The 288,358-nt window shown below is 39.4% G+C and overlaps 12 protein-coding genes and 2 long non-coding RNA genes across 23 annotated transcripts; 5 read left to right on the top strand and 9 right to left on the bottom strand.

Moving 5' to 3' along the window:
- Positions 1–5,931: 5,931 nt before the first annotated feature.
- Positions 5,932–30,836, bottom strand: LOC120435291 (protein NLRC3-like). Its single transcript, XM_039604588.1, has 11 exons — positions 30,516–30,836; positions 19,412–19,516; positions 17,941–18,045; positions 17,041–17,139; positions 12,974–13,026; positions 12,012–12,725; positions 9,992–11,786; positions 8,548–8,724; positions 7,705–7,881; positions 7,391–7,437; positions 5,932–7,179 (listed from the first exon to the last, which is right to left on the bottom strand). The coding sequence occupies exons 1-11, from the start codon at positions 30,551–30,553 to the stop codon at positions 6,656–6,658; spliced, it is 3,834 nt and encodes a 1,277-aa protein (XP_039460522.1). The 5' UTR covers positions 30,554–30,836; the 3' UTR covers positions 5,932–6,655.
- A 12,149-nt stretch (positions 30,837–42,985) lies between these two features.
- On the bottom strand, positions 42,986–75,831 carry LOC116325072. Its single transcript, XM_031745882.2, has 16 exons — positions 75,794–75,831; positions 75,434–75,538; positions 74,874–74,978; positions 72,987–73,091; positions 72,739–72,837; positions 63,785–63,868; positions 61,479–61,495; positions 59,884–60,489; positions 59,040–59,759; positions 58,086–58,697; positions 57,243–57,959; positions 54,650–56,444; positions 50,985–51,161; positions 47,213–47,398; positions 46,265–46,311; positions 42,986–44,356 (listed from the first exon to the last, which is right to left on the bottom strand). Exons 1-16 carry the CDS (start codon positions 75,829–75,831, stop codon positions 43,833–43,835), a joined length of 5,937 nt encoding a protein of 1,978 aa, XP_031601742.2. The 3' UTR covers positions 42,986–43,832.
- Positions 75,832–89,002: 13,171 nt separating this feature from the next.
- On the bottom strand, positions 89,003–95,325 carry LOC120435406 (stonustoxin subunit beta-like). Its single transcript, XM_039604954.1, has 4 exons — positions 95,165–95,325; positions 92,290–92,466; positions 91,612–91,658; positions 89,003–90,383 (listed from the first exon to the last, which is right to left on the bottom strand). The coding sequence occupies exons 1-4, from the start codon at positions 95,248–95,250 to the stop codon at positions 89,860–89,862; spliced, it is 834 nt and encodes a 277-aa protein (XP_039460888.1). The 5' UTR covers positions 95,251–95,325; the 3' UTR covers positions 89,003–89,859.
- A 12,908-nt stretch (positions 95,326–108,233) lies between these two features.
- Positions 108,234–114,055, top strand: LOC120435422. 4 transcript variants are annotated; one of them, XR_005609718.1, is made up of 4 exons: positions 108,234–108,380; positions 109,297–110,568; positions 110,968–112,292; positions 113,777–114,055. It is a non-coding gene; the product is annotated as an uncharacterized LOC120435422 (long non-coding RNA). The 4 variants fall into 4 exon arrangements; XR_005609721.1 differs by having other exon boundaries at positions 110,968–112,430; XR_005609719.1 differs by having other exon boundaries at positions 110,968–112,822.
- A 1,798-nt stretch (positions 114,056–115,853) lies between these two features.
- selenok (selenoprotein K) lies at positions 115,854–118,299 on the top strand. Its single transcript, XM_031745373.2, has 5 exons — positions 115,854–115,964; positions 116,464–116,554; positions 116,933–117,007; positions 117,376–117,471; positions 117,976–118,299. The coding sequence occupies exons 1-4, from the start codon at positions 115,946–115,948 to the stop codon at positions 117,464–117,466; spliced, it is 276 nt and encodes a 91-aa protein (XP_031601233.1). The 5' UTR covers positions 115,854–115,945; the 3' UTR covers positions 117,467–117,471; positions 117,976–118,299.
- A 226-nt stretch (positions 118,300–118,525) lies between these two features.
- On the bottom strand, positions 118,526–123,434 carry actr8 (actin related protein 8). Its single transcript, XM_031745372.2, has 13 exons — positions 123,145–123,434; positions 122,280–122,450; positions 122,053–122,163; positions 121,719–121,823; positions 121,421–121,594; positions 121,103–121,196; positions 120,885–121,017; positions 120,491–120,644; positions 120,238–120,333; positions 120,024–120,164; positions 119,619–119,928; positions 119,247–119,410; positions 118,526–119,119 (listed from the first exon to the last, which is right to left on the bottom strand). The coding sequence occupies exons 1-13, from the start codon at positions 123,277–123,279 to the stop codon at positions 118,976–118,978; spliced, it is 1,932 nt and encodes a 643-aa protein (XP_031601232.1). The 5' UTR covers positions 123,280–123,434; the 3' UTR covers positions 118,526–118,975.
- Positions 123,435–125,120: 1,686 nt separating this feature from the next.
- On the bottom strand, positions 125,121–126,251 carry LOC120435150. The gene is made up of 2 exons (XR_005609553.1): positions 126,221–126,251; positions 125,121–125,956 (listed from the first exon to the last, which is right to left on the bottom strand). It is a non-coding gene; the product is annotated as an uncharacterized LOC120435150 (long non-coding RNA).
- A 1,870-nt stretch (positions 126,252–128,121) lies between these two features.
- LOC116324682 lies at positions 128,122–134,289 on the bottom strand. The gene is made up of 10 exons (XM_031745383.2): positions 134,099–134,289; positions 133,955–133,979; positions 131,189–131,305; positions 130,771–130,877; positions 130,512–130,647; positions 130,339–130,374; positions 130,103–130,132; positions 129,935–130,015; positions 129,275–129,540; positions 128,122–129,074 (listed from the first exon to the last, which is right to left on the bottom strand). The coding sequence occupies exons 1-10, from the start codon at positions 134,159–134,161 to the stop codon at positions 128,655–128,657; spliced, it is 1,281 nt and encodes a 426-aa protein (XP_031601243.1). The 5' UTR covers positions 134,162–134,289; the 3' UTR covers positions 128,122–128,654.
- A 21-nt stretch (positions 134,290–134,310) lies between these two features.
- chdh (choline dehydrogenase) lies at positions 134,311–144,464 on the top strand. 5 transcript variants are annotated; one of them, XM_031745374.2, is made up of 10 exons: positions 134,311–134,356; positions 135,675–136,128; positions 136,482–136,712; positions 137,648–137,814; positions 138,301–138,452; positions 138,576–138,705; positions 138,859–138,993; positions 139,588–139,730; positions 141,537–141,639; positions 141,883–144,464. In XM_031745374.2, the coding sequence occupies exons 2-10, from the start codon at positions 135,692–135,694 to the stop codon at positions 142,299–142,301; spliced, it is 1,917 nt and encodes a 638-aa protein (XP_031601234.1). In that variant the 5' UTR covers positions 134,311–134,356; positions 135,675–135,691; the 3' UTR covers positions 142,302–144,464. The 5 variants fall into 5 exon arrangements, with proteins under 5 accessions (XP_031601234.1, XP_039460953.1, XP_039460954.1 ...); XM_039605019.1 differs by lacking the exon at positions 134,311–134,356 and adding an exon at positions 134,369–134,550; XM_039605020.1 differs by lacking the exon at positions 134,311–134,356 and adding an exon at positions 134,763–134,999.
- cacna1db (calcium channel, voltage-dependent, L type, alpha 1D subunit, b) lies at positions 144,298–235,121 on the bottom strand. Its single transcript, XM_039605022.1, has 48 exons — positions 234,943–235,121; positions 230,453–230,924; positions 229,857–229,962; positions 201,801–201,940; positions 201,007–201,149; positions 196,444–196,596; positions 194,801–194,997; positions 191,977–192,080; positions 191,471–191,640; positions 185,232–185,319; positions 185,028–185,054; positions 184,558–184,718; positions 184,247–184,472; positions 183,031–183,238; positions 182,703–182,823; positions 182,483–182,597; positions 182,299–182,359; positions 182,134–182,194; positions 179,047–179,191; positions 178,816–178,945; positions 176,665–176,724; positions 174,046–174,152; positions 173,365–173,452; positions 173,119–173,226; positions 172,894–172,946; positions 172,662–172,808; positions 172,328–172,529; positions 172,029–172,187; positions 170,766–170,876; positions 169,710–169,787; positions 166,679–166,807; positions 165,899–165,964; positions 165,682–165,773; positions 165,428–165,587; positions 165,182–165,309; positions 164,863–164,959; positions 164,575–164,677; positions 162,717–162,818; positions 159,749–159,885; positions 159,095–159,211; positions 158,360–158,802; positions 156,590–156,616; positions 154,217–154,357; positions 153,755–153,912; positions 150,575–150,687; positions 150,327–150,461; positions 150,046–150,231; positions 144,298–147,696 (listed from the first exon to the last, which is right to left on the bottom strand). Exons 1-48 carry the CDS (start codon positions 234,968–234,970, stop codon positions 147,391–147,393), a joined length of 6,609 nt encoding a protein of 2,202 aa, XP_039460956.1. The 5' UTR covers positions 234,971–235,121; the 3' UTR covers positions 144,298–147,390.
- A 1,609-nt stretch (positions 235,122–236,730) lies between these two features.
- Positions 236,731–247,609, top strand: dcp1a (decapping mRNA 1A). Of its 2 annotated transcripts, none has more exons than XM_031745413.2 (9): positions 236,731–236,905; positions 237,231–237,271; positions 238,818–238,945; positions 241,215–241,281; positions 241,961–242,099; positions 242,368–242,460; positions 243,324–243,917; positions 244,010–244,231; positions 245,232–247,609. In XM_031745413.2, the coding sequence occupies exons 1-9, from the start codon at positions 236,774–236,776 to the stop codon at positions 245,310–245,312; spliced, it is 1,497 nt and encodes a 498-aa protein (XP_031601273.1). In that variant the 5' UTR covers positions 236,731–236,773; the 3' UTR covers positions 245,313–247,609. The 2 variants fall into 2 exon arrangements, with proteins under 2 accessions (XP_031601273.1, XP_031601271.1); XM_031745411.2 differs by having other exon boundaries at positions 243,321–243,917.
- Positions 247,610–248,975: 1,366 nt separating this feature from the next.
- On the top strand, positions 248,976–261,201 carry LOC116324689 (transketolase). Its single transcript, XM_031745392.2, has 14 exons — positions 248,976–249,264; positions 250,723–250,840; positions 251,201–251,314; positions 251,907–252,004; positions 254,223–254,414; positions 254,647–254,765; positions 256,136–256,332; positions 256,505–256,669; positions 257,310–257,466; positions 257,587–257,717; positions 257,829–257,912; positions 258,044–258,137; positions 258,233–258,355; positions 260,389–261,201. Exons 1-14 carry the CDS (start codon positions 249,158–249,160, stop codon positions 260,574–260,576), a joined length of 1,887 nt encoding a protein of 628 aa, XP_031601252.1. The 5' UTR covers positions 248,976–249,157; the 3' UTR covers positions 260,577–261,201.
- Positions 261,202–263,323: 2,122 nt separating this feature from the next.
- On the bottom strand, positions 263,324–268,563 carry LOC116324667 (uncharacterized oxidoreductase At1g06690, chloroplastic-like). 2 transcript variants are annotated; one of them, XM_031745361.2, is made up of 8 exons: positions 268,415–268,563; positions 268,134–268,295; positions 267,670–267,770; positions 266,396–266,482; positions 265,975–266,122; positions 265,307–265,386; positions 265,121–265,214; positions 263,324–264,678 (listed from the first exon to the last, which is right to left on the bottom strand). In XM_031745361.2, exons 2-8 carry the CDS (start codon positions 268,243–268,245, stop codon positions 264,269–264,271), a joined length of 1,032 nt encoding a protein of 343 aa, XP_031601221.1. In that variant the 5' UTR covers positions 268,246–268,295; positions 268,415–268,563; the 3' UTR covers positions 263,324–264,268. The 2 variants fall into 2 exon arrangements, with proteins under 2 accessions (XP_031601221.1, XP_039460080.1); XM_039604146.1 differs by having other exon boundaries at positions 268,134–268,291.
- A 146-nt stretch (positions 268,564–268,709) lies between these two features.
- nsun5 (NOP2/Sun RNA methyltransferase 5) lies at positions 268,710–283,332 on the bottom strand. Its single transcript, XM_039604145.1, has 9 exons — positions 283,192–283,332; positions 282,633–282,797; positions 282,057–282,257; positions 272,718–272,852; positions 272,578–272,607; positions 270,680–271,965; positions 270,077–270,284; positions 269,393–269,557; positions 268,710–268,997 (listed from the first exon to the last, which is right to left on the bottom strand). Exons 6-9 carry the CDS (start codon positions 271,602–271,604, stop codon positions 268,808–268,810), a joined length of 1,488 nt encoding a protein of 495 aa, XP_039460079.1. The 5' UTR covers positions 271,605–271,965; positions 272,578–272,607; positions 272,718–272,852; positions 282,057–282,257; positions 282,633–282,797; positions 283,192–283,332; the 3' UTR covers positions 268,710–268,807.
- Between the last annotated feature and the right edge of the window lie 5,026 nt (positions 283,333–288,358).

Here is a 288,358-nt window from a genome sequence, read left to right as displayed (position 1 = left end):
GTGAATGAAATGCAGAAAATCTGGAAAAATTAGGATATTTTAAGCAACATTTACCTTGGTAAGGAGATGGTTTTATGGTTAAGAACAAATAATGTTCATTTTAAAGGTATAACAGGAAACATTGAAACATTATTTCTTAGTCGCCTTTCAGTTATTTCCTATTCCTCTTCTTGTTGATATACTGTACCACGAAACTGGGAAAGTTTACACTCAATGACATCCTCAGAAAGATATTTTATTATTATTAATATTAGTAGTACACTGTAAAAAAAAATCCTAATATAAAAGTATTTTACTGTGTATTTTACAGTTTTGTTCTGTTCTTCTAGAATATCATTAAATTTACATAAATAAACTGTGATTTCACATTTCAAATGTAAATTAACGTAAAATCGCTGTAATGTAATAAAACATAATTGTCTTGTTTTTTAAATGTATCTGTCTGTACATATGCATATTTAGATTGTTAAAATACATTCACAAATGTATCATGATTTCACAAATATGTGTCCGTTATTTGAAAGATTGAACTGTTAAATTCAAATGTAATGCTATGGAAAAATATATAAAATGATTCTCATAAACTTTTTTTACATCAAATTATTATTATTATTATTGCTATTTAGGGCGATCGTGGCTGAAGAGTTGGCAGTTAGCCTTGTAATCAGAAGGTTGCCGGTTCGAGCCCCGGCTCGGACACTCTCGGTCGTTGTGTCCTTGGTCAAGACACTTCACCTACCGCCTGCTGGTGATGGCCGATGGTGCGATATGGCAGCCTCACCTCTGTCAGTCTGTCCCAGGGCATGCAATCCATTATTATTTAAACCAACTGTTAACTGTATATTTCTGTACATTTAAGTGTACAGTTAACCTTGTTTATAGGTAATTTCATTGTTTAATCACATTAACATGTTCCTAATTTAATGTTAAAAAGCACTTGAAAAAGGCAAAATCCCATGTAAAATTAGGGCAACAAACTGTATTGTCATTACTGAAAATAACCGTATTTTTATGAGAAAGTTATTTTCTGTTATTTTCTGGTATTATTTTGGCGCCCCAGCTGCCGGAATATTACTGTTTTTCTAGGATTTTTTTTTTTAACAGTGTAGTATTGTTGCTGTTTTTGCTTTGATGAAGCCATATAGGTCAACTCATCTAATCATAGGTTAGCAATTGCCATGTATGAGCTAGCATTACTTGTGGCTGTTTAATCAGAATCATTCAATCATTCAAATATAAATCTAGCATGAATTAAACTAAAACCTTCTGCCTGACTTACCACAGACAGGTTTTCATCTGTAATCGTGGTTAAGACGGCAGCTCTCGAGGTTCTATGTTGTTTCAAGAGGTCTTGAAATTATGGCATTGTTTTGATTTAAAGACCCTTAATAGCAGAAGTGGTTAAGATAAGGATTTGAGGTTCAACCAGCACTTTAAGTATTTTAGGGGGAAAAAAAGTTCCTACTGTAGTGGGTATAAAAAGTCATTTTAATATTTTCCTGTATGGTTTGTTCTCTCATATGTTTCAACAACATATAGCTTGCATGTTTAATAACAAAACAGGTAACAAGTATATAAATGTGACATAATTAATAAGTAACCCAAAGATGTGCAAAACAGTTCAGCTTTGCATTCTTTAAATCAACTAAATCAGCAAAATTCAACTTACACATAAATGCACTGGTTATAAAAATATGAGTATTTTTTAGAAAGATTCTTTTAATAAAAGCAGCATAAAACTTTAAATTTAGCTCTTTAAATGAGCAATGTACAGCATGGTAATGTGGTCAGTATCCACAGGAGGAGTAGAAGTATTAATGAAAAATTAATTCTTCACAATGGAAGTGGTGGAGGAACACCCTGTTCAACTTGCCTGTTTTATTAAACTGAGGTTGTCAAGAGTTCTTCTTTCCAGCATCAAGGCTTTCCTCGCTAACATGCTAAAATTAGTTTGTTAGCAAGTTCTCACAAACTTCTTCAGACTACCCCACTCCTCCTCTGCATCATCATATGTCAGCCTGTGGTTAGAAAACAAAAACTAAGGATTCCAGAGTTTCCCAACACATCAGGTCAGGAGTGGAACCAGGATGTGTTCCTTGTTTTAACATTCACATCATGAGTTGTCCTCCAGGGTCAGACTGTCAGTGGAGATGTAATCTGTGAGAACTTTCAGTCAGAAATGACCTAAAATGCTGTGAGTGCCAACACGCCTGCACACAGTGCATTAACAAAGCAGGGGCTTTTTGGCCACAACACCACTTTTTCACTCACAACCTGCTTCACTTTCCAAATCTATCTTCTTCTCAGTTCTTTCTCTTCCACAAAATTGCCGTAGGATCCCAACAAAGTAAAACAAGGGTTGTGTTCTGCACTTTGGTTCTTTTCACTTCTAGTTTGCTTTTATTAACCTGCTTTTTACTTTCACTTCCTGGTATTTTTATACAGTGGTTATTTCTTGATTCACTTTAGTTATCACAGTCTAATTGGTTAAATTTAGGAAAATAGAGTGGTCTGGGTTAAAAAGTTTCCCTTTGCAATAGTAACCTGCTCATTGACAAATGAGGAACTGGAACTGGCAGATGCCTCTCACTAACACCACAGACCGCGGTGTTGTTGTGGCTCATCTATGGGGGGCAGAAGTGGGCTGGAGGGTTCAGGGAGAGGCTGGTTGGCACACCTGTCTTGCATTTTGTATTTCTGTCTCTGCTATGTAGTAGTGTGCTGGGGCCAGGAGGGTTGAGCAGAGTGCAGGGCAGCTGCAGCAGTCTGCAGAAACACAGAGGGTACTGTGAAAAAGTAATTTTCCTCTTCCTGACTTCTTTTCTTGCATTTTTGTCACACATATGTTTCAGATCTTCATACAAATTTTGAATTAACAAATTAATCCCCTAAAAATACATGGGGGTGGATTTTCAGTTTTTGGAAGCCACTATATTCCCCATCATATTTAAATACATTGTCCTGGGAAAGACATCCCTTTTCTGACTAATTGTGTTTTATGCATGTGGCTAGGCAGAGAAGGCTTCTTGGGGGATATTTCAGTTTGTATCTGCACCATCAGCCTCATGATACAAAGGATCATACCTATGTTTTATAGTCAGATAAGGAGGCCCTTCACTGAAAAAATGAAAACAAAAGAAAAGACACAACGCCATCTTCATCTTCACGTCATCTTCTTCTTTCTCATCTAAAGTGTCATCTCCAACACATGAACATGTGTTTAAACGTGCTTATTAACTCCAGGTATTGTCACAATTACTTCTTCTCATCAGGTTAGACCAGTGTTTCCCAACCTTCTGGAGCCACGCCACATATTTCACATTAGAAAAATCACATGGCACACCACCAAACAAAAATGTCACAAAAAGCATAATGATCGTTTTTCCCCGCGCACCAGGCATAAGGGAATTGGCTCAGTTTGTCCCCAGTATACCTTTGTTGCTTTTTTCTGACCACTACTCATGCTAGGGCCTTTATTTGGGTCAGAATTTCCTCCAGGACCCAGGTCAGATTGACTACTTTTTTCTTTTCAAACATTTATCTATTGTTATTACGCTCTGCGTTGTCTCACTCACAGCATGACTACTATGTAATTTCTTTTTTGTCTTCTTCTGTTTTACTGGCAGTTTGCAACCAATTTAATTAGAGCAGGTAGTACTGCCCTCTAGTGAAACAGAATGTAATTGATCGTTTAGATCGCTTAGAGTACTAACCAGGTGGAACCAGATAATCTTCCACAGCACAACTGATCATTTCTCACGGCACAGCATAGTGGTTGGAAAACACTGAATTAGAAATGCGACCTTCCTGTCTCCAGACAGCTGACAGCTAAACAACAACAGCTGTTTTAAGCTAACATGCTAGCTAATGTTAGGCTTCTCTCTTTCTCTCTGATATAGAGTTTAATTACATTCTCGCACCATATGAGAGTTTATTCACTAATCATCAGTCTAAACACTTCAAAGAAAGTTTCAATAACAGCAGCTACCAACAGCCAGCTAACAGCAGCTAACAAAGGTTACAAGCAGCAAAAACAACAGTTTTACCAAAGCAAAAGTTCCGCGTATCCTCAACAACACAACTCATTATTGCTGCCATGACTAGATTACCCATTGCCTGATGAGTTTAAAAACTTTTACTTCTGGAAATCAACCAAAATCAATTACATGTTCTATTAGTCAGTGGATGCACATAAACTATTAAAAAGGTCAACATAATCATTTAACAGGGCCTGTGGGGTTTTAAAAGGTTTTTTGATCATTGCAAAAGGAATGTACATTTTCCAGTTCAAAAGCAGTGACGTTCACACATTTCTCACAAAGTCTGTTGTAAACCCACACAAACCATTCATTCATTCAACTCAAAGCGTGCTCAGGCAGCTCTCTAATCAAAACAAATCTTAAGAGACTGATGCAGAGTGAGACAGAAAGAGCGCGAGGGGCCCTAAATGTGTTGTCAATTAGCTGCAGCAGATCAATGGTATGGAGTGAAAAAAGCAGAAACAGGAGAGATCCTAAGCGAATCAAACAGCTCTGTTGCCTTTATAAGGCCCGTGACGTGAGAACTGGAACTAAAATTTTTATTGTGATTTTCTTTAAGGCTCTTCACAGACTCAGTCAAAAATTAGGTTTATGGAAACAATGAATTGGATTGTGGTGCAAAAAGGCCTTCAGTTTGCTCGTTGCCACAATGTCCCAGATGTTTCCTTTCTCTTCTACTTCCATCCCTTCCTTTGTAACTGCTTTCACTCTAGCCACCATCCACTCCTATATTATGTGTGTAATTCATTGCCTCCTACATTAAAATGCCCAAACATGCCAGCTTGGATGTGAATTTTGGTAAGAAAGAGGGATGCATACAATAATATAATGATAAAATGCACATTTGTTTCTTTCCTCTTTGCTTAACCAGAAAGGCTCAAACTGGTCACAAACTAAAAAGGAAATAAATCACAGGTTATGCTCTGTAACTTTAAGCAAAGGTTAGGGAGGAAAGGTTGAAATAAAGTAGTCAGCTTTAAACATTAAGAAAGTTTAGACAATTTTGGACATGGAAGCTGCTAAGCTTACCTTACTGTAAATGCAAAAGGTCTTTATTTCAGTTTTTCTCTTCTCTTCTTACAATCTGGAGGACATCGATGGAAAAATTCACTCCCAACAGACTCAATCGCCATGAATATAACTGTATGTGTCAGGGAAATAGGATGTTTTAACATCACATTATTGTACTGTAAATGTCTATGATTGTGCATGTGTTTGAGACCTGGATACCAAGACTGAACACTGCAGCTGCCATTACTCCCCTAATTATTCCTATAAGTCAACCAGGCTTCTTCACAGTGTAACACAGTAAAGTTTGATCAGGATCCAGATGGAAGGGAAGGGAAATAAATTGTGTCTGACAGCCGCTCGACTGAAATTATGTTAGAAAGAGTGAATGAAAAAAGAAATTTGGACAGAGACAAAGACAGACGTGGATGTAGGAACATACCACCTGGACAAGCGATCAACTAACACATAATCAGGAAGATAAAGACTAAGGCAGTAGATACAGTCCAACCACAACACTCATCGGGTGACATTCAGAAGTGTTTTTGTGTTCAGGTTTCCAGATGTATCAGTTAAGAAACACACCTGATAAAATCCTAATCCTGTGATGTGAGCCAAAGTCAAATGTGAGTAATTTGTCTTTAACAAATCACAGTCTGTGAGGTGTGACATTTTGATATTTTTTGGCATACATTTATTTGACTTTAGGTTCAACACTCCATAAATTTTTACTAGTGAAGCCTCTCGCTTTCCTTATCTTTCTCTCTCTCTCTCTTTCAAACTTGGTAAAACAAAATTATTTTTTTAGCAATTTCTCAAGCACAGTCTGACTTTAATCAGTGGATTTATTTTTTAATATCTATATATATCAAAAAGTCGGGTTTCTGTATGTACAGTTATTTATGATCATCAGTCTTCACTGCTGATGATACTGACAATAAAACGATCCATCCATAATGTCTGATTTTTACCCCACTGTTAATTTAAATGTTAGCTATCTTTTTATTAGAAAGTGAAAACAAAACAAAAAAAATGTCAATGTTCAAGAGGAAATGTAGTATTATTCGACAGGGATACAGTTATGTATTCTTTCTTGTACATGTTCTGCTTTATTGTCATTTATAAAATATAAAATTAAAGTAATAAAAACAAGAACAAGGCAGAACTGAAGTAAAAAAAAAACATACTTGAAACTCTTATATTCATCATCGTTATCAGGATATCAGGATATCTTACACTTAGAAAAATATAAATGATTAAACAAGGAAACACAAACAAGTTTTAGAAAGAAATGAGTGAAATCAGCAACTGTCCCTTATCTGGACATACAGAGCTGCCTGTATCATAGCAGATCTACAACTGCCATGGGTTAGTGCGTTTTAAGGACCTCTGGATGTTGTGCAAATGTAACTTTATGATATTACAAAAGCTTAGTTTTCTTTTTACATTGTTCTTTTTTTCTTTAGTATCATTTATAAACAAGTCACATCTAAAAGAGAAAAAAACAAAGTAATTTTTCACATTAAGGAACTGAAATGTTAATAGAACAAAATACGAGAACATCTGTGGTGATCAGTTTATCAAACCTGTTTTAACCACGGAGTGATTTAATCAATGTCACATAAGGTCACAGAGCCCGTTTTAAACCAGAACGCTGGGAAGAGCAGCTCTGTGAATTTTGCATGGAAGGTGTGTATGAGGCTCAGCTTTTCTGATGAAACACTGTAATAACTCAGAGTTCCACCTTCCCAATCCAAGAGCACTGCTATTTTTTTACTGGAAGGTAATTTCAATGGCTTTGACGTCTTCCCATGCATGGCAGTGCATTCAGTACTGGAGCAGTACAGACCCCAGGACATCTCATTGCATCCTAGGCCACCAGTACTATCCCAATTTCTACCCACTCTTTTGTATGCTGCAGCAATGCAGACTGTCCCACTCCATTCCACTTCCCAGTAACAGAGACCTTTCAGTCCCTCGACGCAAAACACCTGAGACCTCTTGAACCTGTCCTCATTTTCAGGTCGTGCAGGTTTCTCCTCTACCTTCTTTACAGTTTTCACTTTCCTGTCTTCTTCTAGGATAAGCCTTTTGCTTGCCGTAGTTTCGTCAAACTTCAGTTCTACACCATCTGAGAAAGACAACACGAATTTGATATCTTTGTGTACTGGAGTGACAACACAATATAAATAAATTAAAAAGATACAAGCAAAGCAACAAATCAAAACAACATTAGCAAGTATAGCACATAATAATTGGTGATTTTGATTTTAAAAATAAGCAACTGGAGCTTTAACTTGGTGACTACATGACAAAACACTGAAAATCAGAGACCAACTTACACTTCTTCATCCCCGGCTTTAACCGATGTGCTCCACCATGGTCCAAACTGTACAAGATTTTATTTTATATATAGGATTAGGTATAGTAAGGTAGGGTGAGGAAGTAGTGCAGCAATAATTTTCAAACAGAGTGGAAAAAAATATGACTTTAAATTTAATTTATGCTATAAATGAAACATTGACTTGTTATTTCAGGTTCTATTATAATTTTGCTTTAAAGCTGATGTAGGATCAGAAAACGATCCTTCTATATTATTAGAAATAAATGCCTTTTATTTATATATACTATATAGACAATTATATTTATAACTTACAGCAGTGTCTTCAGCTTCATATCTGGATCTTCCTTTCTATCAGTGAGTTGTCTGGTCCCAAGGTCTCCTGGGTGATTATAACTCAGATCCAGATGTTTCAGGAGGGAGGCTGCATTGAATATGAGAGATGAGGCCAAGAAAGAGCAGCCTGTCTCTGATACCTGACAACCAGACAATCTGCAGAACACACAGAGAGAAATTATTTTGATGGTCTTTCTGACTTTTTGATAACAGATTTGAAACACTCAAAAAAAACGATTCAGTAAACACATGAAACATTAATGTCTTTAATAAGATGATCACCTTCTCTTTAACATCACGTTTGCTGCAGTGAATGTATTTACATAAGACATTTGAATGCTGTGAATGTTTTTCCTGCTTGGGTAAACTTGACAAAATTTTCACAGAAATTTCATGTCCTATTTATATAAAGTATGAGGCCAGGTAGACCATTTAATTGGTTTCTATATTCAGAAACCCTGGACTTGCCCAAGATAATGCAAACAATTGGCTGTTAAAAGTCAGAGGCAGGTAGAGGCAGTTAGGATTAGATGACTGTTAGAAGAAACCTGTTATTTGCTTTCATCCCCCTTTAGCCTGGGGTTAGGGTATAATGGTAATGGAAAGCAATGATCTATTATGAACAATGTGTTAAGGTACAGCTTTTCTGCACACTTTGACTAAAGTGTAAAAAGTATCTGTCTCTAATAAAATTCATATGTGGCTAAAAACAGTCTAGCGTCTAACAGTCTCTTATACTTTGTACCATGTGGAAACTTTTTAATTTTCTAACAAGAAAAGACAACAAAAACCTCTTTGGCAGTGTGATTTATGCACACTTACTTCAGAATCTCCAGTTTGCAGTGTGAACTCTTCAGGCCATCTGCAAGATGCTGCACACCCACATCAAGCAAATCATTATGGCTAAAGTTCAACTCCGAAAGGTTTGAGAATGCAGAGCTTAGGACTGAGGATGTCAGACCACTGCAGGCTTTTTCAGAGAGCTCACACCAAGTCAGCCTGTGAAAATGAGACATACAGCAAAGTGCTATGACCTGTTACTTTGCACTAGTATGTTCAAGTTACTGAAAGACCAGTGTATACAGTTATATAAATTATTTGTTGGACAGAGACATAATTTTTATAGCTCTACCTCTGTGCACCACCACATTGGAATTTAAATAGAACAATTAAGACGATGAGGGTTTCCACTTTGATTCAAGAAGATCTACAAAAATTTTGCATTTACTTTAGAAATTACAGACACTTTTAAACATAGTTCACCATTTTCAGAAGCTTTGAATTAATATCACAAAAGTACATAATTTTAAATCCAAATAAATAATCCTTTAAATAAAGATTTATTTGTAATATTTCGATGGAAACCATTTGTTAGTCATAGCTTTAAGTCTAGAGCCCGCATGGATGTCACCAGATGCTGCATTTCCTCCCTTAAGATGCTCTGTCAGGCCTTTACTGCAGCCACCTTCAGTTGCTGTTTGTCTGTGAGTCTTTCTGTATTCAGTTTCATATTTAATGAAAAACTAGGTTTAGATAAGTTGACACTCAAGAATATCCCATTTCTTTGTCTTAAAAAAATCTAGCATATCAGCACTCTGGAACACCGTCTGATCAGTTTACCGGTGTTTGGCTGCAAACTTCCGAATTCATCCTGTGACTTACATCAGCAATCACATACTAATAATAATAATGATAATAATAATGATAATGTATACTTTATTGATCCCCGTGGGGAAATTACTCTCTCTGCATTTGACCCATTCACTCAGTGAAGCAGTGGGCAGCCAGTAAGCAGGCGCACCAGGGAGCAGTGTGTAGGGATGGCACCTTGCTCAGGGGTACCTCAGGGTAGCCGTTCATTGGATTTGAACCCCCGACCTTCGGCGACCACTCTACCTACTGAGCTATCCCTGCCCACATCATCAATAAATGCCAGTGGCACATTTCCACTGTTATGAAGTAACAAAGGAACATGACTCACCTGACCATGAAACTGCTTGTCAGTCAATTATCCAATTACTTTTAAGTTTCTGAAAATAGGTGACTTTCCACAAAGTTATCTGTAACTACTGAATAGTGAATGTCAAGTTGTTCTTAAACCCTCTGAATTAAAGCTGAAAGTTTGAAATTCAAACTTGATAAATGACACTGAATTGATTGAATCTCCCACTAAACTCACTGGAGTTCTACTTCTCTGTGAAACCCGTTTAGATAGTTAAACTTTGTGTACACTGAATTACAAAAGTAATTATTCAAAAGTACTTACAAGGTAATTTTTGAGACTTTGACCACTGGCAACATTCCCAGAAGAACTTTCTCTGATTTCCGATACTTTTTCAGATCAAACACATCGAGTTTCTCATCTGACGTCAACAGCACAAACGTCAGAGCAGACCACTGAGCAGCAGAGTAATCTTCAAAATTCTGTTCTCCTGATCGCAGTTGCTCTTTGATGTCTTCCACAAGAGAGTGATCATTAAGCTCATTCAAACAGTAAAAAAGATTGAGGTTTTTATCTTCATCACTGATGTCTTCGTTGATCTTCTTTTTGATGTACTCAGCTGTCTCCTTGTTGGTCTCCTTGTTATTTTTGTTGTTGTCTCTCAGCAGCTCTTTCAGATGTTTCTGATTGGTCTCCAGTGAGAGGCCGAGCAGGAAGCGGAGAAACAGATCCCAGTCTCCATGTTTACTATCTAAAGCCTTGTCCACTGCTTTCTTGTAAAACTCGGATGCAGGCAAGTGTGAAACCACTGAAGGAGGTGTGGTAAGCAGATTTTCACTTTTGTTACTAAAGACGTAAAACGCATAGAAAGCTGCCAGGAACTGCTGAATGCTCAAATGGACAAAGCAAAACAGTTTCTGTGGGTACACTGAAGGACCTTCTCTTTCGATCTGAGTCAATATCCCAGAAAAAACAGCAGCTTTTGTGATGTCAGTACCGCACTCTGTCAGGTTTTCTTCAGTAAAGAGAAAGTTTCCTTTCACAAGCTCCTCAAAAGCTAGTTTTCCTAAAGATATAATGGTTTCCTTGTTTCTTTTATTCCAGCATTTATCTATCTCACAGCTTTCACTTGTCTTATCTTCATTATACTTTCTGTTAGCCTGTCTGCACTCGATCAAAAGAAAGTATGTGTAAATGTCAGTTAGAGTCTTGGGCATTTCATCGTCTTGGTTTGTGGTCACATATTCCTCCAGGACCTTTGCAGTGATCCAACAGAAAACTGGTATGTGACACATGATATAAAGGCTTCTTGATTTCTTCACATGGGTGAGGATTTTTTCAGCCAGATCCACATTAAACCTCTTCCTGAAATACTCTTCCTTTTGCTCATCGTTGAATCCTCGCACCTCTGTGACCCGGTCAACTTTATCAGCAGGAATACGGTTGGACGCTGCAGGTCGGGAGGTGATCCAGATCTGAGCTTTAGGAAGCAGATTTCCTTGGATGAGGTTGGTCAGCAGAAGATTCACTGATGTTTGCTCTCTCACATCGATGCATTTATTACTTTCACTGAAGTCAAGATCAAGACGACATTCATCAAAGCCATCCAGAACAACCAGAATGTTGTAATCGTCATAGTCAGATATTTCTGAGGTCTTCATAGCTGGTACAAACTGATGAAGAAGATCCTCAAAACTGAGTTGTTCCTCTCTTCTCAGATTAAGCTCCCGGAAAGGAAGTGGAAACATGAAATAAATGTTTTGAACCGCGTTACCCTCAGCCCAGTCCAGCATGTACTTCATTGATGCGATAGTTTTTCCTATGCCTGCCACTCCAATTGTCATCACAGTTTTAATATGTTTATTTTCAACAGATGTGAAGATCTCATTATATTTAATTACTGTTTCTTGTTTAACTGGTTTGAACTTTGCATTTTGAACCTGTCTGGTCTCTTGCTGCTCATTGACTTCTCCACTCTGCCCCTCTATGATGTAGAGCTCTGTGTAGATCTCATTCAGGACAGCAGAGGGTTTTTGCCTGTCGATGCCCTCAGACACACGAGTAAACTGCTCCTTCAGCTGAGACTTGAGTTTGCGTTGGCTTGTAGTATCAGGCTTCTCTGTAAGAAAACATTAGAAACAGAAATTACAAAAGTATACACTGTGCACATTTATCTTGTTTTTAGCAATAACAAATTATTTATCATATAAATATTTACTATATTTGTCTTTTATGAAAGTTTTTTTTTAAATATTTTGACTCTTTTTTGGTGTAATAGACTAGCATAAGTACTACAAAAATGCTCAACTATATCTAATTGCAGTTGCTGCAATGATAATCTTACCTCGTATTTCTGTCACCCTGTCAACAACTTTTTCAACATTCAGCCGATTAGCAGCTGAAGGTCGGGACGTTATCCACACTAGAGCTGAAGGAAGCAGGTTCCCTTTGATGAGGTTGGTCAACAGCACGTCCACTGAGGCTGGTTCACTGATATCAAACAAGGTGGTGTCGTTGTCAAAGTCGAGCAGGAACTGAAATTCGTTAAGTCCATCCAATACAAACAAAACTGGGAAGTGTGTAAATTCAGTGATTGCAAAGTCTTGGGTTTCCTTGTAGAAATGTTTGAGAAGACCCACCAAGCTAATTTTATCTTTAATTTGGTTAAGTTCAGAGACTTTCAGTGGAAATATCCCTAGTTCTTTCTCTTTTTGTATACCAACCAAATACTTTGTTGTGTCTAGAAACCGAGTGAAAAATGAAGGGTTATTTTCTGCCCACTCTTTGATAAATTTCTGCACGTGGAAGGATTTTCCGATATCAGCCTCTCCAACAGTCAGCACAGTTCTGACTTTTTTCCCTTTCTTATCTTTAAAGATATCAGATGTTGCATCCACTTTCACCACAGTTTTATTATTATTGTCTGCAGTGTTGTCTTCTCTCATGATGTGTTCTGTGTTGTTCTGGTTAGGATGATTAGTTTCTTCTTTCAAAGTGTTTTCTGCAAGAAGTCTTCCACGCAGATGTGTCACCAGCGTTGTCCATCGCTTTGAGGTCTCTGATAAACAGAACAAAATAAAAAGATAAATGTACCATGATCTGTTGTATTAATATGTATAAATATGACTGTTGTAAATAAATGCAATGACACGTCATTCTTTCTTAGTGTGATACCTTTTTGGAGGAGAGAAAATATAATAGTATGTTGAATTAAGTACAAATATCCTGTTCTAAAATATTCTTTTATTAATAGCTCTGACTTAAGAAGGATTTCTGTGCTAATGATGTTGTAAGAGTCAGCCTCACCACTGCGATCACTCTTCACAGAAGCATTGCTGTTGTCAGTTGATGTAGTTGAGCTTCAAAGCAAAGAAGACATTTCTAATTATTATTTTGTTTGTCAGCACAGCAAGATAAATAAACTGTGATAAAATGTATCACTGACATTTCACTTTGGCAATTTATCTTATTGTCTCCATTTCCTTTTATTCTTTTACAGTTATAACAGTGGGCCCACCCATACTTTCCCTGCTTTTACTCAACATTTAAATTCAGAAGGAACGTTGCATTCCTGTTCAGCCTTATGGTGAACTTGAATGTTCGATTTATAAATATCGAAACTTCTAGCTACCTCTGAAGCTTTTTATATGTTTCTGTCCAGTATCCTCTGTTCTGATTGAATGTCTAACCTTCTAGGACCTGGTGTCCACATACATGGACATCACATTTTGGGTTCTCTAGATCAAAATACTAAATTTTGATCTACAAGGCCCTGCTATCCACTTACAAGGACATTATACTGCCACTGTCCTATCGAAAGTTAAAGCGAATATCCTCATGGGATCTCATTTTTCTCAGAAACAAAAATCAGGTAAAAAAAAAAAAAAAAAAAAAAAAAGATCACATAATACTTTGTTTTTACATTCATCAGGTATAAATAACTAATAATAACTGTGATTTCATGACTGGGGTGGGAAATTAGATTTTCTAAAAAATAAAAAAATAAAAATAATAATCCACCATCAAGTTAAGCTGTTAGACATATAATTATTATAGGCCATTTTTTAAAGAAGGCGTGATCCAAAGGGCACCTGAGAGAATCACCCTACTTAAAAGTATCCAAAATTACAACAAAATTAGATCTTCTAATTAGAATTAGAAGAACGTCATACTTTAGTAAATATCTTACCTGGCTGATTCTCTGAATTTGGTGCCCTGTAAGTTCCTCAAACTAACATCAAAGATTCTCGGTTAAAGGAAACCTCAAAATTACATTTTAAAGTCATTAATTAATCAAACCAAATGCCCTCTCATTATGATGAAAAAAAAATATATAATTTAAAAACAAGACCTATCTAACTAATATAGAACATACATGTTTTCATGTCTCCACTGATCATTACTACAATTTAAATGAATATCAAATATATACAAAATATAATTGGTATCAAACTTGCCAATATATTAATATAATGTATATCACACTGTGCAGAGGTCCAACTTTGACTATAGTGTGTGTTAGGCATGCCTGAGCTGGGCTTTGCTCAACAACTGTTATTATCTAGAAGTCATAGAAAACAAGAGCAGAGCGCAGTCAATGCCGCATCCAATGTTAAACTTCCTTAATAGGAATGACTTCAGTTTCAGCTGTCTGCGTCCACAACGAAGTATAGTGAAGACTTTTCAGGTATCTTTACTTTATTTGACTATTTATTTCTCTGAAACCTTTTTAGTTTTATTCCCCACATCTATACACAAAGATCTGTATTTTCTACCAAGTTCCTTTTCAAAACAGGCTTGTTAATTCAGGTTTAACACATTTGGGGGAAGATTTTTTTTTTTTTTTTTTTACGCCTTCACAGTACTCCTTCACACTGATTTGAGCCTGAATGGAGGGAACAATAACACATAAAACACAACCCTAACGGTGTATCAATCACCAGACCTTATTGAGTATAAAGAGATGAAAGAGGTAAAAAACATATATATAATTTCTACTCTCCAAAAGTTGAATCTGTTCATCTGGACGTAGCGTTTTGTGGGAGAAACGTTTCATCACTCATCCAAGTGACTTCTTCAGTCTCAGCTGACTGCAGGTTTCCCCAAACCTTATAAACAGTACATTTGCATAATGACTGAAACCAGCCCACTGAAGGAACAATGGGCTGTGAGGTCAAATAATTTCTACTGTTATACTCAAGGGTTAATGTGAGTGGGTGCCGTCCAAAACAGTGAATGCTGATTTTTATGTGTTTTTTTTTATGCTTGTATTGATGAGTTGACTGCAGTCAGTGGGGTTTATGAATGGGGTTCGTACAAAACACAGAAATTAACTGTTTCACAAGTGTCTATATGACTCTGTGTGATTACACCTCCTCTGTGTTCTATTTTCTAATTAATCCAGTTCTTTTTCACCACTTCAAAGATCTTTATAGAAATATGATGTAATATTTGCTGCAATTTCTGCTGCCCTCTCTCTCTCAAATCTCTCTCGAAAAAGATTTTTTCAATGTCAGTGACAGATTTAGCCTAGCTAAATAAAGGATGTATAAAGTCACCTTGCCAAAAACTGGTTTCACCTTCTAACTACAGGAATGTTTTTCTGGATCAATATTTCTAAGATTATAGAGGAACAAGGCATTTATTAAAACCAAGCAATCATTTTTTGGCAAATACTGAAAATCACTTTTTGCCAGACACATTCCAGCACACCGTTTTTTGTGCAGAGCTACATAAGTTGTGGTCACGGTACTTGAGCGTGTGACCTGTTGTGGCAGGAATTTTCAAATGCAAAATTTCTAACATCTGAACAAATATCAGCAAGCACGCAAAATGTTTCTGTTTAATTTGTTGTGTGGCTGATAGCTAAAGGTATACCTGCTGTTCCCATGGAGAGAAAAGTGTGAGATAACTTCACTCATAGTTGGAGAAAGATGGAGAAAGAAAGGACAGAAGAAGAAGAAGAGGGGTTAGGTAAGGACTGCTCAGTGACATTTAATGAGCTGAAAATATAACGCTTGCATGTAATATCCTCATAAGTTAAATCAGATATTGGAACTGTATGTAATGTGAAGTTATTTTTCTTTATGTTGTGAAATACATTCAAAGTTTACATCAAAATATGTCAGTTTAGTACAAGATTCACAGGCTAGCCTGCAGTATGCTGGTGAATTCACAGTAAAGCACTGTGTCTGACTGGTGTATCGTGGTTGTGCTGTTCATGGTCAGAGTTAGCTTGTATCAAAGCCAGCAGAGATTAATTTGAATTCAATCTGATAATTCTTAGGTTCATTTACCGAATTCAACCCTTAGAGCAATTGTATTTTGTCTAGTAAAAAGATATTATGAACAGTATACTGTCATATACTGTCAGAGGGGATGAAAATCAGCTAAGATATATTAGATTATGTGATTTTTTTCCCCATGCTGAGCCTGCACAACTGACTTTAGGGTTCACTCAACTGCCGATTCCCAACTAAACCCTGACTGTATTTATTTTCATGTTGAAATGTTGAGGGAGAGTGGTCCTCTACAATGTAGGTTGAATAGAGTTTTTTAAGTTCTCTTTTTTTCTCTGCTCATGTTCTGCATAACAGTGCTCAACCTACAATACATTCATTAGAACCACAATTTATATTGAAATATGGTTTGTATTCCCATGTGCTAATATTGTTTTATTGTTACTTACACTTGTTATTATTACTAAGTAATAATAATATTATTATTACTTAGTATAGTACAGGGTTCAAAGCTTTACACAAAAATACCTGATAGAAATGTCCACCAAAAAGCTACTTTTTTCTTTCTTATTTTGAGTACAGGTACAGGCCTGTACTTTTTCCACTTTCACTTGAGTAAAGAAGTTGAATCAGTACTTCAAAGTCTACCAAAAAGTTTTTAATACAAACACCTGTACATCTACATCTACTCTGCAACTGTTATTCAAAAAGTCACAATCAAAAAACTTCCAAATATATAAGGGAGACCGTTGAATTGTTGAGCTACACACACACACAAAAGAAACACACACATGAATCAAATGTCAACTTTTAAATCATCTATCCTGTTCTCCATATTCTTCTTGCTGAAAAAAAGAATATGTACAAATCCTGCAGACTACACCGTGTGAAAATGCTGTATTGCTTTTCTCGTAGAAGCCACAACAGACCTCCAGATACCTCTATTATTCTACACTTCTTTTCTACTGACAACAGTGTAACATGCTTTTGTAAATACTCCAAACGTGTGAAATAACAGTGATCTACTGTTAAGACTTCTAAAACACTATATTTAGAACTTACTCTAATGGCAGTGGAATTTAAAATTAGGTTTTCTTAATTGTTTGATAGAAATTTATTTCCAATGTGTCTTACCTTGGTTGATTATTACTGAAGAGTTGTGGTTTCGCTTTGGACATGTCACTATTCACAGTATTCTCTGCAGAAGACTCTGGCCGTTGACCCTCAAGTGAACTTTAGCACAAATCAGGAAATACTTTTATCAGACAATGCATGTCACTTTTCATGGAAGCATAACTCTCTGCAGGAGACACTGGTCTTCGGCCCTTATCTGGTCTTTAACACAATTTAGAAAATGTCTTCATTAGACAACGTTTAAAAGTGCAATGTGTGAGATTTTCTGTTTAACTGATTCAATGATTTAACTGATTCATTACAACCAGCTGCAACAATTTTAATGTTAGGTCACAGAATTATATTTACTGTGTTTTGCTGAACATGATGCTGAACTCAGCATGCTAACCAGTTGACCCGGCCCCATTAATATCACTATTCATTTCAAGACCTGACTGATAACTGATGTAGTGTTCACTCTACCCTCAACATCTTCCATGTCCAGATACTCCTATAACAGAAAAATAATTAACACTGAATGACAGTCCTCATGATAACTGACACAATTTGATGTTATGATCAGGCCTCAGCATCATCTGAGTCCAGTAACAGAATACTTTAAATCATGTGTGAAGATATGGAAATGTGGCCAAACGCCAATGCTCCCTATTAGACTTTCAAAAAAGATTCCAGCTCTCAAGCCATGTTTCATGTTCTCCACTTTCTTTTCACTACACAGTAAATTGGGTAACTCCTGCTGACTACACAGAGAGACTGCTGTATCTGTGTTTCCACAGACTCACAGCTTAGCTACAAAGATCCACACACCACATTTAAACTACACTTGCTTTGTGCTGATAATAATACTATATAATGTACTGGTGAAAAAATGTCATTAAAATTATTTCCAAAATATCTTACCTCAGCACTTCATCACTGAAGTTTAGCGGCTCCCCTTTGGACATGTCACTTTTCATGGAAACATAACTCTCTGCAGGAGACACTGGTCTTCGGCCCTCACGTGGTCTTTAACAGAATATAGAAAATGTCTTCATTGCACAATGTTGAAAAGTGCAGTGTGAGATTTTTTGTTTTTATTCTTTCAAGCGACATTTCCTTATTAAATTTCTAGGTTAATAATTATATGGCATTAAAACCTCAAACATACACACACATACACACTTTATACACCTATCCTGTTCTCCATGTTCTTCTTCAGAAACAACTCCTGAAGACTACAGAGTGCAGCTTAGAAAATACTCACTGTTGTCATAGAATCACAGGTTAGCAACACATTTACAGATGTTTCTATTCAGCTACACTTAATTTGTGCTGACAACAGTATTATCCAGCTTATCCAGAAAGCTAAAATCTAAAATATCAATATACATACTTTAACAGCAATGTGCTGTTGGGAATGGGGTTTTTTTTCCTTTTAATTCATGCCTCTTTCAAACAATCTGTCCTCTCCCGTTAATACGGCAGGTAAATAATCAACTAACATTACATATTATGTCAGCACGATCTGCCTTATTACAAAACCTATTACTGTGCGTTGCATTTAGGTGACCATGATGAGAGAGACAGAGTCTGGCTGGCTCAGATGCTGGCAGTTCTCACTGCAGTCTACCGTTAGCGTCTCCTTTCAGGCCAGGATAGACGAATGTCACCGAGCAGTGACTAAGTTTGTGGTCAAAGGCTTGCACCCATTTGCCACAGCAGATGCCCCCGATTTTCAGTAAGTGAATGTGTTTAATTGTAGGCAGGGACATTACTGGATATTCTTGTGTAATTGCTACAGAATAATTTATGTTATACTTTGTTATTGCTACAGAAGAATATTGATTTTATTAATATTTTACATTTACAATTTTTTTTTCTCTGGGGACCCTGTGACACCCCATCGAAGAGCCATAGGCTATGGAATTCTTAAAATCTCACTGTTGCTTTGTAAGGCCATGTTACTCCTAAATTTCTATCTTTTTCAAAGAGAAGATATAAAACAAAGTTCTAAGCTAACACCTGTGTGTTCTCCTTTCTTAAAAATAAGAATCGATAGGAGAATTGATAAGGAATCGAATTGTTAAACAGAATCGAAAATGGAATTGGAATCATGAAAGTCTTATCAGTTCCCATCCCTACTTGTGACAGAAGTCACTGCTACATGAATGTGGATTGTTCCTTGGCTTCCTAGTAAGATCCAGATCTTACTTGCTCCTTCTGATTTTAAAATGCTTAGGCAATGACCAAAATGCTCAACATTTAACCTGAGCAACACCGTTTCTGGACACCGTTATTCAGTTTTACATTATCTCCCAAAAAGCTACAATCCTAAATATTCCATATGAACTGACATTAACAGGCTGTTGAGAAAGAGCATTTCATGCCTTACCTCTGTACTCCATTGTCGAAGCTTGGAGGTTCCTCCTTGAACGTGTCACTTTTCATGGAAACATTACTTTTTGCAGAAGAATCTGGTCTTTGGTTCTCAGGTGAGCTTCAACACATCACAAACTTTCATTAGAAAAAAAACTTTAAGGTGCAATATGTGAGGGTTTTATTTTAACCTGAAATATCTGAGATATCTAATCAAGTTAGAATGCTAACCAGCTACCCATGTGGCTGTAATATCATTGTATGTGTATTTGTGTATGTATGTGTGTGTATTTCAAGAGAAAATAGTAAAATGTTACTGTATCCAGCCAGCCTTCAGTTTGCACTACTATCAGACACAACTATTGTTCTGTTTTCAATATGTTCATATGCTAATGAGACAAATAAGTGTAAAGTGTATTTCTATTGTTATACATCAAAAAATTGTGAATCTTTTATTTTGACATCTGTATAGACAGGAAGGCTTTTATTTTGACATGTGCATAGACAAGAAGCAGGAAGTGCAGAGAACAGTGGGAAAAGCATAGCTACACCTTTGTAATCATTCGTGTGGAATCCTAAACAATCCTTCAAAGGAGTCCTTCAGAAAGCAATGGTCGTAAGTTCTGTCAGTTCTTTGTACATTAAGCAATTAATAATAGGGTGTTTTGAGACATTATTTTGTACCTTCTTTGAAGTGCAGTTATAGGTTGTAGCTTCTGAGCTAATGATACAAGTGTACACTCACCCACTACCTGCTCTTTTTCTTTGTAGTAATATCAGTTTGTATATCTACAGTATACTTATTTTGTAGTCTCCTGTGTAAGTGCCTGAATATATTTACCTGCTGATTATATGACAATCCATTAAGAGTTTTGTTTTATGTGTTTTTCTAGTTTCACTCCAGTTCAATGATGTCAGTTCAAGATGATTGCTATGTTTGGAGTCATTAAAGGAGCAAGTACGCTCACCTTCCTGGCTCTTGAAAATGAGTTTGGCTGGCTGTTTATCTATGTTCACACTCAGGGAGTTTAACACATAGAGAGAACAGTACATACATGAATAATCTACAAAGGCTCAGGTTTCCATGGGAAATTGTGGTCCTGGTTCACCAGATTTAAGTAACAAATATTTTATATTGTAAAAAGGACCCGCCATAGGAATTCACCACAGGAATCCACCATATATAAAATGTGGACATTGGTTCTACTAAAAACCAATATGAAAACTAAAAATTATGGTACCTCTAGTTGCAAAAGGAAAAAATTGTGGTTATATAGAATCCTGTGGAAAAACAACCTTACCCTTCTGTGAATTCATAATAATAACAATAATAATATGTAGCGAGTAAAAGCCACCAAGTAACTGCTAAGGGCCTCTATACTACTTGTGCAAACTTTCAGGCCCAGAGCTCTTACAGGAACGAGCCCAGGAAAAATGGGACAAGAGGGTCGATATCAGTCAGATACGTTAAAATTTATTATTTTAAAAGAAAACAAAGGGTTTGCAAAAGGCCTAAAACATCAAAATGGAAAAGGTCACTAACGACCACAATAGTCTTATTGGTGCAACCTGCCAGCAATGCAATTATCACCTGAGGGCTTGCTCTACCCCGGTGGTCCCAGATGCTCGTTGCTTTAAAAGAAACAAATCCACCCCAAATAAATACAAGCCCAACAGAACACTTATCGCATGCACTAAGTGTTTTAGTTCAGGCAATAATCGGTGGCACTAAAATCACTTTTAATAAAACTTATTCACTGCAAATCCACACGGAGCCCCTCTAAAAGACCTAATTCCCCTAAGGTAAGAGCCCAGCTCAGGGATTGCACATTGCCCGACTAATATTGCACCAGCCCAGTAGAAATAAAAACAAACCCGGCATAAAAAAACAGTTTTAAAAGGTGACCCTACTCTAAAACCAACTTGGGAGAAAAACGCAACAAAAGGAGGAGGAAAAAACAGTGACAAATTCACATGTGCAGCCTGTCCTGCAGGAGGCAATACAATATAAATTAGATTGTAGTGCATAAATATACTTTTTTTTTTTTTAATGTCAAATATATTAAGTTAACATACCTCCAGCAGACAACTGTGTTTGCTGCACACCTGGCTTATCTTCTAAAATCACTACTAAAAACATAAAATACAATAAACATCAAATACATTTCAACGAATTTTTTTTTAAAAAAGCACTAAAAGAAAAACAGCCTGCACCTCGAACCTCTGCTGTAGAGGTTTAAAACAACCGTTTGTGTAGAAGACAATTAAAACTTCTCAGGCTCTTCACCTACTCACACAACCATTGTTCACAGCAGCTCGTCAGTGCAAATGACAGAAGAAGAGCACCTGCTGCTACTTCCTCTTTTATACCCTCCCTGGGGTCCCCTGGGTCCTAAAGCCTTCCCCATTACAATTGCCCCTGTTTTGAAAGGTCACCGTCCCGGTGACCACTTACTGCCAGGGCCTAAATACATTTTGGGGCAAAACATTATGGACAAGAGAACAGCAGCAGTCTGATTTACTGACCGTGGGAGATTAAAGGGGTTAGAATGCTTTCCTGCTGTACTTCTTTTAGGCCTCCCCTGAACTCTTCCTGAGTCCTGTGCTAAAACATTCTCCCTATTATCAATCCCACTTTCCTCTGCCTGTTCTGGATCTATGGACACAGGGTTTATGTTACTGGATTCTATGCTCCTAGTTTCCCTATCGGGCTCTGGAACAGATACCGAGGGTGGCTGATCTTGGGGTGGGTTTGGAACAAGGGCGAGCACAACTCCATCAACCTCACTGTCATCATCTGGTGTGTCTAATGTTGACTGCCAGGGTGACTCAACTACCAGCCCTGGGTCAAAGAGAGGATATTCTTCTGGAGCAGGTGCTACAATACCTGAGGGTATTACTCTCAACTCTGCCCGATTTAAGTTCTTTTCTGGACCTGAACGATCTCTAGGGCGTATTTTGTAAATCCTGCCTTCTTTGTCCATACTCTACACAACAACATACACCACAGGATCCCAGGCATCATGGATCTTATGGCGGCTTAAAGGATGACTTTTCCGATAAACCAGAGTACCTGGGGAGAGAAGGGAAGTAACTGTTGGCTGAAAATGTTTATTTCTCCTCTCTGCAGCTTGTTGGAGTTGTTCTTTCACATGCACATAAACTGAACTTAGACGTTGTTGATGCTCCTCAACCCACTCCTGTGCAGATCTAGACAGGTTCCGACTGGGAGGCCACCAATAAGAAGTCAACGGGCAACTGGGGCTTCTGACCAAACATCAGCTCGTAAGGTGAAAAGCCGGTGGACTGATGTTCTGTGGTATTGTAAGCATACAATACCTGTGGCAAGTATTGCGGCCATTTTCTTATCAGGAGGGAGGGTGCGCAACAAATCATGGAATGTTCTGTTAAATCTCTCGCATTGTCCATTGCCCTCAGGATGATATGGCGTGGTCCTGCTTTTGTCTATGCCATACAGGTGGCACAGACGTTTCAGCAAGTCTCCCTCAAAGCTCTTTCCCTGACCACTATGGATACGCTTAGGGACCCAATAGATATAACACCATTTTTCAGTTAATAACCGGGCCACTGTACTCGCCCTTTGATCTACTGTAGGGTATGCTTGAGAGAACTTTGAAAATACGTCGGTAACCACAAGTACATTCTCCCGCCCATCACTAGATTTGTCCAAAACACTGAAATCAATAGCAATGACTTCCAGGGGTTTAGAAGCCACCAGTCCCCCCCTGAATGTGTGAACTTTTGGTTTCACAGCCTTTGCCAAGACACAACGATCGCACTCCTGACAATATTTCTTAATGTCACGTGCCATAAAGGGCCAAAAACACCTTTCTCTCACCAGGCTGGTAGTGCGTCCAATGCCTTGATGCCCATGATCATCATGTAAACTTCTCAGGACCTCTGTTTGCAAGCACTGGGGTAGCAACAGTTGAAACAGAACTTGGCCATCACCAGGTGTCTGAACTTGACGATACAATACACCTTCCTTCAACTTGATTCTGGGCCACTGTTGCACCAACTTTCTCACTCCCTTACTTACATTACCCATTTCCTGTTTGGTAGGCAGCCTCCCCCTTTCCCAATACTGTGAAAAGGGGCCAATTACTGGGTCAGCAGCTTGAAGGGATATTAGATCAGCTTTAGGTCGGGATGGAAATGCAGCTATGGCTCTACACGTAGCGGCAACAGCATTTCCCAGTTGACCTACATCTGTCTGATCTTGCACTTCCTGTGGAACCTTCAACCCTGGAAGCAGGCCAGATGGACTCTGTGGATGCAGTTGCCGTGACAATGCATCAGCGTTGCGATTGCTGGGACCTGGCCTATATTTAATCTCAAAGTTGAACACAGCTAGTTCTGAAGCCCATCGCTGCTCTACGGCTCCCAATTTAGCAGTCTGGAAATAGCTAAGGGGATTGTTATCTGTGAACACAACAAACTTATTTCCCAACAAATATTCACGGAATTTTTGAGTGACAGCCCATTTTAGTGCCAAGAATTCCAACTTTCTAGAGCTATAATTGGACATATTCCTTTCACTAGGTCGCAGGTCCCGGCTAGCAAAAGCAACTGGCCACCTCTTTCCTTCTTGCTCCTGAGATAAAACTGCCCCTAAACCTGCCTGGCTAGCATCTATCTCAAGGACAAAAGGTTTAGCAAAATCTGCATATGCCAATACTGGGGCACTAACCAGCAGCCTTTTTAGTGTTTGGAATGCATTCTCACATTCCTCACTCCAAAGGTGACACATTGCCCCACTGGCACCACTTCTACGTTTCTTCTTGGTACCTCCCAACTCGCCCACCAGCCAGTGGAGCGGGGCAACATACTTGGCAAAACCTTTAACAAAACGCCGATAGTATGAGGCAAATCCCAAAAATGACTGTAGCTCTGTACAAGTAGTTGGCCGTGCCCACTCAGCCACTGCACTAATCTTAGAAGGGTCAGTCGCCACCCCAGAAGCAGATATCACATGCCTGAGGTATTGAACCTCCAGCTGGAAAAAGTGACACTTCTCCAGCTTCAACTTTAGATTGTGCTCTTTGAGGCGCGTTAAGACCAAGTCAGGACACTCCAGATGCTGCTCAAAGGAGGATGAAAACACAGCAATATCATCCAGGTACAATAAAAGGCACTGGAAACTTTGATCCCCAAAAATCCGCTCCATTAGCCTCTGAAAGGTGCTAGGGGCAATACAGAGCCCAAATGGCATTCGATTAAATTCGAAAAGACCAAAAGGGGTACAGAAAGCAGTCTTTGCTTTGTCCTTCTCGGCCACTGGTACTTGATTATACCTACTTGCAAGGTCCAAGGTAGAGGACCACTATGCTCCCGTCAGGGCATCTAATGACTCCTCAATACGGGGTAATGGATAAGCATCTTTCCGTGTCTTGGCATTAAGCAAACGGTAATCAACACACAGCCTAATCTCTCCGTTTTTCTTGAAAACCACCACAATCGGAGAAGAATAAGGGCTACTGCTTGGACGCACTACCCCCTGATCCAACAAATCTTTAATATGGGCTTTCACTTGTTCATACTGAGAGGGTGGAAGTCGGCGATACCACTGTCGCACTGGGGCATCATCCATTAAAGGGATCTCATGTTCCACCAGTGTGGTACATCCTAAATCTCCCTCCCCATGGCTGAAAACTGAGCAATGCTTCTGCAAAAGTGACACTCCCTGTTGTGACTGTTCATTGGACAAGTTAGGCCATGAGAGCTCGGAAAAATCAAGGGGCAGATGTGCCTGTACAGTCACTTTGTGCATCATTATCTGCATCGTGGGATCATCAGACTCTTCAATGATGACAGAGTCCCCAGATGATGGAGGGTCAACCACATGCAATTCACCTAATTGTGTACAGGGCAGTAACCAAACATCCTCAATCCCCACATTAACCACCGGAATGTCAACAACACCCTGTTCAACAGAAAGGAGGGCCGGGGAAACCAAGATGCCCCCTGGAAGGGGATTACCTGTCGCTATGGGCTCCAGGAGCACTGATGGAAGGTTAATGTTAGCAGCAGAGGGGCAGCTAGTACGTATCCATTTCAACGAACCAGCAGGGACACAAACAACTCGACCGTGGACTTTTGCTTTACCTAAATACCCGGATGTATGCAAAGCCTCAATGCGCTGACACTTGTGAAGTGTCTCTTTCCACGTCTTACTGGCATTTTCAAGGGCAGGAGATTCAAACAGACGAGGGCCAAACTGCTCAAAGAGTAGATGGTAACAACGGCTGATATTCATCCCCAAGAGGCCAGGCACACTCTGTGGCTGCTGAACGCTCCCATCTGGAGGGTCCTCCACCACTAACATGCCCATTTTTGTCAGGGTGCCACCAAAAACAGTCACATCAAGCTCCATGTAGCCTATATAAGGGATTTTCAATCCATTAGCTGCCCTAAGGCGTAACCATTGACATTTCTTTAAATGCCCCACCCCCTGTGACCTGAAGTGCTTCTCAAAGAAACTCTCTCGAATAGTGGTGACCATGGACCCCGTATCCAAAAGGCAGGGAACTATAACACCCCCCATTTCTATTTCCACCACTGGACAATTCCCAATTAATCGAGAGGGATCTTCCATAACAACTTCAGCTGAGCCTGTAAACCCTGTTTCTGATGCCTGGCTCTCTGCACCAGAGGGACCTAGTTTCCCGATGGCTGAGACTCAGGCCCTTGTTCCACAACCTGACTTTGTACATGTGCATCAGCATGAGACCCACCACTATTCTTTATAGCTGGATGTTTTACCCTACAGAACCTGGCAATATGACCAGCCCTACCACACCAATGGCAAATTGGCTTTCCATCTGCCTGGAAACGAAAAGGCCTAGTTGTGGGAGGGGTTGGGATTAGTCCAGTCTGAGAGGGCTGTGAAAAATGGACAGACATTTGCTTCATGAGCGTATCCAACTGAATCTGTTGTTTACGAAAGCACTCTTATCTGTAGAATGTCATCATTAGGCCTAGCGGTGACTGCATGCATCTCTGCATTAACTCCCTCTACTACCTGACAGTTCGTATCACAAGAATAGGCTCGGGACCTAGTTTTCCCTCCCTGCCTACCTACATCAGCCCACTTAAGGGCCATACTGCATAGGGCAAGAAAGGACATGTCTGGTGTTTGATGGACCTGCTGTTTCAACTCTCTGCGCAGCATATCATCATGGACATGTTCAGAAAACTGGTCCCTTAGCAATATATCAGAATTTGGAATACCACCTGGTGTCTTACAGATTACAGTGTCCATTAAAGATTTAAGGGCATGAGAGTAATCTCGCAGAGATTCCCCTTCTCGTGGGGGGTGCTGGAAGAACTGTAGCTGGGCAGCTACATATGACTGAGTGCAGCTATAGTTCTCAACTAAAATATCAAAAATCTTGTCAGGAGTGTCTCTACTGGTACTCGAATGAAAACAGACCTCAGATTTAGCACTGCCATCAAGATGGCCCATCACAAACATCACTTGTGCTGCTCTTGACATAGGACGAATGTCCAGGCATCTACGTACTTCTTCAACCCACTGGTCAACAGTTAACAAGTCTACTGACAATTTACCAGTAAATCTTGGGCATTTACGCTCCCGAGGTGCATAAACGTAACACACATTTGTAGCTTCATTTATTGGGTTCATATTTGATGGCACAGTAGATGGACCCGGCACTGGATCTGGCACTGGACCACTCACAGGAGAACGTTCCTGTAATTGGTCTCTCAACTGTTCATTTGCTGCTTTTAGCTGCTCCAAGAGGGCCTGTACGTCGTCCATAGGGTCGGCGAAGGAGGTTTATTATCCCCGCGGGCAGCCCAACCATTGGCTTCCCCTCCATAGAAGATGTCACTGTTTTTCCTCCTCTCCTCTAACACTCTTACTAAAATAGACAGGGCCACACCAAAATAAAAACCAAACACTAACTGATATGACCTGGCACCTGTCGACGACACCAAATTATGTAGCGAGTAAAAGCCACCAAGTAACTGCTAAGGGTCTCTATACTACTTGTGCAAACTTTCAGGCCCAGAGCTCTTACAGGAACGAGCCCAGAATAAACGGGACAAGAGGGTCGATATTAGTCAGATACGTTAAAATTTATTATTTTAAAAGAAAACAAAGGGTTTGCAAAAGGCCTAAAACATCAAAATGGAAAAGGTCACTAACGACCACAATATAGTCTTATTGGTGCAACCTGCCAGCAATGCAATTATCACCTGAGGGCTTGCTCTACCCCGGTGGTCCCAGATGCTCGTTGCTTTAAAAGAAACAAATCCACCCCAAATAAATACGAGCCCAACAGAACACTTATCGCATGCACTAAGTGTTTTAGTTCAGGCAATAATCGGTGGCACTAAAATCACTCTTAATAAAACTTATTCACTGCAAATCCACACAGAGCCCCTCTAAAAGACCTAATTCCCCTAAGGTAAGAGCCCAGCTCAGGGATTGCACATTGCCCGACTAATATTGCACCAGCCCAGTAGAAATAAAAACAAACCCAGCATAAAAAAAACAGTTTTAAAAGGTGACCCTACTCTAAAACCAACTTGGGAGAAAAACGCAACAAAAGGAGGAGGAAAAAACAGTGACAAATTCACATGTGCAGCCTCTCCTCCAGCAGACAACTGTGTTTGCTGCACACCTGGCTTGTCTTCTAAAATCACTACTCGAACCTCTGCTGTAGAGGTTTAAAACAACCGTTTGTGTAGAAGACAATTAAAACTTCTCAGGCTCTTCACCTACTCACACAACCATTGTTCACAGCCGCTCGTCAGTGCAAATGACAGAAGAAGAGCACCTGCTGCTACTTCCTCTTTTATACCCTCCCTTGGGTCCCCTGGGTCCTAAAGCCTTCCCCATTACAAATATAATAATACATTTTATTTATAGGCACCTTGCAGACCCTCAAGGTCACCTTACAATAACACTAATATATTATTGGGGTCAGGATTTACTTGTGATTGACAACATTCTACTTGCATCTATGTGAAGTTTCCTTGGTTTCTCAGTATTTCTCACTTTGTCTTTGATAGACACAAAGACAAGTAGGGTGATATAGTACTATGAGGTCTTAATTGGATGCTGTGTGGTCAAGTGTTTGTGTTGGAGATATTTTACCTCTTTGTTCTGTTTTGAGGTCATTACTCCAAACAATTATGTATCATTTTACACAGAAAACTTTTTTTTAAGTAATACAGTATAATTACTTAACCATTCTCAGGAGAAAGTAATTTGTTACACAACTCATCGCATTAATAAACTGGTAACAGACTGTTGAAGGCTAGGTCCTGGGCTGAGGTCGGCATTCACTCAGCTTTAACATTACTCTGGGTTCATGGCTAACTTTGCATTAACATGCTGTCTGTCCAGATGTTTGCAAACACCCAAAGTACTGTTAGCAGCATAATGCAGTTGTTTCAGCTTTAAAGCAATGCATGATGAGTGAAACCCTTTCAGCATGGACATACTTCTACAGTGATTTAATTCTCATTTGAGCTAGTCATCTGTAACAAACACAAAAGCTTACACCCTGAACAGGCTGACTGTTCATCACAAACAGAAGGACAACCATACATGTAGGGGTGGGTTTAAAAAATTTATTCAAATCAATTTTAGTTTGAATATTGCGATATTATTAAATCCTTAATCGATGTTTAAATACAAATGTATTTTGCCAAAAACGCCAGAATCTTTGCTTAAAGTTCACAAAACTATTTCAACAACCACCAAACAGTTAATTCCAGAAAATGGTGTGAACAAAGCTTGGCTGGTTCACCTGACAGTATCTACGCAGACACACCATCAGGTGCTGAAAGCTGCAGGTTTCATCACTCTCTGACTAAAATTTACTGAATCAGCAGCGAAAAATGATCAAAACTACACTTCGCATTTAAAAAACATTCTCATGAATTCCCTCTACTTTTCCTGTTTTACTTCCAAGCCAGGACAGGAAAGTCTCCTTCATGTTGTTTTGTGTTTTATCCTCAGTTACTTTGACAAAAAGGCATCTGCACAAGTGTCAGCTTTGTTTTTACAGAGATATAAAAATGTGGATATGTACTGATAAATGATCACAATTATAATATTTCTGACTGTCTGAGTCAAGATTGAATTGAATCAGACTGGGGATTGAATTGAGTTGGGACCTTAAAAATCAGAATTGATTTAGTAAGAGAAATCAGTGACAATACCCTGCCCTACATACATTCACATCCACAGGCAATTCTGAGTCACAATTTAACCTAACAAGCTTGCCTTTGGACCAAGGGAAAAACCAGAGTACCTAGAGAAAACCCACAAAGCCACAAGAAAACATAGAAATTATTAAGGAAACCCCACAGGACCAGAATGTTCAAACCAGGAACCTTATCGGAACTCTAGTGCTTTCCCTTGGACATGGTCTTTGAGTCTCAAACAACACGTTTTACAAAGCTACTGTTACGAAATAAATATATATTCTTAGTGCTTATTTTCTGTTTATATTGTTTTATAGAGGCCAGTGTAGGAAAACGCTCCTGTGAGTTAGAATGTGCGCCAAAAGTCACAGAGTATTGACAGGAGACTGCACGCTTTGTGCAGAGAACAGGAAGCGTGGCAGACAGAAAGTGCACTCCAGCTCGAAACTGTGTGTGGCGTATAGCAGAACTATATATACGCATTTTGGCTTGCAATGCTTATAGAACTGTGGGTGCGTGCTTGTGTCTACGGTTCTCCGTTTCCGGAAATGTACAATAAAGATGATTTTTTGAGCTTGACCACTCTGAGTCGGAAGTCTTTCTCAGTCGGTAAAAGAATTCAAAAGAACCTAATTTGATACTACATAATGATTTTAATGTTTTTTTCACAACTTTATTATTAAAATTATAATTTGCTTTAGCTTTCAAAGCTTTACCATTTAAACCTATGGTTAGCAGATCTGTTAGCATAGAGAAAAGAAGTCCAGTGACAGACAGTGACATAAAATACAAATTGCATCAACACCTGTACATTAATCTTCACATTCATGTGTGAAACATCAAGTACAATAATATTTAGCAAAATATTTAAAAGTTTAGTTTGCATAATACCACTGATATCAAAAATGTTAACTCACTTGGCAGTCGATGTGGCCATATCTTGTTCCTCAGACATGTTTGTTTAAAACACAGCATTAGCAGTTTTCTGCTTTCCGGTGGTCCTGCATTTGTTTTTATCTAATTGTGGTGTTACTTTAAATTAAATGATTTCCCAATCCATGCAGAAGTTTATACGAACACAAAAGCTGCCACTCTTTCAGTCACACTTGGCTTGAAAGCAGTCTTGATCCATAGTATCCATTTGGAACAGTCTTCTTTCTAAACAAACTTAAAGCACTGAATTAAGTCTGGTTTTGACCTGACTTAGAAGTGGTCATATGACAAAAAGAAAAACCCGAATCTCTTCAGTGCATGTGACTTACATGAATTAAGAAACTGATCAAAGTCCATTACAACACTTCCTGGTTAATTTATAACAGAAACAACTGTAGTGACCTTGACATTCCAACTGCCACAAAATAAAGACTATTATCATCAAGATTTGTCCACAATGTCATGTTCTAAGTGAATTAAGGATGGCTAACTTTAGCAGAAATATCTTAATAACATATTATCATGGAAGGATTTCCATTACATTTTGTACACTTCAGTAGTGTCTAAGCATATTTGTTTCTTAATTCCACTGACATTTGCATTTTTCATCTGTAGCTGTTGAACAGATATCAACACCAGCACTGACTCCTGTGTCCAGGTACAACCTCAGAGCCTCTAGGTCAGCATGCAGTCCTCATAAAGACTGTGATCCACAGTGTTTTCACAAAGATAATACACAAACCCATATTACTGAATAACATAAAACACATCAGATTTCTGTATTAAATAAGTTGCTCTTTTATTGATTATTACTTTTGGTAATTAATTCTCTATTGCCAAATTATTACTCTTCCTTTTCCACTTAATTACCCCAATTACCATATTATTAGCAGCTATAATAGTGCTACCCTGATTTCTGTTTACAGTGCTGCTTTCTAGGATTATTCAACATCACTCATTCAAAATTAAAGATCCATATGACTCCAAAACTCATATGTGTGCATTTCTATACCTGATGGCGCTCGTGTGTGAACACGTGTGTGAACACGTGTGCATGCATGTCAGGTATTTTGAAACCTTATGTATATATTTTAAAATAAAAGCAAAAGGCGTGGAAGGTAAATAATTAAGGACCCCACCCCCCCACCCCCCCAATGGAAATTCATAGAACCTCTTCAATCTTTCAATCTCACTCTGTCATGCACTGACACTCCTGAGGTCCACATGCACACAATGCAAGCACATGAAATGAGAGACATGACCCTACAAACCTGTCATGTGCTTAGTAAAACCTCCTGTGTATGGGGGAGGCTTAGTCAGTGTGTGTGAGTCTACTGCCTTTATTACCGTGTACACATGGTCAGCACCTGTTCACTGTTCTCCTCCATGTCGTTTCATTACCCGTGTAGCTCAATGAAAACTCATCACCCTTAAACTCTGACTCACCCATCCCCACTGTTTGGTCTGTCTTCCCATCTCTGTACATTGTTCCCTAATTTGTGGCTGTCAGCCATAAAAAATAACTTTATTTTTTATGGAAGTGAAATACAAAGTGTTTAATGATAAAAGGTCAATGACTGCTTAAAACATTCTTATTATATAAGCATATTGTGAGAAAAACATAATGTGGCTGAGAAGTATTAATAAATTAAATGGTGGTTTCTACTTAAGTAATAATGTTACTTCTATTGTCCATACCCACTCCACCCATGTCTGCTTCTTTTCCATGTGACTCTCACTGGTGCCATGTATAACTGGAATGCAATATAGTTCATCAGAAACAAAAATCATAAAGTTTTACACTGGACAATGATGTAGTGTAATGACAGTTGATTACACTGCAGAGCTTTCGTTGATGATTTACAGGAAGTAAGTGCCTCCATATTATAGTGTTTTAATTCTAAACCCCAGTCACCACTCACAACACTCAGTGTGCTTCTGAAAAGCTTTTATTATCATTAACAGAGTTGAGTTTATACTCTGATGTCTCATCTTTTGACCAGACAGTTTTCCAGCTGTCACCACATCACCCTGCTTCCCCCTGGAACCGGCGGCACTGAAAAGGGAAAAGCGCGATTTCCCGATAGGCGAGTTCCTGCTTAGTGCCAGTGCTTCCTGGTTCTTGATTAATGTTAACACTGCTATTAATGCCACATTTAAATCTTATTCCACCATAGCAGCAGTCAAATTCTGTAGTTTAGATATGTCTCATCAAAAAATGTGGTGTATCATACCAGACATTTATTTTCATTGTGATCTTTATTGCCTTCTGTGTAGTTTGGTCATTCTTCAGTGTTTTTCTACTCTAGTGAAGTTTATAATCATGTTCATTAGTTAAAAGGGTTCACAGAAATGTCTGAGAAATTTCTTTGTATAGGTAGGCCTCCAGGGTTTGGTTGGCTAGCTTTCAGAATGGCCTTCCCACATCCGAAGTTCAAATCTATTTATAATTTGTGGACTACACTTCAATGTTGTGTCTGTTACAGGGAAACAACCAATTTAAAAGAACTTTACCATTTCTCCCAAGAAGAGTGATCAAAAATACAGACAAAATTATGCTTGAAGCTTAATAATGGCTACCAGACGAATCTGGTCGAGATGCAACTTGCTAAGGAACATTTAACCAAATAATAATGGGGTTGTATGTATATATTTGAGATTATAGGTCTACAGGATTAGAGAAAATCCAAGATAAATTCAAACTTGATCTCCCAATTCTTGCTTGTTAAAGTCATTAAAGATGTATTTGGTACAATCAAATGATAAAACTGATTCAGATAAAATGAATCATAAAAAGTCCCAAAGTACCATGACATTCAAGCCTATGATGAGTTCTCTCATGCCTCTCTACTTTCTCTCTTACCAGCCATCTCTGTCTGTTTTTTTCCACTTGTTAATAATTGTCCCTTCTTGTCCCTCTTTCATCACCGGTTACAAAAACTCTCCATACTCATCACCTTTCTCATCCCATCTCCAGCACTGAAAGATGACCTGGCAGCTGGAGTGATAGGCAGGCTGTTCTAATCTCTTAGGCAACTATTGGTCTGGTGCGTGTGTGTGTGTGTGTGTGTGTGTGTGTGTGTGTTTTAAGGTAGCCATACCTGTTTGTTGAATGGTCACTGACAGCGAACTAAATTTAACTACACTGACTACCGTATTTTTCAGACCATAAGGCCCACCGGATTATAAAGAGCATTAAGCACAAAACAAACAGTCAGATAAGTCAAACTTTACTCTGCTTTGATTTTAGAATTAAAACCTAGATTAAAATAAACTTCGGATTCTTATCTACTAATATCATTTTATTATTACATTAATGTAGCAGAAGACTCGATTAGCTTTCCACAAACATAGCTGGTAGAAAGAGCTGCTTTTGGCTTTCTTGCTTTGAGTGCATTTCAGTTGAGTAAAGAAGTTGAATCAGTACTACAACTGATTATTTTCTGAGTATTTTTTAGCACTAGTTGTATCTGTATCTGTGTGTGAACAGATTATTTTGTGATAACCTTTTGAATAATTTATTGTGTCATATTTGGCCATTTCTGCTTCCCTGATTTTCTATCAGAACTTTAAGCTTCTCCCTTTTTCTGATCATATCTGTGGAACAGCATTCCTTAACGATTCAGCCAGTGTCTCCTGACAGTTATTCTTGCAAAACGCATAGCGATTAGTGGATCACTGGACCCTGTAGTCCCATAATGTGTGATATGGAGCAGTTCTGAATGGACACTTGTGGATACTTGTCCAAGAAGTGTGAGTGTGTGTGTGTCTATAGTGCAGCGGGTGTTCCCAGGTGCCTCACAGAGATTTTGGGTGTCTAAATTTCTCCAGAGGAAGAATTTAACCTCTGAACTCCAAAGGAAAGAGCGTTTCATCTACCAGTGAGAACGTGGGTTCACACTCACGACACACACAGTCACCAAAAAACACAGTAATAAGCACTTATGGGAATACAATAGAGACATACTCTTAGTCCTAAGCTGCTATAATGATTCATGAGGACATGGTTTGCATCATTTCCCCCAAGGCCTGATCTTTGACACTTGCAACTGCAAAACACAGCCTAGTCCTCCCTCTGAGCGATCACATCTGTACAGATGTGTGAGCGCTCGCTTCTTCCTTCACCTTACTGTGTTGCATCCCCTGAACCTCCCCTCCTACTCACCTTTACTCTTTGCTTTCTCTACATTTATTCATGACATTTTCTTCTAGCCTTTGCCCCGTTGCAGAGAAAATGAACACACAGCAAAAGTTTGGAAAAAGAATAATGAGCTGCTTGAATGTTTTTAATTTTGTTGTTGAGAACTTCACACCTAATCATTTTCATATCTTATTTCCAGCAGCTGCTGTTGTTGTTTTGTTTTTTATGATGTTGTCTAATTTGATGGATGAACTGAATGTAAACATGCAGCCAGCAATAAGTGCTGACATATATATGACCATATAATATATGTGGACAGACAGAACAATTACATATCCATATATATGTATATTATGTATATGAAGTGGATGTTTAAAATTACAATCAATCCAGGGTCAACTCATAATACAATAACATATTTTTTCAATTTAGTATTTTTTTTAGTATTTCCAATTTTTGTCACATTATAGCACTTCACTAAAATAATTAATTAGTTAATTTGCTTTGCAGATTAAAGTGCTTAATAGAGTTTTCCATAATCATTACTTCAACAATAATGTAGTACCACTGAGGTGAAGCTCAAAAAGTTGGAGTATTTTTTATCATTTTACTAATTCCATCCTAAAACTCCAATGTTATAATATTAATTCATATAAATAAATATAAGGATGTTTCGTTAAGGTCACTTTTCCATAATCTTTCTGAGCTTTCAGGTTTCAGGAGTGACTGAAAAGACACCCAAAATGCGGTGTTTTCAGTCACCACCATTTACAATATATTAATGATGCGTTCCTTGTCTGGAGTAGCCCTGAGATGTAAAACAAATGATAAACATTAAATGTAATTTTCTGACTCTGTATAAGCTTTGATTGACCTCTTTACTTTCAGCAGCTGACATGTTCCTGTGGTTTTCTCTCCTTTTCTCTCTCATTCCCTTTCCTGTGATTGTCAGTCTGCTTCTAGCTGTCTCTCCTCCTAATCTTCTCCTTATTTGTTATTAGGCAATTTGTCCAGCATTTCCTACAGGCTATCATTATCCACTCTTAGACATATACACCCCAAGCAGTCCCAATCCTTCCTGCCAATTTCCTTTCTTTTTCTTATCAGCTAAAGCCAAATACTGAGAGTAGATACACAGATCGCCAGCCAGGCACCATCTCTTATCTAATCTCCAATAACCATCAACAGCTGAAGCACATAGCTGCAGTTATTAGAGAGGGCAGAAAGGGAAATGGAGCAGGATAAAGAAGGAAGAACCAAAACAAAGAAAGTTGAGCCTGCTAATATTCCACCATGCTCGTCCTTTATTTTCACCCTGTTTCTCAGTTGTTGTTTTTCTTTTTTCTAACACCTCTGTCCACATGACTCCAGCAGGACTGAAAGCCCTTCAATTAAATACAGACAAAAGACAAATAATCTTATCTGTTCACAGCTACATTCATTCTAAAACCTGAACTGTGCAAACTCTCACCTAGATGTGTCCCACCTAAAGGCACACATGAGGGGGTTACAGGTGTGCCACTGACTCTTATTGAACACTCAGGTGTTTCAGATGTTGAAAGGAAATGTCATTTCTCTGTGGGAGGAAATACTGCCACCTATTTTTCTTACAAAGTAGTATTTTAAAATTATCTTTGAACTGTGCTGTATTTACCTGTTGTTGTTTTTAATTAGGTTGCGTGTAGTAACTATGTATGTTCATGACTTTTTCACATGAAAGTATAAAATTACCAGTATAACTAAGAAATAAATAAAGACAAGAGAGAGGAACAGACAGCATGTGAACCTTGATGTATTTCATCAGGTAAAGTGATGGTAGTGTTGAAAGTTCTTATTGTGAGAGGGTGAGCCCACGTTTGGCTCAGGGAAGGTGTGAAAAATAGCCAAACCCCCCATTTAACACTAATGGACTCAGCCATTACAGTCTTGTGAAAACAGTCTAAGTGGAGGAGCATTAGTATCAGTCTAGCTTGTGTATGTATGAGAGCCTGACCTGCAACTAAGTGTCAAGATGATAAATGAGTGTTTGCGTAGCTTTCTGTATGTGTGTGTATCCACAAGACTCCACGTCTGTGCTCACAGGTTAAGTGTGTGTGTGCATATTGTTATTTGAGCTGTTACAAATAGATTCATTTGACTGCATTGACTCTTTTTTCCAATTTAATTATGCAAACCAACAATGGATATGCAAGCACAGCAACAGTTACTCCACTCACTTGTAAATATACTATAGAACATAGCTGAGGAACACTTTTCTGACTTAACTTTAAAATCCACTCAGGAAAACACACACATAAATTCACTGCCAGTTTTTGAGCCACATGCCTTAATCCGTCACACACACAAGCATCTGAAATGATGCAGCAGGGTGAACAAACCAACCTCCATTTGCATTTTACCTCCTCATTTCTTTAAGATCTCGCACAACACCAATTTTCTGTAATTAAGGGTGTGTATTGGCAAGAATCTGGTGATACAATATGTATCATAATACAGGGTAGACGATACGATACATTGCGATACTAAAAGCCAGACGATATTTGTGTTTAGTAGGACTGAATTTAATTTAAAAAAAACTCACAGTAAACAGTCCAAACTGTTAAATGCTTGACATGAAACATCTGAAACAAAAACACTCTCTCTAAGTTCAAAATGAATGGAGAAATTAACATCTGCCTTATTAGAAGTCATGTCAAATAAACAAACAAAAACTACTTTACTGAAATATCAAGTATTTTTTTTAACATGAAAAAAGTAAACATGTAACACTGAGGTCTTTCTAAGTACTATGATTGTAAAATACTTATCCAAAACTGCTCTATGGAGCATCAAAACAAAGCACTTTTATGTGACCTTAACATAAACAAATATAAATCAAAAATGAAATTGCTTGAAGAATCCATCCAAGTAAACATTAACAAACAATGTAAAGTGCTATTAAAATAAAGTACAGCTCTGCAGTGTCCATCAATGGAACACTTTTAGTACAACCTGAAAAAAGGAATTTACTCATCTAAATAAAAGTGCTTATGAGACTCAACCAAAATGTCAAACATTCTCATATCAGAGATTTTACATGTTTAGTGTTTTCTCAGTGGTTATTGTTCAATTTCCAGATTTTTGTGCAGGAATACAAGATCGACTCTGGTCAGCTCTCAGGACACTTCTCTGTGCATTTACTATGTCTCCTGCAGAGGAGAAAACTCTCTCTGCAGAGACACTTGTTCCAGGAATGTATAGGAAACTCCTTGCTACTTTGGATAGGTGAGGGTATTCCTGTTCATGGTCCTTCCATCAACTGAGAGGATTTCCTGTGAGAGGCAAAGGGGTCTCATCTCTATACCTCTTGATCTCAGCTGCAGCAACATCATGTTCTGATTTTGGTGCAGTATTGTCACTAGTAGAGGCAAACGTAGCTCCGAGCAAGTCCACCAATGCACATGAGGTCCTCTGTCTCTTTAGGGGTGGCCGAGGGATGGAGTCAAAGCTGTCTTTGATATGTGGGTGATGAGCCTCCTCTGTGACATTCTCTTCCTCCACCTGTTTGTCAGTCTCCTTATTCTCTTGCTGCTGAAAAATGTCAGAAAGTCAAAATTCAAATCCAAGATTCACCCTGTTTTTCACTAACATTTAATGACAAATGTCATCAATATGCGTTTTTTTTTTTTTTTTTTAACTTTATTCACTTGCTTATAACTTCAGTTGAATTTTTCCAAATAAATTCATTTATTTACTTACATTTTTTTCCTTCTTTATCACAGTCACCACAGTGTCTAACAGTCTGGAATAGGTCTCACTGGTCTCTGCTTCAGACAGGAAGGGCAGGTCCTTAAACCGAGGAGCAACTGTTGATGCCATCCATAGTGTCTCCCTCTCATTTACATATCTCTTTCCCAGATCTTCTGCTATGGCAGTCTTAATGTCCCTTACTGTCGGTGTATCATCAACACTTTCTTGTGCACCCATCACAAGCTTGGCATGAAGAGGAGCAATGATGGACAGGGTTGGCATGCTCTCCTCTGACATCACCAGGGTGGCGTCCTTCATAGGCTTGAGTGCCCTGACAACTTCTTCTGCACATGTGATGTCAGACTCACTTAATGTGAAAATTTCTTTTTCACTCTTCCTAACTTCTGCAGAAAGCAGAGCTGCACAGATGGCTGGTTGCTGTTCTAAAATCGTTCTATCATATCATAGGAGCTGTTCCATCTTGTAATTATGTCCGTGATCAATCTGGTGAGCTGGTAGCTGAAGGAGGCACTGTTTCTGCTTCAACTGATTGCTGGCTGTGGTGCTGCGCCTGAAAAAGGCTGTTACACGTCGGATCCTCCCGAGTCGTCGCACCACGGATTGTATTTTCAGTGCTTTCTGTGAGACGAGATTCAGACTGTGTGCAAAACATTGTATGTGCGTCATGCCTGCAAGTCTAGCTGCGAGAGCCATGTTTGGTGCATTATCGGTAACAACAACAAGGTCCTTTGTGTTCAATCCCCATTCAGCCACAGCGTCAGTTAGTAACGCTGCAATGTGCTCACCTGTGTGACTGTCATGCATGGCTCGGGTTTGTAGTACATGAGACTGAAGGTTCCACTGGTCCGTTATGTGATGTGCTGTAACAATTACGTACGATTCAGTGGCTCTCGAAGTCCAAGCGTCGCATGTCAAAGCAACTGTCTCTGCCGAGCTGAGGGAGTCCAGCACTGTCGCTTTGACTTCTTGGTACAACTTTGGCAAAGCGATATCCGTGATGTGTTGTCGGGAAGGAACGGTGTAACGGGGCTCCAGCGTTTTAATCATATTACGAAATCCTTTATTCTCCACAACACTCAGAGGGCGCATGTCTTTGCAAATAAAAACAAGTACTGACTGCGTTATTTTTGTTGCACGAGTTGAAGTTGCTGGTAGTTTCAAAAGTTAACTTCTTCAATTGTCCGTTGAGCGGGTCACCTCGTTTCGCTTTTAAAATTAGCATTTGATGCTACGTCGCTATGGTGTCTAGACACGTGTGTTCGTAAATTTGTTGTGTTACCGGAATATTTGACTCTGGCGGTGCAGATTTTACAGACTGCATAGCTCTTGTCATAGTCTTTACCGCCTTCTTTTGTCCTAAATCCAAAATAAGTCCACACATCAGCTTTGAAAGCTGCGGGGGCCGGCTGTATCCTCTCCTCTTCAGTCATAAGTTAGCTAGCACAATTGGCCACACATCCACTGTTCTACTTCGTTGGTTTTGGCAAACTAGATGCTTCTACAGTTATCGCGAGACCTTGTTTTTACGTCAAAGTAAAGGCGGTAAAAACTGCAAACCAGTGGCCAGAGTTTGAATTGCAACATACAAAAGTAAAAACAGTAAATGCATGTAATTTTTCATTTAAAAAAAAATCGATAACACTGATTTTGAATATCGATTCAGTATCATTGCACGAAATATCGCGATATTTCGTTGTATTGATATTTTCTTACATCCCTATCTGTAATGATTTCCAGAAAGTTTTTTTCTGTGTTTGTAAGAACCACATCAACAGAAAGTTGATTGCTATCTTTTAACTTTCATCCTTTTTATTTTTAATTTTCCCTCTTCTCCCAGATCATCTCTCCTTTTTTCCTCTCCCCTTTCATCTTCGACCTCCAGTGGCCACTTCATTAGGTATACATTACAAGTATCTAATAAACTTTTTTAATTCTCCACACACCTCAAGGTGGTGGATTTGGTGACTGTGGAGACCACTTGAGTGCAGTTAACTCATTATCAAGGTGAAGAAACCAGTTTGAGATGATTCAGTCTTTGTGTGCATTATCCTGCTGAAAGCAGCCATCAGAAGATGAGTGAGGTTATGAAGGGATTGACGTGGTCAGCAACAATACTTAGTAGGACTGGAGTTTAAATGATGCTCAGTCCTTACTAAATTCTATAAAATGTGCTTGTGTAAAAAAAAAACCACAATATCAACCAGACCCATTGATAAACGGCAGAATGGATCCATGCATTCATGTTTACAGCAAACATACAGACCGTACCATCTGCAGTAGAAACTAAGGGTCATTATTGGTAATTTATTGTTCAAATTTGGTGAGCTCTTGTGAACTATGGCTTCAGTTTCCTGTTCTTTGCTGACAGCAGTGCCATCCAGTGGGTTGTTCTGCTGCTGTAGTCCATCTTCTTCAAGGTTTAACATGTTGTGTGTTCAGAGATGCTCTTCCACATGCCTTTGTAATCAATGGTAATTTAAAGCACCAACTTCCTATCAGGTGGAAGCAGTCTGGCAATTCTCATTCACACTATTGAGTTCCTGTTTCTCTTTATTATTGTGTGAATACCGTGATGAATCGAATCCCGCTTATGGCAACATTTTCATTTTAACATTTCCAGTTAACAGTTCAACTTTTTCAAATGTTTTCAACGCAAATACCAGCTTTTTCACCACTTTTCAGCTGAATTTTCAGTTTTTTCACCCCTTTTCAGCAAAAATCTGATTCACTTCTTTTCCTATTCTAGTTGCCACTTTCTCTTCTGCTCTTTTCAGTAGAATTTTTTCAGCTTTTTCACCTCTTTTCGGCACAAATTCCAGATTCTTCAGCTGTTTTGAGCACAAACTTCAGCTTCTTTACCTCTTTTCACTTTCTTCAGCTCTTTTAAGCAGAATTGTCAGTTTCTTGAGCTCCTTTCAGCAGAAACTTTAGATTTTCAACTCTTTTCAGCACAAATTTCAGCCTCTTCTTCTCTTTTCAGCAGTTTTCAGCTTCTTCACCTTTTCTCAGCAGAAATTTCATCTTCAGCGTTTTTCAGCAGAAAGTTCAGCTTTTTCACCTCTTTTCAGCACAAATTTAAGTTTCTTCACCTCTTTTCAGCACAAGGTTCTTCTTCTTCATGTCTTTTCAGCACAATTCAGCTTCTTCTGCACAGTGCACAATTTTTCTATCATCATATCTTTGATTTGAGACAAGAACTGGTTTGGCTCAGCGGGATGGGCAGCCGCTGTGAGGTCCAGTGGCAAAGGTTCAAATCCTACCTGTAGCTTTTGCTGCATGTCTTCCCTGCTTGCATGTACTCTGCTTTATTGACATTGTTCAGCGTACCCTTTCAAATACAGCAGTTTACAGCAAAGACTTCAGCTTCTACCCAGTGTTTTCAGCAGAGAGTTTTCCTTCTTCTGCTGTTTTCAGATTCGCTACACGGCATTCACACTGCATTTTCGCAGGAAATGCAACTTTTTCTAGTTAACATTGCATTTTCACCACTAAACTTTTTTTTTTTCAGAACATTCAGACCATTCTCTGTAACCTTTGCATCCCTTTATGAGTTTAGTTTATGTGTTCAAAGACTGAGAATTCATTTTACTCTGTTTACCATATTACTGAAAGATCACTTCTTAATGAAATATAATCATTTCACCTGGGTCAAACAGCAGAAGTAGAGCAATGTTTTATCAATACTTTTGACCTCTGGCCTCCTAGGTGGTGTCAGGGCAAACCGCAGGAAAACACCAGTGTTGTTACAAGTTGCTTCAAAGTCAGGCAGCCTCCAAGATGGAGTCATTTCTTTCCGTTTTTCCCAGAGAGATTCTTGGGAACTAAAAGAGGCTTTAATGGGTCAGAAAGGCCTGAACCAATAAGAAAAATATAGTATAATTGTTTGTTAATAAGAAGTTAGAGAAAGCAGACAGTGGTAAACACTTCATGAGCACTGATTTCTATTCCACTGTCTCTGCTGCCCTCTAGTGGGCATAAAATTGAACTTTCATTTATTAGTTATTGACAAATTCTAAAGTAAATGCTTATTCACTTTGTGAAATAAATGGCATGTTTTGGTACAGAAGATAATACAATCTGCACTTCAGTCTTACAAAGACACATCATGATTATATCATTCTGAATTATCTGCACATGCACTCCAAGTCAGTGAGTGTAAAGATCTCCATGAATCAAGACACCAAGACAACCTAGACCTTAATAGAGTTTTCAAATACAATGTAAAAACACTTGTTTTTCACAAAATCATATTTTGAAACATATCTTCAGTGATAATATAATGCTGTTATGTCAATATGGACCCAAATCTCTAAGGAATGTTTCCAGAATTTTTTTTAAATATGTGCCACAAAGAATTAAGGCAATAAGAAGGCAAGGGGATAACCAACCCAGTAAGTGCACCACATAACTAATGAAGTGGTCAGTGAGTGTATACTATATGTAATGGTTGCATTCTCTTAAAGTGTTAATTGTGTGTAGTTCTTGGAAATTAATTAACATGGTTCATTATGCCTTCTCAGTTCAATTTGAGTACTTTCTGAACAGCTTGTCTTTTCATTGTCTCTTCTTTCTCAAGCACAGCCTGAGCTTAACAAACAGATTCCTTTTTTTAAGTCTGTATCATAGTGTACATATGCAAAAGTGAATATTCTGTACAAACACCAGTTTTTCCTTGTCATTATTCTCACTGTTGATACAAAAAATTAGAAAACTGTCCTCTTTATTTGATTGGATGTCAAGTTTGTGTCCTTGTACTTAATTACATTCAAATTAGAGATCCTTTATTGGCCCTTTATATTAAATATGACAAGGAGTATTCATTACAGCCACCAAAAATCATTTTATTGTAGAAAATTAAAAGAAATAAAACTAGGACAAGGTAGTAAAAAAAAGACAAAACAAACAAACAAAAAACATTATCAGTAGTGTGAAATGAAGCAAATAAAATCATACTTAAAATTGTTAATAATATTCATCATTGTTATCAGTATATCTTTCATCAGAATATTTTACACATATAAAAGTAAAAACAAATTAAATGAATGAATAAACAGAGATGACTGGAATCACCAACCAATGTGTTTTATCTTTACATAATAATCTAACTAATTCAAATTTTATTGGTGTAATTTAAAGTGTGTTTAGTACAAAGGTACATTCACACAACTTGCAGTCTTTTAAAAATGCAGTAATTTAATGGCAGTAGTAGAGTGGTTGTCCTCTAAAATAGTTGGAACACAGACAGCTTCTTTATGACACTAGTTCATTTTTTCAGTATTAATATGGATTCAAAAATAAATAAACTAACAACTTATATTTTTTTAAAAAGTAATGTTTCATATTACGGGACTGAAATGTTAATGACAGAAGAGAATTGTAAGTGGTCACTACAGTGCTGTTTTACAGTGATTTAATCAATGTCACATAAGGTCACAGAGCCCGTTTTAAACCAGAAGCCTGGGAAGAGCGGCTCTGTGAATTTTGCATGAAAGGTGTGTATGAGGCTCAGCTTTTCTGATGAAACACTGTAATAACTCAGAGTTCCTCCTCTCCAATCCAAGAGCACTGCTATTTTTTTACTAGAGGGTAATCTCAAACGCTTTCGAAATTTCCCATGCATGGCAGTGTAGTCAGTACCAGAGCAGTGCAGACCCCAGGACATCTCATTGCATCCTAGGCCACCACTGCTATCCCATTTTCTACCCACTCTTTTGTATGCTGCAGCAATGCAGACCGTCCCACTCCATTCCACTTCCCAGTAACAGAGATCTTCCAGTCCCTCGACACAAAACACCTGAGACCTCTTGAACCTGTTCTCATTTTCAGTTCGTGCAGGTTTCTCCTCGACCTTCTTCACAGTTCTTACTTTTCTGTCTCCTTCTAGGAGGAGTCTTTTGCCTGCTGTATTTTCATCAAACTTCAGTTCTACACCATCTGAAAAAAAAAAAAAACCATTAAATCAATGTCTTTGTGTACATGGACCAGTGAATATAAAAAACTATATAGAAAAGACACAAGAAAAGCAACAAATCAAAATGACATCAAAAGAAAGGCACATATGATTATTTTACTTTAAAAATTAATTTAGCAACAATGGGTTTTTTAAAATCTTTTATGTAGGCTTCCCAGAGGTTGGTGGGACTGGGGCTGCCGTAGGCAGAATCTGGACTCATGACTGAATGTAAAGTTGGTCCAAATATTCAAGTTTCTGTACACATGTTGCCAACACCAGCACCCACTTTGCAGCCTGTCTTGAGAAAGATAACATGGACTTTGGCTTTAAATTGGGAGATTGTACTAGCACTCATTCCTAGTAATCCTGCAACTTGGATTTGTGCAACTCCGCGTTGAAGATGCCCTATGGCACAGGTCCCATCCACACCAACTGACCACTTTAGTAGGGTTCATGCTTACAGGTGGTGTAAACAGGCACCTGTTTGTCAGCACAACCCAAATTACTCAACTGTGCTGCTCAACCTGCAAATACATCTTCTTTACAAATGTGGCACCATTTAAAGGGAAATAAACAGGATTTCTAACACTATAAGACTTATTACCTGAAGCATTGATTGATAATTTCTTTGTTCTAACAAACACAAATTTTCTTACTTTTTGTGCTAAGCTTAGCAAGACATTTTATGTCTACTATGCTTTGGGAGGGGAGGTGCAGATGAGCACTGGTAAACAGCAGCTGCATGACTATTACATCTGTCCCTTTAAATTTTAATTTAGTTTTTTACACAGTCACACTCCTCATACATTACACATTTTACACCTCATCCACTTGCATACAGCAACACATGCACCTATCAGGTCACCTTTAACACTGACTTAAACACTGACTTAAATGTTTTCAATATTTGTTCAATTCTCTTCCAAACACCAGCTGTCTATTGTGTCTATTGTAAGTTTTTGGTGTCTACTAAAATAACAATAAAAGCAATCTGACATTCGACCTGTTTGTTTTTATTCAATAAGCAGCGTGAGCTGTCTGTACATGTATAATATTTTTATTAATTGAGATGAAGTTTGTGTTTCAGTCACGTGTGACTGTTGGTGTTAACTGCATTAAATTTATTAGACATTATGATTATGAAACAGTCTTTTTATCTTTTTATAGCCAGGAATTTTGACAAAGTGCTTAATACTTGTTTTAAATAATTACTCACAGTTAAATTAAGAAAGGATGGCAGTGAAAACACTGAGATGAGTGTTGAGCTAAGATGAGTTATGATGTCATCAAGTACACTGTCATTGAATGATTCTGCTGTGTTATGTTTTTGCAAAGTCCGCACTCCCGTGTGAACTTGCAAAAACTACATAGCAAGAGTACTGAGAAATGGCCAGTCATAATCTGTTTCTCTTTCATTTGAACACACACCAACCACAGTTACATTGTATTGATTGTTTGTTTCTGTATCTGCCTCTGCAGCTCTGTTGGGTTATTTCGTATTTTGTCTTTCAGGTGCTGTTTGTCTTTTGAGAGTGTTTTGTTACAGATGCAGCAGTTGGAGACAGAGTGTGTCTTATGTATCGTGCATCCTCGATTCTTGTCCCCTCCTTTGTAATCTCTCTCTTTTTGTCCCTTTTATTTTTCTATTCCTCCTCCCTCCTGTCTTTATATTATGATCTCTTCTGTCTTTGCCAACCTAGCCCTCATCCCCTGTCAGTTCCAGCATAATACCCACATACCCACTCCACTCAAAGTAGACAGCATCACGTTTTTTAAAACCTATCACTGATGTTTGATGAAGATAGTTTATTGAATACTTGTAGTATTTCTAGTGCAACGATCATCTTGTGAAAAAGTAACAAAGCATTTCAAATTAGAAGACGACTTACATTTCTTAAACCCTGGTTTTAACCGATGTGCTCCGCCGTGGTCCAAACTGACAAAGAAAAACAGATTCTTTAAATTCAGTACAACAGTTGACATTTTCCAACTAAAATCCAGTTTCATAATTTCTTTATAAACTGCTATTGTGGATAACTTTTCAAAGAAATTTTGGCCAAATCACTGGTACAACAGCAGCAATTTTGTGTATGTAAAAGAATACTTCAAATGTACTTGTACATAATTAAAAGACCTGCATAAAAAATACATAATAAATTGTATATTTACATAATATTTAGCAAAACTGCACTAATTAGTGTTGTAAGTCAGAAAAATGATTTGTCATTTGAGCTTCTATTACATTTTGCTTTAAAGCTGATTTTGGCTCAGTAAATCAGTGTTAATATTGTTGGCCAATAATTTTTGTCAACAAATATTTTTTGAGGAAAACAACAGATAAACATGGGATGAAGACGTTCTGGAAAAACAAAATCCAATCAGAACTAATGACGTTGTGTAAAAAGGCCAAACAAGTTTGGAAGTGATCTAATCAGAATAAATCTCCCTGTGCAGGTTAGATAAGCACATTTGATTTACTCCCTACAAAAGAGAAAGCTCCAATGTCCTCAATTTCTCATGAAAACATGACAAAATGTAAAGAAGAGAAGAGCAGATTTATGGACATATTTCACATTTGCTGTCAAGAAAAATAAAATGCTTTGTAATCCATGTGGAGCGACTTCCACCAGTACAAACATGACAAATTTTTACACTTTGCATTTTACTCAACTGAATCAGCTTTAGATTTATTCTACGATAATCTTATATTTAGTCAACTAAAATTAGTAAAAATAAAAGTATTTAGATGCCTAAATTATGGCTAAAACTAAATCAAAAATTGCTGTCAAAAATAACACTGATATAAATGCCATATACCATATACAGACTTAACTTACAGCACTGTCTTCAGCTTCCTGTTTGGGTAAGATTCCTCTCTAACTTTATCCATTAGTCTCTTTGTCCCATTGTCTCCTGGATGATTGTACCTCAGATCCAAATGTTCCAAAAGGGATGCTGTGTTGGACTCAAGAGACAAGGCAAGGAAAGAGCAACCTGTCTCTGTTACCTGACAACCAGACAACCTGCAGAAAAAGCAAACAGAGAATTTCTTTTGTTTGTCCTTCAGAGTTTTGATGATGAAGAAATTTCCTTCTTAATTACTGAAGGTTGATTTTTAACATTCTTAACTCCAGTCAGTTGTAGAACCAGGCATTAATCTTAAATAAGTGCCTTGTCCCCAAAGATTTTACATTACAATCCACCAATTATTCATATGCCCCAGGTGATGGACTTCAAGTGGATGTCAAAAACTTTAAATAATATCTCTTCATCTCTATTTTGAGTCTCAGTCTGAGTCTGAGAAACATTTGATTTTAATTTAAAAAAAAACATTAAAAAAAGGAATCTTGCCTAGCACTGTTAATGCTACACTTGTATTAGGGAAAATAGTTGTTGGAGACCAAAGTACAACCAAAATAATTGCAGACATTAAAAATAAACTTGCAATCTCACTGCCTCTGAAACTGTTGCTTCAAAGACAGGGAACAGGTCAGCGAACAGTTGCCGCCTTCAAAGTGGCGAGTCAACATGGTAAAAAGATCGATTCAGTCTGTTATCAGTCTGCTTAAGTGGGCAACTTTTGCCCTCTATAAACACAGAAATTCATATTTACATTCAGTCCAGATATAACCTCACAGATTTGAAACAGTAATTCAGAGACTCCACCAATAACATAGTTGCTGCAGGACAGCAATCCGGTCTTTAAGTCTGTCGTCATTAGTCATGTCCGAGTCCAAACTCCGCTGCAGGTCCCAAAGTTAAACGATCACTGCAGCATTACTGAGAGTTGAAAAACTGTTTAAATTCCTTCATCTTTAATAGAATGATCAGCGTTGCTGCTTTATCAGGTGTAACGGTTAAGTTTAACATCCAGGCATGGATGGAAAACAGAATTTCTTAAATTTAACGGAGTTAGAAGTTAGCAGGAAGTTAGCTCGCTAGTTTCTATCTAAATATAATATACTATGTTCTGACTGAGAGATTTCTGAAAAAAATTTAAACGTACAGCTCTGCTATCACTTCCAACATAAATGAATACAGAAAACTAAACAGCAGTGACCTTTTTAGGTATACTGAAGTTGGACTAGCTGGTATATAACGATGTGCTACATGATCGCTAGCGACACAGCTATGTTAGCATAACATTAGCACAGTGAAGCTGGTGGATAAACAAACTTTTTTTTCCACTCGATAAAAGTTAACGTGAGGGTTCTCAATGGTTAGGAACAAATGTAATCGCATGGCAGGATGCTGTAAACGGACTAAACTTCAGTCAGGAGAACAACTGAGATAATCCATCCACAACACGAAGTTAGTCATTAATATACTGCTGAATGGGTTGAGCAGTAGTTACATCATAAGGTTTTAAAAACTGAGCTTTAAAATTATTATTAATAAAGACCGAGAGAGGCACAATAGCCCTATTAAACGCAGAGTACTTTGGGTCCGGAAGCAGGATTTATCACGTCATCACTTAAAAACCAGACTGAACTGCAAAATGACACACAACGAACTGGTTCTAGATTACTATCCCTAAACATGACAACATCGCTCCTATGTTAGTCAATGATAAGAGTCTCTTGAAGACACTAGAAGACACTAGAAGAAAGTCTATAAAGAAGGCTGCAATACTTGGGTTGCCCTAATACCTTTTTTAGTCACCTTGAAAACACTTTTCCAATAACTGACCTCATGCCTTAAAGCGTCTTTCAACCCTTTAGGAAACTCTAGACAAAAAAATCGTAAATCAGGAGGCAGTTCACTGATTTCGTGCAAAGGCTGTTAAACGAAATACAAGCAGAGCCAGCACCGCTATTAAAGAAAGGTGAGGAAAGTCGGTATCCAACGCCCACAATAGTCTGGCCAGATAAGGGTGGTGTTCGATTCAAGTGTCAAACATGAAGGAATTTCCTTCAACGACATACTTATGAGTGGACTCGACAAAAACAACACTCTTCTTGGAGTTCTGATCTGCTTCTGCGGAGAACCAATAGCATTTACAGCAGATGTGCAGCAAATCAGATGTTTTACAGTTTCAAAGTCTGCAAGCATCAAATCTTTCTAAGTTTCTTGTGGTATGAAAAAAATAATCCACAAAAACAGTGAAAGGCTTTCAAATGACAGTAAATGTATCTGGCAACAGTCTGTCACCAGTGGTTGCCATCTACTGCCTCGGGCAAGCTGCCCTGGAAGCAGAAGAGAGTTCATCACATACAATTTTTGCATGATCGACTGCATCTTTTCCTAGTGGCGCAGAACCCATTTGTGTCCTGCAGACTTTCTGAGAGATGCTAGCTAAATCAAATATTGAGCTATACAAAATTGCATTCAACAGCAGCATGAAGGCATTCCTTTACGAAAATCTAGCCAAAAGTTTGAAAGACCTGGATTTAGGAGTGGAATCACCATCTCTTCAGAGGAGTCTTGGTCTAATTTTGAATCTTGAGGCAGACAAATTGTTTTAAATTAAGGAGAAGCCTTTGACCAAAATGGGCATTTTTTTTCTCAAGTGAACAGTTTGCTTGACCCTTTAGGTTTTGTAGTGCCAATCACAGTGGGATGAAGAAACTTAGTGAGGAACCTCGGATGAACAGTACGACTGTGACACACCACTGCCAGCATTGAGGAAGAACACTGGAAAATCTGGTGAGACTCTATGAAAGAATTAGAACAATTCCATATTCCGAGACCTTATGTTCCAGCTTATTTGTCCTCACAGACTCGCTACAGAGAGTTGGTGTGTTTTTTTTCAGATTTGTCAGTCATCACGATAGCTTCTGTGGCCTACTTGAAGACTGTTTCTACAACAGGACAGTTTCATGTGGGATTTGTTATGGCAAAGACAAACCTGGCCCCACACCCAGCTCATACTGTGCTTTGCACAGCTGTCTTGGGAACTGAGACTTTGTCCATTAATGGAACATTGAAGTTGAAATTGACATTCATTCTGTGGCTTGCTACTCCGACAGTAAAATAATATTGTTTTGCATATTTAACACCTCACACAGATTTTATGTCGATGTGTCAAACAGGATAACAAGAATCACAAAGTCTTCTCGCCCAGACCAGTGGCATCACATCAGCACTGAAGAAAATTCAGCAGACCCTGACCAACAACTCCTACAACTTTCAAAAGCACCAAATGATTTACTGGAAAATAATTTCCATCAAAACTTCAACAAGGGCACATTGCATAGATTAATGTGTTTGAGCTGGTACATCCAGACATGGATCAGAAGTTCACCCTGAAGAAACACAATGGTTAAAGAAAACTTCAGTGTCATGCCAAGGAAGACCAAATCCCAAAACATTCCACATCGAATGTTGACATAATTTCTGGACAAAGATGGACTACTGAAGGTCAGTGTCCATATGGCCACAACTCACATGTCCTTTGATAACAAACATCCTCTCATTATTCCCAAGACACACTTGCTACAAGACTCAAAAATAATGAGCAAATATAAGGGCAATTTGAGACTGATCTCCGATCATTTCTGATTTCTTCATATGATCAACTTGGCTTGAAAGTTTTAGCAACACTGCTAACAAAGAGACAAACAAACAAAACAAAAAACTCCCCAGTAGTGATCATTTTTGCACACTTACTTGAGAATCTTCAGTTTGCAGTGTGGACTCTTCAGGCCTTCGGCAAGATGTTCCACACCTAAATCCAGCAGGTCATTATGGCTCATGTCCAACTCTGACAGGTTTGAGAATGCAGAGCTTAGGACTAAATCTGTGAGACCACTGCAGGATTGTTCGGTGAGATCGCACCAACTCAACCTGTGAAAATAACTGTAGTCAGAAATCCTGTTGGACATTCTGAAGTACTTGTAGAGTAACAATGTGGTCCAAAGTAAAGATTGATACCCTTGTCACACCACAACACTGGATTTGAAATTTAACCCTCAAGATGTGACTAAACTGTTCAGAAATGATATAAATTTTTAGCATGAAAAGATCACATCAGATTTGTTTCGTTTTTCGGCATAATTATCCATTTGCACAGTCCAATCATTTTCGAAGTTGGGTTAATCTGAGTAGAGAATATAGCCCTGTATACGTCATAATTCATCTTGCTACTTGTGCTACCATTCATTATCAATAAACACTAGACCCCAAAATAGCACCTGCAAATAAACATGCTTACGAAACGGATTTCAAACACCGGGCAATCAGTCACACAGTAGAACATGGAAATAGAGCAGCTGAGAGACAATTCAGCATTAACCTCCTAGGACCAGCCGTCCACATATGTGGACATCACATTTTGGGTTGTCTAAACCAAAATACTGAATTTTGCTCTACAAGGGCCTGATATCCACTTACGAGGACATTATACTGCCTCTGTTTTATCAAAATTTAAAATGAATATCCTCATTTGTGGCTCTCATTTTTCTTAGAAACAAAAATCGGGTAAAAAAAATCTGGTGATTCTTTGTTTTTACATTCATCAGATCCCAATATGCCCAAATATCAAAGAGAAATTAAAAATGCATGCCATGGAATAGTTTGAGTCTTAGGAGGTTAATGAATCGATGGTGCGCAAGTGGAGGAAGCAAGAAGATGACCTGCATGGAAATTGAATGTACAGAAAAAGTAAGTGTATTCTTCAATATTTAATGTGTTACAACTTAACAATGTTTAAAGCTATTGTGAATGAGTTTAATAAAGTTCAATTTATCTGACTGTTTTGTTTGGCTTAATGCGCTTTATAATCCGGTGTGCCTTATGTATGAAAACAGAGCAGGTCATTTACAGTGCGCCTTATGGTCCGAAAAATACACTACCTTGACAATGATATACCAGGGGTCGGCAACCCTGGGCACTAATGCCACAGCTGGCATGCGAAGGGTTAACTGATGGCACAACAACTGCGTGTTGTGCCATCAGCATTGTCTGTGTTTGTTTTATGCAATCAACACATCTGTTTATGTTAATTCAGTTGTGCCGGGGCCCTGCTGCGATTAGTGCGTGGATATACAGCTCCGGAGTGACTGGTTCCAGCTGGAGGACCCGCCCATTAAATGGAAGCTGGAGCGCTGTGGCGGGAGAGGTTCTCGTGTTACGACCCAGCAGTATACCTGTGACAGCCGCTAGCTGCAGACCTGTTTTGGCAGTTGAGGAAGTGGAGTGGATAGGGGTGAGCTGCCGTTTCTTCTGATCACCAGTTTTCTCCTGTTTTGAGTTAGTTAAGGAGGTCAGACTCTGTCTTTATTTTTGGCTTTTGTTTTGTTAAGGTCAGGTGTGTGGGAATCAGTTTAGATTCGTTTTGTTTATTATTTTGGCCTTGGCTCACCCTGAAGTGTGATACTCCCGTTTTTTTGTCCCTCTTTTTATCACTTTGTAAATAAATCACATTATAAAGAACAGATTTGTTTCCTGTCGCTGCTTGGGTCATGGGGGGAAGCAAGTGCCTTACTCATGCTATTGCCTGGCTCTAGGCGGGTCGTAACACAGTGAATTGATCTTAGAAGGTGCATTAAACAATAAATATTGTGGCTGGGCCACAAGTGCACATCGCAAATTAGCTCGCATAGACACATTAGTTGTGCCGCTTCTTAATGACGGTATCTTAGCTAACAACCCCAACTACCAGATTCAATTTGTAATTGGCTAAAAATAACTAAGCCTACCGGTGAGAGAGATGTTGCTAGCTGGCAGTTTTTTCAAGCGATGTAGAAATTTCCACATTCCGACACTTCAAATGCTTCAGGAGCTTTCTGCTCAGCGCAGCATCAGCACCACGGAAATACACGGATACATCCGTAGACTCGAGACAGAATTCACAATGCGTTTTCTGGACTTTCAAGTGTACTGACCAGTGTTTTCTTTTCTGATCAAACCAGAAAGCTTTAATGACCACCTGGATTTGTCTCTCTTTAACTGGCTGGACACAGAGGACATCGAAATGCAGCTGATTGAACTGAAATGCTCGACTACCTGACAAGTTCAACTGCCTTGAGAACATTGCACAGTCATTATTGACAGTATTTGGCTCTACATGTCTGTGTGAGCAGATTTTCTCTCACACGAAAAGTGTCTCCTCAGCGCCTCCCGTAGCCTTCTGACTGCTGGACACTCGGAGACCTGTGTCTCTGAGTGGGAGACCAGAGATCACATTAGCATGTGTATCACAGTATTAAGAAACATGCTATATTGGCTGTTTATTTTTTCTTATCATTGTTCTGAGGAGACCATAAATAGCATTTGCATTTTCTGTTGTACAGTTCATTTGTTGTTATGGTGTTCTTATTATGGATAAGAAGTGTTTTGTGGTTTTTTTTGTTTTTTTCAAAATAATTATCTGCACTTTGCCAACATCTGCGAACAAATATAGTTCTATAAAGTTGTTCTATATAGTGTGTAACTGTTGATGTAGAGTGTTATTAAATTTATTTCTAATGCAATGGTTGATATGGCACATTGAAGAAATTTTAGATGGCACTCATCATCAGAAAGGTTGCCGACCCCTGTTCTAGAGAGTGTTGTTGACTTGATGTTGTGAAGTTATTTTTCTTAATTATTAAAATAATAATTCAGCCTAATGATTGCCTCACTCACGTGAACCAACTTCACATTTAAAATTCAAGTGAAAAGTTACAAGATAATAATGCAACACTCCAACATCAATTCCAGATATTATGTCTGCTTCATTTCAATTAATAAGGGAACAGGCCTGACCTGGCCATGAAACTGCTTGGTAGTAAATTATCCAATTAATTGTGAGCCTTTTAAATAACATGTGGGATTCTGACTCATTTAATGCAGTACTTTCATAAAAACACTTTGAACAATAGCTGAAAGGGTGCACTTCAATCAGATATTGATTTGATGACTGACAGCCTACTTTGGCGGTGTGCAGAGATGAAACTACAAAAAATGTTTCTTTGTACCATAAATTATGACACAGTGTACTGTGTATAATTCAATATCAGTATAATGAACGCAATGTTGACTTGAACATCGCCAAACTGCCAAAATGCTGCATAGCCAAAACTGACCCAAAATGCTGCGTAATCCAACTCCATCTTGTTAAATTCTAAGTTTACATGATTAATTACTGGCGTAACTTAATGGTGTTCGACATTATATGTGAGTTTATGGAAGTTCTCTAAGCTCAATCTAAAAAAATGAAACATAAAAATGGCAGATTTTTAACCAGACCCAAACTGTAAATGCCATGTTATTGTGAGCCTGTTTAGATGGACATCATGTCAACTGCACTGCTTTATAACAAAATCATGTCTGTAATTTTCAAATGTACTTACAAAGTACGTTTGGAGACTTTGACCACTGGCAACATTCCCAGAAGAACTTTCTCTGACTTCCGATACTTTTTCAGATCAAACACATCGAGTTTTTCATCTGACGTCAACAGCACAAACGTCAGAGCAGACCACTGAGCAGCAGAGTAATCTTCAAAATTCTGTTTTCCTGATCGCAGTTGCTCTTTGATGTCTTTCACAAGAGAGTGATCATTAAGCTCATTCAAACAGTAAAAAAGATTGAGGTTTTTTTCTGCATCACTGATGTCTTCATTGATCTTCTTTTTGATGTACTCAGCTGTCTCCTTGTTGGTCACCTTGTTATTTTTTTTGTTGTCTATCAGCAGCTCTTTCAGATGTTTCTGATTGGTCTCCAGTGAGAGGCCGAGCAGGAAGCGGAGAAACATATCCCAGTCTCCATGTTTACTATCTAAAGCTTTGTCCACTGCTTTCTTGTAGAAGTCGGATGCAGGCAAGTGTGAAACCACTGAAGGAGGTGTGGTAAGCAGATTTTCACTTTTGTTATTGAAGATGTAAAACACATAGAAAGCTGCCAGGAACTCCTGAATGCTCAAATGGACAAAGCAAAACAGTTTCTGTGGGTACATTGAAGGACCTTCTCTTTCGATCTGAGTCAATATCCCAGAAAAAACAGCAGCTTTCGTGATGTCAGTACCGCACTCTGTCAGGTTTTCCTCAGTAAAGAGAAAGTTTCCTTTCACAAGCTCCTCAAAAGCTAGTTTGCCTAAAGATATAATGGTTTCCTTGTTTCTTTCATTCCAGCATTTATCTATCTCACAGCTTTCACTTGTCTTATCTTCATTATACTTTCTGTTGGCCTGTCTGCACTCGATCAAAAGAAAGTATGTGTACATGTCAGTCAGCGTCTTGGGCATTTCATCTTCTTGGTTCGTGGTCACATATTCCTCCAGGACCTTTGCAGTGATCCAACAGAAAACTGGTATGTGACACATGATATAAAGGCTTCTTGATTTCTTCACATGGGTGAGGATTTTTTCAGATAGATCCTCATTAAACCTCTTCCTGAAGTACTCTTCTTTTTGCTCTTCATTGAATCCTCGCACCTCTGTGACCCGGGCAACTTTATCAGCAGGAATACGGTTGGAGGCTGCAGGTCGGGAGGTGATCCAGATCTGAGCTTCAGGAAGCAGATTTCCTTGGATGAGGTTGGTCAGCAGAATATTCACTGATGTTTGCTCTCTCACATCGATGCATTTATTACTTTCACTGAAGTCAAGATCAAGGCGACATTCATCAAAGCCATCCAGAACAACCAGAATTTTGTAATTGTCATAGTCAGATATTTCTGAGGTCTTCATAGCTGGAAAGAACTGATGAAGAAGGTTTTCAAAACTGAGTTGTTCCTCTCTTCTCAAATTAAGCTCTCGGAAAGGAAGTGGAAACATGAAAAAAATGTTTTGAACCGCGTTACCCTCAGCCCAGTCCAGCATGTACTTCATTGATGCGATAGTTTTTCCTATGCCTGCCACTCCAATTGTCATCACAGTTTTAATATGTTTATTTTCAACAGAGGTGAAAATCTCATTATATTTAATTGCTGTTTCTTGTTTAACTGGTTTGAACTTTGCATTTTGAACCTGTCTGATCTCTTGCTGCTCATTGACTTCTCCACTCTGCCCCTCTATGATGTAGAGCTCTGTGTAGATCTCATTCAGGACAGCAGAGGTTTGTTGCCTGTCGATGCCCTCAGACACACGAGTAAACTGCTCCTTCAGTTGAGACTTGAGTTTACGTTGGCTTGTAATTTCCGGCTTCTCTGTAAGAAAACCATTTAAAGTTATTTTTAACAGAAACTGCAGTGGTATGCACTATGCAGGTTTTCTTTTCAACAAAAACAAGATATTTTAAAGTGATCTTAATCAATAGTTCTCCAGTCTCTTCCTAAGGTCTTTTAAAGTTTTTTTCTTTGGGCATCAGTTGCTTTTTTACCCTTTTTTAATCTAGTCTTTGTACCTGGTCTTTTTCAGACCAATGTCTGCTTGTTTGTTTGATAGATAGAAAAAGAAAGAATAGAACACTATCATTTGTGGATTGGCCTCCAAAGAGCATGGACCTAAACATTATGGAATCTTGCCAGAGAACAACAAAAAAAAAAGCCTTGCACATCCTTGTCATTCCAAGAAGCCTGGATGACTATTCCCAAGAAACTAAATAGCAAGATAGCCTAATATAGCTCAGGTTGCTTTGAAAAATTAAAGTGGTCATGTCAAATTTTGAATTATAGGATCATTGAAATTGAACAATCTATGTTTTTGTCTCAAGTGTATTTCCGTGTACATTCGTAGATGTCTTAATAAAATGTTGCATCTATTTCCCATTTTTGTAGAAATATATTTTAAAAAATGGGATGGAAACCTGCAGTAATGTGTTGATTAAGTACTAATATCTTTTACATGTTTCACTAAATCGTTACACCTGTTTCCCATTTTGATAGAAGTAAATAAGGAAATATAAAGAAATGGGCTGCAACTCAAGACCTTTGGATAATAATATACTATAGAGGCCCTTGGCTGCATTTAATTTTAAGGTACAGTCTTTGTAACAATAATCTTACCTCGTATTTCTGTCCTCCTGTAAACTAATTTCTCATCATTCAGCCAATTATCAGCTGAAGGTCGGGACGTTATCCACACTAGAGCTGAAGGAAGCAGGTTCCCTTTGATGAGGTTGGTCAACAGCACGTCCACTGAGGCTGGTTCACTGATATCAGTCAAGGTGGTGTTGTTGTCAAAGTCGAGCAGGAGCTGAAATTGGTCAAGTCCATCCAAGATAAAACAAACTGGGAAGTGTGAAAATTCAGTGATTACAAAGTCTTTGGTTTCCTTCAAGCAATGGTTGAGAAGACCAACCAAGCTAATTTCCTTAGCTTTCATCTGATTAAGTTCAGAGACTTTGAGTGGAAATATTCCTAGTTCATCTTTCTTTTTTTGCGAAGATGAAGCATTTTTATTTTCTTCAACCCGCTGTTTATTATCTGCCCACTCTTTTATGTATTTTTGTACATGGAAGGATTTTCCGATATCAGCCTCTCCAACAGTCAGCACAGTTCTGATTTTTTCCCCTTTCTTCTCGTTAAAGATTTCAGATGTTGTCTTCAATTTCTCCACAGTCTGTTTCTTTTTCTGTTCATCAGTGCCCTCTGCAGTGCTGTCTTCTCTTATGATGTGTTCTGTGTTTTTCTGGTTAGGATGATCGGCGTCTTCAATCAGAGGCATTTCTCTAAGTCTTGTGCACAGATGTGTCACCAGCTTTGTCCATCTCTTTGACGTCTCTGAAAAGACAGAACAAAATAAAAGATAAATGTAACATGAACAACATTAATAATTAAGTATTTTTTAAGTCTGTTTAAATAATGAAACCAATGTGTTGTCTTTTAAAAGTCAATTTTGTTCAGTACCTTGACATTTTGTAACTTTCTGGATATAATCAGATGGAATCTTATCAACTCCTGAGGGTTGTGAGATGATCCAGAGATGAGCAGAAGGAAGAAGAGTCCCTTTGATTAGGTTTGTCAGCAGCTCATCCATCGTGGCCTGTGCCTCCATGTCAGTCAGGTCCGTGTTGTTTTTGAAATCCAGAGGAAGTGTACATTTTTCCAGGCCATCAAGAATAAAAAGTATTTTAAACTTGTCATAGGAGAGATGGCCTTGTTTTTTGAATGTGCTGAAATAATCATTCAACAGTTCTTCCATACTCTGATTTTTTACTTTTCTTTCATTCAGCTTACTGAACTGAAATGCAACTATAAAGTCTATGTTTTTGTTGGTCTTCTCTTTTGCCCAGTTAAACATGAACATCCTTGATTGAAATGTTTTACCAACCCCAGCAATTCCTGTTGTTAGCACTGTTCGCACATTAAACATGTCTTTGTAGTCGGGTTGCACTAATTCTTCTTTTTCTTCCTTTTGTACACAGAGTTCTGTGTCAGTCTCTTCATCACTCTTTTCCTTATAATCTGTACAAATTGCCATCTTCAGATTTTCTTTCAGTTTGTCTTCAACAGATTTCTCTACAGTAAAAATACACAGCCAAAAATCATGTGAACAATTTAGTATTCATTAATCGCAACAATTTAATTAACAATAAAACTGGCAGCAATATGACTGTTGTAAAGAAATACAATTGCATGCTATTCTTTCTTAGTGTGACACCTTCTTTGAGGAGCTAAGGTAGGAATAATATGTTGGACTAAGTACAACTATCTAGTTTTTACATATTTCAATTAAATCTTTGCATCTATTTCCCATTTAAAGAAATGGGCTGCAACTCAAGACCTTTGGATAATAATATACTATAGAGGCCCTTGGCTGCATTTAATTTTAAGATACAGTCTTTGTAAGAATAATCTTACCTCGTATTTCTGTCACCCTGTCAACACATTTCTCATCATTCTGCCAATTATCAGCTGAAGGGCGGGACGTTATCCACACTAGAGCTGAAGGAAGCAGGTTCCCTTTGATGAGGTTGGTCAACAGCACGTCCACTGAGGCTGGTTCACTGATATCAGTCAATATGTTGTTGTTGTCAAAGTTGAGAGGGAGCTGAAATTGGTCAAGTCCATCCAAGATAAAACAAACTGGGAAGTTTGAAATCTCAGTGATGACAAAGTCTTTGGTTTCCTTGAAGCAATGGTTGAGAAGACCCACCAAGCTAATTTTATCTTTCATCTGATTAAGTTCAGAGACTTCAAGTGGAAATATTCCTAATTCATTGTCTTTTCCTTTACCAAAAACAGATGTTTTAAGCCTAGTTAAAAGTGAAGGGCTTGTATTATCTGCCCACTCTTTTATGTATTTTTGTACATGGAAGGATTTCCCGATACCAGCCTCTCCGACAGTCAGCACAGTTCTGATTTTTTCCCCTTTCTTCTCGTTAAAGATTTCAGATGTTGTCTTCAATTTCTCCACAGTCTGTTTCTTTTTCAGTTCATCAGTGCCCTCTGCAGTGTTGTCTTCTCTTATGATGTGTTCTGTGTTTTTCTGGTGAGTATGATTGTTGTTTTTAACCAGAGGCATTTCTCTAAGTCTGTTGCGCAGATGTGTCACCAGCTTTGTCCATCTCTTTGAGGTCTCTGAAAAGACAAAAAAATATTTTTAAAAATGTACCAAAAACAACATTAATTATCAAATATTTTTAAGTCTGTTTAAATAAGGAAACCAGTGTGTTGTCTTTTAAAGCTTAATTTTGTTCAGTACCTTGACATTTTGTAACTTTTTGGATATAACGAGTAGGAATCTTATCAACTCCTGAGGGTTGTGAGATGATCCAGAGATGAGCAGAAGGAAGAAGAGTCCCTTTGATTAGGTTTGTCAGCAGCTCATCCATTGAGGCCTGTGCCTTCATGTCAGTCAGTATCTTATTGTTTTTGAAATCCAGAGGAAGTTCACATTCTTCCAGGCCATCCAGAATAAAAAGTATTTTAAACTTGTCATAGGAGAGATGTCCTTGTGGTTTAATTTCGCTGAAATAATCATTCAGCAGTTCTTCCATACTCTGAACTTGGTCTCCTCTTTCATTCAGCTCACTGAACTGGAATGAAACTATTAAGTCAATTTCTTTGTTAGCCTTCCCTTTTGCCCACTTAATTGTGAACATCTTTGTTTGAAATGTTTTCCCAACACCAGCCATTCCAGTTGTCAGCACTGTTCGCACATTGAACATGTCTTTGTAGTCAGGTTGCACTTTTTTTTCTTCCTTTTGTACACAGAGTTCTGTATCGATCTCTTCCTTACTCTGTTCTTTATACTTTTCATTCAATTCCTTCTTCAGAATTTCCTTCATTTTTTTTACAGCATCTTTCTCTACAATAAAAAGATACAGCAAAAAAATCACATGAACAACACTGTATTCATCGATTATAGCAATTTACTTAGTAATAATAGTAGCAATATGACTGCTGTAAAAAGAAAAATAAAACTGCATGTCATTCTTCTTTGGTGTGACACATTCTCGGAAGAAAAAAACTAGTAGTAATAGAAACTACTAGTAGTACTGCTAGTAGTAGAAACTAGTAGTATTTTTGATTACATAAAAATATCCTGTGTTCTGAAATATTTTTTGTTAACAGTGCTGACTTAAGAAGAATTAACTGTGTTAATGATGTTGGAAGAGTCAGCCTCACCACTGCGCTCACTTTTCTTGGTAGCCAGAGGTGGGTAGAGGAGCTAAAAATGTTACTCAAGTAAGAGCAGCACTACCTCAACATAGTTTTATTCAAGTAAAAGTAAATAATAGCTGTCCAAAAGATTACACAAGTAAGAGTAAAAAAGTATTTAGAAAAAAAGGCTACTTGATTACCGAGTAACTGTTCTGATTTAATGTTTAAAAATGACATAATTAGACAGACAAAAAGAAAAAGTTTAGTGCAAATTTTGGCATTTGAAAGAAAAATGAAAGAAGAAAAAAAAATACTACACATTAATAACATGATTAGAAAGTAAAAAATCAGAAGAAACTCTTTTCCAAATCATTTTTCTTTCAATATAAAACACACACACACACACACACATAAATTATTATTATATATATATGTATATATATATATATACATATATATATTAACTGTCTCTCATGCATTTTTGGTTAAAACATGTTTCTTATTCATTCAGTAAAGTTACACAAACTGAGTAAAGCAGCCAGACATTTTTCTCAGGTAAGAGTAACAATATTTCATAATAATATTACTCAAGTAAAAGTAAAAAGTACAGTGTAGTAAAACTACTAAAAGTATTTCTTCCAAAAAGTTACTCAAGTAAATGTAAAACGGTAAATGTAATTAGTTACGACCCACCTCTGTTGGTAGAACTGCTGTGGTCAGATCATGTGGTTGAGTATTAAGAGAGAGTAGACATTTATAATTAGTATAGCACGATAAAAAGGCTGTGACATCATTATCTTCATTCTAGCAAAGTGTATCACTGACACTTCACTTTGGTATTTTCTCATATTATCTCCTTTTCCTTTTATTCTTTTACAGTTACAACAGTAGCCCCACCCATATTGTCTCCTGCTTTCACTCAACATTAAGGTTCACAGGTTTAATAATATCAAAAGTATAACATTGCTGTTCATATTTATGGTTAAGTTAAATGCTAAACATTTGTAAATATCTCATCTTCTAGTTACCTCTGAAACTCTATGGAGGTTACTGTACAGCAGGGGTGTCCAAAGTCCGGCCATTTTTAATTGGCCCTCAAGTAATTTTATAAATAGAATAGAATATGGCCCGCACTTCAACTTTTGCTTGAGTGTAATCCACTTCTTAGTTTTAACACTAGGGGGAGCTACTGTTGATCAAGGCAGTTGGTCTACCAAAAAGGACAATCACAGAAGAAATTTACCCCAAGTTACTAAACATGGCAGAACCAAAGAAGCGAAAGGTAGAAAGTGAATGCAGAAAATTTCAGACACGGTGGGAGAGTGAATATTTCTTCAAAGAATTCAAGGGGACGTGTGTCTGTTTGATCTGCACTGAAACTGTGGCAGTTATGAAAGAGTGTAATGTACGACGTCATTATGAAACCAAACATCAGGCCTATGCATCCTACACTGGTGCTGAGCGAGAGCAGAAATTAAAGCAAAGGGTAGCTCTCCTGCGGGGTCAGCAACAGTATTTTTTTCATGCTCAAATTGTCCAGGAAAAGGCTCCAATAGCAGCTATGAGGTCGCCCAACTCATCGCAAGACATGGCAAGCCTTTTTCAGATGGAGACCTCATAAAACACTGCCTCGTTAAAGTCACCGAAATAATGTGCCCGAAAAAAGTGCAGGACTTCAACAACGTCAGCATGTCCAGAAATCCAGTTGTGCGACGCACTGAAGACTCGCCAGCAAACATTAAACTGCAACTGTCTGATAAAGCTGTGCTTTTGATTTTTACTCCATCGCATGCGATGAGACACCGATGCCACAGACACCGCACAGCTGCTAATTTTTTTTGCGGGGAGTGGACGAGAGCACGAGCGCTTTAGGTGAGTAAAAATATATTCCACAGTACACGTGTGTTAATAAGCATGCATGTGCAGGTACACATGCTTCAAATATCAATAATGCGCATCAATTCTGTCACTGCCCTGCTTTTGCGCACCACTTTCTTATATGCATTTTTCTTGTTAACACACAGAGTACACACCGCTGTGCACAGCGCACGCACACGCAAAGTCAGCTGATCTCCTCTGATGCAGATCTGCTCCTTGATCAAGTGACATTTGTCCGGATTTTTGGCACGAGTGGCGTACGATCAGCACCGCAGCTGGATGGCCCGATTTACATACCCAGCGCAGCTGATACTCACCAGAATAATTTACTAAAATTATATGGACTCATGTTATTAAGTCCAGTTCAGTCTGTTAATGCTGATAATCGTTTCAAACGAACGTTAATAGGTGTGTTGCTAAGCCTAATAACTTAAATAACAAACTTGAAATGTACCCGTCCCATTTTCCCCTTTATTGTTTTTTCTCTGTGCTGTAAATCTTCTGTCCAAGAGGAAATCTGCTGCTGTTCTGAGAATGAGCTACCAAAGCTTTTTCTGAATAAATCAATAAAGATTCATTTATGGAAAGCTGTGATGAAGGCAGTTTTGTCTTTAATTATATTCAACAATATAACACATTTGACCACTTTTAAATGATTTTTTTAACTTTAATACGCTACAGTTAAGGTTATATACCTAATTTCTAGTAAGTGGCCCAGCCCCTCCTATATTTTTATGTATGTGGCCCTCAGTGAAAAAAGTTTGGACACCCCTGCTGTACCGCATCAAAGAGATGGGGACCATACCGTCAAATCTTGGGTGAGAACCTCCTTCCCTAAACAGTTACTGTTACTTGACATGACTCCACCACAAGAAAGAGACTGGCCAACTCTACATAACTGTGCAGTAACTCTACATGGCACATTAGCCATAATCACTTCCAAAAAGCTAACACCCTAAAAATTCCACAAATATAACCTGACATTGATGTACTGTCGGAAAACACTATTCCAAGGGTGTAATTGTCATTTTTTAATATATTTACTAACGTCAGTGGGATTTTAAATTAGGTGTTATTGGTGATAGAACAGAAACTGTAAAATTATTTCAAAAATATCTTACCTTGCTGCTGTATTCTTGGAGCCTGGAGGGTCCTCGCTGTTACTTTCTGTGCTTTTTGTGGCAGAAGAGTCTGTTTTTTGTTCGCTTTAACACAGATCACAAAATACTTTCATCAGACAAAACAATATGGTGCAATATGTGAGATTCTTTTGTTCAGAACATGAAACGTATATCTACTCAAGCTAGCATGCTAACCAGGTGCCCATGTTTTCGTAATGTCACTCTGTATTTCAAGAGGCAAAAGTGAATCACTTTGGCATTCGAGCCAGCCTTCAGTTTGTACCACTACCAGACACAGCTACATACTAGAAATGATCAAACCAGCATGACAATCTGTTGAATTAAATACAAACACGCTTTAAAATGATCAATACTTACAACTAATTTTACAAATATTAGAACATCGTTGTTCATTAAGGAGGACTTTGAATGTAACACTTTAGTAAATATCTTAACTGGGTGAGTCTATGAATCTAGCGCAGTTTTAAATTCAATTACTAACAAACTTTTAGTGCCAGTGTATTAAGATAAGTATCTAATTAAAGCAGAAATCAATTTCTCAAAAAAATTGTTGAACTATGAAATTCAAGTATTAACACACATCCTCCAATTTGCTTTCAACGCTATAATGCCATAAAAAATAACTTTTGATATCAGCACCAAAGAAATTATCACCCAAATCTCTTGAAGAATAAACTACAAAGAAAGGTAAATGTCACTATACTACCTTACCTATTATCTACCTATAGTTACATTTTTTAAAATTTTCAGATTGAGCCTGACAAGCTCAATGCTTCATATGTATGACATGATGATGATGATGATGAATAAATGACAGTTCATAATTGTTTAAGAAAAGAAATTGTGCTGAAGAAAGTGCTGAAAATATTACAATTAAATAGATAATACAGAGTTGAAAACTAAGTACAATCTTTACTGCTTTCATAACAAGCAAGAGAGTAAATAACAGCCACGTGCAGCTACACAAATACACCTGATTATCCTATCATCAGGAAGTGTGACCACCTCTATAAAAGCAAAGGTTTTTGCAGTTTGCTGGTCTGGAGCATTCAGGTGTTTGTTAATACAATGCCAAGATGGAAAGATATCAGCCATGATCTGCAGTGGTCAGAGAAACTGCAAAAAACTCAGACTCTATAGGCCTCAATTAGCATTTTAAATGTTAAAGTTCATGAAAGTACATTTTGAGTGAATGAGTGAAAGAGAAAGCCTCTTCTCTGCAAAGAGAACACAGAGACTTCTGGGACCATGTCCTTTGAACTGACAAGTGTAGATGGGTAACACCACATTTGAAGAAAACCAAACACCACATCAACCTGAACACATCATACCAAACTGTCAAGCACAGTGTTAGAGAAAAAAAAATACTTGTAACCATCGCAAAGACATAACATTATGTACAGCTACTTTCAATACCATTGCTGTTTATGTAGACTTTTTCTCCAATTGAGCTTTCTGAATTAACTTTAATAATTTCCTTCTCCAAATCATCAATATGCCTTTCAGACCCAATTCCTGCCAGATTGCTCAAAGAATTCCAACCATTAATTAATGCTTCAATCTTAAATATGATTAACATATTAATCGGCTACATACCATAGGCCTTTAAGCTGGCAGTAGTTAAAATGTTACTTAAAAAGCCATTACTTAACCAATCTCCAACCTTCCTTTTATCTCAAAAGTTCTTGAAAAAAAACTGCTAACTGATCACCTGCAGATGACTCGTTTATTTAAAGAGTTTCAGAGCCCATCACAGTACAAAAACAGTTTTTATGTAGTTCAATTTAGTGAAGGTTATAAATGATCTTCTTATGGCCTCTGAAAGGGCACTCATCTCTATGCTGTTTTTCTATCTCAGCTTTTATGAAGCCATGTACACATTCAATTTTTATGTTTGGAGAATATCCAAGATGCTATTGAGGCAGAAGCACTCCAAAGTATGGTTGTATTTTACAAAAAAGGAGGCACTAGGGCCAGTTGCAACACGTGCAGAGCTTTGATCACAGGAAAGGGGGGAAATAACTCCAATATGGTCAAACATTTGACCACACAGCATCCAATTAATTTGCACGAATGTAACATCTTTGACACGCAGAAACGGTGGTGACGAGGAGGAGCTTATAGCACAGCGTCTTTTGTCTTAAATGTCCCAGGTAACGTAAAACTCCTCCAGGTCCTGTTGATTGTAAAAACCCATTTGTGCTATATTTTCTTCCCTAACTCAATGAGAATCGAAGTGATATTGATAATGGAATTCCAATCCATATATATATATATCAGATATTTATAGAAAATAAAGGAAGTCTAACTACTCTAAACCACATTGCAACACACACAGACACACAAAAACATACATGCCATGGGTCACAGAGAATGACCAATATCTTTAATTACTACCTCTACTACCCACAGTGCCAGCACCTACCTAATAACAAGCAGTTTCTAACTGGATAGAGGAACATTATTCCTTTTTCCCATTCCGCATTATCAGTCAAGGCTAATGCTAAGGTGGTCCTAAGTCTAATCGCCAAGTCGGGCGGCACCTCAACATCTTTACTATAACACTAAAAGCAACTTATTAAAGGAGGGTTCTCCTGTAGCGCATGAAAACTGGTCATCTGGATGGTGTGGACATCATCTACATATATGATCAATTGAGGTGTTGAAGTTTACCATGTAAGTTACTTGTGTAAGAAACTATTAATTTTATAAACTACATTTATAAGAATCAGAATCAGAATCAGCGTACTTTATTCATCCACAGGGAAATTATGTATACTATATACCAAGCAGATATACCAATACATACCAACATACATTTTATTACATGTATTATGGGTCAAATCACTAATGAGGATAATTTATTTGTTCCTCTCTTCCAGGTATTTCTGGATTAAGTATTGATAATCTAAGTACAAAACTATGATTTGTACCTCTTTCACCAATCTAGCAGCAGCCCCCATCACCCTTTAATAAGGAACTATGGCTTTGTAAATTACTAGCTGTAAACATACACGGCAGACCCAGTGGCATTTTGATCATTTTTATTAATACTTTGACGGTTGCTGTCCACAATACACACAGAGCTGCAGCTCTCCCGCTGCCAGCTCAACATAACAACCACAACAACAACACCAACCACAGGACGCAGTACAATATTTAATTCGGCGGGGCGTGATTGCGGATGCCGTGCAGGTGCGTCCGCCTTCTCTGCATGGCACCGCAGCCCACACCCCGCCACATACCCCCATCGCCCGACTGAGGCCGGGGAGCCATCCGGCCGAACCTACTCCCCCCACTGCGAGCGGGACAGGGGATCAGCCCGGACCGTCAGCGCCCCCGGGCCCTGGCCAAGCGACAGGGAGGTGTCTGTTCTGGTGGCCGCCCATGCATCCAGCGGCGCCGGTGATGAGGTGGGTCCGGGGTTCGCCCACGTATCCAATGGCAGCCCCGGAGCTGGACCAGGGCCCACCCATGTGGCAAGCAGCGGCGCAGCCGGTGTGGCATTGAGCTGGGGCTCACGGACGGCTGGGCAGGTGTCCACCATGCCGGACCCCACCACGCGCCGGCCTCTGGTGGAGGTGAGGCCGCTCTGCTCAGCCGCCGACCTCGGGCTTCGGTGGCGCGGACTCCCCTAGCACGGGCACCTCCGACTTATCCCGCGGCTTCTTCGCCCCCTCCCGGCTGGAGCGGCTCCCCATTAAACAACTCCTTGGTGGCAGAGCCCCTGGTGTGGATGAGGTCCGCCCCGAGTTCCTGAAGGCTCTGGACGTTGTAGGGCTGTCCTGGTTGACACGCCTCTACAATGTTGCATGGAGATCAGGGGCAGTACCCCTGGACTGGCAGACCGGGGTGGTGGTCCCCATCTTTAAGAAGGGGGACCGGAGGGTGTGTTCCAACTACAGGGGGATCACACTCCTCAGCCTCCCTGGGAAAGTCTATGCCAGGGTGCTGGAAAGGAGAGTTCGTCCGCTAGTCGAACCTCAGATACAGGAGGAACAATGCGGTTTTCGTCCTGGTCGCGGAACACTGGACCAGCTCTTTATCCTCTCAAGGATACCTGAGGGTGCATGGGAGTTTGCCCAACCAGTCTACATGTGTTTTGTGGACTTGGAGAAGGCATTCGACCGTGTCCCTCAGGGTGTCCTGTAGGAGGTCCTGCGGGAGTATGGGGTGTCTGGCCCATTGCTACGGGCCATTCGATCCCTGTACAACCGTTCCAAGAGCTTGGTTTGCATTGCCGGCAATAAGTCGGACTTGTTCCTGGTGGGTGATGGGCTCCGCCAGGGCTGCCCTTTGTCACCGATTCTGTTCATAATTTTTATGGACAGGATTTCTAGGCGCAGCCAAGTGGCGGAGGGCTTTCACTTCGGTGGTCTCAGAATCTCATCTCTGTTTTTTGTGGATGATGTGGTTCTGTTGGCTTCATCGAGTGATGGCCTCCAACTCGCACTGGAACGGTTCGCAGCCGAGTGTGAAGCAGCGGGAATGAGGATCAGCACCTCCAAATCTGAGGCCATGGTTCTCAGCCAGAAAAGGGTGGAGTGCCCACTCCGGGTCGGGGATGAGTTCCTGCCCCAAGTGGAGGAGTTCAAGTATCTCGGGGTCTTGTTCGCGAGTGATGGGAGGAGGGAGCCAGAAATCGACAGACGGATTGGTGCTGAGGCCGCAGTGATGCGGACGCTGCACCGGTCCGTCGTGGTGAAGAGGGAGCTGAGTGTAAAAGCGAAGCTCTCAATTTACCGGTCGATCTATGTCCCTACCCTCACCTATGGCCACGAGCTGTGGGTAGTGACCAAAAGAACGAGATCGCGGATACAAGCGGCGGAAATGAGCTTCCTCCGAAGGGTGGCTGGCCTCTCCCTTAGAGATAGGGTGAGAAGTTCAGCCATCCGGGAGGGGCTCAGAGTAGAGCCGCTGCTCCTCTACATCGAAAGGAGCCAGCTGAGGTGGTTCGGGCATCTGACAAGGATGCCTCCTGGGTGAGGTGTTCCGGGCATGTCCCACCGGGAGGAGGCCCCGGGGCAGACCCAGGACATGCTGGAGAGATTATATCTCTCGGCTGGCCTGGGAACGCCTTGGTGTTCCCCCGGATAAGCTGGAGGAGGTGGCTTGGGAGAGGGAGGTCTGGGCTTCTCTGCTTAGGCTGCTGCTCCCGCGACCCGGCCCCGGATAAAGCGGAAGAAGATGGATGGATGGATGGATGGATGGATGGATGGATGGATGGATGGACAGCAGCCAGAAAGACACATATACAAACAAACAGTACACTGGACACAGAACAGAAACATACACAATTTTTTTTTCTTACATATTTACATTAAGGACAATGGTTACTATAAACAGAGTACTGTACACTTATTAAATTAAATATAATTAACTACAGATAACAGGCAAACCCAGGTTGTAGTGCAAATCGGTTGATTAAATTATTGCAGTTACAGCGCAGATGTAAACATCTGTGATTGTTGGGAGCAGTTTTGATTGTACAGTCTGACAGCTGCAGGGAGGAAGGCCCTGCGGAAACGCTCCTTCATGCATCTAAGATGCAGCAGTCTGTCACTGAAGGAGCTCTGCAGTTCAGCAACATTTACATGCATGGGGTGGGAGACTCTGTCCATCAGAGATGTTATTTTGGCCAGAATCCTTCTGTCTCCCACCACCTGCACTGGGTCCAGGGTGCATCCCAGAACAGAGCTGGCCTTCCTGATGAGTTTATCCAACCTCTTCCTCTCAGCTGCCCATAAACTGCTGCTCCAACATACAACACTGTAAAAAATGACAGATGCCACCACAGAGTCATAGAAGGTCTTTAAAAGCACTCCCTGGACTCCAAATGATGTTCTGTGAGGTAGTCCGGTATCCACTGGGACATGTGGTGGTCCACTCCCGATAGCTCCAGCTTGTCTCTCAGAAGTCGTGGCTGGATGGTGTTGAAAGCACTGGAGAAATCAAAGAACATGATCCTCACAGTGCTTCCAGGCTTCTCCAGGTGAGTCAGAGCTCGGTGCAGGAGGTAGATGATGGCGTCCTCCACCCCAGTGCCAGGCTGGTAAGCAAACTGCAGCAGATCCAATGAAGACCTCACCAGGGGGCGCAGATGGTTTAGAACCAACCTCTCGAGGGTCTTCATCAGATGTGATGTCAAGGCTACCGGCCTTTAGCTGCTGAGGTCCTTGGGATGGGAGGTATTTGGTACCGGTACCACACAGGATGTCTTCCACAGCTGTGGTACTTTCCCCAGTAAAAAATCCTGTCACAACTTCACCTGCTTCCAAGGTGCATGGAGAAGATGAAAGAATTAAAAAAAGCCGGAACTCCAGCAACACTTGAGGAAAGAAGAACAACTTTAATAATTGACCAACGCGTTTCGGCTTGTGGCCTTCTGACCCTGTTGAAGGCTGTATGTATATAGAATATATATATATATATATAGTCTTATGCGTGCTGGGTGTTTTATATAAAAACAAAAAACACCCAGCACGCCCCTGCGGGCGGTTTATCCTTCAAGCTCGGGTCCTCTACCAGAGGCCTGGGAGCTTGAGGGTCCTGCACAGTATCTTAGCTGTTCCCAGGACTGCGCTCTTCTGGACAGAGATCTCCGATGTTGTTCCCGGGATCTGCTGGAGCCACTCGCCTAGCTTGGGAGTCACCGCACCTAGTGCTCCGATTACCACGGGGACCACCGTTACCTTCACCCTCCACATCCTCTCGAGCTCTTCTCTGAGCCCTTGGTATTTCTCCAGCTTCTCGTGTTCCTTCTTCCTGATATTGCTGTCATTCGAACCGCTACATCGATCACTACAGCCGTCTTCTTCTGTTTGTCTACCACCACTATGTCCGGTTGGTTAGCCACCACCATTTTGTCCGTCTGCATCTGGAAGTCCCACAGGATCTTAGCTCGGTCATTCTCCATCACCCTTGGGGCATCTCCCATTTTGACCTCGGGACTTCCAGGTTATACTCGGCACAGATGTTCCTGTACACTATGCCGGCCACTTGGTTATGGCGTTCCATGTATGCCTTGCCTGCTAGCATCTTGCACCCTGCTGTTATGTGCTGGATTGTCTCTGGGGCATCTTTACACAGCCTGCACCTGGGGTCTTGCCTGGTGTGATAGACCCCAGCCTCTATGGATCTTGTACTCAGAGCTTGTTCTTGTGCTGCCATGATTAGTGCCTCTGTGCTGTCTTTCAGTCCAGCTTTGTCCAGCCACTGGTAGGATTTCTGGATATCAGCCACCTCCTCTATCTGCCGGTGGTACATACCGTGCAGGGGCCTGTCCTTCCATGATGGTTCCTCGCCTTCCTCCTCTTTCTTGGGTTTCTGCTGCCTGAGGTATTCACTGAGCACGCTGTCAGTTGGGGCCATCTTCGTGATGTATTCGTGGATGTTTCTTGTCTCATCCTGGACTGTGGTGCTGACACTCACCAGTCCCCGCCCCTTCCTTCCGCTTAGCGTACAGCCTCAGGGTGCTGGACTTGGGGTGAAACCCTCCATGCATGGTAAGGAGCTTTCTTGTCTTTATGTCAGTGGCTTCTATCTCCTCCTATGGATATATATATATATATATATATATATATATATATATATTTCTTTAAATATATATATATATATATATATATATTTAAAGAACATATATATATATATATATATATATATATATATATATATATATATATATATATTTTTCTGTTTGTTACACAGTGCGTCTGATAATTAAGGGTACAACTCCTATGTTTCCCATGTAGAGGGAAATAGTGTGACACTGTGTTGGGCTGGTGCATAGTGGCTGTGCTGTTCATTGTGAGAGTATGGTTACATCAAAGCCAGCAGAGATGAATTTAAATTTAAGCTAATGATCCTTAGATTCATTCACTGAATTCCACCTTTAGAGCAACTGTGTGCTGTCTAGTATAAGACAGTGTGAACATTATATTGTCAGTGTGGGGGATGGAAATCAGCTAAGATATATTAGATTATGTGAGTTGTGATTTTTCCCCATGCTGAGCCTGCACAACTGACTTTAGGGTTCACCCAACTGCCGATTCCCAACTAAACCCTGACTGTATTTATTTTCATGTTGAAATGTTGAGGGAGAGTGGTCCTCTACAATGTAGGTTGAATAGAGTTTTTTAAGTTCTCGTTTTTCTCTGCTCATGTTCTACATAACAGTGCTCAACCTACAATAGATTTATTAGAATTACAATATATATTGAAATATGGTTTGTATTCCCATGTACTAATATTGTTTTACTATTACTTACACTTATTATTATAGTACAGGGTTTAAATCTTTACACAAAAATACCTGATAGAAATGTCCACCAAAGAGCTACTTTTTTCTTTCTTATTTTGAGTACAGGTACAGGCCTGTACTTTTTCCACTTTCACTTGAGTAAAGAAGTTGAATCAGTACTTCAAAGTCTACCACAAAGTTTTTAATACAAGCGCCTGTACATCTACATGTACTCTGCAACTGTTATTCAAAAAGTCACAATCAAAAATATTCTAAACATATAAGGGAGACCGTTGAATTGTTGAGCTACACACACACACAAACATTAACATAAATCAAAGAAACACACACATGAATCAAATGTCAACTTTTAAATCATCTATCCTGTTCTCCATATTCTTCTTGCTGAAAAAAAGAATATGTACAAATCCTGCAGACTACACCGTGTGAAAATGCTGTATTGCTTTTCTCGTAGAAGCCACAACAGACCTCCAGATACCTCTATTATTCTACACTTCTTTTCTACTGACAACAGTGTGACATGCTTTCGTAAACACTCCAAACATGTGAAATAACAGTGATCTACTGTTAAGAGTTCTAAAACACTATATTTAGAACTTACTCTAATGGCAGTGGGATTTAAAATTAGGTTTTCTTACTTGCTGAATAGAAATTTATTTCCAACGTGTCTTACCTTGGTTGATTATTACTGAAGAGTTGTGGTTTCGCTTTGGACATGTCACTATTCACAGTATTCTCTGCAGAAGACTCTGGCCGTTGACCCTCAAGTAAACTTTAGCATAAACCAGGAAATACTTTTATCAGACAATGCAATTTCCTTATTACATTTATCACCATGATACACTTGGTTTGTGTTGATAATAATATTACTTGACTTGCTGGTGAAAAAATGTCATTCAAATTATTTCCAAAATATCTTACCTCAGCACTTCGTTACTGAAGTTTACCAGTTCCCCTTTGGGCATGCCACTGTCCATGGGAACAGAACTCTTTCTAGTAGACACTGGTCTTTGCAGCTCAAGTGAACTTCAACACAGATCAGGAAGTGCTTTCATTAGACACAGCTTAAAAGTGAAATATGTAAGATTTGTTGTTTTCATTCTTCCAGACGACATTTCCTTATTAGATTTGTAGGTTAACCATTACATGGCATTAGAATTATTGCGGTAATTAAGAGTAATGTGAGATTAGGTTAGTTGTAGCATACACCTTACACTTATTTGCTGGTCTAATAAATGTGTTAAGCACATTATTTCAAGTGGAAAAAGTAAATCACTTTACCATCCTACTGGGCAGGGATAGCTGAGTGGTGGCCCCGTGATCGGAAGGTCGGGGATTCGAATCCACTAAACGGCTACCCTGAGCAAGGTACCGTCCCTACACACTGCTGCCCACTACCTCACTGAGTGAATAGGTTAAATGCAGAGAAGAATTTCCCCACGGGGATCACTAAAGTATACATTATATCATCCAGCCAGGCTTCTGTTTCTACTATTACCAGAAGCGTGGATATGGACATTACTTTTATTTTTATTGCACAAAGGATGAGAGTGCAATGGTAAAGTGGAGACTGCTCCGACACAGAAACAACTGAATTTTACACTTAACCCAACTTCAGCAGCATGCTAACACTAAGCTAACAAGAAATAAGGGTGATGTTAAAGCTGAGTGAAAGCTGACCCCAGCCCACCACCGTCATAAAGTGAGCCGTCAACTGCGCTGAAGCCGCTGCTGAACTTAAACAAATAACAAACTGGTGAGCAGTCAGCCTGCAGCCTCCGTTTCTACCTGCTCATGTGTTCAAAGTAGAATCACTGTGACAATCACTTTAAAGTCTCTTTGTGTTGGTTTTCATCTTTGCTTTGTGCTGTCCTCATTAGGATAGGGATTTGTGATGGTGTGTGGGGCTGTAGCCTCAGGTTTGAATTGCTAATTATGAGACAGTGTTTCAGATTATTTTACAGAGTAACATGAGAATAACGTTACAAGCAGTATAACAAATGTCTTTCTCCTGGGTGTAATTAAGTAAGGTAATGCATTACTTTTAAGAAAAGTGTTTTGTGTAATAGGCCCAATAATGACTTTTTCGAGTAATGACCCCAACATTCATCACAGCGAAGAGGGGAAACACCTCCAACATGCACAAACATTTCACCTCTCAGCATGTAATCAATTTGCATGAATGTAATGTCTTTGATATGCTGCTTAGAGATGGTGGTGACTCTCAAAGTGGACCTAATGAGAATCGATAAAGGAATCAACAAAGACTCGAATCGATAAGTGATATCGATAATAGAATCGGAATTTTTAAATTCTTATCAATTCCCATCCCTAATTACCAGACACAGCTAGAGCATAAAAATCATCAGACCTGCATGATCATTTGTTAAATATTCTACAAAGGCTCAATTTCCATGGGAAAAACTAAGATGGCAATGATTTAATTGTTCAGCTACACACACACACACCCACACACACACACACACACACACTAATAAGCTTTCAAACATCGATCCTATTCTCTATGTTCTTCTTCAGGAACTAATCCTGCAGACACAGTGCAGCTTTGAGAATGCTATATCACTGTTGTCATAGAAACACAGGTTAGCAACACATTTATCATTTATCCACATTTGTTTCCTATTCAGCTACACTTATTTTGTGCTGACAGCCTGCTTCGATGCCTATCCCAAGAGCTACAATCCAAAATATCTAAAGATATATCAATTAACAGCAATGTGCTGATAATAATATTACAAGATGTACTAACGAAAAAATGTCATTCAAATTACTTCCCAAATATCTTACCTCAGCACTTCATCACTGAAGTTTGGCACCTCCCCTTTGGACATCTCACTGTTCATGGAAGCATAACTCTCTGCAGGAGACACTGGTCTTCGGCCCTCACGTGATCTTTAACACAATTTAGAAAATGTCTTCATTAGACAACGTTTAAAAGTGCAATGTGTGAGATTTTCTGTTTAACTGATTCGACGATTTAACTGATTCATGACAACCAGCTGTAACAATTTTAATGTTAGGTCACAGAATTATATTTACTGTGTTTTGCTGAACATGATGCTGAACTCAGCATGCTAACCAGTTGACCCGGCCCCATTAATATCACTATTCATTTCAAGACCTGACTGATAACTGATGTAGTGTTCACTCTACCCTCAACATCTTCCATGTCCAGATACTCCTATAGCAGAAAAATAATCAACACTGAATGACCGTCCTCATGACAACTGACACAATTTGGTGTTATGTCCATTTATCACCATGATACACTTGCTTTGTGCTGATAATAATATTATATGATTTGCTGGTGAAAAAATGTCATTCAAATTATTTCCAAAATATCTTACGTCAGCACTTCATCACTGAAGTTTAGCGGTTCCGCTTTGGACATGTCACTTTTCATGGAAACATAACTCTCTGCAGGAGAGTCTGGCCCTAGCAGCTCAAGTGAACTTCAACACAGATCAGGAAGTGCTTTCATTAGACACAGCTTAAAAGTGAAATATGTAAGATTTGTTGTTTTCATTCTTCCAGACGACATTTCCTTATTAGATTTGTAGGTTAACCATTACATGGCATTAAAATTATTGTGGTAATTAAGAGTAATGTGAGATTAGGTTAGTTGTAGCATACACCTTACACTTATTTGCTGGTCTAATAAATGTGTTAAGCACATTATTTCAAGTGGAAAAAGTAAATCACTTTACCATCCTACTGGGCAGGGATAGCTGAGTGGTGGCCCCATGATCGGAAGGTCGGGGATTCGAATCCACTAAACGGCTACCCTGAGCAAGGTACCGTCCCTACACACTGCTGCCCACTACCTCACTGAGTGAATAGGTTAAATGCAGAGAAGAATTTCCCCACGGGGATCACTAAAGTATACATTATATCATCCAGCCAGGCTTCTGTTTCTACTATTACCAGAAGCGTGGATATGGACATTACTTTTATTTTTATTGCACAAAGGATGAGAGTGCAATGGTAAAGTGGAGACTGCTCCGACACAGAAACAACTGAATTTTACACTTAACCCAACTTCAGCAGCATGCTAACACTAAGCTAACAAGAAATAAGGGTGATGTTAAAGCTGAGTGAAAGCTGACCCCAGCCCACCACCGTCATAAAGTGAGCCGTCAACTGCGCTGAAGCCGCTGCTGAACTTAAACAAATAACAAACTGGTGAGCAGTCAGCCTGCAGCCTCCGTTTCTACCTGCTCATGTGTTCAAAGTAGAATCACTGTGACAATCACTTTAAAGTCTCTTTGTGTTGGTTTTCATCTTTGCTTTGTGCTGTCCTCATTAGGATAGGGATTTGTGATGGTGTGTGGGGCTGTAGCCTCAGGTTTGAATTGCTAATTATGAGACAATGTGTTTCAGATTATTTTACAGAGTAACATGAGAATAACGTTACAAGCAGTATAACAAATGTCTTTCTCCTGGGTGTAATTAAGTAAGGTAATGCATTACTTTTAAGAAAAGTGTTTTGTGTAATAGGCCCAATAATGACTTTTTCGAGTAATGACCCCTACATTCATCACAGCGAAGAGGGAAACACCTCCAACATGCACAAACATTTCACCTCTCAGCATGTAATCAATTTGCATGAATGTAATGTCTTTGATATGCTGCTTAGAGATGGTGGTGACTCTCAAAGTGGACCTAATGAGAATCGATAAAGGAATCAACAAAGACTCGAATCAATAAGTGATATCGATAATAGAATCGAATTTTTAAATTCTTATCAATTCCCATCCCTAATTACCAGACACAGCTAGAGCATAAAATCATCAGACCTGCATGATCATTTGTTAAATATTCTACAAAGGCTCAATTTCCATGGGAAAAACTAAGATGGCAATGATTTAATTGTTCAGCTACACACACACACACACACACACACACTAATAAGCTTTCAAACATCGATCCTATTCTCTATGTTCTTCTTCAGGAACTAATCCTGCAGACACAGTGCAGCTTTGAGAATGCTATATCACTGTTGTCATAGAAACACAGGTTAGCAACACATTTATCATTTATCCACATTTGTTTCCTATTCAGCTACACTTATTTTGTGCTGACAGCCTGCTTCGATGCCTATCCCAAGAGCTACAATCCAAAATATCTAAAGATATATCAATTAACAGCAATGTGCTGATAATAATATTACAAGATGTACTAACGAAAAATGTCATTCAAATTACTTCCCAAATATCTTACCTCAGCACTTCATCACTGAAGTTTGGCACCTCCCTTTGGACATCTCACTGTTCATGGAAGCATAACTCTCTGCAGGAGACACTGGTCTTCGGCCTCACGTGATCTTTAACACAATTTAGAAAATGTCTTCATTAGACAACGTTTAAAAAGTGCAATGTGTGAGATTTTCTGTTTAACTGATTCGACGATTTAACTGATTCATGACAACCAGCTGTAACAATTTTAATGTTAGGTCACAGAATTATATTTACTGTGTTTTGCTGAACATGATGCTGAACTCAGCATGCTAACCAGCTGACCCGGCCCCATTAATATCACTATTCATTTCAAGACCTGACTGATAACTGATGTAGTGTTCACTCTACCCTCAACATCTTCCATGTCCAGATACTCCTATAGCAGAAAAATAATCAACACTGAATGACAGTCCTCATGACAACTGACACAATTTGGTGTTATGTCCATTTATCACCATGATACACTTGCTTTGTGCTGATAATAATATTATATGATTTGCTGGTGAAAAAATGTCATTCAAATTATTTCCAAAATATCTTACGTCAGCACTTCATCACTGAAGTTTAGCAGTTCCGCTTTGGACATGTCACTTTTCATGGAAACATAACTCTCTGGAGGAGAGTCTGGTCTTAGCAGCTCAAGTGAACTTCAACACAGATCAGGAAGTGCTTTCATTAGACACAGCTTAAAAGTGAAATATGTAAGATTTGTTGTTTTCATTCTTCCAGACGACATTTCCTTATTACATTTCTAAATTAATAATTATATGGCATTAAAACCTCACACATACACACACACACTTTATACACCTATCCTGTTCTCCGTGTTCTTCTTCAGAAACAACTCCTGAAGACTACAGAGGGCAGCTTAGAAAATGCTCACTGTTGTCATAGAATCACAGGTTAGCAACACATTTACAGATGTTTCTATTCAGCTACACTTATTATTTGTGATCACAACAGTATTATGTTTATCCAGAAAGCTAAAATCCAAAATATCCATATACATAACTTAACAGCAATGTGCTGTTGGGATTTTTTTTTCCTTTTAATTCATGCCTCTTTCAAACCATCTGTTTTCTTGAAAGAGGAGTGAAAGAACCCATGTATGGCCACTGTGAATGACCATCCTTGAACAGAAGTGGTGACTTAGACACCAACTGTCTGCCACCTACAATCCAGTTTTAAGATCCTTTCCAAGGCATCTTAATGCCCGCTCATATCTTGCATCAGTTGATCTCAATAGGTCACATGATAGGGTGAGGCAAGGTCCCTATAACATGATTTTTTTGTTTCAAACAACATACATTTCAAGATGCTTTTACAATGCCACACAGTGAAAAAATCCCCATCCCGACAACATTAAAACAATAAGATAAGAAGAACTTTATTTATCCTGACAAAAATTCTTGTCATACACATGCTCAATGCAGAAAGAGAGAGAAAGGAACAGAGGAATAAGATATACAATATATACAATAAGAATAGTAGTATACAGTAATATACAGTAGGATAAAGCAAAATATAATATCAAATAACTCTAATGAAGTAACAATATAACTATGATAGATATTAGAAAAATCCATGTTGTATCAAAGTCTTTACCTAATCCTACAAACTATTTTTAAAATAGTGAGTGAAGTATTATTAAGCAAAAGATATTTCTGCGTGGAGGCGCCGCTTTAGTTTGCATATACTTCACTATACTCCCTGTAAAGTGAGAAATAAAGAGAGTAAGCTGACTTACTGGATAGTATCTCTTTCCATAGCCAGTTCCTCAGTTGGTTGTAAAGGCAGGTGTATCCATTTTCTTCTTGGAAGCAGACTAAAATCGAAAGCCGAAGGAGAGTGGTCCGCTAGGTCAGACTTTCAACTCGGAACATTGGAGCAGTCACTCCAACCCCGATTTAAAAAAAAAACTAGATGGTAGTAGTGCCTGTAAACAATATTTTAAATAAGCTATAACCAGGGTACTGACCAGGCTCTATTCACGAACGCGGTGGTTTTCAAATGTAATTTATCTGTATTGTTAACGATGCATGAAAGGCCCTACCTTGTTAAGGAGAAAAACAAATTGTGTTTTTCTTTGCTTTTCCAACTTTACTGCGGAGACACATTTAACTCCAGAATGACGCCACACCCAGCTCCGAAATCCGAGGTAAATGGAAAATTTACATTTTGATATACCAATTATGTATGCGCACCAGGAACCAGATCTAGCTTCTGACTGCTAGGCCATGCTTCGCAGTCAGAACCTAGCCATGTTTCAGACTATCCATGTGCGCAAGAGTATATTAAATTATAAATAGTAAGTTAAAGCTCCCACTCTCCAGAAAACACGGTAAGCTGTGAAACAGTCTTTTCTTTCCTGCTTCAAGAAAAATTGACGAGCTTACAACGCCCCAGAAATAAAGCCAGAACACCAGTTTTTTTAATATGCGCAATTGTTTTTACTTTCGTTTTCGCGTGTACTTTGATTCTCGTGGACTTGTGATACGCTCAAAATGCTCGGATATGTTCTCGCTCCGCCCATTCTATCGAGCATGTATTAGTGCTGACTAATTCTCTGATTAAGCTTTAGCTTAATAACTAGATCTAGTAGCGGTTTTTCAATATGGGCGACATGTGCGGTGCCCAGTGTGGCATCGTGGTGGAGGCGGCATCACGGACATCGACAATAGAAAAGTTGCGCGTACTCATGCTGCCCCGACATCATGCCAGCGCATAGGCTCCGATCTGTTTTCTATCGCCCATTTGCTGGGAGTAAGGGCGCCCTCCGTTTGCGAGGTGCACCTGCTGCTTGCGGCACAGGGAGGAGAGGGCGGGGCGGCGGGGGATTCTCTGGCTGGCTGGAGCAGCAGCTAATAACCAACTCGCAAAATAAAACAAAATAAAAACAAACCAACAAACACGAAAACACCGGACATTATGATACAGACTTATAATTTGCACCGATGTTTTTTCGAAATTCTATACGCGAAAAGTGAGCGCGAGAGCCGTCGGTGCGCCTGCTCGCTGCTGAAGTCAAAGTAAACTTTATTGTCCTCTCCGCTACATACAGTCCAGTATATAGAGAGACGAGACGACGAGGCTCCAGTTACAGCAGTGCAAGTAAACAAACAATAAATATAAGAGTAAGAGTAAGAAAATAAATATAGACTTTAGGACTAGGGGTAAAGGGATCAATAACAATTTAAAATTTATAATTTACAGTTTGATGATTTAAAGTCTCACACAACCTGTCGAAAGGGGAGGGGGCGGCTGCTTCCAAATAGAGCACATTTCATTCATAATGTTGTAAATCCAAGCCTATTATGTATTCATGATTTGAATCCTGGGTTGTGCGAAATCCCAGAAATAAACCCCAGACAAAGCAAATATGTAAACTAAAGTGTAGGTCTATTATGTTGTGGTGATCATACTGGAGTGCAAAATTAAAACCAATGGAAGATGGACAAGAAAAGTTCAAAGCCATCAGATGCAAAAGATACAGGTAAGCAGACGTGTCATTGGATAATGGCAGGTCATGTATCCTGAAACAATCAGAATCAGAATCAGAATACTTTATTAATCCCTAAGGAAATTATGTGGGTTACAGTTGCTCCAAGAAGAAATTGTAAAAATAGTAACAGTAACAGACTAAACTCCAAACAATAAATTATGTTACAGATTTTACACATTTAAGAAATAGCACTAATATATACAGATCACTTAATTATAACTATCAAGGATTAACAGAGGTGATTATACATAAATATCAAGAAAATTGACAAGAATATTACAGAGTAGAAAAGAGCGTGTGTAAAAAGGGTGTAACTATTGCAGTGTTTACAGTATGTTAGATGGAGGTGTTGTACAGAGAGATGGCCACAGGCAGGAATGATTTCCTGTGTCGTTCAGTGGTGCTTTTTGGTAATCTCAGTCTCTCACTGAATGTGCTCCCGTGAGTAGCCAGGACGTCATGGAGTGGGTGGGAGGTATTATCCATGATTGGCCTTATCTTGGACAACATCTGCTGCTCAGACACCCTAACGGAGTCCAGCTCCATCCCCACAACATTACTGGCCTTGTGGATCAGTTTATTTAGTCTGTTGGCATCTGTGACCCTCAACCTGCTGCCCCAGCATGCAACAGCATATAGAATAGCACTGACCACAACAGAGATACAACAAGATAACATCAATTAGTAGGGAGAGTGAAAACTTCTGTTTACGTTTCCTAGCCACTTGGCTATGATAATAAACAGTAGACACTGATGTAGCTTACTGAATCTTTTGGACTGTGTTCAGCACAATATTAATTAGTCATTGTCAATTGTTGTCCTATTCTCATTGTATGACGAACTATGATGGCTGTTTGTTAGCCGTTTGCTATGCATACTCTCTCTCTCTTCATATATATATGTGTGTGTGTTTGTGTGTGTTCATGTTTATTTGGTTAAATTCAGTATGGTTCCCACAACAGTTTTTACAATAAAATATGTTTTCTATTGGGGGGGGCTCCAGAAAAGATCAAATATATTTTTAAAATATGTGTTATCTTCCAAACACCAACTGTCTGCCTTTATTACCGTGTACACATGGTCAGCACCTGTTCACTGCTCTCCTCCATGTCGTTTCATTACCCGCGTAGCTCAATGAAAACTCATCACCCTTAAACTCTGACTCACCCATCCCCACTGTTTTGTCTGTCTTCCCATCTCTGTACATTGTTCCCTAATTTGTGCCTGTCAGCCATAAGTGAAATACAAAGTGTTTAATATAAAAAGTCAATGACTGCTTAAAACATTCTGTCACGTCCGGTGTGGCAGACGTGTGGAGTTTAGATAAGGACCCAAGATGCAGACGGCTTAAGTTGTGAGCGAGCTTTATTAACCAAAGGGTGACATAAACAGGGACGAGGTGGACAAAAACCGAAACCTAAGAGTAACCTAAACTGGGAACAACTAAGCAAAAACAAACCTGAAACCTTGAAACCTAGAGACATGAAACAGAGATGCAGGGAGAACAACACGGGAGAATGCACAGGAAAGTGGAGGGGAACAACACAGACGAACCAGCAATGAGGACGGGTGAACACACACTATAAATACACACCAGTAATCAGGGGATGGGAAACACACCTGGGAGACATAACAGCTGACGAGGCAGGGGAAACGTAAACAGAACACGCTGACATAAGACAGAGACCTTCAAAGTAAAACAGGAAACACATATGCAAGGACACAGACTAGGAAACGCGGACTTAACACAGGAATAGATGGGCAGAACAGAATAAACACTAAACAGGAGGAACAGAACCAAAATCACAATAATAGAAAACACAAAACGCTGGGTCAAAAGGACCCAGGATCATGACACATTCTTATCATATAAGCATATTGTGAGAAAAACATAATGTAGCTGAGAAGTATTAATAAATTAAATGGTGGTTTCTATTTAAGTAATAATGTTACTTCTATTGTCCATACCCACTCCACCCATGTCTGCATTTTTTCCATGTGACTCTCACTGGTGCCATGTATAACTGGAATGCAATATAGTTAATCAGAAACAAAAATCATAAAGTTTTACACTAGACAATGATGTAGTGTAATGACAGTTGATTACACTGCAGAGCTTTTGTTGATGATTTACAGGAAGTAAGTGCCTCCATATTATAGTGTTTTAATTCTAAACCCCAGTCACCACTCGCAACACTCAGCTTGCTTCTGAAAAGCTTTTATTATCATTAACAGAGCTGAGTTTATACTCTGATGTCTCATCTTTTGACCAGACAGTTTTCCAGCTGTCACCACATCACCCTGCTTCCCCCTGGAACCGGCGGCACTGAAAAGGGAAAAGCACGATTTCCTGATAGGCAAGTTCCTGCTTAGTGCCAGTGCTTCCTGGTTTTTGATTAATGTTAACACTGCTAATAATGTCACATTTAAATCTTATTCCACCATAGCAGCAGTCAAATTCTGTAATTTAGATGTCTCATCAAAAAATGTGGTGTATCATACCAGATATTAATTTCATTGTGATCTTTATTGCCTTCTGTGTAGCTTGGTCATTCTTCAGTGTTTTTCTACTCTAGTGAAGTTTATAACCATGTTCATTAGTTAAAAGGGTTCACAGAAATGTCTGAGAAATTTCTTTGTATAGGTAGGCCTCCAGGGTTTGGTTGGATAGCTTTCAGAATGGCCTTCCCACATCCGAAGGTCAAAACTATTTAAAATTTGTGGACTACACTTTAAAGTCGTGTCTGTTACAGGGGAACAACCAATTTAAAAGAACTTTACCATTTCTCTCAAGAAGAGTGATCAAAAATCCAGACAAAATTATGCTTGAAGCTTAATAATGGCTACCAGACGAATCTGGTCAAGATGCAACTTGCTAAGAATAGAATAGAATAGAATAGAATAGAATAGAATAGAATAGAACGCCTTTATTGTCACTATACAGTTGTACAATGAGATACAGAGCATCTCCTACTCAGTGCAAACATGCTGGGGGGGGGTATAGTTCTGCAGCGCTATATACATATGGACAGTATTAACATATGGAAGAAGATGTGTATATATATATAAAATGTACAATTTACAAGCCGTAAGTGATATGTAATAAATAGTGTTATGTATGTACAGTTGAGTTATTGCACATGGAATTGGTATAAATAGTGGTGGTCCATAGAGGAAGTGGGAAGAAAAAAATTGGGGGGGGGGCTGTGTTATCGGTGCATGTGTGAGTTCAGGGTGGTTATCGCTTTGGGGAAGAAACTGTTTTTGAGTCTGTGGGTTTTTGTGCTGATGCACCTGTAGCGCTTCCCTGAGGGAAGCAGGCTGAACATGTTGAAGCCAGGGTGGCTTCAACATGAGGAACATAAGGAACATTTAACCAAATAATAATGGGGTTGTATATATATATTTGAGATTATAGGTCTAGAGGATTAGAGAAAATCCAAGATAAATGCAAACATGTGCTCCCAATTCTTGCTTGTTAAAGTCATTAAAGATGTATTCGGTATAATCAAATGATAAAACTGATTCAGATCAAATGAATCATTAAAAGTCTCAAAGTACCATGACATTCAAGCGTGTGTTTTAAGGTAGCCATACCTGTTTGTTGAATGGTCACTGACAGCGAACTAAATTTAACTACACTGACTACCGTATTTTTCAGACCATAAGGCGCACCGGATTATAAAGAGCATTAAGCACACAAAAAAAGTCAGATAAGTCAAACTTTACTCTGCTTTGATTTTAGAATTAAAACCTAGATTAAAATAAACTTTGGATTCTTATCTACTAATATCATTTTATTGTTACATTAATGTAGCAGAAGACTCAGCTTTTCACAAACATAGCTGGTAGAAAGCGCTCCTTTTTGCTTTCTTGCTTTGAGTGCTTTTCGGTTGAGTAAAAAAGTTGAATCAGTACTTCAACTGATTATTTTTTGAGTATTTTTTAGCACTAGTTGTATCTGTATCTGTGTGTGAACAGATTATGTTGTGATAACCTTTTGAATAATTTATTGTGTCATATTTGGCCATTTCTGCTTCCCTGATTTTCTATCAGAACTTTAAGCTTCTCCCTTTTTCTGATCATATCTGTGGAACAGCATTCCTTAACGATTCAGCCAGTGTCTCCTGACAGTTATTCTTGCAAAACGCATAGCGATTAGTGGATCACTGGACCCTGTAGTCCCATAATGTGTGATATGGAGCAGTTCTGAATGGACACTTGTGGATACTTGTCCAAGAAGTGTGTGTGTGTGTGTGTGTGTGTCTATAGTGCAGCGGGTGTTCCCAGGTGCCTCACACAGATTTTGGGTGTCTAAATTTCTCCAGTGGAAGAATTTAACCTCTGAACTCCAAAGGAAAGAGCGTTTCATCTACCAGTGAGAACGTGGGTTCACACTCACGACACACACAGTCACCAAAAAACACACTAATAAGCACTTATGGGAATACAATAGAGACATACTCTTAGTTCTAAGCTGCTATAATGATTCATGAGGACATGGTTTGCATCATTTCCCCAAAGGCCTGATCTTTGACACTTGCAACTGCAAAACACAGCCTAGTCCTCCCTCTGAGCGATCACATCTGTACAGATGTGTGAGCGCTCGCTTCTTCCTTCACCTTACTGTGTTGCATCCCCTGAACCTCCCCTCCTACTCACCTTTACTCTTTGCTTTCTTTACATTTATTCATGACATTTTCTTCCAGCCTTTGCCCCGTTGCAGAGAAAATGAACACACAGCAAAAGTTTGGAAAAAGAATAATGAGCTGCTTGAATGTTTTTAATTTTGTTGTTGAGAACTTCACACCTAATCATTTTCATATCTTATTTCCAGCAGCTGCTGTTGTTGTTTTGTTTTTTATGATGTTGTTTTTATGATGTTGTCCAATTTGATGGATGAACTGAATATAAACATGCAGCCAGCAATAAGTGCTGACATATATATCACCATATAATATATGTGGACAGACAGAACAATTACATATCCATATATATGTATATTATGTATATGAAGTGGATGTTTAAAATTACAATCAATCCAGGGTCAAGTCACAATAACATATTTTTTCAATTTTGTATTTTTTTAGTATTTCCAATTTTTGTCACATTATAGCACTACACTAAAATAATTAATTAGTTAATTTGCTTTGCAGATTAAAGTGCTTAATAGAGTTTGCCATAATCATTACTTCAACAATAATGTAGCACCACTGAGGTGAAGCTCAAAAAGTTGGAGTATTTTTATCATTTTACTGATTCAATCTTAAAACTCCAATGTTATAATATTAATTCATATAAATAAATATAAGGATGTTTCGTTAAGGTCACTTTTCCATAATCTTTCTGAGCTTTCAGGGTTCAGGAGTGACTGAAAAGACACCAAAAATGTGGTGTTTCCAGTCCCCACCATTTACAATATATTAATGATGCGTTCCTTGTCTGGAGTAGCCCTGAGATGCAAAACAAATGATGAACATTAAATGTAATTTTCTGACTCTGTATAAGCTTTGATTGACCTCTTTACTTTCAGCAGCTGACATGTTCCTGTGGTTTTCTCTCTCATTCCCTTTCCTGTGATTGTCAGTCTGCTTCTAGCTGTCTCTCCTCCTAATCTTCTCCTTATTTGTTATTAGGCAATTTGTCCAGCATTTCCTATAGGCTATCATTATCCACTCTTAGACAAATACACCCCAAGCAGTCCCAATCCTTCCTGCCAATTTCCTTTCTTTTTCTTATCAGCTAAAGCCAAATACTGAGAGTAGATACACAGATCACCAGCCAGGCACCATCTCTTATCTAATCTCCAATAACCATCAACAGCTGAAGCACATAGCTGCAGTTATTACAGAGGGCAGAAAGGGAAATGGAGCAGGATAAAGAAGGAAGAACCAAAACAAAGAAAGCTGAGCCTGCTAATATTCCACCATGCTCGTCCTTTATTTTCACCCTGTTTCTCAGTTGTTGTTTTTCTTTTTTCTAACACCTCTGTCCACATAACTCCAGCAGGACTGAAAGCCCTTCAATTAAATATAGACAAAAGACAAAAAATCTTATCTGTTCACAGCTACATTCATTCCAAAACCCTGAACTGTGCAAACTCTCACCTAGATGTGTCCCACCTAAATGGACACATGGCTGAGTAACAGTTTTGCCACTGACTCTTATTGAACACTCAGGTGTTTCCGATGTTGAAAGGAAATGTCATTTCTCTGTGGGAGGAAATACTGCCACCTATTTTTCTTACAAAGTAGTATTTTAAAATTATCTCTGAACTGTGCTGTATTTACCTGTTGTTGCTTTTAATTAGGTTGTGTGTAGTAACTATGTATGTTCATGACTTTTTCACAAGTGTAAAATTACCAGTATAACTAAGAAATAAAACAAAGACAAAAGAGAGGAACAGACAGCATGTGAACCTTGATGTATTTCATCAGGTAAAGTGATGGTAGTGTTGAAAGTTCTTCATATTGTGAGAGGGCGAGCCCACGTTTGGCTCGGGGAAGGTGTGAAAAATAGCCAAACCCCTCATTTAACACTAATGGACTCAGCCATTACAGTCTTGTGAAAACAGTCTAAGTGGAGGAGCATTAGTATCAGTCTAGCTTGTGTATGTATGAGAGCCTGACCTGCAACTGAGAGTCAAGATGATAAATGAGTGTTTGCGTAGCTTTCTGTATGTGTGTGTATCCACAAGACTCCACGTCTGTGCTCACAGGTTAAGTGTGTGTGTGCATATTGTTATTTAAGCTGTTACAAATAGATTCATTTGACTGCAGTGACTCTTTTTTCCATATTAATTATGCAAACCAACAACAGATATGCAAGCACATCAACAGTTCCTCCACTCACTTGTAAATATACTGTAGAACATAGCTGAGAAACACTTTTCTGACTTCAAAATCCACTCAGAAAAACAGACAAATAAATTCACTGCCATTTTATGAGCCACATGCCTTAATCTGTCACACACACAAGCATCTGAAATGACCGCAGCAGTTGCCAAACAGCAGAAGTAGAGCAATATTTAATCTAAACATTTGACCTCTGGCCTCCAAGCTGGTGTCAGGGCCAACCACAGAGCAACACCAGTGCAGTGTCATTATAAGTTGCTTCAAAGTCAGGCAGCCTTCAAGATGGAGTAATTTTTGTCCGTTTTTCCCAGAGAGATTCCTGGGAACTAAAAGAGGCTTTAATGGGTCAGAAAGGTATGAAACAATAAAGAAAAGTACAGTATAATTGTTTGTTAATGATAAGTTAGAGCAAGCAGACAGTGGTAAACGCTTCATGAGCACTCATTTCTATTCGACTGTCTCTGCTGCCCTCTAGTGGTCTAGTGGGAGATCTACAGGAATCAAGACACCAAGGCAACCTAGACCTTAACAGAGTTTTCAAGTACAGTATAAGAACAATTGTTTTTCACTTATACAACTTTAATTATATGTTGCAATGCATTTAATTTAATAAGGAAAATCATCAGCATCATCTGCTAAAATGTCCAACAAATCTTCAGCAATAAAATAATGCTGTTATGTCACTATGGACCCAAGAAATGTTTCAAGCACAAGCCACAAAATAAGGCAACAAGAAGGAAAAGGGCATAACCAACCCACTAAGTGCACCAGATAACTAATGAAGTGGTCAGTGAGTGTATGGTATATGTAAGGGCTACATTGTAAGAATGTAAGAATAAACATCAGGTTCATGTTTGCCGTGCTGCTTCCAGGTCCTCTGGGTTCCACCCTTCCCTACTACTGGCTCCCCGTGCTTTGCATGTCATTGGCTGTAGTCTGAATCCTGCAATCAATGGATGCTCTCCAGGGCCTATATAAGCCACCTGAAATTACACTTCATGGCCTTGGGCCCTGTTTTGATTGTTTGAGGACTATGGGCTATAGAGTGTGTGCTGTTAGTTGTAGTTTGCTTGCCTGTTTTCTTAGGTTTCTTATATTTCCGGCTAGTGGTGACGGCCAAGTGAAGCTTTTGAAGCATTGAAGCTTGTTTTGAAAAAGGGATCATTACTCGAGGCTTCTCAACACAGTCCTCTTTGGTGGCATCCGATGGCCAAAATTTGAAGAGCAGCTTGGTTTTTGAGGGGTGTAAAAAATAGTGTTATGTCAATGTGAGTAACAAATAATTTTAATGAATAAACTTTCCTTGTTTAAACAGGTGGTCTACATTTGGATGTGATTTATTGACATTTTTTAAACATAAGAGATTAAAACAAATCATATATAATAATTTACAACACAGTCATATAACATGTTGGGAGTATGCTTGTGCTGTGATTACACTGCCCCCAAATTCTCATGTAATTAAACAGTGGACAGGTTTGTTTATATATAAATAAAGATTTAACTCAATATTCATGTTACTGGGACTCAGGTCCTCTATATTAATTATGAAAAGAAGTATTCATTGCAGCCACCAAAAATGTTTATTGTAGAAAATTTTAAAAAGTAGTTAAACTGTTACAAGGTCTTTAAAAAAAAAAAAAAATGTACCAGTAATATGAGATGAAGCCAAGAAAAAAAAACATACTTGAAATTGTTAATAATATTCATCATTGTTATCAGTATATCTTTCCTCAGAATATTTTACTTGTATAAAAATAAAAATAAACGAAATGAATGAACAAACAGAAATGAGTGAAATAAACAAAATGTGTTTAATCTTTCCATAATAATCTCACTAATTCAAATTTTATTGATTAGTCCATTTAAAGTATGTTTAGTTATGTTTCCGTTTTGCTAATAAATCTCACGTAGACACAGTCAATATGCAGTCTTTTAAAAAATGCAGTAACTTATAGCAGTAGTAGAGTGGTTGTCTGCTAAGAGGGTTGGAATACAGAAAGCTTCTTAATGACAGTTTTTCATTTTTTCAGTTTTGATATGGATTCAGAAGTAAGTAAAGTCACAACTTACATTAAAAAAAGAAAAGGTAATGTTTCACATTACAGCATTGAAATGTTAATAAAAGAGTATTGTTAGTATTCCCTACAGTACATTAAAGCTGTTTTAACCACAGTGATTTAGTTTATGTCACATAAGGTCACAGAGCCCGTTTTAAACCAGAAGGCTGGGAAGAGCGGCTCTGTGAATTTTGCATGGAAGGTGTGTATGAGGCTCAGCTTTTCTGATGAAACACTGTAATAACTCAGAGTTCCACCTTCCCAATCCAAGAGCACTGCTATTTTTTGACTAGAAGGTAATTTCAATGGCTTTGATGTCTTCCCATGCATGGCAGTGCATTTACTCCTAGAGCAGTTCAGACTCCAGGACATCTCATTGCATCCTAGGCCACCACTACTATCCAATTTTCTACCCACTCTTTTGTATGCCACAGCAATGCCGACCATCCCACTCCATTCCACTTCCCAGTAACAGAGACCTTTCAGTCCCTCAGCACAAAGCACCTGAGACCTCTTGAACCTGTCCTCATTTTCAGGTCGTGCAGGTTTCTCCTCTACCTTCTTTACAGTTCTTACTTTTCTGTCTCCTTCTAGGATAAGCCTTTTGCTTGCAGTATTTTCATCAAGCTTCAGCTCTCTGCCATCTGAAAAAGAACCATGAATTCAATGTCTTTGTGTACATGGACCACAGAAAATATAAAAACTATATCAAAAAGACACAACCCAAGCAACAAATGAAAATGACATCAAAAGAAAGGCACATATGATAATTAGATTTTAAAAATTAAACAAAAATACTGTTTTCGAAATCTTTTGGGTGTGCTACCCAAAAGTTGGTGGCTGGGGCTGCTCAGGAGGTCCCAATCACCTCTTCAAAGTTGTCTGCCTCTCAATTTTACCTGCACCTTAGACACTGACGGTTTTGGGAGGGAGGTGTTAAAGAGCACTGTCACCAAGCAGTTGCTCTTATGTCATATCGCTCCCCTTAATGTTAATAGCCTTTTAGTTTTTACACAGTCACACTCATAATTTACACTTCATACACTCACATACACCAACACATGCACCTATCAGGTCACCTTTAACACTGACAGGCAGGCAGATGAACAGACAGGTTTTCCTACACTACTGCTTTCTGCACCCTGTCCAGGGGTGGGGTTGGCTGGTGGTTTGGGGCCAGGCTTACTGTGTTTGCCTCTGGGGGACATCTGTTTGTCTGCACATCGAAGGGTGGAGTCTGTGTGTGTGTGTGTGTGTGTGTGTGTGTGTGTGTGTGTGTGTGTGTGTGTGTGTGTGTGTGTGTGTGTGTGTGTGTGTGTGTGTGTACACTCGCACACATGGCTAGGCTTGAGTCTGGGGCTTGCTGAGCAATGGTCTGTGAGATATTGTTATGGAGGGTGGGGAAGGAATTTCCCCTCTGCTGCTCCCTACTGGTCATTGGCTGTGCTCCATCTGGCGGCTCCCTCGTTCCTCCGCTGGGCAAGACATGTGGTTGTCATCGAGATGTGTGACATCAGGTTTTCAGTACTCATGGGGGGCTCTGGATGGCCCTGGTCATCTGCATCTTTGTCCCTCCACCTCTGGCTCTTGGGGGTTCATTGTTGCACCTCTCACCCTCACCATCAAGTAAGTCTCATGACAAACACTTGAACACATGACTGTCATGTTCTCTCTCCTTCTCTCACATGCATTCACCAACCATAGCAAAATTGTGTTTTTGTATACTTACCGCCGTTGTGTTTTGTTTGGGTTTTTTTGTCTTTGTGGTGGTGTTTGTTTTTTAAATGTGCTTTGTTACAGATACAGCAGCTGAAGACCCAGTGTACCTCTGGACAAAAGTAACGAAACATTTCAAATAAGAAGACGACTTACATTTTTTAATCCCTGGTTTTAACCGGTATGCTCCGCAGTGGTCCAAACTGAAAAAGAAGCATCGATTCTTTAAATTTACTACAACAGTTGACATTTTCCATGCAACTAAAGGTCTGTTTCAGAATTTCTGATCAACTGCCATATGGTGGATTACTTTTAAATGAAAGGTTGGAAAATTCACTGGCACAGCAGCAAATGTGCGTGTGTGAAAAAAATACTTCTTGTACTTTCTGTACTTGTTTGATATACACAATTAATGGAGCTACTAATGACATAATATTTGGCAAAACCACACTGTTATAAATCAGAAAATTGATTTGTTATTTCAGCTTCTGTCACATTTTGCTCGGAAAACAAAAAAAGAGGGGGAAAAACGCCTGTCATATTATTTCAAACAAATCAGTTTTAATTTTGTTGGCCAATAATTTTTGTCAACATTTTTTTTGATGAAAACAAGACAATAACTAAACAAATACTAATGCATGAGAACAAAACACTATGAAAAGCTGCATTGACACTTTTGACACACAATCAGAACTAATGAAGTTAGATTATACTAAAACTATCTAAAATATCATCTAAACTAATTTAAATAGCTAAAATATGGCAAAAACGAAATCAAAATTTGCTGTCAAAATTAACATTGAAATAAATGCCATATTATATATACACACTTACAGCACTGCCCTCAGCTTTATTTCTGGAGCTTCAACTATATCTGTTAGTCTTTTTGTCCCAATGTCTCCTGGATGATTGTAACTCAGGTCCAGATGTTCCAGACGGGAGGCTGTGTTGGACAAAAGAGATGAGGCCAAGAAAGAGCAGCCTTTCTCTGTTACCTGACAACCAGACAACCTGCAGAACAAACAAATGCAGAGAAAAATTATTGTTTGTCATTTAGATTTTTGGTGGAAACGTTTCCTTCTTAATTATTGAAACTGGATTCTTAACATTCTTAACTTAAGTCCGTTGTGGAACCAGACAACCCTAAACAAGTTCCTCATCCTCAGAGGATTTACATTACAATGGACCAACTACGTGAAGTGAATCATGCCTACCATTGTTAATATTACACTCACACTAGGGAAAATAGTTATTAGAGACCACAGCACAACCAAAATTATTGTGACCATGAAAAAGGAAGTTACAATTTCACTGCTTTTTAAACAGTTACTTCAAAGACCAGAAACAGGTCAGCGACCACTTGCAGTGTTGCTGTCTTCAAAGTGCCAGTAAACATGGTAATAAGACTAATTCAGTCTGCTCAAGCAGGCAACTACATACTGCTACATTTGTGACAGAGTGATTAACTGTGATAATAATTGCAAACTTTGCCCTCTAAAAACACAGAAATTCGTATTAACTACTTATTCAGTCCAGAGATAACCTCATACATTTGAAACAGAAATGTCTTGACAAACAACGTAGCTGCTGCAGGACAGCAATTTAAATACTAAATTGCCCTGGCACTCAGAAAGCTTGCTTTTCTACAGGTAAATAGCAGAATACAACTTACTGGTTCCAGATGAGTCGCAGTCGCTGGCACAGACTAACTCAGATTGATTGCAATCTGATGGCAAATCTTTTTCAATCTTTACAAATGCATCTGAGAGTGATTCCAGTCAGTTAGAGTCACATTGTTTGGAGTCTTGTTGTCTTGAACCTGGTACCTGTGTCTTTCAAATGAAAGTGGTGCAACCTTTGTGTGCACATCTGTTTCTGCACACTTTTTCACAAAATGTGTTTGATAAGTAATGTATCTTTAGTTTATTTACAATGAAAGGGGGGGAAATGTTAAAGTGTGACACTCAGAGACTGACAAACAAATAAAAATGCTTTGTAAAGCATTTTGCAAAACAAGTTGAACTATACTGATTTTGTGTTATTCAAAGCTTGCATAAAAATATTGTACTAGACATTTTGATACAGTTCAGTGCAGGTGGTTAGTTTGCAGTACTGTGGTAAAGTTTGATAGTAATGCACTTTGTTGGACTGGTGCAGACCAGGTTGTGATGTCTATGGTCAATGTTAAGCAACTGCCCTTGATGGAACCTAACTTTCAACGGTAGCAAACATCAATTTATATTTTAAGATGATGCTGAGATTCACTAACCAATTTCAACATTTTATACTAGCTGGGGTGCAGTAGCTACAACAGTCCACAAGGGGGAGGATGTGGGCTTGTTTAACCCAAGTTTCTATAAAAGTTACTGGTGTCTTATTAGACTGTAGCAGCACACAAATGCATAGTTCCAAAGTTATTTCTCTGTAGTATGAGAAATGTACGCACCTTTTTACAGTGCCTTCATTAAAGAGACATTTAGCCCTTTTCCACTAGCATCCTCTGATAGTCAAAATAATCACACAATCGACATTAGAATTGCACCTTTAATGGTGGAAGGGTAGCAATGCAGCCTGAAGTCCTCTGAGATCATTTGTATGTGAAACAAACAAAACAATGAAAGACATCAAGGTGATGGTATACCTGTTGCTCAGTCTATGGCTTTTTCTCAGACTCTGGGCCCACTGTGTCATTTCCCCCTTGCTGGGTTTCAATAGGAAAACAGGAAGGGTGCAAACACTTTTTCACACCACCGCCTTAAGCTTTGCACAGCTGTCTTGGCAACAGAGATGTCAGACTTCGACCAGAATTGGAATATTGAAACTGAAACTGACAGTCATTCTGTGGCATACTATACAGACAGTAAAAAATAATAATAATAATGAGTTACATATTTAACACCTCACACAGATTTTCTCTATGTGTCAAACAGGATAACATGAATCAGGAAGTCTTCTCGCCCACACCAGTGGCATTACATCAGTACTGAAGAAAATTCAGCAGACCCTGGAACTCGACCAACAACTGCCACAACTTTCAAAAGCACCAACTGATTTACTGATCAATCATTTCTATCAAAACCTCAAAAAGGGCACATCTCTCAGATTTATGTCTTTGAGCTGGTACATCCAGATATGGATCTAGAAGTTTGTTCTGAAGTAGCAACTATTAGCACAACAGTGAAAGAAAAATGGAGTTCAAAGAGTTCACAGATTTGATTCATGCAGTGTCTACACTGATCATGAGGGCGGAAAGTGTTGCAAATATACATGGTGGAAACAAAGGAAATTAAGTTGCAGAAGCTGTATCAGTAAACATTAAAACTGTAAAACAAGATGCTTTTACAAAGGACCTTCAGTGTCATGCCAAGAGAGACCAAATCCTAAAACAAAGCCCACTTCGAATGTTGACATCATTTTGAACAAAGAACTGAAGGTTAGTGGCCATATGGCACAACTGAATGTCCTTTGGTGATTAACATCCTCTGATCATTCCCAAGACACGCACTGTAGCACACTGAACAAGACTCAAAAGTAACAGCCTTTGAGTAAATAATTAGAGCAATTTTAGACTGGTATCTGTTCATTTCTGATTTCTCCTTATGAACAGCTTGGCTTAAAAGTTTGTTGTAAGCAATTTTGTTTTTAGCAACCCTGCTAAAGAGACAAAAACAACAGAACTCCCCAGCAGTGATCATTTTTGCACACTTACTTGAGAATCTTCAGTTTGCAGTGTGGACTCTCCAGGCCTTCACCAAGATGTTTCACACCTAAATCCAGCAGGTCATTATGGCTCATGTCCAACTCTGACAGGTTTGAGAATGCAGAGCTCAGGACTGATGATGTCAGAGCACTGCAAGATTGTTCAGTTAGCTCGCAATAACTCAACCTGTGAAAATAACAGCAGTCAGAAATCCTATTGGACATCCTGAGGCTGAAGCAATTGTTAAGGTAAATTTTGTGAGCATATTCACAAAATCCTCAGTGTTACTTGTGAAAAAACAAAACACACAAACAAAAAGAAAACTGTGGCTGTGGATTTGAAATTAACAGTCAAGATGTGACTAAAGTGCAGATTTTAATCTGTAAGATTTAACAAAAGAAAATTGCTTAGAAATTATATACATTTTTATATAGATTCCTCCTATTTTCAGAGACTCAAAATTAATTGGACAAACGAACACAATTTTATATAAAAGTATTGCTCTTAATACTTGGATGAAAACATTTTCCACCCAATCCCCAAATGCTGTTTCTTCCCTTGGGATGCTCTGTCAGACCTTTACTATATTGTCTTCAACTGCTGCTTGTTTGTGGCTGCTCTGCATTCAGTTTGTATTCAGTGAAAAACACTGGCAGCCCACACTGCTACCCCTCAGCCTCCTAGCAGATGCACATATCATATAAATTTGATAATCCTGCATCACCTATTCTTCAACATAACAAGAAAACTTGACTTCTGCCCTTGACCTCTACATCAAGGTCACTGAAATACAAACTTTTACTAATTGTACCTATGTCATAATTTATAAAATCCTACATCACCTCCTTCTCAAGTTATGGCTGTGGTTAAAAAAGAAAAAAGCATGAAAAGACTGATCTGTTAGCTTGAGATCAAGTCACTGACTCTGCCACTGAAGAATATCATAGTTCTTTCCTTTTTCAATTTACTTTGGCTTATTATCAATTAGCACCATGAAGCACTATCCAATCATTTTAGCAGTTGGATCTGAGCAGAGAATATAGCCCTGTCCACTTTATAATTCATCATACTACTTCTATCGACATTCATCATCAATAAACACTAGAGGCCCAATTCTGCTGGCAGCCATCCATGCCCATATCATAACATTTCCTACACTACATTTGATAAGGAATCAGAATCAGAATACTTTATTAATCCCCAAGGAAATTATGGTAATACTGTTTCCTTTGGATCACATGCTGATTCTTTCTCTTCCTATCATTCAGGTTCAAATTAATGTTGGTTCCACTTATCAATTTTTTTTTTAATTTAATTTTATTTAATTTTATTTTCCTGAATGGTGCAGGCTCTTTTTTCTCTGATTTCCAGTACTTTTTTAGATCAAACACATCGAGTTTCTCATCTGACGTCAACAACATAAACAATGTCTGCTCTGACCACTGAGCAGCAGAGTAATCTTCAAAATTCTGTTTTCCTGATCGCAGTTGCTCTTTGATGTCTTTCACAAGAGAGTGATCATTAAGCTCATTCAAACAGTAAAAAAGATTGAGGTTTTTATCTTCATCACAGATGTCTTCATTGATCTTCTTTTTGATGAACTCTGCTATCTCCTTGTTGGTCTCTTTGTTGGTCTTCTTGTTATTTTTTGTTGTTGTCTATTAGCAGTTCTTTCAGATGTTTCTGATTGGTCTCCGGTTTACTATCTAAAGCCTTGTCCACTGCCTTCTTGTAAAACTCGGATGCAGGCAAGTCTGAAACCACTGAAGGAGGTGTGGTAAGCAGATTTTCACTTTTGTTACTGAAGACATAAAACACATAGAAAGCTGCCAGGAACTCCTGAATGCTCAAATGGACAAAGCAAAACAGTTTCTGTGGGTACATTGAAGGACCTTCTCTTTCGATCTGAGTCAATATCCCAGAAAAAACAGCAGCTTTCATGATGTCAGTACCGCACTCTGTCAGGTTTTCTTCAGTAAAGAGAAAGTTTCCTTTCACAAGCTCCTCAAAAGCTAGTTTTCCTAAAGATATAATGGTTTCCTTGTTTCTTTTATTCCAGCATTTATCCATCTCACAGCTTTCACCTGTCTTATCTTCATTATACTTTCTGTTAGCCTGTCTGCACTCGATCAAAAGAAAGTATGTGTACATGTCAGTTAGAGTCTTGGGCATTTCATCTTCTTGGTTTGTGGTCACATATTCCTCCAGGACCTTTGCAGTGATCCAACAGAAAACTGGTATGTGACACATGATATAAAGGCTCCTTGATTTCTTCACATGGGTGAGGATTTTTTCAGCCAGATCCACATTAAACCTCTTCCTGAAGTACTCTTCCTTTTGCTCATCGTTGAATCCTCGCACCTCTGTGACCCGGTCAACTTTATCAGCAGGAATACGGTTGGACGCTGCAGGTCGGGAGGTGATCCAGATCTGAGCTTTAGGAAGCAGATTTCCATGGATGAGGTTGGTCAGCAGAAGATTCACTGATGTTTGCTCTCTCACATCGATGCATTTATTACTTTCACTGAAGTCAAGATCAAGGCGGCATTCATCAAAGCCATCCAGAACAACCAGAATGTTGTACTCGTTATAGTCAGATATTTCTGAGGTCTTCATAGCTGGAAAGAACTGATGAAGAAGATCCTCAAAACTGAGTTGTTCCTCTTTTCTCAGATTAAGCTCTCGGAAAGGAAATGGAAACATGTAATAAATGTCTTGAACCATGTTACCCTCAGCCCAGTCCAGCATGTACTTCATTGATGCGATAGTTTTTCCTATGCCTGCCACTCCAATTGTCATCACAGTTTTAATATGTTTATTTTCAACAGATGTGAAGATCTCATTATATTTAATTGCTGTTTCTTGTTTAACTGGTTTGAACTTTGCATTTTGAACCTGTCTGATCTCTTGCTGCTCGTTGACTTCTCCACTCTGCCCCTCTATGATGTAGAGCTCTGTGTAGATCTCATTCAGGACAGCAGAGGTTTTTTGCCTGTTGATGCCCTCAGACACACGAGTAAACTGCTCCTTCAGTTGAGACTTGAGTTTGTGTTGGCTTGTAATATCAGGCTTCTCTGTAAGAAAACATTAGAAACAGAAATTACAAAAGTATACACTGTGCACATTTATCTTGTTTTCAGCAATAAAAAAACTATTTATTATAGAAATATTTGCTATATTTGTCTTTTAGTAAAAAGAATTTAATATTTTGGTTCTTTTTTGGTCTAGTATACGATCATAAGTACTACAAAGATGCTCAGTGATATCTAATTGCGGTTGCTGCAATGATAGTCGTACCTCGTATTTCTGTCACCCTGTCAACAAGTTTTTCAACATTCAGCCGATCACCAGCTGAAGGTCGGGACGTTATCCACACTAGAGCTGAAGGAAGCAGGTTCCCTTTGATGAGGTTGGTCAACAGCACGTCCACTGAGGCTGGTTCACTGATATCAGTCAGGATGTTGTTGTTGTCAAAGTCAAGTGGAAGCTGAGATTTGTCAAGTCCATCCAAGATAATTAAAATTGGGAATTGTGAAAAGTTAGTAATAACAAATTCTTTGGTTTTCTTGAAGAAATTATTAAGAAGACCCACTAAGCTAAAGTTCATATCTTTAATCTGGTTAAGCTCACTGAGTGGAAATATTCCTAGTTCATTTTCCTTTGTTTTACCAAAAGAAGCTTTTGTTTTGTCTGCAACCCAAGTGAAAAATGAAGGGTTTTTCTTTTCCCCCCACTGTTTTATAAATTTCTGTACGTGGAAGGATTTTCCAATATCAGCCTCTCCAACAGTCAGCACAGTTCTGATTTTCTTCTCTTTCTTATCTTTAAAGACATCAAATGTTGCATTCACTTTCACCCTAGTCTGTTCATTATTCTCTGCAGTGATTTTTTCTCTTATGATGTGCTCTGTGTTTCTCTTGTTAGGATGATTGGTGTCTTCAATCAGAGTGTTTTCTGCAAGAAGTCTTCCACGCAGATGTGTCACCAGCTCCTTCCATCGCTTTGAGGTCTCTGAAAAAACAGAACAAAATAAAAAGATAAATGTACCATGATCTGTTGTATTAATATGTACAAATATGAGTGTTGTAAATAAATACAAGATGTCATTCTTTTTAAGTGTGATACCTTCTCAGAGGAGAGAAAATATAATAGTATGTTGAATTAAGTACAAATATCCTGTCCTAAAATATTCTTTTGTTAATAGCTCTGAATTAAGAAGGATTTCTGTGTTAATGATGTTGTAAGAGTCAGCCTCACCACTGCGATCACTCTTCACAGAAGCATTGCTGTTGTCAGTTGATGTGGTTGAGCTTCAAGGCAGAGAAGACATTTCTAATCAATATTTTGTTTGTCACCACAGCAAGATAAATAAACTGTGATATCATTATCTCCATTATAGTAAAATGCCTTCTCATTATGATGAAAAAAGTATTATTTAAAAACAAGTCCTATTTAAACTGATATAGAACAGGAATAGGTTAATTGGTGATTCTAAATTACCCGTAAGTTTGAATGTGAGTGCGAATGGTTGTTTGTCTCTGTGTGCTAGCCCTGTGATAGACTGGCTGTAAATGCTGTGAACCAATGTTCTATGTAGAGATCATGATGTGGATGATTTCTTTATAATGGATTACATAATTTCATGACTATATAATTTAGGGTTAAAAAAAATTCTTCATTTGAAATGTACATGTGTAATATGTAAGAGCTAAGCTTAGCGAGAGTATGAGACTTTTCATGGACTGGGGGTGAGCAGATGTTTCTCATGAAGCGCTGCTAAGCTAAAGGTTTATTGAAAGCAAAGCAACATAAAGACTTAAAGACTTCCTTTCAGGGCAAGCAGTCAATGAGTTCTCACGACATATTGACGACAGTGTGCCTAAGGAGGAAAGAAAGCTCAAGTAATAAACACCCGTTCCAAAGAATCAACCTGTGACCGTGCTGTTGTGAAGAGAGCTACCCTGCCTCTTACCCTGTCACATCTGGGATAGGCCCCAGCCCCCCTGCAACCCTGATAAAGATAAGAGGATGGATGGAGTTGAATTTGTTGTAAATCCACTAAAATTTTATGTTAAGCAAACTCTAGACTTTGTTAAACATTATGTGATTTGAAGACAACATGTAGAATTTAAGTGACCAAGTAGTATCGGGGTAAAAGTTGTTCTGTTGACTTAACTTTGTTGTTTAAGTTGCTGCCAAAGCAAAACATTTGTGTGCAACCAATGTACACAATTAAATTAGGACACCCAACATGTTATTTTTTTTCAGTGTACCTTGGCACAACACCGGCATTCGGTCAAGAATCCACCAGGTATCTGTCATGGTCCTGTCAGTAATGATGTGGCCATTTTAAGTTGCTGTATCTGTATAATTAATGTTTCATTAGATTGCCCCCTTTATCTTAAACTAATTTTAAAAAAAAAGGTAGGGATCACCTGTTACAACTAATCCTGTGGTACCGGAAGTGATCATTTCCTTGGATGCAGAGAAAGCGTTCGACAGAGTTGAGTGGGAATATCTGTACTATATGCTGTCAAGATTTGGTTTTAGCTCAGATTTTATTGCCCAACCCCCCACCCCCCAGGTTTTAAATAAGATTTTTTAAATTTTTTAATAGAAATGTATTTCCAAAGTATCTTATCTTGGTGTATTATTACTGAAGTGTAGCGGTTCCCCTTTGGACATGTCACTATTCACAGTAGGGGAGACCGGGGATAGTTGTAACACTTCCAATTTCTCCAGTCAGGGCTAAGTTTCAAATGATGTGATTCATCCTGTACATGCCCAATTCAGTTCTTCTATCACATGTGAAAAATCAGCACATTTTGTCAAACACAGACAATTTAACATGAAAAAATAGTAATTTGTATGCCAAAAAGTAAGTTTTTCTACTTTATTTCAATTTCTAATAGCATTATCTGCTTTGCAGTTAAACTCATCAAACTTAAATTATGTTATTTGTATGTCTATGGGGATATATTCTGTGTAGGTCTTTAGTGCTAATGTTTTAGCCGTTGGCTGTAATCTTAGCTAGTTCATGGCTATATGAGTCTGGGTCAGTTGTAACAGCAACAGTCTGGGTTAGTTGTAACAATAATGCAGATGTTACAACTTACTACACTATTACTTTAACTTATATTAAACAAGTTGGGGCAACAACATCAGCAGAGAGGTTCACTGGTCGCCTTTGTATATGCGGTTAATGCCATTGGCAACACAATTCCTCCACTGTTTGTGTTCCCACACATACATTATGCAGACCACTGTGTCAGAGGTGGACCAGTAGGAAGTATTGGTAGTGGAAATAAATCAGGATGGGTGCAAGAAACAGATTTCCTCATCTTTCTGAAGCACTTTGCAAACCACACCAAGGTCAGCCATGATAAAAAGTAATGGAATTGCGATGCTGGTGCACAACTACATTTTTTCAGCTTCATTGTTATGTTCAAAAGTTGGTGCAAGAGTTGTAGGTTATAATGCCCACTGAGCCAATGAGGCCAAACTCAAGGAAGACCAACCAAAATTAATGAAATATTCATTTGCAGAAAATTCCATCATTTGTCTTTTTTGGGGGGTTGGAATATGTTCAAAAGCTAGATTTCTGCATTCTGTCACACACACAAAGCTACATAAATGGCTCTAAGTGCATTCATGTGTTGAATAAAAAAGATTACATGTTAATGTTTTGTCAGTACCCTTATTTCATTGTGTTACATTTCACCCCAGGATATGTTACAACTAACCCAGACTATGGGGTTAATTGTAACATTTCACTCTTTGTGTTTGAGACCATACCATGCAATGGGTAATTGTGCTACAGAGAAAATAGCTGCACTATTTAATAGCAGAGACATGTAAATACTTTGCATTAAATTTTCAATCCACTACCTTAAAAGAGCTCCAATTTACAGACAGAAATGTCAAAAATGTTACAACTATCCCCGGTCTCCCCTACTCTCTGCAGTAGACTCTGGCCTTTGGCACTCAAGTAAACTTTAGCACAGATCAGGAAACACTTTCATCATACAATGCAACCTCCTTATTAAATTAGTGAACTCATTACAAAAAATTAAAAATTCTTTTGTACTTTTCAGTACTGTTAATTTATGGCAGCTGTGGCTTAAACCATACACACTGTAAAATGCAATTTAGTGTTATGACCAGGCCTCAGCATCTCCTGAGTCCAGTAACAGAATGCTTTAAATTGTGTGTGAGGACATGCAAATGCGGCAAACACCAAGGCTACATATTAGGCTTTGAAAAAGATCAGCTATGTTTCATGTTTTTCACTGTCTTTTTACTGGACAGTAAATTGGGTAACTTCTGCTGACTACACAGAGAGTCTGCTGAATCTGCGCTTCCACATACACGTGGCTTAGCAACAAACGACGATAATATTATATGATTTACCAAAAATAAATACTGAATAACGTCATCATTTAACTGACAACCATATACTGGTGATAAATTATCTACTTCAATGCTGTATTTCAGTTACTTATGTATTTACAGCAACGTTGCATGAACTTAAATACTGCTCATTGTCACTTCTGCATTCATGGATAGATTCCACGGCACATATTACAACTATTAATGTCACATTAACATTCTTAGTGTTAGATGCCCCTATGCAGCTAGATTTGTTTTGTGTTGGCAACAGTATTTCATGCCTATCAAAAAGTTACAATCCAAAATATTCAAAACATGAATTAGCAGCAATCTACCTTCGAGTAAGACTACAATGCTGTACTTACAGTTTTAACATATTTGATAATCACAGTGGGATTTTAAATGAGGTTTTCTTAACTGTTAAATAGAACTGTATTTCCACAGTATCTTACCTTGGCTGATTATTACTAAAGTGTAGCGGTTCCCCTTTGGACATGTCACTGTTCATGGAAACATAACTCTCTGCAGGAGACTCTGGTCTTTGCAGCTTAAGTGGGCTTTAACACAGATCAGGAAATAATTTCATTAGACACATCTTAAAAGTGAAACATGAGATTTTTGGTTTTGATTCTTCCAAACTATATCTTATTAAATTTGTGAATTAACCATTGCATGGCATTAAAAACTAGTACAGTAATTCACAATATTAATTTAGCTCCGAAATCACTCCCTCCTCAATACACAGGACGAGCCCCCAAAATGTTGCGAGTTCAAATATTGAGGGAGGGCACAAAAACAACACTGGTCCAGAAGAGTTAAGTCAAACAATGATTTATTGAGCACACAGGTGGGAAGATGTATACTGCAACCCCAGCATCGATCTTCCCCGAACAGCTCAATTCAGAATGGTTTCATTCATCAGGGTTACGCCCCCTCATGCGTCACAATTGAACATAATATGCATCAGTTACAGTAAATGGTCAATCTTAAACCCCTAAAATTAGACAGAGAAGTTCCTCTTTCTATCACACCTTCCATACAAGGCAATAATCTTCAAGCCCTAAGGGTCTCTGAGGGCTGGTTGTTTACTCCGGTCATCTGTCACCAAGCAGGGTAAAGTGCAACAGGTTGCAACAGGAAGCTGAATACATTTGGGCCTCTTGCTCAGGCCTGTTCCTAGATTATATGTATTATATGTGTTTTGTAAGCGTGTATGCAATTATCCTTCTATGCTTTAGTCCTCAACACAATAGATTGTGAAGACTCGCGCTTCACAAAGCTTAAGACCCTCTGTAGACTAAGCCACAACTCTGAATAAGCACAAATACTATGCAATGTGTAAGAAATACTTCTGGCCATACCTGTAATAAAAGTTAACATAATGGAAGGATCCTTAAATGAACATCTTCAATAAACAACTTTAATGCAATATCAATACTGTAAGAAATATTATTAAATGGAATAATGCTGTAAAGAATGTTATTAATGCAATTATAATAATGCAGGTTATATTGTAGCAGTAAAATAATTTCCTCTATTTCCACAGCAGTTTTAGCATAAACCTTGGATGCTGGTCTAATAAATATGTTAAGCACTGTACTCCACGTGGAAAAAGTAGATCACTTTGCATCCGGCCAGCCTTCAGTTTCAACCATTACCAGACACAACTAGCATACCTATAATTAGACCTGCATGATCATCTGTTAAATAATCTACAAAGGCTCAATTTTAAATGGAAAAAACTAAGATGGCAATGGTTCAGTCGTTCAGCTACACACATACACACAGCACCTCACACAAACTATGATCAAAAATTTCCCAAACATATGAAGTAACTGCAGTGTACGGTTTAAAAAATTTTGCAAGAACTTTGTAACGAATTAACCTAACAAGCATCTCTTTTGTGGCATGAAACTAGAGTACCCAAGAATCTTTTCCTATAACCACTGCAACACCAACCTGCTCTTGAAGCAACCAACATCTTCAAATTATGTTTTCACTCAACTTTGTTGCTGAAGTTGAGCAGCTTACCTTATGACAATCTTTTTTCATTTCAAGCAAGACGCATTTTAAGATGCTTTTAGAATGTCGCACAATGAAAAAAAAATCCAATTCAATGTTAAAACTATGAAAAGATATTTTTTAAAATCTAAGATGCATTCTTGAGCGCACCTGTTTGGTTTGCATGATACTACTTCACAACGGTTCACTATGCTAGCGGTAAAATGATAAACAAGGAGAAAGCTAAAAAAGTCTGACTTACTGGATAGTATCTATTTCCATGGACCGTTCCTCATTTGGTTCTAGGTTTTAAAGGTTTTGTATCCATTTTCTTCTTTGGGCGCTCCAGTCTGGAATGTTTGTTCAAGTCGGAAAATTGGAGGAGTCCCATTTTGCTGATCACTTTATCACTTTTGATTCCTTTCAGATTCGTTTTAGTTTAATGGCAGTTAAACTAAAACGAATTGACAAGCAAGAACAGCGTGTCCTATCCTGAGAAAGGTAATCATCATTTCTTCCATCTGCTTCTACCCACTCTCTTCCTGTGACCATCAAGTTTCTAAATGTTGTATAAATGCCTTACTGTATCACTGATATCTCAGTGCTCCTGCTACATCCCCTAGATTCCACTATTTATAATACTTTTTAATTTTGGTTTTGCTTAAGAGCTCGTCTGAAAAAAAAAAAGATTTCTAGTGTTTCTTGTTTTTTATGTGTAATGATGTTACTTATATTGGGAAATAAACTCTAGTAAACAGGATTTAGGGCCTATATATCAAATTTGAAAATTACATATTTTTCAGGTATCTTTATAACTGTCTTGTACTTACATTATAACTAATCTGGTCCTTTTTTGCCATAAAATATGTTTACAGAACGTTATATTTGTTGCAATTATCGCTATCCTCCTGTCAAGATTACCAAGAAGAAGGAAAAAAACTAACATTTTTAATGTTAGCAAGATTTTTTTTTAACTGGAAAAATAAAGGATATATAAAAGTCACTGCCAAAAAATGATTGCGGCTTCTACCTTGTGACAGGAATGTTGTTTGTGGCTCAAGATGACTTGATATCATTCATGAGGGATACATCCCAGCTGTCTCAGGGCAAGAGACGGGGTCGCCAGTCTGTCGCAGGGCTAACACATAGAGACAGATAACCGTTCACACCTGTGGGCATTTTACAGTTACCAATTTACCTAATCCCATTAGCTCCCCTAGAGAACTAATGGCTGCTTTAATGCAGAGGTGACTATGTGACTTATACCAATTCTTTGCTCTTTCTATACAGTATACTGTATTCTAAATTGTAATTACCATGAATAATACACTTTGGCTAACTCAGACATCCATGTTTGCTTGTTTAAAGCATCTTGTCAAACATACTAAAGCTTTCAGAAAATAATGAGGACTTAGATGTTGATGTGAAAAAAAAGCTTCTGGCCTCTCAGCTTGTCCAGCTCTGAACTGAGCAATGGAGACTGAAACAGCGAAAATAACTGACTGCAGCCGCAAGAGGGCAGTAATGTAAAGGCTGGATGCACATATTAACAGGCGAGGAGATTATGACAGCGACATGAAAGGAGAGAGATCGCTTTACTTTGGTACGTTTTAAATTATCTCTGTTTTTAGATTTCACTACGTGTTTGCATAGTTTCTTGGCACATTCATAACATTTATATGTCGGCGCTCCATAATAGAACATTCAAGTACATGTTCAAGTACAGGATGCTCGTGTTTCATTTCTGCTATGTTTTACTATTTTAACTTTTATCTTACATTTTTGCTTCTTAGTTGCTTTTCACAGTAAATTTAATAGCTTTAAGAGCATTTATCATTTCAGTCACAACAAATAAGACTCCAGCAACACTTAAAACAGTGGTTCCCAAACTTTTTTTGCCAGGCCCCCCTTTTTTTACAAGAAAAATGTCCCCCCACCACCACCTTTTTTTTCCCTGTGTAATAATATTCAACATTGCTATCAATACATTGTTCAAAAAATGTCTGTCTGTGCAAAATGGATTTAAACACATAAACAGCTGTGGGATACTGTTTGTCCGTGATTTGAACAGGGGGAACAAATTACGGCAGGATCAGCCTGATATTATTTGTATCCCACTGTAACTTTACTGCATAAAGAGCTAACATGTCCAAAATATCAGGAGTAGTTAGTTATTACAAGAAGTGTTTGTGAACTAAAAATCAAGAATGTGGGATACTGTTTGTCCGTGATTTGGAGAGCCCAGCGCTGCTCCCGACGCAGGGAAACTAATTTTGCAGGGGAGACCTACCTTGGCACTTGTGCAGGTGAAGCCAAAGGGAAGATATGCTTCACCATATTTTCTAGTCTTTGGCTTGGAAGGAAGTTGGTTTGGAAACATATTTGGCGATGCTTCATCTCCTGCTTTGCGTTTATGTGGGAGCCCCGTCAAAAACCTGTCCACAGTGTCCAAGCGCTCTTTTTTTCTTTTTTTTTCATACCGCACCCCCTCTGCAATGGCTCTGCGCCCCCTAGGGGCGGGCCCCACACTTTGGGAACCTCTGACTTAAAGTAACATGAAACAACTTTATTAAGTGGCCAACTCTAGTCACTTAATAAAGTTGTTGGGAGATTCCATTTATTCATGTAAATTATGTTTAGTACTGTCCAAATATCTTGAGTCAGATTTTAATTCTTGATGTGTTTTGTTAAGTAAATTGGAATTAGTGCAGTGATTTATTTATTTAGGCATCTTTCTTGTTATTTCTTTAAGTAGTTTCAGGAATAATCCAGATCTCTTCTTTGGGTGTTGGCTGTCTCCAGTTGTGTTTTTATTGCACCAGGAATGTGTTGGGGACATTGTCATGCTGAAAAATGAAGCTGTTGCCAGTCAGATGTTTTTCAGATGGTATTGCAAAATCAAATGTATTCAAAATCTGACAGTATTTTTTGTGTTCATATTTCCTTCTTCTTTGAGACCCTTTCTGATGAGGCTGCGGTGAACAGTAGATGGATCAACTTCAGGACCAGATGTAACTTTTAGATCCTGTTTCAGGTCTTTGCTGAACTTTTTTTCTGTTTCTTAAGAACATGACATTGGGAACAAATGCTGTGTTTGTGTGACCCGCTGCTAGTAAGAAAGGGCTTAAAGATAATATTTGAAAATGGGTTATTTACAAATTTGGCTGTAAAAAACATAAAATATTGAAATACTTTCAAAAGCCCTGAGAACTATTGCTCTCAGCTCCCTGGAAGTGAAATTGAAAGAAACGAGGGTTGACTCAAGAGTTCTGCACAGTACAGTGTGTAGTGCAAGGGGATTATTTATTTATTTATTTATTGTGAATCAAATTATCATTAATATTCTGAGAAGTTATTTATGGAGCTTTTGTGTTTTATAGGATGTTGACAGAAGGACGAGCTTAATCTGTGTTACTTCAGAAACCTTGTGATAATCTGTATAGGAACTAGTTTCATAGTTTCTGGATGTTTTTGTTATTGTTGTTTGTTTGGTGGGGGGGAATTAATATAGTATTTTTTTTTTTTTTTTTAATATATTAAAATCACATAAATATATTTTTCTATCTTTAACCAGTAGGACCATCTGTTGGGTGACTGTTACCAACAAAAATAGAAAACAAAAGCACTTTCTTACTCAGCTATTTCATGAACACGGTATGAATAAAATTCTAACGTCTGCCTTGGATCTTTGACTTTATCAATAATACAGTTTTTTCACAAATTGAGAGTTTTATTGTGAAAAACCCCGCCGGACGTATTTTGTTCTCCTTGGCGAAACGCGTGACGCACAGAAGAGTAGCAGTGGACACAAACACAGACTTGTTCAGCTTTAGTTGTAAGTACAGTGCATAATAGTTAGTACAAATTCTTTTATGTTTAATTTGAATATAAATTGTGTTGCAATGATGAAGGCGTGCTCGGAATATGCAGTTTGTTGAGGGCAGATATGTTGCGGTTTGCTACCTGGCTAGCAAAACTGAACGTTACAGCAAGACTGATTATCATCGGTTTGGTTGGAAAAAAGCACCAACGAGCTTCTGTAAGTGTGCTTGAGCTGCTGCATGGTGACGCAAAGTGTTCGGGTGATGTTATCTGGATCCTAAAACAGTTACTTTAACGTATCAGGTGATGTTGGCTCACCTTTAGTGGTTTTGTGATTCCTGATGCTGGAATCAGCTTCACTCAGGACGCGTTTGTTTGATCCTGTAGAGCAGCAGATACCTGAACATTACACGGAAATGGTTCACAAGAGGATACACGCACCAAAACTGGCACACATGCTGTTTTTATGTTTACTTGTTTGATAAAGCTCATCAGCCACCCACCAGCCAAACTCAAGATGGTGGCCATTTTCAACATGGCTGTTAACAAAGGCTTGAAAAAATATTGTTTTTATTTATTTTTTCTGATAAAGCCAACTAGCATCATATTATTGGGCCATAATAACTGATAGTTGCAGCTTTAGATGACTTTAGCATGTTATTTTATTATAATAATATAATGACGCATTAGTATATCTATATTAAACCTGCAAAATGATAAGCAGCTCAATATTTAAAATGAAGTGCACTGAGTCTAAAATGTAATTGAATAGAAGTGGAAGTACCTAAAGTACAAATATATTGAACGTGTTTGTTAGTAAAGCAATTCCGGAAGTGCACTTTTTTGCACCACTAGTCTATGAGCTTCTCCAATAGTGTCAGTTAGATTTGAAATTTTACTTTCTGATGTTTCTTATGTTTTGCATTCAGGCCACAGAGCATCACCAATCATCCCTCTCAGAGTATACACAGCACTGCAGTGGACAAACCAAGGAACACCGCATGGAAACAATTCAGCTTTGATGTGAATGAGTCCAAGCTACAGAGGCAGTTGCACAGCTATTAGCTTGACTGATCGTTGGGGTTGTCTGTCCAGTCTACAAGCAGTAGTCGAAACCTCTCCACCTCCAGCATGAGTGAGCTAACAGACTTTGAAAAAGGCAAAATAGTCGGCGCGCGTATTGGAGGCATGTCTGTGAGCGAAACTGCCGAGCTGTGTAACGTTTCAGCCCGAACAGTGATGAAAGTCATGAGTGCTTATAAGAACTACGGATTTACTGCATCAGCACAGAAAAAAAAAACACGCAAGCCACAGAAAAATACAGTTGCTAATGGAAAAGCGGCCAGGGCGAAAGTGGTTCCTGAGTCTGAGGTCGAAACACAAAATCCTGATGAAGACATGGACACGCCTGAACCCAAGACCCAAGAAGATGAATAACTTGGTCTGATGAGCTGTACTTTGATCCTTATGTTACATTTACACTTTTTCTGTTTTCAGAAAGCCACAGTATGCCTTTTTTTTAACCAACACTTTTCCTGTCTGCTGAGAGATTATCTGTTAAAAAAAAAAAAAGAAAAAAAAAAAGAATATCAATTACTTTATTTATAGTAAACTAATTTTACTGTTTAGTTTAAAGAAATTCGAAATAGGAGTGGCCAAAAATGATCTTAAACTGTTTGCTGATGTGGACTGGCTGTGTTGCAAACTCATACTTTATTTTTATTTTTATTTTTTTGAGCAATATTGCATATTTTTAACAAATAAATCTTAAATTTAAATCTTTTTGTGTATTTTCTTTCTGTGTTAATGACACTATTTCATTTCTCAAATTGCACATACTCTCTGAGAGGAGGCAACAGGCAGTTAGAAAATTAGACGTCCTTCAAAGTTGTCGATTAAATATCATGGAGGAACATTGTACATAAATTTTGTTAAAGCATAACTGCTGACAACCTTCAGCATGCTGTACTGAGATTAATTTGTGGGTCACCGGCAGGAGAGTGGAGGACAGAGGAGCAGACATGAATAGAACAAATTACTTAATTTGTTCTTGCTGAGGTGTCTCGGTCGTTCCTCTCCTAGCAGTATTAGAATGTGCACCCCATGGTCCTGGCGCTTTTATTCTGAAAATCTATGAGCGGAACTAGTTCCTTGCTTCCTTGTAAAACAACTGTACTCTGTACTCGTCGTACAGTGACAGAGTAAGTACAATTTTATCTGTAATTATTGTCAGTAAGGACCCAAATGTGTACTGTGAATACGCGCCTTGCGTTTACTTTAGCCGTGCTTGCTACCTGCTAGCCGTAATTACCATTATACCATCCAGAAGTAGCACTGATTTAGCTGTTAACGAGAATGAGTTTTATTTAATAGTTTTTGACTGATAGAGTCTGATAGAGTTGTTGTTTTGCCTAGCTCCTTTAGTCATTTAGTAATGCTTCAGCTGCTGTGGGTTTCCCCTCAGTGGTTGTGTGAGTCCTTGATTAATCCACAGCATTTTTATTAGTGTAAAATTAATATATTTAAATAAATAAAACTGTTGTTTTTTGTTTGTTTGTTTGTTTGTTTGTTTAGACTTACTGCTTTCTCCATCTATTTAGAGAGCAAGGAGGACACTACATTTGACAGCTTGTCAGCAGCTGATTGGTCCACTAACCAGGACATCACTGCTTCAGCATTCAAAATCATGGAAGCGCCATGTGACAGTGGACGTTGGGGTACCTAAGTGACAGTGCTCCAACACAGTGGCTGGGTTTCCTGCTTGTTTGTCAGGTGACAGTGTCCAAACGAGATATTCACCACTTTAAAAGCAGTGTTCAAATCAGTATGAGTGACTTGACAGAGTTTGAAAGGTGCCAGATTGTTGCTGCACGGCTGTCGGGTGCATCTGTCACAAAAACGGCACAGCTGTTTAACGTGGCAAGGGGAACAGTGTCAAGAGTCATGACTGTGTACATCAAACATGGACGAACAGCATCAGCAAAAAAGAACAGCGGGCGCAAGTCAAAGCTCACTGAAAAGGACAGACAGACACTTCTCCAGATAGTCGATGAACACCCCGAGTACACCGCCTGTAAGATAACCTCAGAGCTAAATAGACACCTCTCTCATACAGTCTCTGTAAAGACTGTACGGCGTGAGCTCCATAAAGCTGGTGTCTTTCGAGGTGCAACAAATCAGAAACCAGAGATAGAAACTGATTCCCCAAAGTTCAATGGAAAGAACAGTGAGCCTTACAAAGAATGTGATGCACAGACTATATCTGAACCCCAGGGTGCTGTGCAAAGGTACAGCACAGAAGAAGCTGAACCCCAAATCTGAACGTGAAAACGATCACTACTCTCAAAGGTTTCATGACAGGAATAAAGAACCTGAACCTCAGACTAATTAAAAGGAATTACCTCATCTGGTGGTAGATTTCAGCCTTTTTTATTATGTCCAGACTGGTTCACTAGTAACTGTCCTCACTGTGTTACCTGTTGTTTTTCTGTAGGAATTTGTTCTCATGCAGCTTTTGTTCCTTTCCCAAGCCTTTATTTCCCGAGTTTACCAGCAAACATGGAACTTTGGTTTGGTTTGCTAATAGGATTCTCAGGTATCCAGACATCATAACACTGTTTTAATCAAATGGTAAAACAGTAAAACTCTGAAATAACATAACCAAGGCAAAGCTAATAGAATACGTCATACATATATATTGAAAAAGCAAGAGGCTTAATGATTAATATTTAAAAAGAATCTCATGTGTTGAAAATTACAGTACTAATGTAACTGCAGTGATTTAGCTTGTTCTCTTCACGGCTGTGCGTGCGCTTTACACGGTGACGCAACAACAGACCCGGAAGTGCAGCGCCAACCACAAACACACCTGTGACAGCGCCGCTGTTACTCTGTGGAAGAGGGTTCACGTGTCCAACCGCGAGAGGTTTGACCTGTGTTTTCATCCGTTTTCTCGGCGTCAGAGCGAATATGTTTGCAGTGTTTATGTTTTTTATGCAAAGAACATTTTACACCTCAACATGAACGTGTTGCGGTAGAAAGGTGTAAGGCTACATTTAGCCAGGTTAGCTTTGCTTTCTTAGCTTTTGTAACTGAAGCTGTGCAATAATGACTGATTGTTTTATTTTTAAGGTGGACAGCATTAGGCGGTTCAGTAAAACTCACTCGTTTTCCCGAGAAGAGCACATGACTGATTAAACCATTTTTAGCTGTCCTGTTGCGTTTGTGTCCTGACTGATTAGCTGTTAACCTGTTTCTTTTCGGGGGGGTTCTGGAAGTGCTGGAGGTGAACTGGTGTAGAGAACACTGGGGATGATTTTCAGGGGCCTGTACTACGAAGCAGATTTTCGTCTAATGCGGGTTTTCTGTACTGCCAAGGTGGTTCACTTCTCACGGAGGTACATCACCATGGTAACTGATGTTGCAGACGATGGACATTACATTAGTGATCAACAGGTATAAGGTCACCGCCCACTGACCAGTCTCTCTGAAAAATAGCGTCACCATGGCAGATCCCTCGGGTCTCTGTGCAGCTGTAGAAAACAGCTCATCAGAGCAGACATAACTTTTCTGCAGATAGCAGGAGAGTAAAGTTTTGCAATGGCGTCTTTGTGCTTCCCTGATGAGCATCAGTAATAATTAAAATTCATTTAAATTTTTCAATAAATTTACTTAGGTAATGTATTATATATATATATATATATATATATATATATATATATATATATATATTAGTGTATTATATATGTTAGTGTAGTATATTATCCTAAAGTAGGGCATCCATTTACATCCAGTACCTATAGACCTTATATCAAATTTCCATAGAATTCTGTTTTTATATTTTTTCTTCCCTCTTCCTGTTCTCATCCCATTAAACACCACCAGGGCAGCAGCTAGAATAAAAACTAAAACTTTTTTAAATGTATGTTTTGGGCTTTTAATCCTTTATTTGATTAGACAGTGGAAAGAAGACAGTAAAGCTGGAGAAAGACACCAAGTAAATAGCCTTAGGACAGATTCACACCAAGGCCTCTGCACGATCTATATAGCATGGATCACCCGCTCATCCAGTTGTCCTATATATAATACGTACTTTACTTGAGTCAGAGTCATAATACTTTTTAAGGAGCCTGATAGTACAGAACTGTTAGCATCAAAATATGCTTAACAAACTTGAAGTAAACGTTCTCATGATACAGAAAAGACTGTATCATATTAAGAGTATGTGGTTGGTAGGGTACTGGGGGCGCCAGTTATGATTCGTCCCTATAATTTGTCCCTCCATGTCTCCCTCAGGATGCACACTGGTTGCCAATCAACACAAAGAGAAAGACAACTGTGTATTGTTGTTTCATTGTGTTTGAAATTTTAACTTCTGGTATTTTCTTCTTTCATGTTTTTTGCATTCAGGGCCAAGAAGTAAAACCAGCCATCTCCATCTACAGTGCTGTGCAAAAGATTTGACCCACCTTTTGTTTCTCTATATTTCGCTTCCCAAAGAGCCAGACTTGCTTGTAATTTTTAAAGTTGTCTTGAGCATCAAATATCCAGGCTTTCTGAAGGTCTTTCAAAGTTTTTCCTTTGGACATTGGCTTCATTGGAGCATTCAAAAGACATTTAACTCAAGGAATGAAGCAGTGTTATGTTAACATGTAATGGAAATCATAGCAAAGAACCAGTTTGAAATGATATATTTTGGCAGTTTGTTCATTTGTTCCCATTTCTTTAGTTGCATCTTTAGTTAAATCTACAAAAAATGCCGAAGATAACACGGTTTGACAGGCATAAAATAGTACTTTTGCACCAACAAGGTGAACCCCAAAGAACTATTAGCCGAAAACTTGGCATATCTCGGCATGGTGTGCAGTGTGTCCTTAAAAAATTTCAGCAAACTGGACAAGTGGAGGACAAAAGAAGAAGTGGCCGACCTAAAAAACTATCTACAGCAGATGAACAATATCTGAAAGTCATGTCCTTAAGAAATCGGAAAAGATCCAGCAAAGACCTGACACAGGACCTGAGAGATGCATCTGGCCCTTCAGTTGATCCAGCTACTGTTCGCCGTAGCCTCATCAGAAATGGTCTCAAATCATTCTTAAAGAAGGGAAATGGGGAAGAAAGGCTGACGTACAGTATACTCAGCACTGGAACGGATAAAAGTAGAGAAGCAGTTGACACTACCCCGTCCAGTATGAGTGAGTTAACAGACTTTGAAAAGGGCCACATAGTCGGTGCGCGGATTGCAGGACTGTCAGTGAGCGAAACTGCCGACTTATGTAACGTATCAAGCCAAACAGTGGAGAAAGTAATAAATGCTTATAATGAACACGGATTTACTCCATCAGCAATGAATAAAAAATATAAGCCACAGAAACATGCGGGTGCTACTGAATCCAATGCAAGACCAGTTCCTGACTCTAAGACTGAAAAACGAAATTCTGATGAAGACGTAAACACATATGTATCCAAGATCAAAGATCATGAGTAACTTGGTCTGATGTGTTATATTTTGAGCTTTCGGTTGCATTTGGACTGTTTCTGTGTTGATAAAGCAACAGTATGCCTTTATTTAACCGACAGTTTCCATCTGTGCTGAACTTTTTCATTTATTCACATTTTCATTTTTATTTTTTTTTTAAAGTAAAGCGTTCAAAACGCTTTACTTTTTGTTTAGTTGAAATAGACTTCCACAAATTGCCTTCACAAACCTTCATTCCTTGTCCAAGCTGGATATGAGCAAACATGGGTCTCTGTGCAGACTGACAAATATTCATAAAAGTAGATCAACTTGAAAATATTTAACAGTATTTCATTATAATGTTATAATATATTGCTCCTTATTTATAGTATTATATTGTAAGGCAAAGCTTTTTTATTTTGCATGCATCATGAAGAGCTCTTATTAAAAATTAATATGGAACAAGATCCCCAGAAAATAAAGACTTGTGCTTCTACTATTTCCTCTGAATTACTAAGTTTTTCTTTTAAAATGTCATACTAGTGACTGGAGAATATCAGTCCATCCATTTTTTTAACTGTTTATTTAGTTCAGGGTCGTGGTAGTGGAAAATGTGTAATGCTTTTCACCCATTCACACATACGTTCATACAAGCAATTCATTTTTATCACTATTACTGTAATATTGAAGCTTTTAGGGAAATGCTGTATGGCCCTATTATATACAGACAACAGCAGTTACTCATGGGGTCTCCCACCTTCTAGAGAGTGAGTTGTAGATTAATGAGTTCCAAGAAGTAATAACTTGAGCAACCTCAGACACTCCCCTTTCTTTGTAATACATAGATATATCTATTATTCACATAAAAAATAAAAGTTTCTATGTGGGTAGATTTTTTTGCCCCCATAAGCCCTGTACTGGACAGAGTATATAAAAAAATGTATAAACAAACCCCAATGTGTCAGAAGTTGAAATGTTTTTCTATTATGAGTGTAAGGTGAGGTGGTTGTAGCTGTTGTGTGATGCCGGTGCGCATGCGTGTCACATAGCAGCAACAGACCCGGAAATGCGAAGCCAACCGTAAACACAGCTGTGGCAGCGCTGCTGTTACTTTCTGGAAGATGGTGTACGTGTCCAACGGTGAGTGGTTTCCCTGCTTTAACGGTTTCTTTGTTTGTTTGATATTTATTGGGTGTTTTTATACATTTTAGAACATAAGCACAGCATGAATGTGTGAAAAGTGTTAGGTTACATTTAGCCATGTAGGATGTTAGTAGGATGTTAGCTAGCCTGGTTGAATCTGCGTAGCAGAAAGAAGTGCTGAGCTGATGAACCTTAGGTGGTGTTTTAAAACTTCGTCGCTTTTCCAGAATGCGATATGTGACTGCGATTTCGTTTGGACTTCAACTTCATAGTGGAACGAAATTTATCTTTCCTTAAAACTGTTTTGAAATGTGCTGCAACTCGTTTATGCCCTGATTAGCTGTTAGCCTTTGTGTACTGAAGGCCAGCTAAAGAGTAAATCCGGGTTAACGACTGGCTGGTGCACTGATGATTATTATACATGTATTCCCGTCTTGCAATGTGAACAGCATCACAGATCCCTGCTGTCTGACCCACCTCTGTGTTTCTCCATCAGGCCAGGTCCTGGACAGCAGGGCACAGTCTCCATGGCGCCTGTCCTTACTGGTTGATCTTTTCTGGGGAGCAGTGGACTTTATCGGCCTCTTGTAAGTCAAATGAGAATTAAATGAAACAAAATAGCCATCTTTATTTAACATAATGGATGAGTGACCTTTTGAATAATCATTAATATTCTCATTGCCTGTATTTAAGGTTCGTTAAGAGTTGTGTGATTGTATTTACTGTTGTATTTTCACATTTGTTTTTCTACCTTAAAAAGATGCTGAGAATCTCTTTCTTCCGCTAAAGATAGATGACTTACAGTTTCTCTAATACTGCTAACCTGTTGCCTGTAAAACTGGTTTGAATATGGTGTAGTAAACTTACAATATAGTGAGTAAGCAAGAGGCTTTTCTTAGAGCCTTCATTATGGTTTATTCTGAATTAAGCACAAGCCCCCACTCTTTTTTTTTTTCTTTTACCAGTTTTAAAACCATGTTTCACCCCGACATGTCAAAGAATGGAAGCTCTGTTTCATCACGCTTCACTGACGGCAGAGGGTAAGTCCCTGAAACACCATTATTTGTGTCACACACACATACACACACTGAACACCAATTCTACACTACCCTTTATGTTAAACACTGAAAATTACATAATCCGATGTAGGAGCAAGCTGGCTTATTAGGAATTGTGTGTCATGTGTAACACAAAGCTAATAAGATGCATGTGATGTTATTTCTTTTTCAGTTGTATCTAAAAAAAATTGTCATAATCCAGAGAATGACAAATGCAGTTTAACAAAGCTGTTGCCCGTTTCAGCACTTGAATTAATTTATATTTATGCTAGGGCTGTTTAACGCGTTAACGCTGACAGCCCTAATTTATACCACTTGTTCCTCACATTCTTGTCTACTGTTGCTTTTAGTCCTCCAGGTCCACCTGGTGGCAGAAGGAGGATGGGAAGAATAAACCATGGTGCAGGGCCCAGTCCTCCACCAATGGGTGGAGGAGGATGAGGAAGGTGAGAATTTTTTGTCTTTTTTTATTAAACACTCCATTTTAGTATCAGCTCATATGTAAAGTGAAATTAATTTCAAAGGATGAATGACACAGAAACAAAACTTGCATGTCAGTTTGCTGTGTATGTGCTGCTTTTGTGTAATAACTGTTAGGGTTATCATGATCTGATCACTTGATCCTAATGAGATCAATAACAAAAAATACTGAGGGGTGGCCAGTGGTACTCTTCAGCCTCCTAGTACATGGACCTATGGCATCACCATCACCCTACTGGAAAGTAGCCCTCAGCCTTTTATAGCTGAAGAGTAAACAATTAACTCCTTTTTTATGCAGTTCAAAATTACTCATTATTACTCATGAATGCATTTAGGTTATTACCTGGGGGGACCTAGCCAAACAAAGAAACACAGATGTTCTTGAGAGCATCTGTACTTTTAAGCTGATTATATACGGCTGTGATATGAAAACATTGCCTGACTGTTATATTACCCGCTCCTCTCTCTAGGTAAACGCCTACACATGCAGTGTAGGCGTGGGGCCTTGCACAGTGTCTTAGAAGCCAAGGAAAGATGATAAAGTCACAGTGCTAAGGCCCTTCCTCATCAGCTGCCACTGCCACAAGCAGTTTCTTGACGCCTTTCTGGGAATTCCTACACGTAGGGGCCAGAACGGCTGATACCGCAGCTATCCACATCACTTCTTCCCTCATTTTCTGCGTCGGTTTTTCCAACTTGCAGTATCACCGGTTTTTTAGATATGGGTCATGATTCCTGGGAGTCATCAGCTAATGTGTTTTTGTATCCTTCTGTTGAATAAAAAATACCACTGAGTGTGTCTCCTGCTATTATTGCCGCATTTGGTAATGACACAGCTTGGTTCCACAAAGAGTCGGTCGGTACTAATAGCAGTATCACACCTTTGGCTCAGCACTAATTGTTAGGATATCTAAAATCAATGGATAATTTGGTAATGGCACAGGTATACATTGTCTTTTTTTTTTTAACTCAAATTGCAAAAGTTGTTTAAGACTTGATTATATCAGAGTCTTGTGTGTGAATATGATATAATTCCAAGGAGTACACTTAATCACTTAATGTTTTTATCAATTCCAAATATCTTGTACCAGGTATCATGGGTTTACTGTATTTAGAATTCCAGACATTCATGAACATTCAGAGCATTGTGATACAACTGCAGTACATGACATAAAACTGTCAAACTTATTTAATACTGTTCAGAAGTAACAGAAATATCTGCATTGTCTTAAACAGCCAGGAAAAACCACTGAAAAAACACTGGTGACTGTGCTAGAATTGTCAGAATTTACCGTCACACTATGTATAGAGTTTATTTAAGGGATTAAATCTTTTTTCTGGAAAAACAGTTCTCACTCTTCCTTTATTTACTGTAGAAATGTACTTGACAGTTTGCCAATTTCATCCTTCTGCAGTCCACTGAACAGCGGGACAGTTTGAGTCACCGTTTCAAGTAAGAAGAGCCTGTTTTCACCACACAAAGGCAGCTCTTTCACGGAGCATTCGGACACCAAAGCGGTGCCATTCCCTCTGGTGGATCCACATTTCTTGCGTGGTGTCCAAACATGCCAGCACTGCTCCACCTTTCCATGATATCAGCCGAGGATCCATGTCCTAGAGCACATACGTGTCATATAAAATACATTACAGGATCAGTCTGCAGTATAAAGTTACCTGCCTTTTGAAGACAGATGCAGGTCTGTAACCTTTTCTGAGACAAAATAAGGTAATTTTGGGGTACCTTTGGACGTGTGATAACTTCCACATTGTCTACCAGCCTTCTGAAGGACGGTGGCATCTTGTTGATGATGCGGTGAAGAAGGAATTCCTGAACTCCATGAAACATGAGCCCCCCTCCCACAACCAGGATGGAGCTGTACATCTTTCGTTTAGTTTCATCTGATGCTGTAAATGAAATGAGTACAGAGGCTCAAACAGGATATCCCATGGAAGTTTTTATTCTCATTGCTGGATCTCTGAATATTAAAAAAACATTAACTTAATCACTTATAAATAAATAAACTTTTATTTATATAGAACCTTTCTAGACAGAATCACAAAGTGCTGCACATAAGATAACAAATAATAAAAAGGTAAAACAGACAACACTTACCACAGCAGTCGATGCTATGCAGGACTGCCTTATCTAATCCTAATGCTTTGCTCTCAAATTGGCTCATGATGGCCGTCTTTCTGGACAGATGAGCAGACACAGGCTCTTCCACCTCTCCTGCTCCCATCAGGGACTCTCCATGGGCAGCCCCAAGCTCTGTTTCCCCCTGCGTCCCTCCTCCTCCTCCACCACCCCCACAGCTCCTGGGTAGATCTGACAGCTCCCCAGTCCCTCCCTGACTGCTCATCTCCCCTTCCAAACATCCACTTGGTCTGGAAATAGCTTTCCTGTCTGCCGCTGATTTGGAGGACTATTGGAGAAAATAATTGAGTAAGTAAAAAAATAGCTGAGAACCATGTGGTTTGATTGGTTTCGGTCTATGAAACCTGTATGTGTGTGTTTTACCTGATCCTGTTTGCTCTGTGTAGCAAGGAGGTAGTGTTCATCATGAGGGTCTTCTGAGTCGCCTTGGGAACGGAACTGAAGCGATGACATCTTCTGACCTACAATCCCAAACGTCGTCGGGTAAAAAAGGCCCATGGGTGCCTATAAAGAAGACAGAAAAGTATTTCAACACCAGTATCAAAACAGCATCGTCTTTACCTTCTGATATAATTACCTGTAGTTTCTCATCCCCAAGTCGAACCTGGTACAGAAGAGCCGGGGCCTCTGGAAAACGAGTCTGAAATTCATGATCTTGTAGCCCTGATATGTCCTGTTAAGAGAAAACAGAAAAAAGATTTTGTAGTTAATATGTACTTAAAACTGCTCCATCAACTATTTAGAAGCGAGTACGGCTAAATACTCAAAGATGCTAACAAATCATTGTAATGCACAGACACTAACACCCTCCCACCCTGACCAACACACACTTGATCTAGATGGCAGAAGGTCTCTTTCAGATGTTGCAGGAGCTGACAGTCTAGTCTGTTAGACAGCTGACAATCTCTGTAGGGAAATCCTGCCCTCTGCAGGAGCCAGAAGAAAGTGCGGGTCACATCTGAGCCACCGTATGCTAAACACAACCTGCAAAGTCCCACAAATACAAGATACCATGTAACACATTTGCTAAATAATGCAATAAAAGCAGGAAGTGAAACTAACATGAGTTTTAAAATTAAATATTCAACTTATGTCACTGTTCTGTGTTTGTTGTCTGTGACAACCGGGTCAAATAATTAAATATTAAATATATTTAATATTAAATAATGTTTAATATTAAATGGATTTAATTTAATTAAACATAAACGTCGGTTTCGGCCCCACCTGGAGTTTCGATGTGACACTCCGTCCTCCACACAGCAGATACTGGTCTTCTGGTCGCCTACATCCACAACACAAGCGCTACTCAACCCACTGCCAAATGTAGCACACACCGACTCCTGGTGCACAATGATAGCTACACGCAAAGAGAACAGGAAGTAAGTTGATGGAAACAAAGAAATTTCCACTTAGTTACGTGTGCAGATTTACATGTGTGATACCTGAGAACCCCATATTGAGCAGCAGCATGTTCACAACCTCTTTGATGTGCTGTCTGTTGTAGATGTCAGGGACCAACAGGATACATCTGTAATACTAAAAGAAATAATGCGAAATGAGCAACTGATGATTAACGTGGATGATCATCTATTTGAAAGTTTATGGAGCACAAAGCCTGTAGAAAGCCTCAATTACAGAAGCAAGATAGATAGATAGATAGATAGATAGATAGGGTCTTATTTTTTTATACTAATATAAAGAAATGAGGGATGTCTCAAGACTATTGCATGCTGCTATAGAACTGAGAAGTTTTCTCCTACCTTTAAATCTTTGAGAGGGATCTCCAGATGCTTCTGAATGACATGACTCCAAATTGTCTCAAGGTCAGCCAGGACAGCAGTCAGTGAGCCTCCAGGACCAGCATGCACATTGAGCTGACCTCTGACTACAGGCCAGTGGATGTTGTAACAGTCTGTTGGATTCACATAAAGAGCCTGTGCAATAGCAGAAATGGGGGAGGGGGATAAAAATTAATCAATCAAGGCTTTAGGTAATGAAAATGGCTTAATAAGTCATATTTCACAGAAGTTACAAGCTTGCTCAAATACATTCACCGACCTCCTCTCCGACCAAATAAGGAGGATGGTGGGTTGTGTTTGTCCACTTCACTCTGGAGCTGCTGTCTAGCACCGCAGGACGGATCTGACAGTTATATGCTCTGGCCTAAAAACAAACACACAAAACCGAACCACTGCTATAAGAAAATACTTTTATGGATTCACGTCATAATCAATTAATGAAAAGAGTTATTTTCTATATTGTATATCAGTCATTCAAACCTTACTAAGTTGCTATAGGACCTTAAAGTCTTTATTTCTTTATTGTATAAGTTAGAAGAGAATCACACTGCATTATGTTGCTTTCTTCCCTAATTTCTCTTTTATAACCATACCTGATCAGCAGACACAGGAGTCCTCCGCACTCCGTTTGACATCTTCTTGGACCATATAGCCTGATCAACCATTTTAAGGCCATTCTGCCTCTGCTCGTTGCTTTCTGGTTTCTGTTGGACATTAAGACAAAACAATAAGGATAAACACTTAAAAATGACACCACCACGAACTTAATTTGACAACAGTGAAGTTGTATTATGGGTGCACCTGGTTTTGAGTCACATACATTTAGACCTTCTCTCAACAGCCATGCATCTTCATAGCGGGGCTGGCCACTTTGCTTGTGCCTGCGTGCTATTACATGTGGGACCGTCACTGGAAGGGTGTCCGTTGCTCGGCCAATGCGGAGCATCCTCGATCCAGGGTGGATGACAACTACAAAATTGCTCTGTATTTGCTGTGAAAAAGAAAAGAAATTTCAAGTTTCACCCAACAACAGAACAACTGTGGACACCTGCGCAGCCTCCACTCTTATGGAAAGACTGGCCACTAGTTTTTGGAAACTGGCTGCATGGATTTGTTTCCATCCAAGGGCTCTGGTGAGGTCAGAGCTCTGTGCAGGATAGATACTACACTGGAGCTGTTGTCATAATGTTAGACGTGCATTAATGCCAGCACAAAAACTAAAACACTGCATGCTGTATCATTAAGTTTAAGCCTTTAAAAACAGCCCAAAACCCGTCATGCTTGCAGGCAGTCTTAACCCAAAACAAAGATACTGACTGTTAAACCTAGTTTCCTAAGTTCTACCACATCTAAGCTCCTGAAACTTTAAAAATGAGCTTAAATCGGAAGGGTTAACACGTGTTTTCATCCGTGTTGGGAAAAACAAAAAGAGGTCAACAATCCAGAGCTGAAATATTTCAATATCAGTTTTAACTCAACAACTCTGAGCTTTAAACCTTGTTGTAACATGTAGCAGGCTGTCGACCCATTTAGCAACAGTGTACTAATACGATAGTAAACGCACTATCACAGTAGTGTAGCATGTGTCAAGCGAGAACAAACTGTTCATGAAAAATACAAATGCTGCATTATATACGGTTATAGTTCATGTATACAACAGCTGGGTACTTCATTTTCCGTCTCACCTCTTGAGGAGGCTCTGGTATCGCCGGAGGAGCGATGGGTCTTTTCACCCCGCGCTGCTGCTCTTTCTCTTTCTCCCTGTCTCGCTCCTTTTCTTTGTCCTTTCCATTATCCTGCTCTTTCTCCGCCTGGGTCATGGTCTCCTTTCCACTTAATCCACGAAATACTTAGAAATGACGAACTCACGGTCTTCTAGTCCCAGCGAGATGATTCAAAATTGAAGCACAAGCTAACACAATTGCCTTCCCTCTGAATGAAAAGTTTACTTCCGTGTTTGGTCACGTGGTGCAACATTTCGATTTCTATTTGTCCAAAGACTTCTCTGTGCGTCTCCACGTTTTTGTTTGTTTGTTCGTTTTAATACATTTTATTTTCGTTTTTATATTTTTTAGATGACATAATATTTCATTGTTTGTGGTGTAAGCGTTAACGCCAGGCGATAACAGTTTTTCCGATGGTACAGGGTGTTGTTTTAGATAGTTTTATAAGACGTGGCAATTTCTTTTTTCATAAACTTTATTTAAACTTTTAAACGTGATAACAGTAAGCTGCGGACAAACTGGTTGTTTTCTTTAAAAAAGAAGAAGAAGAAACGAAAAACATTTCAACATCAGACATGTTTGGGATTTTTTATATAATAGTTTCACATGATGTGGCCAGTACATATATATATTATTTTCCTGGCTTAGTATGGGGACTCTAGGAGTGATGTGACAGTAAACAAAACAAATCCATGTTCAGTAATTAAGGTACTTTGCATTGGTTATTTTATTTAAGAGAAATCTATTAGTTTGTTAGCTTGTTTGACCATTTGATTAAAACAGTGTTATTGTGCCTGTGTAACTGAAAATCCCATTAGCAAAACTGGTTAAATGAGAAATCTCTAGGTAAGCCAGATCCTGCACTTCTCTTGATGCAAAGCACAGAGTATTTAGTAGCTGAGTTCACAGAAGTTATTACTTATCTGAAATCATCAGAGGTTGTTTAGCGCTGATACCCCAATCCTAAAAAAGGGTAGTCAAACATAGCTGGGGGCCAGAAATAGCCTTGTAAAGACTACTTTGGCCCACTGGATGGCTGTGGAATAAGTGAAGGAGGCACTGTTTCACTCTTATTTTACAGCTTTTCCTACTAATAAGGACCTCCCTCATCACCATTCAGACTTCAGCAAAGTAATTAAGTAATAAATAAACAATTAAAAGACAGAAAGGTTCCTGTTTTCACTGTTTACTATAGAATTTTCTTTTCACAAGTAGACTATATTTTTTGGTTTGTTTGTTTTTTAAAGAACATTTTCTGTGAATTCAAAAATCTTTCCTGTAATTACAGGACAGTCTGGAGAGTGAGCTACCAGAAATTCTTTCCTACAGCTGCATTTCTTTATTATGTGGAAAAACCTAGATGTACTGTTGAAACTGCACTTCTTTTTCTCATATTAAGATATCTCAGGGATGAAATGTGCAGGTAGAGTCCTTTGCATTGTCAGAAAGGGGAGTTTCACTGGTCACTGGTTTAACCAACTGTGGGTCAAAGTGGGTTTAACAACCCTGCTCTAGAGGGTGGGAGATACATAGTAAGATAAGTAACTGCTGCTGAGCTAAATAGCATAAGCCCTAAATAAACAGCACTTCCCTAAAAAAAACTTTTAATACTCCAATAATAAAATATTATATATTTCTCAGTACTGCGACCATGAATTGAATAAATGGTTCAGAAAATAGGATAGTCTCCAATGACCACCATCAGCTCTGTGAGGAACATCTTGTGGAATATTTTAGAAAGTTAGTGGAGGATTTTATACAGACACATTAATGCAGAAGAACACATTTTTATTTTCTAATAATTTCCAAAAGTTCCATGTTGGCTTTTGAACTCATAAAAAAGGCTTGGGAGAGGAATGAAGGAATTAAATCATGATTGTGAGCATTACTAGTGAACCAATCTGGACATAATAAAAATGTTGAAATCTACCATCAGATGAAGTAATTCCTTTTAATTAGTCTGAGGTTCAGGTTCTTTATTCCAGTCATGAAACTTTGGGAGTAGTGACCTTTTTCACATTCAGATTTGAGGTTCAGCTTCTTCTGTGTTGTGCACAACACCCTGGGGTTCAGACAGAGTCTTTGCATCACATTCTTTGTAAGGCTCACTGTTCTTTCTATCGAACTTTGGGGAATCAGTTTCTATCTCTGGTTTCTGATTGGCTGCTCCTCGAAAGATGCCAATATCTGCAAAGATACCTTTACAGAGACCATATGACAGAGGTGTCTGTTCAGCTCTGAGGTTATCTTACAGGTGGTGTACTCGGGATGTTCATCGACGATCCAGAGAAGTGTCTGGAAAGTAACACCAAATGGATGGATGGCAGAACCCGAGGTTTCCCAGCAGAACATTGCTCAAAGCATCAAAGTCCCATACGCAACAAACTGCGATGCACTGTGTATTCTGACACCTTTTTATCAGAACCAGCATTAAATCTTTCGGCAATTTGAGCTACAGTAGCTCGTGTATTGGATTGGACCACATGGGCCAGCCTTTGCTCCCCACATGCATCAATCAGCCTCGGTCGCCCATGACCCTGCCGATGGTTCACCACTGTTCCCTCCTTGGACCACTTCTGATAGATACTGACCACTGCAGACCGGGAACACCCCACAAGAGCTGCAGTTTTGGAGATGCTCTGACCCAGTCGTCTAGCCATCACAATTTGGCCCTTGTCAAAGTCAGTCAAATCCTTACGCTTGCCCATGTTTCCTGCTTCTAGGCCATCAATCAGCAGCTGAAAAGCCGTTAAATTTAGTGCTCTCGTTGGTCCTTAAAAGAATGGAGAAAGCAGTTAGACAACATGAAAGAAAAACACAGTTGCGTTTATTTACAATAAATGTATGGAGCCTACAATACCTGAAGAATTAGTGAATAAGAAGCTGTGCACAACGACGGACACAAAGGCATCATTCAAAATCTGTTAAATGAAGCTCATACGAGCGTAATCACAGTACTGTCTTCACTTTAATCCCCTGACAAGTGAAAGATGTTTGCGTCATTACTGACTATAATTACTGCGAACATTGTACTTACTCTGTCACTGTAGGATGAGCTGATGTTTGCGGAACCAGTTCCGCTCATAGATTTTCAGAATAAAAGCACCACGACTATGGCTCAAAAGCTCATTTTAGTGCTTAAAGTAGGGGAAGGCTAAAGAATGTAAATTGGACGTGACATTATCACTGGTAAGATCAAATGTAATCAGTAATTACAGGCAGCTGTAAATAAATACAAAGGCATACACAAAGGAGAGAAATTAAATAGCAAACAAACTAAGAAGCTGAACATAATTAATCCAGTCCAGAGTCCAGAAATAAATAAAAGCGAATACTGCATATATCACACAAGGGGCGATCATTTGAAAGAAGTGAACGTGATTTATTGGAGTACCGCAATGAAGCAGAGCAGAGTAGAGGAATGAAGTAGGACAGGAGTCCAGTTATTTGTACCTCGCAAAGAGTATTCATCTTTTTTAAGATCACACAAAGCATTTGACTAGATCAAGTCCATAGAGAGTGCCATGGATATGTGTGATGTTTGTGTATTAACAGTAACTCTACGAGTCTTTTGCTCTAAATTCGGTAATTAAAATTTATATATATATATATATATATATATATATATATATATATATATATATATATATATATATATATATATATATATATATATATATATATATATATATATAAAAATGCAATTACCACAGGAAAAATATGTGTTATATGCTAAAATTAGAATACAGATTTTTTTTTTCCCACTCCTCCTTTACAACTCCTCTTAGTTATTGGATTAGTTTCTTCATTAGCCTTTCCTCAGCCTGAGTCTTTGGTCCTTTTTCTGGTGGGAAAACAGCACAGCCAATTAATCATGTGATGCAATGTAAGGAGTCCTCTGATCTGTTACAGAGAGACAAGGGTTGGCCACCTGGATTTTTCAACCTGCTGTTTGCACAAAATCTTCCGTTGCTAAGGAAACCGTTTTTAGAAGTGTCTGTGCTTGCACAATTACATTCACTCTTAAATGTTCAGCACTGATGCATGATAAAATTTGATGGTATACTGCAGTGAAATGGAGACTTGATCCTCCAAGTGTGCATGGATGGACTGACCAGATGACATGTTGAAGATAACGTGCTAGCAGTTAGAACCAGCACCCAGCCCTGTTACATTTATTAACAGTGTTAGAGTCAGGCGGGGCTCCGTTAGGGAGGTGAAGTCTCTCTTACTGTCTCTGTCAGCAGCGATACCTTCGTACTCTGCGCTTTATAAACTGTGTTCATTTGCTACTAAGGGGCACTTGGTGCAGTAGTAATAGTTAATTAATTCATTTCCAGAAAATGAAAAATGTGTCAATCATAAATTGCTATTTTAACCACCAAATGACTTGGCCTGTGCACTTATGGATGCACTTTATCTGTTGTATATTCTGCTGTTGCTTATGTTTTTGGATGGAGGTCCAGTAGATAGACCACTGCCTACTAAAGTACATATGTCCCACTCATAACGTACATATGAAGAACTGCATATTACATGGCTAGAATATGTAGAGAGACAAAAACACACACATGCAAACAATTTTCAGGATTGAAAACACACACATGCAATGTGCTCATAACAAAAAAAGCCTTGTTTGACAGGGTTGAGTTGGAGCCCAGAATCCTTTTAACCAGAAGACAACAGTCCACAGCCAATCATCTGCTTTCAATTTTTATTTGAATAAAACACACTAGATTAAGGAAACATATAGCTTATCTAGTGAGCTCCAGCCTCCATGCGACCATGGATGGATGGGCAGCTATTCCAGGAGCATGCATAATGGTTCATACTAGTGCTTCTCTTTAACGGAGATACATATATATATATATATATATATATATATATATATATATATATATATATATATATATATATATATATATATATATATATATATATATATATATATATATATACATTCTCAGACATCCAGGTTAGGATAGTCTTAGGAGCTTGAAAAAAGAAGGCAAGTTGACTTCTTTGAGTCTGTGAAGACTTTTAACTTCTCATCCAAGAGGCTTATTTAGTTCTAAAAACAAAACATGAAGAGTCCCAGGTTTGGGTCGCCATCACTGGGGATTTAAAGGTGAAACCACTGTGAGACCTTGGCCCACCCTATCATGTGACCTAATGAGGTCACCTCATTTAGTGGGGACTAAATGTGCCTGGATCTCAGGACTGCACTGTAGACAGCCGATGGTGCAGTGTACACAGATTGCCTCCTTTACACCTTGATGGAAAATTTTCTGTTTTCTCTTTCATTCTTTGTGTGTATTAAACATTCAGGCACAGCTCCAAACGTATGCCTTCGTTGTATTTATACAAACAAACACATAAATACATTCTGCAAACAGTATCATTAGTAAAATCGTCAGCACCTATTCAGACCCATCTTGATCAAACAGTCAAAACATTTTCATGACAAATATTCAAATTGTGGTGATCACAGAATTTAATGGTTGCACTTCTTTGGAAATGTTAACCTGATGCCCCCTTAGTGTTTCTACACTTTCCCTCAATGTCAATGTGCTGTTCTCACTGTAGGAAATGCCCCGTTTACAAATCAGATTTATTATCTTCTTGTCAATCTGCTTGCAAGTGTGAAGACCCTTGCAAAGTTTTTTCAAATCCTTCATCAGACAAAAAGTTTTGCAGACCCTCAGTTCCAGGGGCAACATACAAGAACTCTTGTCCTTCTGCTCACCCAGCTGCACCACCCAGAACTTGGACAGCTCACTGGGGTTCTTTGCGTTGCTTGCCACCATGTTAAGAATCAGAGGGTAAAGGTCATGAGCTGCGGCTGGGATGGAGGATTCTGACATGCTGGGGTCAGGAGGACAGTGGCTGGGCTGTGAAGAGAGTGAGAAATGATTTTGATACAACACAGTAGTATATTTAGACATTTAGACATACTGCACCTGTAAGTTCTATCACATCCTTATTTTGTTTCTTGACTTAAAGATGCAAGAGTCCAGGTAATCGTGTGACATTGAACGCATATCAATAAATCTGGCAATGACTAAGAATGATGATTTCATATAGACTGTACCTGTGGACTGACAATAAGGACTTGGTTTGCAGACTTAGCTTCCTCTGCCAGCCAGCGCATCGGCCCCTTCTGTGCAATCTTTTCTTGCTGCCAAATGTCAATTGCAACCTTGCAGCCGCCATGCAACTGCAAGAACTCTGCAAGTGCCACAACAGCACGCTGGAATGCTGAATTCACAGCAGGGTACACCAAAAGGACATGAGGAGGCACCACGGGAATGTTCTGGTAGTCCAGTAATTTGCCAGCTTTAACATTCCTATTATTATCTGGGTAGTAAGAAAACAATGGAAAGGAGAGTTAGTCAGCTTCAGCACCAGCCAGCAGTGGTGTCTAGAAGGGGAATCCCTAGCTTTGACTACTTCTTGTATACAACTTGTAAACCTAGGATGGTGAAGCAGAGTTTCTGTGCTTTCAAAAGCATTTTAAGGTAAGACGTTTAAAGCATTCATATCCAAGTGACTCCAAACATAGCTCAAAAGGCTCACAGGTAAGGCCATCCTGTAGCAGGGAGCCTTTTTGCTAAATACAATTCAGCATTCAAGTAAATCACGTTGTGCACACACAAAGTAAAAGTGCGTTTGGTTGAGCATATATTTTTCCTATTCATCATTAATAATTTGGGTGCATCTTCCAAAAAAAACCCAAAATGTTTATATTTACAGATTATGCAGAATGAACTCAGGATAATGAGGCTGACCACTCCTCCGGTAAAGATGATGGCAGCATGTTTAACTCTCGGCGCTGCAAAAGCGGGCACATACAGAGGAAACACATTTATTCAGATTTTATTGATTCAGTACAGGTGCTTTGGGAAATTGTGACTCATACCTGGAGTAGTTAGCCCAGTAGTGACCTTAACTGGAGTAAATAATTAGAAAAGATAGATTAGTCACCACATGCATTGTAAATTGGTGTAGTAAGTATTTAAAATCATACAATGCACTTCATGCGTGTGGTTTGATATATTCCCTTGCAGGACTGGGAGACTGGGATTTTATATATGTACTTATCTTTGCAGACTCACTGAAATTATTAGCTGAACTATACTGAACAGTATTGCTCACCTGTAGTTACATGAGGAGAAGTTGGTGTAACCATTGCTATAAAACAGAGAAAATGTTAATACTTTTACCCATTTATATCTCCTAAGTATATTGTGTCCATCAAGTTTTGGCTGTAATGGTTTTTGCAAAAATTCATTTTGAAAAAAAGACAAATAAAAAAAAAAACCACTTACTTTTTGGTGGTTTAGGAATATAAATAGATTTCGTCTTATAAACGAAATTGCCGTCCACCGGTGGAGGCAAAGGGAGATTTGCAATTTGTATTAAATTGTGCCCATAGGAAGGGTTTACAGCATAATGAAACCATATCTAGGTTTCAGAACAAAAAGAAAAAAAGGGGAAAAAACAATTAACAGCATCACAGACCTTTTTCTCTATGTACAAAATAGGACCAAAACATATGATCAGTACTAATAAGGTTAAGACCGGTACCTGTCCTAAGTGATCCAAGCTTGCATTGGCCAAAGGTGGGTTGTATTTGCAGTGGTAGTCTTGTCTTTGTGTTACGATGCGAGTGGCTCTCAAATATTTAGTACTAGCTGCAGAGAGAAAATAACAGACTGAAATAAATTAGTCTGCCTTTAGATATTAACCAGTGAGTGTCCATGACAAGGATCCTGACACTAAGTACACATTGTATAAAATCCATGAAAGAAAAGGAAAAATCTTCAACATCTTTTGCTGGATATCATCTCAATGTCCTTAACGTTTCACCACCATCAGCAAATAAAACATCTGCAACAAAGACCTACTGTCTACTCTGCAGGTGTATGATTGTTTAGTAAATGGCAACATTAACATCAGCAGTACCAAGTGATATATAAAAAACACACAAAATGTGGTCTCCAACCATCAATGTTGATCGCCCAGCTTATGTTGAGCATGACTCTTTCGCCTACTGACACCGTGTTCAAATTCAAGTCTGCCACTACAGATGGAACCAAGGTCTCGTGTCCTGGGGGAAAACCTGAAATGAGAAACAACAGCAGTGCTCACTGTCCCCGCAGATGGATTGTGTTTTCGGATATTTAAAGAGATGGTCAGTGTTTGGCAGCTGAAATTCACACGATTGTTCAAAAATAATAAATTGCATAAATATAGGAAATCTTCCTCTCAGTGACTGAGTTGTCTCAATGTGTCCTCATTTTTTATAGATCAAGGCCTGAGTAACCCAACCTTAAGTGTTCATTAAGGTGTTTGTCACATAGATATAAAATAAGCTCAGAGATTAAGCAGGTGTTATAGACAGGGTGATTAGTTTATGTAAAAATGCAGTTTGTTGTTGTTCTGGTTTACGTGCTGAAAATAGTTTTATTTGTGTATGTTCAATGTGTTAGACTTGTACATAGTTAAACATATATGATCAAATAATGTTGAATCCTGGATATGGATTTGTAAGCAATGAAATTTGAAATAAGGGGGTAGGAACAAGAAAAAAAGTGTAAACTTCATCCTACTGCTTTTCGAGCACACGCATTCTGTAGACATAGATATATACATGAAAACTTGATGATTTTTAAGTTTTGTTTTTTGTTTTTTTTCTGTTGTTATTTCAATTATATTTGCATGTTCAAAATAAATTATATCTATCTATCTATCCATATACATATATATATATATATATATATATATATATATATATATATATATATATATATATATATATTTTGCAGCTTCTGTAACAGTCTTCGTTGCAAAAAGATAAAACAAACACAGTATAATGAAGTCTGAAGGTCTCAACTGAGCATGGCTATTACCATATTTGATAACTCACAAAATATGTAATGCATTTTTTTTATATTAAATTCTTACTTTATATGCATTTGTTATTGTCATTTTCCTTTCATGTGTCTGTCAGTGATGAATTTTTTTTTTTTAAAGTGTAGAAAAGCAGAAAAAATATGACCACTAGTAGCTTTAGAGTCAATCGCGAAAAAGAAAGTTCACCCTCTTTAAATGATAAAGTATTAATATATCAGCAAATATTAAAAATAATATTTGATGAAAGTTATCAGTTATCAAATATTAAAAATAAAAATAATAATTTAACAAAAACATATCAAAAAGCAAAAGCACTGTGTGAAAAACACCCTTACTGCTTCCAAAGGGATTAAAAGTAAAAAGCAGCAGCCGGGTTCTGCTAATCAAATCCACCTGATTTGCTGATGATCACAAAGTTTTGTGAGTTTGCTGGTCTGGGAAATTCAGATGTGTGTTAATACAAAAGTTGCAATCTTCCCGGGAGGGAACACATTGGACATTCAGACTGTGCAATGTTCACAGAAACTGCAAACAGCCCTGGAGCTACATCTCAGACTCTACATGCCTCAGCTTGCAGGTAATAAATACGCCAGCAGATTCATCCAACAGTCAAACCATGCAATACTCAGAGAAATTTGTTAAAAATCTGAAGGCTAATACACCTCCAAGGAGAAAAAAGACATTCTGATGACCATCAGTCTGGGATGGGATATAAGGCTGTTAACATATAATCAATCTACAGTGAGGAATATTATTCACACGTGGAAAGACAGTTGACATCTTTTTAGGAGTGGAAGTTTCATCAAGCCCCACAAATCTCAATAAGTGAAGCAATGCTGTCACAAAGAGCATAACAAAATTTCTCAACAGTGATCCTCCACAGTGTGAGAGATTGATGAAGTCATAGTCTGCAGTCTATGAGTGCCAAAGTAATTAAGTCTTGAGGCGCGCTTTCACACACTCCTTCTGCATCTTACCTTAGTTTCTGTTAACTAAATAACAACACTGTGTAATATCTCAAGCTACTGAACTTCTACAAGAGTACAGTGGAATGCATCCTGACAAATGGTGCGCCAGTGTTGCTAGCTGCACTGGTGCATACAGGTAAGAGAGGTCAAGGTGGCACAGACCATTGCTGGGATGCAAGCCCAGGATAAAGGAGAAAACAGAAAGCATCAGCAAGGGCAGTACACATCCAGAATATTCTGGGTTTGAACAGCTGCCATCTGTCAAATGGTTCAGAAGAATAAAAACAAGAAGTAACAGACTCAGGAAGAGTTTTTGTCCAGGAGCAGTGGCTCCCACCTCTCTACATACCTGACTGTAAACAGGGCACAGAAATACTCAGATACAAACAAGTCTGGGCTGAGGGCATTTTAATTGTAAAGTGCTGTTGTTTTTCGCCTCTGCTGGCGCTGCCAGGCTATTTTGTATCTTTACTTACTTATTTTTATTCATTCTATTTCAGTGCGCCCCAGGGTGGCTGTGGCTACAATGTAGCTTACCATCACCAGTGTGTGAATGTGTGTGTGAATGGGTGGATGACTGGTTGTGTAAAGCGCTTTGGGGTCCTTAGGGACTAGTAAAGACAGGCCATTTACCATTATTTATGTATTGTTTTTATCTTAAGAGAAAGCCAAACCGAATTTCATTGTACTCTATATCTTGACAAAGATCTTTATATGTTACGTGTTGCTGTTCATGTGAGGGAGTATTTAACACATTTTAGAATCTGGCTAGAACCAGATTACTTTGGAACACCGGGGTGCTCAGTGTCGACCTGAAATAGTTTAAACATAACATATTGGCAGATTATAGTTTCCATCTAGCGCTAATAAACATGAAATAGGCTTACCATGATATTCTTCACATTTCACCTCCTGAAAAGCAACAGCACAAATAAATGAGCGTGCAAGATCCCTTTGAAGTTTGAATTAAAATACATAAATACATAAATAAATAATAAAGGATTACTTAAAAAAAAAAGTGGGTCACTTACAATGTTATGTGATGTCACCTTGGCAGCGACACAAAACAGAAAAAACAGCGTGACTCTCCACATAATAAAACACCAGTAAAAGTTACAGAAACGAGCGATCAGAAAACGAGAGCAAAGTATTTAAAATTTACACAGACTGCTGGGTAACTGTTTAACTACCTACAGGAATACTGTAGCGCTGACACGCTGAGTTCCGTTACTTAAACACGACGATAAGCCCCGCCCATCACGCTGACCGTTTGCATGTTGCATGTTGAGGTAGGTCTGCTTATTTTGCAGTGCGGCTTCATGTCCTCTTTTCCGTTGCGTTTGTCATTAAACTACTGCAGCACCGGCTCGGGTCCAATTAAGTGTCGCATGTGTGAAGTTATACTGAGTATTTTCCGTGTCCTTGTGCTGTTTAAGGTCCAGACGACGACTGTGAGCTCTGACCACTCGTTAGCGGTCAATAGGTAAACCTAAACAAACGTAGAGGTTATAAGCAGCCCCGCTACTACTATCGCCAGGTCTCTGAATGATTTAAATGTAACATTTCGACGCTATTTTTTAATGAATTCTATTAAAGCAGAATTGTATCAACTAATGTAACTGGATGTGTGGACTTAGATGCTGGTAAGTTAGCGGTTGCGAAACTGACTTTTCATCCCAAAGTTTGAATCAGAATTACTTAAAAGCAGAGTTTGGACATTAGTAAAGGCGTAGAGACTGCTAGACAGCGGTTACTTTGTTAGTGAATACTTGCTGACATTTACGACTCTTGGTTTACTGATATGACTGGCGTGACCTAGATATCACTCTCTGCCTCAGTCCGATTGGGAAAACTGCACATTGTTTTCTCGAGAAACAACACGGAACAGCCCTCAGACCACACATTCACCAGAAACACACGGTGCAATTCCAGGTCTGTTGAACTAAATTCATGTCCGCTCAGCCACAAACCACAGGTGTGTTTTTCCTGTGAACAGAATTCGTTTTTTTATGACTTTTATCAGACTGAATAACAAAGCCAGGCAGCAGTTCTGACGTGGCATAGAATTACTTTTTAACATGCTGCACTTGATGCAAGTTAAATTAACCTAAGTACTGAGTGTCTAGTTGTCACTAGTTACTCATTTAACTGCTGACAGTTTCACAAGTATCAGTTGGGCATTTCAAAGGAAAGGAGTGGCATAAGTCATATTAGATGAATAATTATTTAGTCTTTTCAAGGCCAATAGAGAGAGACAGAGACGGATATTTTATCCTTCGGCCTTTAGATAACTTGTGCTGTGGACGAAAGAAACACGTTACATGCTAAATAACAGAATAGTTATTTATTTATTTTTATCTTCGGTCCCTTGTAGTGGACATCAGGTCTTCCTTGATGACAGAATGAGGTGATGTGATGTGGACGTCATGCTCCTTGCTATATCACCTTACAGCCTCTCTCTCATATAGAATCACAATATTTAAGAGAGTTGTGCAGAAATGCAGACACATACTACACATTTCATTCTTTTCATCAGAGTTTCAGTTTTAGACATTTCCAAGCTCACCCCCTTCTGATTTGCCTTCAAATATGTGTTGTGATTTCCAGTGAATAAGGAAAACAGGATGTCGTCTTTGACCGCACGGAGCCTAACTGGAGCCCAAAGGGCTGTGACTTGGAGACAGGGACGATTTATAAGGGACTGCAGGTGCTTCTTTACCAGTGTGCCTGAATGCCGCTTTGTCCCCAAGACCAGAAAGATGGGCCCTTCCTCTTCCCCCAGCTCATCCTTCTCCAGCCATTACAGATGCTTCACTGTCTCATCTTCTCAGCGGACCTCTGCATCATCACCTGCAGCCGATCAGAAAACACCATCTTACAGTTATGTCATTATTGGGGCGGGGTCCGCTGGTTGCGTCCTGGCTAACCGCCTCACAGAAGACGCCCAGGAGTCCGCGCTGCTGCTCGAGGCTGGCCCTAAGGACAGGTGGTTAGGCAGCTTGCGACTCTCATGGAAAATCCACATGCCAGCTGCCCTGACCTACAACCTCTGCGATGACAAGTACTTTGATTGATCTGTTTTGTTATTCAAGTTGTTAAATGTTTTAGTTCAGATCTATAAAAACAGATTCATTTGCCTTAGTGCATGACATTTAATATTACACGCTAAACTGTTTCTAAATTAGCTCAACGTGTAGAAAGCAGACCTTTGACCTTTAACCTACATCTCAGTTGTTTAAATGTGAACAATGAAATGGCATTACAATATTACAGAGCTTTTACACGTGCAGAAATAGTCCAGTATTGGCCTAACATTAATGGCCCAGTATTCTGATACCAGTAATAATAACATTGTATAAACTGTTATTAACCTAATAGTCTGACTTGTCGCCATCTCATTTCATTTTTGCTCAGGTATAACTGGTTCTACCACACTTTACCTCAAGCCAACATGGACAATCGGGTAATGTACTGGCCGAGGGGCCGCGTCTGGGGAGGGTCCTCTTCACTCAATGCGATGGTGTACATCCGCGGGCATGCTGAAGATTATAACCGCTGGCAAAGAGAGGGCGCAGATGGCTGGGATTATGACCATTGTTTGCCTTATTTTAGGAAAGCTCAGTGTCATGAGCTGGGAGAAAACAGGTACCTAATACAAATATATACTGGTTGTTTTTACTGCTGCGTTTCCAGTATCTTTTTACGTATGATTACAGCATTTTTCATTTGTGTGACAGTGCTGGTTTCTCTGTCTCACTAACCCAGGCTTTAAAATATCAAATATGTAACGAGACACTATTTTCCTTGTACATAAATGCACAGCACTGCATTGAATTCTTTTGCAGAACCTGCCTACACTAAGCATCACGCATACCTGGATTGTCTGTCTCGAATCTAATTTCTAAGTAAGAACATGAGAAACCAGGAAATACATCAGTCAAAAAAAGGTCACAGCTCAAAAGCACTTTACAGTTTAAAACTATGGTGTGCAAACAGAAATTTAAGGCACTGTGTGATATATTTATACCATATAAAATGTGTCATTTCATAAATAGTAAAGCATGAAATAAATGTCAGCAAACTTTGAATGTGATTGATGAGACTACCTTTGTGAAATTCGTTGGAAACTCTCCAGTACAACCACAGTGACTTGGCAACAACCACAGTAATTGTAACAAAAACAAACACCGGCAGACTACAAAGACTCTACCCACGTATTTACAGGATAACTTTGTGGAAGAAGGATAATGCCACGTTTAACTGATAACTTTCATCATTCAGAACTGAATGATGAAGATGACTGAGTAAAACTGAAATGTTTAAAGGAAGCAGTATAATCACTGGGTTTGATAATATGCTACAGAAACATAGAAGAACACTTAAATTTAAGCGTAACAATTATGGAAGACTAAACAAAACCTTCTCAGTTATTGGACTGCATATGCTCAGCAGTAAAGAAAAGTGAATTATTCATATTGTTTGGATGCCTAAACTACATGACCTCCTATGAAAACAAATGAAACTGCTCTCTGTCTCTCTCTTTTTTTATGTTATCTTTAAATGTTTGCTCTATATTGTAGATACCGAGGCGGCAACGGACCTCTTCAGGTGTCCAGAGGGAAAACGAACCATCCCCTTCATAAGGCTTTTATTGAGGCGGGGCGGCAGGCAGGATATCCATTCACTGATGACATGAATGGATACCAACAGGAAGGCGTGGGCTGGATGGACATGACCATTTATAAAGGTTCAAGGAACTAAATGCTGTAGAATTTATAGATAATTAATAGGGTTAGTTACGGGTAAAGTGCCACAAACCTTTTCTGATGAAATCTTTTCGAGTGGCAGAATCAGACATCTGATCTCAGTGTAATTTAGCTCGACCTGTTGGTGACCTTTAACAAAAGAAGGGGCTTAATTTCTTGGAAAGTACAAAAGGGGAACAGACTGTCTGCTGGCATCTATCGATGAAAAATGTGCGTTTGTCGTTGACCACAATGCATTTGTGTTTTTGAACCTCTGAGCACAATTCACTGTCTGTTCATAGAACTACTTAACCACCTCCAAATAAATCTGAAACTTAGGCACTTTAAGAAAGTAATTACTGTTGTACGTCACATAGAATAATTCCTGAGGCCGCAGAACAGAAAGTATATTACTGGTCAAATACGTTCAAGAACTATTTAATTCTTGATCCAATCTTTAAATACTTTCACTGCCTAAATCTATCAAGGGAAGAGGTGGAGCACTGCCAGTGCTTACCTGAGACCAGCCCTGGGTCGACCGAATCTGAAGGCGGAGGTGCGATGCGTGACCACTAAAATCCTGTTTGATGGCAACCGTGCTGTGGGGGTGGAATACATTCAAAATGGACAAAAGAAAAAGGCAAGGAGGATAGATGCTAGAAGATTAACTAATGCATCATAAAATTAAATGAATTGAAACACTGATTTATGTTTTTTAGGCTAAATTTGGCCCTTTACAGCGATTTTTCTATTGTCTGTTCAGGTGTTTGCAGAAAAAGAAGTGATAGTCAGCGGAGGAGCCATCAATTCCCCTCAGCTTCTCATGCTATCTGGGATTGGAAATGCAGATGACTTGAAACAGCTTGGCATCCCTGTGATTCAACACTTACCAGGTGCGTTGTTAGTGTGAAGAAAGTCCTTGTGCCTACTTTTAACATAAAGCACTTCAAAAAAATAGAAAATTTTCCAACTGATGCTTGGGTGACTTCAGATGTTCATCTCTTCGGTGCTTACTGTCAGACCACTTTGCCTTCCTCCTTTCTCAGGTGTTGGTAATAACCTGCAGGATCACTTGGAGCTGTATGTCCAGCAGCAGTGTACTCAGCCCATCACCCTGTACAAAGCCCAGAAACCTTTCCACATGGTCAAGATAGGCCTCGAGTGGCTCACTATGTTTACTGGTAACCAAGTCACCTGCACATTTATAAGGGGACAATCTCCCAAATGTTTTATAGAATTAGCCAGAGTTTGCATCACTTTTAGATGAAGACATCTCCAAACTGCCATCTAAAATGCTTGTTAATCAGAAAATATCATTTAAAAGAAACCGCAGAGTTAATATAAACCTCTTAACTTTCATTTAGATTTCAGATATATTAATGATTATACACATTTATTATGGAGATGTTAAATATTAAACTGTTTTCACTGGGCACACAGCTATGTAAGGAATGTGTCAGCCTGCAGCACTGCCTCTTTGTAAGCCACAGCTGATGTTGAGTCAGAGTATAGAAGAATCTCTTACAGTTTTAATAATGCTGAATCACCACAGGTTATAGAAAATGTGACGTGAGGTGTTTTATTGATGATCCTAGTACATTATAATTTTTGTCTGGTTCCTGGTTGTTGGAGACAGTCAGCTAAGGTAGTTGAAAGAACTTTCACTATCGGAAAATCTAGTCAATCACATCACACCAGTGGCATTTCTTGTAAATAGACACGTCTGTCTGCTAAAGATTACAGTCATTTCACTAACTGCATCAATTTCCCGCAAGGTTATGGAGCAACAGCCCACTTGGAAAGTGGAGGATTTATTCGTAGTCGTCCCAAAGTAGCACACCCCGACATCCAATTTCACTTTCTGCCCTCACAAGTCATTGACCATGGACGAGTCGCCTCCAAAATAGAGGCTTATCAGGTGAGAAAAGCTTGTGTTTGCAAAAACCGTGACTGCTTAATCCTGGGGTAGAGGGCATGTTTATGTTCTTTAAGCCTTTTAGAGAAATGTGTAGAAACAAGTCAAGTAAAGAGCCCGAGGCGTGAATTGCAATACATAGTATATGCCAAGTTTTGTATACAATGAAACATTTATACCTGCCGACATTCACACAATCCAAAGGAAGCAGAGGAGTATTTATAGACTCGCATATGTTCCATGGAAACAAACAGAGGTGCCATGAGTTTTCCAGGAAATTCAATGCAGGGAACCTTTCACCCTTATTTATGGCCTCTTTTCCAGAGAAGTGCACCTGGAACAAAATCACTCACAGGTTTTTTCTTTGTCTTCTACTAAAACGTTGCAGAAGGCGTGCCCTTTTATTTCTTTTTATGGCCTGAGTTGTTACTTAAATTAGTAGTGTCATGCATCTGTAAATTAGAATTGGATAGCTTTATATAATTATTAAAAGCTGTTCTGGCTACAGGTTCTGATCTTTTCACTGTTTGAATAATTGAGACCATGTGTCTCATTCATTCTGTTTCTTGGAACAAAGAAATAAAATAACCTGAATATCCGCTCATCTCAGGATTAATGAACTCAGACGTGTTAGCTAAACCTGCTCCCTAGAAAAGGCCCACATCTCAAGTTGCCTCAGTTTGTTGCTCATTTGAAAAATGATAGTGGCCTCAGTTTTTCCATATCAAAAATGAGCACTTATGATGGTATATTTAGTAGGGATGTGCAAGGCTACTCCACTAGCCGACGTTTTGTCGCTATTGTTACTAGTCGGTACCAGGCTTAAGTTGTTCAATCAGTTCAAATTTTAATTGATGCCCAATGCCGCTAAATTATTGTGTCCCAATGTTATGCAGACATCTGGCACAAGATGGTGTTTTGTCGTTGAGAAATGCCATAAATCTGTTAATCTAGGCCTCATCTTTTTGTTAACACTAATGAGATCACAGATACAAGCAGCAGAAATGAGCTTTTTCTGAAAGATGGATGAGTTCTGCCTTAGTGATAGGGTGAGTGGTTCAGCCAATTGAGAGGGGTTCAGAGTAGAGCCACTACTCCTCCACATCGAAAATAGGGTAAGGTGGGTAAGGTGTTCCAACCATGCATGTCCTACCGGGAAGAGGCCCTGGTGTAGTCCAGGACATGCTGGAGATATTACATCTATAGGCTGGCCTGGGAAAGGCTTGATGTTTGGTGGCGAGAGCGAGGTTTGGGCTTCCCTGCTGCTGTCCCGCTGAGCCGACTTCAGATAAGCAGAAGAAAATGGACGGATGATTTATTGTTTTCATAGAACTTTTACTGAAGTGGGTGTCATGAATTTTCAAACAGCAATGTGCCACACTTTACACTCACAATTTATTCATTTTCTAGATGTTAACTTGTCGTATTTTAATAATACTACTTTAAAAATTATTGAAGAATGTCATAAATGATTTAAAAACGCCTTTCTTATCAGTTTTTGACATTTTCAATCAAACGGTTATCAAATTAAACTTAATATTTGAGTGTTCCTTAGTTTTAGACTAGTTGGTTAGTCTACTTTTTTTCCCCATGGTTAGTCGAGTAAGAAATAAATCACCAAGAACATCCCTAGAATTTAGTGTTTTGAGGTTTTGTCTTGGACAAAATAACTTAAAACTTAAAGTTAAAAAGCCTTCATCATGTAAAGAGCTTGGGTTTACAAACTAGGATTTTTTTAAATGAAATTCAGCTGTGCTGTTTTAGTTAGCTTGGTTAGCAGTGACAGTTTTACTCATGCTGGTGTTGTAGGTTCATGTTGGACCAATGAGGAGCACCAGTACAGGCTGGCTGAAGCTGAAGAGCACCAACCCCCTGGACCACCCAATCATTCAGCCAAACTATCTCACCACAGGTAAGATGGGTGCTCCTCTTTAGCTTGGATGTATTTGATATTTCCTTCAAATTTCCCCCTTTTTAAAAAAAAGAATCTATACTCTTTAAACGTTGAAAGTATTTTGACGTGGTTGTAGTTATTGCCATTGTTGCCGTATTTAAGTCCCTCTGCATCAACTTTTACCTCAGCAAGTTTGTTTTGAGTTAAAACAAAGTTGCTCTGGCATGTTTTTCTGGTTTTGATTCCCTCTCCTCCTCTCAGATATTGACGTCTGGGAGTTCAGGCAGTGTGTCAAACTCTCCAGAGAGATTTTTGCCCAGAAGGCCTTTGACCCCTTTCGTGGTCCCGAAGCCCTGCCTGGTCCTCAGGTCCAATCCGATGCCGACATCGATGCTTTTGTCCGCCAAAAGGCAGACACTGCCTACCATCCATCCTGCACATGCAAGATGGGCTCGCCCTCTGACCCGATGGCGGTGGTTGACTCAAACGCACGCGTTCTGGGCCTGGAGAAGCTTCGTGTGATCGACGCCTCGATCATGCCCAGCATTGTCAGTGGAAACCTGAATGCCCCGACCATCATGATGGCAGAGAAGGCTGCTGATATTATCAGAGGTCGCCCTGCACTCGTTGACTCGGGGGTTCCTGTGTACCAGCCTCCAACACTTGACACGCAGAGATAAAGAGAGAGGTGCACAGCTTATCTGTGAGTTAGAAAAATCCCTCAATAGAGTCAGTTATTAGGCAAAAATAGCAGTAAATCACAAGCTGTATGTTCGATTAGGAGCTTATCAATTTACCTCTGAGCTGATATTGTGAATAATTACCGTGGGAACATTCCTGGCCTAACACACATATTCAGGACCATAAACACTTCACATCTGTCTCACGCTGCCATTGGGGTGGAAGTGCTGATTCAGATTGCAAAATAACTGTGGTTATGACAGGAAATGTGTCTAATATGTGGCTTCACGCTTAGCAAACAATTTACCAGCCTGCCTCATCATGCATTTCAGTAAAAATGCTCTGAAATATAATCTTAAACATAAAGTAATTACTCAAGATTACACACTAGTATCCAGCATCACATTAAAAAATTGCAAAACAGCTTTAAAAAACTAAAGAAACTTAAGTATTTCAAGGATATGAGCTTCTGATGAAAATCTATTTCCACGACACTGCTTTTCAGAAAAAAATAATCTTATGAGCCTTCATCTAATGTGGTTGAGAGCTGCAGTCAGCAGCTGGAGCAAAGTGTAGACTTAGCAGCACGCTCCTGTCTGCTCACATCAGAGGTTACCAGCCTTTGGCTGTGACATTCGTTTTCCTTCCTGAAAATTTGCAGGTTCAACAGTTTGATAAAATCTTTTTTTGTTTTTTTTGGTCCCCCCACACACATTTCTCAGGAAAATGAAGGCAATAAAGTGATTCGCTTTCACTTCACGTTTCCCACAATTTAGCCAGTTTTTATAGCAGTTTCTATAGCTACAGCTTTACCATCAACATCTGCAGAAAATATTCTGTTTTGTTAGTCTGTTGGCGTGACAGCAGAGCATTGAATAGGCAGGATGAAAGAAACAAACTTTTTTCTTTTGCACATCTAAACAGACTTGTCACTAAACAGACTTGTCACTAAACAGACTTGTTTAGTGAGAACCGCGGAAAATGACCGTACATTGTTTACAAACAAGTGGTATTGTAAACTGGACCAAACCCTGATTCAAGCTTGGAAAAGAAACTATTATAATCAGACTTGTAGCGATTACACTACCAGTGCACGCGTCTCTAGATTTAACAGACAGTTAAAGGAGCAGACCTCCTAAATGCTGTCAATGCATTTGTAAAACTCATCTCAGTTGATTTGTTTGATTCACGCTATGTGCCAAATTTGAGTCCTCGAGCTTCGTAACTCACAGCTTTTGCACCGCTCAGTCAGCCTGAAAGCTGTTTAGTCTAAACAGTAATTAATGCAAAATGTTTTAACACTTTATGTTTACACACACTAAGAACTTTGAAACTAAAAATCTTCAGTGTCACTTTTATAAGCAGCTTTTTTTCTGATTGTGTTGTGAATTTTTTAAAACTATGCTTTTTCTTTTTAATGTAACTGTAATATCATTGGTGCCTATGAGATCATGATTACATTCTGATTTTTATTAATTCATGTATATGTTGCACATGGCTACAGTGTGTTTCAGTTTGGTCCAGCTTGAACTGACACACACCGGTGCTGAGATTTTAGACTTTGAGTGAATAATCAGTGTGTATTAGCAGCTATAATGAAAGCACTAACATAAATTATATGTCTTGTTAAGCTTTGCACTACATCATAAAGAACTTCATCACTGTGACAATTATGGTTTACATTATAATGCAGTATTGTCTAACATGACGTGAATTTTTAAATCATCCGTCTTAATGAAGGTGAATTATGAAGGGAAACTTACTGTGAACACCGTCAAAGCCTTTCTGTTGTTTTTCTGTGCTGACGCTAAACAAAGCCTCCTGACCTTGTTCTTGTGTCTTTAGTCAGTGGTCGTAACAAAAAATCAGCAGGTTCATTGTCATTCCAGGCAAAACTTCAAATGTGCAAAAAAGGGCTTCTCTTTTTATTGGTACAAAACTTATAAGGTACTAGTACTTATGCTACAAAGTAGAGATAGAGCTATTCTTGTTTGCTTTTTTTTTTTTTAAATGTTCACACAACTGGGTAGAAAGCAGAGATCTTCAAGTTAATCGCATACTTTTTACAAATGCTGTACAGATTTTATACATCATTTTCACTTTATAGACATCTGTAAAGCAGTGGAACAGTACAAAAAAATAAAGCTGCGTTGCAAAACAAAGCTTTGCAGTCCTTGTCATTCGATCTCATGTGATAATCGTTTGGTAATAATCTCCACATGACTGTTGTTGTTTCGAGTTTCTCGCATGTGAGCCGCAGGGTAAATCTGAACTGTTTGGAGTCGTGCACTTTTGACAGATTATATTCCTAAGCAGGTGGCTTCCTGTCAAGAAGCTGACGTAAGTGATTCAAAGCATAGCTGAATGCCTTGGGGAGTGGGGTTGGGTGGTTTTCAATAAAAAACGAAAGTATCACATAGAAGCCAGCATGTTCACCTCAGACTTTTTATGGCTTCCTGAAAATCAAACCAGTGTTGAATTTGGTACTTCTCTTTAATCTTTGTAATGTTGGGTGGTACAAACATTTCAGTTTGGCAGTAGATCTCGTGTCAATCAAACACTGATTTTTACTAAAGATTTGGTGGTTCATCATTCATTACTATGGACTTTTGGACAACCAATCACGATCGCTGCCAATAAAGAAAAAAAAATCACACATAAATGTTTACGATTACTACTTTTGTGCAAATGCAGCGTTACCAGAGTTTCCCTGACATGTTAACCAACAGGCCCGGAGAGTTACAGAGGTAATAAGATTTTTTTCAAAGTCTACATTAAAAACAATTTACTTGCAGTTAAAAAATGCATATGTCTCATTTATCAGCTGTATTGGCCACTTAAACCTGTATGAGGCTCTTCTAGCGTGAAGAGGAAAGAGTGCATTTGCAGTCCATCTGAACAATAGTCCAGATAGCAGCTTGTATCCTGCTTGTACATCTGTATATCTACATCATCAGAACGTCCAATAGCAAATACCGGCACCAGATTTAGACCCTTTAGTCAACTTTTAGTCACAATAAATAAATAAATAAACTTCAGTAATTTTTTAACAAAAAACATTTGACGCATTTGAGTATGGAGTGTTCTCTATTATGTCCAGACTATCTCTCCAACTCATAAATGGAATACGTAGTAGGGTGGAGAGAGTCTCTACACTCAGAGAACAAGGGTTACAATGTAACCAAGCATTCCCTTGTTTTGGTTTTAAAGGAGCCCTTTGATTGTACAGAACAGATTGCCCTTACAGCAGTATTTAGAATAAGAAAAAATGAAAGATTGCCTAGCCATGACTCAGTGTGTTGTTTTTTTGTTTAAATTAATCTGAAGGTTATTATAGTTGGCAGTGGGAGACAAACACCCGTTAGTGGTGCAGAAACGCTTTACTACTTTTTCCCCCCAGTTGTGCTCTTTGTCTTGACAAAAACAACTCCAACAGATAAAAGGCAACAGCAGTCATTTCATTACAAGAGCAAATATACTGACATAGCATATTGTCAGGCAATCCAGTAAATAGTCGCCCCTTATGTAGAGACCTGTATGGTCTTATTCATTCCATTGCAAAAACAAGCACGCTTGACAGGATTTTCTACTTCCCGGCAGCTCGGCTGGAGAGACTTATGGGAACTGAAGAAGAAGCTGTGGAGGGAATAAAAGGTTTACTTGATGTGTCATCTGTGACACAAAGAAACTCCGGTGGTCTTTGTTTTTATTTTTGTTTCACCTTCAAGAACTGTCAAAGATAAGTCCATGCTGTCAACGAGTAATTAGTTTTAAAACATGAGTAGTCTGGGTCTCATGCACTAGTTTTACATAAGAGACTCATGAGTCTATTGAGCCACATCACACAGAAACCTCAGAGATTATCTACTGTTGCTGATCTCAGAGTGATTCAGGGGGAATAGTGATTCATAGTAATCTACACCATTGCATATCTGAGTAAAGGGCTTAACAAGGAAATCCCAGTCTTCAAAGTTAAGGATCATCACGGCCAGTGAGTGACGCACAGCATCCTAATATTCCTTTATTTTAAGGGTGTGTAGCTTGACCAAACTCCTTGAATGTAGCACTGCTGTTGGTGTAAAGGGAGGACTAAGAGAATGTCTCCACGATTACGTGTAGAAGGAGGATATGCCTGAGGACAAAGACTTGTTGTTGTTTTTTTCCTACTGATATGTGATTTCCTTTTCAAGTCAAAAACAGAGACATAGCCAAGCTTAGCCCTGAAATCCTGAACTGTGACCCAGAGAAGTTTAAGTGATCAAGACTACCACGAAAAAAACTGTTTCTGTCAAGTTTTTGTTTTTGTTTTTTTTACTCGAAATCGAGTCACGAAGGTAAAATAATGTAATGCGAACAACCAGTGTTTGCTAACATGACCAATAAAAGGTTAAAATCACACATTATTTATATACATGGATCTGGCAACGAAATACAGGGAAGCTTGGAATGACTGGACAACCATACGCTGACCTGGCGTTGGTGTTTTGTTTTTTCAGACATCTAAACTGGAACATAAGTTAGTTGAATGCTTTGGAAATTTTTCTAAAATTGTTTTAATAAAATCAGCTTCTGTGGGAAAAACAAAATCATGCACTGCAATCTAAAAATGATTGAAACGTTGAACACTTTTTGTTTTTTGGCTCTTTATATATCGAGTAAACAGTTTAGATTTATTTTAGAACAATGCAGCTGGGCCGACCCATTATCGCCTTGAACTGAAGCTGATTACGATGATCCCTAAAATCTGTGTTAGAAAACCCACATTTGAGTTTTTCCTGCTGTAAGAAACCGGTGTAACAATAAAGAAAAACTCCATTTAGAGGTTTGAATTTTCGCTAGATGTCAGACTGGTTGGCAGGCAGATTTGATTCCCTCTGGTTTGCTAAATTTATCAAACATTTTCCATAAACCCAACCATTTCTTCATCATTTCTTAAGAGAAAACAAGGCACTTTGCTCTCTTATCCATCTGTGTTTTACACGTTTTCATTATTGCATGATGCACTTGAATAGAGGTGTCCCCTCACCGTAGAACAGTAGTAAAAATTCAATTGAAAAAAACCTAAATATATCCCAGTGTGAGCTGCTGTTATAGTGAGGTGATGCATATCATCTCATCTGTTAGGTCCTCCTCACATTTCACAGCCACATATGGCTCCTCATCGCTGTAGTCACGGATGCTGTGGTCCCTAATATTTGCACTGGCATGCGAATCCGAGCCAACGCTCTCTTTCCTCCCTGTGTTGCCATTACCCATGGTCCCATTCAGCAGGTTACTGGCGGCACTCTCCATTTCATCGATGGTCATTTCGCAGGCGTCTGCAATCTCGTGTTTAGTTGCTGACACAAATTTAGGGTCCCTGGCGTATTTCCCCAAACCTTCAGAAATCAGCACCTGGGGAGAGCAGTCAGGAGATAATTAAAGCTGAAACCATGAAGTGGAAAAAGTGATCTTCAGCAAAACATGCAGAAATCAATGCTTTGCATAATCTGCAAGAGTGAAATTATTAGTGGACTTATCTTGCTCATGTTTCTGATTTATATAGATCTGTTTGGAAGGAACAGCCAATCAGAAGAAAGTTGGTATAAAGGCTAAAGCGCTAAATCACTTTGTTGTTTCGGACAATGGATGAACTGAAGGACCAGACTTTAATTAATTAAAGGATTAATCTGAACAGATAATCATGGAAAGCTACTCTAGTAGAGAACACAAACTGTGATATGGCCCTGGAAATAAATGTAGTCGGTCTGCTTAAAGTTCTTGATTATGTGACATGACATTCAGATGGATTCTTTAAAATTTAAACTTTTCAACTTTTATTTGTCACTGCAGAGTATTTTTGGCATTTAGTGTACAAGGTGTAACCAAACAGTTGTGCCTCAGTGGCTGTAAAGTAAGCCTTTTAAAATATGGCAGTCATCCTGGTCTTACAGGACTCATGTGTTTAGAGAACAGGGGTCATGGAAATAAAGATTTCATGTGGGAAATCACCTAAAAATATCCAAAGATATTACTATCAAGAACCACACATTCTGGGTCTTACAGATAGTATTCATTTAGCTGCCAATAGATCACCTCTGCAACATCCTGTTGACTTGTAAAATGAGTGCTTCACTGACAGAAGCATTGCTCATCACGCTTCCCAACTTGAGTTAGCTGCCTGGACATGCAGCCTGTTTTTAATAAAGGTAATTATGAAAATGTTTTTCATTTTGACATAGTGGAAAAGTTGAGGTGTACATCACAAATGAGTCAGAACAAGAAGTTCAAGAACAAAAGCTTCAAGAAAGAAAACACTGCTCAAAAACATTTAGGGGACACTTTGAAAACATGTCCGACCTCAATGGGGAAAACATCATGCTGCATATCTATACTGATATAGACTGGTTAATCTGTTAGAACCAAAGGATGACAAATAACTTGATGCAAGTGAAAATGACCATACTACAGAGAACAAAATTCAAAGACACCCTGAAATTCAAAGTGAAAAAATGATGCAGCAGGCTGGTCCATTTTGCTGGAATTTCATTGTAGTCACTTAAAACAGTACTCGGTAGTTTGTTTGGCCCCCATCTGCTTGTATGCACGCCTGAAAACATCCTAATGAGACGTGAATGGTGTCCTGTGGAATCTCCACCCAGATCTGAACCAAGACATCACTGAGCTCCTGAAGAGTCTGAGATGCACGCTAGCTGAATCGGACGGACCAAAACATGATGTCCCAGAAGTGTTATATTTGAATTAACTCAGGCGAGTGTAGCGTGCAGGAGCTGCAAACATACTCTCACCTCATGAAGCCCAGTACCCACTGCGCCAGTGTGTATTTCATCGCGATACCTAATGGCAGTCAGGGTGCATTGGTCTAACCTGTAGAAGGCTGTGCATCCCTCTATGGAGAAGCCTTCTCAGACCATCACTGAACAACTACCAAACCAGTGATGCTGAACGATGTTACAGGCAGCATATTATTCTGCACGGCTTCTCCAGACCCTTTCACATCCATCACGTGTCCTCAGAGTGAACCTGTTCTCATCCGTGAAAAGCACAGGGTGCCACTGGTGGACCTGCCAATTCTGGTATTCTATGGCAAATGCCAAGCAGTGAGCACAGGGCCCACTAGAAGACATCGTGCTTTCAGGCCACCCTCATGAAGTCTGTTAATGATTGTTTGGTCAGAGACATTCAAACCAGTGGCCTGCTGAAGGTCATTTTGTAGCTCAGGCAGTACTCATCCTGTACCTTCTTGCACAAAGGAGCAGATACCCGTCCTGGTGATGGGTTAAGGACCTTCTACAGCCTTATCTCCTCCACACTCTTGAGACTGCTAGAACACACAGTAAATCTTATGGCATTGGCACGTTTCAATGGGCCACCCTGGAGGAGCTGGACTACCTTTGCAACCTCTGTAGGGTCCAGGTATCACCTCATAATAACAGTAGTGACACTGAGCCTAGCTAAAGGCAAAACTAAAAAGATGTGGAGGGAAAAATGTCAGTGGTCTTCACCTATAAAACACCAAAGCAGCTGAAACTGATGAAAAACCCCTTATGCTACTTAACTGACCAGATCAATATTCTGTATGTTGAATTGGCCTGATGCTACACTTTGATTAAAAAGTTTTCCTTTCAACTTTTTTGAGCAGTGTATAAATGAAATATCACCAGATCTCTTATCCTAATTTGTGAGGGTCTGTGGATTAAAAAAAGCACGGTAACAACAACAGAGCATTTGTTATGTACTCACAGCTTCCACCAGACTGTTGGCACTGCCTCTCTTTTGCAGGCAGTGCGAGCAGCACTCTGCGGGTAAATGCAGACGTGACGGAGAATGGCTTTGGCTGGGAGGGCCGTCCTGACTATCTGTGTACCATGAACTCCTCTTCACTGCTCCAGGGATGCTGGCCACACTGCCGGGACTGCGCCAATCCACCTACACACACAAACATATACATATATATATGCTTATATATTGGTGTAACAGTAGTTTGGTGGGTTTTTTTGCGAAGAACAACTCAATAATGAGACCTGTATGAGTGGCGTGTAACTGGGCGAGAAGTCACGGCTAACTGGGGAGGCAGGAGGAGTGGCCCACGAGCGCATAGACCTTGTGGGAGAAAGACGGTGAATTTTGCTTGCGTCGAGACCGGCCACCGCCATCACCTGTGAGTGATTGAGAGCGTAGATAAAAAACAAAACAAAAACAAAACAACAGTTCTTAGAGGTGCCATTCCTTCATCATCACAATATTAATGCCCAGAAAAATGTGTAGGTACCTGTTGCTGCATCAGGTGTAGTGGAAGAGCTGTGCATGATGGAGAAGGAGGAGCATCATCTTCACTACTTCTTCTCCGAAGACACTCAAAGCTGAATGTTGGTCTGTTGGAGGCTGAGAGGACACAGAAAACAGTAATGATTAATGCAATCATTCATCATAAACCCACAGACATTTATAGACAACTGCAACTGTTGCAATGACATGTTGTTTTCTTTTATGCTTATCATCCAAACTGCTAAATGACCATTAACAGGTCTTTTCTATGTTTATCAGCGCAACAGTTTCCAGTTAACTGTTCTGCTCTACATTTTGTTGCTTGACTGTGTGACGCATCAGCTGGTATTCTTATTCTAAGGAAAGAAGGCAGTTTTCTAGGGTATGAAAAACTAATTAAACAAAAAAACAAACAAAAAACCTCAAGATTTCATAAACCAGTGCGCACCTGCATTTCTTTAACCAGAGCGTGAAAGCAGTGATATGCTTCCGTGCACTAGCAGAGAAGTACATCAAGTACATCTCTGGTTTGAGAGCAGGCTATCACAACTTTTATCAGCTAGCTGCTAAATAAATATTATCTGATGCAGACTGTGTTTGTGCTTGAAGGCAGTGGCGAATACTTTTGTAGATTTTTATACCTCTTCCCACGTGGAATCCTTCAGTCAGTTAGCCAAGTTTATTACTCCTTTAAAAGAATAACACAGTTCTTATCTGTGCTAACATATAACATAAAACTCCAAAAGTTGAATCTGTTCATCTGGACGTAGCGTTTTGTGGGAGAAACGTTTCGTCACTCATCCAAGTGACTTCTTCAGTCTCAGCTGACTGCAGGTTTCCCCAAACCTTATAAACAGTACATTTGCATAATGACTGAAACCAGCCCACTGAAGGAACAATGGGCTGTGAGGTCAGTTCCTTAATCATAATTATGCAAATTCCCATGACCATTGATCAACAACCACTGACCAAAACCCACTGATCAAAGAACACTGATCAATGGCCATGAGTACCATTCACAGAGAGTTGGGGAATGGCTGCAATCACAGCATTGTAAGATGGCGAAAGATGTACCCTTAGGCCCCCTCCTCGATTCAGAGATGGTCTTTCCCTTTTGACGTAAATGGCCTCCTTGACTCCGCGCTCAAACCAGCGTTCTTCCCTGTCCAGGATGTGTACATCCTCATCGTTGAAAGAGTGTCCACTGGCCTGTAGGTGTAAATAAACTGCAGAGTCCTGGCCTGATGAGGTTGCTCTTCTGTGTTGTGCCATCCGCTTCGCTAGAGGTTGTTTGGTTTCCCCGATGTATAAATCCTGGCAATCCTCCTGGCACTTAACAGCGTACACTATGTTACTCTGTTTGGGTCGGGGGACCCGATCCTTGGGGTGGACCAGTTTTTGGCGCAGCGTGTTTTGGGGTTTAAAAGCCACAGAGACCCGGTGTTTAGAAAAAATGCGTCTCAACTGTTCCGATACTCCTGACACATATGGGATCACTACAGGTTTTCGCCTGGGCAGCGGTTGTCCTTCTCTCCTGGATCGGCTGGAGCTTTCTTTAGGTGCCTTTCCCGCTTTGACAAAAGTCCAGCTGGGATAACCACATTTACTCAGGGCCTTCTTGATGTGCTGTTCTTCTGCCTCCCTGGCCGCTGTGTCAGTGGGGATGGTGTTCTCTCTGTGTTGTAGCGTCCTGATGACACCCAGTTTGTGCTCCAGTGGATGATGAGAGTCAAACCTTAAATACTGATCCGTATGTGTAGGTTTACGGTACACGTCAGCTTTTAGATGTCCCCCATTACTGATGGAAATCTCACAGTCTAAGAAGGCTAACCTGCCACTTTTCATATCCTCCTTGGTGAATTTGATGTGTCGGTCCACCGAGTTAATGTGATCCGTGAAATGTAGTACGTCCTGAGATTTGATTTTCACCCAGGTGTCATCCACATATCTGAACCAATGGCTTGGTGGTGTTCCAGGGTAGGATAGCAAAGCCCTCTTTTCCACTTCTTCCATGTACAAATTGGCCACGATGGGTGAAACTGGGGAGCCCATGGCACACCCATGTTTCAGTCATTATGCAAATGTCCTGTTTATAAGGTTTGGGGAAACCTGCAGTCAGCTGAGACTGAAGAAGTCACTTGGATGAGTGACGAAACGTTTCTCCCACAAAACGCTACGTCCAGATGAACAGATTCAACTTTTGGAGATTTACTTTCCTGGATGATTGAGAATGCATCAAGACGATATAACATAAAACTGTTAACACAATAAACTTTCATAAGTTTAACACTATGTGCCACTGGAACTACAACTCACAAGTGAATTATTATTAATGATTCTGTGCCAGTTCACCAATATTAGCTATGTTGGGTAATATTAGCTATTTGTAAGTATATATGTTTCGGCCTTTATAATAGCCAATAAGTGAACATTAAAAAAATAAAAAAAATAAAAAAAAACCATGAAAAACAACATTCAATCATGTTAAGAGAGTTGATGTTGCATTTTCTCCAACTGAGGACACATCTAGCGACACATCTGTATGGAACACAAAACACAACAACGTGCTAATCTGAGTCGTGCAGAGCATAAGTGAATAATCTACAGGCAGTTGTAAATGAAATTTATTTTGAAATAAAAATCCTTTTCTTTAATACGGAGTGATAAATCACCAAACATAATAAATGTTAGGCAAATCTGTTTATGTTTGTGTCCTAAAGAAAAACATTTTTAGCCCCTATATATTCAGATTTTACTCACCAAATATTTCTATCTATTTTTAAAATCCTACATCAGTCAGACTCTTATTCTGTTATCCATTAACAGCAATTTACAACAGTTCTCATCAATTCATGTTATATTGGATGAGGAAAAAAATGTTCTTTTCTTTCAACAACGAGGTAATTTCTCTGTGAACCTCACCCATTTAAAAACATAGCAAGATGAAACCCTAGCTGTTTAACAATAATAGCTTACATACAGTAGTGTACCATGCAATGACAGTACTCATTCAAAATGAATGGTACAAACTAGTAAGTTCTGCATAGTTCACAGATGTGAGATCAATTTGCCTGAATCAGCTAATAAACATCTGACTTGAGAAATGTCTTGCGAACAACAAGTAAAATGATCCTTTATTAAATTTCACAGGTGTGATGACAAAAACAAAAAAGTATCAGTTCACCTTGAGGTGAGGGTAAAAACCATTTCCTGGGTGACGGCCTGCTGTCCTGGTAGATTGGCCGTTGATCATCGTCACAGTAACTTTCAGACTGGCAGTCACCCCTGGAAACGAGGTCAAAATCTCCCTCTGCGTCATCATGGCATTCATTGTTGGACAACCTTTGACACAAAAAGATAAAGACTTTCAAAATTAACTTTCTCTGTAACTATGATGTCACGGGACACAAACAGCGGAAAGAAAGTTACACAGAAAAGTAATAGACTGGTGACATTAACCACCAGCATAAACCACAAGTACTCAGTCTAGATATAAAACAGCTGAACTCAAAGGAAAGAAAACACTTCCGTGAAGTCATTGGTACACAGTAGTAAAACCACGGCTGCATTTATGTAGCTGGTGTGTCAATTTTATCTCACGCTTTCCTCAGATTAGATTAAACCGACTTTTCTTTTCCAGAATTACCTTTCCTTTGTGAGCATGATGTCATCTTCATGAAATTCCTCCCCACTGAAGTACTCGCCCGAGCCTCTCTCTTCATCGCTGTCCCCATTGCCCCTCTCCTCTCGACGAATGGTGGGATAAAGTGCTCCGCTGCTCTCTGACCTGGCATCCAAACGGCAAAGACACAGTGAATCACACTGATGTCGCTGGATTGGATTAACCGTTATCATCTGTTTTCTTCACATTATTGCATCCGCATTCTAAAAAAGTTGGGATGTTGTATAGAATATAGGTAAAAACAGAATTTGGTGATTTGCAAACATAAAAACTTGACTTCTTTTTTAAATAAAATAGAACACAGAAAACACATCGAATGTGTTACAATATTTACTTTCAATTCAAAAACAATAAGGTCATTTTGAATTTGATGACAGCACAGAAAAAGCACAGAAAAATTTGGATAGGGCCATTTTCACCACTGTGTAGCATCCCTTCCACTTTAATCAACAGTCCACAAACATCTGAGAACTGACGAGCCCAATTACTTGACTCTTAGGAGGGTTTTTTCTGTATCAGAAAAACCTCTTAGGGGGGTTTTTTCTGTATCAGAAAAATAGGTCGTCTGGATGGAAGCACATGCTGCTCTAAAACTGTAGTACCTCTCAGCAATAATAGTGCATTTGCAAGGTGCCAATTCCACAGGTGCTAATGCCACCCACAGAGCTGTAGAGCCATACCTGAGCAATGATAACAACAAGTTGTCTACATTGTCTTTAGTCCAGTGTCCAAGCTTTCCAGAAAGAATTTCACAGTTCAGTTTATCTGACTACAGAACAGTTTTCCATTTTCACTGAGCTTTGGCCCAGAGATGACAGCATGTTTAGATCATGTTCATATATGGCTTCTTCTTTGCATGATAGAGCTTTAATCTGCATTTATGGATGGCACTAAAGACAATGTTGTTTTTAATGCAGTAAATGGTAAATGGCCTGTATTTGTATAGCGCTTTACTAGTCCCTAAGGACCCCAAAGCACTTTACACATCCAGTCATCCACCCATTCATACACTAGTGTTGGCAATCTACATGTAGCCACAGCCACCCTGGGGCGCACTGACAGAGGCGAGGCTGCCAAACACTGGCGCCACCGGGCCCCCTGGCCAATTCAATTCAATTCAATTCAATTCAAATATTTATTGTCATTGTCAGAAAAACAATGAAATTGCGTTTGGAGCTTCCATACACCCGTGAATAAAATAATAATAAGTGTAAATATGACTCCAGTGCAATAAAACAGTCCTTAGCAACAACATACAACATGACAAGTAATATTTAGAAGTTGGATATGGTTATTGTCCATGAGAGAGAGGGGACAAAGAGTTCAGAAGCCTCACAGCCTGTGGATACAGGCTGTTGGCCAATCTGGATGTTCTGGCCTGTATGGACCTGTACCTTCTCCCTAAGGGCAGCAGATGGAAAAGGTGGCGCGCAGGATGATATTGGTCCCGCAGGATACTGTGCACCCTCCTCAAACAGCGAGTGTGGAAGATATTACTAATCTCTGGCAGAGTTGTTCCAATAATTCTGCCAGCTTCTTTCACCACCACCAGTAGGCAACGGGTGAAGTGTCTTGCCCAAGCACACAATGACCGAGACTGTCCAAGCCGGGGCTCGAACCGGCAACCTTCCGATTACAAGGCGAACTCCCAACTTTTGAGCCACGATCGCCCCAAGTATGAAGATTAACGGCCTGCAGTACTGATTTTTACTCTTGTTCCACTCCAGAGTCTTTCAATCTTTTGATGATCTTATGCCGATGAAGATCTATTCAAACTCTTCACAAATTTGAGGAACAATATTCTGAAATTGTTACACATCTTATACTGTAACTGACAGTGACATATACATACAGTTTATTTGCACATTTCCCATCTTTACCTCTAAGAAATGTTGCCTCTCTATCATCCTCTTTTTAATACCACTAACTTTTCCAGTCTTTTGTTCCCCCTGTCCCAACTTTTTTAGATGTGTTGCTGCCATCAACTTCAAAACAAGCTAATATTTTTTTACAAAATAGTCAAATGTCTAAGTTTAAACACTAGATATATTTAATATGTTCTACTGTGAATAAAAGATTTATATATGAATTTGCAAATCATTGCAAAACTCAACTCTTTGAAAGTGGGTATGTTGTAAACAGTAATGCTCCTTATTGTCATAGAGTTGCTTTTCCATAGACTGCTAATACAACCAGTCACCACATATATACTATATAAACTGGCCCATTTATCATTTTTTTTTATTAAAAGGTAAGAAGCTTTCACATGTTTTGTGACAATCGTACACAAAACCAATATGCTTTGAAGCTCTGTGAGCAGGAACATCATGTACATACCTAATATAGGCCTCATAGTAGCGTGTCCTGCTCCAGGGACAGGAAGATTTTTTGGAACCAGAAACCAGGATGGGGAGGGGAGGGGGGGTTCATGCAATGAAAAATGAAAAGAGGATACAAGCTGAATGCTTAAATGGTCTTGTCAGTTTGTTGCTCCTGCTAGAAAACAAGATCTATAAATAATCCACAAATTACAGATAAGAAATTAGGTCACACGATGCAACGGTTTTTCCAAGAATGAACACCACTGAACATTCAAACTGTGGATTCCTAGAAACTGCAACAAACCCAGGTGCAATGTGTCAGACTCGACAGCCTCAGTTAGCATGTTTTTTTAAAAAGCTCATGACAGCACAATTAGAAGAAGACTGAAGAAAGATGGCTTGTTTAGAAAGGCTGCCAGAGGAAACCCTTTTCTCTCTCAAAAAAAGATGGCAGCATGGTTTAGGTCTGCAAAATTTCATCTGAAAAAATTCAAGACTTCTGCAACAAGAGACCAAAGTAGAGAGGTTTGGCTATAATGCACAATGCTATGTACAGCAAAACCTAAACACAGCACATCAGCACAAACACCTCATACCAGCTATCGGGCACGTTAGTGAAGGGGTGATGTGTGCTTGTTCTGCAGCCACAGGACCTGGGCACCTCACAGTCATTGAGTTGACCATGAACTCCTCTGTATACCAAAGTAATACTAGAGTCAAATGTGAGGCCGTCTCTCCGACAGCTAAAGCTTAACCCGAACGGGTGCAACAGGACAACGATCCCAGGCACAGCGGGAAATCTACAGAGTGACTGGAAAAAAAAAAAAGAATCAAGGTGCAAAGCCCAGACCTCAAGCCAATTTAAATGGGACGTTTAGCAAGCTGTGCATAAATGAATGCCTGCAAACGTCAATGATCTGAAATAATATAGTAAAGAAGAGTTGGCCAAAATTCCTCCACAATGATGTGAGAGATAAAGACATAAAGAAAACACTGTTCAAGTTAGTACAGTTAAAGGTGGTTCTACAAGCCACTGAATAAAGGGGTGTACTTAGTTTTTCATAGGACTCAATGTAACTGAGAATATGTGTAGAACATGCAGATGAATGAATCTATAAAAGCGATCATTTGTTAAATACATACTGATAAAACACTACAAAACTGAGACCTTTTTAATGCAGTGGACTATAATGTAATGATATACATTATATTATACAGTGCACTGCCAGACCAAACTTCTGAAATGTCAGGGGAAAAAGTCATTAACATACTTTGTTAGTGTAACTGTATACAGTTGTACTGGCAGATTTCTTTATTCAGGTATTAATCACATATTTTAACCATATCACTTTGTCACTTAGTTGTATGCATGTGCACTACAGATGGGCCTTATGCTGTATCACACATATATGCGCACACAGTGAGGCCATTGTAAGTTCATGGGAGAAGTTAAATAGATTGTGAGACTCCTTCTGCTTATCAGGAATGTAAATCTTTAGGTGACAGAAAACAGGGTCATAATTCTCTCTGTAAGGGAAAAGATATGGGCCTTTTCCCCGTGAGATGGGCCAGCATGTAAGAGTTGTGGAATGTCTTTGTCTGTGTGTTATATAAGATGTGAAGGCGGCGGCAATTGGGCAGAGATGATCCTTGGCTGGGATGTTTCTCTTCACATTGCAGTGTGTTTGTTAAACTCACATCAAAACGCTCACTGGGTGTGTTGCAGGTTATTGTTACAATTTCCACAACAAAATGCAATACATGAGTGCATTATTATGCAACCGACCTTGTGGAGTGCGACTTCCAAGGCTTGCCTTGCAGTCCTTTGCTGTAAGTAGTTGTTGATGATGCGTTTCTGGTGGAGGACGGGCGACTCCGTCTTAAACACTTCTGCTGCCTCGCAATGGTCATGGAGAGAAGTGAGGGCACGTTGGCATTGTTGAGGTTGGCATTGGAAGGTATTGGCGATTGAACACAAGTGGAATTACAGTGAGGGTAATGAGTGGTGTGATGAAGTTGATTGTACAGGATGGGTGAAGAGTTCAGTTCTGTCTCTCCTTCCCTGTCGTTACTGCTGGCTCTCCTGACGATTTGCGGGGGTTCGGTTGAGGCAGCGCTGGAGAAGGGCAGGATCTGTAGTGGACGCTGTGTGACGGTGGTGGGGTGAGAAGAGGCTTGCTGATCCCCACCTATGTGGTTGACATGGTTCCCAAAAAGGCTGCCATTACGCTGCACGGAGACACCAGAAACAAAGACTAAATAGGACTTCTTAATAAATGAAACTAAACTCAGAACATAGTCTTTTCTATCAGAGAGAACCAGTGACAGTATTACCAAAATACTCATTCTCAGATTTCCTGGAAAATTCAATGCAATGAAGTGAGTGACTTATTGAGATGTGTTGGAAGCATATCAGTGAGACAGTTATGTGGCATTAAAAACAAAAACAACAAAGGACATTCGTAGGAATCGTATTAACACACTCCTGTGCACAGCAGGGGAATTTCTCGGGAAATCTTACTCTGTAGATTTCCTCCTCTTCCTCTGCATTTTCATCTACTAGTCCTTCCTCCTGCAGGTCACATGATATGGCACGACGGATTTCTGGTCCAATGTCATGCAGCGTACGCAAGCCAGCCTGGAAAAAGGACGTGTGTCAAAGCAAGCCTCATTAGTATTGTTGCTGACAAACATTTCAATGTTCTCATGCATGAAAATAAATCTTCCCAAACCAATGAACAAACATCTGTTTAAAGGTTGTCATCTATCTTCTAGAGTTTTTCAGATTTGATTGATGCATGCAAAAGACGGGAAGAAAGGCAAGAGCCACTGCACCCACATCATAGTAGACATGCTTTCTCTTCTTTTGTTAACACACTGTGTGCAAGCAGGGTTTGGTTTTTCCAGATTTCCCAGGTTATTCCCCCACTCCTGATTATGATATGTAGCCAAAGGTCTCATTGGAAAGTTCCACAGAAAACCTGACTCAGTGATTTATAGTAGGTAGTGATTATTGTTTATTCATGTGCCCATAATGTGATGAGCACAAAGGCTTTTATTGAAAAAATTGACTCACTTGCTTGATAGTGCTCACCTTAATTAATTTGGAAGAACAGCTCGTTAAATTACTCACTGTGCACTGAAGAGACTGACTGAAACGTTGCACTTTCCTCACCTGTAGAGCCAAGGTGGTATTCAGCCTCTCCCACGAGCGCCTTCCCACAAGACCTTGCTCCTTGCGCCTCTTGAACTTTCTGAAGTAGTCCTGTATCAGGAAGGTGGCATAGAACTTCCCCACTGTTACCTCGTCATCTGAGTGAGCAGACACACCAAAGCCTCCCAGGTCAACACCAAAACACCTCAACACCGAAAATCAGCTCATATCCACACACTCAAGATTCAAAATACTCAGTCAGCCAGTTACTCCTACTGCTGCTATGTCACCATCTCAGAGAACATGTGTCCTCACAACTAAAAAAAAATCACAATCATGAAGCACCACTACTGCAGCATGTTGGGAAAAAAGACAACATCTTGGAAATGAAACCAAATATTTTAGCTTTATTCCAAATGCCAAAAGAATACTGACCCATATTCCCAAAATGCCATAAATCCTCAATGCTTAACCAGGACACAGACCTTTCTGTCTAAGAGGTTAACAACTGCTGCATGCATAAGCACATTTTTTGAGCACATGAAAAATATGTCTTTTCTCAGGTAAGTACTGTTAGATTCATGGTAAACAAAGAAATAAAGATATAAACTCAGAACTGTTGATAATAGCTGAGTATCTAACTGTCTACCTCTGCAAATGACATTTACTCTCAAAAAATTCGTGTACAGCAAGATTAATCTTGATGACTGATAACATTTAAGCCTACAGCTTGCATCTTGCTTCATTTCTAAAATGCACGAAGCATTTTGGAAATGAAGCAACTCCTCCAACACACAAAAAACCACAAATACACAAAACCTCGAATCTTCAAAAATGAAGTTTATATAACTGATTTTTTTTTAAAAATGAGGACACAGACGCGTATTTACTTTAAATTCAAATAAACCAAAGCATTTATGCCTGCACAGTTCAGTGCCATATTGTACCGTGACTGCAGATTTGATAAAATTTAAGCATCTATAATTTCAGAGACAGACAAGCAGAAGTGTTTTATGTCTTAGAGCAATGACATGATCTGTAGCAAGAAGCGCATGCAAGAAAACAGCAGAGTAAAAGGTTTATAGAAGCAAGGGAAAGCTCTACAGATCTTCTATCAAGACACAAAACATAAACTTAGTTTAGCTAGAAGGGAAGCGACGACTGTACACACTATCTGCCATGCAGGGAGGCTTATCGGGCTTGGCTCTAATTCTCTCAGATAAGTGGCTGCTGAAGCAGAACGGGGAGAGATGCTGGACAATAACGAAAAAACCCCAGCTGAATCACTGTGTGCAGGAAACAAGTGGTTTTCTCTCGGTTTGTCACCACATCTCCTTAACCCATTTTAACTGGAGGGGAACTGAGTAAACGTGACAAATGTTGTGGCCAATATTCACTCCAGGGGTCCAAAGAGAGCGGTGACCTTTATGTGGCTGTGATCCATCTTTCAGAATCAGACTCGTTTCTCTACACACACGACACAGCCAGAGTTAAACTGCACAGGGCTCTGTTCAGAAAGGACCAAAGATATAGAGCCAAAAAAAGGTATTTTAAAAATGCTCATCTGTATTTTAAAATCAGAAACTGATGATCTGAGTAAATCTGGTAATGTCTGTGTGACAGACTGGTGACCTGTCCAGGATGTACCCTGCCTCTACCTGGGATAGCTGGGATAGGCTCCAGGCTCCCCACGAGCCTGATTGGATAAGCAGAAAAGAATGACTGGATCAATGGAAATTGCTAATTTCTTGTAGTTAAGTAAATACATAGCATCACCGATTTCACTTTCAAAAACATCTAACTCCTCGACAGGAAGGATGAAATCTTATTTAATACGATTAAGTAAGATTTTTTTCCCCAGAAAAATCGCATTTGGGGATTTTCACGATTCACGTTTTTAAGGAACTCTTTGCCTTAATTCAAGTATCAGTTTGCTGAAAACAAATGAACTGATTTTACACGTGTGAGCAACATCTCAAAACCAATAATCCCTGACTCTTTTTGTTTTCCTTACTAAGAAAAGAATCCTGGTTTAAAGGGATCACAACTATGCCCACATGTGGATTCCCTTTCTGGACAGAGCCCGATGAAGTAAGTGAGGTATCAGTAGCTTCATGCCACCAGACTAAAACAGAACTGCTCCAAAGAGCTCAGGACGGCAGAAAGAGAAGAAAGGAAGGCCAGTGACTGAAAGAAAAGGAAGCTGTAGAACAAAGAGGCTTGGCGAAAAAGAAAAGAGAGCAGTTAGCGAACTAATGAACACAAACACACGCAGTACAAGCATAGAAAACATGGGGACACACTGGAGCTGCTACGCTAGCACAGCTGAAGAAAGTCACGTTTGTTTTCACTCACAACAATGTGAAAGCCTCTCACTTAGATTATAAAACTGACTCTCCAACACACTGATTACTCAATGAGAAGATTCTGTTTGAGTTATCGTTAAACATATGAAACACATTGTGGTTAACAGTGATACTTTTCAACTGAAAGGAATAAGGTGAGTTTCTGTGAAATCCATAAGCTCAACAATTAAAAGTTTTGTTGTAGTAAAATAGCTGATCTTGCAGTTTCAGAAAGGCAAAAACAGGATGATAAAGGCTTCCTGTGGGCTCGTCTTCACCTCCTGTTTTCTGTTTCATAAAACTTATTCTTATCTTCACCTTGTCCTTTACACCTACTCCTCTACATCACAAGGCGAGGAACTTGTCTTGATTCTTTTGTTGACTTTAAAATTATTTTGGCTTCAGACATATTTAGCATGCTTAGGCTTCCACTATTATTTTTTTGGAAATATAAAAAAAAAGATAGATATAAATATAAGAATCCATCCGTACAATTATTTTGATCGTGTGAGCAAGAGAATGGAACAGACACATGAGAGAGACTGTCACTTGACAAAAGCAACAAAAGCAACAAAAGCAACAAAAGCAACAAAAGCAACGAAAGCAGTTTTGTCCCTGTGCATTTGTGTACAACGACCACTGACCGCCTGCAGGAGGCACCACTTGGTCCAGTAGCTTCATACTGGTCCTCTTCCAGATCTTTTTGATCACGGCTCTAAGCTCCTCATTGGCTTGCTCCAGGTTCCCTATGAAAAGTGCAACAAAGGTTAAAAATAAGTAAGAGTATAAAGCAGAGGTGTGGACTCGAGTCAGACTCGAGTCATTAATTTTATGACTTTAGACTTGACTTGAAAAAATGTTCTAAGACTTGTGACTTGACTTGGACTTTTACACCAATGACCTGGGACTTGAATTGGACTTGAACCGGTTTACTTGAAAAGACTTGATATTTCACCCCAAATCTAAAATTTAACACGCATATTATATAGAAAGTGTGCACCATTAATTCAGTTCATTCATTCATTTATTTAAACCACACTCCGTAAGTATGTGTGCGTGAGCTGTAGCACAGCCAATCAAATTAACCAGATTTTTTTTTTAAGAAGAAACAAAAACGCTCAAAAATGCTGCAAGGAGTTATTTTTTTTCAGGTACATAAACTATGAAGTAGTCAACAAAAAACTGAAATGCAATATGCAAAACATGCAAGAAGAGAATCACAGACAGAGATGGAACAACTTCCAACTTTGTCTGACAGTTGAAGTTGCATAAAGAACGGTAGGTGGTGCTTCTCTTTTGCTACGATGAGATAGCTGACTTCATCTAACTAGCAAATGTTGTCCAGGCTACGTTGATGATACTGTTTGGTTTTAATGTGTATGATATTTTTGTCATGTGATTTTAAAGCCGGTCCTACAAGCGCATCCAAGAATAACATGCAGCTTATCTCAGAATTGTCGGTGAAAATTATTCTTGGAGCTAAGTTTAATTGCGCTGCATTTTATAGAGGTGCAATTTCACAATTTGTGTATATTTTTTAAGTTCACTATTTCATCATGTGTTGAGAAAAACAGAGATTTAAAAATCACATGGTCTAATATTTACATTTAGCATATAACTGCAACATTCTTTTCTTTTTTTTAAAGACTCGAAAGGACTTGAAATTCAAAGTTTCAGACTTGTGACTTTACTCGGACTTTTACACCAGTGACTTGAGACTCGACTCTGACTTGCCTGACATTACTTGAGACTTGACTTGTGACTTGAGGATAAAGACTTGAGACTTACTTGAGACTTGCAAAACAATGACTTGGTCCCACCTCTGGTATAAAGTTTGCCTTTCACACACAGTCATAACACAGGCCAAAACAGTTCTTACCATCATGAGTTATAATGGATGATTATACTTTACTTTGGTGCTAAGTTACCTTTTTTTTCTCTTTTTTTTAAATTAAAGGGCCATGTTGGTTATGCAGTGGTCTGCAGGAGGAACTACTACTTAAATAGGATCTATAGCGCCCTCTTGTGTTTAATTCTGAATGGAACAACTGAGTTTGGCTGACTAAAATAAAAGTGGTTCAACTCAGAGTGACATGTTTTTTGACTGCTCAATTAAATAGTATATTCCTGTGCAAAATTTTAAGTGGCCACTTACTTTATTTGTTAAATATTCAACTGAAATGTCTTTTTTCCCTTATTTAATGCTAATTTTAGTATAAGACTTCATTCCCAGTCCATTTAAAGCTGTCTCTTATTAACTTCATGCTGCTGCAGTGGTTTCTCTGGGCTGTAATCTTAAGCTGCTGCACATACAACAGGTCACCGATCCCATTAGACTCACCTCTTAGTCTTCCTACTGAAAATGTCAAAATGTCATAACGCTTAAAAGGCATTCAACTGCATGCTACAAGACATGGCAGTCAGCTCCAAAATGCTAAACCAATCTATAAGAAAGCAAACAATAATTCTGCAGATTCAAAGCGGCTAAAGGTGCACACTCACCCTCAGTCTTAATCTTGAGAGCAGTGCGGACCAAAGCAAACAGGGTGGCATTAAACATTACAGTTCCATCACTGTTCAGGGGCATGTTCATTGCCACCAGACGCTGCAAAATAATTCAAAACACAGATTAACACTGAATCACCTCATGTTAAATTAGTACTGTGAAAACTGCAATTTTAATGAGTGAGATGTGCATAAGCTGCCAATTATTTTAGGTGATACAGTAAAGGAGTGGCTGTGTAGTGCATTATCTTCATTGCTATTGTATGGAAAGTTGTGGAAACCCACCTTACAGGCCACTCTGTGAGGGCAAAGTTTCCCAAAGCCCAGCGGGGGTTGGATCCTCCTCAGTAGAGTTACTACATCGAGATGCTTTATCCTGCCCCTGACAGCACATTCAGATTAAACGCATCACACCAAGCAAGCAGTCTCCACTATAGCCACAGGTCCTAATAAGTATGTACACTTTAGAGAATTTACAATTATAAAAAATCACTATCATATTTAATAAAGTAGTTTTTAACACTAGTATAGTGTACCATTTAAGAGATAAATAAGAAGAGACAATGCTTAAGACTACTCTTCACAACTGGTTCCAAGTACTAACTTAGCTTCTGGGTCGTATTCTGACCAGATCCTTTTAAACTCGTCCAAGTGGTGCGGCCCGAGAATGGACCAATCACGGGTCAGATAGTCAAAATTATCCATGATGACAGCAACAAACAGGTTTATGATCTGAAAGAAAAAAACATGCAACATTTTTTGTAACAGCGACTGTACACGGGACAGTGAAAACTGAGGTCTGCGTGTAAAAATTAGTCACTTTGAACACAATCAGATGGCTGAAGCTTACCAGGAAAGCACAGAGCATGTAGAAGCTGATGAAGTAGATAATGGCAAAGCCACTGCCACAGGTCCTCTCCTCTCCGGGGTTGTAGTCTGACTCTGGATCGCACAGCTTGCCTGGCATGCAGGCCAGCATGATCTCCTGCCAGGCCTCGCCTGTAGCACACCTAACAGTGAACGAGGAACAACGTCAATACAGCTGCAGCCGTACATAAAAAATAAAGATGCATTATCTATTATGACCTACAAATACATACTGACCTGAACAGCATCAAGACAGCTTGGGGAAAGGTTTGAAAGTTGTTGTTGCGGTTGATTTGTGTCCCATCTACCATTGCTATTTTCCCAAACACCTAAAAAAGAGAAGAAATATCCCATTAATGCTTAGATTCTCTCAAAGAAAGACAAATACATATTGTGCAGGGTGTCTAACAGGTTCCAGCGTTTCATGTAATGACACCATTTCCTAACAAATTACCTGCATTCCAATGACAGCGTAGATGAAGAACAGCATGGCTATCAGGAGTGCAACATAGGGAAGAGCCTGAGGGAGGAAAAAAAAGAACTTGGACGCCGTGAAATCTGCAGTGTTTAACTTGAGCAGTGTCAAGACATAACTGCTTCTATTTTATGCTGGTATTCTACACAACAAAACATACCCCTATCAGTTTTTCGAGTGTGCCTGCTGCAAACTCATTTCAACATACTTCTGCTTCTTTTCATCACAACCCTAAGCAACGTTAATTATTTACTGCTGTGGTAAATATATTTCTCCAAGAATTAGCACCACACACTACAGTTTACATCGTAAACCAAAAGACTGAGCGCACTCTGAAGGAATGTGCAGTGTTATGGTGTTTTGGTAAGTCAAAGATCAAGGAATTGGACAAATAAAGAAGAAAAACATCATCCACATTTAAATCAAACATATTAACTTATTTTGGAATTTTTAACTTGATGGGACAAAGTATATTTGTCCCATCAATATATTTATTATACTGATAATACATCACGATAGGTTAACGTATGTTTTCAGTTCAGTCTGTCTCCTTAATAAAAATTGGTTAAGTGAGAGGAACAGACTGAGAACTATCTCATTAGATAATACAGATACTGGTTTACCTTATAGTGTATCATAGTATATCCAAATAATGTTGCTGCATTAACTCAGCATGTTTAAAATGGTAATAATAACATACTGTGATAATATTGCATCATGGGGTCTTTGGTGAGTCTCTTCTCTCTGCTACAGTCTCACCTGGAAGGACTTGATGAAGGTCCACAGGAGAGTCCTGATTCCCTCACCCCTGCTCAGCAGTTTGACCAATCGCATCACCCTGAACAAGCGGAAGAAGGTGATGGAGATGCGAGCGCTGTCCTCTGTGTTCTGAAGCGGATGAGGGAAAGAGTTATTGTGGGATAAAGGAATAAAAGGAACAACATTTTCCAGCACACTAATGAAGATATGCACCACTCGTTCATTCATGCAGTCAGTCATACATGCATTCTTTATGAGAGTCATGTATGGGACATATTAGTTACCAAGCAACACCAAATAAATTTAAATGCTCGTGAAAAAGCCTCCCACTTTGGACTTTAGAAACTCTTTACAGTGACGACAATAAACAAGCATGCAGAACAACTTGTGTGTTAAACGCCATGCCATTAACAGACCTGGAGGACTTGCACATACGGGAAATTTAACTGTGCATTTAACTGTGGACAACCACAGAGAGCTTTATCTGCAAATACATAAGAGCTACAAGAGCAGTTCATTTTAAATAATCTGACTGCTAACGCTACACAGAGCTACACTAGAATGAAAGACAAAAAGGCCAGTTTTAATCCCGTGTGTCATGCCATGCACCGAGACAGGACAAAAATATCAGCAGATTGAAAACTGGTGCCAAAATGCAACAAACCAGGTGGATTCAAAACAGGATTGTGACAGACACTGAGCGTTAAACACAAACCCTTACAAGTGATTCAATCAGTTCTGGTATTTAAAGGTTTTCAGCAGTAACTGAGCAAAAAGTGTAATAACAGAAAGATGCTGATGCTTTGACTTTTTTTTTTTTTTTTTTTTTTGGATGGTCACAGAAGGGTGAGGGTCTTAAATAAAAGAGGAGGGGCTTCTTACCCCTGGCTCCACTATCACCTTGACAACAGGAATGGCTGCCGACTTGAAACCAAAAGCCTAAAGTTAATCCGAGTCATACGAACCAGCACCAAACCTTTCACAGGTAAGTGCTGCTGCAAACATCACATATCATCAGTGACCTGTGTTTCATTCAACATCCGAATACATTAAAAACTCTCAGATGCAACTTTATTTAAAAAAAAAAAATACAAACAACACAGCATCAAAACTTACCAACAAGAACAAGATCAGCAGTGTAAGCCTGTCGCCACATATTCTTAGCAGTAACACCGTAAATAAGATTCATGGAAAAAAGAATGCAAATACCTGTTGCTCTGCTAAATGTTCAAGCTTTCTGTCACAGGATTTATTCTGTATATTACTATCAAGTTCTATAGTTCAATTACAGGACGTGTCTTATTTTAAACAGTCATTCAAAAAAATTCAAACAGACACACATCATGACGTGGAAAAGGTGGCAAAAAGCGTGAAATCAGTGTTAACATGAGCCACAGAAAAGGACAAAGAGTTGCCTTGGAGTAGCAGTATAATAATTTCATCCACAGATTAAGTACGTATATAATTAAGAAACAAGATCTTAGTGGATCTAATTCGAATCCATAACTTGCTATTTTATCGATTCTTTTTTTAAAATACAGATTTAATAAAAGAAGAGTACGCTGACACAAAAACCAGTGTCTCCCTTTTTCTGGATTGACTAAATAATTATCAAATGTGTGTCATTACATAAAGTGGTAAAACCGTTACATACTGTTCATATTTCATCCCTTCACAGGACTTGCACAGGTGTTTCCCACACTCACTGAATGGCAACTGAAGTGCTTTTATAATCTTATAAAAGACCCAAAGCCCTCTTTTGAGCTCTTTTAAACTCTGCTACTCTCAGTTAGTTTAAGCTCTGAATAGATGGATCCTAATTTGTTTATTTTATGTTTATTCTCTCACATTTCAGGCGCTTATGACCTCTGCTCCTGATGTGCGCTGTATATGATCACTCCTACACTGTTTAACTATTTTAAAAGACCAGCAGGTCTCTGCAGCAACCTGGACAAATGTGTTGGGAACACAATTCTCCTGATAGGTCAGTCCCTTCCTTGAACTCATTACTGCCCCATAAAGAATACATAAAGACATGGGTATTACAGTTTCACAGTTTCAAGATTCCCTAAAATGCCAGTTTCCTGAAGTGATCCACACTGGTGGATCTAAAGTCCATTTGAATAGATACAGGTCAAATTTGACCCAGTTTGTATTGTGCAACAGTATAAAGTTTTAACATATTTTCATTTTTGTTTATTTTTGGTCACTTTTGTAAAAGTCATCAGTCTTCAGATGACCTAAAAACAGATTAAATCTGACCTTAACAGTATGTAAGGGTTAAAAAGCTAGGGTCGATTATATGTTTTTTAAAGCAGCAGCTTTTCCTGTTATGAAACTGCAAAGAAAAATTCATAATGCCTGAAAAAAGACAGCCGCGCCCTTGATTTGCAACGCTGATGCTACACCAAGGCACTCCTGCAGTAGAAGACACAGCAGGACATGTGCGATAAATGATTACTTACATTGATCTCAGTGATGGCAATGTCAACCACGCTACCCACAACAATTAAGGCATCAAACGTGTTCCATGCATCAGCAAAATAGTTCTGCAAGCACAGGCAACAAAGACACACAGAAAAGAAGAAAGAGAGACAACAAAGCCAGGAAGAAAAGGAAGAAGTAGTAAAAAAGAAGTGTGAAAGACAAAGAAAAGAGCATCAAAAAGTTGTGCTTTGATATAACAGAGCGAGGCTGAGAAGGTTTTCCTGTCTGAGCTTGTGAGAGTGCCAACTTTTATTATTGCTGGATTAAAGGAATACATGCTGTTTGTTGGCACTTTTTGCCCCCGAAAGCTAACAGCAGATTTTCAAGTTATTTAGCAGATATTTGGCCTGTGGTGCTTATCAACCAATGAGCCCAACAAAGATTTAAAAGATCTTTTCAAGTGTAGACACTGGTCAACACTAATTTAAGACAGGAAGGTAAGGAAGGAGGAAAGATGTGAAGGATGGAAATAAGGAGAGTGGCAGTAGCAGTTGGAGAGCAGGAAGAGGGAATGACAGAGTTCTACATACTGACGTCTTTCTACCTGGCTGAGTATGATGTCGACTACACTGCCAATCACCACCAGAGCATCGAAGACGTTCCAGGCGTCCCCGACATAGCCCTGAATATGGCAGCATGCACAGCCAGCAGGAGGAGAGGGGGGAGGCAGGAGAGGAGGGTGATGCAGGAAAGTATAAGAGGTTACAGTGAGGAGTACAGGAGGGTGACGATAAGAAATCAGTGGAAGGATGAGATTCGAGCAAAGAGCCCGTGATGGGAGGCAACAGGAACAGGAAGAAAGAGGGTTGGCTTAAAAGTGTCTTCAGGTAAAAACTCCAACACTGATCTTTTTGGGGATAAAATATAAAAGCACATCTAGAGAAAAACTCAAGTGGTTTAACTCTTTCCCTTTTGAATGCCTAAAATGGGTAACCCCTGTATCGCTTTCCTAAACTGAGCAGTGTCTGTCATATTTGAGGCCTCCTTCCAGAACAAAATGACTGGGTGTCCACCCGAAGTTACTGAGGGTGATCTCTGCCTACACAGCTTAATAGGGCTACGCTTGGAAAAACCTGGAACATGATCTAATGGTCCTGTAACTGCATCTTTACTAACATATACTGGGGTTTCAAAACTCATCATTATTGTAGAGAGGTGGTTAAGGCGGAGTTAAGGTACTATAAGGTACATTTTGAATAGATCTGCATATAATTTGCTTAACCTCCTAAGAGCCGAACTCTTCCATGACATGCATTTTTAATTTGTCTTTGATATTTGGGCATATTGGGGCCCGATGAATGTAAAAACAAAGAATTACCAGATTTTTTTTTTACCTTATTTTTGTTTTTAAGAAAAATAAGAGCCACATATGAGGATATTCGTTTAAAATTTTGTTAGAACAGTAGCAGTATAATGTCCTCGTAAGTGGATATCAGGCCCATGTAGAGCAAAATTGAGTATTTTGGTCTAAATAACTCAAAATGTGATGTCCACATATGTGGACGCCAGGTCCTAAGAGGTTAAACACTTAAGTTTTTGCAGTAAGGACAATTTTTGACAAAAAATAAAATAAATCATAGAGAGGAGAGAAGAGACTTACTCTGGGCTTGAAGGCAATCAGCTTGAGGATCATCTCTACAGTGAAAACCCCAGTGAACACCATGTTCAGGATGTCCATGGCATAGTTAAATAAATGAGACTGACCATGGTGCTGAAAAGAGACATATGCACAGACTAAACACACAAATATTAAGAAACAAATATGTATTTCAGGTGTATGTATATACTGCATGATGACAAAAGACTGTACGTCATTTTAGACTCATTAGGTACAGATCAGATCAGTTCAACCATTAACATTTCCAGACATAGCAATATTTGACAAACTGATAAATTAAATATTTATATGCTACACTAGATTGCCAAAAGTATTCGCTCCTTTGCCTTCAGATACATATGAACTTGAGTGATATCCCATTCTTAATCCATATGGTTTAATATGATGTCCACCCTCCATATTCACCTATACCAGCTTCAACTCTTCTGTCTTTATTTATGGCAATTTTTGAAGATTCTTCCAGAAGCACATTTGTGAGGTCAGACTGATGTTGGACGAGAAGGCCTGGCTCACAGTCTCCACTCTAATTCATCCTGTCAGGTTGAGATCAGGACTCTGTGCAGGCCAGTCAAGTTCTTCCACACCAGACTTGCTCACCATGTCGTTATGGATCTTGCTTTGCGCACCGGAGTGCAGTAATGTTGGAACAACAAGGGGCCATTGCCAAACTGTACCCTTCAGGAGAAGGGTACTTCTCCAGACAACCATCAAACCCAGACTTGTTCGTCAGACTTGCAGATGGAGAAGTGTGATACATCACACCAGAGTACATCTCCACTGCTCTGGTGCTTTACACCACTGCGTCCGAGACTCTGCTTTGTGCTTGGTGATATTGGGCTTGGATGCAGATGCTCGGGCATTGATACCCATTCCATGAAGCTCTCTTCACACTGTTCTTGAGCTAATCTGAAGCCCACATGAAGTTTGGAGGTCTGTAATGATTGATCCTATAGAATGTTGATGACCTCCACACACTATAATACCACTAACAGTTGATTCTGGAATATTTAGTAGTGACGAAATTTCATGGCTGGACTTGCACGGTTTTCACGGATCTCCTGCGAGTGACCCATTCTTTCACAAATTTTTGTAGAAGCAGTATGCATGCCCAGGTGTATTTTATACACCTGTGACCATGGACGTGATTGGATGATCACTGATTTGAATAAGTGAGTCAACAAAGTGTATGTAGTGATTGTAAACCCAGTTCAACTTTACCTTACAGACAGAATGAAAAGTTCTTACCTGGATGGCCAGGCATAAGGTGTTGAGGATGATTAGGACGAACATGACGTACTCGAAGCCGGTGGAGTTCACCACATACCAGAACTTGTACTGGTAGGGGTTTTTGGGAATGTAGCGCCGAAGAGGGCGAGCTTTAAGAGCGTACTCGACACACTGACGCTACCATGGTGTTGATGGTTTGTTGAGGCAAAAAGAAGCACAGACTCATAAACAAGTAATTAATTATTAGGATATTATTTGGCTATAATGTTGCATTATTTCTTCACGCTTTTGAAATAATCATAAACAGACTTTCCTACCTGATTTTTGTCCAGCTCACAGTTCTTGTACTCCTTTTCCCCTTGCTCCTGGAACGTAACGATGACAAAACCAACAAAGATGTTCATCATGAAGAAGGCAATGATGATGATGTAGATGATGAAGAAGATGGAGATCTCGATGCGGTAGTTGTAGATAGGGCCCATGTTCTCCCTGTTGGAGTCGATGGCCTTGTACAGCAGACTGTAGGGACAAAACGGAGACAGAAAGTCAAGGTGATGAGTTACTATCCAGTGGCAATACGGCATTAAGTTTGGAAGAAGCGAAATAAATACCAAATATTAAATTCCATCTCGCACATAAAGCAGTACTTACGTGGGCCATCCTTCAAAGGTGGAAACAGTAAAAAGAGCCATCATGGCCATGAGGACGTTGTCAAAGTTGAATTCACTGTTATACCAGATCCTCTCCTTCACCATGGGCAGCGCAGTGTCACCATTGTTGTAGAGAATATATGTACCCCTGGGATGTAAAGATAATATTAACTACATATCCTGTGTGCAGACTGAAAATGCAAGCAAAACCAGTAAGGAATCAAATATCTCACTTGCACTCATCTGGGCTGGACTTTGCATCATCTGTGCATCGATAAAATTTACCCTTTAAAAAAGAAAGCAGATCATGTCAGCTGCAGTGTTGTGCAAGAATCCCAAACTTTGTACAGCTTTTTATTGTTTTATGGTAGAACAATTGCTTAATTTAGTGAAGTGCAGAAGAGAAGCGAGATTACTATCATTGTGGGCCTGTTTCCCATTATAGCTCTTTGCTGTACCTTGAAAAGTTGCACTCCGATACAAGCGAACATAAACTGCAGCAGAGTGGTGACAATCATGATGTTGCCAATGGTCCTGATGGCCACAAATACACACTGGACCACGTGCTGCAAAGCATACGGTTACAGTGCTATTAGAAATACACAGTTTGTGTCACCAACAAAAGTGTGTGTTTGCACAAACATGGGTGCAAATTCAGATTCAACTAAACCCATGCATATAGACAGAGATATTGTCACTCTCACCTTGAGTCCCTTAGCTCTGTTGATGGCCCTGAGAGGACGAAGAACTCGCAAAACACGAAGAATTTTCACCACTGAGATAGCGGACGACCTATAGGAACAGAAAAACACACCAGGGAATAAAGGTATTAATTTTTAATGGGCATGTCCCCACAGAGGTATTAGGGATTCACATTTTTTCTCCTGAACATGTTAGTATACTGAACCCTAAAGTTTTAGTTGCTGAGCAACTTAACTGTGACAGTTAACAGACAGGGTTTAGATAATCAAGATATAACATGTTAATTCAGTTGTTTTTACTTCAGAATTTTCAGTTGAATTAGACCATTACCCTAAGTTGTTACTGCTGATTTAGTTTAGGTAATGTTTAGGGATTCATTAGTGCGGCTGAATCAAGTAGGAAACACAAAACAGACATTAAGTCTACTTATTCTATAAATTCACTGGTGAGTTACTCGCATTTTTCTCACATTGGATATTACACTGACTTTCTACTAGGGTGATGGCAGGATAAAGACCATTTAATGTCCATTCTGACTGAGTCACACATTTCCATTTTCACATATGGCTGTGCTGGGTAATGTCTAGAAAGGTTCAGGGAAATGTAGTACATGTGTGAAAACGATAGTTTTTAACTAATCATCTGAACATAGTTGCTCAATTTTTAATGACGATCACACTTACTGAATGCCGAAAGACACCAGAGACACACCAACGACCAGCAGGTCTAATAGGTTAAAGTAGTTTCTACAGAACGCCCCTTTATGAAGGAATGCTCCAAATGCTGTCATCTGGACAAAGGAGAGAACCATGTTGATTAGCCATCAACACTGAGAGGAGGTTCAATCAAGGCAGCAATATGACTAAAAATGCATAATAACTGTTTGCTATAGATGATCTGTTATATTCTAAGTCTACCAAAAAAATCTTTGCTGATTTGTACACATCTGTACACTCAGTCATTCTGTATGTCAGACGTTAGTGAAAATAATAACAGTGCAAAGAAATTCTGAGCAGTTTCTGAGGGCTCTGAGTTGAAATGAATCGAAAGGATTAACAAAAGCACTCAAGCTTGGTAAGTTAAATTAACAGGTAAAAGTTTCAATCAATATTTAAAACACATTTGAAATGAGAAACGTCAGCGATGCATTTATGTGCAGTACCGCGCGCGCACACGCATCGATGGTATATGCAGTACATATAGATACATTAGGTACAGACATTGCAAAATGTTAACACATGACATGGGGAACATTTTAAAACCACATTCATTTCCTGTACAGATTAATCCACAAAGTGAACCATAAACAAGGCCCTTTATCTTCTGATGGACTTTCAAGCTTAAGCCATAAAAATGAGATTTTCCTGGTGCAGACATGCAGCGAGCAATGGGGAAAGGTTAGAGACTGATTTGTGAATGTAAAAATAATAAAACTGTTTAGGATTTTTGTGGATTTCTTCAAGCTTTTTATCTGGAAGAACAGTTTTCCAAAAAAGCTTCTTATCCGTGTTCACAGTGTCCAATTAGACAGTGTGATTTTAAAGCTACCTCAAAGCACTGAGACTGGACTTACACATCAACCTGTAAATGCTCTTTTTGCACAATATTTTTATGTTTACTGTTCCTGCACTACCTACATACCAAGTATGTTTACGGTTTCCTTTGCACTACTTACCTAGTTAGAATAGCTAGTTTTAGTTAGATAGTTAGTTTTTGTTAATTTATGTTGTAATTTATGTTAGGTCAGTCTGTCCTGTCTCTAGTTAGCTAGTTTAGTGATTTTCTGTTAATTTATGTTGTAAATTTATGTTGCATGTAGCACCTTGGCCCTGGAGGAACGCTGTTTCGCCTCACTGTGTACAAACTGTATATGGCTGAAGTGACAATAAAGCCAACTTGACTTGACTTGACAGTCCGAAATATAGCAGACTTAACAAACATCCTACTATAATGATGGTAGTACTGTATATGAATGCATATACCCCACCTCCTCCTTAACATCTATGAACATCCATTACTATAGATGTTCATAGATGTTTAGTTATTTAAAATTTTTGCATATATCATGTTAATTTCAATCTATTATATTGCATTCTCAGAAGGTCCCCTGTAAGTAACTTAATGTTCTGTGTATCTGTATATGTGACAGACTTTTGTTTGAGTCACCACTAAACACTGAATGAAGAGTTCTGAAATGAGGTCCTTAAATATCACAGACATGTATCTGAACAAACAGCAATTCACTCCAGTAAAGGTGAGAACATTTTCGATGAAAATCAGAATTGTGCAAGCCTTACGATGAGTGCTAATTTTGATCTAAAGCTCTATTTAAAATTGTAAATGTTTTGTGGGTGTTGCATTATGTAGATATACATATTCAGTTAAAATATAAATGAACTGCTATGGGGGCAGGAGTTTGAGGTTTAGTGATCACGGGGCAAATTTATATCCACACCTACGATGTGAATTAAAACTGAGATTATTGACCAAACAAATCAATAATCATGTCACGTTTACATTTTCAGGTTAAACATGTACAGATTAGCTTTAAAACTGACAGGGTTTCTATGTAGCTTGCAAAGGAGAAGAAGGAAAAGAAGAATACATATATATGTATATATATATGTATTAGTTACATGCATACATACATCATTCTGCTGTTAAGTTTTAATAATTAACCAAGTTTTTGTCATTTCACTATGTACAGTGGTATAACGAAGATATACAGAACAACAAAATAAATAACATAAGGTCTGTCACATATGAGAGCGAAGTGAAAAGTGCTGCAGGCTTGGCAAAAACTGCCTGTTGGGTGGATTTTTGTTAGTTATTGTAATTAAACATAAAACCATATGAATTGTTTAAAATACGGGACTCGGGAATGTTTACTGTTTTTTTTTAATCTGCTGATATGCTTTTAAAAACAATCCCTTTGTAAAACTGTGAATAAAGTATACATTTTTGTCATCTTTTGAAAATCCAAAAAGAAAAAAAGGGTAAAAACATAATTTTAGGGAAAAGCCAAACAAGCGGTCGTATTCTGGAGAGCCAAAGGTCCATAAACTTGTCGAGGGTTAAAAGGGGGAAGTAGGCCGTGATGGAAAAGTGACTGACAGACAAAAAAAATTTCTGACGAAAAGGCACGAGCTCCACGTTGACATGTCGGCGCTGTGAGAACAAGACAAGCAGGCGGCCATTCTGACCAGACTATAGAGACAAAAATGACGAGAGGAAGAATGTGTGCAGCAAGCTTGGAAGTGGTGGGTTGTTGCTGAGCAAACGCAACGGTTTGAATTGTTTACCTTAATAAAGATCTCAAATGTAAACATACTAGTGAAGACATAGTCTGCATAGCCTAGGATCTGAGGAAGCAATCAGAGTGACATAAGCGCGCAGGGTTACTACAGCTCTACTCAGCACAGCACAACACAGCACGCAAAGGACATTTACCTTCAACAGGATCTCAACAGTAAAGATTGCGGTGAAAGCATAGTCAAAATAACCAAGTATCTGAAAAAGGCAATGCACAAGTTCAAGTCATTCCAGGACAACAGCACAGTGAGAGATTTATTAAATACTTTTAGCTGTAATTACTGCAAAGTTTAAACACAGATGAAACAGATACTAGTGTAGCCAAGCACTAAGTAGGTTATATTTTAACTGACCAATCACTCGTTAGTGTGAAGTCTCAAATAAATTCTTGTTTGTTAAGAAACAGTGATGTTCCTTCTCTGAAATTCTGAATGCAAACAAAGCTGGGCCATTGTCTTTTTTTAGTGTTGGAAGAAGCCATGTTGTGCCTGCAATCAGCACTGGTACAGAATGAACACAAACAGACTATTTAAAACTCCTTACAGTGACATGCTGTAGCTGCAGACACAAAGGGGAGCCTGCTGGACCTCCTACCAAGCAGAACTATCTGCTTCTAAAGTCTGCCCTGAAAATGTATGTAATCACAGCTCGTGGGCAGTTTAACACGATGATACAATCATGAGAAAAAGACATTTTTGATGGGACTCCATGCAGACCTCTGAAAAACTAAGTACACACTTTTATTCAGTAACTTGTTGAACAACCTTTACTGCAATAACTTGAAGTAACTGCTTCCCGTATGACTGGATTATCAGTCTGTCACATCACTGTTAGGAATAATTTTGTTCTGCTCTTCTTTACATCACTGCTTCAGATCCTTGAGGTTTGATGCACAGCTCTCTTAAGGTCCCAGCACAACATTTAAATTAAAATGAGGCCTGGACTTTGGGTCATCACAGCACTTTAATTCGCTTCTTTTTCAGGCATTCTGTTGTAGATCTGCTGCTCTGCTTTAATCGCTGTCCTGTTGCATGACCCAGTCTCGACAAAGCTTTAGCTGTCAGACAGATTTTCTCACATTTGACTCCAGAATACTTTGGTAGAGAGGAGCTCATGGTCAAAAACAAAGCAATGGTCCAAAACAATGTGTTATGAGGTGTTTCTGATACTATTCTATGTTTCGTCTTTGCCAAATGTGGTGCTGTGCATAGAGGCCAACCATCTCCATTTTGGACTATCTGTCCAAATGAGACTGTTCCAGAAGTCTTGTGGTTTGTTCAGATGGAGCTTCGCAAACCAAAGCTGTGTTGCCAGGTTCTTTTCAGAAAAGTTTTCTCCTGGTAACCTTTCCAAATAAGCTGTACCCGTTCAGTCTTTTTCTAATTGTGCTGTCATGAACTTTAACATTTAACATGCTAACTGAGGCCTGTAGAGATTTTTTGTAATTTCTCTGAGCAGTGCACAGTTTGAATTTAGGGAGAATCTGCTGAAACGTTCACCCTTGGCAAGACTATGGGATTGTGTTTAGACACATTTGATTGCTTCAGACCAGAAAACTTCTGCTTTTATAGAGGCGTTCACACTTGCTAATGTACAGTTAATCAAGTGCATTTGATCAGCAGCATTTGGCTGCTACTTACCCTCTTAATTCCTACGTAAGCAGTAAGGCTGTACTTAGTTTTTCAGGTAAACAGGAGTACATAGAGTCCTCTAAAAACTTTCTTTTTTACTCAACTGCATTTAATTTCACAGCCAAAAATTCCTCAAATTTAAGACATAATTTTGAATTATCTTTTAAGAATGTTATAAATTGTGTGAGAAACAGACAAGGTTAAATAACATAATAACATAATAATAAATAACAGTAGCTGTAACTACTTTAAGAACTATTGTTGTTGCCAAATCTGTCATTTCATACGTCTCTTGCTATTTTTTAATGAAAAATTTTGATTTGTTAAAATATGTGTTTTACTTATAACTTTAATGATGGATGTTTAATGCATATTTTCAACACCAGGACCTTAAAATGGAACGTAGTAAATGAAATGTAGTAATACATAATTTACTAAATTACAGCTGGACTCCGACTGTGACGTGTAAAAAAGTGAAACAGTGTCCAGACTCATTGGTTGTTTACATACGATATTGCGAGCAGAGAAGTTGCGGATGGGGTCTTCGGCAGCCAGCGAGACAGAGCTGAGCATGATGAAGACCAGGATGAGGTTGGTGAAGATCTGATGGTTGATCAGCTTATGGCAGAATACACGAAACCTACAAAAAGAGAGTAGAAAGCAGTAAAGAGAGGGACTGCTTGAAGTCTTTTAGTGGCTACAAATACATCTGTGTTGATATGTCTGATATACGAGGCTCACGGATTTGTGCTGCTGAAAATGAAGAAGGCGCTGCCTTCGGGGATGGGTGGAATCTTTTCTTTGATGGTGAGTTCAGAAAGTCGCTGAGGCCGGGGCCCAGACGGGACTTCTGGGAGCTCGTCATTGTCGGTACCATCATCACACACTGGAAAATATTAAAACAGTCCTTCAGACATGATCCTAGCATGAAAATCCTCAAAGCATGTCAGCTTTACATGAGTGCCAATGTTTGGTTTTAGTCAAATTTCTAAATATTTCTTTTAATGTTTGCGCACTTTGCTATTTTTTTCATTGACTATACAATTTATTGTCATTCCTTACAAAGAATTTAAGTTAAAAGATCACTTAAAATTCACATAAAAGATTAATTTTAATTGTAAATCCCAGCATACAGAAGAGACACTTAAATGATGAACTGAAGATTCAAAATCTGGCATTCAACATATAATATGTCTACTGCACAATAATAGATGTACAAAAATACAGTGTTTATCTAATTGATTTGATCAACAATCACCCTTCCACTAACTGCTGTGTTGTGTTTGACTTCAAAGTGCTCACAGAGAGAGGAAATGGCGTGTCACAAATTTAGAGGATCATCATTTAGCCTGGAGAAATAGTTTGCTGCTTTATAAGAAAGCCCTCCGCAAAGCCAGAACATCTTACTATTCGTCACTGATTGAAGAAAATAAGAACAACCCCAGGTTTCTCTTCAGCACTGTAGCCAGGCTGACAAAAAGTCAGAGCTCTACTGAGCCAACCATCCCTTTAACGTTAACTAGTAATGACTTCATGAACTTCTTCACAAATAAAATTTTTATCATTAGAGAAAAATTACCAATAATCATCCCACAGATGTAATATTATCTACAGCTACTCTTAGTACCATCGATGTTAAGTTAGACTCTTTTTCTCCAATTGATCTTTCTGAGTTAACTTCAATAATTAATTCCTCCAAACCATCAACGTGTCTTTTAGACCCCATTCCTACAAAACTGCTCAAAGAAGTCCTGCCATTAATTAATTCTTCGATCTTAAATATGATCAACCTCTCTCTAATAATCGGCTATGTACCACAGGCCTTCAAGCTGGCTGTAGTTAAACCTTTACTTAAAAAGCCATCTCTAGACCCAGCTGTCTTAGCTAATTATAGGCCAATCTCCAACCTTCCTTTCATATCAAAAATCCTTGAAAGAGTAGTTGTCAAACAGCTAACAGATCATCTGCAGAGGAATGGCTTATTTGAAGAGTTTCAGTCAGGTTTCAGAGCTCATCACAGCACAGAAACAGCTTTAGTGAAGGTTACAAATGATCTTCTTATGGCCTCTGACAGTGGACTCACCTCTGTGCTTGTCCTGCTAGACCTCAGTGCTGCGTTTGATACTGTTGACCATAATATCCTATTAGAGCGATTAGAACATGCTGTAGGTATTACAGGTACTGCACTGCAGTGGTTTGTATCATATCTATCTAATAGACTCCAGTTTGTACATGTAAATGGAGAGTCCTCTTCAGACACTAAGGTCAATTATGGTGTTCCACAGGGTTCAGTGCTAGGACCAATTCTATTTACATTATACATGCTTCCCTAGGCAACATCATTAGAAGACATAGCATAAATTTTCACTGCTATGCAGATGACACACAGCTCTATCTATCCATGAAGCCAGGTAACACACACCAATTAGTTAAACTGCAGGAATGTCTTAAAGACATAAAGACCTGGATGGCCGCTAACTTTCTGCTTCTTAATTCAGATAAAACTGAGGTTATTGTACTCGGCCCTGAAAATCTTAGAAATATGGTATCTAAGCAGATTCTTACTCTGGATGGCATTACCTTGGCCTCCAGTAACACTGTGAGAAACCTTGAGTCATTTTTGACCAGGACATGTCCTTCAATGCACATATTAAACAAATATGTAAGACTGCTTTCTTCCATTTGCGCAACATCTCTAAAATTAGAAATATCCTGTCTCAGAGTGATGCTGAAAAACTAGTTCATGCATTTATTACTTCCAGGCTGGACTACTGTAATTCACTATTATCAGGAAGTCCTAAAACTCGCTGAGAAGCCTTCAGCTAATCCAAAATGCTGCAGCAAGAGTACTGACAGGGACTAGAAAGAGAGAGCATATTTCTCCTGTTTTGGCTTCCTTCATTGGCTTCCTGTTAAATCCAGAATTGATTTCAAAATCCTGCTCCTCACATACAAGGTCTTAAATAATCAGGCCCCATCTTATCTTAATGACCTTGTAGTACCATATGTATCACCCTATTAGAGCACTTCGCTCTTGCACTGCAGGCCTACTTGTTGTTCCTAGAGTATTTAAAAGTAGAATGGGAGGCAGAGCCTTCAGTTTTCAGGCCCCTCTTCTGTGGAACCAACTTCCAGTTTGGATTCAGGAGACAGACACTATCTCTACTTTCAAGATTAGGCTTAAAACTTTCCTTTTGCTAAAGCATATAGTTAGGGCTGGACCAGGTGACCCTGAATCCTCCCTTAGTTATGCTGCAATAGACGTAGGCTGCCGGGGATTCCCATGATGCATTGAGTTTTTCCCTTCCAGTCACCTTTCTCACTCACTATGTGCTAATAGACCTCTCTGCATCGAATCATATCTGTTATTAATCTCTGTCTCTCTTCCACAGCATGTCTTTCATCCTGTTTTCCTTCTTTCACCCCAACCGGTCGCAGCAGATGGCCGCCTTTCCTGAGCCTGGTTCTGCCGGAGGTTTCTTCCTGTTAAAGGGAGTTTTCCTTCCCACTGTCGCCAAAGTGCTTGCTCATAGGGGTCATATGATTGTTGGGTTTTCTCTGTATTTATTATTGTGCTATCTACTGTACAATATAAAGCGCCTTGAGGCGACTTTTGTTGTGATTTGGCGCTATATAAATAAAATTGAATTGAATTGAATTGAAAGTGTTAGTTTCCCACGATTCAGTTCCCTTAAACTGCAAGTAGGTGTTGTCAGCAAGGGTTTCTTTTTTTTTCTTCAGTGTCTAAACTGTGTGTTATATATATTTGTGTGTGTGTGTATATACTGTACATGTATTGTTCAGTATGTGTAAAACAAGTCATTTTACCTGGAGAGTCACTGGAAGGATACAACTCTTTGTTTTCCTCTTGCAACCCCTCCAGCGGCACCTTCAGCGTTCAGGTTTAAGAGAAATTTTAATAAAATCAGTGCTGCCATTTAACATATGAATGTCTGCAGTTTGATAATACAATGTAAATCTCTGAATTTTTACCTTGGTCTCGCCATCTTTGCTTTCTGCTATGTCACATCTCTTCTTATCAGCGCTTGCATCCCTGTTGGGCACAGATGAAACAAGGTCTGATTTACAACGCTTTTTTTTAAAGTGACTGTGACAAAAGATTTTAAACATAAAATCAACACTAGACCTTCAAACATAAAATATTAAACAGCTTCACCTGGCACTATTCTTCCTCTTCTTTGCCTCTTCCTCCTCTTTCTGCGCTGTGTTGAGGCTCTCTGCATCTGCCAGGTTGTCAACGGCGATGGCCAAGAAAACGTTTAGCAGGATGTCTGATCATTTGAGTTAAAGAGAAAACACTAAACACTACAACTTTTTCACACACATCCACACTCATGAGTGGTAACTGTGTGCACATTTTGCAGGCAGTAGGATACAGTTTCCACAAATGAAGAGGATGATGAAGTAAATGCAGACGACCATTCCAGAGGAGGCAGGACCACCGTATGCCATGATGCCATCATACATTACTGTGTTCCAGTCTTCTCCTGTCAAGATCTGGTGAACACAATATAGAGCAGAGGACACCAAAATGATAGTCTGTTATTATTTAAACTGTATTTATTGTCTTACTGCAGACACTTAGATTGGATGTTGTGATTCCTACAAATCGCATCTCAACAAACAGACGCTTTGACAGATTAGCATTGAATTAGCTCACAGCGAGCTTTAATTTTCACTGAAACAATGAAACCAAACAGATACCTGGAAAACAGTGAGAAGGGCCTGGGGGAAGTTATCGAAAGTGCTTCTTTTAGTCACAGTTTCATCGAAGTTGAACTTTCCCCCAAAAAGCTGCATGCCAAGCAGGGAAAAGATAATGATGAAGAGGAAAAGCAGCAGCAACAGGGATGCGATGGACTTCATGGAGTTGAGGAGAGAGGCCACCAGGTTACTGAGAGACGCCCAGTGACTGAGAAAGAAACAAACAATAAGGCATTATGTCTTGTCGATACGCTCAACTTAGCCACCTGGTATCAGACATGCTGTAGTCAGTTAATATGCTCACTGATGCCTGAATCTCTCGGTTTGTTTGAAATAAGTGTCGTAAGCCATCATGTGGAAGATTTACAGCGAGCTCTTTCACGTCCTCATGTAACAGATCACATTTGGCAATAGTCGGGGAGAAGGTACAAATAACCACCTCCTTATTTTCTGAGCTTCATACAAGTGATACATTTTACATATAAAATAAAAGGCTTGTTTTCTGTCAGTGAGAGATTAAATGTCACTTACGTTAGTTGCAATCTAAGCTCACGTGTATAAGTCTGAAAACTGAATTTAAAAAAACTACAAATGAAAAACTATATAAACAAATTTTAAAACCCCAGATTTCAATCAAAAGACGGGGTTTTAAACATCTTACATCCGGAGATCACATGACTTTCTGTTTTTTAAAAGATTTAATTTTGCTTTGCTCTGTGCTAAATAGAAACTTTAGACATTCCCATTGATGGATTACTGGTCATGTCTGTAACAGGCTGTGCCAGTGGGGCTGATCGTCCCTGTCACAGCCCCTGATGTGTAGATGTGCAGCTTTAACTGAGGCTCGCTGGTCTGACGTCTGTATTAAATATATTATTATTCATCCATCTATCCATTTTCTTCTGCGTATATTTTTCAGGGGCGCTGGAACCTATATATGATTATCTTATAATATATTTAAATGTTTTGTTGTTGTTTTTAAATGTAATTAGGGGATATTTCATAGACCTCATGCACTTTTGAATTCTTATCTTTTGTGTGACTTAATTTATGCTTTTTTTTAAAAAATGTGACTTTTATTTATTTTTATTTTTTTTCTTTGACTTATGTTCAGTTCAGCAAAAACTAACCTTGTTAATAAAGGTGCTATATAAACATTAGTATTATTAATATTATTGTGATAGTCAGTAGTAGTATTAGTGCGGGAATTGCTCACCGTGTGACTTTGAAGATTCTAAGGAGGCGTACGCAGCGCAATACAGAGATGCCCAAAGGAGACATGATCGCTAACTCCACCAGGATGGTCTCTACGATGCCGCCACACACCACGAAACAGTCAAAGCGGTTAAACAGGGATACAAAGTAGGCCTGCAACCCCAGGCTGTACATTTTCACCAGCATCTCCAAGGTGAACAAGGCCAGAAGAACTTTGTTGGCAACATCTGGAGAAAAAAGCGGGACAAAAACAATGCTAAGTCTAGATGCACGTTTTAGGATAGCGTGGAACAAACAGAGCAAAGCACATACCCTGTACTTCAGTCAGCCAGTCCGGCTGGTTGTAGTGCTCAGAGGAGATGGTAAGAGTGTTGAGGAACACCAAGATGATGACGAGCCAATAAAAGGTCACCGATTTCACAGCTGCACGACACTTCCTGCGGCAGAAACGGTTCCATCGACGCCACTGACGGCTGAAGGCAATCAGTTTCACATGTTTAGGTTTTTGGTTTTTGTATTGCTATTTATTGGATTATTTGATTGGTGAAATACAATAAAAGCAACTTCATTATGATTCCAATGGAACAAACGTTGATTAGGAGGAAAAGACGGTAGGTTTCAGGTGCATAAACACAATGATGACATTTAGGGGAAAAAACACAGATGAAAGCATCAGGGGTCTGAACAATTAAAACATGATGCCATAATCAACCATGCAAGATGAGACAAGTCCAGTAAATGATGAACAAAGCTACCATGCTGCACCACAACGGGGTACCAACCTGCACTTTGATTTAGTAATTTTTTGACTGGGGAGAATAAAAAGAAGCAACTTTTAATTAAATGTAACAGCATGTGCAAATGTGCACTCTGCAATCCAATCAAATGTCTGAGTTTTAATATTACTGACTGTCAAGTACCAGACAGCCTAAGCGGTCAATAAAATTTTAGAGTGAAACGTGTAATATAACATATACAGCACTCACCACAGCGGACCACAGCATGGTGATTTGTCTTCCTCTCCGTTGTGATTGTCTGTGGTCACTGATTCTGTCTCACTTGTGGGTATGCTCGCTGTCATGTCGCACACACACATACAAACACACACACGTAAAGACACGTTAATGGAAAAAGTTTATCAGACAGGCTTTCTGTTATGTTATGTTATGTTATGTTATGACTGATTATCTTATTGATATCCATGCATTTTTGATTTGGCTTGGTTTTTGAGTGATAAAATATCCTTAAAAATAAATGTGATTTTATTTTTAAATCTGACAAACAAAGCCCAAATAAACACTCTAATCAGTGGTTACAGTAAAACAATACAATATAATGTTGAGTTCAGATTTCAGCTTGTGATTATTTAACTCCATTGATCTCTTTTTTTGTAATTTGGAAGGCCAAGCCAAACCACCAGAAAAAAAAATGAAACAGCAAAATCTGCAGGTGTCAGATAAAAATGCTGGAGTGACTGCCTGACAAAGTTTGACCCCTGGATGTCGAAGTTTCACAGTATGAAACCAGCTGTAATGCTTGTGAGCACTGCAAAAAGATGAAGCTCGAGGTTTTTGCACAGATCTAGTAACAGTGAATACATGTTGCCAGTCCAGAGTCAAACTAAATTTGATAGATTATTCTTTATTATTATTCATTTAAACATTTATCAACTGGAAATCCATTTTCCATGGTGAGGATTGAAATACTGACTGCAGTGTTCAGATGAAATATTTGTTGTATGATTCAAAATGCATCAATTATCTTGTCCAGGTCTGTCATGGGTAAACACATTAGAATTCACATTTACTGTACATGCACAAAATATTGTTGCAATGGAAAATATGACTCAAAATGATGATGATGAAGATGATGAAGATGCCATTATTAATGATAATGATGATGAGAAAACCATGTGGCAGTTCTAGATAAAATTTTATGTTTCCCCTCAGCCATCATTAAAAAATGGTAAGTTATTGTTTATTAACAGATTAAATTATAATTCATAATGTACACTAATGTGCTAATAACTGGTTTCTACAGTTGTGTATGATAATTATCTGGGTTGTTAGATAACTGTTATATCTTAATGGTTATTGGAAACTTTAAACTAATGTCTATTCTTTGTAAATAAATCAAAGTAATAATTAGATTCTCTTATCACCTATTATAACATGAGCAATGTATTACAATAAAGCCATTTTGTAGAAAGATACACTTAAATCTATTAAAATAAACATAACTTTTAACAATAATAATGAGTAATAACTAATTTATTACTCATTATTATATACAAGTAATTTTTTTAGTAGTTTTACTTTCATGGTAAACATTAAAATAACTTATAACAAAACTTCAATTTACAATTTATTTTACAACATATAGTGATGGTAATTAGTGTAAATTTTAATAATTTTGTAGCTAAGGTCTTTTTATTTCTGACCCAAAATACTGAAAATCTAGTTATAGGATTAACTAAAAACATTAATATTAGATAAATATACCCTATACTTACATGGCAATACAATAAATATGAGCTATATGACATTTAACACTCACATATTATACATGCGAGTACATTTTTGGGCACCAAAATGCCAACATTTACATTTTAAGTACTTTAAGGGAGCTCGTTTTCAGTTATGTTTATATTTTAAAGTTAAGGCTTGTTGTAGCATATACTGATAACATTATTTATTTTCAATGCCATATATTTTTAGAGTTTCACAGGATATTTATCATTTTAAGTGAGGCTTATTGTTGTTATCTTGATGGTTTTATACTTACTAAAGTATGCATTGTGAATTAGGCTTACATTCACATGCGCCCACACTCATATGTATGTAAAACAATGTTCAATGTGGTGTGTGGGTGGTATTAGGAATATCAGTGTTACTAATTCTTCAGTTAAATAAAAATATATAATTTTTCTCTAAACTGCTCTAAACGGGTCACACTCCTTCATTTTCTTTTTCCTTTCCTTTCATGTGCTGTAAAATTCAAAATCTTTAAAGAATTTCACTGGAAGTTGGACTGTCTTTCCTGTTATGCCAGTGCAATAATAGAATAACATGTATGTGGTGAAGATGGTAAGGATCAGAAACTGACTAATGAAGGAAAGGTTGTTTAAGTACAAGAGCACACACAAAGCATAAGCAAAGCACATGCAGGTGATGAACCGTCCCGGTGAAGATGTGCGGGGAATTTCAGACACTCGCGCGCACACACATTTACCCTGTGTCTCTGTGGACTGAGTGAACCAGCCAAACTTTCCTTTCTTCTTCTCAGTAAGGTCAGCCAGCGTGACCCCTTGGTGTTATCAACATGCAGATCATACAGCCAGACAGCAGAGGAAGCAGTGAGTCAGTACACAGCACAACAAGAGAGAGAGGAACGTACAGCAAGAGACAGCTGCAATACAAGCTACTGGCACAGCTACCGTGTCCAGAAAAGTATACAGGACATTCGTGAATTATATCTAGTGGATTAACTACTACTAATAATACACTAACTACATTTATTTATGCATGAATTGTGTGTGGAAAAATTAATTCATCATATTTGCTCCTAGGGCAAAAGTGACTGGCAGTAAGGAGTAAAAAGACCAAATAAGGAAGAATTCACAGTAATTTGTAGATTTGAAGCCAGCAGATCATTTAGAGAGAGGACATGATGAACATAAGGGCCTCTAAAAGAAGTAATTAAAGTCATTGTTATGATATATATCAGCTTATAAATTATATACTTGTATTAGTATTAACATCAGCAAATAAATAAGACAGTCATGAATGAATATGATGGACATTCGTTTTTTAAATGTGTCATCATAAGATTGTCCACGACTATAAAGTGTCCCGCTGAGTACATGAAGCAAAATCAAATTAAACAAAGCAATAAAAATCCATTATCTGTTAGACTGCATGCTGTAACATTAGCTCTGTGAATTCTGGACAGAGTAACTATATAATACACTGTAACAGTGGAAACGATCAACATTAAACACGACTTGGGAAAGGAAATAGAAGAAAGCAGAGAAGAGAACAACTGTGGGTAAAGAGAGAAAACGATGTAAAGAAACGAAGGGAAGTTCTACAGACAGTTTTTAGGAGGCGCACACACACTGCAAGGAAGTAAAGTTAGTGCGTCGTCATCTATAACATCGACAGCAGTGCTAAAAGCAAGGCAACTACTGCCGAACATAAAAACTGACAGGTACATACGCACTGACTGCTCTGTGAATGGTTACGAGGCGCTCTAGCTATAATTCGGGTCAGATGTATTTTCATGTCAGTTACGCCCACATTTCTTTCCCTGCACATCCAGATGGATTATAGTATAATTACTAATGACACAAGCTTCAGTCCCAACATTTGTTGCAAAAAACAAAAGAAAAAGCCTGAATTCAACAGATAATTTTAAATGGCCTTCCTACTGTCATCATTAAGCCGTTGCGCCATCCAATTTTCATACCAGACATCAGAAATACTATGATTAAATAAACACACAAAAGAGTCAATGTTTAAGGTAGAGAAAACAACTAAGGAAATTCATCTCTCTCTGAGGGCAAGATGCTATGTCATATGCAAAAAAAAACCCACAAATCTCTCCTGTTCATCAACTTTGGACTGTTAGATTATTTAATGGCTCATTCTACTTATTCCATATACAGCAAATGTCAGAAACCAGAACTAACTGTTCAAGTTGTTCATACTGGCTTCTCCACCAGTCACAGTACCTAAATACACACGAATACAAATGTCAATCTGCAAATCAAGTTTGCCTGTTTTTTGTTTGCCTTCTTTATTAAAATCTAAGAATTACGCTGATACTACTGCTTTTTCTGAATCTGAAAAACTTCCAAGTTGTTATGTTTTATCTACATATTAACATTTCTGCAGAATTACAATACTTCTGCTATGTTGTACTATTTCTGCCTAGTTATTATGTTTCTTCTAAGTTATTGCATTTCTGCTAACTTGTTACATTTTTGCTAAGTCGTTATGCTTCTGAAAAATTATTAAAAGTTCAACTTCTTTTCAAATACTGACTTCAGCTTCTTCAGCTATTTTCAGCAGTTTTCAGCAGAGCTTCAGCTTTACAGCATCCACACAGCATTTTCGCAGGAAATGCAAATAATTTTTCTAGTTAGAATCTAAGAATTACGCTGATACTAAGGCTTTTTCTGAATCTGAAAAACTTACAGCTAAATATTTTTCCAGGGCGTGCCTGTAACGAAAAATATATATTTGTTACTACTTGTCAGTATTTTCTGTGTAATTGCTACTGCATCCAAGTAACATTGTCTGCAAATGTAACCAAATCTAACCAGCAACGTTAAAATCGTGTTTATTGTGGCACTCTTATTAAACATGGAGCTGAATTACGTTATGGTTGCAGTCCATCCACAATATGTTGCATTACATCACATTAGCTGAAATAGTTACGTTTTTGGGATCCAGATAAAAGTAAAATACAGTATTTATATGAATTTTTATTTACAACCCATATAAACATTGAAATAAAGGATAGAAAAACACACTGCTTTTGCCACGGCACTGAACGTGCTGCGCTGTTCACGTGGTTGAATCTTGATTTAATCTTCTGGATTAAAGCAACCAGTCACTGAAGACACATCAAAGAAAATTCTAGAGATTTAATTTCACGACACGCGAGTGTGAAAGTGTAGTGCAACACACAAACTGCACTGCTGCAGTGGTTATGATTTCAAAGATAAAATCCTCCAGCATGTCAAAGATGGGTGTTTGTACCACCAGTTGTATATAAATGTGAGGATTAAGTGAACGCTAATATAAGCATTACGTCCATGTAATAATGATTCCATTACATTTGTTATGGATTAGACTAACGCTGGTGTTTACTCTGACCGGCTGGAGAGACCCATGAATGGTCAAAACTGTTATAAGTGAACGTATCTGAAAAAGTAGGTGGTAATTCAGAGGCTGTGATTCACTGCTATAGTGATTTAACACTAATTATGTGGAAGATAATATTAAGCGGTTATAAGGCACATAATATGTCTGACTGAGATATTCGTACTGTATACACAAAGGCAAAAATGTAGGCATTTAACTGTGTCAGAGGTGGAGGTGGATGTTAAGAAGCGTATTGTTGCAGAACATATTTATATTTGAAAGCAATGTTTTTTATTATAATTTTGTTGAATGAATTATGAGGCTGTCATAGCTTAATCATTCTCTGCTGTGCCATGAATGAGTGAGAGCAGCTGAAAACACTGATCTTCCCACATTTCTCTCAATAAATAAATGACCGCATATAATATTTTCATGCCATTTGTTACACTAGGCTTTCTTGTCATGATCATGTTCTAAGTCAGCCATCCCCAAAGTTAGGACTGCTGCAGCCCACTTAAAAACCAGAAAATCCCAACGGGCCCATCCATCTTAAATATAATCAAAACACAAGAGAAAGTGATATATTTCCTTTAAATTTGTGTTCACAAAAAATAAACAACCTTATAAAGATCGATTCATTTGTGTCAGAACAATGAGTAATATCACAAACTAGCCATCTCTTATTACCAAATTAAATTCACTTTTTATATAAATAAATACATGTCTATAAAAATGTAACTGTACAAATCTGTGAGTAATCAAACTAATGAATTTCTGTTATTACTGAGGCCTACTTGCAGTACCTTTCTGGCCCACCAGGGGCTTCAGGAGTCATTGTTGTAGGTCATACAGTATGTTTGCAGAAATGTAGGAACTCACAAAAGATTTACATTCATGTATTAGATTGCATTCGGTGCATTTTCATGCAATTTTTAGTGACATCTTAGATGCTTCAAGTGATCCCTGCCTGAGCTTCCTTATTCTAATTCAGTCCTTGTGCTCCTTGTCAACACAAATAAACAGATGCAGTCACCCCTCACTTACTATACTAATCAAATGCCAAGTCAGAAATTATTGCAAGGAAACAGCTGTCTCAAAACAACATCATGTTCCCACAATGAGCCGCATTCAAGTCAAAGTAAGCAAAGGATCATGAGAACTGCCAGTTAGATGCATAACAGATCGACCATCTTTCCTTCCTCTTGTAACAGTTTTAGTGGCAAAGAAATGTGCAGCATTATCTCAGGACAGAAGAGGTTAAGGCTTTGTAAGTCGAAGTTCTGTTTGCATTCTTTGTTGGCCTGCTTTGGACAAGAGTAGGAAAAAAAAAAACCCATTAAATCCAGGTAACTCACGGTTACGCTTGCCCTCCTCATCTCCCTCCTCCTCGTTCTCAGGGTCGATGTCCTCTGCCTGGGTGATCCAGTCCAGGTAGCCCTTCAGGTCTTCTTCTAACTGCTGCTTCTCACGCAGCTTCTGGAAATCACCTCGAGCCTTAGCCTTTTCGCGCTCTTTGGAGAACTCTCTAGAGAGGGGAAAGCATAATGTCAAACGTGGGTCACCGTAACAGAATGGCAACACTCTGCAGTCTTAACAATAAGGCTGCACTAAAACTGATAACTTAATAACCTCATCAAACAATTTCTTATCATTTGTTAAAATGTGCAGGGTTAAAGTTATTTGTGGAATTCACACGCAGCATCACATTTTTAATTTATTACCAAAATGAGCAAAATACCCCATCTATGAATATGTTTTATAGATATATTACACACATTCTGTAAATTGCATGTTTCTTTCAAGTAGAGTCTCAGTCTCATTTTATTAAAACAACAATTCAAAACAGAAACATGAAACATACCCACTCAGCACACCCAAAACCAAGTTAAGAACAAAGAAGGATCCAAAGATGACGAGGCTGACAAAGTAGACCCACGGCAGCTCAAAGCCCATTGCATCATTCATCTACACAGGAAGAGATAATAGGAACATTTAACTGAATTAACTCTAAATGCAGACATGGCAATGTTATTCTTACAGCTTACATAGAATAAATTATTCAAAATAAAAACTGAATTCTAATTAAAAAAATTCATTAACTCATGGAGGTGCAAAGCCCACAGTATCCCTTGAGCATGAAAGACGATTGTCACTCAACTACAGCTAAAACTGCAGCAGGAAGGGTGACCACTAGAGGGAACCACGTGAGAGACAACTGGGTCAGTTATGAATGACAGTGAGTACTTGTATTAGTGTTAGTAATGAGGCTGTGCCAAATGACTGCACTAAATCCAACGTGCCTCTTAGCTGAGCTGCTGGCAACACCAGGACCTAAAAGTTTGCCCTTTTTTCATAATCACATTTCACACAGCTCTCATCACAGTAGGCGCTTTTATTTGCTCAGTGTAAATGTTTACAGTTTACGCTTCTATTTTGATACTCATTTTCCCGTTAAAGAAAAAAATCCCACTAATGTGCCTGCCTCCAGCTGCAGAACCGCCCACCCCGAAGAAACATTTAGACTTAGCTTATATATCAGTACGAAAGGCTAAAGGTCAGTTTTAATTTATACATCTGCGTATCTATCCTGCCATGATCTCTCTTTCCATCTTTTAGGTTTGCTGAATCTCCTTCCTTCCACCACTTTAACAGCAGTATTAGCATGGGATTGCCATGGTAACACATACATGCATGAAAGTGTGTGTGGGACACAGAGAGAGAGTCTGAGAAGACGAATGAGAAGGAGGTGAAGAGGTTCATTATTTCATAGATGAGGGTCTCCATCAATAAAAGGGCGTGGGTGTATTGTGATGAAAACTCATCATCAGTGCTGAGTATTTTGGCTAATTAAAAGCTGTTGGTGATTTGTGTTAATATGAAGCCGGGGGGGGGGTTCAGGTTAGCCTTTAAAAATGGGTTACACACTCTAGCTGTCAATGAAAACTTTTTTAGAAAATAACAACAACAACAACAAAATCACATAAAGCATGAATTTGTAAAACAGAGAGAAAAAAACTGAAAGGCTTAAATGAAAAAGTGTTGTTGCGGTCAAACCTGCATGAAAAATCATGGTTCTGAATGGTGTCTTACTATTTTTGTCACATTTGTAACTAATGTTCCATTGTTAAGCAATAGCTCCATTGTCTACATAACAATGGAGCTATATAATGATAGTTTGTCATGTGAATCCCTTTTTTTTGTTAGAAGGAGCTATAAAGAACAACTTCCTTTTTTTATAGAATTTAAATGACATTAACTTTGTTTAAAAAAAAACATGCATAATCCTATTACACTTATTATTACTTTAATATTATACATACAGTGCTGTGCAAATCTCCTGAGCATTTTCTTCAAACATGTGCAAACTTTGAGAAATGCAGGATATAAGGCACAAATAAAGTTTGTGGAATTCTAAAAAAGTTGGAAATCAGTATTTGGTACCTTTATTCTTCAACGCAGCCTGACCTGTCTTAGGCAGCTTCCTTGTAATATATTTCACTAGTCTGCAGGAATAGTTCTCCAGGCTCCTTGAATGACATTCAGAGCTCTTTGTTGGATGTTGCCTGCCGTTTTTTCTGTTCTCTGTCAAGATGATCCAACACTGTTTCAGTAATGTTGAGGTTTGGGCTCTGGGGAGGCCAATCCATGACTGAAAAGTATTTTCCTATCCAGATATGCTTGTACTGAATTTGCAGTGTGTTTGGGATCACTATCATGCTAAAAAAATAAATTAAAGAAAATCCAGTTCCAGTTCCAGTCGCACGCTTTCCAGATGCAATTGCATCCTGCATAAAACTCTGATGGTACTTTTCTGTCTTGAAAATTCCATCAATTTCGACAAAATCCCCAAACCATAACAGAGCCTCCACCGTGTTTTACAAATGGCTGTAGACACCCTTTCCTGACCTCCTCGGTGCATAGTGATGATTATTTGCACTTCATAAGACTTGTTACTGATTTTCAGTCTTGTGTAACTTGGGTTACCTCAGCCTTTTCTATAAGTTTCCCATTCTTAAGAAAGGGAACAGTAGATGGATCAAGTGAAGGGCCAGATGCATCTCTCAGGTCCTGTGACAGGACTGTTTCCTGTTCTTAAAAACATGACTTTCAGATACTGCTGATCGGTTCAGTTTCACCAAGACCCACCATGCCAACACATGCCAAGGTTTTCAGCCAATAGCACTTTGGGAATCATTTTGTTGTTTTCCAGATACTATGCCTGTCAAACTGTGCAATGTTTGGTATTTTTGTATATTAATCTAAAGAAAAGGGAGCAAAACATTTTTCCCAACAGGCTGCTAGTAACAAAGTGCCTAAAGATTTAAAATTGGCTCTTAGTTGTCTTTATATGTAAACACAACTCTGGTCCTTCCAGGAAGCTACATGTCTTTATTTATGTCTGAATGATTCATGGGTCAGCATTAAGTAGCTTAAAAAACACAAATAACATTCTACTGAAAATAGCCAGGTACAAAGAGTGGACTGAATAATGACTGGAAAAGCAGCCAATATCCAAAGTCAACATCCTACACCATGAGAAATCCTGGAGAACTATTGCTCAAGACCACTTTAAAAAATTGCAAGAAAGTCTGGCTCCTTGGAAACAACATATAAATAAATGCAGGGTGGCTCAAGACTTTTGCACAGCACTATATTTTCAAGTAGCATTGTATATTTGGGTTTACCCAGTAGAGAACGTCAGTCCAGCCTTCCATGGTGATGCACTGGAACACAGTGAGCATGGCAAACAAAAAGTTGTCAAAGTTGGTGATGCCATTGTTGGGGCCTTGCCAGCCCTCCCGGCAAACTGTACCATTGAGAAGGCAATGACGCCCATGCCCTGATATTGCACATGGCGCCGGCTCTTCCTCTGCGAGGGCACCTGGAGATAAAAAAACAAACAGGTAAATCAACATGGAAACAACATGAAAGCGACTTCATATCATCCTGGCAAAAGTTATTCAATTTTTTGTCACATCATTTCACGTATGTTCTTTGTCCACTTTTAAATCTCGTGTTGCATCTTCATTCTTAGTGTCTAATCTTTCTTTTTCCAGAATGTGGATTTCTTTTCCTCCAGCATTATTTTTATGAGTTCCCCATCACTGTATTTTTCTATGATTCTGACATTATGATTGCATTATTACTTCATGCAAAGATAATAATAAAGTTAAGTTTAAGCTATATCCATGAGAAAATGGGTATCAGAAATCCATAGAGGCATTCATGCCGTCCTCTGTGTCACACTTTAAAATTGCACTGTTCAGTATTCTGACATTATTCCATCATCATAGGAGCAATGCAGAAAATTATGCTATACACTGACATTAACTACAGTTTGCCCCAACACCCAACGCTTACAGTGCACTCATTGTAGATTAGCCCACATGTTAATCTTTCCACCTTCTTAATAAAATAACGACAGTGCTTCTACACACACAAATCCAAACATGTGGCCTCTTCCTTTTTCGGATGCATGTCCCTCTGACCTATCCCCCCAAAAAAACACAAGCTAAATGCTATTTTTCAGGGCTGGTGAACACACGGTGGCTTTGATTAAAGCGAGATTCAATCCTGCTCTGTCGTGACCTCTCGACTTTAGCCTACCGTGCTTCTCCTGACGTCACCAGGCAAACAGAACAGATGAAAGCAAGAAAGGGAGAGATTACGTTAAAGGTGTACGAGAGGGAGAGTGACACTCCACGATAACAGCTGTCGTAATGCAGCAAATCCCTGTGATTTAAGCTGCTTCAATCCCGTCAGTCAGCCATTTTTGACTATAACTGTGGTTTTATGTATGTGTCTTTGTGTACATATGTGCTAGTGTCTCTGTCAGTGCGCCCCAGGGTGGCTGTGGCTACTATGTAGCTTGCCATCACCAGTGTGTGAATGTGTGTGTGAATGGGTGGATGTCTGGATATGTAAAGCGCTTTGGGGTCCTTAGGGACTAGTAAAGCGCTATATAAATACAGGCCATTTACCATTTACCATAGTGTCCATCAACATGTCCCTTTTTTTCTGGTACACTGACATCAAAGAGTAATGGTAAAGTAAAGGTCAAGCATGTTTACATAATAGCTAGATATTAGTCATTTAATCACTGGATTTAATCCACCATCTGCTGTTCTGCCCTGTTTTCAGTGGCTTGTCACCATTCACAAAGGTACATGTGTCCATTCATTCTCAGGGTCAGGGATTGAATCCTGAGTCTCTTCTAAGGTGACATGTATGCCTGTTTACTTTATGGAGTAAAAATCCCTCTTTTAACAGGTGTCTGTAGGAAGTAAAGCAGACGTGTAGTAGCAGACAAGACAGGAAGAAATCTTACCTGTTTCTGTCACGTAACAGGTGGCATGCATTTTGCCAATAAAAAGCTCCAGGCCGATGATGGCATAGATAATAATGACAAAGAGGACCAGCAGAGCGATGTGAAGCAAGGGAACCATGGCTTTAATAATGGAATTTAAAACCACCTGTAAACCTGCAAAAATAAACAGAAGCTAAAGTCAGTCAGACAAAGCATCAGTTTTACTCTGTGGGAATTGGGACAGATGCAAAAAGACAAAAACACAAATTATTTACCCAATCATTTAGCCAAGTCGTGATATGATTATCAATCTAAAAGCCCATGATAACAATGATTATGCAAGAAAGCAAACAAAGGGCCAAAATATTACAGCCTAATTAGACTGTAAATAATGAATACGACTCCAACAAACACTAATGGTAACCCTTTACATGGTAAATCATGGCATTTGATGTTGAAAGGTACTGTAAAAAGTAATAAGCTGAAAACCCTACTGATACCACAACATTGCATCTAAATGAACACAGAGTTTCTTATTATTATTCACTAAACATCCTTAAAAGAATCCTGGAAATATAAACTAAACAGACATAAATGTGAGAGCTGCAAATAACTTTTATTTTCATTATCAATTTGTCTTACAGTATTTTCTCAGTATTAAGTCAAATTCAATAAATAAAATACAAGAAGCGGTGAAAAATGAATTTCCTAATGTGGGGTTAGTGATCGTTTTGTCTGACAAACAGTCCAAAGAGATATAAAGCCTGCAAATTCATTAAAAAGGTGGAACTGTAACCATCAAGACTTTATTGGATTAATAAAAAGTTTACATTTATTTATTTTTAATAACCAGCTACAGAACAAAATCTCTAAACTCTAAAAAAACTATTCCACTTTTCCAGTCAAAGTTTGTTTAGCTAGCACCTGGCACATGGGCAATCTACTGTGTGTATTGGTATACAATACATAGGTATGCAGAAACTCACACACAAACACGGTATTCACAGTAGTACAAACGTACACATTTGTAAGAATGCACTATTTTTACAAAAGTCTAATTATATCAGTGGATAGGAATGGAAGCTAGCAAACTATCCTCTGTTTTACTGGCTAACGGGTTGAAACATCCCAGCTAAATTACACCGCAAAGACAAGACAAATGTTAAACTTGTATAGAACTGAAAATGTCGTTTAAACTCAATGCATCTTCATCTGTCCCAGAGGTACTTTTTTTCCTCAGACCTAGCAAATGCTACGTTGCTATGGCAACTCAAAGAATGTAGACACATTAGGGCATGTGTTGATTTAAGGTCAAATGTGTGCTGAAAACAGAAACACTGAAGGAAAACAGTATATAATGAATGATAAAGAAACTGGGTAATATGATAGGACCTACACAAACTTCTAAGAGCTAATGTTTAACCGACCACCTTATTTTTATTTTGGTAAACTACCTTTAAACTGCTAACAGTCAAGTGGATACAACTGTCTTTGGGGGGCAGTGGCAGAAATACAATACTGGAATAACCCAAAAGCACAAGCTAAAAAAAACCTCACTAAATAGTTAGTGATAATAGTAATGACTACAGAAATGTTCCAGTAGGTCCAGCTTGGACTCCAATGAAAGGCTGAAGTGGGTATAGCAGACAGTAAAGTTAGCAAGTCAAAGAACAGGTCATGCTGCTTTACTGTTGCTAGCGCCGCGATTTAATTTTAAAGTGTTTAATACAACACAGTGAATATTTCACTTAGCGAGACCTTCAGAATTATGGCAAATAGTTAGCTGTTGCTACTCGTTCAGTGGTGAGAACCTGGAGAGACACTGATGTCAGGTTAGTGTTATAGTGCTTTATAAAAATTTATACACTTGCTACTTTGTAATAGTCCATCATTCTTTTACCCACATCCTACCTTGGCCACTAAAAGAAGTTTTGAGCTGTTTCAGAAACAGGTGGGATATTGAGATCAATAAGCCAAATAAAGACTAAACAATTTATTATTTAAGGTCTTTTTAATTTCAGTTTAAATCATTTTTATTTTATATAGAGCCAAATCACAACAACAGTCATCTTAATATCACCTTTATATTGTAAGATAAAAACGTTATAATAATTCAGAGAAAAGCTCAACAATCAGACGATCTCCTATGAGCAAGCACTTGGTGACAGTGGGAAGGAAAAACTCCCATTTAACAGGAAGAAAACCTCCAACAGAACCAGTCTCAGGAAGGGCCGGCTTTCTGCTGCCATTAGTTGGGCGTGAGGGGAGGGAGACAGGACAAAAGACACGTGTATTATTTAAGTGTGTGATATTACAAAGTACTATGTAGTACCTATGGTAGGGTAACTGACTTTGTGATTGCAGCTCATCTTCATAATTTTTTTTTTTTGGCTAGACTTGTGCTTTTCAAAGATTCATTTTTATGGCTCTTTTTTCCTTGTTAACAATACTATCAAGATTATAACATCTCAGTGCATAATCATACACTTTCGGGTAGCTTGTTTGCTTACATAAAAACTTTAATAAGCATCCAGTGAAAATTCTTAGGGATGTTTTATTTATTCCTGCATAATTCCTGCCATCCTGAATGAATAAAAACATATAATTCAATATCAAAATCATCCATTTAAATAGTACTGAATGAATTTTAAATAATTATCTGACAGCACTGCAGTTCTAACGGCTTGTTATTACAAATGTTGATACGATAACGACACCAGAAACAACAGACTCGGTCAGGGTCACCATGTCCTACTTCCCAACTGCATCCTGCCCCATGTTTACCTGTCACCTTTGTTTGCAGTGAAAAATATAGAGTAGTTGATATTTGGCCATGCTGACTAATAAAAGCCAGTTAATTACTTTCAAATGCATTTAAAACATATGAGAACTGCTGTTTTGCCTCAAGGGCAAATGACCAGAAACACTCCAGCTGCTTGAAATACCCTTTACTTGGGTGTTTTAAGGTTGCCATAGTGACTGTCTTTGCAGAGACAATTCAGCTGAGCTGGAATAGAAATCTAATAACATAACAGAGAGAACCTGGGGACAGCAAAGAAGTGTTTTTCACACAAAACACCGGGTTGAATAAAACATAACAGGCTGAAAATATCAACACAATGTTAATGTGAAATACACGGTCCCCTAATTCAATAAGTTCCATAATGTAATAAAACACTACTTTGAAATCACTAAAAAACTGGACTACTCATAAGACTGAATGACAAAGCTAGGTGAGCACAAAGAAGAGCGTCCAATTTATTAAACCAGTCTTTTACAATGCTTTGCCATCTCTGTTCAAATTACATTTTAATGTGACTGATTTAACTGTTTTTTCAGTAAGGAAGCCTTTCGTTAAATAGATGTAGTGAACTTTACATCTACAGCATACATGATCGCCTCTTTTTTTTAAATCTGTGATAAAAAGTATTCCTGGCTGGTGAAGAGACTACATGCCGTCACCTTTAAGGTGTTAGATGTGTCTTATAATAAGAAATAAGAAAATAGTGCAAACTCTAACTTATGCTAACAGCACATAAAAGGCTCTGAGGCTCTGTCAGCGGTGTACCCCACCTCTTGCCCTGTAACAGCTGGAATAGGCTCCAGCCCAACTGTGAATAGTTGGAGCAGGTGGAACCATGCTAACGCAGAACAGATCAATTTCACCAAACAGACCTAATGATAATTTAGACTAATAACAGGCCATAGTCATGTATTTAGGAGAAAATTGTTCAAACAAATCTACTGTTTTTTGAATTTTTCCCTGAATTTGATGCCAGTAGGAAGTTGGGACGGGGCCATGTTTACCTCAGCATCCTATTCTGTAGATTCTGTTGATTACTATGATGCCATAGTCTTCACATCCCATATGTGCACAGTGTGGTTTGTCTGTATACCATACTTTGCTCCAAAACCGGTAAGCATTAATGTGTGTATCACAAAAGTGTCCCGTGCACTTTGTATTAATACACCCTCATACCATCACAGATGCTGGCTTTTGAAATGTGCATCAATAACAAGCCACATGTTCTCATCCTTCCTTACTCAGAGTCCATGACTCATGTCAACATGTGATCTGTTGTGGCTTTACTGTTTTAATTATGTGCAAGTGACACCAATCCAGCTTTTGAGGATACAGTATGTTATGTTTGCTGGGTACACCCATTTCTCAAGACTATGTGGGTGTGAACATCTGGTTCCAATATCAAACAGGTATCTATCTGTCCCTCACTACACCGATGAATCCTCCACTTCTTTTTAATGTGTCTCAGAGCAATCCTTCATGTTTTGATTTCTGTAATTTCAGCAGCTGTTTAGTCCCAGTATTGTCTCCCCAAATACATTTCCATTGTGTTTTGTGAGATTTTGTTTTTTTTTCTACTTCCATTGTGTGTTTCAGTGCCATCGCAGCGTCACGTGCATCCAAGCGTACATTATCTACACTCATCTCAACCCAGTCAATGTGAAATTAGCTGAGAACTCCTGTGTGAGTTCATAGGGCGCTTAAATAAAGAGAAGATTAATTGGTTTGGACTTAAGGGCGTAAAACATGTACATTTATTACACATTTTTGTGTTTACTCACTGGGAACTCCAGAGACAAGGCGAAGGGGTCGTAGCACGCGAAAGGCTCGAAGGGCCTTGACGTCAAACCCTCCAGGTTTGCCTCCAGACTGACCACCAGAATCTGCATCTTTGGTTATCATCTCCAGAACCACACTGAACAACCTGGAGATGAGAGAGGGAGATAAAATATAGAGAAAGTGAGGCAGAGGCATGTAAGAGAAGAAGCAGTAATGGCAATGTGATGAAAACAGAGCAGAAAAAGATAAACGCAAAAGAGTCAGAAAGCAATGAACAAAGCCGCGAGTCCTCTTTGTTCTTGTCTCTCTGTTCACGCACCTGCCTGTGCAAGTGTGTATGGTTTATGTGTGTGCTCTTTACATATGTCTATGCATATTTACCTTTAGTTTTTCACACCTCATCACAGTTTACATTGAAGTCCCACAGGAGCCAGGTGGTCTACTGATAAACCGTCACTCTATACAAAGCCATGTGTTCGTGTCTTTGTGTGTGTGTGTGTGTGTGTGTGCACTTTGGTGCATGTGCTCAAAACATCACTATTGTATTGATACAGGACAGAATTTATAAGCTCATGATTCATTTTCGATTGAGAGAGCGGATGGACAGATGTTGGGCTACGTTGCGCAAATGCTTAAATTTGTGTTATAACATATTTCTTCAAGTACATGAAAGAGAGCGTAGAAGGTGTGTGCATGATTGGTTTCTTATGTAAGAAGAATTGTGTGCATGTGGGAGTGCGTGTGCAAATGTGTATTTGTACGTATATCCTGCATTACGTGCTACCTGTAAACTCACCCCACAATGACGATGACAAAGTCCAGCATGTTCCAGCCGTTTCTGACGTAGGAGTTTTGGTGCATCACCAGACCGTAGGCAATAATCTTCAGAAATGTCTCTATTGTGAAAATGATGAGGAAGGCATATTCTACTGTCTCCTGCATGGAGGGAACGGAAACAAGGAAGAAAACAGGTGTAAAGGGGAGAGGGGTGGAAAACAATGGAAGATGTTTATTTAAACTTTGCGACCATGTTGGTCAGTGGTGTGTGCAACGACTTGCAGCCATAACAGGTATTATCAATAAAAGGCAAACGGTCAATGACAAATTTCAACTTAAGCTTCCCCATATTTTCAGTCCTACCCCCCGTCCTATCACAGAAATAATTTGAACATAAAAGCACTTTCAACAAACGTAGCCTGTAGCATGTGCTGAGCTAGAGGACATGCTGACTAAAAAGAAAAAAACCCTGAAAAAGTACTTTAAAAATTAATCCTAAATCTATTCAGCCTGATGAAATCAAGATTTAAAAAGGTAATATTTCATCCATGGACATAAAGCACGTCATCAAACAGAAATCTCTCTAATAATCCGCTGATCAATTATCAGTTGAGTTACTATAATAAGGTTGTAATATTGACGTGAAAACACAGCTTTAAAATACATGAATTTTCACTGATACAAACTTGGTGAACTCTGTGGTATTTATGGTGTGTATCTGCTTGTGAGCCAAGACAGCCTCGCCAGTTTTGTTTGTATCTATATCTATACACATGTAACACATGTCTTCTTCTTTTTCTTTTTCTTCAGGCTGCCACAGGGGTCACCACTGCACATCATCTGCTTCCATCTCAGGCTAACCCTAGCATCCTCTTCTGGCACACCAACCCTCTGCATGTCCTCCTTCACTACATCCACAAATCTGTGATCTTTCTCTTTTCCTCCTGCCTGGCAGCTCCATCTTCAACATCCTTTTCCCATTACACATGCACTCTTCCTCTCATGTTTACATGTTTGTGGGGTGTGACAATTTAAATCTAGATCTTAAGGAACCTTATCATTACTTAAAATAAAAGTTTGCTAAAGACTCTACATATAAGGCTTAAAATAGTGCGCTGTGTTCATTCTGATGATTTATTTGTATTTTCATGATTCGGACTTCAAGTGTGTCCATATAAAATAAAACTGAAACAGCATTTCTCTTAGAGCCGTAGTGTCACATGTAACACAATAGTGCTGAAGTGCAGGAGCAGACATCATGATGCATTGAGAATAGACATAACACAACAAGCAGAAACAAACTTTCCAATAGTTATGTTTTAAGTTAAATGTGGCTCAGTCCTGAAATGTTCAGGTACCCATAAAGCAGATCGCACAAGTGTTCTAGTTCAAGGATGGACTGTGAGTCTGGTTCTGAAAGGAAAGAAAATTGTGAGTTTTTAATGAGCACATGATGTTTGCACCAAAAGAAAAAAGGAAAAAAACAGAAGAGACAATCATAAGATGTCTTTTGAGAGCTCAAGGTTTTATACAGCGGCAGCATTGTGAAATATGATGTAACACCGGCTTTATATGGAAGGATGTGACTGTGGGTGGAAATGACCCCCTTTCATTCATTTGCATTCAGGTGAACCTCATAAACACAGCTCAGGGAGAGACGTACTGAAAGCCAACAACACAAAATCCAAAAGAGGACGTCGCAAAATTAATAGCGCTGTGTGACTGACACATCATCTCGGGCAAAAGCGGTGCAGAAAAACCGAAGCGGTGACCGCTAAGCAGCAGACATGCTGCCAGTGCGTATATTTCGAGGCCAAAAAACAGAAAAGATGAAAAGTCTTCAAGTCATACTGTATGTCCTGGTGCATCATCAGCATGTTTCCATGGTAACTACGTGCCCGGTAATGGAAATATGTCCCAGAATTTGGATATTTCCACATACACACACACACACATCTATTTATTGTGCTTACACATTATTTCACTTTCTCACCTCCACTTTCTTTTTCTCTCACACAGAAACACATTTCTCTCTCCTACGTATCTCACTTCTCTCTCCCTCTCTCTCTCTCTCTTTCTGTCTCTCCCACACACAACTTTCTCTCGCTCTCTCGCTTTCTCTCCGCTTGTCATCCTCTCTCTGCCTCTAATTTACGAACCAAAAGGTTAGTGAGTCGGCAGGGTTTAAGGCCCATTAAGTTAAGCACTCCTGTTGTTGATTTAAAGGACGCAGACACGCAGAGCGCACTCGGACAGCGTGCGCAAAGATACGTGGTTACTGAAAGAGACTGACGACATCAGCAGCACGCACACTCAGACTTCACACCCACACAAGCGGGCAGAGAGACCTGCAATGATACACAAACTCAAACCATGCTTCTGAAAAGCAGCAAGTCAACCAGACCAACACTTTCACTGAAAAATTTTAAATGCCGCTGGCAATGTGGTGGCTTAAAGAAGAACAGTTAATCAGCAGCCACTGTAGGCTACTATAGTGCTATCATCAGTATTTTTTTTAAGTTTTAGCTCTAAGTGCATTGACTCTTTAGATTAACTGTGAGGATGCAATTTATCCATGCAGTCTACTTAAGATTACAGACGTATTTTCTTTTCAGGCAGCCACTGGAGCTCTGAGCATCACTGTGCAGAAAGATGTACAGTAAGACTACAAATAACAGGCACAAACAACAAAACATAGCAAGCTGTCGAGCGGCCACGTCACACCAGCGTCAGTGCACCCAGACATTGATTCTAAAGTCTCTGTAACAACAGCAGGAAGGATGGATGCTTCATTCTTCCAAAAGACATCCTGGATTTGATGTTTTAATGATGGTGGTGGAGAGATCTCCCACAGGTGACCCCACTGGGGGTCACAGCTGGTGATTGCTGATATACCATATGATGGTCATCCTTATCAAAAGCACACCCCTCATGTGTGATGAAGGGAGGCATTGTCAACATGGAACGAGGATAACAGCGGTCGCTCAGACCTGTTTACCCGCTGTCGTTCAGTGTGATCTGGAAAGTTTTAAATCTCTAGTGCAGGAAACGTGTTTTTTTCCAGTTATGAAACTTTTAAATTAAAATATTTGTCTTTCACGACTTCAGGTTTTTTTTTTTACTGAGTAGGCAGAATGTGACAATAGATGTAAAGGAATTGTCAGCATGAACTTCTAGTGAGATTTAACTATACCTTTATTAGCAAAATTGAAATAAATAAGAAAAGTGTTGGTGAGATCACGTCATTATGCAAACTTTATTACTTTTAGGGGAATTTAGTGGGCGGAGCAACTCACAAAAATGTCAAAGACAGGCATTGTGTTTTGAGTACCTGTCTGCTCATAGTTCAGTCTTGTGCAACATAAAACTGATATGTAAATGTTTCTGGGTCAAACCTAGAACTCATGGGGCTTTTGCAACTTGTAACAGAAAGCTGAACAGGTGGCTCAGTCAAACTCGAATACAGCCTATTCAGATGCTGTCAGATTAATGGAAAGGAGCACATGTCTCAAAGAAGCTTAAGTTTAAAAAAACATTTTTACATTGGTTTGGCAAAGCTGTTTAAAACTGCATTTTCTACTGTACATCAAACAAATATGAGTTTGACAGTTGTGTATCAAAATCTTTTGATTTAGATGCAATACAGAAAAACATAAACTGAGATATTTCTACAAGGTCTGCAAACTCTTCACCAGAAATGGAAATATCCTTTATGCAAGTTTAAAACAAATAAATAAATCAAAAACATGCAAATTCACTGCTTTGGACTTTTCATATTGCAGAACTATCCAGATGCTCTGGATGAGTAACTCAGCTGCTGTGTAAATATTGGTATTTCAACAATGGCCATGTCTTTGTCTGTGTCTTAATTGTTAACGGTGTAAACTGAGAGTGGTGTCTCAACAGTAGCTGGGGGGTGACCAGTTAACGTCAACAAGCCCCACAATTCAGAGCTGTTTCTCAGTGATAAGAGCCTTCAAAGCACACATGAACACACACCTGCCTACGTCCAATTTAGCATTCTTGCCTCTTGCCTCTTGTCCTCTTGTTGTTTACACAGGAATGAAATGTTCGTTTTTCTGTTTAGTGAACAGCTGACAAATTATGTGTGTGTGTGTGTGTGTGTGTGTGTGTGTGTGTGTGTGTGTGTGTGTGTGTGTGTGTGTGTGTGTGTGTGTGTGTGTGTGTGTGTGTGTGTGTGTGTTTCAGGGAACTGGATTTAGGTCGTGACTTGGGAGTAAGGCCGATAATGAAGAGTGGAGATTACCACAGGACAATGGAGACAACAAACGGAGTGCATAGGTTATCTCACAATGCAAGTCGTATAAAAAAAACCTAATGAATACACATTTGCATGGTAGGTAGATAGAAAAAGTTATCATGTTAAATGTTAAAGCTCATGACAGTACAACTCGAAAATATCCAGGCATCTGAAGCTGCATCTGAACAAACACAAGACTTCTGGAACAAGAAGATGAGACCAAAGTGGAGATGTCTGGCTGTAAAGCACGGACGTTTGGTGAAAACCAGAAACAGCTCATACCAGCTATGTTGGTGGAGGGGTACACAGGATCTGGCCACCTTGTAGTCATTGAGTTTACCATGAAGTCCTCTGTAAGTATTCTGGAGTCAAATGTGAGGCCATCTGTCCAACTGCTAACGCTTGTTAGAGCATACAACAGGACAATGGGTCCAAGCACAGCAGCTAATCTACAACAGAATAGCTGAAAACACAAGACAATCAAGGTGTTGCAAGGCCCAGACCTCAAGCTGATTGTAACGCTGTGATGGGACCTTAAGAGAGCTGTGCTTAAACAATTGCCTGTAAACCTCCATGATAAATTAAGTAGTGGCCAAACCATTATGCAGACAAGAACAGAAGCAGCAGATAGCAGCAGGACAGGTGCAGGGATGCAATACTATTAATTAAAAGTAAACACTTCCTGCATCTGCTTCACTTTAAAAGCTTTCCAGTGAAATGACGTATTATGACGTTTACTGTGAAGCAGCTGTGGGGAGACTTCAGCACTTCATGAACATCGAGAGGCACTTTCAATTTTGCTATTTGTCTGTTTAAATCTCGCCACTGAATAACAACCTGCAAGAACTCATTTTGTTTTAAGCCCATAATAAGGTAAGGATTATAGGAACTATTGTAGCCTACAATGCACAGAAGTGGATTTATTACGTGTAGTCAGAAAAGCAGACTTTGGTATCTGCCCTGTTACATACCTAGCTATAGCACACATGCTATGATGTTATATAATAAATATTAAATCCCTTTTATTCTTCACATCCCCGAGGGATTCCTGGATAGTAAGTGGAGTGTGAGAGAAGCACGTGGCGCAGGCCTGAGGCTGCCTCTGCGTGAGAGAACTGGAACGGGGTTGAGTGCTGACCAGGAGAGAGAAAAAGCGAGACGGGGTCGTGTGTGTTGGGGGGGGGGGGGCACCTAAACACCGTCAACACACGTCTGTCTTTGGCTTTTTGTTCTGTAAAAAGTCAGGATCCAGAACGAATGTTGTGTTTGTTTTTGTCATGTTCTTCCTCAAAGGACGGCATCCCCTGCGCTTGTTTCCTGTGTCCGAGCTCAGTGAAAAATGCTCCTCCCGTGCTTGTAGCAGGGATGCTGTCGCCATGGAAATCAGGCTTGTTGCATGTGTGGGCAGAGAATGAAACTTGAAGTGCTTAAGTGAGGGATACTCAAGATGACTGCCTCTGGTACACCCTACTGGTTTAGATGAACAGGAGATGCCCTACATTCAGTTCTCAGTCCTTTAACTTGAATGTTTTAGAAAATAATGTTTTTACGTCATCAAAATACGAAAGACAATAAAGACAATTTGAGGATGATAAAACGTATGATCCAAATAATGCACTTTATGTATTAATATTACTGTTTAATTGTTATTACGCTTTTTAATTCCATATACTTGCTTCCTATTGTGTGGAGGAGAGATCGATCTGCCAGTGGAGCTGAAGACAACTGAAGAAGGACTTTTCTCTGGAAGAGCAAAAGGCCTTTTGTGTTCACTGTAAGCATTTATGGTCAGTTTAGTAAAACAGGATGGCACCGAGCATTAATCTCCTTGTGCAAAATGACTTTGTACACTATGGCATAAGATGGGTTTGATTCCCGTAGAGAGCAGCACAAACTGAGGTCCATCCACTCCCAGCGAAGCAGCTTAATTGATTTAAGGAGGACCAGCGAGTCCTGTAAGCTCCAAAATCCCCTGTTTTGGGAGCTAGACAAGAAATTTCGCTTGCTTGAGCTAAAGCCAAAAGAGCTGACAGTCTGTGTGCAGCGGATGAACAAAATGTCCTAGTTGATGTTTTTGGACTTACAGAGACTCCAGACCATGTTTTCAATCAAGCACAGTTTGGGTTATGAGCACTCAGGTAGAGCTGTGCTGTTGATATGAAAAGATTTAAAAGGTTATGCTCCATGTGAGCTTAATGATTGCAATGCAGCAGCTACGTTTCTTTAGTATTTTAACTGGGCTGTACGACAGATGATTGGCAGCTCTTTTCTGCACACCAGTCCTTCACTAGACTGGACAAATGTGCAAATTGCTGCACTGCCAGTTTTAAGAGCAAACTCTGGTACATTGGTGTTTTCTTTAATGAATCTAAATTGCAAGGATGCCACGCACATAATTGAATGCCCCTGATTTTAAAACTCAAATGTTGCGTGTAATATATTTTTCTTTTGATTATTTTTTATTTTGAAAAATTGCTGACTTGGTAGAAACTAATATTCTGTGATACCAAGATACTGATTTTATCTTCAGTATCAGGAGTCCTTGGGGTAACCTGTGGAGTTTTGAACAATACAGTATAATACTTTTACAAGTGGGTCGTGGATTTGTACTGTGGGCATGGGTGAATGTACACATTCCTCCCGCTTGTTTCTATTTAATTCAATTCGAGTTCATTTATATAGCACCAAATAAACAGACGCCTCAAGGTGCTTTATACTGTAAGGTAAAGACCCCACATTACTGCAGGCAAAACCAAATCAATCAGATGATCTAGGAGCAATTACCAGGTGACAGTGGGAAGAAAAAAACTCCCTTGTAACAGGAAGAAACCTGACTCCGACAGGGTCAGCCTTCTGCTGTGTTCCGCACTAAATTCTACCCACTTTAACACATTTAATTACATGTAAATTTTCCATGTAATTGTGTTACAATGTCACATGTTACATTTAATGGAATCTGGTCAAATGAATGTATTTTGCATCCATTCAGTTTATGCCAAGCACATTTATAAGAATATTATAGGTATTTGGAACAAAAAACGTTTATATATTTCAGCTGCATTTAACACAAAACTCTTGCTTCGAGTTTATTGAGAGTAAAAAATCTCTCTTTTAATGTGTGGGGGAGGGGGAAAGAGAAGAGGAAAACTATGAGAGAGAGAAGACACATTTTTGCAAAGAGCAGTGTGCACAAATGTGGAATATTATTTTGTATCACATAGTAGATATCTGCGGACAAGTAGTTGTTCTTATTATAGTATTTCCTACTCCACTTGGAGGACATGTGTAGGTGGTACCCTTGTTTGCACATTCAGAAAAATTGAGAGGGCACGTGGACGTCTGCCTCACATTCAGCCTCTGAAGTTAATGTGGGACAAAAGCAGGTGCTCACATACGCGGAGACAGTACAACCCCCATGTAAGCATGAATGTCAACCGAACAGGACTGAAATAGATTAAAATATAATAATAATTTTTTTACAAGAGCATGTACCGAGCATCTTTGTATAGTGCTCATCTTTAGCTGCCTTGCATGTATCTAATCAGGTTAGCCCTTAAATCATATAATGAAGTGATCATTCACTATTCACTGTAAGGATACACTCATATATTAATAACATGGAGTCTAAAAGAGGCAGAGCACAGTGCGTGTATTTCTGTGTTTACACTGGCCAGTGTGTGCGTGTGTGATGTGAACGTGTGTGACCGTGATGACTCAATGTAACGCTCTGTGACTTTTCCCTCACAGAATAATTATATTAATTTGATATAATCGAGTTTCATTGTAACATGCACAGAGCACTGTTCTTCATGCAGACGGTCAGTCTGCTCTGCATGAGCATGGCTCGTGTTTTTGCTGTTGTCTTGGGAAACTGCAACAGAAAAGTTGATGATTATAAATGCAACGACATCACAGCGAGCCAGAGAGAAAAGAGCAGTGGAGAATGAAAGGAAGGGCAATGCAAAAAGGAAAATCACTTACACAGATAAAAACGTTTTTTTAAAACTACTAACAGAATTGGATTAGTGTGAAATTAGTATTGCTGCATATGATATCTTATAACTTTCGCATTAGCTTGTTGGATAAAAAAAGAGTTAAGCGTGAAACAGAAACCTCTAAATACACACTGGTAACTTAAAATAAGTATAACATGCTTCACATAGGTTGTGAATCAGAATGAGTTATGCTTGCTGCATACGTACACTCTGTCAATAGACTGTGGTAAAATGATAAGAATCAATTATTGTGTTCTCCAATATGAGAAAGTGGGAGCAGCAGTGGTGATTTGGCTGTACTCTGCAAGTGCCACATTATGTTGTGTGAATCTTTGCAGTTATACTAACAAGTCAGTTTTTTTGCACTCTCCCAGTACACATGACCACCTAATTCATTATTTGAAAGTGGTTTGGCAGTCTTGGTTAGGATTAGTTGTCCTGATCTCACCTACAGATCTGCAGTAGTGGTTAAAGACTATATTATGCAAACCAAAGCACTGATCAGCTGCGTGTTAATGCTTGAAAATGTGTCAGTCTACCAAATAAAAATAATAATAATACAAATGCAGAGAGTAACAACAGCCAAAAACACTCTCACTAAACTGTGAAAATGAGCGTTTGATTATGTGGATTAAGGGGTTCAAATCATACTGGATCATTGTTAGTGCAGATTGTTTTCACGTTTATCTGTGCTGTTAGCCTGAGGGAAGAGAAAAGCTCTCTGCCATCTTCACTTCTCCTCCATGCTTCCCTCTTATCAGCCTTTGTGTAAGTTGAGGAGCTGCTGTGACAAGAGTCTGCTGTTGTTTAGCACACCGAAAGATAGCAGGCAAGGCAGATTTGTGTGCACCAAAATAATGCAGGACAAAAGCAGCTCCTCACTGAACGGCCTCAGTGGGCGAACGCTTCCTTTCTCAAAGGAATTATGGCACTGTTTTTTAGATTTAAGATTACCTATAAATAAATTTACATCAGTTCGGTGCAGTGTTTTTATATGATGCTATTAGAAGAACCCATGGGGAAAAAAAACATGCACAGATGTGTGTACTATACTGAGAAATAATCCATGACTGAATTCAGGAATGATCCCAGTACTGAAACTAATTTCATTTGAATTGGAAGCGACACAATTCCAGACCCAGTTATATAAGGCTGTAAATAATCTGAGTGGACAGGAGAGAAAAAGTGTGGAAATAAATGATTGGAGGTGACAGCAGTGGAGGTGTTAACTATAGAAAAGCTGTAAAATTGAGCAGTGACAGTCTGCAGATGGCTGCTATACTGACAAACCTACATTTCTTTTTCTGTCTGGTTCTTCACACCCTCGGTTGTTGAACACAACAGATTTGCTTTATCCTGCTGGGTGTATTCCCCCTTCTTCTAGCTCCACATATTAAGGATTTCAGTCTTCCCATCATGAGTAATGCAATACCATTGGCACCAGATACACAGAGCTACAAAGACTTCAGTGACAAAAGTGTCCAGGCGTCCCGATCTCAACATGAAAAGACTAAAGATACTAACATAAAAGCACAAACTAACTGTTTTTATGTTGTCCCTGGTTTTAAATATCATTCCAGTTAGTTTATTTGGATCATTTTTTTACTGTGTTTGTATGAAATTGACAGATTAAAATGCTTTTGATGATTTTTTCCAATGGACCGTCTTTTTATGTGCTTTTGATGACCCAATTTATGCACAGTATATATGCCTGAGTGTATGCGTGTGTGACTGTATGCTTATAATCGATCACAAACAAGGAACATCACCATGCCTGACCTGCCTAACAAATCAGCTGGGAGCATCAGAGCACGCACACACAGAGCTGACGCAGGTTCAGTCGATGTCACTTCCCTCAGTGATGGTAATACGAGCTGTCATTAGGTTCAATGCAATGTGGCTCAGGCTGCATTGTTTATGTGGTTTGTGTGTGTTTAAACCATGGCAATTCGGCACCTAAGAGTTATTGTAGTATCCCATGATGTTCTGTGAATGAACTGCGATCCACTGCGATGATGTCACAGTGGATCACATGATTTGTCTGCTGATTGTTGTGTTTTTAAGCATGAACAGAATCGGAATTAAATAGATCCCAATGCATGAATCAGTTCTCTGTCACCTAAAAAAGGTGAAGAAACAAGCAAGACAAACACGAGGTGTCACATTGGCTCCTCTTTGGACTCTAAAGCCAAAGCCTGGTCTCTGTATGTCCTTCACCTCTGAAAATCATTTTCTGTTTGTCTTCCTACTTTCGCCCTGCACTGGAAAAGCCCTCTGGAACAAGAGATTTTTTTTTTACTGATGTCAAATGACATCAGCAGCTGATGATGTGTCATGGTAATATCTACACAGGGGGAACCAAGGAGCTGTAGCCAGTCCCATACCAATCAGTGACAACATTAGAACCAACTGCTTAATAATGTATAGCTCCCCCTCGTGCAGAAAAAAGCGGCTCTGATCCATCGAGGCATGGACTCAGCAGGCATGGGTTTAACGTTGCACTAGATTGGTGGATAGCTATGCTGAAGTCTGATATTGTCCAGAACGGCTTCAAAGACTGTGGTTCTGAGAAGCACGGTGCCTCTGCAGGGTCTCTTTGTCCTCAAAAACATTCTTTGGCAGCTACACTACCACCTCTGCTAGCTAACTTTATGAGAGTGTTTATGCACGGGAATATTTTTGTGGACGTCTGTGTATGCTCTTGTGAGAGTGTAAGAGTGAGAGTGCTTTAGTGTGATTCTGTCAGCAGGCCACTGCATGGTTGTTTGTGAGGTCACGGACATGTAGGTGAATCAACCAGACAGCCAGAAGCAGGCTAATCAGCTCCTATTAGCCCGTTTCCCTTTGGTCTTAATCAGATTAATGACAGCCAGAAAGGCTCAGGATGTCCTGCTCAAAGCAATGAGCAGGACATCAACAGAAGAGCCACTGATATTGCCATCTTTTTATTCTTAGGAGAAGAGGAAAGTTTTTCACAAAGATTATATCAGGCTGTGATAACCTTTTCATGTTAATTTTCTCTCTTTAAAAGCATATATATTTTTAGCTTTCATGAAAATGCTGAATTAAACAAGCAAGGTAGGATTATGGTCACACACGCATGCACACACCACTCGATTAGGTCCATCTTTTTATCTACATGTTATATTCATTTGATAAACTGAAGTGGTTGCAATATAGACCATTACATATTTTCACCTCTACTGTCTACTGTTTTGTTAGAGCTGGCAAAGATTTGATTTTTACTGTAAGCTTCCTGTCCCTCATCCCTCACCGATCTCTCATTTACAGAAATAGAGGTCTGTCCTGTGATATCATGTTAGATGTAGATGATACAGAGAGCTCTGTAATTCTCCCTAATTATTATACTGATAAGTCGTGACTTAGAGACACTGTCTTCTTCTGAAGGCCACACTTCGTGCAGTATTATGCTGTGTTTCGTTAGGGGAATCTGTATCATCAAGACTAATTTTTCTCCAAATTAAGTCAAACTTTATACATTTGTCCACGACATGTAGATGTAATTGATTATTGAAATAGATGTAGTTGTATCTGTTGTATGAGTGTGCCAAAACAACTAAATAAAAGATAAACAGCCAAGAAGTCATCCGAAATAAGATCAAACACTTTGCCTTATCATCATCATGTCGTAGATGTGCATGTTAGAAAGTACCTCCTTTTAGTTAATGTCACTGGGTTCAGGACATCAGTCAGTCATTGCAAAGGATTAGCACCCAAGTATGTAAAATATAAATATAATAATTATGTATATAATTATGTTAACTTGCAAAATTACTTTAAAGCCTGTAAAAATGATGGCACTAAACAAAAAATGTATTTAATTCCTCAAAAGTTATTGTAATGCTTTATTAAAATACTTTAATTCAAGCTAAAAATCTGCATTAAAATAGCAAATTCAATGTAAGGATGTAAAAAGATAAATTTAGAAACACCTTATCTCATGGACCTGACTGCATGAACCATCTTTGGACAAAGTAAAATCGATTTGGGATACACAGAAATGAAATTAAATTCAACTATTTTCAGATAAGAGATGTTCATAATCCAGATGTTAAAAGAGTGAGTGTGGCTACAAATGCAGTCAAAACATCCATCACTGGTGAAGGCTGACGACCAAAAAGCTCACTTGTTCCACATACCATTCTACAGCATGGAAGATCCCAGTGAGCACAGTGGCCTCCATCATCTTTAAATGGAAGAAGTTTGGAACCACCGAGGCTCTTCCTAAAGCTGGCCACCCTCCCATCTGAGGGAGATGACTAAAAACCCAATGGTCACTCTGACAGAGCTCCAGTGTTGCTCTGTAAAGAGAGGAGAGCCTTCCAGAAGTAAGACCATTTCTGCAGGACTCCTCAAGGCACATGACAGCCAGCCTGGAGTTTGCAATAAGGTACCTGAATGACTTTCATATAATGAGAAATGAAATTCTCTGGTCTGATGAAACAAAGAATGAAGTCTTCAGCCTTGAACACTCTCCTGTCCTCCTTGTTCTGCCTCTCTCTCCTGTTGAGAGCCATCAACCCCTGAATGCCAGGCGACATTTCTGGAGGAAGCCTGAAATGGCTAATACCATCCCTACAGTGAAGCATGATGATGGCAGCATCATGCTGTGGGGATGTTTTTTTGGCAGAAGGAACTGGGAGACTAGTCAGAGTTGAGGGAAAGATGAATGCAGCATTGTACAGAGACATCCTTGATGATAACTTGCAACAGAGCGCTCTGGACCTCAGGCTGAGGTGAAAGTTTATCTTTCAACAGGACAACGACCCAAAGCACACAGCCAAGATAACAAAGAAGTTATATTGTATGCACAGTAAAGAACACGTATCCTTGTACAATGAATGTTTTCCTTTGAATTCCACAACAGAAAAGCAAAAACTAAAATCCGTATACGAAACAGATCGGCCTTTCTGTGACCATTCTGTGAATGTCTTTGAGTGGCACAACCCAGACTTGAACCCAATTGAACATCTCTGGAGAGATCTGAAAATGAGTGTGCACTGATGCTCATCATCCAACCTGATGAAGGTTGAGAGGTTCTGCAAAGAAGAACAAGGGAAACTTCCCAAAAATAAATGTGCCAAACTTGCAACTTCTTTAAAAACACTTGAGGCTGTACTGCCAAAAGTACATCAACAAAGTATTGAGTGAATACTTACGTTATATTTTTGTTTTTTTATTTTTAATAATTTGCAAGAATTTCAAGCAAACTTTTTTTTTCCACTTTGTCATTACGGGGTATTGTGTTTTGAGGTGAAAAATTACTTTTAATCTATTTTGGAATAAAGCAAACTGCACTTCCAAATGCACTGCAAGTACAAATCTAAAGTTGGTATTACAAAGAGCAGCAGCCTCACAGATCTGAGTGTTAGAACCCATCAATATTCATACAGTATGTGTGTTTCATATGGTTTATTCAGTCTCACTGTGTATGTAAGTGACAAAACAACCATTTGATTTTTCCAGATCAAAGCTGCTCAAAAGCAGCATTAAGTCATCAAGCAGTTGACTGAATTCAAACGTGTTAATAATAGATGAAAACAATCATCTCAAGCTGCTCTAAATCTACCTGTCGTCCTCTCTAACTTTCTTCCCCTCCCTTACCCTTTCCTCATTTCCCCCTCTCCTCCTTCCCACACCTACAATCTTAACCTCTCCACTCTTGGCTCCTTCTGTCCTAGCCTTTTCTTCCTGCTCTCATTATCACCTCCTTCTCCACCTTACACACTTCTCCCCTCTCTTGAACACTCTCCTGTCCTCCTCGTTCTCAATTTCTTATTCTTCTCTTCCTCCTCTCAGTCCGCCTCTCTCTCCTGTTGAGAGCCATCAACTCAGATACTCCACAAGTCTCCATGGCCACAGTTGTCACGGCAGCAGGCCATGCTGTATGTAAAATGCGAATGACAAACACGATGAATATAAACATCCAGCTAGTTAAAACAAACTGTAGGTAGCGCACATGCATGGAAACATGGAACACAGGGATGACACACAGAACCACACATGTATGCATTCGGACTCTTCGAGTATCTCATCATTTAAAGCCTGTTTACAGGTAGAATACTAAGTTTTTAAGATCAAAAAGATAAAAAAGAATAAAAACTTCTTTTTAACTTAGAAACAAAGAGGAAACTTGTGTTGTTTACTCATTACAGGCAATGTAGAGACTCTCTTGGCAGTGTCAAGAAGCAAGTGCAGTTAACTGAATGGTAAAAGTTGCATAAACAGTAACAGCGTCCACTGAGACAAACACGCAGCAGGTCCACAGTGGCTCTTCATCGTATGCACAGCAAAGCATCCAGCTAAAGGAGAAAACTGGTGTATGCAAGAGATTTAAGTTCTCATTTATCCCGCCAGCTATAAACCTGCTTAGCAGTAACAGATAATCTCCTCATCACATTTCCTGGTCATTCAATCCACTGCCACTTTCATTATTCACTCTGAACAGTTTTTGTTAGAATAATATACATTTTCACGTGAAATGCACAACACCTGCAGAACAGCAGCTTCACTGGCGGAAAATGAATCACCTTTGAGCCCGAGGAGGTCAAGACAATCGCAGCTTATACAAAGGCTCATCCATATTACAGTTTGTTCTTCCTTTAACATTTGCTGCCATTAGCTTTTTGTTCACTGCTAAATAAAACACAGCGCCTGGTCATTCCAAGCAGAGTTCATGCAGAATGTGGCAATACCAGAAACTCAATATAAAGAGCTTGTACTCAGAAGACCGCGATTTGGGTCAAGTCCAGCAGAACACTGTGTTGTGTCTGCTGTGCAAGGCTTAACACTGTGGTCGCTAAGTGTGCTCTGCTCCGTTGTGCCCAAGTGAGGTTTTAGAAAGCGTGTGTGTGTGTTTATCCGTTTATGTGTTTGTGTCCCACATTCCCTGCAGTGTCTGTGGTCCCTGGGCCTTTGGGTGCTAAGTCAGTAAAACAGGCCTCCTGACATCTGGGCAACTGTCACCCCACGGCCTAAAAACCTGTAAAGCCCCCTGGCTCCACTTGCATAACACTCAGATGTGTGTTCACAAGTCTAATTGCGTGTGTGTGTGTGTGTGTGTGTGTGTGTGTGTGTGTGTGTGTGTGTGTGTGTGCAAGCATGTGTGAGTCAACATGTTCAGTACATTGTTGATAAAAACTCATAATGTACTAAATGTAAACATTTCAAGCGTTAAGTGAGTGCCAGTATATAAAAATATGGCATTCCCCGCTCCAAGCTGGTTTTACAGGAAAACATGTTGTGCAGCACATTCGCTCGTTCACCTCAATGAGAGTTTATATTCTTTCGCGTTTAAACTGCATGAGCATGTTTGCTGTGGTTATAGAGAAAAGTCTATATTTAACACATGATAATGATGAAGAGGAGTGACAGCTCAGAGAAGGAAGGAAATGACTCACAATGATGGGACCACACTCTAATAAAGCTGTACGATCACGGATGTCCTGAGGCTACTTTAACAGCGACCACACACACACACACACACACACACACACACACACACACACACACACACAGACAGCGAGAGGGACAAAGAGAAATATTTCTTTATCTCTGGATATCTTTGTGAGCATATTCACTGACTTACCCCTACCCATCATTACTAAGGCTCAGCCCCAGTCATTTTTCTAGCCTAAAACTAATTCTAACCCTAACCCTAAAAAGATGTCTAAAAGCAGAGGGAATGTCAGAAAGCAAGGACTGGCTAAAAGATCCTCACTTTCCCAATATGTTCCAAAATGTCTAGCTGCTCCCCACAAAGAGACAAGCTAGCCTGAAACTAACAGCTTATACTAATGTTTTATTAATAACTAATCAATGACTTTCTTTTTTTTTTGTTACAGCCAGCATTACAAATGTTGACATCACCACGGAATTTTGCTCAGGAATACTGAATGGAATTCTGAGGCTTACTAGAACAGCTATCTGGACCGTTAAAGGAAACTGAGACACCATGATTACTACACCTGTGCTTGCGTTTGTATACATATGCAATTTCTTAACACACCAGAGGTTAACGTTAATGAATAAAATAACAACAGAGAAAGATTTTTGCCCAGTTCAGTAAATTAAATACATTATTAAAGTACTCCATGGCAGTGATTACATGTTATCCTGCTCGCTGACTGACCCACGGTTGTGTAGCGTTAAAATAAAATAAAAAATTCAATTTCCTTATTTAGACCCTACTTAGTGAACTTGAAGTATCATAATTCAATTAAAAATTAACAACATCACCATATTTGAACATTCTGGAGACTCTAAGAAGAACAAGACTACGATAAATCAGTAGTTTTAAAATAGTGTTTAGTTGTTTTGTGAGTCTGTTTGTTAAAGTTGATAAGATAATACTTTCAGAATTAACACACACACACGCACGCACACACACAGAAGAACAGATGATGAACTTTGAACACATTGCAGTTCCATCGTGAACGACACACACACACAAATACCAAATATGTTCACACAAGATTTGCGCATGAACTTTCTTTCCCGTTCATGGTGTGTCAACACTTTCTATCTGTATTATCTGCAAGCCTAGGATGAATGTACTCTCTCTCTCTCTCTCTCTCACACACACACACACACACACACACACACACACACACACACACACACACACACACATACACCCTGAAGCATAAAACTGCTGTTGACATTTCATAAGACACTCACACACAAGCATGGACACACTTATACGTAGTCCTGACAAATGTGCAGTGAGCAAGCTTTAACAGAGTGTAAACCAACAGGATAAATGAAGCTTTAACAACATTGACTTTGGTCTTCTCCCTTCAGCCATCGTTCCCTCACTGCAGCCAGTCCAGCTCAGTCTGATTAAAATGTTTAACTGGCATAGATCAAATGCTCAAAAAGTCCCTTTCAGATCCTTCATTGAAACATAATCAAATAAGGAGATAATAAAAACACAGGATGATGATTTCTGTCTGTCCGTCCCTTCCTGTACACACAGGACATTCCTATTGTTGCGTATTTTACAGCTTTAGCCACATAAACTAAATTCAACCTAATTTTCCCGCTTCTGTCAAAAGCCAGCGTGTGCACACTGTGAACACGTTATCATCTGATCTCTGTGCAGAGATGTTCTTCCATCCTTTTCATTTTATGGGTTTATGTTGAAGAGATGTGGACCTTTCAGTGGCATAAAAGAAAACAGCCTTGTGAGGCTGAAGTGAACTACAGAGACACACTGTCTCAGCGCCGAATGAATGTTTTTTCTCACTTATGCTAGCTATCCTTATTATTATTGCAATAACCATTGCCAGAAAGTTAAAAATCTGAAAAATGGATCAGCTGTGATTAGTAAAACAGCAAAATACTAACTGAGGTCTGCGGTGAGATGCCGATTCTCATATAGAAGAAGAATAGAGACCTATGTGGTTATGTGATGGGTGTGATATGTCTGTCTTCACCTTTTTCTAGAACAGTCTTCCTATCTGTAGCTATCACTGCCAATCTTTCTCTGCTCAAACACATACAAACAGCATCCATGCTTTCTGTGCCTGGCTGTTAATGAGAGGGCTTCACCTCACATACAGCACATACTCACATGGGAACACCTACATCGTTCCTTACACCCACCTACACGCATACACTATATACATGCATACACATAAAAAGGAGACGCTGCACCTGCATGCAAATGGACTCAAGAAAGTAGAAGATGAGATATGACTGTTTATGCTAGGTCTCATGTTATGCTAGTCTGATCCCAAATACTGATCCTAACGCATCTTTGTCTCGTTCCTCTTGTTTTGAATGATTGTGCTCCTCAGTAATCGATAGAAAATATGGATGAAATCAGTCCTACAGGAATAGTTTTAATAACTGTGTTATCTTAGACTCTTAATGACCACGTTTCTCTACTATTATAGAACAAAATGTACAGCAGCTCTATATGGTTGTCCCCTCTTTTTACACATGCACAGAGACAGACGCAGCCCTCAAACACAGACACTCACGTGCTTGACAGAGCAGCGCGCTGCTTAGTGTGACCCTCATTTCGCCTCTTCCCTAAACCTTTAATCCGTGCCTGAGAGAAACTTACGTAACCATTTTTAAGACTTAAGTCAGATGTGGCAAAACACATTTTTTAAAAAAACCCATAAGATTGCAACAAATGCATATACACAATTGTATGCTGACTGTACAGTTGTAGATATACAAACAAACAGGGGTCCTGTACAGTATAGATGGATGCACAATAATACTGTATAAGAACAGCAGGATCAGTTTCTCAACTTCCAGGGAAAATGTTCACGTGCTGTCACAAACACACACGTTCTTTAAAACAGCGGTCCCCAACCTTTTTTGCGCCACAGACCGGTTTATGGCCGACAATATTTTCACGGACCGGCAATGAGGTGTCGCGGATGAATACAACAAAATAAAACTAGTGCCGGTACAGAAAAAAAGAAGATTTATTCATAACACACGTGAAAAGACCCAGGAAAACCGAGTTAACGATAAAAACGATAACAAAATAACGTTGAAAACCGATAAAAACCCTGAAAACCATACATTTCACACCTGAGCCTCAACTCTCGCGGCCCGGTACCAAACGACTCACGGACCGGTACCGGTCCGTGAGTCGTTTGGCCCGGGGGTTGGGGACCGCTGCTTTAAAATGTCACTGTTAAATTGCAGTAAAACACTGTGACTGGCAGCTGGAGCTGCAGTTTCTTACTATAAAAATGTTACAGTATTGCATTATGAAATCTTACCTTTAAAGTTTAATACAGTTAGTTTCAAATTGCGTATGTGATCGGCAGCCAATTAGAAGAAAGCTGAGTGAGACAAACTAAAACAGCGTCAGTGAACTGAGGGGATGTACCACCTTCACATATGGTTAAAATGAGCTGGAAATGAGCATAAGTAGTCCCCTTTAAACACTTTTGGAGTCTCCTGTAGAGAAAAAATAACCATCACAGAACATCTAAATTAACAATTTAACCTTAAACATTTAAATTCCCATAAGTTTTTTCACTTGCTAAATAATCAGAACTTTGTTATACAATAAAAACGTCAAATCCTTGCTCTTACTGTTTTTTCTTAAAAGAATCAACATTTGCCGTAATCATTTGTGGTCGCGCACAAAAAACAATTTATTACTGTAAAAGAATCCTAAAGTTTTAAAACAGTTTTTACAATGAGTGGATGAATGTAAATACACATAAATATACACACACATACAGGGTAGCACAGTGGTCCAGTGGTTCATGAACTTGCCTCAATGCAACCCTGTGTGGGTTTTTTCCAGGTGCTCTGGCTTCCTCTCCAAGCATGCATCCAAAGACAGGCTTGTTAGGTTAATTATAATGATTCTAAACAGTCTGTAGGCGTCCATGTGAGCTTCAAAAGTTGCCTGCCTCTGCTTTAGGAATCTGAAAGACTGGTGACCCACCCTGGGTGTACCTCACCTCCTGTGCGATGTCAGCTGGGCTAGGCTACAGATGCACCCCCAACCCATCCCCAATGAACATAGCTGGACGAGAACATCAGTGGACAGATATACATATAATGAACTCACTCACTACAATACCTTTGTCTGAGGTTAACCTGCCAACAGGAAAAAAAAAAAGCATTTATAAGTTAAAAAAAATATATTCAAACTCACATAAATTGTACTCAAACTTGAAAATAACCTTAGGGATGATTTTTTCAGGCAGGTTTTGTGAGAACAGTTTTTATATTACAGTCAAAATAAATGAAATTTAGGCGAAGCCTGGATTTTCCATGGTATGTGCTTTGACTTCATGTTATGACTAACAGTGAAACAACCCTCCTGCAGTGTCTGCCTATGGTTTTAATCACAAAATTGTGTGGCTCGTTACCATGGTTTTAATTTTAATATCCAACCCTGCATCAGCCAAAAGATTATTTACCCTTTGATCTCTGACTCATGCTGTTCATGTGAAGGCTCACCCACATGCAGTAAAAATGGACTCCAATAATGAGGACAGACTGCACACACAGCCAATCAGGTTAAGTGGGCTGGCACACTGAAAACTACTCAGAAAACACATCAAAGAAATTAGCAAATGTTACACAAATTTTTGTCTTGTTATCAAAAAATTGTCTGCTTTTTTTTCCTCCATGATTGTTCATTATGTACAGGCTGTCACATCAATATTAAATGCCTATATGTCTCCCACTGACTGCAGCACTGATAATACAATTTCTCTCTCACTGAGTATCACGCCTGCTCGCTTCACTTCATGCCAGGTTTACAAAGCAAGGACACAAATGGAGCTAAGCAATGAGTCATCCTCTTCCTATATAAGCAAAATATGTCATTCATTGTGATAATCTAGAACACTGGACAAACCATTTGACCCAACATAATGAAAGTGGACTTTATTTGAATAGAGCCTTATTTTAATAGGTATTTGAGCATAATTAAAGGTAGTAGTTTGTGTGCTTTTTTAAAAGTTTTTTTTAGCTTGTGTGCTTTACAACGCACAAGTGAACCAAACCAGAAATTTCTATTCCACACTTTACTACATTAACAAGTCCTAGTCCAAGCTTCACAGCCCCAGGGGTGGAGGGTTTGGTGTAAGCTAATATATGATATCATGTAATTAATTTTTTAATTCTATTTAAGTGATAATATGAACTCTTCAAACACAGACACAGACTCTACACTGATCAGATTCGCTCTTCTTGATCCGACAGGTTCAGATATACTTCATCTTATTTAGTCCATCATGACGATTGGATGCGATTTAATTTGATTTATATGTTGTGCCCAACATAAAAGAAACTGGAATGAGTGGCTGTCGCTGTCCGATGTGCTGAATGCTTCTTTCAGTATGTAAAACATGAGTCAAAGAAGGTGGATGAAACACCCCTAACAGTCAATGGTCCTGCAGGCCAGTCCAATAGTGAATGGTATAGCCATAAATAAAAAATACAAAAAATCAAACCATGAGCTTTGATTTAAATATCTGCCCATGGTGAATATCACAAAGCTTTAATAAAAGAGCTGGAACAGGCTGATAATGAATGTGCTGTATATGATAACTGCAGGCGTGGAATAAGAAGACAGCCTGAACTTAAATTAAGATAAAATGTTTTGGTCAAAAGTTGCACATTAGTAGTTTAAAAAGACAAGCAGCATTTTCTGTTAACATGCGAGATGTCACCTAAGTCATGAACATTTTCTTGGGTTAAAGATCTCACAGACAGACACTACTTAGTCACTATTTTCATTCAGCTGATTCATATTGGATTCTTAATGAGCTCCTGAGCTGATCAGCAGTGAAGGTTTGTCAGCTAGCGGTCAAAGGGGCTGTCACAAGTCTCCTAAATCACTACCCAGCTTAACAAGGTATGCATTCTCCACTCTGCACAGTAAGGGGAAGTGAAGAGAATAGCAGAATGCGGAAAAGGTGAGGCGTGTTAAAAAAAGAAAAGAATAAGAACAGACAGAGATCTGAGCACAAAACTAGGCTTCAAAGCGCAAAAGCTGAGGTAGTTAAGGAGACAGGATGACACATCTAATAAGAGATGAAGAGATGAGCAGAGAAGACTGAGAAGTCTGAGGCTAAGTCTATACCTTCATGCTCAATTTACATGTGGAGATGGCTACTGATATCTACAGTTAGGTCCTTAACTATATAGACAATTACCCCATTTTTTTGTAATGAACATGAAGTTTCACTTCATCAAGTATAATATTTTTTTTTCATCACTTTGTTCATCTCAAGCGAGGTCAGGTTACCATGGTAACACGTATCCAACTGCCACATACTAGTGAAATTTACACAAAGGTATGTTGGGCGACAGTAGACATAGTGAGTGCATATTATGTGATTTCAGATGTGACGAGTGATGCTTAAATAGAGATCTGAAGAGCATGTCTGACACAGAAAGACATTATCTGACAGCAGAGGAGAGAGAATTTGATTCAGTCACATGACAGAGTTTGGGTTTTTTTTCTTTTTTTAAATTTCCCCTCTATTAGTCAACCCTCCCACGTATAAGCTCCCACCCTACATCTCTCCACTCATCCAATCCTCCAATCCATCATCCATGCATTCACCCCATCCCCCTCCCCTCACCGCAACCTCCGCTCATTTAGTGACGGCTAATCCACTGGCCAGCTTAATCCCTCAACCTGCTCACACACACGCACACTTTCGCTCAGTCCCAGATACTCATCCGCAATCTCAAATACACGGACCCACAAATACACAGCAAACAGTCACATTTCTGAACAGAGCACCGATGAGATCAGCCCTAAACTTAACTGCTTCTCATATGAACGGGATGAAAATTCACCAGAGGAGCAATTTAAACTGCATTCCACAGTTTTAGGAGTATTTGTTAACAGGCATGCATGCATTGAATTAAGCTTTGAAACCTTTAAACCACTGTGATTTAAGAATATTCTATTTAAAAATATGTATATGTCAACAAGCCAAAACTTTATTGGTAAAATAAGCTGTAGGTCAATGAGATAAGCATTAGCATTAACACTAGAATCTGCAACTGGATCCTAAGTGTAGATATTTATTCAAGTGTACGCGTTATCTTTGATGAGCATATAGATGACAATGGAGGGCCAATTTAAAAACACTTTGCTTTTCTTTGTGGTAAATTTACCAGAGTTTTTTTTAACAATCTATTTCTTTTCCACTTCCCCATCCTTTGCTGTGAAGGAGCTGATCAAACACCTACACAGCCTCTAAAAGTGCAAAACACCTGCTCGAGTGTTGTCACTTATAGAGCCTGATGACATCTTTTCAGTGGTCTTTTCTGTGCATTTAGACACTATCCTTATTGACCTGTCCTTCACACTTTATGAGAACTCCTCTAACTCTGCTAAGAACATTGCGCTTGAAACAAAGTGGTTTTCGGATCATATAACTGAATAAAACACCTTTAAGATGCCAGTTTTCACATTTGCTTTCCCCATTTCTAGCAGTTCTTATATAAAACTACAAAGACTTTAGGCACATTGTGCGACCGAGCTTGAAACGAACTGCTAAAATGAACAGAAAGCTGCGCACAAATATGCAGAATCTGAAGATAAGCACCAGGTTTACTGATTGACTGGGAATGTTTTTACAGGCTTTGGTCCATGACGGTAATCAGCGTGTACGTAGAGGAACAGAGTGAATATATTTGCTAAAAATGCAACTTCTGAACCACAGGATATTATCTGATGAAGATTTTGCACTTTTTGTTTTTCTGTTTTATGTGTATGTATTCATTAATAATGAGTGAATCAGTCACTGTGTCAGGGGGCTTGAGCTTAGATAGTCGCTGGGAACTGTCAACACAAGCTATCAGATAACAGCTAATACGTTCCCAGACTGCTTTTGAAGTGTATTGAGGCTTTAAGACCTTTGATGACACCTCAATTAACTCTTAGCTTTTACAAATTCCAACAAAATATCTGCAGGGTTGCACAGAGCCCCAAGTTAAATATAGAATCAGCTTCATTTGCAAGTAGTGATCTGCATTCTGATGCTTAACAAGTTTATAAAAATATGATGTATTGTTACAGCTGCGAACATCGCAGCACTCTACAGTGTAATCTACCTCAATCAGCTACAAGATCAATAAAGAAAATAACACAGTAACATATTAAAGCAGCTGTAATCCCCCGTTGAACCAAAAACAACTGCTTTTTCACACAGGATTACAAAGTCAATAACGTTCAGTTCACTGCTTTGTTTCACTCTCAGTGCTTTCATGGTCCAGTTTTATGCAACAGAAGGTGCAAAGAAAAATACAAAGTCTATTATTTTTTTAACATAACTGCTTCCAGATTCTTAAATCTGCCCGTTTTTAGTTATTTTCTCCGTCAAATTATGGTAAATAATGGTTTAGATGACACAACCAAGAGAATGATCACTTTGTGCCCAACTGATTCATTGCTTGGCCAATATTAGCTATTTGTTGATTTATTGGTATCAGCATTATAACAATAACAATAAATTAAGGTAAAGTTTGTCAGAGGGAATTCTTTCCTGCAACTTTCCTGTTGGCAACACGTTTGGAATGCCACAAACAACCAGCTGATCCGAGCAGAGGAGGGATGAGCGCAAACATGTAAATAATTAACTACACATAACAAATGAGATGGAAATCTGTTTCTGTTTCATGAGTCTGAAAAAAAATAGCCCAAAAAGTTGAAATATTTTTTTCCTGATCATGTTGATGTCGATATCGGTCTTAAATATTGATCAGGCTCTAATTGTATTGATCATTTCTGAAGATAAGTAATCAATAGCTAATAACCATCAAAACACAATGAATTGGAGGTAACCAGATAAAAATATTTTAACAATATTTTAAATTATTGCAAAACAGGAAATACATAAAAATTCTGATTTTTTTGTAGTTTTTTTGTTTTTAAAGTGTTTCCTTTTAAGAGGAGAAATCGTTATGTGATGTGACTCTGAAATTCTCTTTGACAGAGCACAGTTGCAAAAAGATAATACTTTTTTTCTTTCCTCCTCACACATACTGTACATTGTGCAGTGAGGACGAGCGTAGACTTGGGCAGCGTGAATAATCCCCATCTGTTGATGGAAAATGTTACGTTTTCCTGTGTCTGTCTCTCAGTCACTCACACACAAACACATCCACGCATGCACACAATTCCCTATGATGCTAAGAAGGTCCCTTGCCAGCCTCGGAAAAAATAAATAAATAAATGTTTGGAGCACATGACAAGGTCCTCTGAGGACACTGCAGGTTAAAGTTATGAGAGAAAATGTATTCTTGCTCCTCTGGCAATAAAGTGCGGCTTAAACTACACAAACACACAAGTTAAATCAGCACGTCTAAACATAAATGTACAAAATTTTGTAAGCCATTTACACAAGAGGTTGAACTTGAATATATTTAGACTTCCTTGAACAACCAGATGCCCGAGGTTTATCACATCAGAACAAGTCAGACAGAGTGAGAATAGCCACAGTGACAAGCCCGGTCATCTGCTGTTTCAATCAGATTCACCATGACATAAAGATTTTGGGTAAAGTTGGAGGATAGAAGGTTAAATGTCCTTCTTCAAGAGACAATTGGGGATCAATAGGAATAACGTGTGCACTTTCACGAGGGCACAAACAAGAAAGGACAGGCTTCTGATTTCTGTCACTTCATTCTGTCATTTTCATCAGTTCACTTAACTTCTAAGCTGGATGACGATTATTTTTTTTATTTAAAAACCCGAGTTGTGTCTGTTTTCTGCATTCGCAAGTATTCAACAACCAGTGACTTCAGTACAAGGAGACAACAGGTAAAAACCACTGATGGCAGCCTCAGAGTTGTGATTCTAGATTGACAATTTAGCAGCTTTTGGTTGGGATATCAAAATAAAATGAGTGATGCACAGTCTAGTATTTAAGATTGTGCATGTCACTAAGACAATTCATTATGAGTGTAGATTACATAGTTCTAGCATAAACACATTTTTTAAAATTTAATGCAGTGCATTACAATCAATAACTTTCTATAATATTTTATTTATTATTGTTGCAGTGAATAATTTATACATTTGTAGCACTACCAATAAACACTGTGTCTTTAAAGACACAGAAACATCGCATATAGCTTTAGTGTATTTTTTAAAAGTGTTTATAAGCACTAGTCAGCAGTTAGCTGTTAAAGTAAGCCCATTTTTACTTAAAGTTTGAAGGATACGAAGTTTGTTTGTGTGACTTTAAGTCAAAACCCTCCTAAAAGGTTTTCTCTATCACTGAATAATGCAGAAATATAAAAGTAGTTAGCAATGTGCAATTATTCTTGAATACTATTATTATTATATTATCAGTTTGAATAACGTGCTGTGTGTTCAGTTAGCTCTCAGCAAACCAACAGATATTTATTCTACTTATAAGTAAAAAAGGTGTTTTTGCTCGTGAGGGTGGGCCGGAACTTTGGAGATGCTTTAAGAGATGCACTGCAATACACCAGCATCCATCCACCCTGCATTTTACCTTCACTTAAATATTTTCTGCTGAAAGGGGTCAAATATCATCATTGTTCTCTGTAACAACAAGCCCCACTATTTATCCATTTCAAGCATTTGCCTGCGCTAACACTATGAACACCATAACGAGAGGGTCAAGATTCACATTTCATCAGTCTGTTCTGAACAAAAAGCCATTTATTACCGAAGACACTTTGACATGTGACAGCGGGAAAAGCACAGGTGTAAATAACAAAATGGATCAAATGCGAGTGTGATGGTTTCGTTTCAGCGCCGTGCTGTTGTTAATGCTGGCTCGCTGACACGCTCACATGAGACACAAATCCAACAGAGTGAGCGTTAATGTTGTTGTTGACGGTGAAACTTTTTAGACTCATGTCTATGATGAGAATTACAATCTGCTGGACATTCAAGGGTAAACCAGACAACAGCAAAACACAAACAAAGTTTATACACTTGCTTCACATACAAAAAATAAATTATAATTTTCTATTTTCTCAAAAATGATCTCAATAAAAAGACATTAAACTGGTGCTATAGATGTAAAAATGATGATATTTCTAAGATCTGATCTAAGATTGTTTTCTTGCATTGTAACGTAATAACTATTATTCTGTTTGTGCTTTGATGCTGCCAGACAACACTGTAATTATGGAGTCAACAAAACAAACTGGTTTCTATGTCAAACTCCCTCTCTGTCTTTTCACCTCAGTGCTCCTCTTGGGAGCTGCTGTGTGACACGCACAGAGATGACCCAGTGGGTGGGTGTGTGCATGTGTGTGCAGTTCATTTATGCTTTCATAAATGCACGCACCAGTGTTTGTTTGTGTGTCAACAAAACAATGAAACCCAACACATCTATTCAAATATTGCCGGGAAAGCCCTCTGACAAAACTCGCACATCCAGCACATCAATCTCATGCAAAAGTGTATAGCCATTGTATGTTTTTATGTGGCCGATGACAATAGTGGAAGTGGAATCAGCTAACAGCATGGTGTGCATTCAGCATCTGCAAACGCACACATGGCAAAGCAAAGTATAAAAAGACACGCAAAATGAAACCACAAGAGTATCACCTGTTATTGCCATTCAGCATTAAAAAAATTGAACTCTCGAAAAATAACTAATCAAATTCATTTTTGGCACTTTGAGCACCACAAAGCAAGTGCCACTTAGTTCTATTATATTCAAGAGGCTGCAAGCATCTCTACAATCAATATCTCCCAAAGTGGGCAGCATACACAAAACAATCTAAATAACATCAATGGCCACAGACAACATATGTTTATTTGATTCAGAAGTGAACTGTACCCCTCAAATACTAGTCAAGCTATTTTTTAAGCATGTGAGGCCCCAAATGATATGTTCCTGCATTTTAAGCAGAGAAAAACAATTCATTTCAACCCAACGTAGGTAGCTCCTGCATCAGAGATGTACAGGAGCCCGTTCTGAATGTTTGCACTGCATGTTCTCCAAATAAACTAAAAATCTACCTAAATACCTCATTTCAGACTTTTCTATGTGCATGGCTTCAATTTAAATTCAAAGCATCAATTTTCCACAATAAAGGTTATAAAAAGCTGCAAAGTGCATGTATGCCCCCTCACATTCATTATTAAAACATGGCTTCACATTAGACTTTAAGTAAGACTACAAACAACACAAAAATCATCCGAATGTGTAACATGACACCTAACCAAGCCTTTGAAGTCCTGCACCGTCACACAGTACACCCAGCTGACCACAAACAGGCATACATAAACTGAAATACAATGAAAGGGTTAACACACGATTACATGAATAACATCCTTGTTACTACTCACCAGTTCTTGGTTGGTAGAGTTGGAGTCGTCTCCAGGAAAGGGGATGTAGATGGCTAAGGCCACACAGTTGGCAAAAATAGACAGCAGTATAAAGATATCAAAGGGCCTGAAAGGAGGCGGTTAAGGAACACGGTAACTAAGACCATAGATAGACCTGAAAAGACAACTAAAAGTATTTTATATCGTAATAAAAGATTAGGATAATTGTCATTATCCTGTTAACAGTTTTTTTGTTTTTGTTTTTTTGGGGGGCAGGTTATATGCACATTTTTAAAGTAATACAAATGTAGCTAATGATAAAATGTCCTTATTTGACAGAAACTTGCATATAATTGTTGTTTTTTCTAATCCATCCCCCCATCACCCCACCAGGAGTTTAGCTACTGACTCGTCTCCATGGACCCTCCCTTCTAATTACAAGTTCAGAATTTGGAATCAGCATCCAATTTCAAATCATGCAACTGAGTTATTTATCTCACTGACAGATTCATTTATACTTTCATTCACTCGCTGCTCTTTGACACAATCCATCCACACAAAGACACCAAATGCACTGAGACACCCAGACGCCTGCTGGTCCCTGGGCTAAAAGATACTTCCACTCCACCAGGCTGATGCAGGCTCTGCGGATCGGATTGTTGAGGGTGAGGCAGAAAAGGGCTCTGGGCGGTCTGCCGCTGGTGGATCCTCCCTGCTTTTTGCTTTTGGCATACTGCTGCCTCTTCTTCTGTGCCAGTGAGCCCACAGGAGCTGGCGCAGAAGTGGTACAAACTGAGGGACGTGAACTTATGTTGGGCTTTTCAGGATCGCCCTGCGCTTGCCGGGCTGCGCTAATGGCGGCATGCCAAGCGAGGACCGGGCTGACTCCGGGGGCAGCTCCACCGGGGCCCTGAATGGAGTTGTTGGCCCCGAGGAGGCCATGAGCGGAGCCGACGGGCTTGCCGGTGCTAGCTGGAGGATGAAGTGACTGTGATGGATGGAGCTGGTGCAGATGGGTGTTTCTTTCTGACCAGGGAGCTGAGGTGTCAGTTGGGGGAGTGGTCCTTCTGTTGCTGGCATACTGTGCCCCTGGAGAGAGCGAATGGGAAACAAGGATAAAACATTTTGAGATTGAAGTTATAAACAAAAACACTTGAACATGTGTGTCATTGGAGGCACTGCAAAAAAGCTGCGACATTCCAAAATCCAATTTTTTCCACATTTTTACAAGTCAGAAGTTTTCTTAGCAAGCATTTAAGGCTCATATCTGCCAGCCAGTAATAATGCAGATGATACACTTACTTTGGATCCCTATACAAAAAGTAACATATCCAAAATCTACACTAATATTCAGAGTATGAATCTACGCTCATGGGGCAAAACAAAGGCACAAACAGGATAAAAACACTGAACTCCACAGGGGGTTCTAGAAAAATTGCTTAAAATGTGTTCTTAATCTACACTATTCAAATGATAAACTTGCAGAAATATATTCTTATATTAGCTCAACGTGTTTACACTTCCATCAAGAACCAGCCACTCCAGCTCACATGTTTTGCCACAGCCAATCATTGAACAGTTTTCGGAAGAATATTTTTTGAGGCCCTGACATTCTTGTGTAGACAAAACACAGTAGCATCTCCATATATCTCCATCTTGTGGCTCTCCTGCCTTTGGAGGTCACGATTTCCGCAGCACCAGCAAAGACAATTGTGTTTGCTCCTTTAACGTCTCACAGATGTATTTTCTTGCATTGTCAAAAAGACAAGACTCCATCCTTTAAAATCTGGGTTAGAGAAATGCTTTCTATGCTGTGTTAAAAAAAACTGAGTTACAGTAGAGCCAAGTCTCTGGAAAGATTCAGAACCACCTGACTGCCTTTCACTGATGTTTTTGTCTTATTAATGTACATAATAATGGCACACTCACGAACTGATGGTGAGTTAAGGAGAATGACTCCCCCCATCCCTATCATTTATACTGTTTATGTAATTATATCAAATTGGGGGGTTTTTTCTGTCTTGTACCTGTAATCTTAGGGGTGGATGTGAGGAACATTACATTGTTTTGCTTGTTTGTTATTATTAAATAGGGCTGCCACGATTAGTCGACTAGTCACGATTACGTCGACTATCAAAATCGTCGACGACTAATTTAATAGTCGACGCGTCGTTTGAAGCTTTGTAAGATCCCAAAAGATGCAGGAATAAGTAGTAGGATTTAAGAGTGTAATAACGGACTGAAACAGAAGATGGCAGCACTGCATGTACAAGGATGCCAGCTGCCGTTAAACCCCGAAGAAGAAGAAACTGTCCCAGAATTCATAGCGCAGCTCAGCTCAGTTTCCAACAATGGCGGCAGCTAGTTAGTTTTAATGTTACTGTTATTATTCTTTCTGGGTCACAAAATAAACGTTTAACATATTTTCAGGCGAGAATGTAACTGTGTAAACTTCAAATATCTGCTCAGTTTATCAAGACACCACATATTTGCAAAAGCGCTCCGACGTTTTCTGGAGACGTCTGTTACCCACTAGCTCCATAGCTAGCCGGGGCAAGGCTCACTAGAGCCGGTGAGAACACCGGACTCCCGGCAAATCTTTCGCTACTCAGGTTAAACATGATATATAAGCCACTTAGATAACTTAAAAATGTTATTGTTTGGCTTTTTCAGTATTTTATTTGTTCATGAGTAAATCGGTTTGGCTGAAAGTTATAGTTTTACACAGCTGAATAAGCGACAAGCAGACACCAGATTATCAGAAGTGTGAGATGCTCCAGAATATACTCCGGTGTCCTGTTATATTTTAGATAGCAAGGAGCAGACGGCTGCGTTTATTAAACTCCACCAAAACAATCTGCAAATTTCATTTAAATTTAATAAACTATCATCTTGTCTTCATTTTTAGTTAGCACATACCTTAAACACTTAAAGTTGTAAGCTAATGATAGTTATATAAGAGCAGATGCATGCTGGTGCAATAAGCTGTACGTTTTACGTTCAATGGATGCATGATCTGATTAGTCGACTAATCGCAAAAATAATCGGTGACTAGTCGACTATCAAAATAATCGTTTGTGGCAGCCCTATTATTAAATTATAAATAAAATCTAAAAGAAATTAAGTGTAAACCACATATATACACACACACACACACACACACACACACATATATATATATATATATATATATATATATATGTATATTTGGCTGGGTCCCGATATATCAGCTGCCATATGTCTCTGATATATTGGCTATGTTAGCTATTAGTCCATATATTGGCAGAGGCATTACTATATAATGGCTGATAAATTCAAAGTGTAAGAGTGAACAAGCGATGGGAAAAATACCCTTCAGCCATGTTATTAGTGTGGATGCCGCATTTTTTGCCCACCAGAAAGCACTCTGCATTTTCACTGTTGGCAAAGTGATGGAAGTCTACAAATTCAACGATCAGCTGGTCACATAAAGGTGTAATCCACAACCTGCTGTGACAATAAAATGAGATTACTTTTAAACAATATTGTCATGATAGGACTCATAAATAATACCCATAGTCTTGGTCTTAAAAATCAGTCTTTAAAGTGCTTTTCAAACAAGGACATCAACATGCTTTCCCTATGAATGAGGCGACTGAAGATAACTGCTAGAATTTCACTTCAGCTTTTTGCAAAAGTCTATTAGGATCCTAAGGGCAGTGGACATACATATATAATGTCGACAACATTATCACTCCTTCACATTTAAACTTGCCTAGTACAATTACTTGTTGAACATGCAATTAACTGTCCTCTAAGAACCCATCCAGAGATAAAATGGGCAGAAAAATAAGAAGAAGTGATTATGGTGATTATAATTATGGTGATGACGGGCTTGAAAGGAGCCCAGAAAAGACAGCTATAGAAAGAGAAAGCAGAACAGCCTGCATGAATGGGAGAGACAGAGAGCGTCATTAAAATCAATGCAGACCATGAGCTAAAAAGACAGTGCCCTTGACACAGTCGCACACTGCAACTCTATAGCACAGTCACATCGGGGAGTGTTGTCAGCTATAGACTGACCGTGTCATCCAGCAAAAACAGCTCCAACACACAACTAAGCAAATAAAGAAAAAGAAAGAAAAAAAAAGAAATGAGAAATCTATTTGTGTGGGTCATGTGCAATATGAGAGAGAGGCACAAAATCTGAGAAGAATAAAGCTTTTCTTTTAAAAGGTAATGATTACACAAAGTTGGTTCCTTTATCAGATTTCAAGCTACTTAATTTTATTACTTTTCATCAATATTCTGGGCTCGTCTGTGCAAAATCATAGTCACCATGACTCGACGCTCACGGTGTAGTCAAAACATGATAGTTTATTATGCGGGGAAGTCTATCCGAAACATCACTTCACTTTAACTGCGCTTGATGTCAGCGCGATCGCAGGTGAGAGGTGCATTCAAAACATTTCATCACCACCCCTTCTCATACAGCGATACACCACCACCACAGGTGCAGCAGAACAAGTGCACGCTGCTAGTTAATAATAGTCACAGCCTGTCCGACATGTAAAAGGAATTAACCCAGCGCTTCTGTTGGATGTCGCACATCTGTCACAAGATGCTGGAAAACAGCTGTTGACTATGTTGCTGTGGTCGAGTTTTGCTGCTTTTGTTTGGACAGCTTTTAAACTCTAAAAGAAAAACTTAGAAGAGAAGGAATTTACTTAAAAAGTTCATTTAGCGTCTCGCAGCTTGTTCTGGAGAGCGAATATATTCAAAGCACCCTGTCACATGGTTTCAAAATGACCGTTATAGTCAACCATTTTTCGGAGAACTAGCCTCAACTCGCTTCCCAGTGGATCTGAGAACTGATGTTATCACAATAATGTAGCCTACAAGCGCTTACAGTGTTAATACACAATCCCTGAACTGGAATAAGTTGGGGAGGGAAAAAAACATGTCAGCAGCAGCCACGACTCAAAGCATATAATCACACGGATTAATCAGAAATCCAGAGAATAAACCGAACGAGCGCTCTCGCCCCCTCTCCCTCTCTCTCTGCTGCGCTCCAACTCTCCTCCTGCGCTTCCACACGCACGTTTTTGGGTTTTTTTTTTTTTTTTACCTTCAGACTGTTCATCTGCTTCTTGCATCCTCGAATCCACATCGAAAAGATCCGTTTTAAATCCAACTCATCGTTGGAAAAACCGTCCGAAGGTGTCGAAGGCGCGAAACCTGAACAGAGCCTTTAACCTGAATCATAAAATGTTTTCCGAGCGCAGACCCTGAGAGGAGCGCCAAACATTTTCGCCACATCCGGGTGCCTGCCTGCAGATTCACGGCGTATCCGAGAGGACGCGCTGGCAGGGGCAGTCAATCCACTGCTGTCAATTATCCTCTCTGTGGCTGGGGACGGACTGACACAAGTTGGAGCAATCGCGTGGGCTCCACTGTGCTGAAATCACGCGCGCCCACCAACTGGAAATGCACCTGTTGCCGCCTATTGGGAAACTTGCAAAGAGCGAATGCGATCATCTCAACGTAAACATTAAAATGTTTTTAACTCTAGACGCCAGATGTTGCTTTAAAAAGAACCCTCTAAAAACAAAACAGCTGACTGGAGAATAAAGTCGTGCGATGACATCAGAGAGCAATGAAGACAGGGAGAAATCAGTATATCCATCTCACTATATATATTGTATGATCCTAAATTAAAAACTGCTGCAAGGCTGCAATTAAAGGTCGTTTAAAGTACAGCCGTGTACCTCGGACTGTCTCTACTTTAAAACTATCCACGGGTCTCAAAACCTCCGAATCTGTTTATTCTTTACGATTCGGTTCAGTGCTGTGATGAAGGTCATGAGACACGTGACTACGCAAAAGAAACCAGTCGGAACAGTGAACAATCTGCTAGAAACAAATGGTGACAACTATACTTTCCCTTAAGAGGGAAATTTCTGTATTTGAGGATGAACACCATGTCCGTATCCTATCCTATCCATCTGAAGAGTTAAACGCTCGGACTTACCCCTCAGGGGTCTTGCCCTTATGATGAACGGCATTAGATCACCTGGCTCTTCTCGGGGGCCTCATTGCGCTTTTTTCTGTCCTCTCTCCGCGAAGATTCGAGAGGAAATGAGATGTTAGAGCGGTGCTGGAAGGTTACCCGTGATTGGATTACCTGAGCCTGCGGGATAAAGTTTCACGGTGGCGCGTAATCCCCAGATTATAATCCTGCTCCACTGTTCCATAAACTGCAGGTGAGGGAGGCAGCTGCAGCTCGGTCCGGACGGCAATCCTGCACAATCCCACTATGCATGCAATGGGTTTAAAGTATTATGTCCAAATAATTACAATAAGCACAAAGAGGTCACGCCAGGACACAGGGGCGTTTTAACTTTTCACTATCAGTCTGCCATTTCGAATAAAGTTCGGAATTAACGTGACTATAGATGAGTGCGATTTCAAATAAAGAACATAAACTAAAGAAGACATAAAGTGTTACAGAGGTTCAGAATTAAAACACACAGCTATAAATATCGTTTTTCTTTAACAGGTTTTCCTCAAATAGGTTTTACTATTTGGAAATTATATCCTATCCTAAATATCTAATCATGCCACGATTATCATGAGTTATTATTATTGTTGTTGTTGTTGTTATCATTATAATTATTATCATTATTATTATTATTATTATTATTATTATTATTATTATTATTATTATTATTGTTTGATCGACTTTGAAGCTGAAAAGAGTCACCAGATTTTTTTTTCGTACAAACATTTTGTATTTAAGCTCTAGCTAAATGCGACTGACCAGAATTACAGTTCGAATTAATATGCGGAATAAATCAGTGCCTCGGAAACTTTTTTAAAGAGCCGTGGTTTCCGGGGACAGCGGAAGTTATATGTGTCTGCTGAATTCCGTCCGTGCGGGAGCAACAATCATATCCAAGATGGAGACGGTAAATGCTGGACATATGATGAGCTTAGCTGCTCTACAGAGGCACGATCCATACATAAACAAATTGCTCGATGTTACCGGCCAGGTGGCTCTCTATAACTTTAACTCCAAGGCGAATGAGTGGGTAAGTTTGTAAGTAACGTACAGAGTTTTGCGGAAAGCCGTCAAAGCTAGCTAAGTATTTGACTTAGCATGCTAGCTGTTCTGTATAAACAAAAAATACAAAGAAATTTGATCATATTTGTGGAAGTGAACTTTATCCAGGTAATGCTTACACACGTTGTGTTTTGCCACCACTGTCATTTTGATAATTGTTTTATTTAATTTTTTTTAAATGCCAATAAGCGTAATCTTTTATGCGCTAGCTATAGTTGGGCTAACAGCGTCCTTTGCTATTATTCAGCATGTTTATAGTTTCTGACTCATACCTTCACTTTTTTGTTTTACAGGAGAAGACTGAAATCGAGGGCACCCTGTTTGTTTATGCAAGGTAAGCACGTGAGGTTTTTATAGTAATGTAACGCGTTGACCGCGAGGGCTTGTTTACTTGTTCTTACGTTTCACGCGCTGTCATTTGACGTGTTCTACGCACGTGTGCAGGCCTCAGTCTTTGTAAACAAACACGAATTAGATTACGTGTGATTTTTATCCGCTCACAGAACGAAAATTGCAGCCTGTTTAAATAGGAAATTAATAAGTAAAAGTTTTAGTAAATTAATTCCACTTGAAGTGTAAAGACTTGTTTGATAAACAGCTTTAATGCGCATCGTTGTTTTGAGGGCTGTTCACGTATTCATTTGAAAATAACGAAATGTTAGCAACCGATTTAATTGGTTATTGATTAATATGAATATCTTTCATAGAATTGAGAATTATGTAATTCTCTGAAATTCTCATTTACAAAATGTATATAGTAAACGAGAATCCTACAACCTACCTCCAAGCCTGAGGCCATGGTTCTCAGCTGGAAAAGGGTGGAGTGCTCCCTCCAGGTATGGGATCTTGTACACAATTGAGGGGAGAGGGGAGCGTGAAATTGATGGACTGATCGGGGTTTACAGATTCGCGGTGGTAAAGAAAGAGCAGAGTCCAAAAGGGAAACTTTCAATCTTACATCCCTACCTTCAGCCATCCGTGGCAGTTTAGGTGACCACATGGCCAGAGAGCAGCAGCCAGGGTTTGACCACCCCCCCCCGCCCGCACACACTCTCACACACACACACACACCCCGCTTTCCTGTCTGTCTTCGCTGTTCTGTCTGTCAGGCAAAAATGCCCCCCAAAAAATAAATAAATAAAATGAAATGGCAAATCCAAGCAGCTGAAATGAGTTTTATCTAAAAGGTGGCTGGCCTGTCCCTTAGAGATAGGATGAGAAGTTCAGTTATTCACAAGGGACTCGGAGTTGAGCTGCTACTCCTCCACATTGAAAACTAGGCAACTACGGTGTTCTGGTCATGTGCTACCAGAATGAGGCCATGGAGTAAGCTCAGGACAAACTGAAGAGATTAGAGGGGACATGAAGTGCTACACATATAAAGACTAATTTTCACCACTGAGCACTGCTCTCAAAAAATGACATAGATGCATCACTGTCTGTGAAGCTGGATTTAAGAAATAAGTGCTTAAAGTTAACATGTTTAACTTTAAGCACTTAAAACAGCTAAAATCATGTTGAGCAGTTGCTGTTGTTCAAAGGATGCCAAGAACTGTACAGTACAAAACCGGTACTATGTCCAGCAATGACCTGCCACAGGACCTGAAAGATGCATCTGGTCTTTCAATTGATCCATGCACTGTTTACTGTAGTGTCATCAGAAATGATCTCAGTGAAAGGGTGGCTATCAAGAAGCCACTCTAAAGAAACAAAAATGGGATGAAAAGGCCAAACTGATCTGAAAATCAGTGAACTTTTTTTTTTTTTTTTTTTTTTTAGATGTGCTAATTCTTTGTCATAAAAAATCATTCATGGATGACTAAAACTAATCGACATGTTTTATCAGTGAGGTGATGTTTTATGTTTTTTGTCCCTGAAAGGTCTGCTTCCCCTCACCATGGCTTCACCATCATGAATCGACTGAGCACGGAGAACCTTGTAGAACCAATCAATAAAGACCTGGAGTTTCAGCTACAGGATCCATTCTTGCTCTACAGAAATGGCAACTGTGAGTGTTTTGTAGTCCAGTTACACAGAAACAGCAGATGTCATGTACAGGAGATACATATTTCTGTGTATGCTTGGACTGAAATCAGATGTGCTGCAGTACTTCACAGCTTCTCAAAGTTTGAGGGAACAAAAAAGACCACTATCCCAGAATATCAGCCAATGTTTCTCAGCTACATAATATGTCTCTAGTACAATGTTTCTTCCATAATATTGTGCTGTATCACAAAAGGTAGTGTCGAAGAGAAACACATACCATAGCTTTGAAAGGCTCTGCTTTAGACAAAAAGAGATGATAATTTACAAGAAAAATTACACATTAACTGAAAAAAGTAAATATCCAAACAGACAGTAAACTTTCGACCTTTCTCTAAATGTTACTGCACTCTTAATTTTTATTTCATGAACTTAAAAAAAATGAAAAATGTTGTGTTCAAAGAATTTCTGCATTTCTCTACCTGTAGATTTTGTTTTAAGTTTGTTTGCTGTATTGGTTTTATTTAATTTTTCCTGCTCAAACGCAATAATGCCAGAACACATTAGTACCTTTGAAAATGCTGGACAGACACCTCCCCAGTGTTCTCTGGAACAGCTCTTCTCCCTTTTGCTTGAAGTCCTTCTTGTATCTTGGAGAATCAAGGAGGAAGACCTTGTCATTCATGGCCTCAGACTGGTCTGTCAAACCACACAGTATTCAGCTTGGTTTGGCCACAGTTTTCATTCTGTATTGGGCCAACAAACAAAAAGACTTTGGGCTCTAAGGGGTGAATTAGGCTTCTACTATATAAATATTTTTATGTGCGTTGCAGTTTTTCCTGATGACTTATTCCAGTGAAATCGTCTAGCGTTATGAAGAGAGTTTAGCAGGGAGTAGGATCAGATGAAAAGGCTTGAAATAAATCCTCAAATCCTCAGAAAGTAACTGACAGTGCTCCCACCGAGGTAATCTATCAAAAGTCTGAACAGAAGTTTCATTAAGGCAATGAACAAGGAGTTGGATTGTTTTCCCATTTGTTTGCTAATGAGAAAAAATAACATGGCCAGGCTCAGCGTCAGAGTGGACTGCTCCCCTTTAGGACTCGGCTTGCCTATCAGCCTGCCTGGTATGGAAGACATGATGTAATTTTTTTTTTTTGTTGGTATCCGAGTCGGAACAGCTTTTCCAGGTGCTTCACAGGAGTCCGAGTGCTGCTGTTTTCATTTTAATTCCTCAAAGTGTGTTGAGTTGCAGGCAGATAAAGTGGTTGACGGTATTCCTCAGTCTGTGAAGATGCTCGTCTGACAGCTGATGGTCACTGTAAGGCGGGTCAGAGTAAACAGTCTTTGATCATTTGTTCCACATGAAGGTTTGCACTGCCCAATTGATCTTTTCAGTAAGATAAGTTACGGGCTGAGGAGTCTTTGTTTGTTCTCTGCCTGAAGTCTGTTTTGCTGTTTGTGATTGCTCTCCAGGTAGAGTTCAGGTTTGTGAGAGAAAGTGAGAGCAGGATGTAGATGATGCTCCTGAGACTCCTCTCTCCAATTAAAAATAATGAAGGCTGATATTGCTGAAAGATGTTTGTTTGAAGAGCATAGAGTCGAACACAGAGAGGATGGATTCTTCAGAGGGATGTTAATGCCGCTCCAAGTGTGTTTGAAATCTCTTCTGCAGACTGATGCGTGCGCTCAAAGTTTCAGATGTCTGTCTTGGTGAGGTGTGTACTTGGACTCGTGCATACACCTGTTTACAACACTTTGTGTTCCCGTTGGTAGCAGGGGATGCTCCAGGGAGGCAAGCACTTGGGTTGCTAGGTTACCTCAGGCTTTAGAGGGAACTTGAATACACCAGTGTTTCATCACGTAGACACAGACAAAGCACGAGCAGCTTCATATAAAATTGTTGTTTTTCATCAGAAACTGCAAATGTGCAGTTTGCTTGTTTTCTGGTTGGTGTCGGTGAATGCTGTGTTAGCTCGCTAAAGATGAACTTCTCCTTTTTGTATTTGATTGTTTTGTAACTTCACTGCTTTGGACTGTCAGATTCTCATTGATCCTAAGGTCCACTACTGTGCAGTCATGTACAGTGCTTATTTAGTGTTGTTTTCAGTGTTTTCTTTGATGGCTCAATTACATTAAGTCACAAAGCTGACTAAATTAATGGTTTAAAAAAAAAAACACAGTTATTTTAGCTGTATTTATGAAGGTTTGGGTTTGTTTTAAAGAGTTTTGTATAAACTGGTGTCTGCTGTCAGTGTTATTAAATGCATTTTTTGTGTCTGTGTTTTTAACAGTGGGTATCTATAGTATTTGGTTCTATGACAAGAAGGATTGTCAACGCATCGCTCAGCTCATGGTCAAGTAAGTAGCCGGACATTTGATGGATGAAGTGGATGAAATTGGGCAAGGCTTTACTTTTGTCAGTTTTTTCCACTTATCAAGTTTGATTTGTATTTCCACAATGAATTACCATGTGTACTTTCTAGAAATGTGGAGGTCTGTTATGTTCACTAAATGCAGGGTTTAAAGAACTCGGCATATAAGATGCCATGAAGTTGATGCAGTGTAAGGAGTTTTTAATACAGAATAATTCAAATTAAACAGAAATATAGGAGTCCCATGAAAAGCAAATGAGACCATGAACCAACAAAGCAGCAGGATGTAAGATTCAGGCTTCACCTTAAAAGTAAGGCTGCCATCTCCATCTTGCGAGGTAAAAGGAGCAGTCACGTCACTCCCAAGTTGACTACGGTGCAGTAATAGGAAAAAAATCTGTTGGTCCACTTAGGAAATCTGTTGATTTGTGCCAGTATTGTGCTCTTGTGAAGCAAAGATGCAGTTTGTGAAGGCCAGGATTGTCTAGTTCATATTTTGGTTTTCATTGCATGGTTTGTATAAGTTGAGTAATTTCACTTAAAAAAACAAAGTAAGGTTGTTCAGTAAATTAGCTCTGACCCCAACATGATCAGTACTTAGTATCTGACTACACAAACAACAGTTATGTGTGCAGGCTATATGTCATGCTTTAACTCTGTGCCAGGATTGTGAAACAAGAAGCAGACCATGCCCAGAAAAAGTCACCTGAGAGGGCAGAGCCGGGGAGAACCAATGGAGTCGCAGAACCCCGCAGCATCGATATCTTGGAGCTGCTCAGCAAAGCCAAGGAAGAATACCAGAGGGTGAGGTGGCAAACAGACAGTTAACGTAACATCTGACTTATGTTATCACACGAGTATGATCACATGATGTATAACTATAGTGTATGACAGAATTTGAGCCATAATTTGTAGAAAATTTTGAAAACAAAAACAAACTTGTGTAAATATCCATATAAGTTATTACAGTGGTACATAACCTCGGTCTGTTTCAGGTGTGGAGTTGTCAGTTTAAGATGGAGAGATCAGTGCAATATAATCTAATGTTTTTATGTTTGTGCAATAATTGCAGTCCCAAGCAGGTGAAACAGATGTGTCCATTGAACAGACTGCAAAAGCAGCTGTCAGCAATACAGATCCCCACACCACACCGCAGCCTGAAAAGGTACAACACACATACAAAGCAATGATTTGAGCTCCAATTTTCGTTTATCTTTAAATGTTTAAAGCTTTGTCATTCTTGTCACTCCTACACATAGAAAGTGTGGAGGAGGACAGTTAGAAGGGGCAGGTTTTTATCCTTGTCACTCCATACATAGTTAGTTAGCATTTGGCAGCAGAGAATGCTGCAAGGAACATTGCAAACAGATGCCCAAATATGCGCCTTCAATTTATGTCACAGCCATCAGTGCTGCTTGGGTTTTCTGCAGGGTTTGCATGCGGGGCTAAGATGAACTGAACAGTTTGGGGCAATCAATGTTAACTAAATGGAAAGGGAAATGGGCCATGTTGTGAATCAATCATATACCAGTATTATATTAGATATATTGTAGTCCGTGTTTCCTGATACATTTCTAAGATATTTATCACAAACAGTGGAGCTGTGTCATCTCCATGTTTACCAGGTCTAAGGATTGTAATTTTTACAGAAAAGTCTTCTTTTCATCCGATTAGTCACTTTTTTGTTTTTGCATTAAAATCCCAATAGTTACAAAAAAAAGCCTCCCCTTACACTGTTTGCTGTTTGCAAAGCTCAACGATGACGACAGCTTAAAAACAGCTAAAATGGCACCAGGAGCAGCAGAGTGTAAGCTCCAACTGATTAGCAACGGCAAAACAAAACTTGCAGCTAACTATGTTGTCAAAATATGATAATCGTATAGCTTCCAACAAACTTTCATAATCTTACTTATTAAATAACCTGAATGATTAATACATGATCAAAATAGTTTTTGATTAGTTTTCTGTTGTTTGATTTTTTTTTTTGAGCTCCGCTGTATTTGAGATCATTGTTTCTTTACCCAGCAGAGCTCTCACCCCGTGGTAAAGCAGATCACAGTGGAGGAGCTCTTTGGTTCGTCTCTCCCTAAGGACCCCTCTCTACCAACCATGCCCACGCAGAGCACCACCGTTTCCAGTGACCCCTCCGCTGCCTACGTCCACAAACAACCGTATCCTGCTCCACCTCCACAAAGCACTCTCCTCATTCGCCAACATGCAGCCCAAGACCCTGGTTCCAACCAGAGGAATCAAGCCCCCGGTCTGCTCCCTGCTCCATATGCATTACACCCAAGTCCTGTATTCCAGTCAGTGATCCAAAGGTCAGACCCCCAGCACTCCTCGGTGTCCCCACTCATAGTGCCTTCAGCTGCTCCCCCTGGTACCGCAGGACCTCCAACTGCTCAAACATCCTATATGGGTCAGGACATCCTTGCCACACTCAAACCTGCAGCACCTTCTGTAAATTCAGACCACCACAAACCCATCCTCGCACCTAACTTCCTGCCAAGCACATTGGTCCCACCCCATAGCTTCCGAGAGCCTATGGGAAAACCCCTTCTCCAACACGGAAAGGACATGGATGTTTTCTCTCAGTCTCCAAATCTGATTAAACCAATATCTGTGAGTTCAGCTAATTTTTTTTATTTTTCTGGTAAATTTGAATCCAGTATGTTTGATCTTATTTCATTTTTTGCTTTTCTTTCCTCTTTCAGGCTGTCCCCATGAGTCCAAGTCTTGCTGTTCCAGGTTCAGAGGTTTCTGTGCTGCTGTCCCCCAGTGCCTTCCAGCAGTCCCTCAATAAGACACCGGCAGCAACGTCAGTGGTCCCTCCTGCACCCACTGAGCCCACCTCAGCCTCTGGAGGAGCTAAAGAACCTGTAGCAGCCCCCTGCAGTAAAGCACAGCTACAGGAGACTCTGATACACCTCATTAAGGTAAACTAGAAGCGTGAAGCATGTAAAAGAAACTGTTGGCACTCTATAGCATGAGAAAAGTTCAAGCTAGAGCTAATTATCCTTGTAGTATAATATTATGTGTAACTTTGAATACCTTTTCCACACATACAATAGAACTAAACATGGACCTTGTCTAAAATTGTTTAGTGTGTAGACAGTGGCAGGTCTGAGACGCCAACATTGACGTTCAGAGTTGGGTTCAATGTTAGGTGTTCTTCCCAGAACTAAATAACCAACAATGTGCTTCCTGTGTACATAAACATGTGCATGCCCAATGTGAATGGTCTTGTAGAATTATATTAATATGGATTATATACCGTATATAGAAAATAAATTTGCTCTTTTTTTTTCTCATGTGTGAAGCCGTTGTCCATGCATTCTCTCTAACAGCCAGCAGGGGGCGACCATTCTGGTTGCAGAAAACTATAAGCAGGGGTGCACATAAGTGGTCAGCAGGTGCGCATTCGCTGTCAAAATAAAAGACGCGCACCAGATAAGAAGTTGCAGCGTGCGTTTGCGTACATATAAAAGGCACTGTTTTTGTCCATTAGAGTGGGATTTTCGTGGCATATTCTGCACCACATCTCTGTGCGTTCATCGTTTGTTTGAAGCCAGCTCACCTCCTGCAACTGCTTTTCCGAGAATACGCGCTTCTTTTGCGGTTCGGACTCCTTCTGACATTTCTTTGGAGGTGGAGGATCACCAAAGTAATTGCTTAAAGGAGCTTGCTTCTTCGACATCTTTAAGAGTTCTAAACAAATGTCTGTCTCCTCCAGAAAATCGTATGTACGCAACGCGCGTTGCAACTTCTTATCTGGTGCGCCTTTTATTTTGACAGCGAATGTGCACCTGCAGACCACTTATGTGCACCCCTGGCTATAATAAACCATTGATGCTGTTTAAGTGTTGCAAAATCCACACACTTGAGCAGTTTCTTTTTTTTCTTCTCCTTCTTCTTCTTCCTGTCCTGATTTTCTAGAATGACCCAGACTTCCTTGGTGCCATTCATGATGCTTACCTGCAGAGCCTATCCAAGGACTTTGGCAACGTAAAACTATAGTCCTACTTCAGCCATCACCACTTTCAGTGCTCTGACCTCATCAGGATCAATAAAGAGACACACAAATAATGGAGAAGTTAAAAAAAAAAAAGTGGAGCAAACAGGTTTTCAACACACTGTACACCAAAAAACCCTTCAAAACTAGTTTGTGTGCTAAAGGTTATTACAGCATGCACCGCACCGTCTAACCATCTGTTCCTGATGCTGAATACTCGTTTTGGATCTACCTTTTGTCGAAATCTATGAAAAGCAGAACTACTGTGGGAAAGACTAATGAGATACATTTTCCCAGTTAAATCTTGATGTTTGTTTTTTTTTCCTTTTGAACTTTCTGAATGTGGTCAAACTTTATGGCTGGATAAAGTTTAGCTGTTGATGTTTTGGGGTTTTTTTTATCTGGAGGACAGAACCACAGTGGACCTTTGGGAACCTCAAACCCGCTGACCCTCAGGCAGATAGTTTTGCAGCTGTATGAATCACAGGTGCTGCTTCTCTTACTCGTCACGTGTTTGGTGTTCTCACCATGAGCACACTTATACTGCGACTACTTGTGATGAGAAAGACCTCTGTGCTGGGGACCTGAGCTGTCCTGCTATGTGGCATTTAAGCAGAACCAATCTTTCTCCCTGTTTTGTTGTTTTTTTTGTTTTTTTTTTTTCTACGTTTTGAAGCTGAGGAAGATGCTGAACAGCCGTTCCAGGCGTTTTGTGTTTGGCAGGAGTTTGTTGAGGAAGTTAAGCTCTCGTCCAGTGAAGATGAATAACTTCTATCATTGTTTGGAGAAGAAGCACTTGCAGCCAAGAACTAAAACTAATCACCTGTCCCTCTCAGCTGCTTTTATAATGTTATAGATGCTAATATGTTTATGACTCAGAAACCAGCTCCTTTGCTACCTTTGGTTTTTCCACAAGTCTCCTTACCCTTGCTTTGTCTACGTCCTTCCCCTTGTTTGTGTTGTCATCTCTCCTCCACCAGCTGATCTTGCAGTCGTGGATGTTCTCGGAGGGGAATGTGCAATAGGCGACAGTCGCAAAGCCTTTAGGGATACCAGCATTTTGGGATATCTTAGTCTGCTACTACAGAGCCTTTTGGGCAAGTGATTTATGTTTCGAGTATTAAGAGAAAAAAGAAAAAACAAAGTAGCAAATTTGGATTTCTGTTTCATTTCGATCCTTTTAGCAGTAAAATGCTTAAACAGGTGGAACCAATGTGCTTTTGATAGCTTCGAACAAGCTGAGTTGCTACATTTACCCAGACTAACGCTGAACTATAAACTACCTCTAGACCCATCTACCCACCCCCCAAAGTATGTTTTTCCAAGCTGCAGTCAATAAGTTGAAGATGAAATAAACTCGGGTGTTTTTGCAGTAAAAGGCTACTGCAGCACATACCCATAAACCCTGCAGACTGCAGTGGAAGCAGGAGTAAACACATCAGTTTTCCTCGTGTGCACTGCTGAGTGGCTGCTGTTTGTGAGCAAAGAAAAAGAATAAATGTACGTCATGAAATCTAAGATCTAAAAAATATATATATTAATGAGTTTCTCACAAAAATTTCAGCATATTCAAACTATTAAAATTGTCTATTTATACAAAAAAGGAAGAAAAAAAGATGTAAATGCATGAAAATATTAGAGGGTTTTCTAACCAGTGGTACAGTGATGTTCAGTAGTTGGGCCATTAATCCAGTTACTTAAACGACCAGTATACAAAGTCATTAATATCCAAACAGTGTATTTTTTTTTAATATTTGTGAGCAACAAGAAGAGCAGAGATTATTGCTTTGTATATATTTTTTTTTTTTAATTTTGCGACATGAATTCTTGCCTCGATTGTGACATCACAGCTTGGTATTTGATATTTGAATGTGAAGTTTACTCACAGTTGTCTTTCTCATGCTTTCAGTACTTTTTTTTGTAATTTTATTTTGTTTTTTTATAATTTGGAAAAGTTTAAATTTCAAATATGAAATAACGTCTGGATCCAGGGAGCAAATGGGATCATTTGTTAATTTCATTACCATGTAAAAACTCATTTTTCATGTCAGAGATGGTTTTGCCAACACATTTTCTTTTTCTTTGCATGTGTTGGTTAAATAAAGAATAATTGAAATGTTAGAGATTGTTTTTAATCCCGGTCACATATTTAAGATTTTAAGGTTATTTTACATGTCGGTCTAATTTATCTTATTGGCCCGCAATGTGGTTTTGAGAGTTTTTGCAAATAACACAAATTTTTCTAAGATTGATGTTATTGTGCGTCATTTGAATATTTTGTGATATTAAAGATTTGAAAGTAGTTGTTTGCTCTTGTTTTCTGCTTGGAGGAGTCAATGTTTTGATGAGCAGTGAGAAGCTTCAGAACTTAAAGAGGAATGTGATTATTAGAATAAAAATTTGAGCCTCTTAACAAATTATTATTAATAATATTATTATTCATATTTATAATTAAGCCCAAGTTTATAAAGGCAATCGAATGGTGCAGTTTTGTCTTTGACCACCAGATGTCACTAGTTGCTTACTTTAAATACGCACTACCCCACAGTAATCGGTTGTCACAGCCAACATCAAATTGTAATTAGTTGGTATCAGGTACGTACAAGGTCGTATTTCTTCAGATAACTTAATCGGGTAGTAGTTCCGGGTTTAAATGACAAATTGAATGCTGATTTTAAAAAAACAACACGGCTCGCCTTTTCTCTTTTCTCTTTCCAGATCATCTGCAGGCAACAAAAGGGAAGATTCTTCAAGAACATCAGAGAGAAAATTGGGGAAAATAGTCAAACAAAATCAAACGTTAGAATAACTATGCAACGCAGGTTGTGCAGACCTTACCTGAATGCTTGTATGTCTCCTTTCCTTCATTAGGAACTGTTTTACACCAGAATACACTCTCCTCTGATCATGGCCCGAAAAAAGCCCACTGGCCTTACTTAAAGAGGTGTTATACGGTTCTTCAGTCTTTTACACGTAGCATCAGTCACACATTACCGAAAGAGCTTTATTTTTTTTTTTATTATCTTCATAGTATCATCATAACACGAGCCCAAATGTCAGCGCCTTAAGCTCATGTTCAAATGTCAAGTGCATTGAATGTATGGGCTTAGTGGTGATATTGGTCGAATCTGTGTAAGAATGGATTTCCACAGCAATGCTGCAGCTACAAGGAAAGTCCATTTGTATAAAATGAGAGCATCGGGGTCTATTTATAGAGCGGTGTGAACGCATTTTGCAGCCTGTATGGATGCATGAGATGAAACTCTCCTCAGTGCGACTTCACGATTAATAAATAAAACTTTCCCGCTGTTTAAAAAATGACGAATACAAAAATCTGTCAGTATAAACTGATCTCGGTGTGCATCATTTATTTTATATTATATATTATAATGTATGTTTCATATTTAATGTGCTCCCACATTTTGCACGCATTGTTTTGGTTTGCAGAGTCGCTGTCTGTGCTTATAGAGCGTGGATATGCTGAACCTGAGCGTCCCTGATCAGAGTCTGTGTGCCGGGTTGCTGTGAGCGTGCACCCGCGCGTGTGGCCTTGGTTTTAGTCCAAAGCCTTCCTACTGTCGGTTCATGCGACAGTTTGGACTAACTGCAGGCTTCTTTTGGCCCTAGATTAGCCATATTCATAGGCTTCGCTTGCAAACACGCCCCCTCCCTCCCTCCTCTGTCTCTGTGGTTAAACAGCGTTATCTCTTTTTAACCCCTGCCATCGTCCGCTGCGCGCTCCTCACTTTTATTCTCAGAACAGCAGACCGGGGAGAACTTTTAACTCTTTTTACTCTATTTTACCGGCTTGCGTGTGAGTGAGTGTGCTTCTCTTCGGCTCACTGGCCAGATGGAGGACTATCATAAACCGGACCAGCAGACGGTGCAGGCGCTCAGGAACATCGCCACCCGACTCCGGATCAACTCCATCAAGGCGACAACTGCAGCGGGCAGCGGGTAAGATGGTTAAACCGAGCAGGAGACGCGTGACAGCAGAAAACGTGGTTTTATGCACGTCGTTTTTATCCGTTTAAATATCGATGTGTGATTTCTTTCAATTATGAGGACCTGCTTCAGGGAAGCGCATCGTAATTACAGATGAACTGGTCGGAGAACACAGTTACGTCTGTTTTAACGTGTAAAATAGTCACACTGTGTATTTAAAATATTGTAGATGCACCATATGAAAATCTGTCTCTGTGTGTGACGTGCCTAAACTTTTTTTTAAGCATTCCAATTGTTTACCTGTGCGTATAGTTAGTTTTATACCAGAGTCTGTGCGCAATTTACGCAAAAGCAAGGACGGTTGTACATACGTATACATACATGCTGCGAGCAATATCCTGACAGAAAATATAGTCTTAATGTATTTAATTATATGTTGTGCCCCTTAGAAATAATAAAACATGTTTATTATTTTAGCCATTTGGATCGAGCTTGCTGCAGGTGCACTGGTGTTCCGCTCCTCTTGTTCTCCGAGATCACTTATGCAACACACACGTACAACTCACGCCGGACAGTTGCTTTTGTGGCCACTGCTACGGCTCATGGGTCGATGTGTTGTGCTGCAGCAGAGCAGAGAGCCGCTCAGTGCGCAAACATGCTTCTGCAGCGCCCGCGTGTCCCGACGGAAACGCTTAAGCGGCAAGAGGCAAAAGCGAATAACAACGTCCGGTGTGCACTTTTTAAGTCGCGATGACAAATATGCTGTCATGATAGAAAATACAATGATCTGGAAAATAAATCGAACTTTTCATTATTGGTGACTTTTAAAAAAAATTTTTATCGAGAAATAAATAAATTGTTTCTTTTCTTTTGTTCTCGGTCAGTGCACAGACTTCAGTGATTGCTTTCAATATGAAGCTCTTCTCTTTCTAGTGGAGATGCTTCCAAATCCATCCATCACTTTTGGTTCGAATTCCCTTTTTAGCTTAAAGACATCAAACACGTACAGACCTTTTTTTTTAATAACGTGTGCTGCACCAATCACTCACCCTTTTCCTTGTTCTTTCTTCTTTTTTTTAATTATCTCATTACATTTTTCATTTCAGGGTATTTAAATAAAGAGGCTTTAGTGAGGTATTTTTGGCATGTCGCTTGGAAAATGACGTTGAGAATAACATACAAGAAATAAAATCTGACTTATTTTGTGTTAAATGGTCATGATTTTAACAGTTAGTGAGTTACACGTTGAATGGTTTGTACTATGTGCGCACGGAGGACTGAAGGAGCTGTGTAGGAGCTATTGTATATGTGCTTACTGTTGTGTGACCTTCATGATAGTGTGATGGCCTTACATAACTCCCCAAATACTGATAGTCTTAATTAACCCACTGAATGTGCACTGACGGGATGAACCGGGCAGTTAAACCCAATTTCTAATGTCATTTTGCCTCCGCACTTATTTTGTTGCAGTCATCCCACATCATGCAGCAGCGTGGCAGAGATCATGTCCGTGCTTTTCTTTCATTCCATGAAATACCGGCCCGAAGACCCACGTAACCCCAACAATGACCGATTTGTCCTCTCTAAGGTAATGCGCACACATCCATAATGGTTGTAGACGTTATTCAAAAGCATCAACACACAGAGGGAGGTTGAACTGAGTGAAATAATATGCATGTGCTTGAGTGTATACATATGATTTTGATATAGCATGTGTCTAAATAACTCATTCATATAAGGCTCTAGCATATATATTACCATGCTACATAATTAGTGCAGTCATCTGTATTCCCTCTGTTCAGTTATCTGATCAATGAGCTCTGAAAACAGGCTGTAGTGCAAGAAGGCAAACATCTGCTAAACTGCATAAGCAGATCAGTTGATCTGCATGCTAACAACACACCGACTGCACTTCAGTACATTTAAGGCCTAAACTTTGCCTCCTCAGGGTCACGCAGCCCCGGTGCTGTATGCTGTGTGGGCAGAGACGGGCTACCTGAAGGAGAATGAGCTTCTCAACCTCCGCAAGGTCGACTCAATCCTGGAGGGACACCCTGTGCCGGTGAGGCAACACTGAAACCTGCAAGAAGTATAAAGCTTTGAGAGTCACTACCATGAATCAGGAATATTTTAAAACCTTTATGCTGCCTTTCATGTTTTCTTTGGAGTTGAGATAGAAGTATTTGTCATGTTTTCACACTGAAGTCGAAATACACACGAACAGAGTGAGGTATATTGAAAAGTTAAGTAAAATCTTATATATGGTATGCTTTCTGACTTTTCTTTTAAATACTGCATAGTTTATGGACAAGTGTTTGTGAATAAGAACATTACAGTATCCTTGCTGCACACGAGGTGTGGACACGCTTCCATAGATAACAGCAAAGCATCTGTGGGCAGAGACAGCAAGACAAAGCTGCGCCTGTGTGACAGAGATGCTCTGTCGTCTGCTGCAAACATCAGTGACACTTTGTCCACATAAACCCAGAAATTGGCACACTGTAAGATCCAGACCATAGCTGCTGTTCCAACAGTTTCACTGCTGCTGCTTTTATGATCCATTTAGAAATGAAAAACAATCCATCTGCTGTTGCTTGCTTAGCTCGAGCTGGAGTGAGTAATGTGCATGTTTTTATATGTGTGTGTGGATGCAGAAGCAGCAGTTTGTGGATGTGGCCACGGGATCTCTTGGTCAGGGGCTGGGAGCCGCGTGTGGAATGGCTTACACTGGAAAATACTTTGACAAAGCCAGGTAACAAAAACAAAGTCACACTCACGCGTATAAACACAATCATTTTTGTGGGGGGGAAAAAACATGCACATTTCTGCAGAAGTGCAACAGCCCAGTTTGCATCTGCACACATTAAGATGGATTGTATGAAATTATGCATGACATAATGTACGCTGCAGCGAGCTGCACAGACATGTGACATTTCTGCCTGGAGCTTGGGAATAAAACGCTCTCTGACAGGCTTGGTCTGTGCTGACATTTAGGCAGTCACTTAGAGCTTATGAGAGGCGACTTTCATCCTGTTTTACCTTCACATCAGGATTAATGGTGCTGGATGAAATCAGTGGCAGTGAGCTCAGAGTTGAATGCATATAAAAAGTTTTATGGTTGTTAAAACAGTATGCTCTTTTTTTTCTCAATTTCTTCTAACATTATTCTTCACAATTCAAATGTAGTTTCATCTCAGTGCTGTGACAGCCATGTGGCTCCTACTCAGCTGAATTTTAGCTGATTGATCTCGCTCCACGTTTGTCTCCTTTGTTCTTGCGTGGTCTGGAAAATACCCGGCCGTTTCTGTCTGACAATAGACGTTTAGAGCCGTGTAGCCTGTAGCATGCTGGATTCACGTTTTCAAAAATTGTTATGATTTTCTTTTTTTTTTAAGCATCCAAGCTGAAACCTGACTTTCAGGATGATTGTTGGTGCATTTGATTACGAGCCGAGCAGAATGCGATTGCTTGAAAGGCAGCTTTGTTTTTTGCTGTTTTGCAGGGAGTGCTGCACTTGCACTCAGTGTTGGCTGTCCTTCATATCTCTCTCACTCTCTTTGCATTCTATGTGCACTCAATTGTTTCTGCTCTAATAATCACACACGCAAAAGCACAGTTCTCCCTCATCTCCCTGCCTCACCCATTTCCCTCACCACCTCTTAAAAAAATGATGAAATCTTATATTGTGCTATACACTGTGCATTCAGACAATAATATTGCATGCACCATGTGTGTTTGCATGGTGCATGCAGTAACAACACACGTAACAACTACTGGCTGCCGGCTGCATCACTGGTTTCATAATATGATCTGAGCCCAGAACTGTTGAATAGCAACTGCATCAAAGCCACTTGCAGATACTCTCACACAATAACCTGCAGGATCAAGTAAGGAAAGCATGTGTGTGAGAGAGGTATCACCTTGTCTAAGTCTGCTGTTCACACCTACAAACACTGGATGAAGGAAGGTGTAACACAGACACACACACCTTCTAAGGGAGTAACATTACTCCTGTAGTTGGATCAGTTATATTACTTTAAGACTACTGTGAACACGAGCGCATATGTGTGTCTTAGAATATGTTTCGATGATCACCACCTGGAGCTTTTATCACTGAGTTTTACATTTTTGACCCTCTGTTTGAGAACTCCTGAGCCTGTTTGTTTTGGGTCATTGTCATATTTCAGCGTTAGTTTGGAAATGCAGACCCCCTCCCTGATTTTGTGTAATTCACGACAATCTATCTCGTGTTAACTCAGAAATAAACGTACAGACAGTTGATTGCATAATTTCAAGGAAAGATGCACTACAGAATAGTATGTGATTTGGTTATGTTCAAAGATTTTTTAACATTTCATCAAGGTTAATAAACAGCCTTTTGCTCTTTCTTTCTTTGTATTACTGTAGGGTCTTTACCTTACAATATAAAGCACCTTGAGCTAACTGTTGTTGTGATTTGGCGCTGTGTAAATAAAATTGAATTTGAATTTGAATACTATCCATTTATACACTTTATTGGTTTTTCTGTTGTCCTTTCCCTCCAATCTAAAGTCTCTAACTCCTTTCTCTCCAGTCCCACCTCTGTGGAATTCCCCTCTTCTTCCTTTCTTTGTGTGTCGTGTGATTTTTTGGGGGTTTTTCCTCTGCGGTCAGAGTTGGAATGCGTGGTGTAATTCGTCGTGTCTCGGCCTATCTTCCAGTTTTAATGAGAACGTGTCTATTTGACTGGAAAGCTGTCAGGAGTTGTTACGCCACAGAAGCAGCTACTGAGGATGATCAGAGCGTGGTGGGGATAAGGATTGGGGGAGGGATCTGTGTTTGTGCGTCTGTGTGTGTGTTTAGGTGTTATGGTCAGCTGTGACATCATGCCACTATAGGGGGCATCAGATGATGGGAGGATGTGAAAGGAGAGGAAAATGGAGCTGATATGAAAAATAACTCCTTTCTCTTTCCCTGGTCTCTGTTTGTAGCTATCGGGTGTTCTGCCTGTTGGGTGACGGAGAGCTGTCAGAAGGCTCGGTGTGGGAAGCCATGGCCTTCGCCTCGTACTACCAGCTAGACAACTTGGTAGCCATCTTGGACATTAACCGACTGGGTCAGAGTGACCCGACTCCCCTGCAGCACCATGTGGAGAAATACCAGCGGCGCTGCGAGTCCTTTGGGTGAGCCAGAGGGGGAGCCAGAAACTATTTGAGTGGGTTATTTAGTGCTTCAGTAACTGCTTAAGGAGTCATTCCAAGACCCGTTAATCAAACTCAGCTTCAATCATTTATTTATAAAACAAAGTGCACTTGTTCTTTAATTAATATGTAAGATTTGTTGCTCAAAATTAGTTTTTTATATTTTGACTCAAGCATAAGCGCGTTTAATGTTTGACTTTGTCTGTTTCCCCAGCTGGCATGCCATCATAGTAGATGGCCACAGTGTGGAGGAGTTGTGTAAGGTGCTGAGTCAACCACGCCACCAGCCACTTGCCATTATCGCCAAGACCATCAAGGGCAAGGGCATCCCAGGTATAGCAACTATGCAGACAGTGGTTCAGAGTGCTCAAATATCAGTATTTTGTACTGTAGTGAGCACCAGTTTGCTCTTCCTACTAAATAAATAAAGGTTGTTTAATCATTCTTTAAAGCATGCAGATAAATTGTTAAGTTTTACTGTAAGGTTTAACATTTAAGATGTTTTTAAAAAGTGCTCTAAAATCCTTTTTTTTTTTAAAGACTGGGTAAAATGTGGCATCTGACTGGGAATATTAGATCTGTCTGAAGTTTTCTGAACTGCCCCAAGCACCCACTGTGATTGCACAGAGGCCTTAACCCCCCATAATCCAGGTAGTGCTTCGGTGCTTTAGTTGCTGCAGCTCCATAATCCCTCAGAATGTGTAGGATACACTCCCTACAACAGCCCATTGTACTTGTGTTATGATAAGCTAAGTTGGAGTGTGTGCGACCGACCGCATGTGTTTGTTGGGGAGAAAGAGACGGTTGTTATAAGAGGGTCTTTGTGTACAGAAGAGTGGACCAGAAATCTTCAGTGTTGTTGCAAGCCTGTGGCCCCTTGGCCTTAACCCTTGACCTCTGTTAGAGGCTGTTGTGACCCACTGGTGTGGAACATTGTTATGAGTGTGACAACATGTGCACCTGCATGAATGTGGAGGGCGTACGCTCGCAAGACGTGGACAAATTGGTTCCGTTAAAGAAAGAAAACTGAACAATGGTCGCTTAAATAACTTGAAACTGATAAAAGTAACAATAAATAGAAATTTACTGAAAATTAACAAATTTAAAAGGTCAAGGTACGTCAGTGTCAGGTAGCACCATTCTTCCCTGTTTGAGCTAAAGTGGTTTTAGTGAAAGATGACCGAGGAGGACACCACCGCTGAAAACAAATCATTTGTAATTTGTCAAAATGCGTATTGATGAGTCATGAAATTTCAAGACTATGGCGGCATGAGCCAAAAGTGCTGCCCAGCATCAGAAAGCTTATGGATTCTCTGACAGCATAATGAACCAAAACACTCAGCCGAAAAGACCCAGTGTTCTGAAGTGACCCAAAACCTGCTGAACATCTGTTTAAGATGCAATGCAATGCAAAGCGATGCAATTTTTGTGAGTCTTTAAGACTTCAACAGTGTGTTTTTCCCTCTCGAAAAATGAAAATAAATTGCATTTTTATGTTGGGTTCACTCATGATTCTGTGTTAGCCCAGTGCTGACCTATCTGGGGTGTTCCCTACCTTGAGGGTCTTGTGACAAGAAGAAGAAGATGGATAGATCAAAATATTTAAATGTTAAACTTTGATTAGGTGTTTGAAAGCTCACTTGCTTCTTTTGGTCAAAAGAATAGATGCTCAGCGGATACTTAGGCGCATCTGTGTCTTTCAGCGGCTGAGGATAAAATGGGCTGGCATGGTAAACCCCTGCCTAAGGACATGGCAGAGAGCGTGATCAAGGAGCTGCAGAACCGCATCATCAGCTGCAACAAGCGCCTCTATCCTGCTGCCCCCAATGAGGACACATCCCCTGTTAGCCTCCGCAACATCCGCATGCCGAGTGCACCCAGCTACAAACCTGGAGATAAGGTAGGATCAGTGGTAGCAGACAATCCACCCTCACTTGTCTTTAAAAGTAATTTTTACCTGTTCATAACATTAGATCAAAGAAGTAAATAAAATCTTGCTATTTTTAAAAATAAAAACTTGAGCCGAGCGTACTTTATTGAATCTGTTTTCTGTTTTCTCCCCGTGTGATCAGATCGCTACAAGGAAGGCATACGGCATGGCTCTGGCCAAGCTGGGGCGTTACAACGAGCGTGTGGTGGTTCTGGATGGAGACACCAAGAACTCCACCTTCTCTGAGCTCTTTAAAAATGAACACCCCAACCGTTACGTGGAATGCTACATTGCAGAGCAAAACATGGTGAGCATGGTTCACACTGCAGCAGGAGAGCTGGAGAGAGTTTCACAGGAGAAGCTAAAGTGTGAAGAAGTATGAGAAAGCTAGCATGTTATTAAAACAAAATAGACCTAAGATTCAAACTTTGATGTATAGAGTGGTAAAAGATGTCCATCACCACCTGACTGAAGCTATTACATGTACACAAAGTGTTTTGTTTAAGGTTTTTCCACTTATCTGTTATTTTCCATTGGGGCACAGTTTGCTTACTAGATGTTTTTGACGTGTCGCTGTCCTTCGAGGAGCCTTAACATCCAACGTCCAATGTTTACTGTTCCCGATCATTATCAACCATTTCTTGGAACCTTCCAGGAAACAATTTTCACCAGTTTTCTTAATGAAGAAATGCATCATCATGATTTCACATGAAAAGTAATATTCAGTATACTCTGTAGCACCTTCAACAAGGTGATGACCTATGCTGCATCTATGCTAGCAGCTCTGTGAGGCTCTACTTTATTCACACTAATTACAAAGTGTATTGGAAACTGTAACTATATAGTGCTCGACTTCTTTAAAGCAAAAAAAAAACCCAACAAAAAACCTCAAATATAAAATATGCTGAACTGCATTACTTTCCTAAGGCCTCTCTTCTCTCCTGCAGGTGAGCGTGGCGATCGGTTGTGCTGTACGAGACCGTAACGTGGTGTTCGCCAGCACCTTCGCCACCTTCTTTACCCGCGCTTATGACCAGCTCCGCATGGCCGCCATCTCCGAGAGCAACATCAACCTCTGTGGCTCCCACTGCGGTGTCTCCATCGGTCAGTTACCATCTTCCCTTTTGTGTTATGTCTTCACCATTGTGAAGAGTCCACAGTGTTTGGTTTATTATCATTTCACACCCCAAAGTCAATACTGAAATACTTTGTGTGCATATTTAGGTGAGGATGGACCCTCTCAGATGGGTCTGGAGGATCTGGCCATGTTCAGAGCCATTCCTGCAGCTACTGTCTTCTACCCAAGTGACGGTGTTTCCACTGAGAAAGCTGTGGAGCTTGCTGCCAACACAAAGGTACTCATAATGATTTTTGATAACAGGAAAATAAAAATAAAAATACTAAGTACTTAAGATTATGTGTGTTAAAAGTAGAGATTCATTTGGATGCTTTCTGATTTGTTCTAGGGTTTGTGTTTTATCCGAACAAGCCGCCCAGAGAACAACATTATTTACAACTGCAACGAAGACTTCCATGTCGGACAGGCTAAGGTTTGTTGCTCTGTGCTCTAAATAAAATCTGTTTATTGTTCTAATTTTGCTGATCTGATTAGACTCTGTGCACATTTTCTTCTGGAGTAGAAACAAACAAAGACAAATGTATAGTTTCCCTTCGCACACAGGTTGTATATAAAACCAATGATGATTATGTGACTGTGGTTGGAGCAGGAGTGACCCTCCATGAGGCTCTGGCTGCTGCTGAAATGCTGAAGAAAGGTATGAAGAAATAAGAAAAAAAAAGATAAAGCTGACCTGTTTCATAAAAAAGTGGAAAAACTATTCATTATTCACCGTCCTCTTTTGCTGTTCAGAGAGAATAAACATTCGTGTGATCGATCCATTCACCGTCAAACCCCTGGACTCCAAGACCATCATCGACAACGCCAGGGCCACCAGAGGACGCATTATCACAGTGGAGGACCACTACTATGAAGGTGAGGAGTCTGCACAGCGCCCCCAAGTGAAAATGAACAAATACTGTATATAAATGATGGCCAGAAGCTCTGTGTTGAAAATAAAAAGCAAGCGCAATAAACCTGGTCTATTAGCCAGCAGGGGGCACCGACTCTGTCTGGGAAAACGATGCTAAGGAGTCTGGTAAGAAGAAAAATGACTGCTGCTTACTTCATTTAGGACCACAGTAAAAGTTTTCATGATCGGTTTGTTGTCTGAACTACTGTGTATTTTTTAATGCAACATGAGATTCATTTTGTTTTGTTTTTTGGGGGGTGGGTTCCGTTTAAAGTCAAATAGACAATAAAGTGGGTATCATATAGGCTGTGGGCTCCTGGTGTCTGGCACGTTTCTCAGCCAGGTCTGCCTCACACTCACCCAGGGATGCTCAGGATGCCTCCTGAACATCTCCAGGTGAGGTGTTATAGGCATGCTCTACTGAGAGGGGACACCGGGACACAGAGACATCACACCTCTTGCTCGCCTTCCCCACAGAAGAGCTGGAGGAAGAAAAGGCTTGTCAGAGGAAGGTCTGGCAACACTGCCTGGACTGCCGGCTGGCTGGTTGGATGGAAACAGCAAGTCAAGGATTAAAAAATGAATGGGTATCATCACAATGGTTACATCAATCTATTAAAGACGGTCTACAGAAATTAATTTCAAGACAAAAACCAACAAAATAATTTAGGGGCAGGACTCTCTCTCTGTATACTCTCTAATGGTTTCCTGACCTCTCTACTGTCCTGTCAATAAAGGCTAAAAGCCAAAACTAAATACATTAAAACAAAAAAACATAAGTTAATCCAAGAAGGTGTATATTTCCTTCTACACAAAATTGGAAAAAAAAATATTTGTAAATTTAAATGAGTATCTGAATTGCAAATTATTTGCAAGGTGTTACAATAAAACTATTATATGTCGAATATTTTATTATTATATCTAAAATATGCTGATTATTTTTTGACCGTTTTATATTCCTGTTTGGTCAAAGTCACATTAGTCTGGCAGCAGCAGGAGAGATTTAACTAACAGGCATAAGAGGGATTGTTATGCAGCTGTTTGCATGTCTGCGCTGCTTGTGTATCAGCTCATGAATAAAAAAGCCCTGAGCAGCAAAGGACAGACGTCTGTGTGCAGACGGAGAAGCTCTTAGGTGGAGAGAGAAGAAGGGCCTGAGGAAGGGAGGAAAAAGACAGAAGTATGGGATATGGAACGTCACAGAGAACTAAGGTGCATGTTGTAGCGGTAAAGAAAGGTGTACGCTAAGGAAAAGGTAAAACGTATATTTTTAAAAATGTTTGTTGGGGAGAGGGAGGGAGGACAGAGGGTGGAAGTGGAAGAGCCTGTCAGGATTTCTTAATTTCATCTCCGGCCGTTGGGCTCTCAGTGACCTACATACAGTACCAGCATGAGAAAAAAAAAAAAAAACAAGCATCCAATTTTTGCTTTTTCCTTTGTCTCCTCTCAGCCACTGTGTGTGTTTCTGTGAGCCTAAATTTAGCGGTTTGTTTTTCCTTCTTTGAGAGAACTTCTGTCTGTGAAAGAGACAGCACCCATTTGATTGCACACACTTTAAAAATCAGATATGTATAATAGGTTGCATGCAACTGGAAATCTTAAAGATTGTGGCCTGTCCAGGTAGGCCAGAGATGGTTTAGTTCAATAAGGTGCGGTGACTTTTTCCTTCAGGTACCTCTTAATGGCCAGCATAAAAAAGGAAGTAACTGCACGTATTACTTACACACCTGACTATATTCAGCCTTCAGATCGCATTCCTAAAGGAGATGAACGTGTGACAGGAGAGGAGTGAGAAAACAGAGGGAGGGTGGCGCCAGTCCTGTCAGCACACATTACATCTCTGCTGAGCGTAATCGCTCATGGAGGTGTAGATAGATTAAATATGACAGAAGGGTGAAAGACACTCGGAAAGCTGCCGAGCAACTTAGAAACTTGATATTTGGACGAACTACCCGTTAATCGATAGTCTTGTCTGCTCTGTATTCTGATTCCTCAGGTGGTCTAGGTGAGGCAGTGTGTTCGGCGGTGGTGAATGAGACCGGCTTCACCGTCCACCGCCTGGCAGTCTCCCAAGTGCCCCGGAGCGGTAAGCCCCACGAGCTACTCCGAATCTTTGGCATAGACCGTGACGCCATCGCTCAAGCGGTCCGTAAGATGCTCAGCAGCTCAGCCAACGCCAAGTAGGAAGGCTGCAGGAGTGACAGCAGCGGGAACAACATGGTAACTGACTCCGTGGTTAACTGGTTACCTCCACAGAGGCACCAAACAAACAAAGTAAACCAACACGGGGGGAGGGATAGCACGACTGGCCCACTCACGCTCTTCTCCTCATAAACCAATTGGAGGCATTCGTTTAAAAGCAAAACAAAAAAAAAGAAAGTAACATGATTTCTCTCTGTCATCAATGTTGTCTGACACCCCCGCCCCAGAATTTTACCCTATCACTTTGTGAGTTCAGTAAACACACTTCCTACCCCTTAACTCACCCATCCCCACACCTCCACCCTCTAGTTCCTTCCTACCTCTCAGAGAAAGTTCTGGTGCTGCTGTAGTGTCTCAGTGAAAGCAGTGAACGTGGTTTGGAGTGACGTCAAGTCTTTATCGTTTTTTCTGTGGAACCCCCTCTCACTTCTTGGGCTCAGCGATATGAGCGTCTGCACCCAGTACAACTTTGTAAAGTCCCACCTGACATGAGCAAAGCAGGGTGTGGAGAAACTCTGGTTTGGTCTGTTTTGAGCACTGACTGTTTTTAACCTGTTTTGACTTGGATAGGACTGTTTCACACCAATAAAGGGATGGTTACTTCACGGTACTTGTGTCTGAGGTCTTTCTTGAGGGTTTCGGTGATGGCACGAAACAAGCATCTTTTAAGTTTTAAGTCAAAATCCTCCTGTTTTCTTATCTGCAAGTGGCAAATTCAATCACACAGTGAAGTATTTCAAGCAAACTAGTTGCTAGTGTGACCATAAAATGCAGAAATATCAGGTTAATAAATGGAATAGAGTCAATTATTTCAGATGCATTGATGTCGCTAAGCAGGATTTTGTGTCCATCTGTCTGAACTCTCACTGTCTGTTTCAGTTTCACAAGTTGCCCTGCAATGATGCTTTGTATTAAACATATTATGAGGAAAAAACAGGGTCCTAGTATTGGTCTTACTCCTGTCCTGTCTCCATTTGTTCTTCTTTCACTTCTCTTTCCCCTCTTCCTGTTAAAAGGGAGTTCTTCCTTCCTACTGTCACCAAGTGCCTTCTCATATGGGATCAGGAATTGCTGGGGCTTTCTGAGACTGTTGTGATTTAGTGCTTTATTAAAGTGAATTACCATCACTGTCACACTTTAATACAAGAAAACCAGCATTAATTTTATTAGCAATAGCCCAGCTGTTACCGCTATGAAAATGTATTTTCTTAAAAAGCTTATAGTTTAACTTTGTATGTGTGTTAATTTGCTGAATAGTGGTCACTGTGGCCTCAAGCAATCAAATAATTGCTTTAAACTAAATCTTTCAGTTATGAAGCAGTCAAATTAAAGTGTTCTGGTGACTGGCTGTAGGATCACACAAGCACACAGCTACTGTGTATCATCTATATTTAATGTGCGTTAATAATTTAACAGCCCATTGAAAGATTTAAGTTGGCTGCCTTATATACATACAAGGTGACAGATTAAAGGAAAAATATGTTTTTTTCCCAGAACAGCTTTGGGTTGATTCTACAAGACTGAGTGATGGAGCACCAGCGTCATCTAATGTGATGTGAGCATATGTGTCGCATGTTTTCATGCTTCTTAAAGCATTAGATAAGCCATTTGCACTATGGATGAGGGTGAAGAGACTGCTCCTATTATGGGGTTGTTGATTTGTGGTGAGTTTTTCCTCTAAGTGGACCCAAACCAGAAAAATGCAGCCCACAGCATAAAAGAACTATCAGAGTGCGGCTGTCAAACATTTGTTTTTTTTTTGTTGCATTCAGATTTATTCATAACTGCAATAAAGTCATTAAACTATGAAATTTAGTTTGTAAGAAAGATTAAGCAGCAACTGAGCGTTAACACTGCATGACACGCAAAGACAAGAAAGACTTAATTTAGACTTCTTCAAAAAAATCTCAAAATCTAAACATGTCCACACTTTTTGCTTACATCAAATTTAAAATGAGTAAGTTCAAAATGAGTAAGTTCAAAAACACAAAAATATATAATATACATTCTTTCTGTATTATTCAAATAAATACTGAGTTTAATTGATTTCCAACACACTGCCTATTTTTACCAACACTTTATTGTATCCTAACCTATAGATTCAAAATTAAAATGCCTGAAGAAGACGTCTGTGATGACAGTGTAATATTAATCGAGTACATAAATAAGTGTTATTTTGGATATAGAGTTCTTGACCCCACAAACACTGAATGCAAACTTTGCTTTGGTGTTAATAAGACAATAAGATCCTCCTCGTACCGGACTTCAATCCTACACTGAATTTCAGGACCTCATCACCTTTAGTCTCCTATAGCGCCGCACGACTCTGTCTGGTGTTTGAGATGGACAGCGTGTCACCTGGGGCTGTGTGAGGGAGCAAAGTGAAATGCACTGACAGACTGCATGCGTGCAAGTACAGTATGTGGCTGTATGTTTACACTCTCCACACACTGTAGGTGCTGTGGCTGCACACAGGCTGGCTGTTTCTCTCTGAAACGCTGTCGTACTGTTGACCACACGCGGTCGCCTCCTGTCACATTAGATTGTTGCTTCTTGAGCACCTTCAAAACACACATGCGAAATACATGCAAAATAAAATTCAGTCATGCAGCACACACACAGATTATTCACAGGCATTTTAAAATAATTATGCCCTAACTCTTCAAACACCACAAACACAGAATTTCACCATCCTTCATACAAAAGCAGCACACTCTTTGGTCTTTTTTCCCTTATTTTTATTGTTTCACATTGACATTCGTGAACATGACAGACATCCGAAAGAAAAAAGGTCATTTAGTAAGAAGAGAAATGAGAAAGTCAACCGAAAAGATGAAAACATAAAATAATATTATCACACTCCCATATTTGTCTTCCCTGTAATTAGTCTTTCCAGGTACATGACAAAAGTATCTTTCAAAATATTTTGAAAAAAGAAAATATGCATACATACACACATAAGCATAATTCCCAATACATTTATGATGAAAATCAGGAGTCGTATTAATTTTGTTGACAAGAAATAACAGTAGAGTTATCCATCACCTGGTTACTTCTTCCACTGCTAAATTTGAAATAAGTATTTATCTTTTTTATAAAGTCCAGATGATAGAGCTCCTTGATAAATTACATGCTTTTGTCTTAAATTCATTTAGTACAACAGTGCTCCAGGCTTCCCTACATCCTTACACATCACTGCATGCCACACCCTGTGAGTAAATAGAACATGTTACATACATTCATATATTTTGGTCCTATGTTCATTGCAAGATGCAACTTTAGCATTATTTTAATTTACTAAAGCTAACAGAAAAATACATTTATTTTAAGGCGATACAAAAAGAAATTTCTCTAAATGTTTAAGGCTTAAGGACACACTTGACACTTGAATGTATATTTAAGCATCTGCATGCATTCAAGGCTGAAAGAGAAGCTTCTTAAAGCACCTCAGTGGTTTAAACATAGAAAATGGGAAAATTATTCCAAATAAGGGGATTCTTAGGTTGCATTTTGGGGGGTGGGGGGTTGTAGAAGTCAAAGAAAAAATTCATTAAAAAAACAAAAGAAATTGCTTTTTTTCTCTTTTCCGTGTTCTGTGGGAGATCTTTCTATTTCCTCCTCCTCCTCCTCTGCAGCGATCTGTCACATCCAGTTAGTCAGTCCCCCCTCCCTCTTTAGTTCCTGTACTCGTCCCCACAGTCCCCGATGATCGCCATGAGGTCCCTGGAGCGTTGTGTCACTGCTTCGATGGCGGAGAGATCTTCAGCCGTCAGCTTCAGGTCAGAGCTGCAGCTACGCAGGCTGTCACTGATGTGCTGCCCCGCCCCTGCGACGCCTAGCCGGCAACCCACAATGACTCCACCCACTGCAGGCCGGTCCAGCACGTAACGCGTCGCCACGCTGGCTATTGAGGAGTCATGTCTCTTAGCTACAGTCTCCAAGGTGGCGAGGAGATCTTGGAAAAGACTCCAGCCACCCCAAGTGTCGATCATGTTCTTGTACTTGGAAAGGGAGGCGGTGTAGAGCTCCGCCCTAGACACAGGCTCCACCTTTCCGAGATAGCGTTCAGAGAGCAGACCGCCAGCTGCACCAAGAAAAAATGGATGTAAGTGAAATTGAGGGGGGCGGATGAAGGAGTTAAAAATGTCAGGGTGGAGAGAGGGGAGAAGACGGAGGACAGATAGGGCGGAAGGATGGAGATAAGTAGGAAACGGTATGGAAAACATGAAGGGAGGGGAGAAGTGATGACCATTGTGGTTAGGAGGAGGATGGGATGCAGAGGGGGGAAAGTTAACAGAAAATAGAAGGTGGGAGGGAAAAAAAATGCAAGCAAGGGAGAGAGAAAGAGGATGTGTCGTCATGTCATCTGACTCCATCTCAGAAACCCACCATTTTACAGTCCCACACAACAATATTAACGCACAACTCGCATGACTAAAGCTGAAGTAATGTCTACTGAAGAGAGACTGAAGTCGAATATTGTTAATGTAAGATGACAGCATGCAAATAAAGGAGTTATATCTCACCGAGCGTGCCGTAAGTGAGGAGCTTAATGTTGTTGGCCACACAGAACTGCTCCATCCTGGCTGCAGGTCGCTGGTCAATCACCGAGTACTGAACCTGCACAGACGGCCACATTAAACACAGAGAGAAGAGGAAGACTATCCTAAATGTGATGGAGCACTGTTCTCACACGTAGAGGGATGTGTTACCTGGTTGCTGGAAATGCGGATGCCTTTGCCGGTGATCTCTTCCAACCTCTGTGTGTCAAAGTTAGTGAGGGCGAGCTCACCTGAGGAGAAATTAGTCATAGTCTTAACTTGTGTGTCTGGGAACCAGCACACCTCTGGTACTGTAGTCAAAATTTAATACAATGCAATAACAACACACATTAGTCAAGATTTGTTGTTAAGAGTCAAAACCAAATCTGATTCTGATTTTACATTTTATATAGAAAAAACACATTTCATAAACCAAGCTGATAACAGGTCACGCTACCTGTAAACATATTACATCAAACTTCAAATATGTACAAATGAAGTTCAAAGTTTTGGGAACTGTTAAGATTAATATTGACTCAGTGGGGAAAAAAAAACAAGTAATTGAATCAAGCTGATTTTTTAAAAAATTCAGCCAATGGAAAATTGCTGTGTTTGTGTTTTTATATCTATATCAAAGTCCACACTGATATTAAACCATGATTAGCCACCAAAAGAGTCTAATTCTTGTGTTTATATACATTTATGTTGTTCTCCTCAGAGTTTCCCAGAGTGCAAAGCAATTTTTTGTCATTCCTTTTTGTCCCTCATAAAGACTTATGAGTTTATATTATAATCATATGTTGTCTGTTGATTTATAATTGTGCATACACTGCACATACGTATGACTCCTTCCTGCTGCAGGTCAGAGAGGTGACCCAGTGCCTCCAGATATCTCTTGTCTCTATAGTCCCACCAGTGAAACTGAACACAGTCCAGGGTGTCCACCTGCATTCGAGTCATGGACCGCTGCAACGCCTTCTCCACCACCTGCAAGAACAGAGAGAGTTCAGCTGATATTTTTTAAAGTTCTCCCAGAAACATCAAAAAATGTCAAAGCTGAGTGCTGGATTTTATGGACTGATACCAGAATCAAACCTAGCTGTATCTATTTCAAGCCATTCATAGAGATAAAGACAGAAAAGAAATACTGGCAGCAAGGTTATGCTTTGGTTCTTAATAAAGACATGCACTGCTCTCTAGTGGATAAAACCGGTCTCACCGTTAAAAGCACGGCAGACTGAGCATTGCTGAGCGGCTCACCTTGTGCTCCATCAGTCCAGGTCTCGGCACATATTTAGTCAAACCCTGCAGAGCCGGGCTGGGACTCCCAGAGGATTTGGACTTCAGCTAAAGATCAAACAAAGATAAAAGCTGAAAAAACATCAATGACTGAGCGGGGTTACGTTTTACAGCTAGACTGAACACACTAACTCTGAATTAAGGGTGGAAGAGTTCAAAAGTATATGTGGATGGGTTTTCATTATAGAGGGAAAAAAGCCTGGACAGCTTGTGTGGGGAAATAAAAACAAGAAGCTTGCTGAATGAGCGAAGAGCTTTCCGGTCATCTGCACATTATTCCAGGTGAACAGCCGACAAAGGCCGACACTATCAGACTGCCACAACGCATCAGCTGATATTGCATCAACTGACCTGAGCGCACACACTGGCACTGGTGAGTGTGGGAGTGTCTTAAAGTGCACGCCAAGTATCTGCACCTCTGTGAATAACCAATGCTAAAAAAAAAAAAATATCAGCACTTTCTTCTGTGACACAAAACTTTTCCCACGTGCAGGACTAATAAAGGTTCATTTTATCTCTTATCTTATCTTTACATTCTGATGTAATTGTGTTTTCCTACAAAATACTTGACAAGGTCCTGTCAAGATCTCCTAAGGCAAGGTCGTTATTTACTGTCAAATAAATAACGATTCTCAGCATATGACAGAATTTACACAGGTTTCTGTCTCTAAATCAGGAACCCTGCTCTACCCTTTCTGCTCTCTGGAGTTCATCTTTTTCTTGTGAATATCACACATACAAACACGCTGCGGTACATCACTCCAACTGCAACTGTGTAAACATCAGATTTTAAACATCACAGTAGTAAGAGTCCCCTGTCCCTCCTCACTCAAGTTTAATTTACCTGTATTGATATCTTCCAGCACACTGAATAAAGCTGGCAAATGGTTGGCAAAACTGAGGTTTCTTCAAATTAAAATGGCTTTTTCTTCCCATTGTTGTCAAGCGCTTGCTCATAAGGGATTGTGTAATTGTTGGGGTTTCTTTCTGATAGTGTATTGTCTTCCTCTCACCCCAAACCAATTGGTGCCTCGCCCCAAGTCTGGTCTGTCTGCGGTTTCTTCCTGTTCAAAGGGAGTTTTTCCTTCACACTCTCACCAAGTGCATTTTATTCTTGGGGTTTCTTTCTAATATTTTAGAGCCTTTACCTTACAATATAAGGTGGCTTGAGGTAACTGCTGTGGTGATTTGGCGATGTGTAAGTAATACTGAATTCAGTATATATACACACTTACCTGGCTGTTAAACTGTCCAAAGATTTCCTCTGCAGGCCCGTAAATGTCTGCCATGTCGAATGTGGTTAAACCAGCATCTACATACTCCTGCATGGCCTCAACTACAGGCATGAGAGGAAAGAGGAAAGCAGAGAAAAGGAGGAAAGCAGCACAGCAAAGGCGATGCGTGGTGGAGCTTAGAGAAGTAGTGTGAATCATTTCTAGTGTATCAATCCAGCTTTAATTATCATCCTTAGTTTGCCCAGATACGTTTTAGCTATTATTGTTTATTTATCCCAGAACAATTTAAATAGACCAACAGTACAACTCTACATGAGGGCTTCATTTTTTGTAGGATTATTGTATTAAACTGCATTATAACTGTACCTAATAAGTTCACTGAATGAATAAAGCATACGGAAAAAATAAAATCAAGACAGCCAGCTATTGTTTTCAGTAATAGCTTCCCCGGGTGTACTGTTCACCTGCCCTGGCTTTATCCACCGCTCCGTGCGCCCCGGACACCTGCCACATCCCGTTCAGGACCCGGCAGATCTCCAAACCTCCGGACAGTGTCACTTTGGGCACCGAGGACATTCTGCTGTCAGGGCCGGGGGAGAAGCTGCTGGAGGTGGCCTGCCGTCTTACTTTTTCCCCAGTTGTAAATAAAAGAAAAAGGACAACTTTAATAAGCGTCCTTGCTGGGAGCGGTGTCGTGCATTATCCGGTGAAGTACTAAATCACTTAAGTGTTAAAAGTGACTTACTCCGTGTACGCCAAAAGACCTGCTGGACTCAAAGCCGGCATGCAGCACTGCAGGTCACCGCTTATCGCCGTCAATTTGAAACATTTATCAGTTACAAAAGAGTTTGGTAACAGTTACAAAACAGACCACTGTTTCCACCAATAGCTGACGCCGTTTTTACCGGAAATAAAATTCACTCTACAGGCAAGCTGGCTGCTGATTGCTGCCCCCTGCTGGATAATTCAGGAGGGGACTAAAATACCTGAAAACATATCTCGAAAACAAGCAGCACCAATAACACACAGATGTGACGCGGTAAAAATAAAAAGTATCTTTACTTTTCAGTTACATCTCAATTAGAAATCAACAGCACTGTTCATCCAGACGAACTGTGCAGCAGTCCAATTTTAAATTTCACTCTGCAGTTTCTGCCCCCTTCTTTTTTTTCTTCCTCTTCCTCCTCTTCTTATTGTTGGGTTTGCTGCCAGTCTGTCCTCCTACAGGTGTTGATCTGTCCTCTGTCTCTGAAGCTTCAGAGTCTTCTTCTGAAGCTGCAGGTCTCTTCTCAGAGGAAGGCAGATTGCGTGGTTTCACCTCTGGGCCGCTGTGACGGAGTAAAGAGCAAGAGTCAACCTACTCATCTAAAAACACTACAGCAAACTTCCACAGCAGAGAGAAACATTAAAATAATAAGTTGCACAGCTACTTTCATCAGGCAATCATGTTTTATCCCAAAACAAAGATTTGAACAGATCTAGACAGTGTTACAGTAGAATTAAACAAAAGAAAAAAAATTACTGACAAATTCAATATGTTTTATGAGCAGATAGGGAACAAATACAGAAAATCAAATATAACAGGTACAACTAAAAACTATTTAGCTAAACACACTGTTAGCTAACCACACAGATGTGTGCGCAGACCTTCAAGGCCTTAACTCAATGTAACAGCTGGTGTTAAGGTTTTTTTTGTAAGTTTACATGACACTAAAGTATTCACCTTCTCTGAACAGCCAGTTCTTGCTTTGTATTTCCAGGCTCGCTGTGTTTCTCCAGCAGGGCCACGAAGAAGCCGTGCGTGAGGGTCTTGGCGGTGCTGGCACGCAGACACTGTGGGAGGGGCTCCAGGCCTCGCTCAGGCCACTCAGCCAACAGAGGAACCAGTCTGGACGGGGAGACACGAAAGGATTCGAGTAACACTTCTAACAACCAGTTTGGCATAAATAACATACCTCAGGAATCAAAACCCCAACACTGAACACCTGAACATTTGTTGCATTTTTTTAACATGTTTTGAGTTTGTAAAAGCTACCTCAGCCTGCATCTCTACACTTAGAAACAAAACCGTAACCCCTTCCCCCATTACATATGAATTATGGATATCTGAAATTATTTCACTGTCAGAGCTGCACTTTGTCACAGTCCTCTTTTAATGAAAATCTTAAATCTTGTGCCGTCAGTGTCATTGCATAGTCCTGAAAATGGTCTCACACACCAGTAACGTCAAATTTTATTGACAACACTACAATGCAGTACTGCTACTATAACATGCATGTGTGTCAAGGTGGAGAGATCACAGAAAAATAAAAAAAATCTCCAGGTTTTATCGTCTAGACAGCTAAATAAGAATAGAATGTGTTAAAATGATAAATAAACAGTCTGAATGTCTTCAGGCTGTTGCTACCTGAAGCCGGGGTTCTGCTGCAGACAGGCAGCTACCACTTCCTCGTTCTCCTGTTTGTGGATGGAGCAGGTGGAGTAAACCAGGCGCTTCAGGCTGGGAAACCTGAGAGCGTGGTTAAGGCAGCGCAGCTGGAAGGAGGCCAAAGAAGCCAGACGAGCTTGCTGCTCCTCCTGGTCAGCAGAGGTGTTGTCCTGGAGGCACACCATACCTGAACCCCAACACACACAGATTACATTTTTTTGGGTTGTTGTTTTTTTACTATAATTAAGCTGTTTGTTTCTTTATTTGCACACTGGGACTCTGATTCTTGCTTATACTTGTGAAACATAGCCAAGTTTTGCAGTATCTGCTTAGGGGGAAACATGAACTTGAGAGAGGTCTGTGATGCCTAAACGGGTTTTTATTCCAGTTTCTACTCTGCACACCCACATCTATGACTAACGTTTGTTACATAAACAACAAATTCAATGTTTAAAAAAATGAAATAAATATGATACATTTTGCATTCAAACTAAAGCATCACAAATTGAAGATACATATGCACAGATGTTGTAAAGAACCCTACTGCAGTCATACAAACACAGGGATAACTGGTCACTCTACCTGAACCACTGCAGGAGGGATCGAGCAGGATGTACTCAACATCCTTATACTGCGGGTTGTCGGGGTCCACCTTCAGGAAGTCCTGGTTGGCCAGCTGCTGACAGGTGACCCCTGCACGGAGCAGGAGAGTTGACATGGTGGCCAAGCGCTTTCCATCCAAATCAAAAGCAAACAGCCTGCCCTTGTTCTTCATGATGGCTGCCAGCTGGCTGGTTTTGTTGCCGGGTGCGGCACAAGCATCAATGATGTGGCTACCAGGTGAAGGACTAAGGAGATGAGCTGGGAGGCAGCTGGCTTTGTCCTGCAGAACTATGTGGCCTGCTTTGTACAGGAAGTGGTCATGGAAGTCAGTTTTAGGAGAGAAGACCAGCAGCTCTGGCAGGTGCAGGTCACTCAAAAAGTATCTGTCCTTCAGGGATAAGTCTTCCAGCCTGGAAGCCTTCCCCAGGTAGGAGAAGCCATCCCTCTTCAGGTAGTCCACAACATCCTCCACAGTGGTCTTCAGAGTGTTCACACGTACATATCTAGGCAGCTGGTCCCCCGCAGGGTGTTTGACACTGCAAGGAAGCAGGTCTTCATTCCTGCTTACCTTCTGCTTCACTTTCATGCGAGCCAACTCCGCCTGCAGCCTGGAGCGATGCTTCATCATCATGGCCTTCCAGGATCCGCCACACTTCAGCCCCTGGCCTATCAGCAGGTCGTACACGAGCACCTTAGCCAGGGGCATTTTTAGCTTGGTATGCCTGAGTAGCTTGGTGGACTCGATGATCTCCTGCAGGACGGAGGAAAACTTCTGGGTCTCACAAACCAGAGCAAACAGCTGCTTAATGTTCTTGAATTGACTGTCGTAAACAAGAGTTTTCAAAGCCCCCTGTTTCCCCTCGACCTTCTCCATGATCTCTGCTGCTTTCAGGTACAGAGCCATGGCGAAAGAGGGTTTTTTTTTTTTCTACTGCGCTCAAACACTCCTCTTCTTTCTTTAGTTCTGGGCAGGAAACAACGAGCGGGTTTATTTCAGCTCTACGGAAGCAGCAGCTTCTTCTATACTTTTCCTCCGTGCACACGTGAGAGGAGAGGTCATGACACCGGAAGTACTCGTTGACGCACTGTTTTTCTTTTGACGTAAGTAGCAGTAACTGGTGCCGGATCAAAGACAGTAGAAAACGTCTCTATCGCCCCCTGGTGTCTGGCTGCAATACAAAAAGGTTGTCCTCAAATGTTCTTCTCTCCTTGGGATGCTTTAACAGCGTGGCTTGTCATGAATCACCTAAATAAGAGTGAAGTTGCTGCGGCAGAAAGAAGATGACGAGCTAATTTAATGACATAAATCACTGATGCAGATTTAAAACATGTTTGAACTGAAACACAGCAAACGTGGAAACTGTTTCGATAATGCGGTTATATTTTTACTAAATAAGTTGACATGCATTTCATTGAGGCTGTGTGTGCTTTCCAAAAGCAAATATCAATGCATGTTCTGAAGAACATATTTATTGATATGAATAGTAGCGATTGACAGGATTCATTTCATTCTAAACGTGGCATAAACAGGATAGTTGCAACTTCAATGATGTCACAGACTACAAATCTATTCTGGATTTAGGATACATGATCATGCTCTGTACTGAGTCTGCACATTAAAGAGCACAATAATCAGTTTGCTTTTTGTCCGGGGGTATGGAGTGGAAGTGTGATTTTCCACTTTCTTTATTGAATAATTCTGCTTTACATGATAATGATTTGGTCAACTGGCTCCAAGACTGTAAAAAAGACTGTAAAAAAAAAAATGCTGAGCATCTTTCTCTTTCTGCTAACAACTTGTTCTTTACTTTAAAAACTTTGGATCAATGTGATTCAGCCTTTTCCTCAGGATTGATAGCTAAAGTGTCCCAACTTACCTGAGCCTGAACTCACAGATGGTGTGATACCTAGGTCAAAAAGGAGATGGACAATCCGGGTTTATCAAAGCACATTTCAAAAGCAAAGCAGTTGTAATTGTACAGGGGATGCACTCCTGCTCATGACATGGATAACTTACACAGCTGTGGAGGCACCATCAATGCTGAATGATATTTCCAAGTTTTCTTGTGTTGTATTCACTGGCATCCATAGTGAAGACATCTTGGAGCGTGGAGAATCTCCTGGTGGTGGAGCAGACTGGGACAGAGTTCCACTGATGAAAAAGAAAGTCACGGTGAATTTTACAAAAGTTTAATAAAAAAAAGATTCAGACCAAAAGATTTGTGATCTACACAATGCAAGCTGATCAAAAATAAGCTCAGTATTTTCATTTAATATATTTTTCATCTGCTTGAATGTTTCCTGGCTCACACAGTGCTCAACCTGCTAGATTTTTATTTGTTATTAATTTATTTCAAATGTCTAATCTTATCTTTGAATCAAACATTCATACATATATACACTATGTTCATTATAATAGGATACATATGTACATATATATAAAATAGACGAATATGCCTCATCTATACATACGCTATGATCATTATAGAATAACATAAAATATTCAAACTGAGCTTACTCTTAGACATAAACAGTAGTCATATAAATTCATATACTGTTAAACACAAATGGTTAAATTGTTTCTGCAGAATAAGTACTTTTGTGACGTTCGCCAGTATTAGTTGTATTTGTATTGCGGTGTTCTGATAGTATGGCTTCTTATACTGAAGAAATGGGTCTAAATAAATAATTAAATAAATCCTCCAGCACTCGTTGTTGTCACCTATTGCTAATGTTTTGACGCTGGTAGCCTCTCATACGGTCTAAGAATTTAATGCAACTGTTTATCACAGGAAAAGTGTGACGTTTAGGACACGTGAACCTAACATTAGCGGGCATAATGTTAGCTTAATAGTCAGCTCAACAGCTGTTGTTAGCTCCGGGCAGGTGACTACAACAGCGATGAGCCCCGATGAACAGATCCGGGGCGGATGGGCACGTACATAAATGGATCGATCCGGGCGGGATACGGTGGGAAACGACAGATACCTAACCCATTCTACTACAAAATGACGCCTTAATAGACTGTCCTTTGAACGTCACGACGTAAATAACTTTCGGCGATAACGTCACTTGAACTCCTTTGAAGAAAGTTCTGGGGGGCGGAGTCAGACCCAATGACTACCCCCCAAATACATAACTTGAACCCATACATTGCTATAGTTCTGAACCCATGGACTGGCCATCGGGCATATTGCTATTTGCCCGTGGGCTGAACTTTTGTTTTTATGCAATGGTTTTTATTTTTTTTTTTTTTTTTTAGGTTTCCTGAAAGGTGTTGAACACTTTACACATGATCGATATAAAATTACTAAACTAAATCTTATAGACGATTCAAAATGGAGAACAAAAAAGAAATGAGTTCCCTAAATCTGTCATTTATTAATTTTAATATTAATTAATGATCATATACTTAATTTAAGGCATGTGTTGTAGATCAGTAAAATCCAGAATAGGGAGTAGAAAATTACCAAGAATCTAACATACTTCAGATCCAGGAAATCCATGAAAAGAATAGCAGGATTTCAAGTCTTGAGGCATCTTTAAAAAAGAGCAGGAACTGGTTGCAAAGATGACAGAGGTCCAAAAAAGACGTTAGCGTGAAATGCAGGTGCTCAGAAAAGAAATAACAAAACAGTTTACCGTACAAACAAGCTGAAAAGCTTACAGTTGGAGGAAATTAGTGAAAATACACAATCGTTAACCGTTTATTAGGATTTCAACTCTTAGTAGTGGAAATAATTTCATCTTTGAATCGCACTGACAGAACAGGAACTGTTTTGTTGTTAAGAAACGCAGAGGAGTTCAAAGCATGACAGAGGAATCACCAAAGATAAAAAATGATGGAAAAAAAAACACTGACCTTTGGAAAATGCTTGTTTAACATGTGAGCTGGAGTGTTCTGAGACTGGAAACCAACCATCCCTCTTACTAAGGTCCAAAAATTTCTCTTCACAGAATGTAGATCTCACAAACAAATATGAGGACAAAACTTGAACTTCTCTTCATTTCTTTTTATCGCTGCAATCAAACACCTTGAAAATAAGTGTGCCACTGAAAAATGATGCGGGACAAAAGCTTCAGTTGAAAAAAGAATTGTAGGATTTCAACTCTTGAAAAGAAGAACAGGAACTGGTTGTTAAGAGGAGGTGAATCTCTGGTTGTCCTTAAAATCAAAAATGAGCAGGAAAACAAGAACTCATGATGAAGCTAAGCAAGACAACTGATGAAAAAAAATGAAAAAGTTAAAGAACTGCAGAAACAACATGAGATGCTTCAAACTGAGATTCAGAACCATGAGAAGTACATTCATCGTAATGACTTCCTTGAAAGAAGGATAGACGAGCTTCTTACACTACCTAGGGAAAGAGGTGTACTGCCGTCAACAGAAAGTTAAAAAGTGTGGAAGAAGAAAAACTGAGAAACTACAGGCTGAACTTAAAAGTGTCAAAGACAAAATGAGGAGTATAGAGCAGGAAAAAGCTGGGCAATAGAGAAACGAGAAAAAAAGTGTCAACTGACAAAGGAAAATGATGAACTGAAAGCAAATGATGAACTGAAAGCTTTAGGGAGAAGGAATGTAACAAGACAATGTTGAGGAAAGAGGTAAAAGCCAAAGTCCTGGAATCTGAAAGTCAGATAAAGGAGCTGGCAAGGCAACGTTTTACTATCGACCGCCTGGAAAAATGTCTTAAGGTTAAAACTAAGCAAATAATTATATTTGAAAAGGAGATGCAGGAATCTGGGAAGAAAATTTCATCCCAAGAAAATAAGATAGCCCATCTGAAAACTGCTCTTAGCAAAGCAGAAAACGATCTGGAACTGGAGATAAAGAGAACTGAAAATCTTAGGTCTGATAAAGTGCTCCTTTCTGAGACAAAGTTCTGCATTGAGAAAGAACTCTATACAGCTAGAGACACTATAAAGACACTTCTGAATAAAATCAAAGAAAAGGCTCAAGAACTCCAAGAGACGAAAGTAGACCTTGCCAATGCTAAGACCAGCTATAATGCTGTAAAGACTGAGCTGGATATTATCAAACAGCAGCAGGCAGATCTAAAGACAGAACACGAGAAACAGCTTAGCTCTGGAAATGACAACCTCTTTGCAGTGAAGTCAAAGATGACGCAAACTGTGAAGGACAAAGAAGAGGTTGAGAAAGCTCTGGCAAAGTCCAGACACACAGTATTTAAGCTTGAGCAAGTAATAGAAGAACTGGAAACTGACATTGGCATTCAACGAGAAAAGAATGCAGTACAGAAAAAAGAAAATGATGATCTGCTGCAACAGCTGAAGGGACTTTATGACACGCTCGGCCACACTGTGCAAGTCGAGAAAAAAGCCTCCCCAGAGCAGCAAAGAAAGGATGGGGATGAAAAAATAGCCCGGAAAAAGGTGAGATTTGACCTGAGAAATGTGGAATACTTTCCATCCAAAGATGACAATGAGCTGAAAGAACAACAGAAAGAAATCAGAGACCTTAAGGGCAAAATGGGTAACAAGCTTACCACATATGACAGTAAGCTACCTATTATTTCCACTAGGGCCCAGTCTAAAACTGTAGACAACTCAAACAAGCAGTCTGAGTCTAGGAGCTCACTCAACCTCAAGTCTACTGTTACTCTCAAGGCAGAAGAAGAAAGGATTCATCCCCATCCACCTGTAAGTAAATCCCAGGCAACTCTACGTAGAGTATACAATCCTGGTGCAAAAAACAATCAAGCGCCCGCCTTCAGCCAAACCCAAACACATCTAAAAACCCTCCTACCAGTTCTCACACTGACTCCAAAGAAATAATCAGCTTTTAAGCTGGTTAAAAAATATTAATGTTTTGTTTCCAAAGTCAAAATAAATCACAAAGAGACAATATTAGAAAAAGAATTAAATACCCGCCCATCCTGAGGGTGTATTACATCCGTAACCCAGGAGTGGCTGTATTTGCTATAACATCATAAATGTAAGACAATAAGGACATCTCTGCATGTGTGAGGAAGTGACATGCATTTCATCTATGTCGCTTCATCACCCCAACCGTCGAGGTAGATGGCCGCCCCTCACTGAGCCTGGTTCTACTGAAGGTGTCTTCCCGTTAAAAGGGAGTTTTTCCTTCCCACTGTCGCCAAGTGCTTGCTCATAGGGGATCTTCGGATTGTTGGGTTTTCTCTGCATTATTGTAGGGATGTTACCTTGCAATATTATATTATATATTATAATATAATAAATTTTTAAAATTGGCACAAATAAAATTGATGTGAACTGAGTTTTTCTTTTTATGTGTACAAGTGGTTGTATTTGAGTACTTTTGATCTGCTTTTATTCGCTACTACGCACACACTGGCTTCAAAAATACAAAGTGATGGCAGTCCCCATAAAAAGGGAATTTTGGCTTGATTTTTGTACAGTGGCAGGAAGTGGAGTGAGGTTATTAAAATAGGCTGTTTTCAGCTAGTTTTAAAGCTACATTTTAGTTAGTTTTTAGTTAGCGAACCTTTAGTTACTGTGGCCAAATACATATTTCATTTTTTAAAGTCAACACATTTTCAGTAATTCGCAGTCGGCCGTTGAGGAAAAGCACATGTTCGGTAGCTAATCCGTGTATTTACCCTGACTAAAGAAATATCTCTGCTGAAGTCACTGAGATGGTTTATATGAGAAACAGAAATGTTACTGGCCTGATCAGTCACTAGGCAATGTTGCCGTTACTGTACCTTTATGGGTATTACACGGTCAGAGCAACATGCTGGACTCTTCTTTAGCTCCTCTGCAGAGACGATTATTAAATATGTGCAAACAGCAGCATGTTTCTGGCTCCCTCCACACATGGTCAAGGTCAAGTTATTTATTTCCAACAGCCCATGCTGCACAACTTGCTTTACAAACTAGAATGCAACTAAAACAAGTAAAACAATGATGATGCAATAAAATGTAAATAAATAACAACACTAAAATAAAATAGAATGCATTTAAATTACTTATTGGCAGCAGATTTGACGCAGTTTCAACTGAAGATGAATCAATGAGAGGATTAAAAAAATGTTCTCAGTTTTCTTCAGTTGCAAACTGTCTTTAATATCAGTTCCAGTTTCTAGCAGATATCTCAGTTTCTTGATAACACAGCTGATACATACTCCAATGTTTAATGCAAGCAGAAACTTTTGAATGCTTCTCAGAGGAGATCAAAGCACTCATAACACTGGTGTTAATTTTCAACACATTATCGGTCTTTACCACAGTAAAATCAGGTAGCTGTCATTCAATGCCAACATCAGCCTACCTGACAAAACCAAACTAAATTAAGCTTTTCCATCAACTTCCATCAGACATTATAGTTTATCCAAGCAAAATGTTTTCTTTTAAAAATCTAAGGTTTTGAGGAAAATAACAGCATCTATGAAAGAACATGAATGATTGATTAGGCTATTTGAAAATGGTGAAAGACAAGTCTGATAAAAAGCAGAAAAGATGCTGACACTGTTGTATTTCATGTTAGAATGAATGAAAGAAACTGTAATGCCTGAAAAAAGTGGATTTCTCATTTGACTATAAAATATAAATGACTTTTGCTGGAGGGACTGAATAGCCAAATTCAATATAAAGATCTACTGTTCCATCACGTTTGGCAGCAAATATCTCATTTATCAGTCCATAGTGGAAATAAATAAGCATTCAACCTCTGATTTGACAATTTATTACTGTCTTAACAAAAATTGCAGTCAGAAAACATGAGATTCTGCAAAAGAACGATACAAGCTGAACTCATTTTGGTTTGAAGTGAATCAGATACCATTCATTCACTGACTCCATTTCTAATTTGCCATTTCCCAATTCAGTAGAGAGCTCTGACTTGAATCATGTGTGGAAGGGACAAAGTACAACTCTGAGCAGCACCGTACAGCACGCAGGGACAGTGTGCATCTCTATCGCTGCTGCAGGTATGAAGCTGTGAGGATCATTGACCAGAATGTGTCACTTTAACAAACTGATGAAACCAGCTGTAACACAGGACTTGTTGCTTTGTTTTTTTAATGCAGTCCAGCAAATGCGTTCTAGGAACAAAGAGTCAGCTGATTCATTTGCTACAATATAAGAGGTATTAACAGTTCACCCTCCTTCTTAGCGTATGGCACAGTTTTTAAAAAGTAGAGGCAGAGTTTCTGTTTAATGCTGTGAAAGCTCTGCCACACTCAGCTGTTATCCATCAGTGTTTAGCAGCCCGACTGGGCTTTTTAACAGTCTTCACTTTTACAGAGTTTTTGTATAGTAGCAGTCTCTCTGTGGTGTGAGGTGGCAGGCGGTTCCTTTTTGCTTTCACAATGCACGCAGCCATCGGACTGAAACGATCAAAACCTCCAGATGTGGCGGGCACCGCCAGCAGCTTCTTGGCGAGGCCTTGGAGCTTCGGGAATCGAGAAGCACATTTCCAGTACTGAAGAGTAGAGTTGCTTTCCCACAGCGGTTCAGACAGGTACACGTCAAACTCTGACATCTTTACGGCACGGCTCTCAGCCTCTTGCTCAACACCATAAACAAACAACAGCTTGCCCACCCCGATGGGGTTTTTATTGTCGCCGGTGACTTTAACAAAGCGTGCCTAAAGACTGTGCTTCCTAAATTTGTCCAGTTTGTGGACTTTGCTACGAGAGGAGAACACACTTTGGATCATGTCTATTCAAACATCAGGCATGCTTTCAGAGCGACACCCCTCCCCCACCTGGCTGGATCTGACCACCTCTGCATGTCCCTCACCCCCACCTACACCCCCTGCTGAGAAAAAACAAAGCCCCAGACAAAGACAATAAAAACCTGGCCTGAAGGAGCCCTCTCTCAACTGCAGGACTGCTTCTCAACTACTGTATGGGATTTATTCTCCAGCCACAACCTCCAGGAGTACACGGACACTGTACTCTCGTACATCAGGAACTGTGTTGACAATGTCACCGTCAACAAAAGGGTCAGGGTGTTTCCAAATCAAAACCCTGCATGAATAGCGGTGCAATCCTCCTAAAAAGCCGCAACACTGCCTTCAAGTCAGGGGACAGGGCTGCGTATAGGCGGCGGCCAGGGCAGACCTGAGTAGAGGCATCAGGAAAGCTAAGGCTGCCTATAGGAGGAGGATTGAAGATCACTTTGCTGACAACGACCCCAGAAAAATGTGGCAGGGGATCAATCACATTACCAACTACAGAAGCAATAACCAGGCGACATCTAGGATTGATGCCTCGCTGGCTGAGGATCTAAATCGTTTCTTCGCCCGCTTTGAGACGACCAGACCCTCAGCTGTCACACCACTTCCACCCGCCCCCAGCACCGGCACACTAACACTTAGGGAGCATCAAGTGAGGTGTGTTCTAAGGTCAGTGAATCCCAGGAAGGCGGCAGGTCCTGATGGAATACATGGAAAGGTTCTCAGAGCATGTGCTGACAAACTGACCGGAGTCTTCACTAAAATCTTCAACCTTTCCTTGTCATTAAACACCGTCCCGCCCTGCCTCAAAACCTCCACCATCATCCCCATCGCCAAGAAGACAGCTGTGGTCAGCCCAAATGACTACAGGCCTGTTGCACTTACGCCTGTAGTGATGAAGTGCTTTGAGAGACTGGTCTGTCAGCACATCAGGGCCAGTCTGCCTCCCACTTTGGACCCCCACCAATTTGCCTACAGGACTAATCGATCCACCGAGGACGCTATCACCATAGCGCCCCACACTGCGCTGAGTCACCTGGAGCACAGAGGAAGCTATGTGAGAATGCTCTTTCTGGACTTCAGCTCAGCATTCAATCACATCATCCCGGAGATCCTGGTCCAGAAACTGTCTCACCTGGGACTCTCCACCCCCATCTGCCTCTGGATCAAGGACTTCCTGACAAACAGACCACAGTCTGTCAGACTCGGCCCCCACCTGTCCAGCACCATCACACTCAGCACCGGGTCTCCACAAGGATGTGTTCTGAGTCCCCTCCTGTTTACGCTCTACACATCCGACTGCTCCCCTACCCATCTCTCAAACACCATCATAAAGTTTGCGGACGACACCACTGTGGTTGGACTCATCTCAAGGGGGGATGAGTCGGACTACAGAGATGAGGTCAACAGACTGACTGAGTGGTGTTCAGTTAACAACCTCCAACTGAACACCACGAAAACTAAAGAACTCATCTTGGACTTCAGGAAGGGCAAAGCAGACCCGGCCCACTTTACATTCACGGGAACCGTGTGGAGAGGTACACTCCATGAGGTTTCTGGGCGTGCAGATCTCTGATGATCTCTCCTGGACTGCAAATACCACTGTGGTGGTAAAAAGGCCCAGCAGCGTCTCCACTTTCTGAGAGTGCTCAGGAGGAACAACCTGGAGGAGAGGCTGCTGGTGACATTCTACAGAGCCACCATAGAGAGCATCCTAATGTACGGCATAACAACATGGTATGCAGGGTGCTCAGCTGCAGACAGGAAAGTACTGCAGAGGGTCATCAACACAGCCCAGAAGATCACTGGCTGCTCTCTGCCCAGCCTGGAGGTCATTGCAAACTCTCAGTACCTCAGCAGAGCTGGCAATATCATCAAGGACCATTCTCACCCCAGCAATCAACTGTTTGAACTATTACCGTCAGGCCGACGGTACAGGTCACATAAAACCAGGACAAACAGATTCAGGGATAGCTTCTTTCCCAGAGCTATCACTGTTGTAAATAAGCACAAAAACAACTGAACCTGCTTAGCCATACCATACTGTCACTGTCATTATATTATACTGCTATTCATACTGTCATTATATTAATGCTGCTATCCTGTAAATATCATACTTACTTTTGTTTTATTGTACCTTTTATATTTTACATTTATATTTATTATTGCATTTTGCACCAAGGGAGTGGCACTCCAATTTCGTTGTACCCTGTACAATGACAATAAAGGCTATTCTATTCTATTCTATTCTATTCTATTCTATTCTATTTAGAGTCTTTGCAGGCGGCTGAAGGAAGTTGAAGATGGACTTCCTCTTGAGGTCGTTTTCACTGATTTCAGGACAGTTGTTGTCTGAGCTGCCAGCACAAGTGTCCATCACGCCATCTGTCTGGCTTTCTTCTTTCACATCGTGCTCCAGCCCACTGCCTGTCTGATCTTTCTCTGCCTCAACAGTAGGAAAAGCTGAGGCTTCCATGTTTTCTAATGTGGACTCAACAATGCTGCGAGCCTGAGATTTTGACGGAGGTGTCAGGAAATCATTCTGTTCATCCTGGTTGTCATCAGAAAATGGCTGCAAAAAAAAGGTTGTTTTTTCCTTTATCTACTCAAAACGCATCTTCAATTAAATATAAATCTACAGAAGTCCGCTATGCTTCTGGCCTAATTTGGTACCTGCAGTTTGATCCTAGGATCCAGCACAGCAGCTAGTATCATGTCCTTCTGGTGAATCACTGGCTGGAAGTGTGTGTAGAGGCCTGTGCGCAGGGCCTTGCAGAAATGGGTGTAGTTGGTGACACAATTCTCCAAGGTTTTATCAAGTCCAATGAGGGACGGTATGATGAAAGACATAGTCACACCATTTCCCTGCAGGACCTACGATAGAAAAGACACAAACATGTCTTCTATTAAAGACCCTGTTCACATTTCTTCTTAGCCTGATTATGGGATTACTGAACAAAAGGTTACACATGTAGATTTGGAAATTTCATTATAAATGTTGAAGATGACTGGTGTAATTATACATTGCTCGCATTAGGTTTTTATCAACTTAAATTACATATGTTTTTATGAGCAGATAGGGAACAAATACAGAAAATCAAATATAACAGACACAACTAAAAACTATTTAGCTAAACACACTGTTAGCTAACCACACAGATGTGTGCGCAGACCTTCAAGGCCTTAACTCAATGTAACAGCTGGTGTTAAGGTTTTTTTTGTGAGTTTACATGACACTAAAGTATTCACCTTCTCTGAACAGCCAGTTCTTGCTTTGTATTTCCAGGCTCGCTGTGTTTCTCCAGCAGGGCCACGAAGAAGCCGTGCGTGAGGGTCTTGGCGGTGCTGGCACGCAGACACTGTGGGAGGGGCTCCAGGCCTCGCTCAGGCCACTCAGCCAATAGAGGAACCAGTCTGGACGGGGAGACACGAAAGGATTCGAGTAACACTTCTAAAAACCAGTTTGGCATAACTAACATACCTCAGGGAGCAAAACCCCAACACTGAACACCTGAACATTTGTTGCATTTTTTTAACATGTTTTGAGTTTGTAAAAGCTACCTCAGCCTGCATCTCTACAATTAGAAACAAAACCGTAAACAAAACCAGTTTCTACTCTGCACACCCACATCTGTGACTAACATTTGTTAGATAAACAACAAATTCAATGTTTAAAAAAATGAAATAAATATGATACATTTTGCATTCAAAGTAAACTAAAGTATCATAAATTGAAGATACATATGCACAGATGTTATAAAGAACCCTACTGCAGTCATACAAACACAGGGATAACTGGTCACTCTACCTGAACCACTGCAGGAGGGATCGAGCAGGATGTACTCAACATCCTTATACTGCGGGTTGTCGGGGTCCACCTTCGGGGTCCTGGTTGGCCAGCTGCTGACAGGTGACCCCTGCACGGAGCAGGAGAGTTGACATGGTGGCCAAGCGCGCTTTCCATCCAAATCAAAGCAAACAGCCTGCGGCAGAAAGAAGATGACGAGGTAATTTAATGACATAAATCACTGATGCAGATTTAAAACACTTTTGAACTGAAACATAGCAAACGTGGAAACTGTTCTGATAATGCGGTTATATTCTTACTAAATAAGTTGACAAGCATTTCATGGAAGCTGTGTGTGCTTTCCAGCAGCAAATATCAATGCATGTTCTGAAGAACATATTTATTGATATGATTAGTAGCGATTGACAGGATTCATTTCATTCTAAACATGGCATAAACAGGATAGTTGCAACTTCAATGATGTCACAGACTGCAAATCTATTCTGGATTTGGGATACATGATCATGCTCTGTACTGAGTCTGCACAATAAAGTGCACAATAACCAGTTTGATTTTTGTCCAGGGGTATGGAGTGGAAGTGTGATTTTCCACTTTCTTTATTGAATAATTCTACTCTAAATGCTTAATGATGTGAGCAACGGGTTCCATGTGATTAAAAGATAGTAAAAAAAAATGCTGAGTATGTTTCTCTTTCTTTACTTTTGTTTACCTTTTTAAAAAAAATTTTTTTATTTGTTTATCAAGAGATTATACAAACTTATATACATTGTATACATCTTACATGACATATTTTCTCAAACATTTCTTTAAGTAAAAGTATAATAAAATAAAGTAAAATTAAAAAAAAAAAAATTAAAATTAAACAAATAAATAAAAAATGTTAAATCCTATGTCTACCTTAAAAAAGAGTACATTTCAAATTCTTTTCAATCTAGTCGCAGGGTGAGTAATGCCGGGCTCACACTGTGCGATTTTTTCAGTCGCGCGATTCAGCTCCTGCTCAAACTGTACGATTGACTCGCAGGAGTTAGAAGTTCATAGGTCACGATGCAGGGTCTCACACTATACGACCCGATGCTCTGATGCGACCTGAGTGCTCACACTGTGCGTCGCTCGCTCTCCCTCTCTGTCTTTCACTCACACAGACACGCACACCACCACCATCAACTTTGCTAAATTGCTAATGAAAAACATTGATCAGGCAGCTGTGATTGAGCAGCAATCTCCATCCAACTCCTGTCACGTTTGTTGCGGTCATGGTAATTTTTTGAAGCCACATCAAAAAGGCTCGGGTGAGCTTGCCAAAGTTTAACCAGTTGTGCTTCCATCGCTTGTGTCCAGACAATACGCTGTGCTGCCATCCTACTCAGTCTTTTTCGCCGACGTTTATGCGTTTGCGCGTGTGCAGTGTGAGAAACTGCGGTGACACCCTCACGACGGTCGTGAGGATTTCAAACATGTTTGAAATCCTCCCGACCAAGCGATTGATGATCGGGAGCTGGTCGTGAGGTGTTAATCGCTTCTCGTTACCCCACGTACACTACACGACGCACGACGCACGATGAAGGACAAACTCGGGCCGATTGCCAAAATGGTCGCACGACTCAAAAATCGGCTCAAAATGGGCCAAAAATCGCACAGTGTGAGCCCGGCATAAATTGCATTGTTCTCAATACTAAGGAAAAGATTTGAGATATTCCACAAAGGGTGTCCACCAGGGGCGATTCTAAGATTAGAGCTTTGGGGGTGCTGAGCACCCAGAGAGCTGCCCAGCCAGGCAAGATAAACTTTACACGTCACAATGAGACTTCTTCCCTGTCTCTGTCAGTCCCTGCATCCTTAAATGTCTCCAGTTGTCCCAAGTTCTCTCTGACTGTCTCCTGGGTGCATTTAAACCCCTGTTCCTCCCTGTCCTCATCGTCTGTTGTCTTCATCTCCGTTATCAGTCATCATAATTTTACCATCTCTGTGCAAGTCTGCAAATTTCTTTCTTAAATCATATGATTCTTAAATTCAACAAGTCTCTCTGTGCCTGGGTCCTCGTCTCAAAACATGACATCACTGTTTTGTACATTTTAACACAATTTAATCCCCACATTTGTGAAAGAAAAACAAAACACTTTTTTTTGAAAAGTCTGTAACAAAACCATCAAATCTGATAAAGGTTATTTAAATGCTGCAAAAGAAGAATGGATTGGAATAAAAAAAATAAAATACATATCCTAACCTTAATTACTGGGGGAGAATAATGAATGATGCTCATAGTGAGTAAGAAGTAAACTGAGTGCATTTGGACAGAGATTCACTTTTAATGTGTATGTATAATATAATACAGATACATAAAAAACACTCCCAAAACAGAATAAATTATTACAAATAAAAATCTTTACTGCAGATACTAATTTTACTAATAATACTAATTTTGTGTTGTAAGATTTATGAGTTTCATGCTTTCATAGTGGTACTTGGGAGAGCTTGACATTTTTCTGGTGGTACACACTGTAAAAAGTTTGAGAAACACTGATAAGTGTATGTGTGCTTTTGGAAAACATTTAAAGCTGCTGTACAGAATCTTTGAAACAAGCTAGCTTAAAACACTTTTAGAATATAAACAGAGCATCTGCTTCTCTTTACAGCTCCTCACTCCACCAGGGCTCTGTTTGGCACTTTCTGATACTGTACTGCGGCAGTCATACAGACAACTGGACGGTTCAAAAGTTGGCCTACCTATTACTGGCTGAGGTTTTAGTAGAGTTGTGGCTGAACCACATAAAAATATATCATTAATTTTAATCTCCCCAGTCAATTATAATGTTATGTTGGAATGTTGTTAAAGAGGGTCAAAAATGTTTCAACCCAGTTTGTTTTGCAGATTCTGTATAGCAGCTTTAATATAGGGAGGACACAACTTCCAGACTGTATGAGTAAAATCAGGTTTTTCTCTTTGTCAGTTTAACAGTTTCTGTTTTGCCTGTCACTGTTCCCTGTCTGTTTTCTTACCTGGTTCTTCCTGACCTTGTACTTTCTCCTCATGTTCCCCTCTTTCCTCTCTCCCTCTTTGGACTGACAATCATACACAAATAGATTATATTCAATTAGATGAAAAATTACATTAATATGAAAAATACCATTAAGATCACTAACAAAAGTCCTCTCTCAGTCTACTTTCAACCAAAAGGCAAATAACCAAACCACATGAACATCTAATAAAAGATATGAATATTGAAACACTGATCCAACATTATTTTTGATTGACGGATCATTTGATTTTACACTTTTACCTGAATGTGGCTCCTTTTTTTGAAAAACTTCCTTATATCCATTATGAACCTGGCTGTCTCTCTGTACACAAACACACACACACACACAGGTGTTATAAGGTTAATGAGCATTCAGTCAGTTAGCTAGTTAGTGTCCATTTCAAACAGGACAGTGGTAACAACAGCAGGCTACGGACAATTTTAAGTTTTAGATTTTCAATAGGCTGTATACATTTCAATGGGAGCAACAGGACGGTCAAATGTCGCTGATTTTACTACAGAGCAGGACGGATCGTCGGAAAACATGTTTTCAACACTGGAGGTTACCTGGGTGTAATGTTTTCAGCTAAAAAGAAACATGTTATGACTCCTACCTAACTATATAAAGAGTAACTGAAGGTTAAATGCAGCTAATATGTCCTGTTTTAAGCCAGGCACTTACACTCCGCTCCGCTGCGTCTCAGCCACTCTGGCAGCAACGGCGCTAGAGCCAGAGTAGGGGAGAGCCGAGCTGGAACAAACCATTTGGGGGGGGGGTGTTATCTATACTTTTGTTGTTAAAATGTTATGTCTCAACCAAGTACTGTATGGTTTTTATATTTTTTAGCAGTGTGTCACACAGACAGCAAATATTGTCCAAAAAAAGTAAGAAATCTTTGGGGTGCTTTGATTCATTCAAAATGGGCTAAAATCGCCCCTGGTTTTGTGTACTTTTGCAGCATTTTTCTTATTGCTGGTGTTTTCTTAGGTTGCAGTCCGTTTGGCCTCTCAGGGCCACCGTAGTTTTGTGCTATGAGTTAATTCAGAATCATTCATCCAGAGTAACCTGAGAGGATAATATATATCTAAGCTGAAATGTTAGAAATGTGACAACATATCATCTCTTTAAACTGAAGCATTGTATTCCTTTTAGAAAAATACAAATTTGATGTGAGCAACATAAAAGTTTGCGACGTGCAACAAAAGACAGGAGAAGCTCTGCAATGGTAAAATTAAGCCCCCAATCCGAATTATGTTATAAAAAAAAAGTATCTGGCAACAGTCCCAACTTACCTGAGCCTGAACTCACAGATGGTGTGATAACTAGTCTATAAAGTAGATGGACAATCTGGGTTTATCAAAGCACACTTCAAAACCAAAGCAGTTGTAATTGTACAGGGGATGCACTCCTGCTCTTGACATGGATAACTTACACAGCTGTGGAGGCACCATCAATGCTGAATGATATTTGCAAGTTTTCTTGTGTTGTATTCACTGGCATCCATAGTGAAGACATCGTGGACAGCGGAGAATCTCCCGGTGGTGGAGCAGACTGGGACAGAGTTCCACTGATGAAAAAGAGAGTCACAGTGGATTTTATAAAATTTAAATAAAAAAGATTCAGACCAAAAGATTTGTGATCTACACAATGCAAGCTGATCAACGATAAGCTCAGTATTTTCATTTAATATATTTTTTGGATGCCAGTGAATACAGACCACCAACCTCTGACTCTCTCCCCACCGATGTAGGAGCGGTGCTGAGCAGGATCAATGTCCACAAGGCTGCAGGTCCTGATGGCATCCCCGGCGTGTTCTCAGAGCGTGTTCTGGGGAGCTTGCAGGAGTGCTCACAGACATATTCAATCTGTCCTTGGCCCACGCTGTGGTACCGGCCTGCTTCAAATCCACCTCCATCGTCCCGATACCCAAAATCTCCAACCCATCTAGCCTCAATGACTACCGCCCAGTAGCACTCACCCCATCATCACTAAGTGCTTAGAGCAGCTGGTCTTAGCACACTTCAAATCCTGTCTCCCCACACCCTGGACCCCCACCAATTTGCATACTGCTAGAACAGGAGCACAGAGGATGCAGTCTCCATCACACTGCACTCTGTCCTCTCACACCTGGACAACAACAACACCT

Source organism: Oreochromis aureus, linkage group 20, assembly GCF_013358895.1.
Source record: "Oreochromis aureus strain Israel breed Guangdong linkage group 20, ZZ_aureus, whole genome shotgun sequence".
NCBI lineage: Eukaryota > Metazoa > Chordata > Actinopteri > Cichliformes > Cichlidae > Oreochromis > Oreochromis aureus.
Note: the sequence above shows the minus strand (reverse complement) of the source record. Positions and strands in the feature narration are given on the sequence as shown.

Bases quoted from the DNA above. Each gene is read 5' to 3' on its own strand.
- actr8 (XM_031745372.2), bottom strand. From the start codon at position 123,279: ATGACCCAGGCGGAGAAAGAGCAGGATAATGGAAAGGACAAAGAAAAG. The intron at 121,824-122,052 runs GTATGGTTATAA...GTTTGTTTTTAG, and splicing joins CTCCTGTGTCTGCTGATCAG to GCCAGAGCATATAACTGTCA. The intron at 119,411-119,618 runs GTAAGTGTTGTC...TTTCATTTACAG, and splicing joins GCATAGCATCGACTGCTGTG to CATCAGATGAAACTAAACGA.
- LOC120435406 (XM_039604954.1), bottom strand. From the start codon at position 95,250: ATGAGCCATAATGACCTGCTGGATTTAGGTGTGAAACATCTTGGTGAA. The intron at 91,659-92,289 runs GTAAGTGTGTAT...CTTCTTTTTCAG, and splicing joins ATAAAGCTGAGGGCAGTGCT to TTTGGACCACTGCGGAGCAT. The intron at 90,384-91,611 runs GTAAGTCGTCTT...GTTCTTTTTCAG, and splicing joins AAAACCAGGGATTAAAAAAT to ATGGCAGAGAGCTGAAGCTT.
- dcp1a (XM_031745411.2), top strand. From the start codon at position 236,774: ATGGAGACGGTAAATGCTGGACATATGATGAGCTTAGCTGCTCTACAG. The intron at 237,272-238,817 runs GTAAGCACGTGA...TGTCCCTGAAAG, and splicing joins ACCCTGTTTGTTTATGCAAG to GTCTGCTTCCCCTCACCATG. The intron at 242,100-242,367 runs GTGAGGTGGCAA...CAATAATTGCAG, and splicing joins CCAAGGAAGAATACCAGAGG to TCCCAAGCAGGTGAAACAGA.
- cacna1db (XM_039605022.1), bottom strand. From the start codon at position 234,970: ATGCAAGAAGCAGATGAACAGTCTGAAG. The intron at 194,998-196,443 runs GTAAGATTTCTT...TTTTATCTCCAG, and splicing joins CTGTTACGTGACAGAAACAG to GTGCCCTCGCAGAGGAAGAG. The intron at 172,809-172,893 runs GTGAGATATTTG...TTTACATCCCAG, and splicing joins TCCAGCCCAGATGAGTGCAA to GGGTACATATATTCTCTACA.
- LOC116324667 (XM_039604146.1), bottom strand. From the start codon at position 268,455: ATGCCGGCTTTGAGTCCAGCAGGTCTTTTGGCGTACACGGA. The intron at 266,483-267,669 runs GTAAGTGTGTAT...TTTGATCTTTAG, and splicing joins TTGGACAGTTTAACAGCCAG to CTGAAGTCCAAATCCTCTGG. The intron at 265,215-265,306 runs GTAACACATCCC...CCGTCTGTGCAG, and splicing joins TCCGCATTTCCAGCAACCAG to GTTCAGTACTCGGTGATTGA.
- LOC116325072 (XM_031745882.2), bottom strand. From the start codon at position 75,831: ATGGGGCCACCACTCAGCTATCCCTGCCCAGTAGGATG. The intron at 56,445-57,242 runs GTAAGATTATTG...GTTTTCTTACAG, and splicing joins CAGGAGGACAGAAATACGAG to AGAAGCCGGAAATTACAAGC. The intron at 46,312-47,212 runs GTAAGTTAAGTC...TTTCTTTGTCAG, and splicing joins AGGAAGCTGAAGACAGTGCT to TTTGGACCACGGCGGAGCAC.
- selenok (XM_031745373.2), top strand. The intron at 116,555-116,932 runs GTAAGTCAAATG...TTCTTTTACCAG, and splicing joins GTGGACTTTATCGGCCTCTT to TTTTAAAACCATGTTTCACC. The intron at 117,008-117,375 runs GTAAGTCCCTGA...TGTTGCTTTTAG, and splicing joins CGCTTCACTGACGGCAGAGG to TCCTCCAGGTCCACCTGGTG.
- LOC116324682 (XM_031745383.2), bottom strand. From the start codon at position 134,161: ATGTGGAGAGTCACGCTGTTTTTTCTGTTTTGTGTCGCTGCCAAGGTG. The intron at 130,375-130,511 runs GTAAGTGGTTTT...TCTGTTTTATAG, and splicing joins TATTCCTAAACCACCAAAAA to CAATGGTTACACCAACTTCT. The intron at 129,075-129,274 runs GTACAGTCTATA...CTCTCTTCACAG, and splicing joins TCCTTATTGTCAGTCCACAG to CCCAGCCACTGTCCTCCTGA.
- LOC120435291 (XM_039604588.1), bottom strand. From the start codon at position 30,553: ATGTCTGAGGAACAAGATATGGCCACATCGACTGCCAA. The intron at 19,517-30,515 runs GTGAGTTAACAT...GATGTGTTGAAG, and splicing joins ATGGCCACATCGACTGCCAA to CTCACCTGAGAACCAAAGAC. The intron at 13,027-17,040 runs GTAAGACACATT...TTTGCTTTGAAG, and splicing joins TTCAGTAATAATCAACCAAG to CTCAACTACATCAACTGACA.
- LOC116324689 (XM_031745392.2), top strand. From the start codon at position 249,158: ATGGAGGACTATCATAAACCGGACCAGCAGACGGTGCAGGCGCTCAGG. The intron at 250,841-251,200 runs GTAATGCGCACA...TTGCCTCCTCAG, and splicing joins ACCGATTTGTCCTCTCTAAG to GGTCACGCAGCCCCGGTGCT. The intron at 258,356-260,388 runs GTGAGGAGTCTG...CTGATTCCTCAG, and splicing joins GGAGGACCACTACTATGAAG to GTGGTCTAGGTGAGGCAGTG.
- chdh (XM_039605018.1), top strand. From the start codon at position 135,018: ATGTCCGCTCAGCCACAAACCACAG. The intron at 136,713-137,647 runs GTACCTAATACA...TCTATATTGTAG, and splicing joins CATGAGCTGGGAGAAAACAG to ATACCGAGGCGGCAACGGAC. The intron at 137,815-138,300 runs GTTCAAGGAACT...AAATCTATCAAG, and splicing joins GGACATGACCATTTATAAAG to GGAAGAGGTGGAGCACTGCC.
- nsun5 (XM_039604145.1), bottom strand. From the start codon at position 271,604: ATGGCTCTGTACCTGAAAGCAGCAGAGATCATGGAGAAGGTCGAGGGG. The intron at 270,285-270,679 runs GTAGAGTGACCA...GTTGGGGTTCAG, and splicing joins TCCCTCCTGCAGTGGTTCAG to GTATGGTGTGCCTCCAGGAC. The intron at 269,558-270,076 runs GTAGCAACAGCC...CTCCCCGTCCAG, and splicing joins CAGCAGAACCCCGGCTTCAG to ACTGGTTCCTCTGTTGGCTG.